A 288358-nucleotide genomic window follows, 5' to 3' on the forward strand; every position below is an offset into this window, starting at 1 on the left:
GTATGTATATACGAGCTTGTATATACATACAAGTTTCCTTAAATATATACATATACATATTTAAGAGATAAACATAAATATGTGACGAGCGTTTCGCGATTTTCGCACTTACCGTTAATTAACCTGTTACTTTTAATTTACTTTACTTTTTTATTTTGTTTTGTCAATTCTTATCGATCGATCACCTATTGTATTATTCTGGCTTCATAAGGCGGACAAGTGGTTTCATTACTTTTTTGTTCTTTTTTATTTTTTTTACTTTATTATTATTATTATTATTATTATTATTATTATTATTATTATTATTATTAGTATTATTATTATTATTATTCATCTCACGAGACAGATATACATCAAGTATATTTGTTGCGTAAATATTTATCTGTTTTGCATCTTTGTAATTTGTTCTGCAATCGTTATTACAACTGTTATATTACGCTCGCTACAAACTATTTAAAAAATTTGTTCAAGCCCGCTTAGCTTCAACTCCTCCCCAAACTTCCTCCTATATTTAATTCCTACACATTCTCACCATATCTCCTTCGTTTCGTTTACTTCTCTTTCTTCCTTTTATATATTTTTTTTTTACGAGTTTTTTCATAGGTTTTTTCGTACAAAACAAAATGGCATCTTTTTGGTATTGGAAGAAAAAATACAGTTTTCAACCTTTCTCTTTCTTTCTTTCATCCTTCCTTTCTTTCCTGTTCTCATTCCGCCTCGTTCGTACAACCACGTTATCGAATCATGCCCTGATCGACGCTAAAATCGATTTTCTCATCCAACTTCCGATCTTCCTTTCGAAAGGAAAAAGGTACAGAATTGGCAATAAAACTCGTTCGCGTGCGTCACATTCATTTTCTTTCTGCTCTCGCTACACACGACAATCATCATCGAGTACAACAGCTAGCGATTCCTCTTCTTACGCCTTAATTATTACCGCAAATATTTAATACTATTTTGGCATCATGACGATACAAATTTTTCCACGCATCCTATACAAAAAAGAAAAGAACAGCAACGATAACCAGCCGATTTTCCCTTTTCACTTCTGTTCCGTTTCGTCCTGTCCTATTTCGTTTGTTCTGTTTATCGATCGTAACTGGAAGTTCGACCGGTTCGTCGTATGATTTTTACGAAAATATTCATTTCGAAAAATCCTGCGACGAAACCTGTTCTCTTCGTTTTTCCTTTTGTTCCTTTTCGTAATTAGTTTCTTTTTCTCAAACATCCCTTAACATTGTACTCACGCACGCAACTGAGAATCATTCGGAAGTCGACGAGAGAAAAACCTTGCCTGTGTGCCTCGCGCGGATCATTCTAAGCGGATCCATGGATCGCGATCGAGGAAAGAAACGTGTGCGAATGTGAAAGGAACAGGAGCGTTTCAAACGACGATCCGTCCACGGCTGACGATCGCTCTGAGACATATGTAATAATAAAATAAGAAAATGTATCGTTTCTTCACTATTTGTAAAATTGAAACAGAATTAACATCGATGATAAATCGAATCTAAAAAAGATTATTATAATCACTGGTTTCATTTTGATTCTTTATTTCATTATCTCTAAAATTCACCTATTTTAAAATACCTAATTCATCAGATTGTAAAAAGTACGAATAGTTATCGATAATAGATCTATATGAAATCGATAGATCACGATCGAGAGTGTATAACAAATCTCATAAAAACATTCTTTTCTCGTCCAATCATTTTTCTGGTTTCACCATGCGTTTCCTCTTAATTGTATCGTTTTAATTTCATTTTAACCGTCGCATGAGCGTTCGAAAGCAGAGAACCATTTCTACGAAATCGAACGTGAACAGTCTTCGATGAAGATCAACGTGGGTGAAGTCATTGCCGAAGACGCTTCACGATCGAGCAGAAACATTCGTCGTTAGCAAATCGTTCGTAAGAAACAAGAAGAGTTGTCATGATCGAAATGTTTGCTTGCAAAGAAGAAAGAACTGGATGACGAACCAAGCTTACATTTTTGTTTCCTTTCTTTATAGGACGATCTTTCAAAACGGTTAAAAAAATAGAAATGTATTTTGCGATTTCAGCGTGAATTTTTATTTCTTTATTTTGGTTTTGTGAGTTTTTTTGTTTGTAAGATGTTTAATTGACTGGCTGAGATCGATTCTCGGTATTAGAAAACCTAATCGAAAAATGGTACTCGTCTAATAGAAAAATAGTCGATTTTTATTCACCGTTTATTTATTTGATATCATCTACTTTAGAACGTAGAGACTGCGGAGTCGCGCGTTAAAAATGGAGGAACGATTACGCTCTTAGCGAATAAAAGTTCGTCGTACGGTAAAACGAAGGACGATACCGAGATATAAAACGAGAAAAAAGAAGACTCGATTAAGGAAAGAAATTTAGAAAACGGAAGGGACGACTAGCGTTTTAAAAAGGCACGAGTGTGTTATCGACGATATTGTTTCACGCTCGTGCTAAATAATTTTACAAAAAAAAAAAAAAAAAGAAAAGAAAACAGAGAGGAAAAGAGAGAGAATATAAGCGAGAACACAAAATTAAAAGAAGAAAAGAAAATGGGAAATAAGTGGAAAGGCTTGGAGCGTACTCTCGACTTGAACTCGATCGTTCGGTGTTACGAAAGAAAAATAAAACCGAAGAAAAAGAGAGGAAAGGAAAAGATAAGGAGAAAAAAGGAAGATAGAACAGCAAAAAAAATATAATAATAAAAATATAATAGACCGACGCATTTTGTCAAAACTTAATTAATAAATAGTCGGATTAAATTAGATTATATTACTAATTATTACTGTCTGCCGCTAATAATTATTATTACTACTACATTATGATAATAATGAATGATAATATATTAATGATTCTTATAATACTTCGATGGGCGAGGATTGGACGCGTCTTTTCACCACCTTTCCTCTTACAATAGTAGCGCCTCTCTGTCGATTATCGTGCAGACCCATCGATTTTCCGAACAACCATGATTTCCCTTTTTCTATTCGATTCTCTTTTCGATTTCTTCCCCACGCGTACGCTAACGCGTTAGCGTGGTCGTGAATCGAAACTTCGAAAGACAAGAAACCGATCGATCGATTGTTTCGATTCAATGAACCAATTAAACAAAACTAACACGTGATCATGATTCATCCTCGGTCTTATCATCGAGCAAAATATCCCTCGATTTTAGCTATTTCTTTTCAATTAAAATAACCTCTTCAGGAGCGTTCAGACGATCAATATTGTTGTCAATATTTCAGGTTCTTAACACTATTGTACGTACAAGATCCTCTAGACGATCAATATATATTGTCAATACAATGTTAAGAACCTTAAACATTGACAATAATATTGACAATAATATTGATCGCCTGAATTCTCCTTTCCACCTCTGTCTTCTCCTTCCTTTCGTTCGATAGCACGATTCTTTTCTTTTTTTGATTTTCATATCCATCGATCGAATCACAAACGATGGATGAACAAGTTAAAAAAAAAAAAAAAAAAAAAAACAATACGATCGAAGGAAAAGCAGCGGATCTAGCCGGAAGTGGCGATGGATGTTTCGAGGTAGCTACGCCAAACGTAGCTGGTCTATGTATAGAAAACATAGGGATCGTTCGAACGACGCGTACGATTAATACGGATGCTCCCGGGTTTTACTCTTTTTTTTTTGTTCGTTTTTTCATTTTCTGGCTCTGGCTCACCTTCCAACACTGGCACTCGTTAAATAACGTCGAACCTCGCCGGCTGGCCGTTGTGATCTACCGCGAAACTATTGGATCTCTGTGCGCGTGTCTTCCTCGCTCGAGAAGATCGCCTCTCGAAAGGCTTATATATATATCTATAACATAAATCAGGATACCCGAGATCCATAGATTTGATCGTGGACCTGGAATCGCGATTATAGACTCTAAAGGGCTTGGAGAATGAATAAAAAAAAAAAAAAACAGAGAGAATAAAAAAGAAACAATGGGAAGAACGTAGCTGACGAAGGAAATGGCACCACCACGACGACCGACGCGTTTCTCTCCCCCTCACAGTTCGATATTCTATATTAAAAAATTATCTCACGATCCTCTCGTGTGTATATGATGTGTATATTTGTGTGTGTTTGTACTGAACCGACCCGAGAATTCGATATTAATATTATAGCAATTATTGTATATATATGTATAATATATATATACTATTATATAATATATTTATAATATATATATATAATATATATACACACTATTATATAATATATATATATATTATATTATCGAATCGCCTGTGCGTGCCTCTTCATCACATCGTTCTTGCTCTTGAATCTTTTTTACGTGATCGATTTAATAGGATAGAGCTACGGATGCAAGCACGTGCAAGTGAATTACGAAATAAATACGATGATTAACAAGCACAATGTACAATAGACGAACGAAAAGAGAGAGAACAAGAGAAAGAAAGTTTTTAGACAATGTGTGCGAAAGAAAGAGAGAAATTTAAGAGAAAAAGGGCAGAGAGAGAAAGAGACAAAGAGAGGGAAAGAGAGAGAGAGAGAGAGAGAGAAGAGAAAAGAAATACATTAAACGTTGATATTTACCGTTTAATTAATTAGCTTAAAAACTTGAGATCATTTTCGTGTCAGAATATGTATTATACGCGTGTACGTGTGTAACGTGTGTTTATGTGTGAGCTCCGTTTTTCCATATGGAGCATCGAAGATTATCCAGACGACTTTTACAAAAGATCCACCCGAAACTATATATGCATATCGTCGTTCGATTTTTTGGAGTTATGATTTGTGGGCGTTTTAGATGATTTATGGGCTGGATGATGTTGAATAAAAATTTACTACGATGGCGCCGATTAATCGAATTAGAATTAAGGACGATTTTGGTCCTGCATGATGCACATGTATGTGTATGATGATGCAACAACAACAACAACAACAATGGGGTACACGTGGTACAAAAAGGAGAACGTGCGGAAAAATAAACGGCAGATCGACTCTCATAGTTACAAAATTGATCCAGCTTTGTACAAAAATGGATCATAGTAAGCGCGCACGTGCTATCAGCGTACATGTTTGCAACTCCGTGTGCCGTGTGTTAAAATGTTGCGAAGAAAACAATTATCTATCGCGTCTAGGCATGGACTAGCTAAATACGATTACGACTCTACCAGAATACGAGACCTTTTCCTAAAAATAACAAAAAAAAAAAAAGAAAAAATAGAAAAAGAATCAAAGATATATAATTGGATACGTTTCATTCGTTCTTCGTCTTCCTTTCATTATCTTACTTTTCTACATCGTTTTTTCTTCTTTTGTTCTTTTTCCCATATTTTTACTTTCCATTTATTCTACTCTAGGTCGTATAACATATTCGAAGTCATTTTTCGAAAAGAACAATGGTTCTTCGAAAGAACATGGCCGATCGCCCTTTTGTGCCGTTAATCCAGTTACCGTGAAAATTAGCCTCGATTGCGATCAAGTGTTTCTCTAAGCGCGTGACACGTCTCTGTCGATCAGCTGCTTCGTATTCCTCCTCCACCTTCAGCTTTGAATTTGCCGTTCTAGATACCAAACATCTTCATCGTGTTCGATATCCATTGTTGATCTGATTTCCTTTTCTTGTCCGCTCGCAACATTTTACCGTGATTCGTGTAAAAGATCGATATAAAAAGGGAAGCCCCGATTAAAATTGAATCCCGCGACGAAACGTCTGCGTTGCGAACCAGTCACCTGCTGCTAATTTTTCTTGCTTCTCCTCTGTTTCCCCTGTCTGTTACGTTTATTATTTATTCCCCGAAAAAACGTGAGATAGAAAAATGGCAGTGCAAACGTGTTGTTTCTTCTTCATCTTCGTTTTGTCTTTTTTCGTCAATAACAACTATACACATCTAGGACGATGATCTGATAGAATTACGATAGAAAGCCTCTCATGATGACAGTTCGCTCTTTTTGCTCGTTGATCCCCTCACAATGTTAGCTGTTTGTTGCTCTGTTTCTCTCGTTGTTCTCGTGACTCGTTTCACGTTCTTCGTGTCGAAGTTGCACGGCACGGAACAGCGTCGTCAAGTGAGATTCGTGTCGTTTGAAACCCACTTTTTCACTCGATCAGTCCGACGAGATCGCTCGATCGATTCCTGGCACGGTTCTTGCTCATCGATGGCTGGAATCGCGCCCTCCGACGTTTACTCATCCAATGGCCCCTCCCTCCTGGTATGGGCCAGTTATCATGCACGGATGCATTGGGAAAAGAGTGGTCCAGGTCATGGTGGTATACGTAGGCGATCTCATCATGAATTGAGAACTAGGAACACTGGGTATGTAAGGTAGCGGAGTGGATTTTTCGGTGTTGATTGCACTGGCTGGACTGGTTGGAGTTGATGGAGTAGACAGTGATTGCGAAGTGGACGATGATGTAGTAGTAGTGGTGGTGGTGGTACTCGCAACACCTAGTTTCCTGAGTCGCATCTTTTCTTCCCATTCGTCCCATCCGTGTCTTGGTCGGTTAAGATTACGATGTTGGTAAAAGACCAGGCTGATTCTGGTTGGATTCAGACGATTAGGCTTTTTGAGAGCCGTGGTGGCATGCATCTCGTGCTTGGCGCACTCGAACAACACGCTACCGTGGCTTAACGCAATGGCGACTCCACCCATCTGCGAGTCCTTGAAGCACTCTTCGTTGTCGGAATAGTCGGCTACCTCTCCTAGTGGTTCTGCTTTTGGAGGAGGCTCTGGTAACACCGGAAAGTAGGGTGGTGGTCCGTAAATATCCCAGCGAGGAGTGTCCCATCTCGCCCAACCTGGATTCAGACCTTGATACGGGGGAACTCCTTGATAGGGATATTGAGGCGAAGGAAAGCAGGCTTCTCTCTTTGGTTGCTGATAGAATTGAGGTGGATACTCCGGCGTCTGATGGTGTGGATATGGTTGGTGATAGTTGTAGCCTTCCCAAGAATTAGAATATGGTTTGTCGAAGACGGGGTATGTTGGATACAGTCCGTATTGTGGGAAGGAAGCGTGAGGATGTCCCAAACCCGGCATCCCGTGGAAGTCTTGCACCTGCTTCATCTCTTCGGCCCATGGGAAGCAATTCGAGTTTGGATTCACGATGTTCTGCCTGGAATCGTGGAAACCCTCCTTCGTCTTATCTTCCGGCCAATCTGTTCTTCGTTGGTTACCTTGATGTGTCGTCATGCTGCTTTGCACTGCATTGTTGCTTGGACTGTCCGCGTAGACACCGTTCCGCGTCGGCTCCTGAGGCTTAAGGAACGTTCTATTGGAAGAATTTTGATATGTATTGTCTGTGTTTGGATTCTGGTTTGACGCTGTCCTCGACGGTGGTCTGCCCTTTGGCACCCTGAACGGGGAAGGATCCGAGGGTGTTTCCCAGCAAGGTGGTTTCGACTGGTCCGGATGCGGTACTCTGTCATTCCAATTAAATGTTTTCTGGTGGTCTGTAGGCTGCTGATGATTCCTATCAGGACCTATTTGATCGTTATAAATCTGTTGTTGATCGAAAGGTTTGTTTTGATCGGGGTACCAAGTACCTAACATGTTCCAGCTTCCCACTTGGTCGGAGGGCGCCGGTGACATTTGATTAATTCCGGGTGTCTTTTGTTCAGGAACCTTATACATCCGATATTTTCTTTGATCAAATGATCCTAAGCTCTGAGTGCCGTTTGGTGGATTGTTGGGCGGAAGATGCGTCGAGCTGTGTAGCAATAGATCTGCATTCGTGGCGCTGAACGGCTTGTGACTAGTGTTGCCCATGCAAGAAGACACCGACAGGCCAGTGAACATGTCCGCGTTCGAATCGTGCTGGCCCTGATATGGAAGATTTCTACCGGACTGCGCGGTATGAGGGGGGTGATAATGGCCTGGTATCCTGTTCACGAAAGGCTGTTCGATCTGCGATTTTTGAGCCTCTAAGTAGTTCTGCGTGGTAGGGTACTTTTGCTGACTAGAATCTTGCGCAGGTCTGGAGTACGGCAATTTCGACTGATCGCAGCTTTGGCCAACGTTTCGAACGTTATTTACGTTGTGCGATTGATGATGATTCGTTCGGTTGAGTGCGTTCCTCTGATCCAAATGGACCGGAAAATTTGTACAGCTTGTCTTCGGGGATGTATTACCCTGTCTGGTGTCGTACATATTAGGATAACTTCTGGAATTGGGGGGTGGATGGCCGTAGCCCGTGTCCGGATACCCGGAGCTTCTTGGTGAAGCGACTTTCTGGTCTTGATGTGTGGTTGGACATCCTCTAGGAGACATCGAGTAACCGATATCCCCTGGTGTTCCTGTATGAGAGCTCCTTGGTGAAATAGGATGAGCTCTCGGTGAGTGTGGATAACAGTTTCTCGGCGAGTCCATGGTGGAATTAGGCAAATTTCGCGAACCTGGTCGATGTTCATCCTGAGAAACGGTGCTTCTAGGCCTGATATCGTCTAGACTTGTACTGTCTGGGTCAACTTTTGCGTCTCTGTCCAGACCACTGAACGAGTATTCTCTCCACGGGTTTAACCAATTATTTTTTCGCTGATCGAGCCAACCGTTTCTACCCCACTGTTGTTCATTCTGGTAACTCCATCCTTGGTACATGGACACTGGACTGTCTAGAACAGTGGAGGACACCTGAGAGCTTTGTAACTGGGCATCCATTCCTTCGAACATAGACGCCATTTCCAGGGATAGTTGGGAATCCCTCATTTGCGGTCTAGGTATTTCTTGGTGTCCTGGTACGCGTCCTGGATCAGACATTTTTTCAGCAGTGTTTTTGGAGCTATCTTTCTTATTGCTAATGGTATCTGGCTCGTCTTCTTTTCTTTTCTTGCCGTGTCTTCTGCAGGGTTGGAGTGGAACCGATCGAACTCTCACTTCGCAAGGATATCTATGAATTAGATGATATGTATTTGTAAAATTTATTACTAGAAGAACTCTGTGTGAGTGATTGTCATATAAATAACAAAATTACTTACTTTGTCAAAACTTCTACAGCTCCAGCGCGAACCTTCTCATCCTGTCCCTCTTTCGACCCATTCTCATCCGTAGTATCCATGATGTAAAGGGGAAGTACGTGCAACTGTTCCTCTTCAGGTTTTGATAGAGATCGGTGTTTCGTCATAGTGACCACCTTTAAGATGAAAAATTACAGCATAGTTATTTCATCTAAATCTTTACCTTTTCAGAATTATTAAATATTGAAAAAAATTAAGTGTCTCTTTAAGTCACTTACCACTGTACATCCGTTGTTCATGTTGTGAAGATCACGATGAGAATGCGCGCAGAAGTCGATACAGGCCGTAACACCGGAAAAGGGTCGGCCAGGTTTAAATCCCAAACGGCACTCGCTCGCTTCCCGTTCGAATTGTGTCTGATTGTTGAATGCTTCCGGTGCAAGACTGAGATACAGAGGCGATAAAAGTGTTGCTAGGACGTGCATTCTTTCTTCGACTTCTTGCTCCTATAATAAAAATAAGAAAGAACGAAACGTTATATTTGTATACAATAATGAAGACAAGAATGACGATTAACTCTTAGTATATTATAACTAGGTAGATCTTGAACTTAGAATTTTTAATATAATATTTCTACATTAATAATGAAATCTACATGGTAAATAGACATTTATAGCAAATAGTTAAGACTTTCGATGGTATTCTTATTGTTACGCCACGAGGCTCAGCATAGATCATATTTCTAACGGTCGCTCGCGGACCTCCAACGTCGCAGGCATATCCTCTTATCTGCCCGACGAAAAACATACATTGTATCGATGAGCGCATACTTGTCACCAAGCAGCGAGTTCTGGAACCGTCGATTTCGGACCGTTATTTCTAACAAAGAAGTCAGCCTGCGTGATTATCGGCGCGAGCGGTGGCGTGATCCGAGCATAGGGGGGGGGGGGGGGGTCGTCTCCCCGAAAGACAAAGAATCGGTCTAAGGACATGAGTCTCATTCGAAACCTCTAACCGATGAGTCGTAATCGAACATTCTAACTGAAAAGTCGCATTCGAAATCTATAACCGATGAGTCTCATTCGAAAACTGTAACTGCACAGTCGCATCTGAAAAGTCTCCTTTAAAAATTCATACGGCACGCATCGAGAGCTCTGACGAACAAAGTCGCTTAAAATATCGAGAAATAACAAAAGTCGAGTCGAATTCTGTAACGCATTAATTACGCCAAACTATTTGTGACGCTTTTATTATTATTACGATTTGTTGTTGAATATACACGCTATATATTAACCTGTTAACCCAGTGTTAAATTCATTCAACCACCCCTGTTATCTTAACCGAAACAAGGGGAACGACTACATCGCGGCGTCGATTGTCGAATCGTAGCGAGAATTTACGCCTCTTGCTGACGCGTTTTCCTCGCGACCGCGTCTCTCCGCGAACGGTCGTAACACTTATTAAATTCAATACAGAGAACGAATATTGTTATGACAAAAATATGATAATTTAAATTATCAACAATTAGTTATAACATATATATTTAGATTGTTATGATATATTCCTCACCTCTGATCGTACTGATAATCGAAATTTACGGACGGTTTTACTTCTGGCGTATTTGCAACCATTATAATACATTGACCAGGAACATCCAAAGGAAAAGCTTGCACCGCAAGTATCAGGATCGAGACCTTGGCAAGCACAGGTTCTCGGTTCGTTCGTTCCACATCGTCTAGTAGTAGGAAGACCGAATCGATTCAGCTTATGACTTAACAGGGAATAGATCCGATCGGCTTCGTGAGTGGGTACGCCTTCCCAAGCAACCATGGCCACGACGATCCAAGCTGTTGGACACTTGTGCCCTTGTCGATGTTTCACTATGGTCAGGATCTTCTCCTCCAGACCAGATCGTCGAAGTATCTAGCGAATCACTGATATTACAATCCCATCACCAAAGCAGTACAGAGTAATCTTAGTGGGCGATTCAAAGCGATCGACTGGAATAGGTTGGATAAAATTAAATTTAAAAAGAGACGAGAGGATTCGCTTTGACTTCAATCTAATATATTAGTGGACTGCGAATCTCTATGCAAATTGATATTTTTATGAATGTTACTAGACAAATGGAAATTTAAATGTCTGTTCTATTAATTTAATAATATTACAAGTATGGGGAATATATAGAATACAGTAATATGCTTACCCATTTAGCCATCGGACATCCTTGAGTGGTTTTCCCTTCTTTTCCGGTGTAGATGACCTTTTCGAATCTAATGGCGTTTCCCTTAAGGCCGGTTCTTCTTTCAAGATCGTTCCGTAGGTCAGGCAGGCTTGCAGCCGCCCCGAGATGAGTGTAGTACGAGCCGGGCTCTGGCGGACCTTGTGGTTGAACCTCATTTTACTTACGAAACTGGACGTTTCAACGGAAAGGAAGCAACAGAAGCGGAAACATTTATGCCACGTATGTAGTAGGTATGCCCCCTGGGAAAGGGGGGTAAGTTAGGTACGTGCATTCTTCTTTGGGTCACTGAATCAAGGCTCGGTTTATTTTTTGTTGGCCAGTAATATTAGTAGTGGTAGTACATAGAGTAGTAGTAGTAGCAGTAGTAGTAGTAGTATAGTTTTATATATATTTTTTTCTTTAAGAAAATTTTGTTCATTTTTTGTTTATTTATTTATCTATATTTTCGTGTGAACGTGGTTAGTGTGTTCTCTCAATGTTAGTGTCGTGCTGAATACGCAATAGCAACTCACATTTGTCAGCTGGGAAGCAGTTGCAGTCCGGCACTTCGCTCCTGACATTGTTCTTCAGTTTGTCCAAGTGATCTTGCAACTTAGTCGTTGAAGGCATGCTACCGGTACGTGGACTTTGAGTGCCTTCGTTCTTTACGTCGGACTTCTCCGCTGAGTCGGCTAGTATCTCGTCCCTCGTTTGCAAACCCTGGCAACAACCCTCCCGCAAATGTTCGGGTGTCGGTTGTTCGGTGCCGCCTCGTCGACAACACCACGAACCGACACCCGGAGACACTTTAGCGGGTCCGCCATCGCCACGAAATTTGTAGTTATTACCTTCCTGGGCCCTTTGGTCCGGTTCACTCTTGATTTCCTTCGACGCGCAGCCATCGCTCTTTGACGAGATCGTCGGCGATGGAACGCAGTCGGAGCTAGAGCAACCGTACTCGACGATGTTCTCTTGCTTGATATTCTGAGAGGAATCGCAGTTAGAGCTGTTGGTTGGCTCCGTCGACGCGATCTTTTCGCTGCTTTCTGGATAATTTGATGTGTCGTTCTTGTTCACTAATGCGACTAATGGAGTTTCTGAAAAACCAACGTCGTTTTCGGTCCCATCGTTCTTCTCGCTGTCTGCGTTGCTGTTTTCGCAAGATTCGAAAGTCTTATCGTTGGTTGGCTGCTCTATGCACAGTCTCCTCTGAAACGATTTATCCTCGATGTTTTGATTGTCATGGCTCTTACTTTCATCCTTCCATAGCTGTTGTTGCTCGTGTTGTTGTTGTGATTGTTGGTGATAGTGTGATTGCTGTTGTTTTTCGTATGGTTTGTCCAGCACGGACTTGTCCTCTGAACCAAACTTCATGAAGCTGTCGATGACCATCATTCCGTTTTCCGGCAGAACGGTACCGTTGTTTAGTGTGTTATTACTTCCTCCTGACCATTCCCATAAGCCACCACCATCGGGCAAACTATCGACCCGAGGGTGGTGGCTATGCAATAAAAAATTACCGGTCAAGGATTCGTTGGATTGCGCCATCGAGATGATATTCGACTGACTTAAATACTGGTCCGCCTGCTTGTCTTGCAATTTCTCCGTATTATCGTGCGTGTCTCGTATCCTGTCTTCTGTATGGTATTCGCCGTTAGCTCCGTTGTTACTGTTCACATGCTGAGATTGCATTTGATGATGCATATTGTGATGTTGTTGCTCCTGATGGCTCATTTGATGCTGAGACTGTTGCTGCGACTGCTGCTGTTGAAGCTGTTGATGCTGTAGTTGTTGTTGTTGCTGCTGTTGCTGTTGTTGTTTATTTAGAATCATCGATTTCAGTCGACTGTTCAAATTCACGCGATTTGATTGAGCAAATACATTACTCTCCTGAGTATCTTGCGTATCGACGAATCCATTCGGTTTCCCGGTGTCCTGTTGCTGCCAAAGCACTCTTTCCCCGGAATTCTGCATGTCTTGTTTGGTTGTTTGTTGGCCCCAGGTAGGTTGATTCTCGGTCACCGAGTTCGGTGACCAAGACATTTGGTTCTCCATTTTATTCTCTTGTGTGGGTGGCTGAGGCTGCCACGCTCCCGGTTGATGGCCAGGTGTTCTCCTCGGACTAGGCTGCGAATCTGGCCATTGTTGTTGAGGTTGTTGACTACTGTCGCTCTTTATACTATTAGGCGACCAATTTGGTTGACTAGTTGGCGTGTCTGGCCAGGACATCTGATTAGACGGAGTAAGTCTAGGACTCTTCTCCAGTTTTGTCTGTTGCGACCACTGCTGCTGCTGTTGCTGTTGTTGTTGCTGTTGCTGCGTCCCAGGTTGCGGCATCTGTTGGTTAGATGGCGTCAGCCTTGGATTCTGTTGACTCGAGTTCTGTTGCATCTCTGGACTGCTCTGCTGCCAGTTGTGTTGATTGGAGGGCGTCATCCGGGCGTTCTGATGAGACGGATTTTGCTGATGGTCTGACAATTTCGGCGAGTGCTGCAGCCAGCCTTGGTGCTGAGGCTGCTGTTGTTGACTAGACGGTGTCAATCTCGGATTCTGCGAAGCGTCCCTCAGCTTCGGACTCTGCCGCGACCAATTTCCCTGAGTTTGTTGCTGCTGACTGTTGTCCGTGTTATCTGTCCACGACTGCGGAGTCTGTGGCGTCTCCTTCACGCTACCGTTTTCCCAACTCATATGACTCGCTGGTCGGGGTAATTCTTGTTGTCCTTGCATCTGCATACTTTGCTGTGTCTCTTGTCCTTTCATACTATTGCTCTGCATACCCGGTTGCTGTTGTTGTTGAGGAGGTTTCTGGTGTTGCTGATGCTGTTGTTGTAACGTCCCATCCGACCAATTCATGTTGTTGCTCACGTTGCTCATTTTCGTACCGGTACTGGTATCGGACCATAAATGCCGTTGGCCACCGTCAGGTATCGAATGTTGCCGTTGCATGTGCTGTTGCTGGTGTTGCGGTTGCTGAGATACCTGCTGTGGCTGCCATTGGTTCTGTACTTGTTGACCCATTTCCACGTAGCCTGGATATCCGTTAGAGTTGTGTAAACTCTGTGGGCCCGGTTGAAGTGGATACCCAGGCATCTCGTTTCCCGACACGTTGCTGGCCGCGATTGTCGCGAATCCCTTCACCTGCGTATCCGATGGTTGTTGTTGCGGTTGCGACGGCGGTTGCTGAGAGGCCTGCTGTTGCTGCTGGTTGTCCATGTGTACGGAACTGCTACGACTCGTCGGAGTGGTTGAAGGCGGCGGTGCCATCGTCACGTCCTGGAAAAACGCATCATTCCATCTATAACTCAAAAACGTTCGGGAATTGACTGTATGTTATTGCTATTCACGAGGATGCTTCGTGAGAGATTAACTTTAATTTTATGTGCATAAAAAAATATTTTATGCTTTAATATTTTTATATATATTTAATGGTGCAACGGTCCTCGAATTTTCATATTACCATCTTACAAATATGAGAGAAAATTATAGAAAAACTTTATTGAGAAAAATGTTTGTAAAATTAAACTAATTTTTTAAGGACCGAAAACCATAATTGGAAATGATCCAGAGGATTTAACAATTAATTAATTTCTAATTAGGTTATCTTTATGAATATAAAAAAAACTTTTTTTTCTATCTTTCGTGACTCTTAGATTTTTCTAAAATTCAATATTCTATCTTCATTCGTGTTTGAGAAGATATTCGAATGAGCTGACTTTTAATTAAAAGCGATTCATTTCTAATTGTACCTGTTGTTGGTAACCATTGACGTAATCCTGCCTTTCATAACCAACTGATTGGGTTGCAGTAGCAGCGGGATCCATGAATTGACCGTTTAGTGGCCTCTGAGCTGTCGATGGTACAGTTTGTGGGGCGACTGGTGGCAAGGGTGAGGGTTGTCCCGTGATTGTGTATTGTCCTGTCGCCCCGGCACGTTGAAATGCCGACTGATCCGTAGTAATGAAAGTCTGCTGCTGATATGCGACTGTAATCAGAAAATTCACGTGCCGATTCCACGGAAACTGACGGCATATCGGCTGGACAAAGACCTACATAGTTGCACACTTTGCATTCCACGATCGTTTTCATTCCCGAGGAATTTTGAATCGTCGAATTCAAGTGCTCGAAACTGTGAATACGAATTTTATCATATTGGAGCTGTTCAGAAATCATACTCATCAGCGTTATAAATCGAAAAATAGAGAAAGACGATGATGTTACAACATAATTTTTTTTAATACATCTTAAAATCTGACGTTGCTTGTACCATTTCCTTGTAACAAACTGATCAATGAAATTGCATATTAGTGGTTTATATGTATATATATTTGGATGAAAAAATTGAGAAATTGATAACGAATAGTTGATCAAGTTTGGCTTCTGAGAGACTCATTCTTGCTTTTTTTTTTATCAAAATTAATGTTGCTTTATATCTATTGAAATTTTAAAATTAGCATCAAGGTAGTAAATATTTTATAGCATATGCTATGACGTTATTTTATAATAGTCGAAGAATATAAATATCTTACGATCGATAAGTTAAGAAAAGGATTGTGAAATTTCTAACGGGAATAGATATTTTCTACTCGATAAAACTTGAGAAGGTAAAATAAAAAAAAAGAAGAGACACGTATCGGAAAAATTCGTAAATTCCTCAAAATCGATTCGCTCTTCAATTACCTGGTTGTGGATGGTATGGCGCTGCGGCGGTGTATTGGGTATGATACCTCAGCTCTTCGAGCTGATTCGGAGCAGGAATTTGTTGAATGAACTGCTGAGGTGGCCATGGTGCTGCTGACGTTTCAACCGCAACTGCTCCCACGGGAGCGACTCCCTGGTGCCAAACAGTATTCCCAAAGCCGGCTGCTGGTCGAAAACCGGCGCCAGTATCACCGTAGAATGGCATCACTCCGGGTGACTGTAACATCAACATGGGACCTAACTTTAGTTTCGCCTTGAATCGAAGCTCCTAATAGTTTTCTAATACACATTAAGTTTTTTCACACTTTGTAAATTTTTCAACTAAAAAAAGAAAAAGTAGCATAGAATTTTACAAAGTAAATTTCTTTTTTCTTCTATTTCTGTACTTGTTCTACTCAACAAAGAGTAGACAGTTCAGAGTTAATGTGATTTTTGTCTTGAAATATCCTTTCAAACTTTGATCGAGGTTCTTTGGACTATTTCTTGACGCGGAAGAATCGACAGTTGGTATATGGGTAATGTAATGTTATTTCTAGCCTCGATACTGGTTCCTCAAGCGAAGTCTACTTTAAATATTCGCCATTTTAGACATTCACTCGAAGATAGATTGTCTTGGATTTAGACAATTTGTAAGTGAAGTTACTTGACTGATATATCTATGTGTGAACATAAACTTGAAACCATGTTAAGTGAATATAATCAGCGTGAATCAAGTAACTTGATTAATCCAAACGAATCTTTAATAAACCAGTATCAAGTTATTTGTATACAATGGGCTCGAATAACAAGGATGAGCATAGAAGCTCGAAGAAATATTTCAAGTCGACTAAGCAACAATTTTACACTGATCGAGTGTTTTCAAGTTGTTCAAATACCATCAATCTGAAGTCAAATGACTTAACTAACGAAGGCAAGCATGCAAACTGTAGAATATTTCAAATCGGAGCAACAAGTTCACACCAAAAAGAGGTGATTCCATGTTAAATTAAAGCAATGACTAATTTGAGCGAGACTACACTCGGAAACGTTCAACGATTCGAAGCTCGAACGAACTGATAGCCACTGTCGTGTACAGAGTGGGGGAATAGCCATTCGTCAGCAATGGTTCCTTAACTATGCACAGCGCAGAGGTTCTCAACTTCTTCCAGCGTCCAACGAACAGCATATTGAGCACACGCTTCTACAACGATTCTACGAACTCCTTCAGCTACGACAGTATATACGCACACGTTCGCGACCCAATTAAATAAAGAGCTCGAAGCAGCGCGGTAATAAAGCCATTAATCATCCTTGGAGGTGGGTTCGCGTGGTCCGCGGGCACCGCCGCGCCGTGGTCTACCATTATTTCCTGCATGCCTTCGCGCGTTCTCATGGTCAAAACTTGCTTCTCGACCTCCCGCTGCCTCGTAAAGCTATCAATCTCGTGAACAAAGAGAGAGTCGCGTGACTCGATTCGACGAATGCAACCCCTTTTACGTAGTTTCGACGTGTTCCCGTGGCTGTTCGATGCAGTCGCGGGGGTGAAACAGAGATCAAGGTGGAAACGAATGAACCATCGTGGAACGCGGAGAATCTCACGGGGAATTGGTCGATGTTGCGGAACCGGGCCGAGAAAATGCCAGAACTTGGCGGTGATGATAATCGGTCGACGATGGTCTTCTTCCTTGAGACATATGGAACTTTCGTGTAGTGGATCCGCGAGACAATACAATGGAATCGCCACGTATGAAGAACTATACCTGCGCGATGTACATACTTTCGTTTATTTTCGTTCGAGTCCCGACCAGCGATGGCTTGAAGAAGCTTGCAGCATCGAGAGGGTATTTTCAGTGAAGGTTTTGAAATTATAATGTGTTGTAAGATCGGACGAGTTGTGGGACAGAGTTTCATTTTGATCTGATTTGTGCTATTGGCACATACTAAAGATAGTAATTGCACTTTTCAACTGGATCGTTGTATATAAACTAAGTTAACTAGTTTGTACGAAGTTACCGAGACTAGAGAGAGCAATTATTTTTTCATTTTTAATTATGTTCATTAATTACGCGAGACAGTTGATATTAAATGAGAAAGATTCATTAAATGGAACAAGCTAGTGTGTAATAGCGTTTTAAGACAGAGAAAGAGGAAAATGGAATACTTACATATACGTGACTGTGTTATGTCACCGTATCTTTTGGAACTATACTTGAATTAAACATAAGTTAAACATGTACGTATATCAAGAAAAATGAATTCTTTAATTTATCTTCCTCTAATTTATCTTTCAAGATGTTAGTTTTGTCTTTTGAAATTTCTACTAGAAGCTTAAGAAGCCTATCGTGTTCTCGAAGAAGGTTTTGAAGCTGTAGCATAAAACGGGAAGAATTGTTGGGAAGAGTACCATTTTGATGTCTGATAGGGAATTTAGGTTACCTTGTTATAGACGTAGGATATATAGAATATACGAAAGAGTAAAATTATACTTTGCAACCGCACGAATGCATGACTATAAAGATAACAGAGAAGAAATGTGGAACATACAGCGCTATTTAATTTTGTCTTCCGAAATTTCCAACAGAAACTTTATGCTACTGTCTCTGTATCCTTGAATCGTTTGAAAACTTGCGAAGTAAGAAAAACACAATTATTATAACCGCTCTCAGAATGGTAGAAAGTCTTAAAATGTTGCGACATCTCCGATCTCTACAGCATGATGTACAACGATGTCGAAATATAGTAACATCATTCTATGCCTCATTCCCTTCTAAAATTGATTTTCCATTTTTCAATATTATATTAATATTCAATTCTTCAATTAATCAAATCTATCTTTGACTCCTCTCATTTAAATTCACAAAATTTCAAAGATTCTTTGTTGCGACTGCATTTAGAATTTCAAAGAATAAACATATTGTTTCGATATACCTATATTAATTCAAAATAAAAAATATATCAAATTTTAATCTCCATGGACAAACTAGCTTGCTTATATCCAAATCCAATTCTTTTATTATACCAAGCTCTCAAAAAATCTGAAAAAAATCTGGAACACTTATCAACACTTTTACTACCTTATGCAACCATTCGTTAAGTCAAACATCTGAAACTTCTTCTAGTAGAAGTAGGAATTCAGAAGAAATTTAATGTCCTGTTTCTTTATGAAGAATTAAAAATTCCTTCTTGCAATCCTGACCAAAGTTTCAAATCTTTCTTATTATGTATTATTTATCATTTATACATAACATACCTCTATCAATTTAATTGCTCGATTCGTTAATATTTATAATATACATGAAAATGTTTCTGATATAAATAGAACGTTTATGCACATATAGATACTATATTACTATAAGAAAATATACAATTAGAAAGGGAAACGAAGAGAAGATAAGTTCTTTCGAATTCCTTCGAATCCGGCTCAAAATTTACTCAGTCCTCAACCTTGCTCGAGTTCCGTGTTGCGGCCATCACTACCGTTTTCTGCTTGTTAGGAGAGGGAAAGAGGGCCTTCAGCTTCGATCCGCATGTATCTGCGTGTGGTTCGCGAGCGAGATGGCCTCCCCGCGAAGAAACGGATGGACGAGGACGGGAAAAGCTCATTGGATGGGAACGAGAAACTCGAGAAAGAAGAACGGAGGACGACGAAGGAATGATAGAGGAAGATGGACAGTGCCGCAAATAGATTGTGGAAAAAAGATGGAGAAAGAGCTAAAAAGGAGGGACGGTGAGGAGGGCAACAACTGGCAAACTCGCAACCGGACTATAAAACTTCGTACAAAACGAAAGCAACGAGCACGAACGATCAGCTTGCTCGTCCGTACACCACCGACGAGCTTTGTCATTCTATTTCACTTTCTCCCGCGTACCCAAGCGTCTCTCGTTTCTCGTCGATCGATTTTTTCAAAGTACGCCCCGCCGGTCCCGAACACGCTCGTTTAAATAAAAGATGTCTCCTCGCGGAGTTCGGGAATTTCTTTCCCAGTCCACGATTCTTTTATTCTCCTTTCTTTTTCCTTTTACTATTTCATCTGCTTTTTTGCCTTTCTTCTGTCGTACTCATTCGGTTTTTCTTGTTCAACATTTCCTGGCCGGTTATCACCGAGCGAATGAAATATTCAACGTGACCACTCGCACAGCTGGAGAATTTCTCTTTTCCGTTCTTTGTCACTGTGTATAGGCTGTTTCAGAATATTATACTTATGCGTAGCTCGAGGCGTGGGTGTACGTCCGAGAAGAAGAAAGGAAATGTTGACAAACGTATATACACTGGTAGGTGTATTATGTTGGAAGGTATTGATTGTTTCTTAGGAATTTTGAGATTTTAATTAATGCGATTGTATCGTATTTGGGTGTACGCGTAGGTGTACAAAGGGTTTCGTTAATTAAAATGGGAAAAATGTATAAATTTATGTACATATTTTAAAAGATATTAAAGTATTTTAAGAGTATCCGAAAGTAGACACGCCAAAAGAAAGTTTTATCGTAACTTCCTTCGACTTTAATTACGGGAATAATTTCCTACAAAATTATCCAATTTCGAATTCAAGGGTCTAAATTTCTGTTGAATATTTGAGAAAGAAAACTTGGCGAATTGTCCAGAAGGAATTTTTAGTTATTGGCGTTTTTATCCTTTTTAATTGAAAAGTTCAATTAATATATTCATGAATTTTAAATTCTCCTTATATTCCAATTTTTTAGCTCCCAAACGCTAAATTTTACATTCTAAACTATTCATTTATAATATACAGTTTAATTTAGAATTTTTATTTATTTCAATTACCAAACCACGAACTTTTATGCATTTGTGGAAAATTTCAATACGCAAAAATGTATAGGTACACTTCACTGATTTCAATGACCTTGAAATATATTATCAAGACCAACATTCTGAGCAACTTTTTTCCTACACATGTTACCGCTATTCAGCCTTAGTTTCCGAGAAAAACTTTAGTACAATTTACCTTACGATTACACTTCATACTAGAATAGCCACGCCAATTTAATGGTTCAACTTGAATTTAATTCGATTTACGGGAGAGATTAGCATTTTAAAATATTCCGTAAATAAAGAAGAAAAATGAATTAGGCTAAAGTAATATTCGGACGCTTAATCCAAATGGCAATACTGGTGTGAGATAATTTTCAATGAATTTATCGATGCATGAAATGTTGCACTGTGTCCTATTTGTCTACTCGTCACGTACGTACTAATAATTAGACTCAGCAGATACATGTATACATGTCCCCTACACGTAACCTGATAATGATACCACGCACAGTCTTAGTTTTTTTTAGTCATACACAAGATGTTGTTAGTTTATGTTTCTTATCATGCTATGTATAAATAATAAATAGTAACAATCGAATTTACGACATTCGTATAAAATCGTACGAAATGAAACTTAAGTCATGCTTGCGTTACCAACAATCTCGTGGCACGGCGGTCGGATATTAATTTAACATCTAACCCTAACTCAACCTATAACCCATTCATTTATCTTTATTTATATTACAGTACACTAACGTCGATGATTTAAGTTTAGGTTGTACCGTATAAAGATATTATTATCTATATGGCAGAATCAACTGTAACGGAAACTAGATTTGATCGAAGCTTTTTACGAATACATCGAAAACGAAGATCATGCGGCGGTTACACGTATAGAAAAAAATTATTCAGAATATTGTTCTGGACAATTAATTTCAGGGTCATCGAAATCCGTAAAGAGCGCTCTTTTTTGTATAATCATCCAAATCTCTAAATTCTATGTACTTGTTTATTAACAGATACTCGTAAAGATATTATAGAAACTCACAGTCTAATAATTACAAATTATAAATGTAAATATTAAAAAACATTTTGTAGTCTGTTATCTGTATCTCTATTTCCATTAGATTTAAGTCTGTTACGATTTTGAAATGCCTCATAAATTTTCCGACATTTGTAGACGTTTTCGTGGAAAGTTCCATCGGTGTTATCGAAGGGTCGTGAAAGGTAAAATTATCTAGACGGCCAGAAAAATGTCCCGGATAATTGTGTCTCGCGGTCGACACTTAAAAATTCGATGGAAATTCCGGAACACGGGTGAAAATCAAATGGACGATTGAAATAAAAGTTGTATCGCGTGCCACAGTGTCGCCTCGTGTGCATTTCGTGTTTATCTGGCGTTGAACGCCCGCTACGAACCGTTTTGCGGGTTATTACCCTCGTTACGCGGCACAGTTCAATTAACTGAGTTACGACGGTAATCCCATTGCCTATGACCAAGGAAGTGAAATTTCCTCGGGATATTCGGCCGTGGAAATTGAGCACGTTTCTCGTGATACCGATTGTCAGATCGAATCGTGTCAAGATTTTCGAACGAATCTATTGCAAACACGTAATTAAAACGTACTATTTACCATTTGAAGATCGCAGGAAAAAGAATGTGATACGTGTGTACGTTTTTGTTGGTTGTTTTTGTTGAGGTTATTAGATATGTGAACAAAGAAACGTGTGGATAAATTGTAAGGTAGAAAATATAATTTAATACAGAAGCGTAAATACAAGTAGGAATATATATGTAAGCTGGTCCAGATCCGCACGCTAGCAGTGTTAGCCTATGACTAAAGGAACGCCGAAAAAAGACGTCGCACGTGTGCCGCTTATCGTCTGTTGTCGACGCATTCTTTTGTCTATGCGCTATCGACGACATCGGCGCTTTGTGAAAGCCAAAGACCAGATGTAGAGTTTTCTCAGAAGTATCGATCACTTCAACAGTTTTATTGGTAGAGAAAGAGTATATTTTAATATAAAATATCTAAAAGTGGAAAGAATCAGTTACGCTCAAAGATATAGTTGACAAAGATTTATAAAGATGAAAGATGTAATCGTTAAGATATTTTAATATGTCTTTATAAGAAGTAATATTTGTAATTTCTCCACTCTTCGTCATTTTTAAATGATTTTAGAGCTCGTGATGAAGAGATGATAGTTCAACGCTGAATCAAGTAATTGTTGTTAATTGAAACACTGATAAAATCCATTTTCGACGAAGCAACAAGTTGTACGTGGTTTATTCAGTGCTGTCGATGAAACGATAATTAATATCCGTTTAAAAAAAGAAAAAAAAAATCCTGCTTGTTCCGAAATCACCAATTCTTCCATTTTTGATCTATCAAATCTATAATCGCTCGTACATTACTTTCAAGTTTCCAAAATTCCATCCCCTTTATCAAAAGAATATAAGAGCACGGTAATTTTTGTTTAAATATCGCAACTATTCACCAATTTACTAACTTCCTCATCCTCTTGAATAATTTATACATGTACGTGTACATTGTACAAATTCGTTGTGATCTGTAAATCCTAACGATCTTTCTTAAATTTGAAATTATCAGAAACAAGAAACGCTATCGTTATATCACGTATACTTCACGGGGCAAAGTTATGACTGATATTTTACTAACATCTTACAGAACACCGACCTCATAAAACAGTATTATCATAAACGTATACGACGTACGAGCCGTTTGAAGCTAGCTGTGTCAGCAGTATCAAAAACCGACATCACTTTCCCTCCGACCCAATACTGCGCGTGAAAACGAACCGGAGAAAGGATCGTAGAACGCCGGGGAAGCACGTAGAATATCCTAGGTCCGCGTGATGCCAGGAAATCCATAGTTGTTGGGGTGGATGGTTGAAAAAGTGGGTCGCGTGGAGTGGTCCAGGAGAGCGTGAAAGGTGTTGGTGGGCTGAGAAACTCCGGGGAACCCCCAAAGTGGCCGTGAATCGGTGTTTGTGGTCGAGGTTGATAGCATCGAAGAGTCGGGCGTCTCGCCAACCGAGTCAGCGATCCCTCAGCGAGCCACCTTCCCCTGGCTTCTCCTTCGTGTTTTCCTCCTTTCCTCTTCTACCACTCTCTCCCATTCCTATCGTTATCTTTCTCTTTCTATCTGGCCTCTCTTTCTCTGTCTAGTTCTGTGTGAGAGCGAGTCTCGACCGTGGCGTTGAGCTCTCAGGGGGAAAATCCTTCCGTTCTCTTGACATCGTGACCTAGGGCAACGTAAACCCGAGGCGTGATAAAACGGGATGTGCCGCGACAGCACCCAAACATAACCCTCAGGAGCCACGCTCCTCCCTCCTTGTCGGTCTTCCTCTTTCTCACGGCGTGGCTCCTTCTCTAACTTGAAGCCCAGCCAGCGAGGAACTTCGCCAAGCGAGCTGTTCAATGACCTCGAACCCTTCCGTTCCGGCTCCTTTCTTCCTTTCCTTCGTTTTTCCATCCGACGTGCTCGAGCGCCGGTGACTGGTTCCTGGGCTTCTCTCGATGATTCACGGAACGCTTCGCCGCTTCTCGCGTGATGGAGTATCCGGTCCCAACGAGGATGCAACGGGAAGATGTAGGGTAGTCGAGCCATTGCCGCGTTTTTCGAGATGAACAGGTTGTTCGTTCGTGTACGTGACTTTTGAGTGAAATGGATCTTTCGGATTATCGAGTTTGGACGTTGTTTGTTCCGCTGTTTTCAACTTTACGGCTTTGTGTTTTGCTCGTTCTTTAAATTTCTAACTGACTTTTTCAGACCTACGCGCTTGGAATATTTTGGTGAGCTTGACTCGAAGACTTTTCGGGTTATTATTTAAGGTAGGTTGTTTAAAAGAGGATTTTGTCTGGAAGAGAAAAACACGTGTAACGATCGAAATCATTTTTTACAATTATTCTTCGAAATCAGGTGTAAAAAATATTGTACTGGATTTTTCGTAATTATTTTCTATAATTACGTTATCGTATCTTACAACTTATTTAATTACTTCATAAAACGAAAGAAAGAAAGTTAATTTGACAAAACGATAATTCCCTTGAAAGGATAACAAAATCTTAATTATATTATTATTATAATTTTTAATGAAATTCTACAGAGTAGAATTTGGTAAAATTTAATGCAATCTCAGCAAGAGAGGCTAGCCCTCGAAGCGATAAAGCTGTTCACTTCAACAATACGACACGTGTACAACGAGCTCGTTCAGCGCACCTCTAAGACACCACATAATTTAAACCCCCATTATAGCTTCCACTTTAGAGGCGTGTGCGCGCTCGCGACCAGCAACAACGCCTCCTTTATTCACGTCAGAACGTCGAGGATCGTGTTTTACACGCATCCTTCTCTCCTCCCCGGCTACCAACCACTTCACGAATCAACCAAACGAAACCTTTCAGCCTTTCAAACCGTAGGCTACATTTTCCTACTTGTTTCCTTCACAACGTCTTCACAGTGAATGATGAAAATGTACTTCGTAACAACGACAAGGCTTCGATATTTTCGAATAATTTATTAGATTTCTGATTGCCTAAGTTAGAAAATTCACACGGAAACATTTCTGATCTTAAAAATCGCAAATAGTTTCTAAGTAATCATGGAATGAGCTTGGTAAACTGAAACTGTTCTTAGAAACTGTTCACAAAGATTATAAAATGTAGTTAATTCTAAAGAAGAAGAAATAATGAGGAGCAAATATCGTAATAATCACTTATATACCGGTAAAAGTAAAATATATTTAAGAATTGATTTATGCTATAATGATATATTTTAAAGCAAGCATAATCCAACGTTATAATGTTTGCGATATACACGTGTTCTTTTTCTAACTCATTCGCCACTCCCATCTTTTTTGGGACAAGAATATAGCGTGAACGATCCGCATCAGACCTATGTCTGTCACGTAAAAGGTTAAACATATTATTACATCGTTACATTTATCCGATTTTACGGCTGGCATAATTAAACCCTCAACCCTATTCTTATGATACACGTAACCTTACAAGATTTCTTATTAAGTTACCTACAAGCTATTGATATATGTGCTGTCTCGTTCCAATCGTATACTAACAATTTTCTGAAAACATGCAAAGTTGTTTTCTAGCTTGTTACTAAAATGAGATCGAAACCTGAAACATTTAAAAACCGTAACAGGGCCAATCATTTCTTCTACTCCACCCCATAATTCTCTGTCAATTTTACGAAAAAGAATCCAAGGAATTTTCAGTTCCTTCCTCGACAAAATACTTCCGCCTCGCTCTATCCACCCCATGCATCACCCCATCAACCCCATGCTGTTCAAAAAAATTCTTCATCTTCCCCAACTAGCAGTCCCGCCCCAGTACACGCAACGAATAATTACCCCATGTACACACCTGTTCCATCCGCGAATGATCACGAGGGGAACATTGGCGAGAGGATCGACCGATATTCGATTACGCGTAGGCTGGCCGAAACGCGTGACGGCAGGGGCGAATTTAAACCGCTTTGAAAATCGAACCAGAAATTAATTTCACCGTTCTCTGTCCATTTTTCTCTCTGCCAACGTTCTACGGCCCTTTCCATTCCCCGTTTCATCTTCGAAGCCCTGGCAGTCGTTCATCGGACTCAAACAAGAGGGGGCTGCAAATTTATCGACGAATTAGCCACAGCAATCAGTCCCGCATCGATACGCTTATTTCATTAAGCGATCCGTTGCGTGCGCGCGCGGATGATCGCAACGAAAATTCATTTATCAACGCGATGTCCCCATTGGAGCTCGTTTCTGCAGCCCTTTCCTCTGGTGATACGACAGATAACGGTGCTAAACGATCTTTTTTCTGTTTTTTGCGTATCGCTTTAATATGACTTTCTTTTTCTTTCTTCTTTTTTTCCCTTTTTTTCTTCTCTCTCTTGTTGTCTTCTTTTTTTTTGTCGTTTCTAACACAGCGATCAGCGAGCGGCACATGCCATGAAACCCGATAAAAACGGAATCGTTTGCGCAGTAAAACAGCTTTTATCGCGTTGTTTATATGTTGGGCGACGATTACGAGAGAGCGGTAACCGCGGCCTCCGATGCGTCCATCGTTTTTCCGACGGCGACAAGCAGAAAGGGAAAGGGTTGAGGAGTGGCTCATTGTAAATTTCTATTTCACCGTTATCTTGCAATCGTACGACGAAATCGATCTGAATTTATTCCTAAGACACGACGGTATGTTAGTTTGTTGCTTTGAGCTGATCTTACGTTGACGTTGAATGATCTGATGGATTTATGAAAATGTTTTATATTACACAAGAAGGTTAACTGTAATATAAAATTCGCGATGGTGGAATTGTCGATTGACAATATTTTTTCTCAAAGAATATTCGAACAATATTTCGATATCGGAATAACATGAATAATAACGAAGAACATCTAAATCTACTTTAAGAATATTTTTCCCACATCTGCTCATTTTAAGATTCTCATGTACGTTCATGTTAAAACATTTCAAGGCATCAAGTAGATTGATAAACACACGAACAATTTACAACGGTTAATATAATTCTCGCACGAATAATACAATTCTTCATGGAGGGGAAAAAGAATATAAGTCTCGATATTGAAATTATCAGTTCGACGATACTTTCTCAAGCACTCTATCCGTACTTCTTTTCTTTCAGGTTTTTCGACGAAAGATTTATATGCTCATTCGTTAAAACGTTCCTTTCGAGGATACTCTCGTCGACAGATGCTGTATCGGGCCCATAAAATTTTCGACGCTTTTGTCGATAGCTTTTCGACGGAATTTTCGTCTTCGTTCCTTTTTTCGTCTCACCCCTGAGGAGCAAGGGGGACACGGGATTTATACGCGCACAATCCGGCGTGTTTAAATCGAGCCTACGAGAAAGAATTGGCAAACAGGAAAGGGGACAGCAGAAACGGGTATCCCGCGCTATCTACATCTTAGCCGACGGTTTTATTCACGACTGGCTCGCTTTCGGCGAAAACAATGCGCCTCAAACGATTCCGCGTAGAGAGAAAAGGAGAACGAGAAAAAATCTGGAAACAAAGCCGTGGGCTTACACCTTCCGTGCTTTTTCTCTAGGGAATGCGAGCGAGCTTATTCTTCGTCCGCGATTCGACCACTGCGTCCGGCGGTGAAATTGAGATCGACGTGCGTCGAGAAATTCATGGTGGTTTGTGAATTGGGTATGGATAAAGGATATAGCCATGGGATTGAAACCTAGATATCGAAAATTGTAGGAACTAGTTTGTTTCAAGAATGAAACGACTGTAGCGAATTTTTATCCCGAAAATGTCAATTGCCAAATTTTGGAATTTTCCAATAATTGAAATTATCGAATTCTCAGATCCCGGATTTTTCAATGTTCAATCTACGATTTCCCAATTTTCTGATTTCTTAATATCCTAACTTTCTAGTTCCATGATTTTCGACTTTCTGTTTAAAATTTACGTCGATACGAGGCTAATCACCTTTTAGATGCTCGTACAACCGATTCTCAGTAACACCATTACGTTTCCTAGAACTTATCAAGAATTCAAATGCACACATTCTTTTAGTCGTATACCTTGCTGGCAACCTTCTGTTCCATAAGTAGCGCAACTATTTTTTCCTCGAACCGTTAGAGATTCAAATATATTCTTCAAACATTCTCCGCGACACAAGTGTTCACCAACAGTTGTTGTTACTTCGCGCGATCTTTACTCCGTGTCTTAAAACTTTGAACAGACGCAATTCGACGATACGCTGACTAAACTTGAGACATTTACATATTTATAATATTTAAGATTCTTCTATAAAATAATCCTTAGACGTTAATTTCAATCCGCAATTCCATTAGTTCGAACACACTTTCTCCAAACATGTTGTTTAAAATATCCCTAATTTGTCACTAATCTCGTAATTAATTTTTGATACTTCTGTAAGCGTTTCAATGCTTAATTCCGATCAAGAAAATACAATTGGAACTGTTCGTCATTTTCACGTTATTTCCAATACTCTCAATTTAAAAGTTATCCACGAATAACGCAAACCTTTCTAAACATTCCGATGTAGCAAACTGTAAATGCAGTCGATGCAAGTAAGCAGCATTCCTCGATCTAAAAACAATTAGAATCAATTCACGACCGTACACATAAAAGAAGCTGCCACATCTATCTTATTCATTTTTCTACGTTCTTCTATATATATTATATATCTAATTCGTAGAAAATGATCGTAATCGTGTGACAGAAGCAGAAAGCAAACTGAATTGTACGCAAAGGCGTGTGCGTGGATCGCGACAGAGCGAAAACCGCACGTGCTTCGCGGTCGGACGCAATTCGTGCATTCGGACAACGAGCGTGCCGCGTTTCGCGGTTTCGGTTTACTGCATAATTGTGCGTCGGGCCGGGTGGCTGGCTGTAACGTTGATTCCTTTATCGGCGACGATATTGCCAATTATCGTATCGCAGGACTGACCGCGTTTACGCGCTCAGATAGCCTCGTTTAACACGGGGTGAAACGCGCGATTAACGTTGCGGCCCGTCGTTTATAACGCGAGTGTGCCAAGCGCGCCGGAACGCGGCACGAAACACGTGTTTCCACGAGAACACGAGCCCTTTATTCGCGTCGTGCTGCCCTTTCTGCTCGCCCTCTGGTACGTTCGTTCAGTCGCTATGCTGCTTTGTCGACTGTCATCGACTGCGACACGGCGTTTTGCTGCAATTATTCCAACCTCGATTAAGCTTCCTAAGACGATCAAGCTATCTAAGATGATCACGAGCTATTGTATCAGTCCTTAGCTCGTGGAGAAACTGGAGATGCGAATGGTAAAGATGGAATGGGATTTGAATAGATAGCGATTACTGGAATACATATAGTTACGGAAATTCATATTTCTGTGAATGTAATTTAAACAATACAGTCCAGATAAAAATGTGTTTCACCTAGTAAATATGATAAATACTACAGTTTGTATGTTTCATATATTTTTGCATTCTGTGTACTTTTAGATTTATACATTTTCCCGCCTTGGAATTGACGGCGAGCAAAGTACAAAAAAACAAAGATAAGATAAGATAAACGAAAAATATGCGAACGAATACATGAAAATATACTTAACACAAGGGCAAGAAAATTCATAGAAAATTAATTTTTTTAGAATTGACTGACCTGTGTTTTAAAATCAATGTCCTTTCTTAGACACTTGAATAACTTTCCATTTTAATTTTCTAACTCTTTCGTTTCTCGTTTCAAGACTAAAAAATTTTCACCTAAAAATTACCAAGAAAATACGCTCTAAAAATTCCTGTCTCACCGCTAAAAAGAAGGAACGATAAAATGAAACCGAAATGGCAATTCTATCCAACAGAAGATTTAAAGATCGAACCATTGGAGGATAGGGGAGAAAAAAGCAGGATACGAAGGAAGAGGTATCGCGATGCGAAGAACGATGCTCTTACCGAGGTAGCGTGTCGATCCGGCGCGAGCACTGGCTGGCTATCGCGTTTTCGCGGTTTTTTACCTCGTGACAAGGGCTGCGAGGAAATCGGCTGCCGAAATAACAGCATAACGCCGGGGCAAGGGTAGACTACCGGCAGACAGCGACTATGGGGGCGGTGACCGCCCGCCAACGCGAATCAATACCCGCAGGAACAGGAACCACCGACCTAGCGAGAGAGACAGCGACCACGCCATGAGGGGTAGAGAAAAGGGAACGTCCCAGAGGCAGTGGCAGAGAGAAGCAGAGAGAGGGGAAGGAAAAGCGAGCAGTATCAAGAGAGGAGCAAGAGGTGGCAGCGGGGTTGGAGGCGGAGAATGACGGGCGGAGAGGAACAAGCCTGGCACATCGACGCACCCAGGGTGCCAACGGCGTGGAGCGAAGTGCCGATACCTGTCTCTATCTTCCGTGATTCCTTCCGCGGATGCGCTGTCGCTGTTTTTCATTCTTCGAGATTCTACGGGGAAAAAAAATCATCAAAGAGATCATGCACACGTGCTTGCATCCCTGTCTTTTGTCCATATGTACGAAGACGAGTGTAATTTGTATCTTGATAGAATGGATAAAGAATTTTAGATTTTCAGCGTGGACAACATTGGGTACGAGTGAGGAAGAAGATGTTCGTTGGGAAGAGTTTTTTGAAGAGATTCTTAGATGTTGCTCGGAGGATGAAGAGCGTTGTACGTTGCAGAGAATGAACGTGGAAGCCTTTTTTATAGAAAGGATTAACCAGTATACGAAATCGTATACATTGCAAGCCTAAATTCATGGTACGAGCGAAGTCCGGAAGATTTGATGGCTTGAAACAAGAACGAAATCATTTGAAAATAAATCAAAGCCTAGAGCGAACAATTCTGAAAACTAAATATGAAAAAGTAAAGATTTTTGTAATCAACTTCTTACACTTTCGATAAAGAAATTACAGGAATAGAAGACGATGAGTAAAGGATTAATTTCTAGCGTGTCTCTGACGATGGTTGATAGTAACGGAGCGGTAAATTTTCGCCGTTTGCTCGTTACTTCTAGAAACGTGTTCTTCTGCCAGAAGGGAGAAAATTGAACTCAGGATTGAACGGGACAGCCTTGGACGGTAGTCGAACCGGACGAGTCGCGGATCGACTGGTACCTCGTTCACGGCACAGACATCGCGGGTTTAACACGCGTATTTTTGCACACGGATAATCTTCACACGTGTTCGTCAGCAGAAAACAGAGTCGGTTCGCGCTTGGACAGACTGGTTTGCCCAGTAACCTCGCAGTACCAGGCCAAAGAGAATCCAGGGAGAGGATGCACAAGCTCGAAACGATCGCGGAGAACCGCATTCCTTCCGACGTTTCAACCTACTCCTCGATCGACTTTCCTCTTCCTCTCGGCCTCGTTGAAAGTGACAGTCCGGATGACGCTCGTCGAGGAAGCTCCTCGAGATTGAAAGACTGGTTTATACCGGTGCAAGTTGCTGCTTGATGCGAGAGTCGAGGAGGTTTTTTCATTTTTTAGGACTTTGTTGCTTTTCTTAAATGGAACTACAGATTCTTTGATATTACAGATTTTCTGTAAGAATTTGTACGAAGATGAGATTTTCATTGTTTCGAGACTAATACATACGTTTCAAGATCTTTTATCCTCTGCAAGAATTTCTATGAGGATGAAATTTTAACCGTTTTAAGTCTAATTGTTTTGAGTTGCTATAATTTCTCTAACATTAATAACATCTGACTTAGGAACTGACTCTGACACCGTTCCATTATAAATGAACCTATCATATCCCATTAAGAAAACTTATTTCTTTTTTTTATGTAAGTAGAATTTATCTTGAAAGGTAGTATATGGTGGAAATTTGGCTATAATTTTGGAATTGGACGAAAGATTTCCAATCTTCCTTATTTTCAATTTTAGTTAGAAATATTGCTGGAAAATGTGACATAATTTGGAAAATTTGTATTAAACTTTATAATATTTATGGTAAAAACTTTAATAGAAGCTCTACGATATTTTGTATTCTATCACCCTCCTTGGAGAATTTGCAAGATTTATGTTCCAATTAGTCGAATCTTTTATCAACGGGGAACTCTGAAAATTTAATAACTCCTGCTTTAATAAAATTTCCAATCCCGTTATCCCTTCTGAAGAGTAAGATAATCTGAAAAATGTATATTCTAATCAATCATAATTTTTTATTATTAGAAAACTTCGCAACTTTAATATAAAATTTTGATTATATTTCACTATCTTATAAAACTTCCTTAAAACAAAATTACAAGATGTTATTTTCGCTCTTAACAAAAATTATAAATTGTAGGCTTCAGTTCGTTCAAAAGAAAAGACCGCGAGTCTTTGCTTTGGTTCTTGAAAGCAACGACTTTTGCTTTGCTTTGGTTCTTTCTTTGGTTTGGTGAAACGCAATCTGTGGAACACAGCGGGGGAGGAGCAAGCGTATTCCCTTGGAGGGTGAAGACAAATTGAAGTAATGAACCGCAATGGTCTAGGTCAAGGTCCTTGGCCTCGGTTTAGCATTGGCATACACGAAATACACCAAGGGGCCATACCGATAGGGCCGTACTGTTTATTCCCTCAAGTGCTACGTGTTACATGCCGATATACTGTGCCAGATTACGGGAGAGGAGTGGCTAAGCAGGAAGGGATCGATGTTATCCTTGGGGACCAAGACGCCTGTAATCTCATCGAGGATTTTCAACTCCATTTGAGATCGTGCCAGACAATCGGATCTCTCTAACACGCGAACTAGAATCCGGCTAATACTCCGGATAAGAAATTTTCCAAGCAGAATATTTACAAATTTCCAATCCAATTCCAACGTAACATCTTCGCTCCTTTTCTATTTTAGGATAATACGTTAATCGTGTATATTTTATTGAAGATAACGTATTGAAAATTTGAGGAATTGTGTGTTTGCGTGTGATGATCATTTATTTAGTTTAAATACTTAATAGATTAATTAATTCTAGTATTTCTGGGTATCGACGTGTGAAATATTCCTCATGTATAGTTAAATTAATATTCTTTTTCTACAAAAATTATATTTTCATAATTCGTTCATTCTTTTGTCATTTTCTTTTTTACAATTATTCCAATACGTATGATTTTGAAACATCCATAAAAATTGGAATATTATGATTATTTTTAGTATCTCATCAATGCACGAGATATTCTTCGTATAAAGATAAATTAATATTTCCCTTCTCTGAACGTGTTTCCCTATTATGTACAATTTATTCACAAAACATGACAATTTCTTACAGTTTTATATTCTTCCCTATGAATAAATTTCCCCACAATAGGATTTACCTACGTTTTACGGGAGATTACGTGTCATAGATATCAGAGGAAGATTCGAAGGACATTAGACACACGTTTCAACAGATATTCGAAACATATAACGTTCAGAGTATCTTGTAATGTATAAGAGGAAACCGAGTGTGTACTTACCATAGAAACGACAGGAGGCGGAGGATTTCCGTTCCTAAGTGCCCCGGTTTGTTGGTTCGCCGCGGGATTCAGATTGTCCTTGGATTGCTGCATGGGATCCGGCTGATGAAGCGTTTGTTGCGTTTGCTGTTGTGGTTGTTGCTGATGCTGTTGCAGCCCGCCTATTCCAGCCTGTGGACTGCCTAAGCCTGCTGGTGCGCTATCTGGTGTACTCACTTGTCGCGCGATCTTTCGATAACTCTGAAATACAAAAGTTAATCTTTCGTCAGACAGGTACATGAATACTACCTTTCGAAAATAAACGTTCAAACATTTTTCAGATTTTTATGGTATGGGTTTGTATTGTCGTTTCTATTCAAGGCTTCCGGCTGTAAGCTCTGTGTAATCCATCTTCGTTTGAAAATTTAGTTTCTTTTAAAAAACTTTAGAATCTGGTCATTGAAACGTCTACAATAATAAGGGATACAGTTCTAATATATCAATTTTATTTATCGGAAGAGAGATAAGGGCGCAAGTTTCGTACATAAAAGTGCAAAATTACGAAAGTGCAAAAATTCATGCGTGTATAGGTAACTAACGAATTTATATTCGTTTTATTATATTATTTTATTATATATATTATATTATTATATTATTATTATATATAATAATATTACAATTTTCTTAGAGAAATATTTAATTCTTAGTCGGGTTTCGTCGAAGCGATTGGAAAGTGGAGTTGCCTACGTATTGCAGCAGCAACTTCGACTTGAATAGTTCGAAAATCGAAAGATTCAGAAACCTTTTTGGGATTTGAAAGCTTGAAAGTTTAAAAATTTGCGAAGTACGAAATTTAAAAGATTAGAAGATTCGAAGGTTCTAAGTTTTGCAATTAGGAAACTTCAAGAATCGAAAATATAAAAATTAAAACATTCGAAAATTTAAAAAGCACAAAAAATTCAATATTCACATTCGTCATAGCGTAGTTCTAGCATTTTCACAATAGTCGATTACGGCGATTTCAAGCACGACGGAACGCGACGCAACAGAACGAGCAACAACCATCCATAAACTATATCTTGGAAACGCATAAACGTTGTTCATGCAAAGAGGCTCTCACACGAACAGCAAGAAAATCTGAAAGAGGTTGAAATTTACGGGACATATACGCGCGACGTCTCGCGTCCAATTATCCAATAACTTTCATGCTCGCGAGGGGCGTCGAGGTAGGTTGAACGACACACGCGTTCTTGCCTGTTCCTCTTCATTCGAGCAAAGTGTTTTCTTCTTGTATTGGGCCGCGTTGTAATCACCCACGCACGAGCGACGCGTCCACGTCACGCCCGGCACACGACAAACAGAAGAGGAGGCTACGCTTTTGAAATGGCGAGGAAGGAAGGAAGGTAGGCAGGCAGGATGGTGTGTGGCACGGTAGCCGACCGTACGACGTACGGTGTGACCCTAATGCTAAAAATACAAAGGTGGCCTAAGTAGGCCGAGCCGGCTGAAACGGTTTCCATAGTTCAACAAGCGCCGCTGCCCGACAGCTATAACCGGCCACCCAACCGCCCCCAATGCCCCGCCACAAACGCAAACTTAATCAATTATTACGACGTCCCCCGAGGTATCACCATCTTTCGTAAACGTTTCGCGGGTGTACTTACAAAGATCATCGATGAAACAACGCTGGTGAAATTTCGAGTGTTTTTTAAAGAAGCAAATGATTATAGATTGAGATTGAAATTGATAGAATGTCGTTATAGTTGAGGTCTAAGTTGAGGAGGAAATAACGATGCTAGAAAATATAGAACTCTATGGTGTAAATTCATTGAAAGGAAAATTGCAGACTGAAATAACGCGTCGTTAGCTCTTAATGGGTTAATTTATAAATAAAATAATAAACGTAGACATAACTGAAAAATGTTACGGATAGAAAGCAATTAAAAAACTGTTAAAAAATGCGTTCCTGTTTGGTTTACAGTTAACTATTTTTACCTCTCTCGTGGATATTTAACAGATATTGACTATCATATCAACTATATTTAGGTTTATAAAACTTTGTACACATATTACGTACTTTTAAATGACAGGTAAAATACCTATTAATCTAGGAATTTACATTTTCATCAGCAGTTTAGTTTAGTAGCAATTTAATAATTAAAAGCAGAAAATCAGGAAAAATGTTATCCTGTTATAATTTTCTCATATAGTTTCCGATGTTTCGTGATTTTTTTGACTCAGAGAACGCGAGCATGAATAATTTAGACACTAATACATGTTTGATATAGTAATCGTTTTCAAGAAAAAAGCGAAGAAATAATGGAAAAATTTATGTCAACGACTGCATCATCCTCAACTATCATTCTTTGGAAATTCTCTGGAATTTCGTTAGAATTCCTCTCACAACTGTCTTCAATAATAACTAACTAACGTAGCTAGTATATCCATAGATATTAAAATTGTTTTCTAATGTGATTTATACTGCAATTACAATAATTGCATCTACGTTTATATCATTCTATCATTTACAAGCATAAAACATAAAACGTACCAAGCTTATAAATACCATGATCATTCCCGACTAGCCTTGAACAATCAATTGATCTCGCGCACAAGTCTAACTTAAACTAAACTAACAATTTCAAGGACCACCTTCAAGTACCATCCATACTATTTAAGCAAATATAATATAGAGTTCACTAATCACTGATAAAAATGTTTTAGGATACTTACGAAAAATTAATCTGAATAGCGAAATTATTGAAACCTCTAAGAATTCATATCTCACTTGCGCACTATGAATAATTATGGAATTATTATCATATTTTTATGAATACAATAAAAAAAAGGAAAAGAAAAATAAAAAATGTCAATAACACAAAATCTCAAAAATTAAAAAACTCAAAGATTTTTAAATTAAGCGATTCGATGGCTTGAAAGTTTGAAACTTCGAACGTTTGAAAATTAAAAGATTCCAAATCCTTTTTACTTCTCCCAAGAACCTTTAAAAGTTCCTAATAATCAATCTCACGTTCAGAGAAACCTGATCAATGAAAGTTGCGTAAATCCGAGCTAAATAGGCCGCAAATCCATCTACACTGTCATCGCGAATCCATCAGCGTAATTACGACACAAAGTTGCTCACAATAATGCTGACATTTCCTTTTGACACGTCTCTTCTCGCCAGAAGAAATCTTTCACGAAGAGTCACGATTCTCCAGCTCGAACCAGCACCGATAGGTGTGAATTATTAGTACGGGAACGTCGAGTTTCACGTTGACGAGCAACGATGGTCGAGATTATAAAGAGCTGGTTGTTTATTCGTTGCGGGCACAGGTTGCCGCAACCGCGACGCGGCCGGCCCCGTCATAAATGTAAATTGAATTCCGTCGCATAAATTTCCACCGTGCGGCGTACCCAATAAATTCACCGCCCGATACAATCAGTAATATTCTGTAACATCGTCGCCGATCGGATTACGAAACTCTTTTCGCGCTGATCGAACAAGTGCCCTTGGAACCCTGTTGACTCTTGGACGAGGAACCATCCTTCGCTCATTATCCGTGAAACTGTTATTATACGTCAAATAATATTATAGGTAAATAAGAGTATTATAAGCCGACCATGAGTTGCAAGAAAGTGGGTTCGTAGGAAGTTAATCGAGTACAAATATCTGAATTTTTGAATACTCAAATTATTGAATTTAAAAAAGGTTTAATAGTCAAAAATATCGAACTGCCAAGCGGTTGAATTTGTTAACAATTACGTTCTGAGTTTCCGAATTTTCACATTTCGATGAAATCCGATTTCATCGTGATCGAGCTGTTATATTTTTATATTTTCGTCGGCTTCTTCATATTAGCAAATTATTGTATCGTTAAATGTTTGATCTGTTAAGCTTCGAACGTTCGAAATTTTGAAACTTACAAATTCTACAATTTAAAAATCATATCAATACGTGGTGGATTATTGATCTGACTAATGAATCGATAGATAGAATTTTCTTATGTTCAAGTTAACGCTTGAACTTAAGTTGCTTTGTTTGGTCTGCCAAGCTTCGAACGTTCGAAATTTTGAAACTTGCAAATTCTACAATTTAGAAACCATATCAATACGTGGTGGATTATTGATCTGACTAATGAATCAATAGATAAAACTTTCTTACGTTCAAGTTAACGCTTGAACTTAAGTTGCTTTGTTTGATCTGCCAAACTTCGAACGTTCGAAATTTTGAAACTTGCAAATTCAACAATTTAAAAACCATGTCAATACGTGGTGGATTATTGATCTGACTAATGAATCGATAGATAAAACTTTCTTACGTTCAAGTTAACGCTTGAACTTAAGTTGCTTTGTTTGATCTGCCAAACTTCGAACGTTCGAAATTTTGAAACTTGCAAATTCTACAATTTAGAAACCATATCAATACGTGGTGGATTATTGATCTGACTAATGAATCGATAGATAAAATTTTCTTACGTTCAAGTTAACGCTTGAACTTAAGTTGCTTTGTTTGATCTGCCAAACTTCGAACGTTCGAAATTTTGAAACTTGCAAATTCTACAATTTAGAAACCATATCAATACGTGGTGGATTATTGATCTGACTAATGAATCGATAGATAAAATTTTCTTACGTTCAAGTTAACGCTTGAACTTAAGTTGCTTTTAAAACGAAAGTGAAATTGCGATATACAAATACCGATAAAAAGAAATAAAAATACAGATAGAAAATAGAAGGCCACGGCAGAGTCTTTCTGTACCTAAGAAATGTTATTCACGTAACTTTTCGCTCGAAGATATGTTAAATACCATCTATGCACCTGTACGATCTGAGACGTGTTCTGTGTCAGGACAACAGCCTTGCAGAACGGTTTGAAATTACCAATCACTTATTGCGGTTCGATTTTCCGCGCTACCTGGCCGGCATCGCTGGAATCGTGACGCGTTACGCCGTCACGTGTGTGCATATACACTGTATACTTTATAAATAGACAAGGTCTCGGGCCCACGCTAAGCCCACGGCTAGAGAGTGCGTTCGCTTGGACGGCGATCGTCTGGTCGCACTCGCTGAGATATACTTCGCCCCGGTTTCTGTCCTACTCGACTTCTTGCGTTTCTCCTACTCTTCAGCCAGAGTGACGGAGGATTCCAGCTGTAACACGTGCCGCGAGAACGATGCCGCTTCCGTTCATGGATCGCCTGGAATATCGTTGCTCCAACGGAAACGTGACTTGCAAGGGCCGACTGACTGCCAATTACGATCTGTTCGACTATGTTACGAGAGATCGGGTTTCTGTTAATCGGTCTACGAGTTATTCTTTATTCAATGTCGATTAACTCAATTTTCTTTAGAAATTTTTCGATTAAAACATTTGTTGTCTCTATTCATCGAGCTTCGAGTTGTTTTCGTTTCAATTTTCGTTTCAGGAAGGATTTTAATCATTTAATGCAATAAAATAGCTATACCTGTATTTTATAAATAATATGTCGTATATCTATTTGCATTGTAAGTTGTTCCTTTTTTTATTACAAAGCATGTAATCCTTTTGATTAACTTCTTAACGTGTACACCCGTGAGATTATACTGGCGCGTACATTGGTAGAAACGTGCAATCGGTGTTAGATACACCGGTAGAGTGAATACACTCGCTTCATGGTGATTTGGTTAACATTATCAAACCGAAACTAATAATAGAATAATATTATTTTATTATAGAATAATATTTTATGCTTGGATAGCTGTATGAATTGTATCGTTAGCATAGTATATTACTTATAAATCTGAACAGAATTTTAGCGTTAGATTATAACGGGTATCCAGAATTTCTCCCAAAAATTATATTTGCCAAATCTAGCTAACTTGATTATATAAAATAATTTTACGGATAATATAATCCAACAGTCAAAAAGTCCTCCGCTAAAACCCAAAGTTAAACGTATTCCTCGATCACGAAGGTTCATTTCCTTTTATAAATCGTTTAATAAACTGCTCAAGCATCCAAGTTCTCTGCTCCGTTGAGTTTCTCTATCATCGAAGACACTTGATGTTTAAAGAAATCGACGACGAAAAGACCTCTTGGGAAGGGAAACCAGCTATGAAAAACCTTGCGTTGGCCGTCGTGGTGTTCAGTGTTCATAGTCAATAACCTCCTCCAACTTCCCAAGGTTACCCCCTTCAAGGTTTCATAAATCGTTTATCTTCGAGTGGGCATCGGAGCTCGGCTCCGTACGCGAATAATGGAAAGTAAAAATTTATCAATGCCTAGACTCTTCGTACGGTACGAAAAGTGATACCGATATCACGGGAAACGGAGCTGTATCGCGTTACCTCCGTTTTATGGAATATCGTTCGGCGTGGTTTGATCCGCACGATCGAACTTCCATTGGGACGGTGCTTTCAATCGAAATACGTGAGCTATCTTAGAGTGGAATTTAAAATTTCATCGAATTCGGAATTTACATGATGCACGTAATAAGATAACAAACAGGATAAAATTCCATTTGAATTCATCTTTAAAGCTATGCTACTAAATGAGAAAATTATTACACTTAACGGATATATAATATATTTTAACTGTATCTTAACTATACAGGGTGCGGTTGAGTAACACGTACGAGCGAGCATAAGCTGATTTCTTATGAGAAAATAAGAAGAAAATATAGAAGAACATTATTTTATATGACGCTTTGTTTTGGAAAAAATCGAGCATGAAAATTTATCAAGTATACTTGAACATGGCTAATGCCGGACTGAACGGGAACAAATAATCGACGGGAGGTTATTTTACGTGTGAAAACAAATCGAAAATGTAGAACAAAATCTTTCCACAAGATGCTTTGTTTCTGAGAAAAATAAATATGGAAATTTATTATTAAATAGCGTAATAGGTCAATTCTTAGCTAAACAGATTCAAACTCCATTTTCTTGAAAATGGAGCCTTAAACGGGAATCTTATTCCACGTTCTTGACTTATTTTTGCACGTAGAATAATCTTTCGTTGATCGTTACGCATACCGTGCCGATAATTAGCCAAATTGATGATACACTCGATAAATTATGAAAATTGATTTTCTCGAGAACGAAGCCCCGTATGAAATTCGTTATTTTTTTCGTAAGGAATCACCTTATACCCGCTTGTACATGTTATTCGGTCGGCCCCTATATTGTAACATACATAATTCCAAAAACAGTTGCATAAATAAAAATTCTCAAATTCCTTTGTTTCTACAAATTTGCATACTATCTTTTTGCCATCAATCGCCAAAGAAGGCTCTCCTATCCGTTCGAGAACAATACTAAATTCTCGAACAGAATGTTCGTTAATGCACGGTAGAATGAGTCACGTAATGATTCGACTTGAGGTCGGTCACTTAATTATTCCGAATGATTTTGCGAACACCAAAAACGTGCGTGAACTCATTCCTCCCCCCCCCCCCCCGCTCTACGAAATGAAACGTTCGCTAAGGAGACATTTCATTGTACGGTTTGAAATATCAAAACGCAGAGAATTCTGGTATATTCGTATCTCTCGTCAGACGTTGGACTTTCGTATTTTTATCGAACTATCAGGTCTTTCGTTTCTTGGCTGGCTTATTTATTATTCGCGACCATGGCTTGAAAGGAAAAGGAACGAGCATAATGGCCAGCCGGGACCGTGGCATCGTATTTTACAGACACATGCGTACACATCCGAATCCGTGAAAAGTTGTAGAAGCTTGCGAGATTTCCGAGCGCTCATCGATCGTCGTGGAAAATGAGTTTCGCGATGCCACTAATGACGTCGACGATGGTTACGCTCGTAAACCTGGAGGAACATCCACGCAAGTCGCAACATCCCGCCACGATTTTATTGTTCTTCTGGTGTGTACACGCGTGTCATTGATCGTGTCATTAAAAACGCGTCGAACACGACCATCTTCCACCGTAATGTAATTTGCTGTGATTATAATCGGCAGTCTCGTTTCGAGAGAGAACGACTCGATGGGAAACTCGTACGGTAGCTAGCTATAAATTCTCGGCCCAATTAAAAGTTTCCGATTGTAATATCTCGCGTTTAAAAGAGAGACAAGCGTGTTTTACACGAACCTAACTGTAAAAGAGGAAATTCCGGTGCTGGATGTCAGAGTATTAATTTATAGTAAAACGATGTGGTCTGCTGTCGGGAGCGTTTTCGAGAAGAATAGATTGGTTAAATTCATATTCCTTTGAAATGAAATATTCCGCTAACATTGTGTATACGACTTGACGAAATTTCATTCGTATTCCTCTTTAAAGCAAATTTTTGTTTTCTCTTTTGCAAAATATTTAGGACGTGTTACTTAGAAACCAATTGCGTAACGTAGTACAGACTTCGATAAGTATCTTGAAGTATTTTTTCAAGTGTTTTGAAAACCTAGAACGGTAAAAGAATTAAGTGAACATAAACGACCTAGTTTCCCAGCGAAGGATCAAGAGATTGAAAATTGATGTGATTGTAATTTGGAAAATTGATTGGTTGATCTGGATTCTTCGATATTACGTTCTTTGCACAAAGAACAGTATTCCGTATGCTACACTGAGGATATCTCGCGGATGAAAATAGCATGTAGAAACTACTATTAACAATGCACAAACTTCATGCTCAGATTTCCAACAAAGTTGATAGGATATTACGTTCCATAAATTTAATTAAACCAGCACAGACCACCAGTCCATTGGTTAGTTATATTCGTCTCTAAACGTTCCCTTTGCAATCAGCGATTCCATATCACGAAATTCCACATGATGAATTCGACCAAATAATCCCAGAAAATATCTATCAGGATTCCACTCAGGGAATTTCATATAACTATCACATATTACAATACACGTAATACACACATCTATTAGATCATAAATAAGTGTTACATTTATAATCAAGAATAATATGGAGTAGGTAAATGTATTCTATTCAGTTCCCAAAATGTTTAGAAAACCCAAAATATTTTATATAATGTACATGATATATACATAAAAGTTTTCTATAGTGGCTGTTCAAATACTTTCGTGAGTCACTATAGAGTATCTTCCGGTGACAGGCCACACACTCGACCGACAATTTTCAATCGGTGTCGATCGAACGAGAAGAAAGTAGATTGGCGAGCCACTTCAAAGAGTCGCGTCGAGTCTTTTTCCACAGGAAAAGAACCCCGGCCAGGATTCATTTTTCTAACGGAGCGAGGCGGTACCAGGAGCGCATTTGCATCTCTCTGTCCGCGAGCTCATTTTTCCGACTATCTCGTCGGAAATAAATCTGCCCTGAGCCATGGAACAGGCCACAGCCGGTAATAAAAAAAAGGAAGAGAGAAGAGAAAAAAGAAAAGAAGGAGAGGGAAGGAGAAGAGGGAAAAAAAAAAGGCGAACGACGTTCTCCCTTTATCTGCGCCACGTAGCGCGGCTTTTTAATGACGGGCATAAGTAAAAGCGCATCCTGGCCTTAACGACTGAAACTGAGCACGGAAATTCATTAAGAGGAGAGGTCGAGATTCAATGATCCAAGAGTCCATGAATTTCGTGAATCATGAACTTCGCGCCTGTTTTCCTTGTTTCTTCTATTTCTTCGAAATCGTTCTCGTTTCATCGAATCACTCTGTCGCCGTTTGTTCGAATTTTAATACTTATCATGATAATTCTTATCATGATTTATTATTCCAAATAACGCTCCTATTTTAAACTTGCGATCCTCGAACTTTCATGGGTCGATTTTACCTTTGTTTTTAATAAGCAAAAGATTTTTAATGTTTTGAGAAATACTTCAGAATACGTATAAGATGAGAAATCACGCATAGCAATGTTAACTATCTCGTTCCTGCCTTACAGATAAAAAATTTATTTAAGGATACAAGGCCACGATCAGACTTACAATGATCTAAAGAATGTAGGTTAAATTTATTACTTTTACTACGTTTAGAAATTTCTTGTCGATCGTAGATATACCGAGTAATTACAATCCTAAGTTTTTGAAATAAGAAAAGACAGAATTCTTGCTACGTAATTTGCAGATTTATGAATGTTACTGTTTCAACAGTGTCAGGATTATGTATCGCATCGATTGTACAGAAAAATATTAACCTGGAAGATAAATTTTACTGTCATAGGATACAGTTTGTAACTGGTCATGTAACATTTAGCTCATTGCTCCAATATTAATCAACGTATTCCAAAGAGTAAAAGCGAGACCATTATATCAGATGTTAGATAAAATCGGCACACGTAGGTCGATCATGACTCAGAAAGCGAAACTTGAACGTTCTATTTCGATCAGGTTATTTTTAACGTTCTTATCTGATCTCGTATATATTTGGATTTATCTTTGGACAATTATATAATATAGCATTGATAATACAATTAACATTATTTAATCCCATGAACTTCCTATATCGTAGGAAGAGAGGAAAGAGAAAGAGAATGAGAGAAGAAGGAAGGAAGAATAAAGGTTTGGTTTCTGCTGCATAAATATTTCTTATAATTTTAAGTCTTGCAGAATAATTATCTTGTTTGTAATTTATAAAATTTCTTATCTTATTGTCAAATTTGTGGTTGTGTGTTATGTAAAAGATACTATTAGCATTGATAACTCGTGACTCGTAAAATTTTCTTTATAAAATTAGTTCAATTGCGCAATTCGATAAAATTGCTATTATCTTCTCTCTTTAACATGTCACTATTTATATAAAATATGTCATATTACATTTGCATCTGCAAAAATTCAAACTATTAATTTGTATAATTGTATAAAAAAGTTTCTAACCAAGAAATAATTCTTAAATAGCGCTTGACAAGATGAAAATCAGTTCGCACTGTATGGTGTTTCCACCCTCGAAACGTCCTCAAGACAATATCGAGCTGATATTCCCCGTCTGAAAGACAAACTCGTTTCAAACGTCATCGTAATTCCCGCGGAGGCATCGGGATCGTGCATACGTGCCTGTCCCAGTATCTATCCGGGCCACGGACAGAATTTACGAGCGAGTTATACGAGCGACGTGGCTTTATATCATTACTCCCACCAATACTCGCCTCTTTTATTACCGATTCCGCCGGAAGTTTAGCCGTCCAGGTACACGCATAAGCCACGAACGTAACTACCAACTATTTTCTTCTTTTATTCGCTGTTTAAACGCGGCCAGCTTGAATACGCTTCACGGATTCTTCACGAAGAAACGAAAACCATTTCTCCCGAATGTAATAAGAAAAAGAGGAAAAAGAAGAAAGAAAAGATTTAGAGAAAAACGATAGATGCGTTTTACGGATGGAGAAGTGACGGCGATGATGATGGTTCTTTTAAAACATCAATCATCGATCAGAGAAGCGGACGAGGGTTTAAATCTTGCGTGGCTGTTTGGACCTTTTCGAAAATGGCCCAGGGGTAAAGACCACCTGGACCGAACCGTCTACTTATACCAGACCAGTTGTTAGGGTCGCGATTTACCCTCGAATCGTGGGGGCTATACAACGTGCACGGCACACCACGTGCTCGAACACGTGGCCGTTTATTGCCACTGATAAATCCTACTTTCGATTAGCCACTGTCTGTTCTCATTACTACACACATCATCGATTACATTTTTCCGATCCTTTGCAGGAGTTCTCATTAACGAGATTTTCATTCGTGTTCTTGTTCCATTTGATTACGCTTCTTAATGAACCGCCGTGTTATGTACGAGTCGGTATTATGGGAAGGAAAAACGAGATAAATGGAAGTTTAATGAATGGTTGGGATGATTAATCTGAATCCTAAGTTAGGTCGCATTATGCGCAGATGAGGAGATAGTTAAAAAAGTATAGCACTGTTGAACCTCGTCCAGATTAATAAACTATTTGAATTCAAAGGAGTTGAAATGAAAGATTTGATTAATGAGAACAAGTGTAGAAATTTGAAAGGGTATTTCAAGTCGAATTACAAGCTAAACTTAAATTAGAAATTCATACTGATCAAGTGGTTTGAAATAAAAATTCGTCGGACCTATCGCTATAATTGTCTGAGAGAATGTAAACCTACCTATTATTACAGTCAAACAGTCTTATAATTATATCAAACTTACAGTCAAAACCTTGCCTTAAAAATAAAACGAACATGATAGGAAGCCCATTTTAAATCAATACACTGTGTCCATTAAAAATTTTCTATTTTTTGCAAGACACAAAACTGGATCCTGTTACACAAAAAGGTCCTCAGTAAATATGGGACGATTCCACATCGGTTTCAAGGGCCATCAATTAAATCACATTTGCGTGCACCATCAAGGATAGGCAATCGTTATCGCGACAAATAACGAAGGGTACCGTAAGCGACGTTTAACGAGCTACGCTCGTTTCTTCCCCTTATCAGAATCGCGATAAATGTCCGTAATAAGCTCTTATCATCAATCACTCTGACAGCCTGATAACTCACTCCCATTCACAGAGATACCCGTTCCCGCGTCTTTCTTAACCATTTAACGCTTTATGTTCTTCAACTGCGTATACATAACGAAACATCTCGATACGTTTAGCAACCATCATTTTGTTCGATAAAAGATCAACTACTAGTTGCATCTTATCACGTACTTAAGAATTCTATGCTTGAGAATTTCAGAACTTTTTTTTATGACAAAAACGTCATATACTCGGCTTAAGAATTTTTGTATAATGTAGTTGTACTTGAGAATGGTCGCGTGCCATGTTTTCCAGTAAACGTGACCATCGTTCAGAAGAATCTCTCTTCTTAAGCTCGTGTCTCGCCCAAAAGTTGACCACGGTTCATGATTCGGCCGTGGAATTCTCGGCTTCATTCATTCGAACCGGTTATTTCTAGGAAAGAGGAGGTTGAATGAAAATCTGTCAACCCACGTGGCGAAACGCGTGGCCAATGACCGCTTCCGACCTCGACGGCTTGTCTTCCGTCCATCTCTAAACTAAACGATTCGGTGACTAAACTCGTACGAAATCCAAGTGCTTCCTTTTTGCAATATGAAGAAGAAAATTGGTATGGTAATCGGTGATATATTAATTTACATTGGAATTATTGACAATTTGAATACGAAGTAGAAACTCGTAGACGTTATAGAAATCAAAATAATTAAAGTGAAAGACATATGACGAAATATATAATGCAAAAAGAGGTTCAAGCTTTTAATCTTCTTACAAAAGATCATACAAATGTCAAAAAATATGTTATTGTAAAATTGATAATTTTGTGGTTGTTTTAACTAACCTGATAGTCTCGTTGTAAAAGGAATTGGTGATTGGAATGTTCTCTTTGTGACAAACGGTCTCCTCGAATTGATTCCAGCATTTATTCACGACCGATTGCAAATTCCACTCGCGTAAAACAATCATCTATATGGTATGCTGACCATTTGCACTCTAACGAGTTTTACGATATGACCAATTTGCAGTTTCTGCAGCTCTTTTTTTTTAAATCAAAAGTTTTGTTTTGAGAAGGGAAGACCTATAAATGTCTGAACATTTATTTATACAGCAGTCAACTTTTCTTATCCATTTCTTTATCGTTAAAGACAGAACTAAATTATTAATGTGTATGTGCTGTAACGATGGTTGTAAAGTACAAAGGATCAAGATTAAATTTAATTTCTCTTGAACCTAATCTAAATTCATGGAAAATACAAGAAACCCTAAGAATAAATTCCTGTCTTTTTCCGATCATAGTTTCTTGATAAAATAACAGTCAATTTCCGAGTGATTATTCGCAAGGAATCACAAATTAAAACAGAGGAAGATAGATTTTGCTTAATTTTTCTCTAACCTAACCCAGAATATTCAGCTACCAAATTCACAAAAACTTAGAAATAAAATCTTGAAGAATAATTTCTATGTTTTTCATAACCGATCACAAGTCTCTACCTTCTGAAGTTATTCACATAAAACTGTTGCCTCTAGCCTTCCGTTACGTTGTCTAGAATTTATTACGTGATGAATAAATAATTCTTGCATCTTGAGATGACTATCTTATGCTTTGATGATTGTTCACGAGCACTAGCTGATAGGTATCGTTATTTATTTTACAGCTAACAGGATTAGTTTCTAATCTCATTGCCCTTTTTTTGCATCGGACTCCACGTGATCGGTTCCAGAGTCATGAAGGAAGAATCGATGCGTCGAAGCTCGATGTCCCCGACGAATAGCTAGCGCATAGGACACACAACGCCTGACCTGAATTCCACCAGTAAACGATAGACGAATGATTGCGTAACAGTAACACACGCGTGCTTTGTGGACTCGCTTTTTCGTGCTTCGCGTTGGTCCTTGAGGGAAAAGACGAGGAAAGAGAAGGAAGAAACGAGAGAAAAGAGTTGAACGAATCTCCACCGAACGTCCACCACTTGGCGGGTGTTTGCACGAGATGTTCTTCTCTGATCAAACTATGTTAATATGTTCCACAAGAACAAATAAAAAAGGAATGTTATATAAGTAGATCGAAGCTTTGTTAACAGTTAGAACAAAAATTATGGTTACAATGGTAGAAGATGACAATATATTTTCGATCAACATAATCACTAGCTATTAATACTCTATTACAAAGTGTTCACTGTTCCTGGCAATAGATATACGGCTGATAGTAATAAGAGACTTATTTTATTATATGAAATTCACTTCGATTTTGCATCAGCTTAATGAGTCGACAAAGAATTCTTTGATGTGTATTATTCTGTATTATTATATTTATTGTCCGTTTTAATTCTCGCTTGATATATTTTTCCTTTCAATGATTTCATTTGAACGAACTATTAAGAAAATCATTTTCATCATGCGTTCCAATTCATGTTCAATATACTTTTTATTTCAATATTTTTCATACATAAAAATGTAATGGTTCTAGATTTGATAATTTTAGAAACTAAAACGATTAGATAAGACACACTAAAGAATTGTAGTTGGAAAAAATATTGGAGCACCCTGTATAATTTTACTGTCTTCGTAACATATACGAACATGCGTTTCACGGAGGACCAACGGGATGTTCGGAGCATCGTATACGCTGATGGATCGCTTAGGTTTGTTGTATGCTGCTTTTTTCGCGGGTTCACGATAGTGTGCGTCAGAGACAATTAAACTCGAAGATTGACTGACGAAAACTCGTTTAAACTGTGACAGTTGGTTTTAATCGTGCTCTAAAAACAAACTGTCAATAGAATGAGAAAGATTCGGTATTTTTAATATTTTACCTTCGCAGCGTTCAATGTCTGTGGAAGTAGAAAGCGCGCGCATGAAGTTTCCTTCGATGGAAGCGATAGAAAAGAACGACAGAAAAGATGGAAACGATAAAAGACGTTGAAACCTTTCACGGCGTAATAAAATTACGAAGAATTCATAACGGTTGACTTAAAGAATAATTATTCTTTAAGTCCTTCGACATTAAAAATACGTATTTTTAGCCTTTCGTAACTGATAAAATTTAATAATAGTGTACTCTATATAATACGATTTAATACGTAAAGTAAGTACTTTCTAAGGCTAAGCCGTGAAGTCGTTCAATTAATTAAATTAAAAAATTGAAAGGAATTAGTTTTGCTTTCGATCGATCACAATGTACCGAAGCGTTGGTATAATATGATCAAGAAAAAGCATCGTGCACTATGCATGCGTCCATAAAGGTTTATCGCTTGTCTGCAATCTCTCTAGGTTGCCTTGAGGGTCCAAGGACTTCAATTGAAACCATACAAAATACGTAGTACGTTCGCGAGTATACCGGTTCGCGAAGTTTGCAACGATCTCCGCGGGACTTGAGAATCGACTGGACACACGGTTCCTCCGATATAAAGAGCGGGAAACTCACTCTGCGTCTTCCTGTGGACCACGTCTGCAACTGCGTTCTTTACCATAAATTCCACTTCGAATTCTCTTCTCTTTTCCTATCACGTCGTCGCTCTGATTCTCTTCACGCACAATAAAGAGACAACACAGTGAGCCAACACTGAATCACTCGAAGAAAAGGATTGTTTTTTTTGTACACAAAAAGAAGAAAAAAGAAGCAACACGCGTCGCGACACCGGAATTTCAATCTCGAAGAATCACTGCGCGAGTCTCTAGCGGAGGCGTATTTATCGCGTGTAATCGCGCGGCTCGGCTTCCCGGCGAATGCTTCTCGCTCGTGCAACAACCGTGAACACACCGTGCAACATGCACGACACAGAGAGAGAGAGAGCCGATAAGGAAGGAGACAGCAGCAGAGTGGGAGAGAGGAAAAGAAAGATAGAGAGAGTCTCGTGTGCGATCCTTCGAACGGAGCTCTCACCGTGCACTGACTGCTCCGCTCCGCTTGCTCACTACCGTCAATAAGATCGATCGAGTCCACTACTCGCGAGAGATCACACTAGACGCGCAGCGATCCGCCGAAAAACTCCCGTGGGACGCTTCTCCGCCCTCTGCAGCCCTCCTCGCCTATTCTCCCTCCCTGCTGTCCCTCGTTCCTTCTCACTCGCGCCTCCCCCTCCCCCGCTGATGCTCTCCCCTCCTCTTCTCTTCACCACGGTCTCTGGCTTCTTCTCCCTCGCCTCCCTCGCACCCCCCACTCAACCCCCACCAACAGTGCACTGCTCTGTGTGCTTCGTAAGTACGTGTATGCGCAGTCTGTGTAGACGTTTATACATATAAAGTAGTATACTCTCCCTGTTCCCCCCTTTATTCCCCCTTTGGCGGGTTGTCTCTTTCTTGTTCTCGTGTCGCTTTCCTTCTCCTTTTACGGTGTTCTTTTTCTCTCCTTCAACGGGAGAGGTTATCCTTTTCGCTCTTATCGCGGACGCGCTATCACGAATTCCGGCGGCCGGCGACACCGGCTACGTGAACTCGACACTGGTCCCGCGGTGTCATAACATTGGTAACAGCCTGTCGCTGGCTATTAAAAGCACGTACAACGTTGGGTGGCAGTTATCACGAGCGTGATACGCGGCCCGTTTGCACACGCCACACCCCGGAACCACGAGGATGAAGGAAGGTAGCAAGCAAGCAAGAGAGCGTCACGGTGACAGCCTGATCTCCCCGCAGTTTTCGAGGGTGCGACGCGATCCTGTCTCTTGCGAACTCTTTTAGCTTCTACTGCTTTTAAAACTGCCGCTCTTTTTCGCCATACATTGCTCCTGCTTTTTACTCGATCCATCGATCGATCTACAGATCTATTTTAGTTTTTGGAGATCTCCTTTTCGTTTTATCTATTCCTCGTATTCGTTTCGCTTTCGATATCATTTCCCTGTTGTCATATCTTTTCTACAAAAAATAAACGGTAAACAAGAGATAGAGATCGATATATTGAGGTAACGTTCGTTGGCTCATACTGTCGTTCGAAGTCAGCTAGCAGCGCGTCAAGTGCGCGCCTCCGCGCTGTTTCAGTGTTCCAACTCGTCACTCGTCGTTCGGAACCGTTCGTGCCTTTCCGTGTCGCTCCGCTTTCGCGCTTCCTCCCTCTTTCTCTCTTCGTATTTCCATTCCTCTCTTCTTCCCTCCTAAGCCCCCCCCCCCCCAACATCACCCTCTTCATCACTGTTTTCCTTCGTTTTCGTCTCGTTTTGTCTTCGTTTCGTTTCTCCTCCTGTATTCCCTTCTCCCTAACCCGAGTTGATTCTCCTACGCGTTTCTATACGTCTCTCTCTCTTCCTCCCACTTTTCTCTGCCCCCCCCGCCTCTTTCGTTGCTTCTGTCCCCCTACTTGGTCCCCATACGGAGTCCTACCAATCGTACACCAACGTGGAGAACTCTAGCGATGGAAACGATACCCTCGCAAACTGTATCGATACGCTACCGTGGAAGCCCCTCGCTTTTCCATTAAAGTACAGGAAGTACCATACTATGCAGTATTTCTCTCCATGATATCCTATTCTCGTTTTTACATATAGATCTCACACAATCTTCTGTTGAAACATTGGAATAATTACCCCATACTGCGTAGCCTGTAGGAAAATCATTGTAATAGTCTCCATCGCTTTGAAAGGTGGCTAATTAAATCAAGGTTTAATAATATGTATACAGTATCAGAATGGCGTATAATATGGTTGAGGAAAGCATTCGAGAAATTTGAAAGAGCTGGGTGACTCAGAAAAATGATGACGAACACCAAGGAATAGATAAGAAAAAGAACCTTCCCCCCTTGGGCATGTCACCTATCTTAAAACTCGGTAAAACTGGAAGATAACATGGAAATCGTAAGTCAACTTCAAGTGTTATTACATTACTCGACAGGTTTGTAATATTAATATTTAAAATATACAGCATACAAATCATCTTAATTAATATCTAACTATACAGTGTACGAGATTTATTAAAGATCGAGTATCTAGTTAATGCACCAAACATTTTTACATTTTTTTTACATTTAAGTTGTAACTATTTACAAGTTCCTCGATCTAATTTCAACTTCTTTTCATAAAGAAAAATATGTTTAACTGTCAATGGAATTAATTCCATCGCTAGCTATCGCTACTGTTCCACCCCCGCCTCCCACTTTTTGTTTCTTCCGATACATATCCCTGCTAGAGTCAGGTAGCCCCCTTGAACCTCCAACCCCTTTCATTCCCCCACCGGTGCAGTCACCACCACTTAGGATTCTCTCTGCCTTCGTCATTGCTACGGTTTTTCCATCTCTGTCGTTGGCATCGTCGTTGCAGACGCCACGACGACCACCAGCAGGTAGCCATAGCAATCCTCGCGACAAAAGCCACCACTTTCGATTCGAATTCTTTTCGATGGTTACGGTCGATTGCTCGTATCACTACGTTCAGAAAGCATACAATTTTTTGATCCCAACCTTTGGACGCCTTTTGTCTCGTCCGAGCTTTTCATCTTTACTCCTTTCAGATTTTTTAAATTTCGCCTTTTATTTTATTTTCTGTATTTTGGGTTTGTCTATTTTTCTTTTCCCCATCAGTTCTAGAACAGATACATTTTTTACTCCGTTCGTAATTAATGAATCTGTTAACTAGAAACTCCTATTTCTTTTAAAAACACGCTAGGCTATTTTATGTTAAAAAAGCTTTTTTACGCCTCTTGAATCTTAAAATTAACAAAATGCACCAATATCGGCTTCAATTTTCACACGATACATATAATTTGTAATATGTAAAAAGTATTTATAAATAAAGAAAGAGAGTAATAAACTAATGCCGAGTTAACTTGTCTTGTCTGATTAACAGAGACATTTTGCATAACAAATTCTTCACTTATAGAATTCAAAAAATTAGAAAGAATTTCTATAAATTTCTTCTAATTAAAATTCAATATTCTCGACACTGTGCATACACGTATGGCTACACGTTGAAAAAAGAAGAGGAATAAAAGTTGGACCAAAGCTTGTGTATACCGCGACCGGTTAACCGGTGAATCAGGCCGCTGGCCGCCGCGGCGCGGCGTGAGCAAATAAAAAGCGACCAGGGCGAGAGACCTCTCCCTTTCACGACATCGATATTTTAATTGTTCCAGCTCGTCAAGGCGACTCGCTTGCATCAGCGATCGTGTGCCATAACACTCAATTAGCTGTGTAACTTTCCTGCGTTCCCCTTCTACGCCTCATCGATTCGCGTTGCGATTTCCCGACGCTCTACTGGTCTCTTCAACAACGTTTCCTTGCATATTTTCTCAAAACGAGAAAAAAGATCTAAACAACATCACGTTAACTTATAGGCTGTTCTATAATTGTTGATAGAATTAATCCATGTACACTCGATTTTCTCTGAAACTTTCCAAACTTCGAATGAACGTTCGAAGTTGTTTTGAACTATTGATTATCTTTTTGCACGAGGAATTATCTTTTTCCTGATTATATAATAGTTTACGTTATCAGACTAGTAAGTTCGAAATTAGGTAGAAGGTTAAAGCTACGATGGAATAGAACGAAGGAACCAATTGCAGTTCGAATTCGAATTCGAAAAACGTGGCTCACGATAGATACGGATATTTGAAACGCTGGCTGGAGGGTTCGTTTATTAACGTCGCTGCAACTTGTTGCTGGCCGCGTTGCCCCCTCTGAATAACGCCCTTCTGACCTCTCCGGAAGCTTCCCTGTCCACGGCGCACTCCTTTCAAGGAAACCGAGACACCCTTCTGTGGCTCCGTGCTTCCGCATTTGCCAAATCGCTTCTGCCACTCGACGTAATCGCGGTCTGGCTTTCGAAACTCATCCTTCGACTGTCGGTGTCCTCGACACTGCGTTTCGTGCTTAAGTATACTTCTCGACTAAATTTTAGCACGTTCCTTAACAGCCTACCTTCTTACGAATTCTAGTTCAACTTTACAATAGTAAAGTTGTCTTTTTCTTTTTCTCCTTACTTATTTATTAGTCTTTCAGTCTTATTTAGAACCTACTTCTTTTTATCATACTTAGATGATACAACAGTCATCCCATACAAATATGGCAGCACCTGTGAAACTTACTAAATTCTAACGAAAAATTTTACTGCTTAAACGTTTTATTTGAGAAATAATAATAGGTACTCCACATCTGTAATTTACATATTTCACTATTTACACAGTACAAATTTTCACTAATATTCATTAATATAATATATAATATAATAATTAAAACCTTCAATACTCGTGTTAAATTTCTATCCTTTTCTTCGTCCCATGTAAGATTAATTTCTGTAAATTATCGTGAACACCTATGAGACGCGTTAACATCTCAATGATATGGAGAGGATGGCTACTTGACGATGCAGAGGGATGTATGAAGCAACAGCGATAACGGGGCTGCGGATGAGGGGATGAAATGAAAATACTGGTGTTTTTGATTGTGCATTCGGGGGTGAATGTTGCTTGTTGCTCTTGGGACTCTGCCAATGGTGGAGTGTTCAACGAGATTGTGGAATCATTGGGCGAAAGGTGTTCTCGAATTGTTATCCTTTTCAAATGTGAGGTTTTAGCATATATTGAAAAAGAGATTAATTTTATTACCAGTTATCACAATACGATCTTTTCTGAGCTGATGACGGAATTTGGCGATGTTCCTCGGTTACATCAGCTGTAGTATAAAACGTGAAATAAACGGTTGAACTATGAGATCAGAAGTATGAATCAGTACGTTGCAAGGCACTCTAAGTCGCGATTACAGTCATGTTTCAAATATTCTGCAGTGTTTCGAAAGTTTTCAGTTATCAAGAATTTACTGATCATCTTGGAGTGACATCACACTTTTAATGACAAAAAGGTCGTGATCTCTGTGATTTCTGAAATAAGGTCGCCGAAAGGTATTATATTTTCAATTATTTTACGCTTCATGTTGCATATAAACAATAATATTGCAAAAATTTGGTAGTACAAAAATGAAATATATATAGAACTTGGTAAAAAGCGCTTCATTGGAAAATAAAGATCCACTATACAGTATTTATGTATAAATAAGTACATTCCATCCAGGTTTTGAATCGTCAATAAAGAAAAGGTGAATTTCTTACAATTAACATGACAGTGCCTATATATATACTATTACCGTTCCAATAAACTCTACATTATCCATTTGAAACATTATCGTTACCTCGTTCCTTTCACTTTAACTGTTCCGCTAGCTCTCTAATTTAATATACACAAATTTTTGGAATACGGCATTTGAAATTTCCTTTTTCTAGTATTCTCTATCCTATCACATTATTCACACGTGTAATCCCCGCAAAACGATAGTTTTACGTACTCGCGCAAGTGCAACCGTTCCCTCTTCCGTGTCAGCGATCCAGCCAAAGTGGAATGTCCATAGTACGTTTGGTATGATTCATCGTGATCGTATAACTTGAAATTACATGATCTTTCTCGATTGTGATCGGTTATCGGCGACACACGTGCATTCCTTCACGTTTCACGCGGCAACCAAGCCACGAAACGACTTCGATACCCCGAAACTTGCTCGAGAAACCTATCTAATCGAACCGCGTTTACGAAGGGCAATCGATTTTTCGTTTAATTTTCGTCGTCGAGTCGCGTGGGCCCCAAGCGATCGATTAATCGTGAGCCATTACGAGTAACGATTCGATGGACAGCCCCAGGAAGATTGAGCGTTAATTATCAACCTCCTCTCGGACGAACATTCAATTATCCTCTCGAGATCGTTGGAATACTTTTTCTTGTATTTTTTAGCCAGAGTTTGTTTGTATAGCGTGATCTACTGTGATTGGATAATTTGCAGCCTATTTTATGGCGCGATTGGCTTTCTTTCCTTTTTGGTTTGTTAAAGAGATTGCGATAGTATTTGTTTCGATTCACGAATCTTTGTGTTTCAATCTGACCCTAACCTAACCCCAATCTAACCCCAATCTAGTTTCAATAAACGAAAAAGTCATTAACGTTTTGAAAAGTTTGTGTATAAAATGTGAATAGAAAATTACACAGATTAACAGGGATCCTCGTATTTTATCTTTGAATCTAGGAAATTTGTTGAGAAATACGATTGAATTGAAAATGACTCAAAGGATGCAGTAGAATTAATGCTTATATAGGCAGACAAAATGTTGTGGTCCAATTTTAATTCAACGAATTAACCAATTTTATCGTGTGACGTGTCATCTTTAAATAGATATTTTTAATACCTACAACTTTTATTCTAAATTTTTTGTTATCAGATTATTGGGTTTGTTGTTATATGAAAAAATCATCGACAACTTTGGAAATTGTTTACAAAGTCCGTGCAAGAAATTTTGAACGGCAAATATATAGCATGTGTTCCTGAACATGATTTCTATAAATTCGCGTGAAAGGATTTCAAATATCATTTAATGTCTGATTTGATCTTTTTTCAGGCTAATCTGACCGGACTGATATGTTTTGACTTAAATCTCTAAATTACTTCAACTTAAGAGAAAATATTAAGATATAATACTCAGTTTTTTCTTCAGTGTACATCATTCGGTGTTCCTTTCTTGCAATTATGCATTTCATGTGATGCTACTTCGTTTTCGAGAAAACGTTGCAAGAAAATAAAACGTAATAATTTACGAAGAGAAAGCTATCGTTGAACTTCGAAGAGGATCCATTCGCTGTTATTCGGTTAATAAGAAAAATCCGATTTCACGATAAAATAAACATTTGTATCAATAAAAAGAGAATAAAAACGTGACGAATGGCCCGTAAAACGGTGATACTCGATCAGGTAATATTTTTTTTTTAAAGTTACCTGTCTCACGGGACAAACGAGATTTATGTAATAATCTAAGCGCAACACACAGATCACACACAAACACACACACACACACACACACAGAGCGTCTTTTTTTCCCGTTGCTATCACACGATAAATATTTATTCGTAGCACGGTTTAACTTCTGATAACCGAGAGAGGAATCGTCGTAATGTCGCATCGATCATCGTCGTTCCCGGAATCTTCTTCAGGTGGAAACCTCGAGAAACTCGACTAATGGCCGAGATTCGCTACAGACGGTCGCTATTAAATTTACCGTCACAGTTTCGGGTTAATTTATCTCCCGAAGTGCGTTTGTTGCGAGTGAAACTTTGACTTGCAGGGTGAGATGATTTCCAGATGTCAAGGTCACCCGGCCTTTCATCAACAACATCATGAATTCTTGAATATTTGACATTTTTTTCATTTATCAATGTCTATCTTTTTCTAATCGTTAGAATTTTTCATTTTAAGATAAAGATAAAAATAAAATCTCTTTGCCGAGTTGTCGTTGATTTTCGTTGAACACAAGCAATTTTTCATCGCGTTTGAATAATAACTATCTTATCGACTCGTTTAGTGGAAAATACGTGGGTAGTACTATCTTATCTTGGAGTCTAGATTAGACAAGAGAAAGGCCCACTCAAGACCCAGAACGGAAATCGTGGCCCAATTATTTCTCCCATGTTCCTTGCTTAATTAACAATAATAATAACATTCAAACCCCAAGATACAATTACAGTCTTGTGAAATCTACCATTAAACTTTGATCCAATTACCATACAATATATCTGCATACAATTCCATTAAAAATGAAATCAACGCTATAAAAGTAACAGAGAAAAGTATCTTCTAGCTACATGTAGCGGTATTGTAAAAATCTAAAAGACACTCGATCTTCGTGTCGTTCAATTTTTGTACTTTTCTCGTACTTTAGTTATTCTGTACGTATAATTACTATTACATAAAAATGACGCAACAGAACGCGAGTAAACGACTCTTAAGAAACGACTCTAAAATAGAATTGCTTGATATAAATACACTATCGTCTACGACTGGACGGCGCATTTTTATACGTTTCTTGGAAATCGGAAAGTGCAAAATTTCGCAACTTGCTCGGAACGCACATAGCATTTATGACATATAGTGCATTAATTATTAAATGATAATGATACTCGATAGGTGAAACAGTCTTCTATAAATATTACTTTCATTACTTCATATTGGTTTATAAACATTTACACGCATCATAATTATTCTACGTATTACGCGTAACTATAGAAATTATAAAGCAAAAGGTCATTGTATTTCGATTTATTAATTTGATAATCAACTAATGTTAGTGGTAATCTGACAATCAAAATGTATCTTGTCGAAAAATAAGCAAGTATCCTGTATACTTGTCACCCATACTGTGCACATTAACCGAGGCTCACGCACAAAATCTCCGACGATGATCGAAGACACGTAAACGCCAGCTCGTCAAATATTAATTAAAATCTCGTTAATCGTAAATATGTTGTTTGGTATCGAGGCAGAAGAATCGCGACTGGATAACTGGATCGAAAATGATAAAGAGGAAACGGTAAAAGAGAAGAAGAGAGAATGATGGCGGTTATCTGGCGTAGAAATTCGAAGGAGGGCGGAAAGTTCGCACAGACCGGTCATAAATAATGTCACCGTTCGTTCTGACTCGATTATTTCGCACGGCGCGGAACTTAATTATCCTAATCACGAAAATTATAGGCAAGAGTTCGCCACGGGTTCCATTACGCCGTGGCCAGCCTCGCAATACTTAATGGCCCCTTCTCGCCAGAAGAAACGCTCGTAAATAACATCGCGTTTTGGATAATGTAGACTGCCTAATGGAAACACCGGGGCTCGCTTGATTATTTGAACGTTTATACGAACGCGGTCTTCGTAATATTCCTTCGTTTCGGAAATTACACTTCTTGTCGTTCTGATGAGGTAGTAAATATGGTGAAAAGGTAATCGGTACTCGGTCTATAACGGGGAATTAAGACGAATAAAGAGTAATTTTGCTTTTTAAATTCTTGAAACTGTACGAGTAATCGTGAAATGATAGTGAACTTTATCCGTGTCAACGGTTGCTTAATTTGTTGTTAGGTTCAACAATTGTCGATGAGTTATTTAGGACGCTGTACGCCGAGACATACGAAGTACAATATAGCGTCTACAACAAGTATTTACACGTCGTTTATTATAAGATTAACATACTAATTAATATTAGATTCAAGTCTATCGAATTTCGTATTATTTAATAATACTGGCTACAAAGATTTGATACTATGAAAATGAAATATAGGTCTTGATAAAAAAAAAAGTTTCGCTGGAAAATAAGGATTTTTTTAATAGTAAGGATTTAACCTGAAGCCAATAATTATTTTAGGGTCCCTCGGCTAAAACCAAATTTAAAAAAGTTTAATCTGGCTAAATCGATGTTTGTTAAACCAATAGGAAATTAATATTTACGTTCAGAGGTCCTTTGGTCGATCTGTCAGAATATGATGTTCACTTAAACGGTGAATATATTAACTTCGTGTTTAGTAATTAAAATGCGCATAGTGCGATGATAAGCGTTTTGGTAGGACCGTGCAGGAAGCGCATAAATCTTTCGATTTCTATGTATGGGACGATTGCAAAATCCTCTCATCAGACATACTTATGCACTGAATCACGATTTCATTCCATACTATTCTTCCGACTCGCACTAATGATCCAGTTCACGGCGGGCATGCTGCCAACTGGTTCGTTCTTATTCATCAATCCCTCGAAATTCCTGCCTTTTTTTCCTCTACTCAGCGTTCAATTATTAATTCCTCCGTCTTAATCATCCATTCAGCCTCTTTCCATCATAATAACTTTAATTTCTTTCTTTAATCGATCAATCGTGGACAATAAAATGATTTGTAAAATTCATAAGAACGTACTTCTTCTTTTCGATACTAATCATTTTTTTTTTTTCTTAAAAAGAAGTTAAGTAATAACGAAGGTACATAATCGAGGAATTTTGAAAAATCCTATATTCTTGATTCGACTAAAAACGACTGAAACTGATTGTTCATCGATTCCACAGCATTCGTGATACTTGTAAATGCTAAACAGCATTTTGGTTCACGCAGGCATCTACCACAGGAAAAATTGTCAGTTTCACGAACGTCCTACCCTCTCGAGCTTTGCCATTCCTTTGAGGCTCTTCGTTCGCCCCGATCGCTTCCTCTTTCCTTTTTCCTCTTTTTCACTCTTTTTCACTTTCCGTTTGTGTAGGTACGTCAACAACGCGGTAGGAAACTGGCCGTGGCAATGATCTGCCAGTGGCTTTTCACCATTTTCGTCTCTTTGCAACGCTTACTCCGAGATTAACTGTTTTTTATGCTTTAGAATATAGATAGAATGTATTTTTAATCTGTGTCGAATATTCATATCTGTTCAATATTATTCATTACAAAACCTTAACGAAGAAACGAGGGAGGAGGAAACGAAAGATAGAGATAAAAGGCAGATGGAACGATAGTAAGAAGAATTTAAATTGAAAAGCGGAAACCTATGATGCTACAAATATTATTTTCGAAATTTAGCTTAGAATGTACTACTATTTATTATATAATTTTATTACGGAATATCTATTTCTACTGTATCTGCATTATATTTATTCGTCTTATGGAATATTTATTTATTACACGTTTATATTTCATTAAATTGGAACTACTCCCCTAGCAATATGAAATGAAGAAATTTGTAAAACGTAAAATTGGAATTACAATTTTATCGGTTTCCTCCTCGTGTTTTTATTTCATTTTTCTGAACGAATACTAAATTTCCGTTTCACGTTACCCAATTTCGCGACGAACGTACAGGTGAAAAAGGAAGGCGGAGAATGGAAACGAAGAAACGAGATGAACGAGGAGCAGGAAGAGAGAAAAGAGACAGAGAGGGTGGAGAGAAGAATTAGCATTTTATTCGTGCCGCGACCGATCGATATTCGTGGGCAGGTTCGTCTTCGTTTTCTGCCGGTTGGAACCTTTGGAGCCGACACATTGTTCGCGAATTCAAGATGGCGTGCACCGACACCTCTGCCGCCGCCGCCACTGCCGCCAACAACGCACCCCTCTTCGTAACCCCCTCCGTTTCGTCGAAGCTAAATTGCATTAGGTCGACGAAAGGAGAGGGAGGAGAGAACCAGGGACGACGAGGGTAGGTATGAAGGTAGGTAGAGCGAGGAAGGAGGGTGTGTGTGAGCCAGGGTTGTAAAGAGGGAAAAGAGAGGAACCACGAGGGGATGGGTTGATGGCAGAAGACCGCTAATTATTTCACCTAGGATACCCGCTAGGGTGATCTTTCTACCTGCCAGCTGAAATCCGTGGATTGCGAATTATCATTGATTTTGGATTAAATCGTTTGGAAACCGGGGAATGTCTGGCTCGATCGAGGCGCGATTGCGATTTCATATCGAATTGTTGGCGCATAGAGCTTGAAAATCGATTCGTGCGATCGTTCGTTGCATGTTTTCAGCGAATTACTTTCAAAATATTACATATCAGGTTCGATAGATTTGTTCTCGGAGTGATTTCTTTATTTTTAATTTCATTTTATGTTGCTCTTTGTGTCTTGGTTTGTATCGTTTTGCTGTTTGATGTTGTTTCTTCGCGATCGTAGAAAAAATCTGGGAGATTCTTGTGATTTTTATAATTACACAGTGCTCAAAATAATTAGAAACGTGACATTTTGATTTACGTAACGGTTGTGAAGTTAATTTCTGTTCTATATGTATAATTTTTTATTTAGGGTATCTGCATATGCAATATAAATTTCTTCGCCGACATTAAGATTATTATTTTTAAAAGCGTAAAGTTCTTATGAAAGCGATGCAAGTTACATAATCTACACGTATCGTGTCGATAATGAATTCCCCGTAGGTGGAGTTCTTCCTGTGTAAAGGTCACTTCCTTCTGCAAACAAAAAGACGCGACCTATTCTTTATAAGCCACAGAGGTACTTCAAACGAGCACAAAGACGGTAAGATCATCAAAGAACATTAATAATAGAGGAAAGGAAAGTACTTCCTCTGGATCTTCCGTTCCCACTTTCCTTTTATAAACGTCCACCTTTTTCATTAACAATGAACATTTACTCATTTTAAAAGGAATAATTAATCTAAGTTAAGAAACTTCTCTACCTTGTAATTCTTCTTTTGCATTCATTTTTTTTTTTTTATCTAACTATATTATCATCTTTCCAATCTCTTATATTTACGACATTTCTTACTTAATTTTGATTCTATCTCCTGTGGTTTCTACTTTGTAAAATTTATCTACATTATTCCTTGTCGTAAGAATAGAATATTATCTTCCTTACCATACCAAGATTTATTAATTCCACGTCGAACGAAACGAATTAACAATTAACATATAGAATTCCAATGGATTGTACTTTTCAATGTTTCCGTAATAAATGAAACCGATTCCGTGAATTTAATTTGCAACCGTTTCGTTCGTTTCGATATCTTATACATGACCTCCATGAACGTTTCAACAAACGTTATAGTATTCTATGAGTCATTAAAAGTTCCTTTGATAAGATCATCGCTCGTATAGAAATACCCTCCTCTTTGCTTGTAGTTTCCACGGATCTTTGCTTGGCCGTGATAACGAAATTCTCGTTGGAACCTCCTTATTGATCAAACGCAAAACCCTGTCTGTTATTCAGCAACAACATCGAACCGGTCAAGTTTGATTGCTTTTCGCTACAAAATCTATTCCCTCAAACTCGATTCCATTATCATCGAAATATTCTATCTATAACGAATTTAATTTTCTCCTATCCTTAGAAATAAAAAAAGATATTGTATATTGTACATTGTTTCAGTCGATATCGGAGTTTTATTAACGATAAATAGATTACCTCTCAGAGAGAGCGAGAGAGAAAGAGAGAGAGAGTTTATTTTATATATCATAAACTGCATCATTCCGAGGTTAATAATCATTTTCCTTATCAATTTAATTTTAATGGCATCGTTAACTCTTTCCACCTACTTTACTACGTACTGATTATTGGACTTTAATTACACGCATTGTAAACTGCACCGTGTAAACCGTATGGTTACTATTAATTGGCAATTCAGTATCGTTCATCTGCGTGAAAATAAATGACGAGAAAAAAGAAAAGAAAAAAACAAACCCTAAATACACTGTAGATAATTACAATTAGAACGATACACGATGAAAATACGAATAAAAGAATCACGCTTCCATCTCAACAAAAAAGAGCATGAATCACGGCAAAAGTACTTGCATACTCGTAGCGTAGTTCAATTGCAAAACTAAAGAATCTAAAAACTATCGTTTTTGTAGTTGTAAAGTTACTCGTATCTAAATCCTCAATTTGCTCCACCTAAATTACTACGATGCACTTGAAGCAAATCAGTCAGCGCGATAATCGACGCGAGTCTCTAAGTATCCACTTGCCAGCGTCGTTACAGCCGTGTAATTTAACATATGGTCGTTCATATAACAACCGTGCAAACAGAGAAAGCTTTAGATTACACTTAACTCGTTGCAATGAAACATCCTAATTTGCCGTGCAACGAAATCGCATTTGCAGTGGAATCGCGTACACGTCGTCCCGTCAGAATAATTGATAAGGTGTGTAAAGTTGTTCGACGTCTGTACGACGCGACGTATAGAGGGGAGCGTCTCGACGCGGATGGTCGCGTGTTTCCTATTGGAACGCGGCTCAAGTGCATAGCGCCGCGGCTGATTTATATCGCACCACGTTCGACGAGCTTTTGATATCTTTGTGGCGGCGGGCCGGTATCGATCGAACGAATAGAGCGGTTGCACACGTGTACCGGCACCTGTGCCGACGCAACGTCTTCGTGACAGAACGCAATTCCGCTTTTTCGCTGTTTCAATTTATAGTTGTCGCGCTCGATCGATGCCAACGCGCCGCTTGAAGCCAACGTTACCGCTTGTCTATCAGTTTCTAATTGTTGGAATTTTCTTTTACGTAACAGACACGGACATTGTTTTCGAATCGCAACTACCGATTCTTTCGATATCGAGTAGTCGCACGAAGAGCGACTTATACAGAGCATCTTATTCGAAACTCTACGTTCAATCATCTCCTGAACTATTCGTTATCCTACAGAGAATGTTTCAAGGAGAATTTGCTTTCTTTCCTTTGAAGATGTTCGACGATGGCCACGCGTCTCCTTCGACAGTGTCCCCGAGAATTCTATGTGACAAAGGAAGATGAGAAGAGAAGGTAACTGGAAGGATGTGGATCGTGTCGTTTCTCGATCAATTATTTTTAATGGAAAGCTGACTTACACTGATCGGTTCTTAAACATTCTCGGTATCGAGCCATTTAAAAAATTCCCTGCCGGACAATTGCGACGTACGGTTTGGTGGATGGCCGCGAATCATTTCGCCGGAAGTTGCATCGCTGAAAAATGGATCGCGCGTCCGCGTGCAGCTTCTGGGCGCGAAAGAAAGACACAGGCGCGTTTCCATCGTGTATTGACTCGGGATAAATGGTTGTAGATAAATCGGCAAAAAGCAGTGGCAAAGAGTCGCGAGGACGTATCAAACTCTTTTTTAACCACCGAAGTGAAATGCAACGACGGCGGCCAGATTACGCTTGCAGCTGGAACACATTTCAAACATGGCGGTGCAACGCGCACACGCGCTCTCCGTTTCGATCAATACCCTACCAACATAGCACGTTGCTTAATGTCAGTTCTCAAACTCCTCCGTGGCTGTTCTGTGAGCGACGAGAAATTTATTCGGAATTTTATTCCCTTTATTTCAACCTCGAACCTGCGAGCAAATGTAGAAAAAGAATGATCTATCGGATTGCAGGATGTTCAACGATGTAAAAGATTTGTCCTTTTAAAGGAAACTTATGTTCTTTAGTTTTGTAATAGATTTTTAAATTGATCAATTTATACTCGTGTTTGTTCGTCTCGATGTATCACCTGGTACATAAAGTAACTATGTTTGGAATCTACTATTTTCTATATAGAAAAAGAGAAGTGGTTTAATCTTGTTGCGATCTTGGAATTTTTTATATCTCAATTTCGCTTTAATTTCAACCGAGAAAAGGACATTTAATATTTGAACAAGATGACTTTTAATTTCAACCGAGAAACAGACTTTTAACGTTTCACGTCATTAGCATACAATTGAAACGAGAAATCAGGAACATCGATAAGAATTCTTTTACATTTTCGTGAAATTTAAGAAATCTTTTAACGATAGGACATTACAATTCAGCCGAAATTGACCCGAAGTGCGCAAATTGTCATTTTTCAATATGATGCTATTAATATTTCTCCTATGTAACTTCGCAGAAAATAATGTAAAAGACATTCTCATATATCGATAAATTAACCATTTTTTTTTTCACAAATTCTCAATTTCGTGTAAGATACCAAATCTTCGAATTCAAAACGCAATGCCAAACATTATATTACATTATCTTTTTGTAAGAGTAAATAAGATTGTGTTTTTCCAAGAACGATACATTTTTATTTATTTCTTTATCTTTTCAGCGATTCCTTGATCTAACTTTCTTGTTACTAGGAATATCCTACTATGTTAATTTCGTTAGATCTCTTACTTTTTTACCAGCACGGTCTCTTTGACTATAAGAAGAGATTTTTTCTCGGTACATAGTATGTTTTATATCGGCAATAAGGCGATAAAATAGAGGAGAAATATCCTCGCGATAGAAGAGATTGTTTATGAACGGATTTTATGGCTGGTAGAATTGTCTACTGCATTTTACGAGCCTTAAACAGCACGCGAGGTAGAAGAATCGAATAGAAGAAACGTTCTGTCTATTTTACTTCGTATGTATAATGAATTTACGATTAATTAATTTCTTGCAGTAATCAACTCGTAACTTTCACGTCGCGTTACTAAAAAATATGAGAACGATAAAATATTCAAGAGAGATTTTGTAGATTATATTGTAAAGACGTAGAAATATCGAATAATAAATAAAATCGTAAATGTATTTTTCGTAGAATTTCTATAATTTCGCTTGTCGTTCGAGAAATTAATTAATTCTTTCACCCTAGAATATCTGGAATAGTCGATATGATTCATTTTAATTAGCCTAATCGCAATTCTTGATCGTTATCATTACCAAATTTTTTATCAAATTTCTCGTTCGCATTTTTCATATATTCAAATTTGCACAGGCGTGCGTATATTTCAGCGATTTATTCGCGAAATTAGCTTCCGCCTGACTATGTTTGTACTCTGATTCAGAGAGAAGGTGGGAAAATTCGTGCGAGCCCCGTTCAAGACAATCAAATTTCCTCGTATTAGCCAACTTTGCGCGACCACCGCGGTTTTGTTTAAAAAGCGCGGCTGTTCACGCATCTGCAAAGCAAACATAACGTCGAGCGTTCGGCTCGACCACGCGCTATTTTTCCCTTCTCGTACAGCCACGATTTTCCCGCCGTTCTCCATCTCGAGTCGAGTAAGTTCGTGTATTTCGAGTTTTGCTTTTATAAAACAAAGGGAAAAGGCTAACGGAAAATAGATCGCGCGTATACCAATGACTAGACCGCGAAATTTTATGTGATTTTCTATTTTCATTAACACATAATATGGAAATGGAACTATAGAAAGATTTATTTCCTCGAATTTATTAAGGGAAAGAGTAGCAGTTCTGCTTTGAATATCTTTCATACTTTACTTTCAAATTTTCATTTATCAAGAAGATACGCTCTCTTCGTGCGAACAAAAGATACGATCGAAGTAAAAGTTAACGTCGACGATAAACAAAGAACTGTATGAAGAGATAAACGTATCGACGAACGACCGATCTCAAAGGGTTTTCTGGAATTTCCAAGGGCGAGCAACGAGCGTGTGTTTCGAGTGGTGGCAAACACGAGGCCGTTTACTCGTGCGTTACCACGTTTCTAGAATTAGAAACGTGACGGGTAAGTGGCGAGCCGAGTGTGCACGAAAAACACGAGTGCTGGTCGAAAAGAAACAGAGAGAAAAGGAATGGAAAGGGAAAAAGTAAGAGAAGTAAGAAAAAAAAATTGAAATAAAAAAAGGAGAAAGAAAAGAAAAGGAGAGAAAGATGAAAGAAACCAAAAGAAAAGACGTATAGAAAAAAGAACACGCAGATACGCTGGAAATGGGATTCACGATGAACGTGGCTTAAATGTGCGACATTATGCTGGAAATGCATATCAGCCACCTCCTCTCTTTGAAATCTCGCTCAAAAAAGAGTATCGCAAGCAGGGCGAAAGAAATCATCCATTTGCACGGTCCGTGTCGCGTTTTATCGTTTTATTTTTCCAGCGTTCATCGTCCTCCGGTGTATCACGTGCAAGCCAAACTCGGTTCTCCATCTTTTTAAGTATTTGCCTTACGGGAATCTAATAAGAAGTAGGCGTAGCGATGTTGTTCGATGTATCAACGAAATATCAAATTGTTCAGTTGGTTTAAAATTCTCTCACGATATTTGCAACAAACTCCATTATCTCTGTAAAATGAAATAATTCAAGACAAGTACACTTACCCTAGTTGTACCTTTGCCTCGACCCCTCCCTCTCTCTCTGAACGCACCCTCGCCTGTTTGCAGGTGGTACAGATGCTGAAACAAGATGAAAACTTTCATTAGAGCAAATCACCATGTACATTTGCTAGCGATATTAACGACAAGAGTAAGAAACTCGGGTCGTCAATCTCGCCAACACTATAATTTCTATGTGTTCAGAGATCTATTGTTTTACGTATCGTTCCATTTCTTCCAAAGTATATCATATTTTATATATACAGAGTCTAAATTGAAATTGACTTGTCTTTGTGAATTTTTTGAGAAAATGACACGACTCAAATAAAACCGATCTGCCTTTAATTAACGCTCAATTTTATAATTGTAGAAATTTCTGGTTAAAACGTGACTCGCTGTTGGTTAACGAATTAAACGCACGCAGGCGCGCGCGCGCGCACTTCCGATCGTGAATCGCATTACGATTGATTTAAGCTTATAATATAAATATGCATATGTGTATATATTAAAACCGCGAGATCTCGCGTGCTCTCGGATCGTTATCGTTCCGACGATGTACTATCGTAAAATCAAGGCAACCGTATCACCTCAATTGACCTCGTTAAGTCCAATAGACGCGCCAATAAAAGTATAACCTTCCAGGGCCAGCGGTATTAGATTAGATTCCCGACGACAAAACGTTTTAGATTATTCCGGGGCGAAAGATGGTTGGAGATGGTCGCCCGCGGGCCCGATAGACGTTCGATCGGCTCGATGGGAATTAACGAGACATGACCGGAGATAATTGGAACAGGGAGATTGGTCCGCGGTTCGACGATGGTGAAAATTCATCGCCGTTTACGCCAGTGACGAGGGTAAAATCTGGTTCTCCATTTTCGTTACGTCCTCTTTCCTTGTTATCTCTGCCTTTTTTTATTTCGTTGTTTTCGTCATTTTTATCGCCAGCCATTGTTTCGTAACTTTTGTTCATCGACGTCGTTATCATTCGCCATTCGTTGCTCATTGGCTTTGCTTATCGCGTTTGTCTTTTGTTTCTTGACCTCTCACATTTGTCTATTTTTAGCTTTGCCTGCAGTTTTGTTGACAGAAGGTTAATTGGAAGGGCGATATTATTTTTTATACATAGCTATTTTCTTTCCTTGTCTGTTATTCTTTTCTGGTATGTCAAGAGAAAAAATAACCAGCGAAATGGCGGGTCTCGGAAGGTATTGCTGTGTCTCCTGGGAATGGTTTAGCTTCCGGTCTGAGCAAGAGCGGATACTGTTACGCGATCGGTAAAATATCAAGCAAAGTGTTATTTGAAGAGCTTATTGTTAATGCATGCTTGCAAGCAGGTAAGACGTGAATAAATGTCAGTGTAAAGATATAAAAAAGAAAGAGAAATTATAGTTCTTTCGATGTTTTTAAATTAAACGAAACGATCGATTCTTGTCGACAGCCGCTCAGTGCAGAGACCTGCGTTACCACCCGGAATGAAGAATCGCTACCTTCGAAGCACAATCGTAGATGGCGCGTACGGTAGCTGTTGGAGCTGTTACACATTTTTAGTCGACGTACCGCGGGAAAATTTCCTAACTATAAGTTTACGAGAACCGAGTCCTGCGTTAATAATCGAATAAAAGACGAATGACAGATCAAGGAAATAACATAAATCAAATCATTTTTTTGAGAACTATGTCTCGAATTACTGTTATTCCCTTTTAAGTACTGGAAAACGTACGCGAAATGAAAATAGAAACATCTCACATTCAAATACAGAAAATAGTACATAAATCGCACAAGACCGTGTTTCTACTCGTTTTCGTACCAACGTTTCCGCGAAGTTGCTTAGAAATGACCAACTTTATCGTTTAATCCCTACAATCGTTCGACTAAAATTTCTCCACTAAAATTGCTAGCAGCCTCGCCAGTAGATCTAATGAACCTACTAAAACTGGAAAACGAAATTACGTACACGCAGCTAAACCAGATAAGATCTCGAAAACCATTTCCTCGGGACTACTACCATCTCGCTAGGATATCACGCGATCTTCTTCAGGTACACGCTGATTCCTCTTCAAATAGGTTCGCGATCAGAATCTTGGTGAAACCTCCCCGGATCGGTTGATGAACGGGGAGGGGACGGGGGAGGGAAGGAGCTCGATGGAATAAAAGAAGGAAGGAAAAAGACAAGCGCCGTGGAGTAGGTGGGACTCGGTCCGAGTAGGTGGTGGTCGGTGCTTGTAAGGTACACACTCGAAGAGCAAGCGGATCCCCGCCGCGCGAGTGAACATCGAGGTCCGAGGCAGGCGGAAAACGTCCCCTTCGCGCGGCACACGCGTCGACGATTATGGTCTAATTCCCTTGTACGCGCATTCCCACCAACCTACCTAGCTTACCTACCAACCTACCTGGCTGCCTCGCATCACAGAACCGTCTTGGTGAGCGAACGAGGAAAAGCGTAGTTGTCGGTGCATTCGATAAGCGTACGCTCGAAAGACAGGGGTGTGTCCCCTTAATTCCATATCTCTCGTTCTCTCCCTTTCACCCTGGCTCTCTTTCTTCCCTTTCTGCCTACCTCTCCTCTCTTCTCATCATCTCCAGCTGAATATCTACTTTTCACCCTGTTTCTTTCTCTCTCCTTCGTAACCCCCTATCAGCCTCCTCTCTCCATGAACCTCCCTTTCGCTCTCTTGCTCTGCCAGCTCCCTTCGATTCGTCGCTTTCTTCGCTCGCCATCCGTTTTTCCTCTTTCTCCTCTTCACCATCGAGCAACCGCTCCCCGCGCCTCGGCTCGTTGCACCTTCCAACCCCTCTGCTCTCTCGCGTAAATATCGCGGTTTCTCGGTAAACAGGAGAACGCAGCGGGCAAACGAGGGACACAACGCGGCGGGAACGCGTACAGAGTAACATATACGTGTAATACGTGCGTCTGTATACAGGGTGTTTCAAATGGTTTATGCCAAACTTTATCGGTATGTTGGTACAGATATATAATGCAGTGAGGAACGTTAGTCACGTAAAACATTTTTTAATTTTTGTGCAAATTTTGCAATAAGATTATGATTTCTGCGTCTGATTTCTGGTTTCGTACTGCTTTTTCCTTCCTCGGTTTTCGTCCTCTGCTTTGTCGGTAACAGACATTTAATGGAATGTTTTAATACGTACGATAGTGCGATATCATGAACGATATCTCGAGAATTTTGAGGGAGAAGAGAAATAGAAATTTGGTTAACACAAGAATTTTAAAGATGCTTCTGCATGAAAAATCGAATATGTCACTTATCGTATGCTTCTCTTATGAGATTATTATTATTGTTTATATCGTATATTATTATTCATATGAAACAATTTATAGAATATACCAACTGACAAGTAATGTTCTTAAAATGATAGAAACGATGAAACAGACAGACATTTAAAACCAAATAGGAAAGATAATTATTTATTAATTACGTCGATCGACCGTGTAACGAATTTTAAAGCTGCTCCTCTGTAAAGAAAAAAACTCAATTTGCATAAACGTACGCAGTTTACTAATTGTTATATCTTTATCAACATTGTTAACATCCGTTTATATTATTGGATCATACACGGAAAATAATGACAAAGTTTGGCTGTTAAATTGTGGAACACCCTGTATATGTATATAAACGCAAGGAGATGCGTGCACGCACACGGTTGCGAATATCTGCTCGTGCACGCGTGCAACGGGACGTTCCTTCAATATGTTCGTACACGGATGAGACCGCGGAACGGATGCTGGTGGAACAGAGAGGGATAGAGGAAGAAGGGTAAAAGCAATGGCAAGAGGGAATAGAGAGAGGGGTGAGACTAAAAGGGGGTGGAAAGAGTAAGGGAAGCAAGGCAAATGTCAATATCGACGATGCATCGTCAAGAGAGGACGCACTTGGGGCGGGAATGAGGGCGTAATTAATCGTCCAAGCAAAGAAATTCTCTCTTTGTCCTGTCCCCGACCCGCGTAACTACCTTCCTACCTCCTGCACTCCCCTCCCCCCCCCGTCGCGGTAGTGTCACGCGGCGAATTTTCCGCGTGCTTGGTCTTGTTTCGAATGACATTTTAAATACCGGATTCCTTCGAGCAATTTTTTAATATCGACGAATATGGGAAGAGGATCTAGTTGAATTTCAGTTAGATCATTTAATTTCATTTAATTTTGCATTGTATTACGTGAGAAATCCCATTTCATCGATGGCCTGTATGAGAGTAAGTTTGAGTCGAAGACAGACGGTTCGAGCCAATGGAGAATGAGAATGTACAGACGTTCGTACTGTGTGTAAACGTTTGGATCGTAATTTTCCTTCGTATCATGCTGTTGAAACGCCATTGAGATTAGGAATCTTTTGTAGAGTAATTTCGAGCCATCAAGATCGCACCAAATTAAATAAATTAAATAAATAAATGAAAATAAAAATAAAAATAAATTAAATAAAGTTAAACGTAGAAAAATAAAAAATCGGTAAGATGATAAATAATTGTCACAATGACTCTTTATAAAAATATTTTTAAAAAAGTCGATATTTTGAATCAAACGTAACGAGTCAAATCCGGTATAATTTATTTACTCACTTTCATATTACGTAACATGTTTGTCGTACATTTTTCCACGTAATTTTATGTTCACCCTGTGTTGTACACTTTTTATCAGTTTACCGATATCAGTGCTAATTTTTCAGTTTACATTTGGTAACGACTTAACGAGCCCTTCAAGAGAAGGGTCGACCCTTTGTACATTTAATCCCCTTATTTTTTAATCGAATATTACGAAGAATAAACGATTTTATTAACCGATATTTATCGAACATATCCAACAAGATCTCTCGCTCCGTTCTCTTGTCCCACGTTTCAAGTTCGGTTGGATGCTTTCTTTGGAAGTTTAACGGGATGGATGCACGAGAAAGCACGTGTTTGACAGCGTTATAATTAGCTTATTAGTCTTACGAGATGAATGCATTAGGTATTGTACCGTAATATCAGTGGAGATAAGTTGTAATTTTAATAAATCACGTCATTCTCGCGTTATCGGTAACGTCAACTTTTGCAATAGGAAAATATGGCTGTGAAATAATTTTCTCACTCGATTTTAGTAACCTTCCGAATCGAAAGAAATTTCGAATAATTATCGATCGACTTTTCAGATCGAAGCAAGAAATTGCAATTAGTAATAATTCTTTTCTCCGAAAGCAAATAGAATGCCAATTAAATATAGAGATTCACGCATTTCTTCCAATATTTCGAATCTAGCAATCGTTTGCTAATCGTTCGTTTAAAATCTACTCGATTAAAATTAATTACATCTTAGAAATTTGTCATTCATTGCCTAGAAAAATGTTTGAATAAGAAACGATTCGTTGGAAAAGTTAAACGTTCTCAGACAGAAGGAACAGACCTAACATATTTTTTAATGATTAATAATAAAGAAAGAATCGACGAAGGGACAAGGGTGCTTGATAATTATCTGCACTCTAGATCAGTAATTAGAAGCACGTACCTTGCAGACAACTGTCATCGATTTCGTGATAAGCTAATTAAAACATCTGATAAATACGTACGTTTCGTTACATCTCCACTCGACAGATGTACGACGATTCTCGATAAGAAACACGAGTCTTCGTACTTGGGTCTTTTTATTTTACAATTCTTCTTCTCGATCCTCTTACCGAGGTTTGCTCTCTTGGAACTTGGAACAAGATGCTTCGTGGTCCAAATAATTCTCAAGGGTTGCAGCTCCGGTTCTCTATGTTTTAAGTAGAAATCTCGTCCCACGACGCAGAAAAATGAGTATATACTTTTAAGTTTTCAAACAACGAAGAAAGGGGAAGCAGCACGGTGGCAGCCGGTCCTTGTATTTGTCTAAAGTCCCAACGACGCCGAACATTTGCCCAGGAAGATGGTATTATAACCAAACACGGGCCTGTTCAGATGAAATGATTAGTGTCGGGACATCTGCTTCTGTTGACAGTAAACGTTGCGAGGAAATAGTAGTAAATTCTCAGATTCCTTTCTGTTTTAAAACGATACCGATCTTCCAATCTATGTAATATGTTTTTCTTTTGTGTGTTTCCTTCTTGCTCTTTATTCCCCTTTCTTGCCCTCTGTCGTCGTTAAAACTGTGCTTCGAGTTTCTTTAAAATTGCGATCAAATTCTCGGAGATTATATTTTATCTTGTCGTGCCTCGAGAGGATTAATTATGTAGTTGGGTTCTTTATCTTTGCTTATTTTGCGTGGAAAATTATAAAGTTTCTTTTTGAAATATGCTTTATATTTCTTTATATCATCCCTTGTGCTGTGTGTTCTTTTCTCTCTTTTGTACCTTCATATTCATTTACACCGAAATGGTGGTTAGCCTATTTTTGTAGAAATTTAACCCTAACAGGTAAATTGGATGGTCGATCGTCCGAGCAAAATTCCACCCTTAAATTTTTCGAATACTTGAAAAAGAATTTAGACATTTATTAAACGGAGTTTTCCAAATATTTCATCCGATTTAATGTCGAAATCTCGAATAGTAAAATGTTAAACCAACACGTATGTCAATAATTATATTACGTTAACAATCTTTAAATTTTCGAATTACCCTGTAGCATCACCGCGTAATCTAAAGCATCATGAGACTTTCGCGAAAGAATTCTCTGATATTGCATTGTATCCTCAAGAGAAAGAACAAATCTCTCGTCTTTCTTCTCCACTATTTACTTTATTTCACATTTTTACCCAATTAAACGGAATAATCTGCGAAGCAGACCGCGCGAAAAGATACAGAAAAGAAAGAGGAGTGAAATTAAAAAGGAAACGAGACAAACAAGGGAGAGCAAAATCAGACAATAACGGTGAAAACAAAAATAATCAGAGAGGATGGGACGAAGGGTACAGAACGGGAGCGGAATTCCGGATTTCCGTGACTGGTCCTTCGGCTAATGAAAGAATTCGACATCGAGATCTCTCTCCGCGCGTCCCTTTGTCTGCTCTTTTCATTCTCTTCGCCGGTGCTCGCGTTCACGCGGCCGATTCTGTGAAAGTGTCGCGCACAGTCGAGGGTGTTCGCGATAAAAATGTTGAATGCGTCGCGACGCGTTCCCCAAAACGTTCGTTTCAATGGCATAGCGTGCATATGTATATGCGTCGTGGAAACACGTTCCACGCAAAGCGACTGAAAATTCGTCCGAGAATTACGCGGCTGCTGACTTCGAAACGTCATCTCCCTTCCATGTCTCTGTACTCGCTCGTCATTGTTTCGCGACGCGGCTGAAATTTTTATCGTCATTTCGCACACAGCAAGTTGTACCGATAATCTACGAGTAGATCGCGGATTTCTATGCGAACGCGTACTTTTACGAACACGATTAAATAATTGGTATTCGAGCAGAAATTTCCTATCCGCTAAACGTTACAGGAATTACTATTATATTTTGATATTCGTATTTTCGATACATTTGCGTATTTCGCGTATTCTATGCGTTTCTGTACTTTCAAATCTTCCGTAGATACATAAAGATAAATGTCGTTTATTTAGGAGAAATTTCTGGAAACGTGTGAAGCTTTCTTGAGTATTCTACCAGCAAATATTTATACTAACTCATCTTCTATTAATTTAATTTTAAAAATCTCACAAACATTCTTTTCCGTTGCTCCTTAATTATAAATTTTGGTATTGCATCGCGTGAAAATTCAATTTCTTCAAGTCAGGTTGTCAACAACTAACGATAAAACAATTTATAGTGGTTGGTATCGACTCATCGAATTAAAAGTTTGTAGATAGGAAGGAAACATTTCATATGCAGGAACCTAGGCGTTTAATATTCCCATAAATTATCTATAAGCTGGCTTGAAACGTAATGGAAAACGGAAGCATGGGATGGAAATGAACGAGAAAAAAGATTGTCGAAATTCCCGCGATAGTTAAAAACGTCCGCTTTCTCGGTCAGCTGACTTTAATTTCGTCAAAGCGTATCCAGCGGGCGACAGATGGTCGGCGCGCCGTTCGAAAGAGCCGTTGCACCCATTAGAAGTGCGACGGTTAAAAATGGTAGGTACGTCCGAAGGACAGGTTATCGAGCGTACCATGTGCACTCTTCGCCTGCAACCGCGTGTGCATTCTCTCTTTCTGTTTCCCGGCGCACTTTCGCGCGGATGCCACTGATAGTTTCTCGACACGATGATCTGCGTTTTAGCCTTTTCTCTTTCGTGCATTTATCTTCCTGTAAATTGATTTTCCTTCCTCTTTTATATCGTGCAGTTGGAAATTTTAGTGTGAGATTATGTGCGAGTGGTGAAGCAGAATTTTTCTTTAATTAGTCGAATTAATCACGATCAATTCTTATGGAAAATTAATGTAAGTAACAGTTGGTTAATTAAAACAAGTTTTGCGTTTTGAACATCGTTTCACGTATTTATTTATTGCGTCTATGTATTATTTATGTAACTCTGCTGATACAACTAGTGTATTTTAGCTTACGTATGTTGTAACAAAATGATTTAGATGGTCGGAACGTGTTCCATGAAATGGATGACGTACTGGAACAAATTTTAAGGTAGAAATATTTCTTATGAAAAATAAATCCAATTCAGGGATGGATTGCTGTGTTTTAGCAGCAGCGTATATTTTAAGTTCTTATGGCACTTGTGTTGTTTTCCACTATTTTTGATTAAATATATTTAGTTAGACAGTTTTGAACGCAATAATGTTCTACTTGTTTAGTCAAACATGATCCATTGTTATTCTTACTTATTTTTTATGCAATTCTTACATATTTTTACACACTTCCGATACAATCGTCTTCTGCCGTTTCGAAATAATTTTCATTGAAACGTGAAATTGAACCGATGAGATTAAATTCTGTTCCGATCTTCCAATTTCTCAAGGATTTAGATGAAACGTTATGATTGTATTACGATAATTTTTTCCCCGCCGGATCGATTTGAATTCGCGGCAGTTTAAATCGGCATGGCCCGCAATAAACACGGAATATTGATCGCGGTAAATACGAAATACGCGGAAATGCGAGGACGTAAGCGAACACGCGATCAGTTGCTATGGAATTGTTATTTCATCGGTATTGAGAAGAAAAACGTAGAACCTTTACGAACAGATCGCTTTCTTACTTTGAATGCGTTTTACCTGCGACTATTCGCTACGAAAAAAAAAAAAAAAAAAAATTCATATCCACATAAAAAGATCCACATCTCACAATACATCATACAAAAATGCTTCTTATCAATCTAAACGAAAATACCAACGGAATTGGTCAAAAGTTTCGGATCATCACCAATAATTAAATTAAATTATATTATAACTCGATAATGAAATTACCCTGTAACTTTAAAATTAAAAAGAAAAATCAGTTTCGAGTACGGCTCCTTCAGACAATCGAGAAATATATCCGAATTGCTATCGACATTTTAAAATGGAAAGAGATAAACGAAGTTATTAGGTTATTCGAAAAGTGTCTTTCTTTTACAGACACGTCTTTTACAACGACGCATCTTCATACAAGCATGAAACTTAATCTGTCGAACGTTTTAATCTTTATCTTGAGAGAACAAAATGGATCATACGTAATTCGATAAAATAATATAAAAAGAAAAATATTGTGCGTCCATTATTTCCTTATAGAACGAAAGAAACTTTTCGGACGACCTAATACTATCGATCTTCAGCGTGAAACGCACAAAATACCTTCCGGATTAACTTATACACGTAAGTAATATAAGTTAAGGACAAGATATATATATAAGACACTGTTGGATCATCGAATTCAGTTCCCCGATAGATCGAGAGGGCTGCGCGAAACGTAATAATCGGATGGGAAACATGGCCAATGGGGAATCCCGTTTTCTCCGAGGAGACTTAAGCCGATCGGCCATTTCGTTGGAATCGAAACGCTTGGCCGTGAGTGAAGAAATAATAATAATCTGCAATTACTTCCGCGTCGCCGGTCGAAATCGATGACTTTGGAGGGCGTAACGTGCGTGCGCCATCATGGGGTGGTGGCGGAAGAATTAAAGACTATGCGTATAAGTTCGATGGAAACGACTGTTTAAGAAAATTGAACGGCGGTGAGGGAGGATTTTTGTGGTTAGTTTGAGGAAGATGAATGAAAGGGAACGTGAAAGTGAGAAAAGCTATAGACAGTGAAGATGAGGTGGTTGGGCGAGTTTTGAACGTACAGTGACGTGAGCGAGCAATTCTGGATAGAAGATTGATAAATTATAATTTTGTTTATTAATGGATTTTGGGTTATGCTCCAATTAATATTTATAGATGTGGACGCTATTTTTTCTACAAAACGTATATAAAATTTTTTACTGGAATATAGTCAAAACTCTGATATTACAGTTCGATTTTTTAACGCACTTATAAACAAGAATCCTACTGCAAGAAATAAATCTCACATGCATTTTGTAAAAACTAATTTCACGTCTAAATTCATTAAAGTACTATCAATATAATATATAATTCATACGCGAAAGGATCTCTTAAAAATTCGACGTCTGATTTAGAATTCCTATCGAAACGTGACAATTACGGTGGCGTAAAAATATTTCTCTCGCAGTTCTAATTATATCAAAGTGTTTCGCTGGCAGCTCTGTTGGATATTTCCAACAAACGCACGTTAATATACCGATATTGTAATTTGATTACAGTTTAAATAAGATAACGCGTTTCAGATGAATTTTAAACAGCTTTGAAAAATAAGTATATAGGCTGCGTAACGTGTTCAGCGGCTTTAACGAGTTGCAACTACATCGTGGCACGCCAATTGCAGCTATGTTGTTGTGGAGCCAGTCCGTGTGAACGCATCGTAAATGCGTCGCAAAGCAGCAGTTGCAGTTAGAGCGCGATCAATTCGACGCTGTGCCACAGGGTTGCAGCTGCATCATAAACGCTATTGTTGCAATTCGACAACGATCTTTACTTCCGCAACAATCTAAGTGTATCCGCGTTGTACAATTTCAATTAACTCTTTGTCTAATTTAATCATTCGAAGCCTTTCGATCGGAACGATCTACAGAATTATTAGAAGTAAGTTTAGGAACGAAGAAACCACCTTCAGATGGTCGAAGCTAACGTTTCAACATTTTTATAGAAATTCTTATTATCGTAGAATCCATCGATTCTACGTATTTGAAAATTATTTAAATAATAGAATTATTCAAATTCAAGAAATCTTTTATTCGCAGTTCACCCTTTCGGAAGAGTTAGAAATTTAAATCCATGTTCGTTAATTATGAATTACAAGAAAAAAATGAAACTACATTTTTTCTGAAGACACTTCCGATATATTTTCTAATAAACAATTTGTATAGGAATTCTTGAAACTCCAGAGATCTACACAAAATTTTACATATTTAAAAATTATGCTAAAATATTTCTTATTCACAAACTTTCCTTTTAAACGATACAAAGTGAAATATGACCCGTGTCCAGGTGTATAAACGTTCCCGGGAATAATCTATAACGTAACGGACCTTAATAACGATATTTGATGAAAAATCCACGAAGAAAGTAATGTTTCGCGGTTGGTTTTCCACGAAAGGATCGTTCCCCGGTGCGCTTTGCATGCGCGGATCGTGTGGACGCGCATCACGTCAACGGTAACGGCTTTAATAATTATTTTTACAACGTTTCCGAGTATACGGCGACCTTAGGTCCGTCTCGCTTGGCCGGTTTGCAGCTGCCTTTCTATACAACCCCGTGACACCGTGTACTAGGGTGCCTCATACACGAACCGGCGCAGCACGCCGATTCACGCACTAAGAGCCTGAAATTGCAGCTACGCTCTCGAGACAGGCAGGATATACCATTTTTCCAACAAACTTTTATCTTTCTCTCTCTTTCTTTCAACAAAATTTTACCTTTTCTCTCTTTACACTTTCTCTTTTATTCATTTACTCGAAACTTTCACTTGATCGAAATTTACACGCTGTTCTTCTTTCCCCTTTCATCCTGTAATACGTTTATTGCTTGTCGTTTTGATAAATTTCTTGATATATTGCATATGCTGTCGTAAGCATACAAATTTGTAGTTTTTTGTCGTTCCAACGAATCGACGCGTTAAATCGAATCGATACTGTTGCGAATGTAACGTAATACGAAGCAAACGAGAAAGCCACGAACGAAACAACACGACCACGACGTAAAGAAGAAGCAATGCGATGAACTTTTTCATTAATTATCCATTTTGTTCGTATAAGGATCAATCAGGGATAATTTCCAATTGGAAATCTCTTAAATTGCTGTTGTATAAATCGAAACGTTCATAGCTTCTCTCTCGACCGATCATCTCTTTCTCTCTCTCTGTTTCTTCTCTTCTATCTTCTTTTTTCTTCAGCCTCAAATTGTAATACACGAATCTTAACAATTTCCATTTCCAACTTTTCCATATTATAGCTATATCATCGAACAAACTCAACTAAAATGTTATCGATCCGAAGCTTATCATTGGCAGAGGGAAAAGCAAGAAGATTCGCAGAAGATCTTCTTCCACGTGAACGAAGTTCCTTCTACTTGGTCTTCTCCTTGTACGGGGATGGTTTGCATAAATTTCCATGGAATTCGAAGACATCATCAGGGATCGATTGGCAATCTGGTAGGTTTGGTCTTAGATCGCGCGGTTATCGCGTTCAATCTGTGGTTTTCAACGAATCGCTTGGTAATTCAGCGAAATACTGCGAGGCTAGGGGAGCCGTCAAGTTGAAAAGGTTCTGTCTGTTTACGGAGTGGATTAATAAGCGGTCGGATATGTAACAAGCCCTCCTCGACCTTCCAACCTTGTTCATGGGAAAACGAGCGGCCCAGATAGCTGCCCATTGTAGGCAACTCCTGAGAAAACTGAACTGGTTGTAAGAGCTCATAGAAATATGATTAATAAAGCGAACGAGAAAATTGCCACCAGCTTTATGACGTTTCTGTTCAGTTTGAATCGAGGGAAACCTGGTCGAATGGATTCGATGGATAACAATATATTTTATCGAACATGGTGTTGAATATTATTAATATTATTGAATATTATTTTGGCGAACAAAATTCTATGCAACGTATTCTTATGCAATTTATTTCATTTGTTATATAGCGTTATGTAATTGAAACATTGACTAATAACGAATAATAACAACTATATATACCTCCACCCCTTTCCTGTAATTTTTTCTCACCTAACTTTCTATAGTATCAAAGAGCCGAGAAATTAAGATACGTCGTTCCCTAATACCTCTGCTGTATCTCTCGTTGCTAGCTTTTATTTTTCAAACACCAACTAACTTTCACTCTGCACCGACCATAAAATCAGTATGGTAACGGTACCGACGATTCAATTTTGCAAAAAATTGACTTCTGGTTCCTCTTGTACGATAATTTACTAACTAATAATACTAGTTAGTAAAGATAGACAAGCGACGAGTAGTAGCTTCCAGACTTCTTTTACGACCTCACTCCAATTTTACGCCTTTCTTTTATGTCTCTTTGCGATTTTTGTAAAATTTCATTTGCTTTATTACGGGCCGATATTTCTATCAATTAAGTAAGAAAGCTAATTGGTACGATTAATTTGTAACTTTCGTTTTACAAAATTTCACTATCATAGGTACTAGTTTAACTGTGCAGAAAAATTCCGATACTCATCTTCTACTACGATGATGATTGAACATTACGACGATGGTTGGTTTTCATCTTCTACTCTATTCTAATATCTAATCTAATATCAAAACAATCCTTTCACGGATCGATTCTTATTTCTCCGGCTTGATAACGTTTCATCCCGAATACGGACGATACGACGATATAATTCACGCGGTTTGATCTTCTATCTTGATTTCCAGCAACGTACGCGCCATTTTTACGCTGTTGGGTGGAAACGACGCGACGGAAGCATCGCGCGACGCTGCGCTCCGAGCAGGTGTAACTGATGGATGTAACGTGCTTTTAAAACAGCAGGGGAATACTTAATACGTGTTTTTCTGCACCAGGTATTATAGCAAAGCACGTATCCACCGTCTGTGTAATTTCTTTATTCGAATGATCGTTCAGAACGCTTCTGGGAGAGAGAAAGCAATAATCGAGTACTCTCGAGAATTAGAAGAACATCATTTGCATGATATCGATGGTCGAAGATTATCGTTCGCGGGAGAAAGAAATGATTAAATAATGAATTTTCTCCTAGTTTATGAACATAGTTTTAGTTTTGTAGAATCGTTTCAAGTTATCGTAATCTTAAAGTACGCGAATTATTAGAGAATCGTATTAGGTTGTCCGGAAAGTGTCTTTCTTTCGCAAACGTGTTTTTTACAACGATGCAGCTTCATACAAACGTGAAACATGAAATGTCGCGGTGTTTATCTCAACGGAACAAAATGGATCGTACGTAATTCGACAAAATAATATAAAACAAAAAACGTGCGTCTATTATTTCCTCATAAAATGAAAGAAACAAACGCTCGTGAAAGAGATGGTCTTCTCCAGATTATGTTTTTGCAATACTATATTACATGTTGTATTATGTGCGCTCTATTTTTTGATTAGAAGCTTAACGCGTTATTTGGTTAATGATTAAATATATAATTTTCAAGGAATATTTGCAAAAAATGATGAATGTTTCGCTTTGAAATATTCAATTGGAGTATAGGTTGCGCAACAGGGATGTGAAGAAAAAGCAGGGGTAAATTCAAAGGGTTATTTATTACCGCACGATAAATAGCGTTTATTACGAAATTCCTTTGGTTACTGCAGCATTTTCCTTTTCATTACAATTTTACGTAATATCACCGTTCTCATTAGGAATTTACGTAACCCTGCCGATCGATATATTTCATTCATCTAATTTTAAACGCTCTGCAACAACCTTCACCCAATCTATTATTGCCTCAACTTCGAACTACTCGTCGTCGTTATCCCCCTCGTTTCCATCTTTCGATAAAAAACATCGGAACCTCCCAATCTGCATGTACCGCCTCTTCAAATTTTATAAAACATTTCCTTCTTCGACATGTCTCAAATTTCTAATAATAAGTGCCTTCATATCGTTAGGAATAACCAAGTATGTGTCTAATCAATTTTTCTTGGAAAATTAATATTTTCCAATAACTTTTAAAATGGAAGATAAGATTGTAGTAATCATATTTATGAAGGCTAAATTTAAGTAATTTGTTCGATTCGAATATGATATTGATTCTAAATTTCTTTCATTCGCTTCTACTCTTCTATTCTCAATAGGTTACGCGAAGAGTGCAATGCAAATCGAAACTCCTAATGCGATAAAAATCCACGTTTTCCAAATTAATTGTTTCAATTAATAATATTCGCTACATAGAATTTCTCTCTATCCTCTATCGTTAAATATTTTACACTTCTCTTCTAACAGTAAAACTATCGACGATTAAGGTATAAGACTGATACGAACCAAAGAAATTAGAATGCAGTTGCAATCCGATATTCACCGCAAAAAAAGCAATCTTCTATATAAGCATGTAGCAGAAGATCATACAATTTTCCGAAAAGCGTAATTGCAAATTTATCCCATGAAAAATTCTCATGAAAAATGACAAATTGCCTATCCTCAAACTGTACCTATATGATATACTACGAAACATAGCATGCGCGAGCCAACATCACGAACGCCCCTAATGTTCTCCGATTGTGAAACGCGCTAAACTGTTAAAACATTAACACGATGTTGCCTCGCTAACCTAGCCATCACCACTCCAGTCACCCTCCAATCAACGCTTTACCACCTTTCCGATTAACCCCCTCGGGCTACCCTTATCCGCTACAACACGCCACACCACCAAGAAGCTTCTATCGAAGTCGTTCCTTGTGCCTATACACCTATAAACTTCTATGTACGTCCATAGATGAAAACACGTGGACAGTCCACGTGGTCATGTTATTGTTTCTCGGCGGCGTTTCTCTGTTGGGCCAGGAACGGCCGAGGGTATGGGTACGGAGGGTCAGGCACCCCAGAGTCGACCCTCCAGGAGGGATTTCATTCATGATCCCGAAACCCACCCCCGAGTGAGTGTGTCCCGAGTTTCTCTAAGGGCTGTGAGGGCAAGCGATACATTACCAGCACAGAAAAGGGTAGCCGTTGACTTCCTCCCTCCCTCTCTCTCTCTCTCGCTCTTTCTTCGTGTTTCTCCTGTTGGACTAACTCGTAGTCACAAGCCACGAGGCACATGACATCTGGAGTAAGAGAGTCTGACGGGGTAGGGGAGACTTCGTACTTGGCCATTTGATATCTTAATACCGGAGGGATGACACGGAAACATAGAAAGCGAGAGAGAGATAGATCGAGGATAAAGGGAAATGGCAGAGAGGAGAAGAGAGTATCAAGGACAACGCCCTCACGTTGCATTCTACTTAACGCCGATGTTCTGCCACCGAACCAGACCTAGGTCAGTTACCGTCCCTTCTGCCTCGATTTTGGGATATCCCTTTCGTTTCTGTCCCTCGTTCTTGGATCGCGTTGCTTCGATGATACCCGGCTTTGGAAACGATAAGGTGCGGAACAACGTGTACGGCGTGTCATTTCGGGCCATCGAACCCCATTCGGGTTTCCCTTTTCGCCTATGCAGGTGTTCGAGTCTGAGTTTAGCGGAAAGAAAAAGAGAGAGAGAGAGAGACGAAAAGATGCAGACAGATAGAGAGTTTCTAGGGTGCAGACGTGGGTTTTTTAGGTGCCAGTTACTTTAGCAATTAGGTAATTGATTCGTTGCTTTATGACTTTTTTGATAGCTAGTTAAGTAAGCATTTCAATGCTACGAGTTAACATCGTGTCGGATGATATGACAATGAGATGTTTAATTATACGTATAATTATACGTAAAAATTAATGTGATAAGAGAAAACATTAAGTACATAGTTTTTGTAAGGAGACATTCTTTAAAAATCATAAGATTATGCGAAGATTTAGTAGATGATATTGGCGACTGATTCATTTTGTTGGAAGTTGTAATGTCTTTACGGAGAATGGCTTGCAGTCAATACGATATTCCACTTGAAAGAACGAATTTCAAATTTTCTTACGTCAGAAAATCCTTTGATCAAAGATCTACGAAAAAATTATTTGAAGGGAATTTTTATTGATATCTGTAATATTGACTTTATAATAGAATTAATTGACTCGAATTAATCTTTGCCTAGGAATACGTAATTGCGTTTCCTTTGAATCACACACCTACATCAAATTCTTTAATACTACACTGCTGTATACGCTGTATCACCCACAGCTTAAACATTTCAACATTCGAATCTTACACCGTACCCATCGTAAAAAGAAAAAGAGACGCTTAAACCAACCACTGAGAAACAATCTACAGGTACAAACAACACGTGTGTCTATCTCATTTCTTGAAAAAAAAAAAAAAAACTTACATTCGCTGAATTCCTATTGGAGTTGTTGAAATAGAATATCTTTAAAGGTACCACGGACGGTCGATTTGCTTTGGTCTTATGACCCTGATATCGGAAATAGGATGGATTTCTCTGACACAGAGAGTGAAAGAGAGAGAAAGAGAGAGAAAGAGAGACAGTCGTGTCCCCGACCCTGCCAACAATCGTAACACCACCCTTGTAACCGCCCGTTTCCATTCGGAGAGAGGGCCTTTCCACAATCGAGGGTTCTACTTTATCACAGTTTCGTTCTCCCGCCCCTTTTCATCGTGCCTCATCCTCTCCTTTTTTTCTCTCTTTCCATCACCCTCGTTTCTTTTTGCCGAAGGTGTAGGCAAATCTGCGGATCCCATGCGAGACACGCACCGACTCAAACTCAAAGGGAAAGGGAAGTGTTTCAACCTCGAGCGTGTATTTTTTTTATCTTAAATCGGTGAATCGAGATTCGTAATCGGGATAAGCGACGTTCGTGTGAGAAAGAAGATATTAAAGTGATGGGGACGAATTATCGTTGCAGTCGTGTCTGTATACCTGTTAACTCTCATCCATTCCATTTCTTCTCCTTCTCGAAGTATGTAATTTTTTATGTCTTGTCATCGACGCAATGCTACTTCAATTTGTAGATACGTTCATCGATAAAAGAAATAAGATTTCTTTTTATTTAAACGTGGCACTGTTTGGATCGTTGATTCTATAAGGGATGTTCTTACATTTATTAGAATTTTCAGTTGATCCTTTTAAAGTCATAGGCAAATAACCTGTATGTAAGAAGACAAGCGAGAATATCGTGCGAATTTACTAATAATGTCGCGGAGTATTTGTAAGAAGGAGGATCCGAAGAAACTGTGGAAAAATTATTTTTTAATAGTTTTCGTAATTAAGATTGCATAACGATCAAAATTCCCTGTGCAATGAATAATGTATGGAATTCAGAATGAAGGTTGCAACGAAGAAATTTAAACGCGTATTTTGCATATTACCGTAACTGAAAACAATTCCTTCTATTATAAGATCAATATCACACTGTGTTAAACATACAAAAGATTCGGTAACAAATAAAGAAGAAAAAGATAGTCGGATCATACAATCTGATCGTTAACGCAGTAGCGAAACAATCGACAAACCCATCAAACCGAACAACAGTCTGCATGATTGCGATCACTCAATAATGAACACCATACGCAACAATCGCCATTGATCGACAATGTAGCAAAAAGCGATTCTAATCAAGAGGATCGAGTCGACATCGTTCTTCAGCATGAAACTTCGTGGTCTATGGTCTTTAACGTAGTACTATCGGTTGACATTGTTTCAGCGGAACAATGATCCGTCATCAGAATGCGAGACATCGTTGGAAAGGATCCCTTAGGGCACCGTAAATCAGCTCTATTTCAGGTCAGAGTAGCGGTACCGTCGGCAAAAAAATATCATCGAACCAATGAAATTCGAGTCAACGGGACCATGGGTGCCTAACTTTCTGGACTTTTCTTCTCTTTTTTCTTTAACAGGCAGCTTTCGATACTTGGAAAAAATTGTTCCATAGAAAAGAAAAATGTTTGAAAGTTAACGGAAACTTGGTTGCGAATTTGGAATTTTTATTCTTTCATTTTGATATCTGTTCCCTTTTTACTTTCATATTTTTCTCTTTTGAAGCGTTGGAGATTTGGAAAACATTCTATGGTTATTACATTTCTACATTTTTTAACAGCTATCCTTTCTTTTCTTAATTTGATCAATTTTCTTTTGAAGCATTGGAGATTTGATAGACAAACTGAGATTTCCACTGTTCCATTTCTTTAAGTAGATGTATTTTCTTCTTTAAACTCAGTGGATTCTCTTTTGAAGCGACGAATATCTGGCGAAAAATATTGGGATTTTTACTTTTTCCTTTTTATACATATTTATCTATTTTTTAATTTGTTAAGATTTTACCTGAAGATATCAGAGACTTGAAAAGGAAAAGAATTTATTTCCAGGTTTGTTATCGAGAATGGTTTGTATATGAATGATGATGACGGATTTTTAATGGGTTTTGATTTGATCAGGGTAAACAGCAGGAGGAAATGGAACGCGGAAACGTCCATTGCCGGACCGGTACACCCAAACAGCCTTCGCTCTAGGGTCAAGGTTTCATCTCTCAGACGTAATATCGCCATCTCACCCACCCTCCAGAGGTCAATACACGGCCATTGTCCGGTGACGTCGACTATTGAAGCCAAGTGTGACGTTCGAGATCGATAATGTCGTCGTTTCGATAGTCTTCTTTTGGACAAATCTGCTTTCCGTACATGTATTTCTCGAAATATATGAACGATGTTGCACAGAAAGCAGCACGAAGATATTAATCTAATATTAAAAGTTCTTAACCATAATGTAATTAAAAGAGAGAAAAATATAATTGTATCTTCAAACCTAATAATTTAACAAATATTCAAAAATACCAAAAAAGAGGCAAAAATAAGTTTCTACGAATTCTTTTCTATCCGAAGCCTGAGAGAATCATTTGCAAACGATTATCAACCACGACCAGATAATTAGAATTTGCAAAACAGATCTTCCTATAACGAAAGTTTTCCAATATTTTCCTTCTAGAAGATTGGTAAATCTCAACTTTCCACCACCATCTATCAAACGTCTACTAAAAGCGATCAAAAACTATAAAACGGAGCGAATGCTCGGTAAAAATCGGTCGCTCGTCTCTCGCGAGCAAGCGAGGCGCAATTTTTTCAACGACGTTGTCAGCAATCGAACCAATGAACGAACGTACACACACGAACGAATCCAACGTGTCCGACACACGCTGAACGATCCAACGATGTGTCTCTTTCTCATTTTCTCCTGATAGGTCGGTCTCTCTCCGTGGCGACATTAACTGTCTACTTCCTAACTTAATCCGTAACTTCCGACGCCGCGGCAATCTGACATCCTTTTTATTTTCATTGGCTCGCTCTCGGGCCTGTTGTTGGCGAGGGTCTCGTTCCCAGGATTTTTCTATCCACGATCGCAGCCGAGCTGGCTCGAACCAAACTACCGGCCATCCTCGCTCCAACGTAATCAATTTATATCGTTGCGTTACATGCTCGGCTCTCTCTCTCTTTCTCTTTCTCTCTTTCTGTCTCTTTCTCCGCTTGACTTCATCCTCGTTTGACGTCGTTTGATCGCGACGAGCGAAAAATAGAGAGTACGAGAGAGCAAGAGATGGCGTAACGTTGAATTGCCGGCGAGAAGAACAGAGATGGAAAGGGATTGTTAGAAAGAGAGATGTTGGAATGCCGTCGACGCTGTCATACTTCCGTTCTCCGTGTTATAGATTCATAAAAGTAACGATGATTACACGCGAGCTGCGCCGCCCATTGTATCTGATCGTTCCGATTCAACGCCGCCCGAAAACAGAGCGAAAAAAAGGACCTTTTCCTTGATCAGTCGAATAGCCGAAGAACTTCAGAAGTGGATTTGGAGGTTGTTCAGAGCGATCGGACAGTGTTGGTGTTTCAGGAGGATCAACGATCTTGGGATTTAGTTGATTGGAGTTCGTCGTGGATCGGAGTTTGGAGATGTTTTTCCAGCCTCCTCTTGTGTCTTTTTATACCGTACATTATATACTATACACTCTTCTTTTTAATGGATTTTCACATTAACTGCACACACATACAATAATTAGAATTAATCTTGTAGGTTGTACACGTTGCTGACAAAAAATGTACACTTCTGATTTCACTCGAGTCGAAAAAATAAAAATACAAATAAAATGAATTTCATGAATAGGAAGAACATAAAAGTTTTTCGAAATTTTCAATAGTACATGTATCGATCATAAAAATCGTGCAATCGCGAAAGTCATCGTACAATTCCATAAAATAATACTATAAGAGGCTAAAATGTTCAACGAAACTACAATTTTCGTGAGTGTATAGTCGTAAAAACGCAAAAACTTGTAAATGTAACATAAAAGCTATCCATAAAGATTTCCTCAACACGAAAACATGATCACAAAAATGAAAGAAAGACTACGAGGATGTCGATTCGTACTTCATTTCTGGTTCTTTACGAAATGAATCACACCCTCGAGGGAACGGTATACGAACACGTCGACGCTTTCTTATCTGTCGAGGATAGAGCAGCCGCCTTTGATCCTCAATAAGCAGGGAGAGAGCGATACTTCCTGCCCGATCCTCTTCGAGGATCTGGTTTTGCTACCAGAACCTGAGCTAAGTAATCGTCGCGTTCGTGACATCATCTCGTAGCACCGTTTTCATCCTTTAATTTATCGGTTTGTACTGGCTGATAAGAATTCACCTGCACGGCCAGGTTGATTTCTGCACGCCCCGGAAATAAACCATAACTTTCCTCAAGCAAAACGAAACGAACGACGGCTGTTTTTTAAAACCTGACCCAATTCTTCCATTCTTATCATTTACGCACGATTAATCATTTTTTAACGTTTCCCGAATTCCTTCGTTCTGGCAATTTATTTTCATATTAAGGTCGGATTGAGCGGTCCCTTGCTGATATAAGAAATTTTAAAAAGCTTGACATGCTTCGGTATTTCAATTGGTATGTTCTTCTATTTGATAGAAGCATTGGACTGTGTAGTATTATCGTTTAGTTAAAAAATTTGAGTTTCCTTGAATTTTCGCGTCACAAACGCACGTTCGTTTAAATTTGGTCTTGTTAGAAAATCCAAACTCTTCTCGATGTTTCAGCTTCGAATTCATCTCGATCTCTCCGTTTCAAAATTTCCATTTCACCGAATTTTTCTTTTCTCTGTCTATGTTGTTCTAGGATTTCAATCTTTGCAAATGAAACAATCTCTAATCTCTACTTACGTAACGCTTAGCTTCAAATTGCTCGTAACTAGGCTGCGGATTTCCATGCATTTATAGGAAATTCAAGAAGTGCAAAGGCGTGTAAAACGTTCAGAATACAGTACTCGTTATAATATTTAGATGAAGCAAATATTTGCCTAGGTCCTACTCTTTCAATTATTGTCATAAAATTATAAATTTGTATAAATATCCGCAGCCTACTTATAGTACTATATTATCAGAATTCCGTTACTCAAGTATTCTACTTATATATATATACTCCAGTATTCTAGATATTATTCGGCTTACGTTAAACGATACGTTATTTTACTATGCGAATTGGTCCCGACCTCTAATTACGTCGCCTTTTGTAAGGCTTCACCGTATACCAGAAATATGGATGCAGAGATGGGGAGGGAAGTTGCAGTATAATTATGTTAATTAATACGTTAATACACGGAGAATGTATAAAGTGGTAATTAATGTATTAATGAGAACGAGGCTGTAATTTCGCGTCACCAGGAAGGTAAGGGCAAGATCATCGACGGGAAGGCAGATAAATTTCACTGACAAAGTAATTACTGGCCTCGAAACGCAATTTTATACTGGCATACCGGTTATGACTGTATTGGTGGCATGTGTATGTGTATCTGATCAAAGCGTGGAGCACATGTCACGCACACGCGTGACGTTTAACGAGCATCGAAATAAAAGTGTACATGTTGTAAATTTTCATCGACCAAAAGCCGTTCGCGTAACTGCCGCTTTATGTACTTTTGGTACAGTTTTTAGTTGAATGTCAATTTGATAGTATTGCTACGTTTCATAGATACCGCGCAATTTATTGAATTATATTCAGTATTTAATTATTCGCCACACAAATTTACGAGGAAAATTTATTTTTCTTCTTCTAACTGAAACACTTTGCGAATGGAATGGTTTTGTTATTCTAGAACATTTTTCGAGTGGATTTATTCACTTTGATAAAAACACAAAGATAAGAAAGGAGTCTTTTAAATTCATCCCTATTCTTACCTACTAACATGCCTTGCGAATGGAAATTACATTTCAGAGTTGTTTTATGGTGAGGTTATTTGTTTCCATGGAACATTGTTCATTCTTTCAGAAACATCAAGCGTTTGTTACGAGGTAACGAAGCTGCTTTAAAACGGAAGTGGCAGTAATATTGCTATCTTTAAGTAGGAAAGAAAATAGTGATTCTCACGTAACGTTCTCAAGTACGAAGGAAAATAGTGAAGATGTTTTCAAGTGGAAAAGAAAATATTAGACTCGTTCCGAACCGCGGAATAGCATGCTGAAAGCGTTCTCAAGAGAAAATTCGAAAATCGTTGCAAGGCATTGCAAAGCGTATTAAAGTCAAAATGGAGCGATGTAACGCTTGTAATTTTTCAAATTAACCAATCTATTTCGTTAACGTAGATACGTTAACTTACAATTCTTTCTACCATTCCTCATACTGGACACGCTATTCGTCCTATTTCAAAAATTTTACGAAATTACATTTCACAGTCCTTTCAACGGAACCATGTGAATTTTGCTCGAGAATTGCGTTATATTGCGCAACAGATCGCTTTGATAGTCATCAAAAAAAAAAAAAAAAAAAAGAAGAAGAAAAAAGACGATCATCATCTTCATACATAATAAAATAAAGTACCGACTTCTGGCAGGCGTCGTGAACGTCCCGGAAGAAGGGGCGCCATGCCGAACCCTCGTGTTTCGAGGAAAGTATTCGTTGTGCAAACGATCGACACGCGAGACGAATCGACCACGGGCCAGAGCCCAATTACACGCAACAGCCACCGTTTGGAATCCGTTGCACGGCGACATTTGCATGGGGTTATGAAGAAATTCTTGAGGCGGCGCGCATCGTTCGCGGGAATCCTGGCAATTTTAATTAAATCCGTCGAACAATGGGACGACCGACGGCGGAATATCGATCGTCGCCATCGTTGCCCTCCAACGATTCCGCAGAAACTTACGCGAACTTCGTGTCTTTCGTGTTTTCGCGAATAGGGCGGCAGAATCGGAGCTTCTAGAAAATTTCCGATGATTTGATCTAGAGTTTCTCAGAAGAAATTTTAGCTCTGTGAAAATGAAGAGAAAATATTAAAAATGGACTATAACAAATCGTACAATTGTTTAATATCATGTACCGAAATCTACTTTTAATCAGGATGAATAAGTATAATGCAATGAAGATAGAGAAACAAAGGTATAGAAATTTATTCCATCAGTTTGAAGAATATTTTAGAACAAACATCTTTTCCTCAAGATTTTCACCTAAGAATGTCCTTTCTTCACGCTAGTAATTTCATTAAACTTATTATTGAATATCATATTATAAATAGAATGAAGAATATATGATATATGTACGCGAATGTATATGTACACGCGTATCAGAAAACATTTTTATTAAAACTTTCAGCTATTTTTTTTTTCAAGTTCCTTCACCGCCGCTATCATATCCACTAAAATATTGATCTTGAATGTCTCGAACGGTTTGGCGAAGAGCGTCGAATATTACTTGGCCGCGTATCTCACTGCGGTGTTTTCAGTACACGCTATCGAAATTTCGAGCGTTTTATCGCGGCAAATATTTATGTACGGCCTTCTTACCTGACACGAACATAACTGTGTCTCTCTATCTATCGGGGAAATCGTCTATGGCGCGCGACGAATAGTTACGAGCTGTAGTAGATAAATTTATGCATAACAGATAAGCCCCCACTCCACGCTTTCTTTCCTTTTTATCGTTGAGCAAAGTTGGAGAAAGATCTCGATAAAAACCGACGTTAGAACGATGTTACTTGGAAATTTGGAAAGCAAAACTTTTATAAATATAACATTTCAGAGAAAATATTCCTTACGTTTCAAGTAGATTTCAACCCTCAAAAACTGAAAAACTTCATTTTAGAGAGATCATGTTTACTTATATTACAGAGAAGGAGGGACTTTACGTGAAGAAATAATTAAGAAATTTCATACAACATTTTCTCGTCTAATCTTCCTTTGTCTCTCTCGAAAGGAAAATAATAAGATTTAAAAAATCTACAATTTAGAATTTACACCAAGAGATACTCTTTACATTTTTCTCATCACGCACAAATGCTATAATTTTCTTCGTAATTCATATCTCTACACTCTTTCATTGTCGTCATACACTTCATTTCAATATAAAGACTTGTAAATCCATCCACAATTATACACAACTCTTTAATAACGCCACCAATCCCATTTCTCAATCGTCGTGATACCTCTACCTTTCCCCAAATAATTCTTGGCGAAAATAGAAAGTGCGCAGAACTAACGAATCAAAGGTCGCGTAATAGAAGCAGAAAAACGTAGAACGATCCACAGAAGTAGATAAACTGGAGCGGTTTTCCATGGAGCTATAAGTCTTTTTCTGAAGGGTGTCGAGTATCAGAGACCGGTTCGCCGAAGGGAATAGCCGTTTCCACGAAATCTTCCTACAGGATCCGGGATCCACGTGATCCACGGATCGTATGCGACCGTATGCACATGATATACGTGCCTGTGCATAATGCGCCGTGTGTTCTTCGATCGTCGCGATGCCCGACGTGATTCGTCATTGGGTAATTCGTCGTGGAGACGGAAGTGCCAGCAATTTTCTAAGAGTCCATCATTTTAACGAACACGCTCGTTCGTTCATCGCCGTTCGTCGAATTCATTTTGCAAGTTTCATTTGAAAATTTATAGAGAATTTTGTACAAAGGTTACACAGCAGGTGTACGATAGATCGCGTTTGCCATTTTTTTAAATGAGAGCAGTTTAAAAATTAGAAATATCGTTTGTCACGATCTATTAAACTTAGATTTATTTAATTGGTATAAAAATGTCCTAAATACTAAATACGATGGATAAAGGTAATAAATAGCTTTTGTAGCGACTGTAGAAACTACAAGATATTTTAATGCAAGTACATAGATCCAGACAGATTATGCAAGTATTTGTAGTCAATTGTCCATCGTATTATGTAATAAACCTCAATATCCAGATTATTTTTAGACTGGTTTTAAAATCAACATAACGATAACCGGTCGCCTCTCACTGCAATGCTAATCAAATTTGAAAATCTTTTATATAACACGCACGACATATACGTTGAAGTTTTCAATGATAAACGTCCAAATATTTCTGCGAGCCATTGTACGTCCTTTGTCTTTGGGAGTTTGGAAAATTTAATCGGAGAAACTTATCGTGTTGCTTCTTTTTTCTTGTAAGAGTAATTGAAGATAGAAGAGTAATAGAAGGATAGGTGCATGAATAAAACATTCAGGTATATAGTTATTAGACACTTAACGTTCCCCTTCGCATCGAGACTTTAATTGTGCATTGAATTCATCAGTTCCAAGATCTCGTGAGTCACATTTTAACGCTTGGAAGCGGGAAATCGCGAACGACCAAGGGAACTATTTGAAATTATAATCGTTGCATCCTAGAGAGAAGGGATTCTCGGGGGCTAGTTAAATCGAAGAAACAATCGTACAAAACGGTCACCGTCCTATCCTTCGGTGTGGAACGAAACGATTGCGCAAAGATTTGGTAGGATCGCAGTCTTCGACTTTCGCTTTTGAAACATCAAAGTTCTTCATCTTCAATCCGAATTTCTCAATCTTTACATTCAAATTACCATACTTTCGAATGTAAATTTTCAAATTATTACATCTATATTTACATTTATCAAGTGTTTTGATTCACAGTTCGAAATATTATAATGTAACTTTTGACGCTCCACATTCACAAACTCTCCCATTTCAATCTTTAAATTTCTAAACTTTTAAATTTGAACTTTCATGTTCTCAACTTTAAATCTTCGAATTTCCAAAACATTTAATTTTACAAATCACCATTAAAATATCTTTAAATTTCTGAAACTATATAACACGAATAGTATTAATAATATAATATTAACATTCTTCAAATAGCAAAGAATACTGAGAATTTTCCAATAAAAATAAAGGAAATGGAGGGAAAGAAACGTCAAATTGTGAAATTTATCAGGAATGAATGACGCGGCTAGTCGTACGGAAAATGCAAAAATGAACGTGAGACAGTGGAACCTATGGTTGACCAGCGTTACGGCGTCATCATCATCATAATCATCATCGTCAATCCTTCGGGCGCACCGTGCTCGCGCACAGACGCGCGTAATGTATGTCTGTAGGTTAATGCAATTCACTCAGATCTCATTGGGTGAATTGTACCGGCAGAGAATTGATTGATTGGCTGTTTCGTTTTAGCCTCGTACGAGCCGAACCGCGCGCGTTTGCGTCTGTCGCGAAAAACGGCACGCTGATACCGAACGATTCGTCGTGGAACGTCCCTGACCGTGGCTATGATCGCCATTATAATGCACTAGTTCACTTTTTTAGTACCTATTTAATGTACTTTCATAAAAGACACCGAAGATATTAATTAAATAATCCTGTTTTATTAGCATATTACGAGCTTGTTGTTTCATTAGTTTTTCGCTGGCTTGGAATGATTCTCACCAGATACATTGTTTAGTTATTACGACGCGCTTCGAGTACCATTTTGAACCAACAGAATAGACCAAAGTGCTTCTTTATAATTTGAATGAAGAATTAAACAAATCTAAATGCTTTTTTCTTGTTATATATAAAAATTTGTTGTGTTCATCAAGCTCTTTACAAATTTGTTTCCTTTGAAATATTGCTACTTTTACTCGAAAGAGAAATACTTTTTCAATTGTTTATCAGGTTATATAAGATCGACGATATAAAATGAATTTGAGTTACGTAACCGTACGAGAGCAATAAAAGAGCCTTCGTGGAAGCTTCCTTTATTCGACAGTTCCTGCGAAGGCGAAGTTCCGCAAGGAAGAAAATTTAATCTACAGTTTCGATCGTTTTTCGAACTTCCAAAATCACCCTGCTTTACCTTACTTCAACCAACTTTGTAGCTAGGAAAGTTTAACTACTTCTGGAATAAAACGCAACTTTTCTTTCCTTCATCTCGATTCAAGATGAAACTAAAAAAGTTACGCTTTTCTACCTCTGTATCTTATCTCCGATACTGACTATCTACCAGTTTTATTCTACAATTTTTACTGTCTTCCAAACGCAATCTCCCAGCCCTATAAAACCACTTTATAATTAGAATTACTTATACACTGACTGAAAAAAGTACATCGTATTATATTTATCTACTATACCGTTGTATTTATTAGTAGCATTTACACGTCAATTAATTACATCCAAGTATATTTCTCGTATCATTATCAGTACCTCCATACGACTACACGAACGTTATATCGCGAAACAGAAATATATCGAACCTGATAAAAAGAGATGCTTCGTTAGAAAAATAAGAATAAGTGCAAATACTTTTGGTAGTATATATTACATTCAGATACGCAACAAGGGTTGCTTGTTCTAGTATCAAAATCAACCGTTCGCGAACGAACAAATTTACTTTTACCCTACAATTTTTACTAGCCTTCCAAATTAGACCCTTCGCCTCTGTCAACATAATTCTCAACAATCGTAACCTTTTCAGAAGTAAAAAGGAGATAAAGGTAACCCTTATCGTGAACAGAATCTATATCATAGAATCGGGCCATTTCCGGATCGACAATAGCTTTTCCCTGATTTATCGTAATTCGGCGGCGATAGCTGTTGCACACGAGAAGGACAGAGAAACGCGTGTGACGCCACGGCCGCGACGCGGCGTTGCGTGCATTCACGCAAGCACGCACGCATGCGCGGAACGCACACAGACGCGTACAGAGGCGGCAGATGTTCAAACGCGGAGTGGAAAACCGGTCGTGTTGATGTAGCTGCCGTCGCGAATCGCTATAAAAATATCCGGCATTGTCTGCGATGCCCGTGCCCGTAACGGTCTACACGCTTCAGCCACCGAAACGCTTCATTCTCGCCATCGTTTCATCCTTTTTTCCTCCTCTCTTTCTCACCCTTCCAACAATCTCTCATGCCTTTTCGCCTTCTTCTACTTTTTTATCCCCCTCTGCCGGTTTTTTCACGCGCCACAGATGGGAAGCTATCACGGCGGAAAATCTCGGCGGGAAAACGTCACGGTGATTCTGATTTTTCATCTTGCTAATCCTTCAGTATCGTTTTATCGCGTCATTTGAGCTTGTCACACGTCCAACTGATCTAACTTCAGTCTTTCTTTGTTTCTCTGAATTTCGTTACACGAGTACACGTTTAACGTTCGATATTTAAAGAGCAAACCACTTATCTCCATGAGATAACGTTTGTTAGAGATAATTTAAGAAGATGAGTACTAACGACGATTTCCAAGATGAATTTCAGATATGCTGTTTGCAGCGTCATCACTTTTCTCAGTTTTTCCATTTCAGGAATTGATCTGTTATGTGTGTCTCTTCATTTGCAAAATCATCCAAGCGCGTTAATTCGATCCTCTTTCTCGAACCATGCTGAGAAACGACAAAATTTCCGCGAGTTCAACGGGAATGAACGACTGGCCGAAGAAAGTTGAGCTAGCGGAGTAATCAGGTGAAGAAAATAAATAATCCAAGTCGGTACGGAACGGCGCTGCGTTCAATTTAGCACGGGTGTCAGGAGCAAGCGATCCTCTCCCAGTGTGAGAGCAGCTGTCTACAATTATTATATTTCTGACCTGGTACTCTATCTCTCTCTATCTCTTTCTCACTCTCGTTAGCCCCTCCCTCCATGTCGTAGAACGATTATCCGAGATATACCTGGTCTTTTGTTGTTCCCGCGCGAGCATTTTGCCCCAGAATCGATGACGCGCATCGTGCTCGTCCTCTTTGTCATGTTAAACGGATTAGTTGCATCCTGCCGTCATTTCTCTCTGCTGCTTCCCTCGCTGAATCGGTCTGCCGTTCTTCGAGGTATTTCATTGCGTAATTTTTGAATCGAAGACCAGATTAGCTCGGGCCAAGGGAATTTCAACGATTAAATTCCTGCTCTGCAATTTTCTCACATTAGCAAATCGTCTTGTAAGAGAAAGGTAAATTGTACCACTGTGCCTTCTGCTATTGGGTTTCTTTTAATCGATGCGTTTCTTCAGATTTGTTGTTTCGTGCGAATACGCATCGACTCGAAAATCTTAGGACACCTGTTATTAATAACTTTTCAGTGTTTGATGTATCTACATTATAAACTTGTATAATATCGTATATATCTTTTAGTATACTTGTTAGTGTATTAATATTTTGTGTACCTTCGTATTTCTACAAAGTTACTTAACTTTATTTACTTTGAAAGGAGATATAATACGTAAAACTGTTGTAAAATTTTCTAATATATTGCTACGAGACATATTCGAGTTACTTTCACAATTTGTTGTACATTTTGGTCCAAAACGTTTGATTATAATTTCTACTTATGTAAACATCTATCCAGTCGAATAGCTAAATCCCTTGTTTAACCGGTATTTCTACATCTATACAAGATGCATTCAAAAACAATATCTAAACAGAAATTTATTTTAGCTAGTCAATATTATAACCAATACTTTACTTTGCTTATTTTATATATCTCTCCATACATTATACACACGTGTTCTGTATCGTTTCATCCTGGAATTTCCCATAAATGCGTAGACATCAATCCAGCGATCGGTGAGTGCCAGCAACGCGTTAACCTTACGACCTTTACATCTTAACGCCCTATATAATATCGACAGCTTTGATTGCAACCCATTAAATCAGTCAAGAGAAGCTTAGATAATTATCTCAGCTCGCTAAAGAAAAAATACAAAAAAACGAGATAAGACACCAAGAAGCTTAAGGAGGCATCGATGTATAGAAAAACCCTAACTGTGGCATGAAATTAGAACAAGAACAGTTTACTTTCGGCTGCATCCACAAATTCTAACGATCGAAATAAACATCCGGCCGCATCTGCGCTTCCTTGACGGTTCCCGCGTGCCGTTTTCCACCGTAAAAGGAAATGGATTTCCTCCACACGTGCTGCTCGTTTCAGAAATCGTGCAGCCTCCACGTTGGTGAGGCAACGGAGAACATCTGTCCGTGGCTGTGAACAGTTGTCGACCGACTATATGCGCCACGTATCGTTACGATCATCGCCAACCGCGTGTATCGGAAACGGTGAACGAATCGATTTCAGCAGTGGAACTATAGTAGGTTTGATCTGGAATCACGCGAATTAATATCGCGCTGGCGATCGCTGATAAATCATCGAGGATTAGCGGCGGATTAACGAGGGAACCAGATGTGCCAGTCATTTCTAGGAAAGATGGCGGACGAATAGATGGGCCGATGGCCCACCCCTGTTTCCTAAACGTTTCGCCCTTTTTGCGCTGATCTCCGTTTGCTCGGGTTTAATTGGCCCGGAAAATTTTCTCAAGAATTTTATTTGTAACAAAGATGTTATTGGATAATTAGATATTATTTAGAATTACGTTGTTATTCCTTTAAAATTCTTTTCTTCACACTGAGTCAGTCCTTCTGTCTTAATCAGTATTTACACAGCACATAGTATTTCACATAGTATCGCAGAACCACACAAAAATTTGCAGGCTATTAACGACCCAAATTTCACTGTCAAACTCCTCATAAAAAAGAATTTCCATATTTATCGAAGAAAAGTTCAAAGGGGTTGCTAAATACGCCAGGACTTTGCTAGATTTTTCTTAAAGACTGGAACAGCTCAATCTCCCGAAAGAATCTACAAAAATGTGTTTGCCTATAGCAGCTTAATTAATCCTTTGGAAGGTCTTTTCATCTTCTTTTCCTTCTTTGGATGTTCGATTTCCTTTTATATAGGATTCCAGTTTCTCGTGAAAGATAGTTGTGATAAAAAATATAAAATTTACTCGTAAAATTTTTACGCTTCCCCGTGGAACACACGCAGGGTTCGTGATAGAAATTGTATGATACGTAGGTACTCTAATACTTCCGCTTCTTGCTTGGTTTAACTATACAGAATTTCCTATAGACAAGAATATATTGGAAGCTTGAGCAAGTTCCGAATACTTTCTACGATCCGCGAACTCTGAAAACGATGTCTGAATATTTCAACCAACCCTTCTAACAATCTCTCCTATGGAATTTAGTATTCTCCGTAGCTCTAAAACTACATCAGAAATCCGATAGATAGTTGCGAGAAGATATATTCCGATACGCAACCCTCGGTTTCAAATTGGGTCTAAATATTTTAATAATCTCGAACTCCCTTCGTAGACCCTTCCAAAACACCAATTGCAGCTCCTATGAAATTTATTATTCTCCATAATTCTTGCCCGTGTGACTATGGGTCTGCCAATACCCTAAACCGAAGCAGTATACCGATTAATCTCGTTGTAAATGACGCCATATACCGTTGCGATTATTATCCAAGAGTCAGTATGTGATGTAGCATGAAATATTTGTATTATCGATATTATACGATAGTCTTTTTACGTTGCCCAACTTTATTTTGCGATTCCTACGATAACTGTTCGCATTGTCCAACATCGTTGAAGAAGAATTTTTTAAGAAGGTAGCTAACGATGATTATTAAACTATTACGAAGAAACTATTACGAGAAATATTAAAAAAGTATTGGGACACGCGTGCAGTGGCGTTTACAAATGTATTATAAAAGAAAGAAAAATTCAGATCTGCTAACTACTTTATTTCATAAATGTCACACGTTTTCCGATGATCTTTATACGAGGATTAACGACGACGTAAAATGTCGAAAAACTACCACGAGATTAACATCACCTCTTAAAATAATTTTAATCTCACTGAAGTGAATTTCTACATATATTTTGTTAGATATAAACAGAACCAATATACTGTATTTCTATTATGTTAAGAAACAGATTTAACGATTAATAGAAATTTACGGATTAATTGAAAATTAAATACTTAATAACTGAATGAATCGCAACTGTTGCCATTTAAGGTCAAAGAGAAAAGGGTTGGGAGTGACACAGAGGAGGGGTGGGCTGGGCCATTTGGATTTCCAGAAATCTAAAACCGGCACCCTAGAATTCTCTACAATGTGACACATTAGACATGGGAAAAATCCCCGTGGTGAGAAGAGAACTCAAATGCGAACTATAACCCCGTGCATTCTCCAGAGAAAAATGTCTCCCATGGTAACCATAGTAACTGTACAAACACCATGGCCGACCAGCTTCCGGTTTCGCCGCGACAGCTGCGAGGATCTAGTTTCTAGGCCTGCATCGGGAGAATTCGAAGGCCTCGCTATCGACGAAAGACACGTTCGAAAAGAATCGATCAACCCTCTACCCCCAATGATCTTCCTCTTCTCTCGTTCTCGCGATTCTCTCTTTCTGTCTACGATTCGCTGTTTGCTGAACTTCTTCCAGCCGAGCTGGTGATTAATGTTTACCGCGAAATCGAATTGCGAGCCCGTTTAATGAAAGCTGGAGCAAAGTATTGATCTCTCGTTGCGAGAGATGGGCTGGGATTAGCCGAACTTTCAGCTGTTTTTTCAAAATTGCCTCGAAAAATGAATATAAATTGGGACAGGGATTGGATTGATTCGTTAGCGAATTTTGGTTAATTGAATTGTCGCAGACTAGTCAACATATTTTCTGCAAGTTTTACATTTTATCAAATCGAGAAGGAATGCAGTTTGATTTAAAGGAATATAACTTACACGTTTTTAAATTCTTAAATATTAAACAGCTTTAGAAAAGAACAAATTTTCGCTGTAATTACGAATCATCTAATTATGATAGCCTTTGTGAAGAAATGATACAAATGGATATTTCCACGGGAAAGAGCAGGAAACAATATCTAATAACCATATTTATCCGTAAGATTTGGTTAGGAATTTCTACGAGTTTAATAATAATATTTAAAAGCAAACAGATTTCTTTATTACAGTTTTATTCCAATCAATCTCAACGGAAATATAAGATTCTGTAACTTGTTCCATCTGTTTCCAAGTCCTTCGAACGTAACACAGATTATTCTATAAATGCAATTGTGAATTTTTCAAATTTTCTACAATTTCCACGCAAGAATTTTTCTTCAAAGCTACCTTTCACCAATATAAACTTGAAATGAAATGTTTCCCAATTTCCATATACTTATCTTTCCTCCAAAATTGACGCTTACGAATACAAATTTGAAACCAATGATTTTCCAAAATTTCCAACTGACACTTTCAAAACGTGAACGTAGGATACGTCTTACATTTAAGTACGTCGATCAAACGTCGCAAGCAATAACGTTAACATTCGAGAGTGGGAACCGCGGATTATCACGGTCGATCGGAGGGCACGCGCGTGTCAATCGCCACGGCGGATCTAATTGGAGCGAGCTTGATCTATCCTCATGTAAATGAGCGTAATTAGCGTGCAACATAAATCAAGGCAACGATCGATTGGGTCTACGAATGTGGGCAACTAACCACGACGCGACATAGGAGAAGAGGATGGGGGATAGAGGAAAATGGTGTACAATTTCTGACCCGATTTTCCTTCGGGATGAAACTAATGACCATTCGTAATTGGAATTAGCAGCGGCTTACTGTACCATTGGGGTTGTACACGGTGGACTTGAACGAAATGAAACAAGCCATTTTGCCGATCATACAAGGGCCAAGATGGAATTAGGTCGTTGCCCGGGCCCCATTCGACTAGCTTCCAGATATCAGACAGGGATTTCACTGTCAAATTCAACGGCCAAATTGATAGACTCAGGTCAAATGTTAGGCATATGGGGTAATTCGATAGATGCGATTGGTGGTTGGATCTTAAGATGGTCAAGTATTTGGAATTGATAGTTACGCGAATATTATAAAAAAGGAATGTATCTATTGTTATTATAATGTCTCGAGGATTGTTCAGGCAAAGAGTAAAAATCTTCTTATTACAATGTAGTAAATTATAAATTTTTGAGTAACATTTAGGTGTGACGCAATTTTCTTCGCAGTTTTGATAACAATTTATGTTTCATTAACGTGTGTCTTATGGAATTGGAAGTAACATCTAAAAATAGCAAGTAAAAAGAAATCTTAAGGATGGTAAATGTATGTTTAGCAACAATGAAATTTATTTTTCAAGCACAATTTTTAATCAAACGCAAATGAAACGATCGGTGAACACGTGTCGCAAAAGCTGTTTCCTGTAATAATCCTCACCGACAGTCCAGCAAATAAGTGGCAACGATTTTTCTGTAAACACACGTCGCCTAACGATTTTCCTGTGTCTGAGTCACCGGTGACCCCAACCGATGAACTCACTGCCATATACCTCCACACTGTAGCTCCTATCGCTTGGGAGACTGTGACTAATAGGGAGATACAATGCAATAAATTCGCTATTGTATAGATGGAACTTTATGTGAACGTGGCCGAATTGAAGCGAAACGCGCACCAACAAATATTACCGTTCAATTTTGTTCTGCGTAGTATCTTCACGTAAAACATTGGCTTCTACGTATATTGGAGATACGAATCAACCAGAATTGTACGAAAAATATGGGAAACAAAGCGAATGAAAAATTCATTTTCACGTGCTAGTTTCAAAAATTCAACGCTGCAAATTCCCATTGTGAGGCAAATAATTTCACCTTTATATTTTTTTATTTCCACAGCTTCTTCGTGGAGAAGAGATATCGCTAATTTCACAGCATCGTTAATTTGCTATTTTTTGAAAAATAGATTTCTATAACTGGCTGTACAAACAGCTCTATGAACAAACGAATAATTAATATCCACGTTGGCCGATAGCGTAGAAGGCCGGGTGCGCAGCAACGTGCAAGTACACTTACGTGTGATTTATTTGCGCCATGGGACACCATGGCACCGAGCACTGGCTGACGCACTCGACTCGAAATTGCTCGCGCGAAAATGGAAGGGCTTTCGAATCGACGCTCTTAATTGACCCAATTGGGCTGACAGCTCGATGATTAGAGACACCGTGTAGCCGGTGCAGCGAACGTGGCTCGTTTTCCTATACATCGACTAATTATCATTCGCTTTAACAGTTCATTTCTATCGTTTTTGATGAACTTTCTCTATCTATGGCTCGTTAAGCTTGTTTCGAACGAAACCTGCGTTTTAAAAGCGAATCGTTCACGAGCTCTTTCATCGTTCTCGATGAACTTCCTGTACCTATAAATCGCTCAACTACTGTCCAATGGAATTTGTGTTTCCACAGGGAATCAGAATTTCGTTTTTTTTAATCCGTTCTGAAGATCATTTTCGCCTCCTCCTGCTCGCACACAATCGTGTTTTTTTATTATAGAAATATTTTTAAAATTTCAGGAAAATGTGGCAGAATTATTTTCGTTGCGCCTAACTTCTTTTTTCAATTTTATGCTAAAGGTACTTTCAAAACATTGGAAATCTACCGATCTATCGAAATGAGAGTGAGATCGAGACGTGAAAATTCGTGCAGTGCAGCAATGTTAACAGCAACAAGGGATTCTTCCCTTCTTAGGGAATGTTTCTTTTCAATTTCTAATCTTTCCATTCCGCTATAATCTCATCTACTATAATTTCAGCCCAAACTATAAATCTTCGTTCGAAGTTCCTTAATGAACGTTTCTCAATCTCCTTCGATATCCCAATTTAAAACCCCACTGACAATCGCTGACCTATGCATACGAAAGAAGGGAATCTTACCTCATTATTTATGCGCTGAAAGCCTTTGGCGACGTAAGTCGCGCGATATTCTACGAACACAAGGGGGTGTGTGACGAATGAGATCACAAGACTAAGGAGACATGGACTTGCGTGACAGGTGAACGAAGAGTCGCAGCAGAGGGTACGATAGAAGAAACGGGAATGGCATCAGTGTGATAAATGACGATATGTTGTGTGTAAATAAAACAAAATCGAAATTATAACAAGACGATAATCGGCAATTTTAATTTCTTGATTATAGAAATTTCTGATTAAGACGAATCCAACAGCTGTACATTCGTACAAAGATAATTTAAATGCGATACCCACTTATAACGAGATCACATGTTTCAACAAATGTCAATAAATGACAGAGAAGGATATAATAAGTCAAGGATTTTCACAGAAGTTATTTCGAGACATATTTTCCTGTTAATGTAAAAAAGAAAGGAGAGAAAGAAAATCGTACAAGAAAATTTCTCATCGAACCATCGTATTACATCGACCCTTTAGAGTTTCTATTAGGTTGTCAGAAAAGTTTCTTTCGTTTTATGAGGAAATAATAGACGCACAACGTATTTTGTTTTATATTATTTTGTCGAATTACGTACGATCCTTTTTGTTTTGTTGAGATTAACACCGCGACATTTCACAGACTTGGTTTCACGTTTGTATGAAGGTGCACTGTTGCAAAAAACACGTTTATGAAAGAAAGATACTTTTCGGACAACCTAATACTAAAGAGACTTGAGAATTCACAATTCGCGTTTACGGTGAACTTGGTCGATCGGAGCGCAGAAGGCCTGCGCGCCTCTGCGCCGATTATCCTTCATCGTCGGCGCTAGGTACATACCGTACCAACTAGATTCGCTTTTATGACGTCATAATGAACCAGCAATCAGCAGCATTGTCGACATAATTCCCGTGCCGTTGTCTCACTCGGTCTCGCGCCATTATTCGACCCGTTCCTTTCGACTTTTCCTCTGTTTCTTGCCGGCCGCCACGCCGATGTTCCTTCGTCCGTGACAAAGGAGCAGCTGCCCCGGAAAGGATGCTCCTGGCCACGACAGAAGACTGTCTTGCAGACCAACAGACTTCTAAACTAGTCTTTCATTCGTACAATTGTCTTACGATTAAAAATTTAGTAACCTTTAATTGATAATTCGTTTTAATTCCTGGTTGAGTATATCGTTTTCTACTTTCTAACGTCTTCGATGTTTAGTGGATAGGACAGAGACGTTGTTTAGAAAAGCTGTCTTTCTTTCGAGTTCAGTACCTACGTGATTTTGATGGAAAAATTAGAGCAATCCTTTTGGATTAATTTTTGGGTGAAGTTTGGAATTAGAATGGAGGATAAGCGAGTTCTTCTATATTATTCAAAGCACATTTGACCTCCACTTTTCAGAGGTGAAAGAATTTCAGAAGACTGGTTGGTTTCTCGTTTCTAACTAAATCTCCGAATAAACTTAAGGAGATGTGGTAGGATAAAAAAAAGTGTGGTGAAGAGTAACTGTAAACTTGAAAGCCAACATAGTTTTCTATGGAATAAATAATAATTCTTTGAATAACATTCACCCACAATTCTGCGAAGCAGTCTCGCTAAATTTTCGAACAATCAAACACGCAACTTCTCTCACAACCTCCCCCAGACTTGTCTCGCAATCCATTTGAAAACGAATTTCTGGTTCTCTTTACGTTTCGACTTTCAACTAGCAGAAGCCTCGAATCTCGTACTCGTCTCGGCAACAGAAACCAGTTCCAGCCCCGTTTCGACGGACAATCGAATATTTATGCGTGCGCGTTTCTCTCTGAGGATCCGTAAAGACGGACAGGACAGAGAGCATGGTATCGGCAAGGAACAGCGATCGAATCGACGACGAATCGAGCGAAAATCAACGGAGTGTACCAGCGTCTGGCGCGGGGCAATGTAACGAGATTCGCTGAGCGTGTGCAAGTTGGGGAAAGGGAGGATGCGTAGAATCGTAGAAAAGGGATGAAATGATGCGCCACTAATTTCGTTATGCTGTACGATCGATCCTGCGGCGCATTCGTTACGCATTGTACGCGCGAGCATGCTGCACGTGCACCAAAACACAAAGTGCGTTCCGACTCCGGCTAACATTCGTTCGATTTGTCTGATACGTGTATTTCTCGACGTGTGTACGTATAAATGCACATACGTGTACACGAGGGTAAATATATACATGTAGAGGAAAGTGGTTCATCACGTATGTATATAGGACAGAGGCGGCAGCTGTCAGACAGCTGTAAGGGCCTTTTTACCTGCTTCATCCAGCGTACGTAGGACAGAGTTCGGTAGCGTGGCGCATCCACAGGCAAAAAAAGAATCGAGAAGTGGCCGAACGTCGGCAAGGAATATCGTAAAAGTTTGTACAGAGGCGACAGAGGAAGCAAGAGAGGGCCAGCACGTGCAGTCCGTGCGGCCGCGAATCGAAAAAATAATAACCACACCCTTTCGACGTTTCATGCAGCGATGGCCCACCTCGAAGTTAGGGTTCGGGTTAGGTTTGCGGATCATAACGCCGATTACGATACCATATCGACGTGAAAGCAACAAATTTCTTTTCTCTTATCTCCAAGGAAACAAGCAATGAATACGTAATTGTTGTTTGTTCGTGGGAATTGTTCAGCTGGATCGTTTAATTTTTCCGATGGGGATGTTGCGAGGGGAGAATTGGTGGATTCTTATCGTAAGCATTCAAATACTTTTGCGAGGCGGCGTACGTAGTTAAAAAAGAAAGATTACGAAAGATCGTACTTCAATGGCCAAAACGTGCACGTTCTATCTTACGATATGATATTTAAATTGGAATCTAAGTAAATACGTTAATAAATCCGAGTTACGTTCCGAGTTATCAGCGATCAAAATTTAAATTATACAAGCCACTGGATAAATCTAGTTGCGAAACGCGACGAAGAATCAGAAATTCTCAATCGCAAATAACGAACGCGAACTCGCCCGAACAAATCATCCCCCATTAACAGAGAAATCGAGCGAAGAACGTAACGTCCGTTCTTTCCCGTATCCGCTTGAAGGGTCGACGGTTTTTTTATCGAGAGAATTCGCGAGGAATTTCGTCGGACGGGGTGTCTTGAGTTTCCCTTTCACGGGATTGACGCGCGAACTCAAGGTCTTGCCTTGGCTTCAGGGTCGGTGCCACGGCCCGGAGAGTGCGAAACGGAGAGAAAGAGAAAGAGGACACGGTTGTGTCTCTCTTCGTACAGTACCTCTCCTTCCCGTGTTCGGGTTCTCTTTCTCGCACGCTTGTATCGATCCGACTGGCTGCCGGATGTAGTATCTTCGACGCAAACGCAAAACCGAGCGAAAAGGTGAATGCAAACGCGAAATTAGACACGCGGCGCGCGCGTCGCCGGCAAAAATTCGAGGAACAACAAATACCCGGGACCGTTAAACCGCTTGCAAAGTTCGCGTGCAAGAAGAGAAATCGAGGAGTAATCGGAAAGTGGCGAGATAATCTTCGATATTCGATTCGGTCACGTTGTGATTTCGATTGGAAAATTAATATTTACCTACATATTTCGATAAATTTACAATGGCTACGAAACTGTTGGTAAACGCCCTTATTTTCTGATAAAGCGTTCGTCTACCAGTTTTTACATTTCATCTTCATAGTATCAAATTTTTATAATCATGTAAGAATACCACTAAATAATACGAAGTATAATATACCTGTGTATAATACAATGGTGTGGCAATATTTTTTCTAACCACTATATGTAAGTTTATTAAAATAACAGCTATCTTTATGGACAGACAGGAGGAACGCAAAGAATATTTAAATTTCTTACGATATTTGTATCGATATTATTGCAAAATTAAATAACTAAAGAATCTTGCAATTGTAGAGTGCCTCAACTCGTAGAATACAGAAAACTCCGCGAGAAATACGTTAATAAATTTACCAGAACTACTAGAACTATTCGGTAATTAAACACGTTTTCTCTTATTCAGTTTTATTTTAATCCACATCGGGTGTTTATTGCACGATGGCATAGGGATATATTCGCATTTTAATGTCGAGTGTTTCATTTTGACGTAAACATAGAAACGTAGGCTGGAAAACGAGGGGATAAATTTACCACCATCGCTTGAAAAATCAAAGAAGAAAAAAAATTACAGAAAGTTTAGTAAAAAAACAACACGGCTCGATTGTCTAGCTAGGTTATCTATTCATTCCTCGGACAGAATACGTAGATCGTTGGTCACGTTTTCCGTTCGTTACGTCTTTGATAGACATCTTACAGGATCGTGCGGTTATCACCGATCTGTTCGCCTTTCATCTAAATCACACCCTGTATAAACTGTTTCATTTATGGTCGTTATAAATTTGTAATGCAGCAATCCATTCTCACAAAGTTGTTTACTTTTAAATTTAACGTGCTTCTTATTGCAGGCATTTTGATTTAAAACATTAATTAAAAAGAAAGGAAATAGACGCAATTTTAATTTATACTGAATAATATAAATTCCTCTTTCTTCGCTTAAATTATGTTTTACTCAAAGGTAGTAATTCTAAATAGTAATATTGCTCGAGTTATAGTACCGTGTTCGAGTCGTTCCCGCTAGAACGTTCGCACCTTCTGTTCCCAGAAACGATTCTGAAACGAGCCTGAAGCAGGTAGATACTGACAAGTTACATTTTCAATTGGAACTAGCTTACGTGCAAGCACGAAAATTGAAAGACTGTATTTCGATGCCATTTAATTAAAAGAGTTTGGTCTATACGATTTCTATGAGCATAATCTTGTCTATTCATATATTCTTTAGAATAATGTTTACGTTAAACGAAAGAAAATTAATTAATCAAAGAAAATTAATCATGTATAAAAAATCGCCGAAGTTCTTTAAAGCTACAAGCCAAGAAAAATAATTAGAAATTCTGCATGAAAAAGAACATCGATCGCCAAAAGATCGTAAGAAGGAAAAATTTCAAACGTCCGCTCCAAAAATGTACGTTTCGAATCTTAAAAATAAAAGACAGTCGAATCTACGAGAAGCTAAAAACTAGAAACTCGCGTGAAAACCAAAATAACTCCGACTCTGCAAGAAACCATATAGAAAGGAAAATTCCAAACATTCCCTTCAAAAAAAAATCCAAAATTCGAAATGAAAAATTCCCTAGATCGTCAATAAATGCCTGGAAGAAAGAAAACTACAAAGGAGTAAAATTCACAAGACGATCGAAAGCACGAAAAGCAGCTACGCTTTGATCACGATCGAAACGAGCACGTCGAAAAGTTGCGCGGAATATGTGGCGTCGCGGCGGAGTCTCGCCACCGTGGGAGCGTGTAAGCACGCATATAATGCGTGCGCAAGGTCGCACGATTCGTACGCGCGATACACACGCACAAACGATGGCGCGCGAGCGAGAGAGCTCCAACCCTCTCGTGTATGTGTGTGTGTAAGTGCATACACGTGTGTGGCGACGCATGAGTCACAGCAGCGTTTGAAATACGCGCGCGTCCACAGTGTGCGTGCACGCACGCTGAAAGCCAGCCAGAGAGAGAGACGCGTGCCTGACGCATTAGAGTCGTGCACAGCTCAAAATCGATATGGCGAATCTAGCCGGATTATTTCCTTCACGGGGCTTCGCGCAATGCTCGTAATCCACGGGTAAACCGTGGCCGCAGTTTGGCCCTGCGAGGTGACGTTTTCAAACTTGTCTTTGACTAGGTTCGTATTCATTCTAAGTTTGTATATACAAAATGTAATTTGCCTTTTATTTGCTTTTCAGTAAATGTACGTAGAGTCTACGAAATATTAAACATTTAATTAAAACGCCGTCTTTTTAATCATTATCTCGTTCAATGTAGCATCATTTATTGGAAAGAATATTTATATAGTTTAAACGAATTCTTGTGAACGAATAATTATAAATCGTGGGCAAAGTGTTTCTATTATATCTTTCATATGTATATGTATGTTATATGAATTGCAGTTATATGCCCGACGATAAATGAAATTCTACTGTATTTATACAAATTATTAACTTTTTAAATGAGAATTCTTCGCGTTGAAACGCTTTGTACGTTGAAGAATTATACAGACATTTGGGAGAGACGATACTATCCGAGTGTAAGAATAGGATATCTAATTCGCGTTGTTCATTTCTTTCAAGTAAGCTGTATTGCTTACAACTTAGAAGGATTGCAAGTGTCGAGAAAATTTAAAGAACTCTAGTAAAAGGACAGCCTAACTTCAGTTATGAAGAATCTAAAGGACAAATAAAGATCTAGGAATTCAGAACAGAAAAATCAACTTCCATTTATAGGAGCAACCTAGACGAGAATTAATAAAGAAATAATCAACGATTTGCTTAAAAATCTTCCAAAGCAACAAGATAATAAAAAATGAGATCAAAGATCAACGAAGTTGGATATTTATCTGTCAACAGCTTCGAGAAAGAAGCAAAAGGCTTCATCGTTTTTGATCGGCCCATGGAATCTATCAACCAATCGTGACAGGACAACAGGACGGGCAACGTGAGCAAGGTATTTTGCATTTTTTAGCTATAATTGGACATTGGGGTGTCCCACCTTGTCATTAAGTGCACGTGAACGGTTGCACGTGCACGCGTATCGCCTGCGTGTCCTGTTCGCGACAAGGTTCTCGACTTCGCACACTCTGTTAGCCTCACTCGTTCGATCCTCGAGAGCAAACCCATGACCACGATCACGAAAATTCTCGTGGTTATTCCTATTAACGAAGTCCAAGTCTCTTCGACTTCGACATTCTTCGCGAAGTCCACCAATGTTGGCTAGAACTGCTGTACACGCGTATAATTCGCAACGAAATTGCCGACTTCCTATGGAAGCATCGCGAACGCGGGGGTTGAAAGTATCCATGGAATCTGAAGATTGATCATGAGCACGTGAATTCGTGCAGATTGTAGGTTGTACGAATTTGCGAGGCCAACGCGGAATTCTACTTTGGGAATTTGGTCTACGCTCGATGATCATTTTGGCAAAATTCTTTGAGTTCAATTGGCAAACTGGTTTGATTATTTGGCAACTTTGTAATTTAACAGCAGCGTGGTATCTGGCAAGCGGAGCATTTATGGGAATTGACGACTTTGTTTTTTTAATAATCTATTATTAGGATTATTTTTCGATGGTATTTCTAATAAAACCAAATTTCTATTACAGAAATTATCAACTGAAATTATCACTTCACGTGGATACCAATATTTTGTAAATTGATCAAAGCATTTGAACGATTCGAACGTTTTGCGATTTAAGGAAATTGTGTTTCGTAAATGAGTGAGCTACGAGAAGCATCGGCTTTGCTTTTTAATATTATTTTTTAAATATGTACTACGTGAATGATCGAGTAACGAGCGAAACTTCCGTCTTCGTAGATTCAGCGGAAAAGGGAATGACTTTGTGCGAACCGGAAACGGCGGAGGCCGAGCTTTTCCGATAAGTGTCGCCAGCGAAATCGAGCGGTGAAACAAAAGGGAAACGGTGAAAGTGACGCGCCGAGGGCAGCCAGAGGGCGGCGAACGAGCACTAGGAGGAACGGGAACACGGCCACCGCGAAACGAGGCGAGCTTCACATAAACGTTGGAAATTAGGAAAACCAAAATCGATTTTTCGACCTCCGTAACAAGTTCACGGATATATATACATAACTTTATATTCGCTGGAATAATGTGCGCGAAATTTTCCACCTAATCGATACACAGTACGAAACTGCGAAAAGAAATGGAAGAAGGCAAAGAATTCTCACGAAGGGCGGAAACTGGAGAAAGCAAAGTATTATACAGTTCGCGTTCGCACAATTCCCGTGTATTATACACGAAACTGTATAACTTTATATTCGATGGAATAATGTGAGCGCAATTTTCCAAACATAATCATATATAGTATGAAATATATAATCATATACAGTAATCATGTATATCATGAAACGACAAAAAGAAGTATAGAGGAAGAAGAAGAAGAAGGAGTAGAGGTTTTCAACAAGGAAGAAAAAGTTCATCGGAGCGTGGAAAAGAAAAAGAAGAAGGGGTAGGGGTAAACTAGGAAAGGGGGAGGAGAAAAGATGAAAAAAGAGAGGGAGTAGGAGAAGGACGTGGAGAAAAACAGAGTACAAGAATGGTTTTCTCTGTGTTTCTCCGTTGCTCGTACGTGCGATTGTGCGTGCGCGCGCGTGTTCTCGTAGAGCATCGTAGCTGCCGATGTGTTACGGGGAGGCTGTGACTCATCCTGCGGGAGAGGGAGAAAGAGGAGGAGACGGGGAGAGGATGGGGGAGAGAGCGAGTCCTGTTCCCGTGGCAGGAAGCAGCGAGTGGGGGCGGGGATCGATATATCGACTCGAGAAACGTTCCTGCCGCTAGCAGGACTGCGTAGATTCAAGGTCCTCTTTTTCTCTGTTCTCTCTCTGCGTGGCTGTCTAGCTCGCTCTCGCGGCTCCGTAAAGTCACAGCCTTCTTCCCGTAGCCGGGGAACAAATGCGCGCAAAACTGTAAATTCCGTCCGCTTCCAAGCCTTGTTCCTTTCGACGCTGGAATTTCACTGTCGTACGTTTTATTCTTCCTTAAGTTCCCTTTTCTTTCTTCCTTTTATTTTTCGTCCGTTTCAATTGGGAGAAATATGGGTTTTAAATGAGAAGGAAGACATCTCGAGATTTCAGGGGTGAATTTTAAAGGCATCTTTTTTTACCAAATTATTCGATCGTTGAAGCGATGAATAGAAAATAGGAGAATCGATTTCTTCGAGAATGGCTTAGAAATCCTGAATCATACGATTATCGATCGCATTTAACCTTAACGTTTCAACCCCTTGTCTCGTAATATCGAGTCACACTTCTCCCATGGACTATAGATCAAATATAACGAAGATATCTGTTCTGTCTCAGAATGAATTTTACAAATTCTAATCTCACTGTCGTATTTCGATACTGTCTCCGAATAAATTTCTAAAGATCGAAATATCCAAAATCAACGTACATATCATATTCACGAGGAAAAAAGAAAAAATCACAAGATAAATGATGGAAAACTATAATTTGAATATTCTTCACCTTCGTGTACAACTACCCATTATCGTCAAGCCCTTGCAACTTCCAATGTACGTTCGACACTGAAAATCGACACGGAGCCATCGGCGTTAAGCGGAGACCTGAAGCCCCCGACGATCGATCGTCTCGGTTTGTCGACTACCGTTTCTCAGTGGCTCCAGAGTCGACGATTCGCGAATCACAACAATTCGCTGGAAGCGTACGTACTGCTCAAGTCCACGTGACATCTAGTGGATGATATAGATTCAGCGAGCGCGTCGAACCTGCTACGACATGGCACGATGACGTCAAAGAGGTCACGTCAGAACATCCGGTGTGCGTAAAGCACATTTTGGCCATTTTTCGGCCACAGGCCTATCGATTCGCGAACGTCGTCGCCAGACCATTTCCGTTCGACTTCGAGAAGAGTTTTCGGAGGGTGGTGGCGGGCGGGAGGGGAGGGGGAGCGACACAAATTCGATTCGTTTCGAGAGCGCATACGCCGCGCAATGACTGCGTCCTTTAAAATTGGATTCCTGAATAGCATTACGAGGGAACTTATTGTGTTGGTTGCTGGACCAGAGGTTCTCAATCGGTGTCTTTCATTGATTAGTGGATTCAGAACGAAAATAATTCGTAGACTTGGAAAAAACGCTTTCGTCTTTGCCAATTTCTAATAATAGAAATTTACGAAGGCTAAAGGAAAAAAAGAAATTATTTTTATCGGTGTTTTTACTCTGATATCACTGGATGGCGAAAAATGTACTCTCGTATGAAATAGTGGAAATTGAGATAAATCAAGTTCAAATCCACGAACTTTTGCGAGAATCCAATAATACACGTACCTATAGAATTATCGTTTTAATATATGTAATTGTGTAACTTGTTATACGAAGAAGAAGACAAATATCGTTATTGACAGCGGTAATTAAGATTCGTTCCAAGAAGAATGTTGAGAAGAACGAGATATCGTACTGAATAATGGTAATTAAGATTTATTCGAGCAACACAGACGGGCTGAACGATACTTGCGCTGTAACGGACGTTTTTTATGCTAGATCCTCGGTCGTAGATCATTAAATATTTTATGTCGAGAGCCTCGAGAATCTTCTTATTTATTTTATTTCTTCTTTTACCTAAAAAAACTTTTCCGCTTCTCTTAGTTGCTGAACTTTCCTATAGCTAACATTTCGCTATCATATTTTCTTAATTACACGGTCTTCCCGATCGAAGAATCAATTTTTCGTTGATTAGTCGTTTTTGATTTCCTACGGTGAATAATATCTTCATTCCTAACAACCTGTATAATTACATTAACCTCTTCACGCTCACGGACAACGTGTCTTACGAACTAATTCTGTCTCGAATTTATGAATGAAATACCTCACGTCTTAACCCTTTCTTTCATGCTTGATGTTGCGTATACGCAACACCGTACTTTAATTTAATTAATTAACTGATTAATTAAACAAATAAAATCCGGATGAAAGGCTTCGTATCCACTAAATATTATAAGACGTACTTATGTGTCATGTATATGTTTTACATAAATATTCTTACGTACACATTTTGTGCATTTTTCCCTGTCGAAGCTATAAATGTATACAAATTCGGATTAATAAAAAAATAGAATCGATGTTTTTCTCAAACTAAAATGAAATTTGGTACTGAAAAGATTATCGAAAAGCGTGATATATCGTTCATACGTCGCAAGCGCGACATCGAACCGCGTCTATGGATGCGGAAGGATTAAGAGGCGAAAAGAACTGTTTCACTTCGGGTAAAACGTGCTTGAAACGATCGTGTCGCTTCCTTGGTCGCGGCTTCGCACAAAGATTATCGGAAAACGGCGCGTTTAAATGCGAGCAGATGTACTTAAAGCGACAGATGCTTCGATGGCGATGCGAGAAATGGCCGCGCGTCGCCACGAATTCGTTGCTAGCTTGGCACAAGCCGCCCCGGGATTCAGGGTGTTTCGACGAGTCGAAAAACAGTCGTCGCTCGATCGATACTCGCCTCTCGTTCTTCCTGTACACACACTTGCGAACGTTCATGCGTATACACGCGTACACGTACGTGTTTCAAATACACGTATATGTATTTCAGGATTAACTAAAATTAAACTCGGTCGAGCCGAATGCGAGCAAGGACGATCTATTGACATTAACCAGTTTCGCAAATAGGACGCTGGTCGGCAGATGGTAGACACCAGAAGAAGAAAAGCAGATCTCGTTCGCGAGATTTCCAAAAGGCGATTCGATCGCTCGAAACACGAAACGCCATCTGCTGTACGAGGATAATTAGATTCTCGTAATGCAAGATAGAATTTTTGTTGACTGCCTCGAAATGGTATTGGGATCGGTTCTTATTGCCTTTGACGAACGAGCTGTAAAGGTTTCCGGTTCGGAACGGGTAATCCGATAGATGATACGTTTTGTCGCGATGTTTTCGCTCTTCTTTACAGAGAGAATCTCTTTTCGTCCTTTTCCATTGTCAAATGTTAAAGAGAACTGGCCTTGTTAAAGATAAAATCACCTGTGTGTAACTACCGTTACGCTAGATAGAAACAAGTATTTTGTCTTCTACATCTTCTGACAGAGAAGCTTGAACGAAGAGGAAATCTCGCGTATGTAAATGGGGACTTGAGGAACGGTAAAAGTAGAAACAATTAGTTTAAAAAACGTGTTTGTAGTTTTATCATCAAAGAATTGTCGTTACACGTTTGCCTATGCTCCTCTGATATTTTTATGCAAGGGGAAAAAGTTTTATCGAAAACACGGTAAACATCGTAAAATCTCGGGAAATTTGGCTAGACGCGGCTCCATCGTCGCAATGGATCGACGAACCGCGGCTAACGACCACGAAAACTGGATTTCACACTCGGCTGATGAAGGCCGCGTCCCGGAGAACCCGGCCCGTGTACCAAGGACGAAATTCCCTTGGCAAGGTGGCCGGGTCGATCGTTACTCGCGCGATTTCGCTGTCGCAACGTCTTCGCGCCTGCCTCTCTTGCAGGAAAATCGAGTTTTCACCGTTTTCCCTTTTACCAAGATAGAAAGGGAAAACGGCAGGAGAGAGGAAGGAAAGGGGAGGTTGTGTTAATTTATACGAAATGTTAAGTCCGCGTCTTTTAATCGAGTCAATTGTCCTGGGCGACGATTAATCGATTTTTCCTTTCGCAGAATGAACGGAGTGAAGCGAGCAATCTGTTCACATTTTCCGTGTTTTCTGAACGAGATGAAAATTACGCGACAAGGTGAACAAGTTCTTCGTTCTATAGATTCTTCTTTTTCAAAGATGACTTTTTTTACTGATGTTAGAGGCACAGTTTGCCTTATAATTATGGTTAGTTAGCTTCTCGATTGAGATCAAAATTATACAGTAGCGCGAATAAATTCCTTTTAGTTGTAAGACTATACAGTACATTTGTAAGATGTTCCTCTTTTTCTTAAATCTTTAACTGGTATTGTTAGATTATAAGTGGCATACTACGACAGTTTAACATATCATTAGTTTTGGACTATACGTACTTTCTTTTATTCTATTCTTTACCTGCTAAATATCATTAATGGTTTCTAAAATGGTCGTAAAGTGGTAGGAAAAAGTGAAAGTGACTAAAAAAATAGACGATGGAACGATGTCTGGAGATTTTATAAAGCGAAGGAGCGAAGAAGGAGCACGAGAGAAAGCAAGGAACCCGAGCAAAGGAGGCAAGGGCAGGGAGTAGTTCACCGTTGCGAGACGTTTCGCCGAGAGGCGGTCAGGAAGTGGGACGAATTTTTCGACTTCCGCGGCTCGATCGATCCCTTGTGCCCCGGCAGGCTCTCAATATCCATTATTACGACGAAATAGGCGCGCGGGCGCACCTCGGCGCCTCCCTTTTGCCGACAAAAAAAAAAAAAAACCCGGTGAAAACGCGAAAGCGCCGACGTCGAATCGAAACGCTCTTTAATCGCTCGCTTCATTTGCTACACGAATGGAATTGAATTTTTTTTTTCCCCTCTTCCGAAAATCGACTTTTCGTCGCGTCAACCGATTTGTGGGATCGTTTAACCCTAATGCGATCCACTTTAATCCTAAATCGAGTAAAAGTTAAATAAGGATTAAGAGTGAAAGTTCTACGGAATTATGATATACGTATATAACAAAATTGTAAAATATTTAATAGAAATAGAAGAGAGGCTGCTTCCAATCTTATTTAATGAATGAGAAATAGAATAATTTTCTATTAAGATCGTTAATAGATAATTGCAATGTTAAAGTGATAATAACACGATTGAACGATTATACGCTTTAACAGATATATAACACATAAGCTTAAACGAAGAGGAATCATAGCAAATCTGGCGTATGTAAATGGAGACTTTGGGAATAGTAAAAGTAAAAAAAATTAGTTTAAAGAACGTATTTGTAGATATATCATCAAAGAATTATCGTTACACGTTTGCCTATGCTGCTCTGGTAATTTTATACAAAGGGAAAAAGTACAAAATTTTCTCAATAGTCGATCCACTAACGCTAGAATTACTAATTTTAAAATTACTTAAATATATTACACATAAATCTATAAAATTTATCTGAATCTAATTATGTTGAAACTTTAATTTGCAAAATTATCATACTTTAATAACCATAAGAAGGATAATCTGAATGCTATCATTTCGACAAATTTCGTAGTCTTAATGATGACTTATGACTTTAAACTAGAATGCATAATCTCACGAATCAAGTCCTCGTTCCAAACCATCGAAAAAACTCTTCCTTATTACCATTCCACGTCATTCTCTTATAAAAGGTCCAAAGAAAATTACAAAGAAAATCCTCTTATTCATCCATCATCGGCAACCTCACCCACCCCGAAAGAAAAGAACATCGAATGGTAGACGGATCGGTCGATTGGTTTGGATCGATCCGCGGAAAGGGGTGATTCTCCCTCTGGTTCGAACGCGAACCGAATAATCGGCATTGGGCGGGCTTTTCGGTTCCGGTTTCTCGATAAATCGAACTGTACGAAGCCTGTCAACGGTAGCAAAGAGGAGAGAAAGAGGATCCGGCGAGTGTTCGGTTACTGGACGGCGTCGGATCCGACGATTCGCGCGCGTTTCACTCGTCGAACCGATAACCGTGTCCGATAACCGGCTGCAATTGCCTCAGGGTTATCGTACATCAGGCCAATCAACTCTACCCGGGCCTGGGAAGACGTTGAGAAACGGCTCATTCACTTTTCCACGGCCTTGGAAAGCGAAAACGAAACGTGTTTCATGATTTGTTGACTTTACTTGATCGCAGAGGAAATTGAACGATGACTATGTTTCGGCTCGATGCCGGGTGACATTGATAGGGTGCTTTTGTTTGATTGCAATAGGGAGGGTGATTGATGATTATGATGATTAGGATGGAATGGGTTATGTGTTTGGAAATGGAGCGGCATGATCCGTGGATTGCTGGCGGAGTTGGAGCACCGTGTGAGGAATCGGATTGTAATGGATTGTAATGTATAGGTTTCTCGGTGTATACATACGATTTTAAATTGTTTTGTTGATCAAATGATACCATTCATTTATCTAAGAGTATGATAATAATCTTATAATGATTTTTTATACTATAATAAATTGAACTACTTATTGTATATAAAACTTCAAACACTATTTGGCGAAGATGATGTGTACATATTATACCCCAACAATATCGCGTGCAATTTGTATTCTTTTTAACGAAAAACACGTTAATTATAATATAGCTATCCGTTTGTCTCGCGTCTTAAAATTCAATTACAATTAATTCATAAGCGTCACACATATGCGTATGGTACTGGTAGCTGGTATTTTACAGAGTAAACTGTCTGCAAAAATTTTTATCGTTGATGAGAATTTCGTACGTGTAAATATGTGCGGCATTTATATCACATGTATACAAAACGATATTTTCTACTTTCCAAAAATGTGAATTCGCATGAACGTTCCCAGTTTCTGTATCATATTCCAAATTCATATCAATATTTAGGACAGAAATCGTGACAAAACATGGGCGGAGCGCGTGGACGAGCACGTTGTCAGTGAGGTCACCCATTACCCGTTTGCTCCAGGCTGATTCAACTGTGGTCCCCACTGCTTAATCCTCATGTCGTGCTCCGCCCATGATGTCCAGTGATTTCTAGAACCTGCTGCGTGTGCCTTCGTTCGCGTAGGTCACGTATAGAATTTCTCACCGATGCCATTAGCGTAGCGTCGATGAATCGCGCGAAAACTCAACCGCAAAAGAGACCGCAAAACGCGCTGCGTATCGCACGTCACTGATGCGATCTTCGTTGAAGATCGCTGCCCCCGGCGGTTCCAACGCGCGATTCCCGACCGGCACGTGTGAATCGCCGCTCCCGGCGACGTAACACGACGTAATACCGCGCAAGAGGCGGCGTGGGCGTTGACACTTCTTTCGGTTGCCTCCGGACTATCTGTCTTTCTTGTTATTGTAGCAACGACGTAGTAAATACCTACAGGGTGTTCCACAAGTGGTTGTTTATATACAGTGGCTACGAAAAGTATTTATAGACGATTGTATTTATTATTGCATTTACATGTTAATTAACGCTTTAATTTTCCCTTCTTTTCACAATTTTGTCTTTACAGCAAGTATTCGTCCAGTGTATAGAATATATATTCTTCGTAATTCTAATGCTACATTCTTACGTTTTCAACACGGTAAGGCGCAAGATGCAAGGCAGAAAGTGAAAGAAAGTAAGTGTTTTTACGAATATGAATGAAATCTTTAATACGAAATTGTCTCCATCTTGAGGAAAATTGAGTTTAATACCTATTTTTGATAGAGAAAAGGAATGGAATTATTCTGCAATTCCAAAAAAGTCAGCTCTTAAAGTTCTACGATTTAAAACGAAACATTCTTTACGGTGTCAACAGCATTACCAAAACCAAAGACCAAAGTGGACTTCTCCGTTCTTAGCTTCTGGAATTATTTCCCTTCCTAACATTAACGTCTAAGAAAATTCTTCGCGCCTCGACCCACCTCCCTCGATAACTTATCATTGCAACCTTGGCATAAAAAGGCGACAATGCAGCCAATTAACCGGTTCGCGCGTAGAGATACTTCTCCTCCGCAGAGTATACGTATCGATCCAATTGCAGCGAAACCCGGCAAGTGACAAACGTTTTCAAGGGTTGATCGATGTCGGAGGGCGAGGATATCATGCTAGTTGCACGATCGCAATTCCGTCTCCGACTTTCAACTTCAAACTATCCGAGACCAACTTTCTCTTTCATTCTATTCCGGAAATACAAGTTTTCACGCGAAAGAAAAGGAAACGAAAGAAAACGTTTCAAAGGGTTGTTCGATGGGAAACTATTACACCAATCGCATAATAGTCCTTCAATTTTTAACCTCAAACTCATCAAAATTATCTTCCTTTTCCGTTTCAGAAATCCTTTACATCTCGTTCTTTTCTTTTTTTTACACGAAAGAAAAGGAAAGAAAAGAAGAAAATACTTCAAAGGGTTAACCGATATCAGAGAACGTAGCTAATACGTCAATTGCACGATTGCGATTTCATCTTTCATCTTCAACTCCAGTCGGAATCAAGCTTCTTGTTTATTCGAGAAATACACGTATTCGTTTGACAGAACAGAAAAAGATGCAAACGAAAGTGACAAAAAGAAAAGGGAGAAGAACTTGTGAAGGAATTTGAGGGGTTAAAATCGTTTACCCTCGGTCATGAAGCGGGTCAAAACAGTGAGAAAGGCGATAAAAATTGGGGCATCGCGGATGGCCTCTCGACAGCAGCCAGGTGTACGATGAACTCGAGGGTGGCCTCCTGTTTCGCGAGCAGAAAGACACGGGGGGTGAGCCTTCCCTCGGGATAAAGAGGGTGTTAAGATCCGCGATGGTGTGGGTTGTTGTGACGGCAATGCTTGTATACCGGTCGGGGCCTTCGACTCGTGCCGCTGCCCATCTATCATCCGAGCATCTCTTCCCATTCCTCTTGTTTTTCTTATTTTTTTTCTTTTTTACCTTGCCTTTGTCGTGCGTCGTCCCGCTCGTAACTCCTAACCGGTCGACGCTGTCTCAATGTACTCGTAAAGATCACGAAATGTTTGGAGAAGTGTTATATGTGCAACTTGTTTGTTTTTAAAAATCAAAAGCAGAATTTGAAATTACACATGGCTATTTGACATTTGGAATTTTAATTTTCATAATCGTCTAACGATTCTAATACTATCGCGATATTAAAGCATCATTTTTTATTTAATAATTTCTACAAAACGATAGCTCTGTGCTACTTATATTTTCTTTTGCTAGTTTTCTAATGGGATAGAGATAAAAGCTATTTGGTAGAAGATTAAATTTGTTATTAAAACTACTTTATACGTTCTTATAATTCTTAGCTAATTAAAATGACAAAATAAGGATGTTCTTTTTCCTGCCCCAGTTTCAACTGCCTGTTGCGATTATTATGAAATATTGGAGGGAAGAGACGTAGCGTTCCTGTTCTAGCAAGACGTAGAACATAGAGGAGTTTAACATAATCGGTTGTCATTGTCGCGGCATAATGGAGCAATGAAGGTGACGCATATACGGTGACGGGTTATTCAGTGATCGATTTCGAGAATCGCATATTATTTGTACTCGACAGGCTATCATTGAGCGGAACAACAATTTTCTCGTTTAATCACGGCTCATCACGAGATGCGCTCTGCCTACGCACGGCTGTCCGTGAAAGTCACGATAATAGCTGTCAGTGACTCACTTAAGGTCAGCTCTCGGAAAGTGGCACGATAAAGACAAGAAGCAACTACGAGTCGACGACTCGTGAAAATCATCGTCGATCTGTTGAACTTTCCACTAAAATGGTACGTCCGACACATGTTCTAAGAAACTTAGGAAGTTTAACTGTTTTACAATTCCATCCAGTTGTAATTTATTACGAAAGCTGAGAAAGAAGTTTGATTCAATATTTTTCAAAATATTTAAACAACATTTTTCGAGCGTATAGCACGTTGTAATCGCTAAGAAGCATCGAATATATGTTAGCGTACTGTTGAGTTTCTATAATGCAGTAAAATTGCTGTTACTGAAACGCGAGAGAGAAGCGTTATTGACTATGAATGATACGATGGAAAATGGCAGATCTAGCTGGACGATTGCTAAGAACAGTTAACATCGCTCATTTTACACCCACATCTCTAGAATCCCTAACGGATAAACGCGTTTCATAGAACACATTCCTCTTATCAGTATCAACGACCGACCGTTCGATTCTCTGCCGAACATTGATCTGAATGCTTTTCTTATCGCAGTTCCATTTCACACAGAAAATAAAGAAAAGGAAGGGAAAGGACAAAAAATCTTACGCAAGAAAAGAAAGATCGAGTAAAAAAATATTGTTTAAATGAAATACTACGACTTCTCGATTTTCACGTGATTAGTATGAGAAATCTTTGCTTGTCGAGGAACGAATCGATTCGTTTTAATTGTTAGGCGAGCATGTTTTATCGTGACGAGAAGAGAGAGAAAGAGAGAGAGAGAGAGAGAGAGAGATGAAAGCAGAGGAGAGAAAGGAGAAAGAGAGAAGTAGCGCTAGGCCGTATCGGCAGCAAACAACACGTTTGTTTCTGAACGAGTCTGAGTTCGATACGCGATTATTATGACCCGCGACGAGCCTTGAACTTGCCCTACGATAAGCGGAGCTGCTTACGAGACGGCGACGCCGCGCGGCTGTTTGTTGCACACCGCTCTGTACACGCTTGCCCGCGACTTTGCCATTAAATTGACTCGCGTCGGAGTACAATGACCTCGTGCATTCGAGTTTTCAAAACGAACTCTCCACGTCTACTCGTGGCTCGTTCTCGCTTTCGATGCCATTATCCTATCGAATCGAATCGTTCTAAAGTATACCTTTTTAAACGTGGGTTTCGAAATTTTTTTAGAGTTCGTTTTACTTTTCGATGACTATCTTATCGAATTGACGCGATTAAAGATATTTTAAATATCTCCTATCGTATAGATTTTGCAGAGGGATTGAAAAGGTTCACTGTTTTGATAATCGTTTGTCTACATGTTTGAGAAATTTCATTACTTCCTGGTGATATAATTTTAATAATTGTTCGATGATTATTTAGTAATACTAATGAGAAAATTTTATTGCAGATGTTTCGATAAAATTTAAATGGGTCTGAGAATATTTAACTCAGTCTCTTACGAAATGTATTGCGATTGCAAATAAATTGCGACCGTGTTGTTACGGTGAGGAATGCAATTTTCTGTTCTAATCAGAATCGGTAGTCGAGGAGCAGTACATTCGGTATAATCAACTTGCGGCAAGTTATTGGTAAATCGACGTTGTTAGAATGGCATGTGATTTTCTGTTGTATCAACGTGAACGTCACAGTCTCCTTCTTTTTTAATAATTTCCATATGTGTAGCTCCTTGGTATCAAACAATTGAACCGTAGCATTGCAAACGCATAATTGACGATAACCTCCACTTGCAGCACAACGTCTTTGATAAATAAAAGGAAGTAAATCATTCCCGTTGTTTCAACAAAAAATCACGAGGAAAGCTTCTTCCTATTTTAAGAATCTGAACTGATCAGTCTCCTTTTTTAAACACTTGTACCACGTTGATAAAAACGAATATTGTCTATTTTAAACATCTAAATTGATCAATCTCTCCTTTTAAATACTTAATAAAAATACTTGTTCCACATTATAGAGTCACCAGCTCTCGATAATATTCTTTCTTGTTTAAGAATCCATTCGAGTTCAATAAAAATTCATAAAGCGCAACAATTTCTTAGGAATAAAAACCAGGAGAGGGAAAATATATGAAAACAAACTTTACAATGCTCGTTTTTGAGCACAGTTCGAATCCGTCGCTAGGAAAAGCAACTGAACAGCCGAACAGCCAGCCAGCCAGCCAGCCAGCCAACGAGCCAGTCAACCCACCAACCCCCTATTCAATGTCGTTACAATAATAAACCACCTCGGTTATCTGTATTTCTGTATTTCCCTCTGGGATTCTCGGCACATTCAGGCATCGGGGCCAAGTTCAGCCTCTATCTATATATACACGGAGCGTTCTATAACGCGGTTGTATGCCAGTGTTTATCCTATCCTGGCATCCGTGCGCCACCCCTTTCTCTCAGCGGGCGCCGCGTGCACCTGGATTTTCACGAATTTCAAGGGAAACACGGGCCGACAACTAACCCCACCCTTCGAACGATGTCGCGTGCCGACCACCTTCATTTTCGCGCTCGTTTCATCGCCCTTTCGATCCGCTCGTTCTCGCGGAATTACTCCAGTTACGCGGGCGCGAACGCGTGCGGCGCAACAGGATTCCTCTTCCAACGAAAGTGAATCCAGACACAGCGAATTTATAACTTTTCGAGTGTTTTACGCGCCGATGTGTTTTTTTAAAGGGGAGAAGTTTTCAGCAAAGAATGATTACAAACGAAAATCTAAGGACTGTTTAATAAATTAGGAAAGACCCGTTTAAAGAAATATCACGTTTCGATCGTTTTAACGTGCTTCAATCGGAAAAGTATACTTTGAATATTAAAATAGTAAATGTTGGTAACTAATATCTGCTCTATACAAGTCTGTAGATTGTTTTACGTATATTCCATTCTAATCAGATTAAGTTTAAATTCACTTTGGCTGACGAACGATCTTCGCATATCGATAATCACGAAAGGATTTCGCATAGACCATCGATAAGTGATGGTGAAAATTCCAAGCTTCGTCGATGAAAACGAAATTGATTGATAAAACATACTAACCTTTTTCTCGGTGAGTTTCTCGCACCGCCTCATTTTGCAGATCTGATGGCTCTTGTCGTTGCGGCATGGCGCGCAATCTCCGCAATTGTCCTTGCGTTGACATCCGATGCACTCGCCGCATCTCTTGCGTTTCTTCTTGGCCGGTTTGTCGCTGAGTCCGCCATCACCGTCGGCATCGGCCATGCCGCCACCAAGGTGATGGGCTCCCCTGTTCGCAGTGGATGAAACCGCGGCTACTTGCCCGGAACTCTCGACATTTCCGGCGCCAGCGCTGTCTTCGGACTCCATCGAGCCGGCTCGCATTTTTCTACGCTCTTTTTTCCTGCCGTCGATGCCGATCGGCCTGGATGTAGGTGACGAGTCAAGCACCGTGGACATCGGGTTCTGGAAATTGGCGTGATGCAACTGAGGATACTCTGGCTTCACCACGGTCAACACCGTGTGATGAGGATGTCCAGGAGGCGGAGGCGGGAACGCCTGCACCGGACTGGAACCCAGCAACTGAATGTGCCTTTCGTCGAGTAGCTGCTGTTGAAGCGCTGGTACCTCTCTAGCTTGAACGGGAGCCGGTACCAAAGGATAACCGACGCTGCCTCTATGCGGATGCGGGGCTGGGAGCGGCGTGCCAAGCGTGTGGAAGCTAGGCAGGCCGACCGCCGACGTGACAGGTGGAGAGTGCGATATCGAGGCTGGCGACAATGGCGTGAGCGCGGTTAATTGAGGCTCTGCCTCACTAGGAGCCGTAAATTGACTCGCGAAGCTGGGCAGACCTTCGGCGGCTGGCGCGGCGGTCGGCGCACCGCCACCAACGGCATTCTTCGACTCCCATGGCCTGTACTGGCTGGCGAGAACCACCTCACCCCGTGAATCGATCAAGCGACCCGTCAGTCCCTCGTAGTAGTCCCAGGAGGATGTCAGACCGAGTCCAACGTCCTGGGAGTGAAGGGTAGTCAGTGTTGTCGAGCTGTCCATCGCGTTGTCCCCGGCGAAGCTGCTGAATGGCGGCAGGTGACGCGCCGGATCACCTGGACCGACCGAGCTCGGCGAGGTCGCGACCGCCGCCGGAGGGCTTCCTGGTACCCTCTCGGTGGCGACGACCTCCTTCGTTACCTCGGCGCTCATCTTCCCCGCCACGTCATCTCGACGTGAACCCCCTGCACGCAGGAGGTCGTGTTACTTTTCTGCTTCCGAAAATACTATGTTTCTGACACTGGTCCGGGACAAAATCAACGACAGTACGAAAGAGTATACGGTGCGTATGCGGCTGTATACGCACACGAATTTCCGATCTTTCGATCTTGTTTCCTTTATCGGGTGATTTTATAGACGTTCGTTTTTCCACGATCGTGACTGGACGCTCGTTATCGAGATTATCCGCTTTGCTCGACGCGTGCTCGGGACTCGTTTCCACAGCACCGTGACATCTGGGAGAACGGGTCGAATATTCTTTCTCTATCGATGCCTTTCCGTGCCTCAAACCTTCCGTTGGTCGATACTGAAACGCGGGTTTCTCCTAACGATTCTTCTGGTGTCTTTTCTCTGCTGGTGTTGCCTTTCTTTCTAGCTTCGTACCTTTGCGTTATCTCGGTGTATGTGTTTCTTTTTCGTGTGTATCGGTGTGTATCGATGTGTATCAGCGTGTATGTGTGATTTTCCTGAATTTCTTCCTCTTGCCTCTCGTTTAGAGCTCTTTCTCGTTCCTCTTTCGCGTTCACTCTTGTCGTTATTCTCACTTGCTCTCGTTCTCTCGTTCGTACGTACGCTTTCGCTCTCTCTCTCGCTCTCTATAACTCTATTTCTGTCGTTTGTACTCAACAGGTTTAGGCTACGAACTGAAGTAGATCGGTTTCTCTGGGAGTAATTATATGCGAGTCCCCTTTTCCGGATATATAGGGCGGCCTGCGTTCTCTCCGTCTGTCTTTCGCTTTGGATGGGACTCTTTTTTCCTTAATTAGATATTCTTATACGCGCTCTTTAAGAGTAGGTGCGTCTGTTTTACTTTTCCTTTTTTTTTTTTGCTTTTTTTTTGTTTTTTTTAAAAAAAAGAACGTCAACCCTTACTTTTAGTTTGCCTATCACGTAAAATTTGTTTATTATAAGCTTAGAAAACTTTGTCGGTCATATTATTTCATTTACTTATTTCGTATGCTTCTGTTTTGCGCTTTTTTTCCTTCTTCTAATTAAATCTGCTCGCGAAGAGATCGCCGCTCGTCTAGCTGGTTAGTGAGTATATCGTTAGCTCGCTGAGTGATTAGTAGAAAAAAAGAAATGGTAGATTCTTTGGTTTACGGTTTTTACTTCTTCTTTCTTCTTTTTTCCCTTTTGTTTCGTTTGTCTTTTATTTTTTTAAATCTGCTCTTAAACGTACAACAATCGTGTTAAACGCGTTTCTCCGTTTTTTTGCTTTCTTACTCTGTTTCCTTTCCTTTTTCGTTTTTTTTTCCTTCGTTTCGTCTTTCGATTTGGCACTGGCGGACTTTTTTTTATTTTTTCTTTTTTTTGTTTCAGATATACTTTGTACACTAATTAGATACTATAGCTCTTAATGCTTTGTCTTCTTCTGAACTTAAGCTCTTGGAATATCTTTCTTCTTTTTCTTTCTTTTCGCTTTTTTCCTTTCTTCCTTTGTTTTACGTCGATATAAACACACTAATTACTTCTTTCGCGTTTCGTAAGAAAATAGAAATCACTTGAGGTTAATGTGGCTTGTTAGAAGGCGGTTGATTTGTACGATCTGCAACAGAAAGACACAACACGATATTAAAATCAATCGTTTTACAACTAAATCTATAAGACAGTTAATATCTTTATAATTCGTCTCTCATCCATAACATCGCACAACGATCATTTTCACTTTACACACTTACGCTTTTTGGGACGAACATTTCAACATTCAGAAACAAAAAGAATACACAATGGCAACAAAATGTACTTGCACGAATCCTTATTCTTTACTGAAGTGTTATATGATTAAGTTCTACTTATATATTTGGATCTAATTAGCTACATAGTATGTAAATGTAAACAGTCAAATATGCAAATACTTTCTGTAGCCATCGTAGTTATCTCTAGCCTCTTGAGAAATAAAAAATTTTCACATCACACTCTCACACTTTCTATCATCCTTTTCGTACACTTCAACGCCTCCAGAAAAGGAAAGAAAGAATTCTTATAACCTCTCGTACAGAACGAAAAAGATTTCGATGAAGATAATATTTTGCTACATCGTTAAATTTTCTCAAAAAAAAAAAAAAAAAAATGAAACAAGAAAAAAAGAAAGAAAAAGAAAATATAAGAAAAGGGAAAGAAATTTGGCAGACGATCGAAATTCGTGACGAGTTGCTTCGGAAAAAACGCAGCATTTCGAGATAAAAACGCCCCGATGACGAGGCTCATTGAGTCCTCCCCCTTCTCCATGGTCACGTGAGGCGATCGTAAGCGAGAACGTGACACGCGACTACGTGGGAACGTGTCATAGACGTTACCATAACGTGACCATCGCTAAGCCAAGGTTACTATTACGTTCGGCGTGTCTGCACACCTACTCGCTCGCTTTGATACCCGCGAATGTTGTGCCCTAGTCCCCGGACGGTTCATTCAGCGTTGCTTAGACCGCTGATGATGGCTACGAGCTTTTCGCGTTCTACCATTCTTTGTTTTCATAAAAAATGCACAGTCACTCTTCGTCATTGGTCTTCGTAATGTGTATATTTTGTACTTGATTTAATACTGGAAATATAATATTCATATTTTGTATATACAAGTTGCAGTATTGTTAATTCATGGATGATTCAAGGTCCGCGCAATTTAACATGGTAAATGAAATAGAGATTATTTTGAATGTTTAAGGCGGAAGAAATAGTATTGTACGTTAAAAGTATAATTGTTATGTTACATATACTATATATAATAGTTTGCAGAATAGAACGTGGTGTTCTATGAAAGAGTCATACAGGTATTGTATTAAATAGAACTTCACAACTCCTAACCTTTGATATTCTACCATATGATTTAACCAATAAATATATAGTCATATTGTATATTATTTTATTCTATCGTTGACCTACCCTGTTTTAAGAAATTAATCAGAAAAATGTTTAGTTTGTACTATCATCGAAGTACATTTACTATACCACCTAACCTTTGATTCTACGCTTCCTTTCTTATACAATCCGCCCTCGTTTAATCCAATATTCGATCGATAAATGTCGAATAACATGAAACTATCGTACAATAAATTAATACACGCATTATTAAAAAAACAATCAAGAATAAAAGGAACTCTACTCTTCTACAGAATTCAATGAGTGAGCGATTCGCAAGCGGTTCCAAGCCATCGTCAAAAAGCGGTGCGATGTTGGTCCTCTGTGAGATATCGACCGCCATTTAACCCTTCTCTGTCCTTCTAACAACCTCTCCCTCCGTCTCTCTCTCTCTCTCTCTCTCGCTCTCTCTCTCTTTCACCCTTTCTCTGTCTCTTATTCGCAGTGCATAGAGTAAGTACACATCCACACGATGAGCAATGCTACGCTTCTATACGTATGTTCGTGTGTGTGTGTGTGTGTGTGTGTGTGAATGTGTACGTGTGCTGTTGGCGCGCGCACGCCAGCCAGCTTTTGCACGGCTGGTGGATGCACATAATGGCCGGTACATAGAGAGAGCAATAGCTCTGTCGCTATCTCGCGGCCGGTTCTCCATCGCTCCGCGCCACTCTCGCTGCAAAACTCTCTCTAATAGCTTTACAGCTGTGGCCGACGGAGCTTTCGCTATCGTTGGAAACTTGCACTGTCGTTCGACGCGCACTTTCGCTTGCTGTGAATTAAAACGCGAGTCACGTTGCCTCTTCGTTCGAACTTGCGCGCGAATGCTGTTCGTCCCTTCTTCCATTCTTCGAGTATATTTCATTTGAGATTGTTTGAGAATTGTTTCATTCGATTGTGCTCAATTTAAAATCGTTTAAGAATCGTTTTAACGGTAAAACGTGTTGAAAGAATTGTACGAGCTGAAAGTGGCCTTTACAAGGATTTTGTTTGCGTTTGAAACGTTTACTTCTGGCTTTAACACGTCTTACGTTTGATGGATCGTACTCCATTTCGACTTTTTCACACAGATTGTCGACGCTTAGAAGCATACAGAATAACCGACGGTATATGCTACTGTAATTATTCGTATTTGTGTCATACAAAGCATGTACAATTCTTAGTCAATGATGCAATTAAAATAGAATTTATTAATCTAATAAAGAATCGTGCGTGTCAATTAGAAACCCTTATTTTGTTTTTATAATAGAAAGCGAATTTAGTTTTCTGGATGGCATGCCATTTTCGAGTTTGAACGTTGATATTTCCCATTTTCGAGCGAGGAAACATAATACGCTATTCGATATTATTTATACGATCGTAAGAATTTAATTCACATTTCATAATGAAAAATAAAAAAGCTTTCATACACCAAAAAGTATTTTAATTAAGATTAATTAAGATTCTTTCCTACAATATTTTTAATATCGAGTACAGCAAGATTGCAACGATACTTGCAGCAATTTTTTCAGAATATTTTCCTAAGAAAACACAGCGTAGGTACAAACAAAATTTTTGAAAGATATAGTTATACAAATAAGATCGACGAGACTAAAAATTTCAAGGCATACTACATCCTGCGCATACCACGCTGCGTCGACACGTGACATGGGACAAAGACAAATTCGACCAGTTGGGTCGAATTAACGAAGAATCGAACAGTTCCACGAATTTCCTTGAACGAACCGCTGTGCATCAGAAATAACGACATTTGAGCGAACAGCTCGCTGCCAGGAATTCTTCGTTCCAGCACGAGACTACGATCCACTGGGTGTCACCTATTAGCACATCTTTCAGAAAAACACCAGTGTCTTCAAACATCAGTCCACTTTTCGAAAAAGAATTTCATCAAATAAAAAAAAAGAAAAATAAAAAAAGAAAGAACGCAAATTGAATGGCAGGAAAATAAATTCCTAAAATAAATTCCAAGGATAAATTCTTCGCAAATTCCTGCAATAAATTGTCTACAAAAACACTAAAAGAATTCCACTTTAAATTTCCAACAATTCAAAATTCACGGTTCATTAACAGATCCAAGTCACGATATTTTAGTTTTGTGTGGAAACACCTGCACGAAGGATCAGCACGCAGGCCACAGGAGATTGAACTCTCCTCTAACTGTCTATAAATCTAATCTACACTGAATACCGCGAACTTTAGTCTTTAAAGGTCGCGAAACTCGCCGTGTTGATAGCACGGTCGCGGAGAACGTCTGCGTTCCCTTCTGTACGCGAAAGAAACATTAGTTCGAGAAAAGAAGTTCGAAAGAAACCGGCGAATTCATGACACGGGTATACGTTCGGCCTGCTCGAATATAAATTGCTGCAGTCGCTTGAAAATCGATTCGGCTGCTATCGGCGTCCGACTTGACGCGAAACTTTCCCGCTTCCTCGAGATGTTTTATCGTTTCTCAGACTCCTCCGGCCACGGGATCGGTATAAATTAAAGCTATCTCTCGAATGGATTTCGATTTCCTTTGGAAATGGACTGATGTGTACATATAGGTAAGCACGTGCGTGTCTGTATTTGTACGTTTGGGAAGAGAGGCGAGTTTCAAGATACGTAATTAGAATTTATGGGTTTGTTTTTAGGTAGAAATATTGCAGTGAGCGATAAAAGATACGTGGAGCAATGAAATTTAGAAGGAATTATGGCCTTATAATGAGTAATTTGAATCATCGAAAATGACCACAAAACTTACAGTCAAAAGATTTGAAGAACAAAAACCGCGATTACTCCAATTTGTAGAAACCTGTCTAACAGACTTTACCAGTTTTACCAAAAGTGTAGGTGTATTATGTGCTTCTGTATTATGCCGTAAAAATTCCAACAACATAATCTTTTGAATTCACTGCCACATCGAACACAAAACTACAAATTTCTCTATACCTTAATTTCCCTTGAAGAATGTCATTATAGAATTTAGAGAACTAATTATGATAAAATCAATAACATAATTCGTACGTTTCTACATAAATGTATTCGTTTAAGCTACAAATAAACCTTCAACCGGATCAAATGACCAATAAAAGAAGACGCAACTTGCTACAAAAATCTCAAATCATTATACCACCGAATAGATTCAAAAATTACCATAAATTTCAAGGCGGAACGAAGATTAATTGTCGGGAAATAAGATGTGAGAGTGCAAGAACGGATCTATGAGTACGCATAGCGGAAGGGGCGTCGCGACGGCGGAAGACGAGACGAAATTTCGAAAAGCTACGTCGCGGCCGTGAAAAGAAGCAGGAAGGGGGGGACGCAGCTGGCGCCTGGTCGCGTTGTTGCACTCTCGTCGAATCGACCGTGTACGAGAGGGCCCTGACTGCTTTGTGTGCGTACGAGTTGCGCGCAGAAAAATTCAATAGCGCGCGCGCTGGTCGCGCTAGCGTGCGTAGCGACACCGAACGATATATCCCGTCGTCGGCACGCAGGAGCGCGGCTTCCCAGAAGCGCAACGCGCCGCGGACCAGCTGGCCAACAGAAAGAGAGATCGGAGATTCCGCGCGCTTGGAATTAATATTAGACGGCGACGAGTGCGCGCCATCGAAAAAACCGAGCTAACGAAACCTGTGCTACGAGGCGACCCGGACCTTTGTGCGCGCGGAATATTCTACAGCCGCACACGAACGTACGTCGATGGAAATTAAAAACAATTGTGGCAAGAAACGTTGAAAAATTTTTGTATGAATGTCGACTGTTAGATGTTTCGATTTTTAGAAATATGGTGTTGAAAAGTGGTTTCATTTGGTGTAATTAAACAGAGAGAGAGAGAGAGAGAGAGAGAGAGGGAGAGAGAGAGAGAGAGACTGAAGGAGATATTCTTAGGATGAAATTTACATGTATCGTCGAAAACAAATTGATTAGAGAATAATGCAAATAGCTTGATTCTTGAGAAATTAAACGTTAATTATGTATATAATTATTCTAATACTTAAAATTGAAAAACTTATGGCGACTCATATTGTTGTTGTGCCTTGGATTACGGATACCGCCTCGACATACGAAATTAGCGCGAGATTATATCCAGGCAAAAACAATGTCGCCAATCGTCATTCCAAGCCGAATTTGAATCTTTTGACTCCCCCCGGAAAAGTATAAATAAGCGGACACAATCGCGAGCGAAGCAATTACCAGTAATCAATTGTGAGCGATTATCGAGACGTACGAGTATCTACGAGTTATTATCAAGTTATCCGCGAGCGACTTATTCTATTTTGTTAAACACTTTGTACGAACGTCTATCGACGGTATCAACCTATTTAATTATTTATTCTAAATATATCATTCTCGTCATTTAGTTATACCAATACATCTATCATCCGCCACAAACTTTAGGAAAATGATGTTATATAATTAGTTTGCATTTTGAGTACCCAATAATGATTGAATTAGTATGAGGTAGAAATTTGTCCATCTTCTTGTACAAGACTGACAATTCGCTAAAAAGAACCTGAACTTTTCGTGTATAAGAAGTAACTCGTACTGATAAAACTCGTATCTCCTTAAACTTCTCTGTAAAAACCTACATTCAGTTTTAGGTATTAAATATTAAAAAATTCTATTAAAAAATCAAACTCGTTATGTGATTTTAACGAGGGAATTCTCATTCCTTGTATGATTTGCAAACTAATTTTTCTTTAAATCGTAGACACTTATCGGTAGACGCTACCCTTTTGATATATTTTATCTTGAAAAATCAATCCTCTTAAGTATGTATATCTCATCGAGGCGCAAGCTGCATCGCACCCTGTACATCGAGCGAAGGATAATTGTCAACGACACGTTCGTGCGTATATCGTCGTTCGACCGTAGCGTGCTCCTTTCTTCTTTTTTTTTTTTTTTTTATTTTTACAAGAAACGACGCTGCGGAATTCTGCGCGTCTCGTTTCGTTATTATCGTGTACCCGTATCGAGCAGTTACGGCTGGCTCGAACTCCTTTGTTCCACTCGGCCACGGCGTCGCGCCGCGTTATCGTGACGCGGGCGAATTTCGCCTCGACGATTTTGCACGCGGCCGCACGGCACGCATGGAATTGTCGATTCGTCGCAGACTTTGCTCCTTCCTACTGATACGGCGATGCTTGGAAAAACAGAAAATTTCAGCTAAAGAGCAAGTTAAAAATTTCGAATTGACCATTTGCTTCGGATAGAAGTTACGTGTTCCTTCCTTTTTTTTCTACGTAACTATTTAAAAAAAACTATCTTGTAATTTGAGAAATGTATCATTTGGAGCAAACAAAATTGTTACTCGAAGCTCTGAAAGTTTTCGGAATATTCTTAGAGAAAATTATGAATCGTTGATTCATGTCAATTATATGTTTCCTCCTTTTTTAAAAAGGATTAGTGCAACCGGTTTTTATCCAAGCTCAGTTCAAGCAATTATGCAACCGCTCGAGAGAAAAGTTTAGGAAAAGAAAAAGTAGGTATTTTAAACGTTCTTGTAAACATTGTGCACTCCAAAACCAAGTTTCAAATGATGCACAGACGAAAACCAGCAAAGAGGCCCTCGAGGTATGTATACATACATATGCTGATTGATATATATGCTTGAGAGCATCACAGTTAGGCAATCTTATCGCTCACGGAGGTGTTCGATAGTCCAAAAGTTCCGACAAGTTATGTAACTCAGATATCGCGTGTCAAACAGTGTAGTGTTTGATGTAACAGTTTCTGCATCATTAACACACTCCAAACAACCATAATTTTTCACGGGAATTATCAATATCAACTTGACATTGTAGCTCACAAACTTCAATCACAACCTACAACTAAACTGACTGTAGTTTTAATTTCACAACAAGGCGTAGGTATTATATGTCAGGATAATTGTCACTTCAAAAATTAGAATATCATTTACGAATCTATATACCACTTACAAATTATACTCCAAGAACTTTTAATACAAATGAACAACAATTTGAACACTCTTTTTTACTGAAGCTTTATCAAACGAAAATGAATTCAACTAACAATTTGTAAACATACTATCAGTGGGAAAATGAACATTTATCATTCCTCTTATTTATTTCTCACCAAAACAGAATAAAACTATAACTTTTATTAATATGCAAATTGGCAAACGAAATTCTACACCGACAAAATCCAAATATGTCAGCGAGAAAAACATCCTAAGAATTAGAAATTCATTAACCTGAATACCTGAAGAGCGAAACCAAAGTCAACACAAGTGGAATAGAAACTATCAACAAAAATTCTATAACTCTTCCTAAAATTATAAAGAAATCATCTTTCAGCAAGAACCTTGGAAAGACAGAAAGAACCACTTTAGGAACGAGAAACTCATAAACGACAAGGCCTGTAACGAGATGCCAAAGCGACTCCAATGGCATACCAAAAATTAAATAAAACTCTATAGCTTTTCCTAATATAGACACAAGCTACCAGAAAAGATTCTATTCGCACAAATACTAACAAAACCAACGAAAAAGATGCTAGAAACGAAAAATTCATTAACAAGTAGAACTGAAATACAATCTACCCTATGGTCGAGGAGCAGGAAGCAAGAGCAGTAGGTGAACCGGTGGGAAATCGGCGAGAGTGTCAGCGGGGGTTCATAATTATTATTCGGGCCCGGTTCCGCTTATCTCCGTTTCCGCAGGCGTAAATCCACAGCGATAAGCTCGGTTTTTCACGAGACTCGGCGTACGTCGCGCGCTAATTCCGGCATTACGGCGACGAGGAACAAAAATGGCGGTACGCCTCGGTCGCCCGCTAGCGCGCGCGCGCTCATGTCGCGTCCCCCGTCCCCGCTAGAGGCCGAAAAAAGGAAAGGCGAAGAAGAAAAAAAGACGAGCTCTCCTCTCTCGCGGCGGCCCCAAGCAAAAAAGCTCCGGGTATACTTTCGCCGACCTCGTGGTGGCGAGCGCGCGCACCCGCGCCCGCTCGACTCTCGCGACAAAGGCTGCTTGATTCAAGGTCCCACGCACACGCACACGTCGCTGGATCCATACACACGAGCTCACGAATGCACGCGTTCGTCCGAGCGCATGCTGCCAGCGGCGTGGCCAGCTAATATGGTGCCCCACGAAAATACGGGTACGGCACAGCCCTCCTCGGTTCGAATCTCCTATCTAATATTTTTTCATTTTTCGAGATACGTTGAAACGTTTGACGTTCCTCGTGTTGTTTTATCTTTCGAGTCTTTGGAGCGTGTTGATGCACATATGAGCTGAAGGTCATAAGGACGTAAGTCAGTGCACTGCTATTTTGTGAAACGAAATGCTGTTTTATATTCATCGACTTTGAGATCAAGAAGGACATACCGTGACACAAAATAAAATTACTTGTTAGCTGCTGTGAAAGAACATACAAGTGATTTGGCTAAATATTGAATTGGACGTACTTATACGTATGAGAGGAAACGGAGAAATTGGAGGAATCGATGAAAGTGTAAGGAGTTTGATAAATAGTTTAGTGATGGTATTTGGATGTAGAAGGAAATTGAAAGGTTGGTAAAATTGATGGAACTGTGAATTTGTAGATTGATGGAGTAGGAGTTGATTGGTAGAATAGGGAATGACAGGAGAGGAGGTATGTTGATACAATTGGAACATTACGAAATAGAAAAATTAAGAGCCAAGGAAAGTGAGCGATGAAGCAAACTATACCAGAAGGTGCGTCAAATTTGAACAAGTCCGAGTGTCAAAATTATAATGACGACACAGTTGTAGAAGGCGACAATACTTTCTAGAATCCGACGCCTGTCGTTTATTAGGATCGTGTATCTGAAAATAGACGTGAATGCGAAGCCATGAACCACAGAATCGACAAACTTAAAAAATGACGGTGGTAGCAACAGATTTAAGCAAAACACAATCTTCAAGAGATTTACAGCATCAGGGCGAAGCGTGAATCGAGGATCCGAGCGAAGCATTAACTTTACACGAGCTATCGATAAGATTCGCGTGTCGAGATCGAACTTGGAGGAAGTTTATCTGGATCGGAAGAACGATAAGTATTGGCCCGATGTCTGGGCCAAGCACGCTCTCGTGAGTGTGAAGCACGAAACGAATAAAATTCAAAGAGAAGTATTTCGGAGCACGGTTTCCAATATGGTGAAAGATAGTCTCATGCATAAAGAAGAAAACGAACCAGCGAACGTCGAAAGAAAAGTCGTAGCTGAAGGTATCATAAAACGGTATTTATTCCCGTATTAAGTAGCAATAAATAGCGAAGAAAGAAGCCGTGATAACTGACGTCATCCACTTACTCAAGTCATAACAATACTGTTTTTGTAGCGGCGATTACTAGCATCGTCGAGGAATATATAACTTATTCATCCGCTGAAAGCTACGGCCTCGCATACTACGCCATTGATAACCTCTCTTCGATGCCAGTGCATTCGTTGTACGAAGCACACCGTAGCTCAACATTCGTACGTAAGTACCACGATTATCGATTCGCCGACAACAGAAACGTTCCACCCTGGATCCGATTTCAACTTTTTCCTCTCGACCGACCCGTTTACCCTAAGCCACCCATTTTTCAGTTCTCTAAATCCCTGGGTGTCACTTTCTTTGTCGCGAGTTACACGTTCGATAAAAAGGCTAGAAATCGATCAAGAGAAAGAGAAAATGGAGTAAAAACGCGGCAAAACGATCATAGACGTGGACGTTGTTCCGAGGAACGACCGGGTCACTTGTTGCTGGCGTGCACCGGCGTCGAAATCGCTCGGACGGGACGCGGGGACGGGCATTGGTCAAGCGACGCTTTTACGGCACTGCGTACGGTGTTCGACGGCGGACGAACGCGCTCGAGTGCGCATTGATTCGCGCGAGTGCGCGCGGCTCTGTGTGCTGGAACACGTACGCGTAACACGCCCGTGTATTCGCCGTATGCACGTTGGTTTGGCCGTCGTAAAACGGACTACAGCTGGTGTTGTACCGTGCACGAACGTCCACGCAGACCACGGCCGCGCGATACGTATGCACACTGCACATGCACGCACGTGCGCGAGTAAGAGCACAGGGAGTGCGCATGCGCTCGTGCACTTTCACGATATGTACCGCAAACGTACGTCGTGACGACGTAACATGCGGTACACCGGCGTACACCGAGCATACATACGGAGCGAAACGGTAGAACGGGTAAGAACCGGGGCGAAACGCAATAGAATAGAACGCTAGAGAAACACAAGGTAATAAGAACGGCTGTATGTAATGTCTATGCTGAGGACGTTGTTGAAGACATTACGTATATGTTTGAAAAACGACAGCAGTGGCATTCTCGTGCAAAGAGGTGCGTAACGGTCCGACTAGGTGGAGAAGAGTGGTGGGGGTAAGGGGGGCGGGCACACTGTTAAACCCACCCACACAAGCACATGATATCGGAAATGATATAAAATTGCGTCGAGCGCGCCGCTGATATTTAAATTGGTTCGCTAAACCACGGATTAATGCGCACAACGACGTCCGACAGCCCACGCAAAGAGCGGGCTTCGAAAAAGGGCGTACTACGAAAGGGAGAAAAAGGAACAAGAAACTATAACGTATATGCTCCGTTCTGGGCCGATCGGCGATCCTTCGAAAACAACGTTTCGCCATCGATACCTGTTTCTACGTTGGACAGGTGTTCGCTTCGCGTCTATACTGCTGTGAGCACCGCATATGCATATGTATTTCGTTTCTTTATCAACGTCGTTCGATACTTCATGCAACTGCTTCGCCTTTTCCGTTGGTTTACTTTCGTTCTTTTTACCTCGTACGATCGAGCTAGATCACGGAACGCGTAGTCACTGAAGACCGGTTATGATGGTTACGACGGTTACGAATGGGTCTAAAACACGCGATAATATGAAAATTTCACGCATAGTACGCGTAACTGTCCCGGCACGTGAACCACAATGTACAACGAGCATACGGTCCGGTCGACTTGTTATCTCCGAGAATTTGTTGCGGAATAGTCTGAATTTAGGCGCGAGAGCAACTGTCGAACGGTTCATGCAGATCGTCCGTAAATAAGATTCACGATCAAAAAACGATTACGAATACAAAATCAACTGATAAAAACTATGCTGAAGATACTGAAACTATGTTTCTCTATGCATGACATCAATGTCGGAATATATGCTATATATGATAAATAACTGATAAAAATGTCCTCGTTTTGGAAAATAGCCACACGTGGCAACGACTATAAAAGTTGGAAAAAATGACAACTCGTTGATATCGATAAATATTTAAAGGATTGAAATTATACAAAATACCTTCTTGCGAAATTTCTTTCTTTTCCTACCTGATGGATTGCCCAAGTCTCATAGCGATTCTAATATTAACGCCTCGGCTAATAATACATTTATTGGAGCAAAGAAAAGAAAAATACACGACAAAAGTATTCTCTATTTTATATACGGAAAACAACTGATCGCTTTTCGAACGGCCGCGCATTGACTTTCGTCTTACGACTCTACCTACTCTGTACTCGCGCATCCGACTACATCGCGGTCTATTCGCGGCCAAGTTCATTCGCAACCCTTTCGAACAGTGCAGGCACACAAGGGGGCAAGAGAGCAGAAGAAAAATCGCCGAGGACGAAGAAAGGAGGAAGACAGAAGGAAAAGGATGAAAAAAGTAACATGGAACAGGTAAAAGGGATACTGTGTGTGCCCTTAAATCTCTTGGCGCCCGTTGTTCTCGCGGTCCACGACGTTAGTTCCTTGTCCGTTCCGATCCGTTCCACCGTTCCGTGAAGCGAGTAGGCCGAAATTCGCCCCCTCCTACCACCTTCTCCGCCGTCGCCGCCGCCGCCACCCCCACCTCCCTGTCCGCGGCCGTAGCGCGCGGCTCGCCAACACAAAAAAGGAGGAACACCCACAGGAAAGGGAACCGGAGGAAAAAAGGAAGGAGATAGGAATAGAGCGAGAGAGAAAGGGGAATTGATCGCATTCGCGACGGCGAAACAGAGAGAGCTTCTCCTTCGGATTACTTTGCATTCCTGTCGTTAGGAACGCGCCCGTTAATTTTCGATTTCGACCGATCGTTTCTTTAGATCCACGCGTTGTTACAGAGAAATTGAGAAAGAAGCGGATATGTTACTATTTGGACCGTTTACGATGGATGGAAATGAAAGGTTGCCCGATGGAAATTGATCTTTTCCCTGTCTAGCACGAGGACTACGATTCGACGTGGCCGTTAAAACGACCCTTAACGATCCCGAAGTCGATCGCGTGTGTACGCGTCGATTATTATCGCATAAACTACAAATTGCACGTTATTACCGGGCTGCGTTTTTCTCTGTACGATACACACGTCTATAGATCAGGGTCAAATTGTTCGTGCTTGATCCTCGTGGTGTACTCAAGCCGTTGCCACACAATATCCCACTTCCGATACCACTGCTGGAGCCCGATAGCGGCCGTTGCCGATGAAAATTTTTGACACGGGATCACGATCGAAATTTCGACGAACTGTGTGTGCCGCACCACGCGGTTTATCGCATAGACAAAATCTTGAAACACACGTTACATACAGTTACATATACAAGCACTATGTAAGTATACCAAGGAACACGCGAGCAGTGACTGCAGGATTCGAACGTTAGAAAATCAATTATGTATCTGTTTCTTGTTTTCTCCCGTTTTCTTCACCACACCAGGCGAGCCGGCACCAAACTCTACACAATCGACGAACAGCACTCCGTGTGTAGTCGATAATGCTGTTTACCAAAGCGGCGTTTGTTCCCAGTCAGGCTAGGCTAGGTTCACGCGCAATCGAGGCGAAAAACAAAATAAAAGGATCTCTCTCTCTCTCACTCTTTCTTTCTCTATGTAACTTTACGTGTACGGTATAGGTCGTGATGCGCGCGGGTTTATATGGAAGAGAATGGTGTTTAAGAACCTGTTTCCCATACACTACGCGACGAACCGTCGGAGCCGAGCCTCGAAAACACCGGGAATCTCGAAGGGATGCACTTTGGCCCGTCACCCGTCTGACGACGACACAACGTGTTTTTGCCTGACGCACCGCGCGAGACTCGTGAAACATTCACAGCACGATGCGTGCACGCCGTGCTCGAGGACACTACCGTGCATCGCCGCCGGCTAGCAGGAGGCGTTGACGGCAATGGTAGTGGTGGCAGCGGTGGTAGTGGTCTGGTGGTGGTGGTGGCGGTTGCGACGGTGGTGGTGGTGGTGGTGGTGCCGATGGTGATGGTGGTAGAGGTAGAGGTGGTGGTGGCGATGGTGGTGGTGGTGGCGGTGGCGATGGTGATGGTGGTGGTGGTGAGATTGTGAGATTGTGGTAGAGGTGGTGCCGATGCTGATGGCGGTGGTGATGATCGGCGAACTTAGCAAAAAGACCACGACGTCGGAAACGTGTCGCGGGTGAGAACTTCCGTATGATCGTTCGCAAGGGAAAAGGGGATTTACATCGGGACACGATTCGCTTTCGTTGATCCGTGTCGTTTGCGGACTCTTGGTGTGTCCTCGGTGGCGTGTACGTTCAATCGGAACAGGTTCCCAATGTCAACAATAGCACAACGAACGACAACGAGAAAGACACAACGATAGAGGATGAATAACTAAACACATCGAAACACATCGTTCCCACCGAAACGGATTGGTATCGGGCGCATCGATAGATCCACGGAAACGTTAACTTAGCTCGCGCACTTACCCTTCTCCTTCTCCTTCCCTTCGGTTTCTTCGGCTGGACGAGGTATTTCTCTCTTTGTTGCTCGGCCGGCACACGCTCCAGCTCTGTCTTCCGCGCGACGATTCTCTTCCTCCGGCGCTCTCTCGCTCTCTTTCTTGTGTTCTCTTTCTCTCTCCGTTCTCCTACTAGTCGACGTGTAGCAGCAGCAGCCGCTGCGCGAGCAAGGGAGAAAGGAGAGAAGCAGAAAGAGAGGGAGGGAGAGAGGGACAGAGGAGAGAAGGAAAGATAAAGAGGGAGAGCCGAACGAAAGCGAGAGTGATCCTCCGTGCTCTCTCCCTCTTGCTGCACACTCCACCCGTCCGGTCGCCCTGTCGCCGTCGTTGCCTTAGCTGTTGTCGCTGTCGTAGCCGCGGCGAACCCACTACAGCCACTACCGTTGCCGTTCTAATGCCCTACCGGCGTTACATCCCAAATTTTTCTTCGATCGGTCGGCGCTGCGATCGATCTCGGCGCCAAAAACCAACGTTCATCCACAATCACCGATAATATCGACACGACAAGACGTAGGAACTCTGGTCGCGGAAACCGTTTAACACTGTCTCTGCTGTCCTCGTTCTTCCTGCTACCCGTGTCCCTATCCTGTCCCTTCGATTTGCTTTTACCACGAAATTTCGCTCCTTTTCCCCACTGTTTCTCCGTTTCGTATCACCGTACGTATACATATACTTCCCGATCACTTTGTTGTTCCTTGTTTTATCAACACACTAAACGATCGAAACGATGTACCACGAGCGGAACATACACGTGTTTTTACGAGAGCCATTCAAAGAAGAAACTTCTCCGTTTATTTGACCGTAATAATAGTAACACCGTTCTTTTTCGTTCCTATTCCACTCCAGTTATACGAATCGTCGCGCGTCGATCGAGAAATCACCTAGAGCCGGCGTCGTCTTTTAATATTCCTGCTCCTACTCACGCACGCTCGCATACGCACATACAATCACGCACGCACACCTCGCGCGTTCCTCCCTTTCTCACTCTCTTTCCCTCCCTCCCTCTCTCTCTCTCTCCTTCTGTCTCACTCGTTCGTGCTTTCTTTCGTTTCCTCTCGCACTCTTTCGTTCGTACGCGTTCACGTTTCAAGCTTCATACTACGTGCACACTCCGTGTAATCCTGGCCGAATAATACTCAGAAACACACAACACACATTTACGAGGCACAACGTCGGCCGGCTACTCTTGGACGACGTATCAAAACACTATACCTTTGGTTCGGCGGACTGCCCCGTGGTGAGTGTGCTCGCCGCGCGGTGACTGTATGCTCCAAGAGTATTCTTTGTCCGTGCGGAGTCGCAGCTGCCCGCGTTTCGGCCGTCGGTCGCGATTCGGGCCTGTTCGGCTATTCTCGGGTGTCATCCCGTTCGTCATGGCGGGAACCCAGGATATACCCAGGACCATCAGTGGAAAGGGAAAGGGAAAAGGGAAAGGGGAACTCGAGCGTACGTTCGTGCACCGCGTCTCTTATTCTCCTTCTCCTATTCTCTTTGCTGCTGTTGTATACGCGAGAAAAAGCAAACGAGACGGTAACGGAGAAAGAAAAAGAGAGCGAGCCAGAATAAGAGAGAGGGAAACGAGAGTGAGTTAGTTGACCGAATACAAGACGAAGCACGAAAGATTTCGATGCGTTTCTGGAGTGGGGGGGTGATCAACGGGAGTGGCGGGGAGATAGAAGCACGCGCAAGCGCGATAGACCGGGCTGCAACCCCTCGTGCGATGCCTAAGCAACAAGGGGATGCTGCGAGCCTGCTTCGACCCAAAGCCAAGCTTTCGCCTTCTTCTGTTTCCTCCTTTTCCTCCGCGCTCTTCTAGTTACATTCTTCGCTACTCCTCGAATTGCTCCTGATTAACCAACGATTTTCTCCCACCGTTGGGAAATCCTGAGAAAATTTTTCCCATCTGATGGAACATTTTCTCGAACCAATAGAATTTTGCCTGTACATTATGTTTCTTTTTCATATCCATAGTATTATTCAATCCATAAAACTGTGACATAAAAAACAAAATTATAAATTATTTCTAATATACATAAATTACGAGCAGGGATGATATCCTTCTAAAGTAAAAAAATCAGTATTATATTTTATTTTCTGAATTTATTGAAAAAAAAAAAAAAGAAAATTATTATTCCACCGCGTTACTACATTTCTAAGATTATACGGTCATTTCCAGTTTATCTAAACAACATCACCTTCTTCACAGGGGACAACGACACATGTCCGTTCCTTACGGTCGAGCAGGTCACACTGAGGACGGCCGTGCGAAGGGTTAATCGGGCTTTGGTAACCCAAATTTCAGAACGAATGCCCAGCCACAAAGCGGACGAAGAGGGCACGGGGCGTTTATCACGTGTCGAACGCGCGACACCTCCTTTATCTTGGTAATTTTTGGGTCGAGTGCGACGAGGAGAATCGAGCCCTGGAGGAGAAGGGTTGTAGCTCGGCTGTAGGACCGAAAAGTCGTTGATATCGAATCGGAGAGGCACGTCGAAATAAATCGTTAGCAACTGCGAAGGGGAAACAGAGGAGAAATGTTGTATACCGCCGCTGGGATTGGCCGGAGCAAGTTCCGGGATAGCGAGACCACGTTTTACGAGCATTTTTTACGAGTCCCAGAAAAGAAAGTCGGTAGCCTCGCAAATGGAAGTCTAATTCCGCGGCAAATACATCGATCGCAAAATTATTTCCGAGAAGACTAAGACAAAATAACGATTCACGAATGTAGAGAATCTTCTCCGTTTGTTTTCAAGTTTGGAAGAATTCTTAGACGGGATGACCGTGTTAAGTAGTTCATGAGGGTATTCGCTGTTCGTTATAGTGTAGGTTATGGTATTTATCCAAGGTGTCAGTGTGGTACAGGCTGCACATACGGGTCGACTTTTTTTTAACAAATACCCTTGTGACTCGTGATGGGTGCGGGTACATTCAAGGATTTTAAACGTGCTAGTTGATAGAGACGTCGTTTGATTCGAACGTATAGCCCGTGCTGGTTAAACGCAATCTTTTTTACAAAGTACTTGATGTACTTCGACTATGGATTCAGACAGAAAAGTCGCAAATGTATCGAGGCTACGATGTTATTGAACCTTTTAATGAAACATTGGGAAATCAATCGGGCGTTATATCTATACGTTTCGTTTTAGTTTGCCATACTTTCCATAAAAATTCTATTTATATTGTGTTTGAACGAGTACACTGTACCGGAAAAGGGTCTACATCGCGCCTGAGGTTGTTTTTTTTTCCGATATATACAAATTCTGTCGATGGGGTCGCTATGACTGAGTTTCCTGATGGATACTGTCAATCTAAACGGAAGAAGTCCTCGAACCGTTCTCAATCTGAAAAGTCCTACCGATCGATCCAGTACAGAAATTTCATAAATTACATAAATCCCCCATAATATTAAAATTCATTCTTTTTCCACAATATTTTCCTCCCTCTTTCTACTTGAAGATTTTTAATCTTGGTTTGATAGATGTATCGTGTGACAGCAATCATGACGCATTTAATTCCCCTTCAAATTGAGATAACGCTGAATTGTCGAAACTCGAAAGGGTTGAACATTGTCTACTCCATAGAATTCTTTTAAAAGCCACCAGAAACAAAGAAAAATCGTTTAGCCCCTGACGTTAAAGCGCTTCCAATCGAAGATTATTTCTGACAATTTTCCTATGCGAGAATGTCCTTCGTGGTAAATGATGGAACGCAGTTAATCGAGAGTACTTCATGCATAGGACGCAAAATGTCTGTTCAAAGTGAATGACGCTGGCACCCCGCATGATTAACATAATAATGCTCGGCGTATGCAGATATAAATTAATGCGTATTCTTCTTGAAAGGGTCGACGACGCGATGGCTTCTACAAGCTGACAGGAGATGCATCCTTCTGCTGGCGGTGGGTCCCGTGAGGATCTTCCGTTTCTCAGGCTGCACGTTAGTGTTAACGCCAGCGTTACATCGTAAATGGGAACATGTATTATATCGTAGCAAGTATCGAATATGTTTACTATTTCATTATCATATTTTGGATAATAATTTTTGGCTCTAATATTTAATTTATTTAATAAGCACGAAACAGTTCTTTCATTAAGTTTGCAAATACATACATTTGCGACTTCAGAACCAACGAGAATTATGTACGGCAAATTCGTATTTTTGTAAATATAATTTACTAAATGAAGCTTAAGTAGAAAATTGTTTTATCTATTAAATACTGCAAAGGATATTGTACTTTGAATATTTTATAGATTTTTGCATATTCTATGGACTCTTCTTGTGTCTTTGAATTTTCCATGATTTCATAAAAATTCTCAATTTAGTAATCATAATCGTTTGAATTATAATAGATCGTACTGTAAGAACTTCTTCTGTGGCTATCGATGAAACTAACGTTAATCATACACTATACATTACAATTTCAAACAAAACCGTAATCTCAAGGAATGATAATATGGAACCTAAATTTACTAATATCTACCTATCCTCTCGTTTTTGCAGTACAGAGTACTTACATATGTTCGCAAAATTCTGTGACAAGATATCGAGTTTTTACATAACATCGACTCGACGAAAACAACATAACGTTTCCACAGTTATTTATATACCCATAGAAAAACAGCTTTGAATCCAGCCGGTATACTTGATCGACGATATCGTGGTAAAAGAAGCCGAAAAGACAAAAAGATGAAATAAGGCGGAAGAAGCAGAAAGAAGGATGTGAAAGGTCGGAACGAACGGTGTATATTTCATCGAAGTGTGCGGAGGTTTCGGCAATGGCACTGGGAATCATGGACTTCGCTGGGCTACGAAATTCGCCGGCACAGATGCGACTTTGGCCCGATACAATGATGTCGAAATAAATCAGTTTATCGAGACCAGGTAGGTGGGGACGTTCCGTTGTACCTACAATGGTCTACGAGGCATTGTGTGTTGCATCCGATCAGTGACTCTCAATCGTGCCGAATGAATCGACGAGTGAACGAGCCAGAAAAAATAAAAGACAGAAGAGGGATGAAACTTTTAACGCATGATAAATGCACGACTTACCTTAAAAGCGTTCCTTTGTACGGGAAAAAGAGCTTCTGTCTCTTCGATGCTGTGCTTTACGACGAAGAAGCTCCGCTTCAAAGAAACGGTATTCGTTTTTGTTTCCCGTAAGTGCTACTGTACGTGGAAAACACCGGAGGTAAATGTTTCTCTTGCGTATTCGCTTGGGACAAACTGATAATCGGACTTGCGGATTTTTCTTCCAGATTGAAGAAACAATATCCTGTTTTCTTCTACTTTTTGCTATTACGTGCATAAGAGCACATGTAAGAGGGTATTTAAATATTTGTTTTGTAGGCTCTTGTGTTAGGAGATGACAGGTAGATTGATGCGCGCTTTAAATGCTTAAAAAGATAACGATACACAGAGAGAAACCCTGACGCGAGATTCGGTTTCGAACGTCCACCTGATATTTAACTTCGACTAGTCCAATATTCGCTGTACGACGAAAATCGACAGACCGATCTTATCTATCCCCTGGATTCTTTCCAATATCGATCCGAACGAATCGTGAAGTAGCAGCTGCTGAGCTCATCGCAAACTTCATTAAGATCGAGTATCATTTAATAAGTTAGAAAGCGGCAGAATCACCAGTGCGTTGTAGTTCGCTTCCTTTCGTCGATAACTATTGATATCGACTTTATCAAACGTATATTGACCTATGGACGATCTAATACGAAGATTTCACTTTTCGTCCACGTTCCTATGTAACCAGGTGGTAGTCGCGAATAATTTGTCGGTTGTTTGTCATCTAGTTGCATACCGTTTGCAAATATGTTCTTTGAAGTATCTCCATCAAAGTTTATGTTACTCAGTAAAGCAGTGTTACAGTGGTTACAAGATGTATTGGCACATACCTTTGTTACCTAATAGAATCTTTTTTCATCAGATCTTACATTTCACTAAGAAGTGATTAAGTAGATAATTACATTAAATAATATGGAATTTTATATATTAGTAGCCTAATTATTAATTATCAAGTTATTAATGTAAATGCAATGTATATTATAATGTAAATAATACATACAATGGTGTGTCAATACTTCTAGTAGCCACTGTAAATCCTCTGCAAGAAGGTATCGAAATTCCCAAGTTCAAAGTTTATAGAAAATGTCCAGCCCTGCTGTGGAAATTCAGGAAATTTCCTCGATTCTTAATTCTTGCACTCTAGGTTGCTCCTTTGGATATTACGATACACGTTCATCGCCCCGTGTACCATATGTACAGCACAAATACAGTGGCAAAAGCAGCTGCAAGATCGTGACACGCGTTTATTGTCGGTATTCCGTGGCATCGAGACATGAAAAATCGCCTCCCTACCCTGTAGTTCTTTCTCTTTTCGACTAGCCCTGTCGAGTTCTCGTTACGTTGGGGATGCTCACCTGGACCACGTCGTATAGACGCTTTTTGGGAAAAGCCAAACGATAGCGAACTCCGAGGACAAAAGTGGCAACTTTCCTTGTGTTGTGCGTATTCTGCCTGCATCATCGGCCCGTGTGAACCGTTCTAGAATTCCTTTTCGATTTGTATCCTGTTTATGCTATCTATTAAATCATACGAATGTAACGAGCCTTCCTGATGCTGATGTTTCATTTAATTTAACATCGATTCGTAATCGATTAAATTTATCAAGTACACGTGTAATCAGTCAGTATACGATATACATAAGCGCGGATGAATCAGTCGAATAACGTTGGACTGAAACTTTTCTGAGTTTCACGACTTTGGTGCTAGAAAATGTAATAATTTTTTCAGAAAACAAATTATGTGCGCGTACATCGATATCGATAAAGGGGACAAATAGAAGACGATGTGTATATGATAATAAATTTTCTACTTTGCTTATTTTACATATCTTTGCATATTACATGCATTTTTTCAATTTCTTATAGATGCGTGAAAATCCATAGTCCAGTTACAACCAAACGAGGCTCCTCGTAGAGATTAATCGATTCGCCGATGCAAGCATAACGGAGCAAGGGTATCAAACCGAACGGCAAACTCGTCGGATAGCGAGCTCATCGACACGAACCGAATGACAAGAGCCAGATAACCGCGAGGCCGATGACGGTCGCGGTCGTTTCACCTAACCCTCGGTTGATTTTTCACCGCAAAGGGTGGTCAACGGCTCGCTGCTGGAAGAAAAGAGCATTTAACCCCTTTCCGATAGGGCACCGTGGTAATTCAGAGAGGCAGGCTACTTGAGTGAAGAGGGCACGCGCTAGCTATCCGGGTGCCGACGGGACCCCCGTTTCGGGCGTACACCTAAAGCTAACCCCTGCACCCTCGCATCAGGGGCATTCCGCCGACGAATTCAGTGACTTTTCACCGGTCACGACACCCTCTTTCTTCACCCCTTGATGCAAGGTGCCTGTACTCGATGTTGTTCCGACGGATTAACGAAGAATGTTGCTATTGTGCACACCTGATTAACTTGCGGGTTCAGTTCGGAACGATGGAAGATCGGCCGAGTGAATATTCTAATTAATGAATTTTCCTGCGAAGGCAGAGTCATATTCTGGCGGAAAAATTATTGTCCCATAATAATTAACTTCTCATTCGATCATGTAATTAGTAGACCGCAGGTTTTTACGGTCTCGTAGGAAATTTGAAAGTGTAAGATCTTAGAAAATACAAGTAATATGAACAAATTTGAAAAATATCCAAAATAAAGTGTTTCTCATGATATTTTCTGGGTAGAACAATCTTCCGAGGTTCTACTTTGTTTTAAATATATTCTGAAAAATATGAATCTGTATTATCAAATTCCCAGACTAGTAATTAGTTATACGATTACAAGTTAGGGAAGAAAAATCTATTCTATTAGTTAGATGGATTTTAGTTCTCACATATGTAAATACGATACAAACTGACATATAATAAAATAGAAAATCCACGGATAAAGAAATTATTATGTTCAGAGATTAAAAATTTGGAGACGTATCAACTCGCCTTTCTCGGATAACAAACTCAATTTCTATTAATATATTCTTATAGGGAGCCTTAAACACCAACATATTTTTCTGCCAATTGTTGCATTTCTTTTTTCTATAATATAATCTAACCGAAATTTCGTTTCGATCACTTGATCTCGATCGTATACTATTAAAAGTATAATACTAAAGTTGCTGTATAATACCGAAATTTTTATTCTTTTCTCACGAATGACGGCGCGTTTGTACATTCGAGGTCTATAAAGAACGATTCGAATCTGGCGTCGTCGCATTTCAGGTTACAATTAATGCCACCGGTCTGTAGTATCAGGATCAATATTTTCTCATACTTAGGCCGGCTCATCGTTCAACGGAAACATCTGCCGTACCCGTAGCCTACGGGGCACATGCAGCCCGTCTGGTCGCGAGGCAACTTCTGTGCATTGTTCCATCTTCGATTGATGTCCGTCTTCGCTTCCACACCTTCGTACATCGAGTTATCTTTCTCTACCTTCCTGTCGAACAAGTAGTTTTAGTCAGTGCTCGATTAAACGAACTTTTTCTGGATAAACCCATTTACCTGAAAGTAAACTTCTATTATATGAACGAAAAATCATAAAGAAGGACGGTTCGTTGAACTTTCACAGAAGTTCATTGAACTCATGACATTGAAAGTTCATTCGTAGTTAAATTCATTCGAATGAATGAATTAAATCACCAAGCAAAATAATAAAAATTTGCTTTAAATTAAATAAAGTACACGTAAACGCAGATCTACTACACACGATCGTATTTTCGATACAAATGATCAGAGGAAATCTTTTCACCTTTCCTTTTCCCACGAACATATTCTAACTCAAAAGAATGCAAACCTATAAATTCCAATAAAATCTACAATTTCGAGCAAACGCGAATAATCGCGAACAATTTGGGACGCGATTGTTTCACTGTGGCGAGAGAAGAATGGTTCATCAGTGACAATTTTGTCCGGGTTTCACACACGGCTGCCATGGGCAGGTATCCCCTAAAATTAGCCGTCTAGAAGGTCGAGGTCGATGATTTTTTCAGGGTTCCCAGTGTGTCAACAGCTGTTCCAAATTTCCCTCCTCTTTAGCTTTTAGTCTACTGTTTGATTTTTCCCGCCCAAAACGTTCCCTTCTCCTATAGCCGATCGGGCACGCGCTCAATCCTGCAAAAACTGACCGACGGGAACGAGATAATCCCCAAAGGAACCCCGAGATCATCGACTTTCCCTCTTCGCGAGCCTCCTGTTTCTTTTCCATTTTTCCCTTCCTTCTTCTACTTCTATCTGTTACACCAGATAGAACCTACATTTCCTATTCGAATAGAGCGTGACATCTGGAGACTGTGCGCCTATTGGATCGTTTTAGATCGTTGGATCACGAAACGCAGTGTCTTGTTTCGATAGGAGGGAGTGCAGATGCGAGGAAGTCGTTCCTGGTGAATTATTGGCTGAGAGAAGAACGCTGCTATTTGGATATCGGTTTGCAATGCGTTTCCTCCGGCTGTATATTCAGTCAGGCGATAATCGCGGTTAATTGCGGATGTGTATGGCGTGGATTGACGGAGGGAATTCGACAGGGGGTGATCACAGGAATAGCGGTAACCGCTTCTGTAGGAAAGAATGTTTCTAAGTTAGGAAATTTAAGAATATGAGAAAGTATGACTAAGAAAATGAAAATAACTGAGATTTCGATGTTACGTGATTTTTCGAGCTGATTCGATTCTGTAAAATCGACGTGCTGGATGATTGAACGGTGGCCCAGTAAATCCACCATGGGGTTGAAATCGACACAAGACTTTCCACCTCTGTTCACTCCCCTATCCGTTTCCGTGAAATATAGATATTAACCTTTTGCGGTTCGATGAGCGTTTCCCTTTCCAAGAAATCGGAATAAATTAATCGGCAAAAACGTTTGTAGCCATACGCTCCCTCACCAACCCTACTGTAGCAAATATACATATAACACTGAGAACAATTTCTTTTATCAACATACATAAAAGTAACTCTATCTACTTTCTCGTAATACAAACTCCTTCGAACGTAAAGAGTAAGATTTACATTGTCGTTTAAAAAGTATCCAAGATGTCAACTAACAGAAATCGTATAACATACACACGATGCTAGGAAAGAGTCCTAAGGACTCCTATAGCCCAGCAAAAGACCAAACACCATATGAATTCTACCATGATACATCGTTATATAAATTAAAATTAGAATTGCAAATTCAAATAAAAAGTATTAGAATCAACTAGGTAACCGTACACCAATTTCTATTCCTTCCTAATCATCTTCTGTTTATTCGCTAGATACTTTTACGTCGATTTACATTTTTAAGCTACAATTGCGCAAACAAATTTGAAATATTAATGCCTTAAACATATTTACAAGCTTCAAACTATACCGATACGACCCTGATAAATCGAGTCTCTTACAGTGTTAATAAAATTTCAAAATGTTTCATATAGTAACATAGTTCAGCTGTAGTACATTGATCACGAAACAAGCGTGACAATTTTCGTTGCCAAATACGGGTTAAGCGAAAGCACTGAAAAGAGAGGAACCTGTAACGAAATAGATAGAAAACGAAGAGGAGGCAAAAGTCGGTTTGTACAGTAGCCAGCCAGCTAGGCGAGTCGCGCACATACATCATCCCCAAGCGCGTACCTCTTTCGTGCGTGCGTTCGTGCGTGCGCGCGCGCGCGCCTACCTACGTCCCTTCTTCTCCGTCAGGAGGTTCGTCTCTACGCACTCGACTCGACGCACCGTCGAGCGGGAGTCTGCGATCAATGCGTGGCACTGGCACCGGTCGTCATGGTAACGGTGCGCGCCACGCACAGCGAACGAACGATCCGCCTCGATCGTGCGTAAGTGCGTGCTCGCGTAGCCCCGCTGGCCCCTGGTGCGCTCGCGCTCAACCACCGCACCGTCAGGGGTGTACACGAGCGACCGTGTGTACGTGCGTGCATGTGAGTTCGTACGCGAGGGGCACGAGTCGCGTCGTGCTACCTACCGCCGCTTTATGTGCGTAAGGATCCAGGTTGAGGTTTTCAGAAACACACTCGAGCCTCTAGGAGCTGGCGGAAGCTGCGAGAACTCGCAATCTGCGTCTCGCGAATCGAATTCAACGCGGCTGACATTTTTTACCGAAGTACCAGACTATTGCCTCTGCCGTTTTGTAACATTTTCATATCGCTCTTGTCATATCGAGTTTGATGGATGTCTCGGAATATCTAAAGTCGGGGAGCATTTCTTGGGAATTTTTAGATGAAGATTTAAAGGACTGGGAATTTGAAGGGGAAAGCAGAAATGGGAGGTTGGTATCTTGGTTGTTGTAACTTGATGTGGCTCTGACATCCAACGAAGGTTTCATGCTTGTTATTAAGATATCAGCACGCTTTTGCACGATAATTTACTATATAAGCACGTAATAATATCGGCGAATTGACTAGTGGCAAGTTATTGGTTATAGACACGTTTCCTATGATTTCATCGGTCTTTGTCAAGCAGGATAATTGGGTAACTATTAATTTGTAAATTTGTCAGGGAATTTTATAAATCAAATGTTAGAACAGTCTCTGTTACGAATCATTTCATTTACTTTGATTTCTTTTAGAAATTCTAGAAATTTTTATGGTAAGATGACCTTCCAGTACAAGGTAAGTATTTGAATAAGTAAGGTATAAAAAGTAGACAGGAATCGATATTGAATTTTTCTACAGTCAGATACGCTGTTACATATACTTTAAAAATCACTTGGTATTACGACTTTTCCTTTGTCAAGCAATGAAATGCATATAAGAAGAATACACATATAACGATGTACGTTTACACACACGCTACATCCTGGCACTTCCTATCTACGACCATAGTTCGTCTCTAAAAGGACATTGTCGGGGAATTTACGTATTTCAACTAAAACAACCCTCGAGATATATGGCTCAACTTAAATAATCAGCTACCTACACGAATTTTTTAGCAATCATGTTCCAAAACTTCTGAAGGGTATTACAAGAAAGTTTGTCTTCGATACAAAAACCTTGACTTAAATTTCATACGAGAAGCAATCACTCGAAAAAAGAAATTACCTACGCATTCGCAACTTAACTTAGAATTGTTAATTTTCACGAATATGATAATTTCTTGAAACAAGAATATCGGAATGCTATATTTCTTAGGGAATGTAAATCACGACACTATCCATCGCACAATCAACGATCGTTCGAGAAAACAATTTAACATTCGCGGCTTTACTTGCCTTACAATTAATTTACATACCTACAATTAACTTTAATTTCCTTGAAACGAGGACACTGAACACTTACGTATCTCGTGATCCGATCTAAATAAAACCGTACTCGATAACAACGAACATTTACTTGCAAATAGAAAATCAAGAATCTAGGTCTACAGTCAGGACTCTGCCTTGACACATAGCTCGGCCAGAGCATTCTATAAATAAAAAAGAAAAAATCCACCCTTTTCTGCACGCGTGAAACGGCGCAACGATAGGCACTCACACACCGTCAGGGTGCGTAAGCTTAGTTAGGTGTAGGCGTGCACGTGCGTAAGCACAGAGGCGCAAGCGTACGGGGCACGCACACAGAAGAGGCTATCCTACGGGCCACGAGGAAAGTCGCATAGGACCGCGTGTACATGGCGCGGCGCGGCGGGCCGAGCCAACGATCGATGTCCCGCAAACTTCGAGCGGCAACGAGCACGTGGCACTTGTGTACGTACTCTATATATATTGCCGAGCGTACACCTCCACGCGGCCGAGGAAAAAACCGGAGAGGGAGAGAGAGAGAGAGAAACAGAGGGCAGGGGCATGCTTAGCTTCCGGGTGCTGGGATACTCCATCCGGGATCCGTGAATTTTAGTAGAAATTCGCTTTTACAAAAGCATCGATAGTTTGTATTTTACGCGGAATGATGCGGCAACCAAGTTCTGTTTTAGTTTCAATTTTTATAATAGAATATCTTGCATTTGAATTTTCAGAAACCAGATAGGGGTAGAGTAGTAAGAGAATTTTTTCTAAATTTCAAGCTTTTCGAATTTAAATCGGTTTCTTTAGAATGAATTCTTAGACATTCGTGCGGCTTGGATTTTTAAGAAGAGTAAGGATGAAAGGGATATTTCTGGATATCGTAAGAGACGTGTGTGATGTCAAAGAGATTGGATTTAGAATGGAATTGAAATAAGTAGATAGAAGTAGCGCGTAACAAGAGACGAGGCGAGAGGATGTAGATCGTTTCGTGTAAAGTTCTGTAGGAAGTTCATAGAAACGTATAACGTAAGAATAAAGAATTCATCGAGCAGGTTTTTGGCAAATCAACTCAAAGTTCGCAAAATACGGAACTGCATCGCTTTTCTTTCCTATGTCCACGCGAACGATATCGTGAGAAGATTGAGAGGGTCGAGGGCAGGCGGGATGGTCGTCGAAACGCTGGGTGCAGACGATGTTCACGGGGTGAGACCGAAATGGCATGCAACGGAAGGGTCTGTGTCGGAGGGCGAACGTCGGAGGTGAGGAACAAGAGGCGGGAGGACCCTACCTAAAGCAAAACACAAGACCGCGGGATGTTTCGGCTAAGCGGAAAGGGTTTATGGAGAATTGGGGTATCTCGTAAACTTGACCTATCTGACCACGCGCTTAGGGCATTGTGCACCGGTGTCAGGCAAGCGGAAGTGGGTCAAATTAAATATTAACCAAAGTCTGCCGAAACTCTGTGACCAAGCTACCTGCATAGGTATGTAAAATGACGAAATTTCTGACCCACGTGAGATCTAGACGCAAACGAGACACACTGCTAGTGTGCTTCTGTGAAATTTTTATGCAACGCCCGTTTCTTTGTCAAGATGAGAGAAACGAGCAGGATGGGTATTAAGCACTTATGAATATTTTATGTATAAAATACAGCATCTACGTTTATCTTATGTTTCATTGATGACTCGAGTAGTATAACGTATCTGGATTTACAATGGCATTAGATGACTCGTACAAACATTCGTGTTTCCATTCGTACTCGTAGAAGAATTCTTGGAAATGTAAGCATAAATTACGACTAGTGTCACGATCGTTAGTGATCGTAATAAACGACAGTGACAATCTGATGGATTAGTCATCCTCGTGGTATATTTAGAAGTTTTATAGATCTTAGTTTATGAGGCCGAAAACTACTTTGAAAATGTTATTCCCTCCTCTGAACTTCCTTATTATAAACTATTCTATTTTATTAACTGAATCCATACAAGTATGAAGTAACCTACGATATAATTATAAGAAAAAATTGTTCGTCGTTAGTAATTACAAAAGTTCACAATGAAAATCGTTTGAAATCGATTGAAATCGATCTCCCCCTCGAGTAGGAGGTAAAGGGGAGGTGAGTACGAATTCCGTTTCCGGAAAAATCCGGTTGAAGGTAATAAAGGCCGCGCGTCGACGCGCTGGCAGAAGCGGCAATGGGCGAACGAAAGGGTTAGAGGTTCGAGATTAAAAGGAAGTCACCCCCTCTGCCCCACCCTGCCCCTTTCCCCTCGTCTCTCCATCAATCACAATTATATCCTCTCTCTCCCCAGCTATCGTTCATAATTACTGCTCGTGACTTTATCCCGACGCTGAACATCGCTGGACCGGGGCCGTGCCGTCCGCTTCGTTCCGCTCCAGCCGATCAACGGGGATAGGTGATAAGAGCGAACGAAAGAAAGCCACGAGTCAGAAAGAGACGACCCGTCGACTCGTGTTCAACGTTCAACCACGGAAACCCAGCAAGTATTTTCATCCTTCTTCTATCTGGTCATTTATTTTTAAGATTTTTAAGATAAGTAATAGTATTGAGAATTTTCAATTGGAGAAAAAATGGAGAACTTTGTGGGAAATGAATACGTTGGGAAAACGATCGATTCATATTCTTGTCGTTTCTTTTCTTGTCCGTATCGATCTTCTTAAAATCTTGTGAAATATCTAAGGTATCAGCATTGAACGTTGTTATTCGAGGAAAAGGCGGAGAACTTGGTAGATATCGGATGCGTTGGTGGAACGTTTTCTCGTTTCTTATCGAAAATTGTTATTAGAGGGAGAGAATCGAGAACTTGACGGATCCTGGACGCGTCGGAAGAGCGCTTGGTTGGCGCTTCGATCGAGAAGGTTTAAAGCGAGCGTAGGCGGATGCGAGGGTGAGCCAGAGTTCTTACAGGTTTGATTAACTGTAAATTCTCTCGTGGTATCTTGGTTGAAACTTGGTTTAAGGGACAGAAGTATCCTATAAAAAGATGATTTCGATTCTCTGTTGATATTGTAATTAAAAACAGACGATAATATGGAAAATAATTTGCAAGATAAAATTTAATATTTCCGATTAGAGAAACGTATCTTTTACGTCTAGATCAAATTGTGCTCGTATTCCTTCCATTTGCTAATAAATTTCGTAATATCAGGATGTAAATCAAGACACAGTTTGTAGTTTCTTAACATTTTGTCTTTCCTTGAAGTAATAAATTTTCTGAATCACAGGAAATTTATTTTGACGACGAGGATTTGTTGTTTTCGAATCGGTGGAAAGCGTTCGACAAAAGTTGAGTGTAACGAGTTCGCCGGATGTTCGGCTATAAAAATCGTCGGATAGAATTTCCGGCATCGCATAGAGTTTGATGCCGCGCAGTTTATTCCTTTGCCCGTTGCTGGAAATAACTGTACGTCTTACTTTCATCGCGACGTTGCGGTATAATCGAGCCCGGAGGAAAAGGAAAGGAGGAAGGATAAAAATCGAGCCGCGCTATGAGACTGTCTTCCTCGCCCTCCTTTTTCTCTGATTGCGTGGCAACGAGCAAACGACAAAGAGTAAAAAAAGTAGAACAGGGTAATTGAGGATTAACGATGGAAGTAGAAGCGCAGAACAATTGAACATTTTGTAATTCGTTGCAAACAGCGTGCACGGGAACGGAATCTTTCAGGTGAAATTAAAATAGGTAAATTAAGTTATGAATTCATTTTGGGGAAGGAAAAAAAAGAACAAATGGAAAATAATCCCTATTTCGGTGTAAAAATAAAATATTCCAAGCGCAGACCACAATTTATAATTGTAAAATATACATATATATATATGTGTGTATGTATGTATATAATTAATATTATCTGAGAGACAATCGGATTGCAGATAATGTTTTTGTTTGTATCGATTAATGTTTGCCGTTTAATTCTCGAAGAACGGTAAACAAACGGAAACACAAAACCCCTATTTCAATGACCCCCGCAGGGAAAAAACCTGAAGCTACCTACCCTCTAACTATAAGCCCAAAAGGACCGTCAAAACAGGTGTCCAACGCCATTTCTCACCTTTCTCCCCTATCTTACCCTTTCCACTCTCAAAAGACAACAAACCTTCCTTCCCAAAGGTTAACTATTTTACAGCATCCAACAAAAGTCACTCTTAAATACAACCAATTTCGTTCTCCAGCAAATGCAAACTTCACTCTCCAATGGCAGAAACAATTTTAAGTTCTTCCAACGATTCTGAAGACAATTTAGCCGAACAAAAAATCCTACTTCTACCAAAGTTCTTCAGACGATCTTGACTAAAATCAAATTGAACGAAATTAGTGCGAAAAATTAGGAAAAACGGGTTTCTCTGGGGCAGCGGAAAGTCGCGCAGCAGCGCGCAGGATAATTGCGTGCGCCGATATACAGTTGGCCTATTACCACCGTGAACAGAGGAAGAAGGAAAGGGAGAGAAAGAGAGGGTGAATGTAATATATACTTTCCTCCAGCAGGCGATTTCAGCCCCCATTGGTCTGTCCTGCTCCGTTCCCGGTCGGCCGCTCCGTTCGCCCTTCGGAGCTGCGTGCGCGGAAGCGCGCGCCCTTCCACGTGGGGTGCGTGCGCGCATATAAATGGAATCCCTTCAAGTAGCCTCGGTGCCCGCGTTGCCATCCACCTCGTGTGCGTGTACCTCCCTCTGTACGCGCTTCTGGATTACCAAGGGGGCGGACGGGGGTGGCTCGGCAAGGGCTGCCTCGACGACGATAGTGCAGCCCGATGGCTAGCTGCGCTCGTTCCCTTCCTTCTCAGTTTTACTCTTAGATTTGGAAGAATTTTGGGAACTTTAGGGTTTGCGGTAATTGGAAGGACACATTGGGGGTAGGTAATTGATATAGATGTTATTAGGGAACGTATGAGATTTTGCACAAATAGCTTTTGTATAATTAGCGGGGATTTTCGGATGAAAATTAGGCAGTTGAAATTTTCGGGACATTCGAGTAGTTGGAGATATGAAGGTTTTGAAGAGAACGTAGAGATTTTTTACAATATTTTCGGAAAGTAAAGTAAAGCAAATATTTTCAGTTGGAAGATAAAGGATGAAGTTGTTTCAACGACATATAAAGCCCCCTTGCAATCTTTTCAGAAATTTAGATGAAAGGATTAAAAGAAATTAATTAATTCGTTATTATCTCGTTACATGAAAGCGCTCGGTTTCGAAAAGAAGTAAATATTTTTTACGACGTTTCCAAAGACTTCGATAAAAATTCTCAAAACGATACATTTCCAAAATAGGCAGGATCTCTGAAAATCAGTAAACAAGCAACTCGTCGAGAATGTTTTTCCGGCATCGAACTCTCGAGTTGCGAACTCGGCTGGCACATCGCGAGGGATCCGAAGCGTCTTGAGGCCATCGCTAGTCGCTGGCAGCGAGGGTAGGAAGCGCGTAGAGCACAAGTGCACGCGGATAGTGGATGTTAGGTGCGTTGCACGAGCGCTTACGTGCCTAGAAATTCACCCCTTTTTTTTCTGCTTTCTCTCTCTCCCTGGCGCAGGTTGGCCAGGCTAGGGTGGCCGAGGGGATGAAAGGGGACCAGCAGGCCTCGAGAGTGAATACGACATACAGGAGCAGCACGCACAAGTACACGGTTTCGCAGAGAGTGGAACGAAATCTATAGCACGCACTTACGCGGTTGTATATGCGTATACGCGTACGCGTACCGCCGCACCCCGAGGACACTGCCACCGAGGGAGAAAGGGGAGGGGAGAGGGAGAAGCTTTCAATTTTTCTTGCTGCCTTCGCGACCAGCCGGAAGCCGAGATTCTTGCGGAAGAATACGCACCATCCATGGGCGTAGCCTAGCTCTAGCGCGATACTCCGCGCCGCCGTGTTAAAGGATGTACGAGCTTTCATGCCTCTAGTAATCGTTTCGAAGAATTTTTAATCTATCGCGGAAAATCGCATATTTGGTTCTTCTGCTTCTTTCTACTGTTTTCTTTCTGAATACGAAGTATTGCGATGAATATTGTTTATTGCTTTGCTTAAAAATTGTTTGAATCGACGAGCCGAATTTTAGATGCTATTTGCGTAACGTAGATGAATATTTTCTATATAAATCGAACGAAAGAATTTTTCATTTTGCCTTGCACTGGGTTGAAGTATTTCTTAATTTCGACTATGACTCTTCGATTTTTCCACAATCGCTATTATGATTCGGCGAAACGGACGGTAAGCGCGAGACGCGTGTATCCTGAAAAATACTTCAACCGCGTGTGTCACTCATCGATACTCGATGCAACATACAATTTTTTACGTTTGGCAAATGAATCAATTCTTATTTTTATTAATCAATTACTCTCGAGTGATTTGCTAAAACTCTTCGTCAAACCTTTATTTCTGTTCTTCCTGATCGAAATTTTCTTTCACATGAAATGAAACTCGTAATCTTGGAATTAAGAGAAATTTTCCGGCCTTGGTAGGACCACGATGCGGAAATCGAAGGAACGGAACCGTGGCACCGCGGAGGGTTGAAAAGTCGAACGATCGTAAAAAAGCCGCGTAGAACGAAGGGTGTGCGTGGCCTCGCAGCGAGAAAATTCCGCGCATCCTGCGCGTGTCTGACCTCCTGGCAGTTATTTCCCCGCTCCCTGCCACTCAAGCGCCATTTCCACCCCCGACATCGCCCGCCGCCCCTGTCCTTCTCCTTTTAGTCCTTTTTATCGCGGTTGACGCGAGTCAAGATACTTTTATTTCATGGCTGCGAGGTCGCATCCGCGTTTCACAACGATCCACGCGGCTTAACCTATATCGCCCTCTGTCCTTGATAAACTGTTACGATCGGCCATGAATCGCTTTCCGCGCGAGTCCAACGATGTTTATCGTGTGTAAATTGGAAGTTCGGATCGGATTTCGCTTCGTCTCTATCGAAGCAGAAGCGAGAATTGTCGTTCCTCGATCGACCACGAACGTGATTATCTTCATAGAAAAGGATCTTGGGAAATTTAACGATAGAAATATTCTTTTTTCTCTTACCGACTTTTTCTAAATATCTGCGAGAATGTCGTATTATGTGTAAATGTCGAGAATGTTGGCCTTGAAGTAGCAACGCGTGCTGCACTTTAAGACCAGTTTCCAGGAGTTTGTTTCAAGCGACGATCGATGGCTTATGAACTGATGAATAAGTCAAGTGATTTTGCCGTACGAGATATAGCAGAGACTGCATTAATTATCGATGATGGCGATACAAAGTAAAGGCGAATTAATAGCGCGTAACAGGTACGACTTCGCGAAGTTTGTACTTCAGGCGCTTCGAGTAACAATTTGAATTTCGAGACAAGTAGCGACACCTGTCGACGAATCAAAGTATTATCCCGTTTCATTATAACGTAGAAACGTTCTTTTTATTCTCCCACCGTTTTTATATGTTTTAATTAATTCCTAAGATTTATTCCCCCTTATTATAAAATCGCGATGAGTATCGATTAATTTATGTATGCACGTGTTCATCTATATTACCAACTACAGAAAAATTCGCAAAAGATAACTCGTGAAGATCTATAAATATCCGAACTACTTAAGTGCTACTAAATTACTCGTATTAACATTATCTCAAGTGAAACGACTGAAATAAAATTAAAAATGTAGAAAATATAAAGGTCGTGTAACTAATTAATACGTAGAATTAATATTTTAAGTTCATTTTCCTTTTTATGTAAACCGAAGCTCCTTCGATCTCCTTTAAGAATTCTCCTTCGAAATCCTTGATTATTCAATTATTTATACACGTACGAATCCATAAATCACGCACTTCGAGAAGTTCTTTCTTCATTTTTTCATCCATTGGCTATCATAGCGGTCTAATATTCTTTTGCTTTTCAATACCAAAATATGACAAAATAATTTGTCTCAAAAATTCATCACGAAGACTTTCGTAATACTACATTTTTTGCTGACAAGAATATACAATTTCAGTTTGTCCACAAGTGAAATTTCTTCAGACTTCGTGAATCATTCGTGTTTTCAATAGTTTGCTATAATTTCACAGGCGCAGCCATGGGGGAACCAGAAAACGTCGGTGTACAACTGGTTTCCACTTCCTTCCAATGCCACTAATCGCTTTTGGACATACTGTTGCTGACATCTACTGGTGTATCCCGCAGGAACGGAACAGATACCGTTGCAAACATCCATCCTAAGGAAAGTTGAAATATAATTTGAATTATCTTAGAATTTTATTGAATCGCAATGAAATATACTATTGTCTGCTTTTCAATTCCAATTTAAATTTTCATATATCATCAGGCATTTAAATTTTCGGATTCGAATTGACGTAGCTAACAAAATTATAAATAAATCTACTCACGTGCATTTCTCACTCTTCACTACCTGCGAATATTTCCGGTCGTTCTCTTGAAGATTCACCACGTACATCCAGTTTCCTTGGTTGTTCAGAGCCGCTCTCGGAGTGATATATTGTGTCTCCGTTGGGCAAAGTGGAATTGCATCGAGATTGGACTGCCTCTTGTTACGCGTCTTACTCAATTTACTATATTTCAATAACGGATTTTCGTAGGACGTACGTGGTGCAATTTTACTGCTTCTAGCGTATCTGAATAAATATAAATATATATATATACAATTGTAACAAAATTTACAAAAAGTATACCAGTATAAATTTATATCAAAATTTACAGCACTACAATTTGATCAGTATCATCACAATCAAATTCAATATTAAAAATTCAATATTAAGCATGATCACCTGTTTGACCACCATGCTTGACCCTGTCCAAAGTTCAAAGTCTGTGGCTGAGCGTAAAAAGAACGATCCGGCGAGACTCTTTGCTCTGTAGGATGAAACTTGGCAGGCGCCGGTTCTTCGCGTAAAAACGGATTCCCTTGGGCTGGTGTCGTGTACCTGTAGCTATAAACAACAGCACGAGTTACTCGTCCAACGGAAAACGGACAATTTAGTTGACAATTTGGTAGGCGCAAAATTAGCATCGAAATTACCCATTCTGCTGAGTGTCGTTCGTCGGGGTCCCGTAAATGAGCGGCGGCTGCCCTCGAACGGGATACTGAGGCGGTGGCAAGAATGGTAACGAGTGAAACTGACCCTCCCCGTGCGCCTGATAATCATATCCCTCGGAGTAATCCGGTACCGACCTTGAACAGAAGCACTCTGTCCTTGGTCCATTCCTCGTTTAATATAGTTTAGGAACAGTGGTGATATTTAGTTTAATTTTATAATTATATATCATATTATAATTAGTTATTATATGTATTATTATTAGCATTATAATTATTACATTTTAATTTACGTTTTAACTTTAACTTATCTCATTACGAATTTCTTATTGATTTTCTTTCGTCTCAATGGATACATTATAAAATTGCGTTATACACTTTTTATGGACGATTTATGTTATTATAGTATCTTTTTCTTGACATGAAAAACCTAGGGTAACCTGTATTCTTTTTTTAAGGATAACGCAATGTACGTTATTACAAAAAGCTTGGGTAATTTGTGATCTATAAGTGGATATAATGAATACAGAGGTATATACCTGTAATCACTGAAATCCTCTTTGGACTCGTCCTTTAATGCAGAACTGAAGTCGAAGCTGCATTTGTCCACAAGAAATTTAATTAACTGTCTGCAATAGAAATCAAAGAAAGACAAAGTATTAATAAAAAAGGAAGAATGCAAAAGCGTAGGTTTTCAATTGCATCTTCGAAATGATCTTTGACCCGTGTCGCGGTAATAAGTGTCGCGTATGATTTCTTGACCTAACTTTTAATAGAATCGTTTCAGAAATGAATAAAAAATTGGTTATCTATCTCATGGATTATTCATGAATTCGCGGAAGCCGGGTTCCACGACCTGTGGTCGTTCCTCCTATATCTCGCAACTGTTTTCGAGCAAAATTAGGAAATTGGATAATTATATTCCTTCATATCTTCCTCTACCATAGCATTCTCATTCTTCTTAAAAAAAAAAAAGGTGTAAAATTTTAATTTCTATTTTTCAAAGAGAAACCTCAGAAAAAGATTACATACATTAACGTCTCTCGAAACTTTCAAAAGTCTATAAAAGACAAAAAAAAAAAAAAAAGAAGAAGAAGAAAAAGGAAAGAGAGGAATGAAAGCAAACGATATACACAATTCGATATTTCACGGTTTTTAAAATAAGTTACTCTTCGTTGGTAAATTTTAAAGTATTCAATTGCAGAGAAGAAACGGGAGAAAAGGAAAGATTTCGATATGTACTTAAATCATTATCACGTCACAAGATATGTAAAATATAAACGAATTGAAAAAGTCCAGTGACCCATAATGCCGCGCGAAGTGTCCATGCAAACACGCGCATGAATTTCGTGCGTGGTCGAAGGCCCGCGAATCTTGGAACTTTCTCTACCGGTGAAAGACACCAGCTAGAAGATATGTCCCGATGTTTAATTCATGGTCCACGCCTAAAAGCTGTTTTCTCGCGGGCTGCATCTCGATCAGTGTCGTGGTGCTTCCACGAGCCCGGCCAACTTTCGAACGTGTGTAATTCGTCAATGGACGACGGAAATCGGGAGACAGGGATTGACCTCGAATCCCAACACAACGTTTTAACTTACAATCTCGATACCATCGTTGTATTTGACCAACGTAGTTTCGTATGTTTCTTCCATGTCGTCCATCCGTCTTCTTCGAATTGTCGTTTGACAGGGGAGATGGTAAAGAAATGTAACGATTTTTTGTTTTTTTTTTATATTCATAGTTTTTTATTTTTGTCTTTTGTATTATGTTTTTTTATATCTTCTATATATATTATATTTTTAGCTTTCTGTTATTTGATACTGTATTCTCCTCAATCATATTGCATCGAGTAACAAAGTCGTTCGTCTTTCATAATATTCTAAAAATTGTTTAAAAAATTTAAAGATGTGTATGTATATCTGAACTTTTTTTTTTATAAAAGATACGAAGAAACTTTTTTCATTGCAGCAGATAGGAGAGAAGTTCTTGAATCGATAAACGTCTTGCGGGAAAAACTGAATTGGATGAAAATCCGCGAGAATTGGCGGGAAATAGCGGACAATGCGAGGTATTAACATTTCCTGTTATGCAGGCCGCATTACCACGCGTCTGCACACAATTGCAGCGGCACGCCGCCGTCGCGCCGCGCCGTCGAGAACTCGTTCATCAACGATAAACACTAGCAATCATCGTTTCCTTAAATCTTCCGTAATCTCTAGTGAGCGCACGTAAATACCAATTTGCTGTAATTGATCGCGTTCATTTATCCAGATTTATGAGTGTATCGTGCTTGTATTGACACGATCGCGTTATCTAGAAGCGGTATCGATCAAAGACGATGAATGAAACGATGAAGACGAAAAATTGTATAGTAATTACGATATCAATTACAAGAAACGAAGAACCTTTTTAATATTCGTGTAACACATACATTGAAGTCGTTTAAGAAACACAGGACTTTCTAATTTAACAATTACCTAATATCTATAGAAATTCTGTAAATTACACAATGTAGTTTCAATAGAAAGTATTCAAAGTAACCGTTGTTCGTTGAATACGTATTTTGCATGTGTGCTGAAACAAGTCTGAAGCGTATGGGATTCCTTTCACGTCGTAACAAGCATCTTCGATTTATTCAAGCTGGTTAACACTTGTCAATGCGATCGACGCGCATTTTCGTTATTCTATGACAGTTATTTGACATTTCTATCGCCATAGGAAAAATAGATTCTCTAATCGTTCATTGTCGATCGATGTTCTCGGTGTACGATAAATTAATTTCTAACAGGACGAACAGAAGCAGTAGCACGGAAATGGAAGCATCGTGACGAACATAGTATCCACAGCACTGTATGGAAATCCATAACGATGACTAGCAACGATCGTTCTCGACGATAAATCTGTTACGTTCCACGGACAACCTCACAACGCATAGGTGGAACTTTGAATCGCTCCTAGTATCAATTCGATCCGTAACGGTTCCGATAATTATCTAGCAGGGCATGACCGCGTCAAGGCCACGGTCACGCTACGCTGATCGGGAAATAAAACGTATCGGAAAGACGTCAGTTTTTACGTAATCGTTTGTCGCTTTCGAATCGATCTGGCTCCGGCGCAAAAAAGAGGAAAGATCGTGAAAATGATATGAACGAATGAATTGTATATAATACGATGCTGCTTTCTGTTGTTCTACCTGTTTAGTTACTTTTCTAGTTAGCTTTTGCAATCGCGTTCTTCCTCGTTTACCAATAACGTTTTCATCTACTAACGAGGCATTTAAAAACAGAAATAATTGAAAGAAATGATATAAACGATGGTAAATAGAAAGATACTGGTAGTTGACACATTTAACGAAGATACAAGATATAAAATAATCCTATCGATTATTGTAGTAAGTCTTCTATACTTCTTTAGCGAAGCTCTTCTTCGCCACACTTCCTATATCGACTAAACTGTTTACGATGGAACACGAGCAGAATAGAAGTCAGATGACGCAAGAACGCGACGATCTCCAGGATATCGTCGGGGTAATTTTAAGCAAGTTCACTATCCTGGAACTTTCCCTTCCTGAAATTCGTCTCGCCACGCACGATCAGCTGATTCGTATGCGGGAACGGTAACGCCCGACACGCCGGGAATATTAATAACGAGACGGTGAACCATATTTTTACAAATTCCGCAGACGCGAGACTTTTGGAAATTCCAGGAAACAGCTCAATCCATCCTCGAAATTCTTTCTTTCGGCACCCGATACTACCTTACATGATTTCAAAGTCTAACAATTTCATGTACATTTGCGGAAAAAACTAGCTGTCCTAGAAATCCGTTTCGCGTATCACAGCGTCCTTCGTTATTTTATTCGCCGTTGTCCACGTTATTTTTCCAATTATTTGTATCCTCAGACTTATTCTCAAAAAAAGAGGGAAAAAAAGAAAGGAAAAAACTAAGATCGTAAAAAACAACTAGAAAAATATAATTAAGTAACTGAGATTTGAAAGACACACAAGTTTCTTATCGTGTTTCTTATCGAGTTTCTTATCAAACAGTCGTCAAGTATAGGTATCAAGTCATCTAATTTTTGCAGTTACTTTGATTCATATTGAGACTCTTCATTATACATCACACAAGGACTTGTTGCAAACTCAAGGAATCGGACGAGCTTCTTAGCGAGTCTCGCTGCTCCTGCGTCACGAATGATCTAATTTTTTCGATCGTTCCGCGCGATTAATTGACTGAGAATAAACGACAAATGACCAATACCTTGGAATGATAATGTGTAATACTCGCGCAACTGTTAAGAGGCAGCATTATCATGCAAATACGATTATAGGCCTGACATCATAGATCTGCCATGCGGTATATCACGAACATGGTGTACGCGTAAGTAGCACACTACAACGACAGCTTTTTTTCGCGAGTCTTGCAAAAACCCATCCGGCATCTGTCATTTGTTCATCATTTTCGAAATCTATTGCTCACGAGCGAAAGAATGTCTTTATCATCTGAAAGAAGGTTGTCCGATACATACACTTCAAGAATTATTTTTAACGCGAAATAATTTTCAATAGTTGTGTTTCTTTTTAATTTCTTAGAAAACCCTGTTTTAAGATGAATGTCCGTACATCTTGATCATTATCTTTTTAAAAACACCTCTTTTAAGATACATGTATGCACATATGCCTACAGATGATGTAATTTATATTCAACAGGTACATAGTCTTTGATAGAATCTTTTCAAATGATGATCACCGTGATCTCTCAGTCTTTAATAATTATTCAACAACTAACGAAAGAAGAGCATGAATGATTATCCCATTCCTTAAATTTACCGTAGTTTGAAAGTAACGGTGAAATAGGTAAGCGTTTAACCTTCGAACGGTATAATAAAATGAGAAAGAATTGAAAATGAACGTTTCAAAGAATGATTATCGGTTTATTCTCCAGATTTTCTGTATTTTCAGTATCGGATACATGTCCATAATTTCTTTTATAGAAAACAAATATTAATAATTGGCTTCAACCTTGGCGTTTAACCTTCGAACGGTATAATAAAATGAGAAAGAATTGAAAATGAACGTTTCAGAGAATGATTATCGGTTTATTCTCCAGATCTTCTGTATTTTCAGTATCGGATACATGTCCATAATTTTTTATAGAAAATAAATATTAATAATTGGCTTTATGTATAATGATACTTCAATATGAAACTTCTAACACTATATCTGTTAGTTTTCTCAAACAACACTCTTTGCAGGGTTAATATCTAATAAGTATTCAACATTCATCGAAAGCTTCTTAGGATATAAATCACGTTTTCCTGCGTATAGAGAACTCGTATCTAGCAATTGAGACTTCCTCTTTTATTAAACGAAATCGTCTTCTTACCGAGGATAATGATCGAGACTTTCACAGAACGTTTGTCCTGGCTTTGCGCAATTTGGTGTGTGCCCCGGAGGTGCGGGTACAAAAGGTTCGTATTGTGGTCGGCCTGGACATCCGTACTCGAGGCAAGGCTCGCCATGAGCGTTCACCAAGGATGCCTGAAACCAAATCGAGAATAACGTTCAAAGGGCCTTGATGAAACAATTAAAACAGCGATTAAGTGCAACTAGCTGGAGCGTACGAAATGCTTACCTTCTTTCATTGTAACAAATACATCGCCTGTCATGAGTTAGAAGAGCATCTTTATTGTACAATTCATAGAAATATTTATTCGATATTCCATATGAACGAATGAAAATGCGTCCGCGAATATGTTACAAAATACATAAAATCTTAATTTAGATTCTGCTACAGATTTGATTTAGATACGGCGGGAAGAACGATAGTGGTTAAAATATTTGCAATATCATCCATTTAATGAGAATAACGTTTCCACTGATGAAACAAGATCGTCGAGATACTAACGTAACTAGAACGTTATTTGTATAAAATTTCTATAAAGATTATTAGGAGAAATCTTCTACTCGGTTATTGCGGAACCCCGGTGAATCATGCTTCTCTGAAATGGTTCCATTGGCTCGCGGCGCTATATAAGGAATATTAAATCTACGCTCTCCTAGCTTTTATTAAAACTAAAAAAAGGAAATAGGAAATATTATTAACGATCTATCTCATTAGCGCTCGCAATTGTGCAGACTTCAAATAATTTATCATGTTTGCTTAAAGGAAAAAAAGAAAGATCGAGTTCTTATTCGCGAGCTTGCTTTCATTGGTGTAGAACCGCAGCCGGAAACTTTAAGGTTATCCGAATTATTTGCTTCAATCAGTGAACGCATTTAAACTTGATGTAATATTCTAGTATTGGGTTGGCAACTAAATGATTACGGATTTTGTCATTACCACCTAACAAAATGAGAAAGAATTGAAAATAAACGTTTCAGAGAATGATTATCGGTTTATTCTCCAGATTTTCTGCATTTTCAGTATCGGATGCATGTCCATAATTTTTTATAGAAAATAAATATTAATAATTGGCTTTATGTATAATGATACTCCAACATGGAACTTATAACACTATATCTGTTAGTTAGTTTGTCATTACCACCTAATGATAAAATCCGCAATCACTTAGTTGCCAACACAATAGAACGTTATTTAAGAGCTTTCTTATGCCACTTGCAATTGACTCATCGCATGGCACGGTTGGTGTCACTATTATCTATCCCCGAATCACCCTAAAAGTTCATAATACCGCGAAGCAACTTTCGTTTCTACGATAATACAATTGGGACACAAATGTCTTATAAGAAGAAGAAAAGCAATTTTTGAATATCGTACATGTGCAACCCTACGAAAAAAAGAAGTGAGTTAAGTTATAGGTTATAAATGAAAATGGTACTTACTGTTTGAAACATTATTATCGTAATAAAATTACAGTATCCATACAGTTTCGATAAGGTTAAGATATTGAAATTTTCTCGTAATCAAGAATCATACATTGAAAGTAATTTTAATTTCGATCAACAAAAGTGAATCATCCTGTATACTGTGATACTATGATAAGGCGTTTACACAATTATAGCCGTTTTATGATCATTTACACATATACTTAATCGTTCCTTTATTTTCACCGAAGTGTGCATCCGGTATTACAAAAAGCTTGAATTCAGCGGCAACTGACGCAATCTTACAAAACGTAGAGAATCTTACGCCAGATATTACGATACACGTCAGGCTTGAGTTTTACATTTCACTCGTGGCTTTCACGGTGTAAGAAACTAACTCGTTCTACGGATCCCAGCTAGCTACTATGTCTGACACAGAGTGGTCACGTGTGCGATCGTAAAATGCGTATTCACTTGTAAAATATTCGATTCGAAATTACTTTCATCCTCGATCGATCAATAAAAACGCGTAACGACGACTTTTGAAATCCGAGATTTTTACATTAAACATTCTTACAGCACAGAGAATTTATTTTTAGTTTTTAAACGTATTAAATTATATACATGAACTTTCCATGTTTAGTAATTACTTTTCAAACACGTCTCATACGTGATAAATTTTGTATTGTAGCGAAATGAGGTTTAAGGCGATTCTTTATATCGGAACTGTTTCATTCACGGGCAGGCTAGAAAGTTACCCGTTATCCTTATCGTTTCTAACCACGTTGACTTTAAACCACGTACAGTAAAAGTTCCGCCTCGACCGTGAGACACATGCACACACGCTCGTGTGTTTAGAACTCGATTGTTCTACATCACTGCATCCGCTGAACCGACTGGAATAAACAAGCGAACGATATCGCACAAGTATCCTGTTTGTATTTTTTATTTAGATTACATGTTAATATAAGGCATACTTGATTAAACACGGCTAAAATCAACAATTATCACATATGTAATTTAGAATTACCACGGACATAGAAACTTGCGAAACTCTATCTAACTCTTTCTAATAACAAAAATAATAAAGTCATGTTTGTACTTACGATTGTTAATAAGGAGAAGATCAATTTCATTTTCGAAGGTGTTAGAATAGCGATGATGGCCACCGTAACAGATTCAATTCAAAAACACTTCACCACGTTCGAACAATTGTATCACCACTTTCTTTTCTTTTTCTCTTTTTTCTTCTTTTTACCAATCTGAACCACACCGCGAGTCCTTTCGCGAGGGCTGATATTCAATCAGAAGTCAAATCACATAATTATGACATTACGCGAGCCTCGCGGAACGGGATTACTACGACACGATAAACGATTATCCGTTCAGTGAAACACGTGCCGGTAACCGCGGATGCGCTTCGCAAGTTAGACGGATCGCGGAAACGCCGATGTGCAATCATCGAGTCATGCGTGGTGCGAGCGTTGACAAGTATCGTTGGCCGCGAAAAAATACGTCTCGCCGCGCGAGTGATTAATCTTCCGCAGAGAACAACTTCTTAAACATGAAATTTACTCAACTGAGTTACAGGACGAAGATGAATCACTGAAACGCGATTAGAAGCTTATCGAAGCAAGTGAAATGTTCCTTCGTTCCGTATACGAAAATTTGATATCCTATTTAAGTCGCGTGTAACTGCGATACAAGCACCACTGTATGACGATGGTCGAACTGTGGAGGACGAGTGTGACTGTCGATACCTTAGTCACCGCCACTGTCACTCGTATATATGTATTCCGTGGCGTTAGGTCCAGATTCCGTCGGGGTTTGTCCTGAGCGATTTTACGCGCGGCGATCTTACCTAGCAACGTGGGTAACTCGGTGTACCGATACCCATACTCGCGCTCGTACCCCTTCCTCTTGCACGCGTGCACGAGTTCCGATCGAGCAACCATGGGTGGGATATAGTTGCACTTTGCTAACTGACCGAGGTTTTGCCTTGCTAACTCGCCCTCCGTATCCCCACCACTTGGAAATATCCATGCTCACCTAGGCTAGAAACCAGTCGTTATATCTTTCTTTCCGATTGTTTCGAAAATGGACGTTTAATTCTTTTATTTTTACTTTTTTTAACATTGGAAATAGCAGGATAAGCAAAATACCGAGCAATTGTTCGTTTTTCATATATTTTATTAATTTGCAATTTTAGGGTCATTGTTAAGATATAAAACATTTTACTAATTACTTTACTTCAATTCTACGAGACGGTTCTGGTATGGATCTTACCTTGCTAACTGGGTAGATTCGCTCCCGACTAGCGGCCAATTACCAAAGCACTACCGTACTTTCACTGGTGTCCGTGTTTCCTAGTGTTCCTCGTTCGACCTTACACGTTGACAGAGATCGTGTCGCTAGAACGGGATCAATGAAATTGCGTAAAGAGACGAAGGTCGACTTCTTGATAGTTTTGCTTTTATTTCTCTATTGACGACGTGCGAGTCGAGTCTAGTTTTGTACACGATTTCTTTGTATGACGAAGCTAAAGAATAGCTTTAATAACAATGCGTTTTCTTATACATTGAATGACTAAATGAAGAAGGATAAAAATTGATTTATGATAAGAAAGTATTTGCTTCAAGGCAATGTCTTTAAAAAGAGTATTCTTTACAATTTGATCCTATTGTCGTTTCCATATATACTATACGAAACGTCTTCTTATGTCTTTTTTTGGCAATATCATCGTCAGTTATAAGTTAAAGATAATATTCCGAATTTTGTTAAATTTGAAAGCGAAGCGCCAGTTTTGAAATGAAATATTCTGTCACGCGCGCTTTGTCGTATATGTAATAGTGCCATCTAGGTATACCATCAAGAACTTAATATTAACTTGATAATATTTCCATGAGTTTATTCACTTATGGTTGAAATACAGTACTGTAATAGAAATTACTTAAACGATTTTAAAATTAATATCTTAAGAACATCTCGACATCTTAAAATGATTAAAAGATTCAATTACCATCACCAAAATTCAAAGACCACTATCTCATCTATATTATATACTGCAAAGATCAAAGTTACAATCTAACGTTTCAAATGCCAAACGCAATGATTAATGGATTTTCGTGGGAGTAATGAATTATAACAAATGAATCTTAATTCGTAGAGCTTGAATACGTAATGTATGAAAGTAATCTCATCGGAAGAATGAAGAATAGTTCAAATTATGGCCACAAGATGCCACGAAAGTGATCCGCATAAAACTCATTTTTGTCTTGTTATCATAAATTGGTATATACATATATAGTGGACTGTGGATAGGTGCGAAAGGTGAGAGGGGTAAACATAATTTGAGCAAAACGACCACTTTTTCTACGGGTCAGTTGCTATGTACACGTTTTGCTGTGTGAGTTTGCTCTGTTCGTATCATTGAATTTGATGTGAAAGGAACTAGAACCTCTCGATACTAAAGATCATATACGCTCCTGTTACGGCATAAGCGGCATAGCGTAATCATAGCCATGGCGATTGCTTCGTCGCGAGTAGACGAACTTGTACAAACTGTTACCCTTCATAATCCTCGAAAATTGCTATTTACGGGCTACGTTCTGCCCTCTGTGATATTACACGCTGTGTGGATTTATAGTTGGATTTTTATATATGGAATTGACGAATATTATGATGCGGGTTTAGTGGGTATCACAGCTATCGGTGTATTACAAATTTTCATATGTTTGTGTTGCCAGTGGTCAGTGCATATACACACTTTCCTTAATTGTAGCTCGGTGAGTTGACAATCGTTTACCGTAAGGAACAATATATGCTAATTAAATAATTTGCACGTGTAAGTTACGTTGTTCAATATGTTTTGTTAACGTGGCAGCCATTCGAACCGGCCTTCTGATCGTACGAATCATATGGCTGATTGGCGGGAAATTTTAAATTATTAAAATGTAGCATTTGTGGTTTTACGAATACGGTCATTTGAAATCTTTTCAGGAAAAAGATCCGTATAAAGCGAAAATAGCAAAAGTAGTGCCCACTCCCAACAATGGAAGTTCAGAGCTTGTTAAACTACATCATTCTGAACAACATGAGCCATGGTTCATATTTCAAAAAACCAAATACTATTGGAATTCGCATGAAAAAAGTTTCGAAGGCCTCCATTTTCCAATTAATCACTCTATCAAACATTATTGCGAATGGAGAGGATACTTGGATGAGAAAGATATTGCAGCAGCAGAAGAAAAATATGGGAAGAATAAGTAAATATATTTTTTTATATGTATTGTTGAAGAATTACATAAATTGCTTTATGTACTTTTTTCATTACTTTCATATAGGCTGGATATGGTGGTACCAGAATTTAGAGAACTATTTAAAGAAAGAGCAATTGCACCATTCTTTGTTTTTCAATTATTCTGTGTAGCATTATGGTGTTTAGATAAATATTGGTATTATAGTATCTTTACATTAGTTATGCTTATTATGTTTGAGTGCACACTTGTGCAACAACAACTTCGAAATATGGCTGAAATTAGGAAAATGGGAAACAAGCCATATACTATAATGGTTAGTAAACATCATAAGTAAATAAAATATGTTCCAAATATTTCCAATAAAATTGCTTTCATCAAAGGTCTACAGGAACAGACGGTGGCATTCCATGTTTACTGACCAACTAGTTCCTGGTGATATTGTATCCATAACAAGATCTCAAAATGATAATCTAGTGCCATGTGATATGTTACTTTTAAGAGGACCTTGTGTTGTTGATGAGAGTATGTTAACAGGTAAGTCATTAGCAAGAATCACTTTTAACACTGTTTGAGTCTTTTGAGTAGAGGCAGTGTCAAGGAATTTCTTTCTTAAAAAGGCTGTGAAAGCCTCAACTTTCTCCTTAGGAAGAATATTAATTTATGGTTAGTGCATTATATATTTTACATTCGTCAATTATGAATAAATAGGGGAATCAGTTCCTCAAATGAAAGAGCCCATAGAAGAAATTGATGGAAATAGACAGCTGGATATAGAAGCTGATAAGCTTCACATACTTTTTGGGGGCACGAAAGTTGTACAACATACTCCAGTAAAAAGTAAAAGTGGCCTTAAAGGTATCTAAACAGTAAATAATAAATTATTATATTTTAATATCATATATATTTTGTATTTATACATATATATTAAAAATTTTAGCTACTGATAATGGCTGCGTGGCCTATGTTTTACGTACTGGTTTTTCAACGTCGCAAGGAAAACTTTTGAGAACAATATTATTTGGAGTCAAATGTGTTACTGCTAACAACTTGGAAACGTTTGGTTTTATCCTATTTTTGCTAGTTTTTGCGATTGCTGCAGCATCATATGTCTGGATTAAAGGTATATAACATATCAAAAAGAATATTAAAGCTGTATTTCTACACTACTAATAATTTATTAATTACAGGAAGTGAAGATCCTACAAGAAATAGATACAAATTGTTCTTGGAATGTACACTTATTCTCACATCAGTTGTTCCTCCAGAATTGCCTATTGAGTTATCATTAGCCGTTAATACTTCATTATTGGCCTTATCAAAACTAGGTATTTATAAAATAAAGATGAATAAAGATGATATTCAGTTCTATATTTTTTAATACAATAATATATAATTTCTGTATAGGTGTATTTTGTACTGAACCTTTTAGAATTCCATTTGCTGGAAAAGTTGAAATATGTTGCTTTGATAAAACTGGTACTTTAACTAGTGATAATTTAGTCGTCGAAGGTATAGCGGGGATTAAGTAAGAATCAAATAAGTTTCAAAATATTTTCAAATGTAAACACTTATATTAAGATATTGTTCATTATTTTAGAGGAAAACCAGATGTTATGCAACTTTCTGACGCACCTATAGAAAGTATTCAAGTACTTGCAACGTGCCATTCTCTTGTACAATTAGACGACGGAATTGTTGGAGATCCCGTTGAGAAAGCTACATTGAAAGCTATTAAATGGAATCTTACAAAAGGTATACTTCTATTTATTGATATTCTTATTCTTATTACACTTTATTTTTTTCTTTTTTTTTTTTTTTCTTTGACGATGTGATAATTTCAATTTATTTAAGCTGATTCTATGATACCAAGAAAAGGACAATCACCCGTTTTAAAAATCGTACAAAGACATCATTTTTCTTCCGCGCTAAAGCGAATGTCAGTCGTAGCAGGATACACGATGCCAGGATTATCCGAAATCAATTACATGACCACTGTGAAAGGTGCTCCTGAAATTATTAAAGACATGGTACGTAGTAAATCGCAAGTAATTTCTTTTGCACCCACAATGTATCGTAAATATTTTAATTTTTTCTTCCAGTTGTTATCTATACCAGATAATTATGAATCAACGTATTTGTCACTTTCGCGTCGCGGAGCAAGAGTATTAGCTTTAGGATATCGAAAACTTCCTGGACCTCTATCTTCGCAAGATTTAAGGGAATTAACACGAGAAGACTTAGAAAAGAATCTCATTTTTGCTGGATTTGTAATCATAAGTTGTCCACTTAAACCTGATTCTAAAGCTGTTATTAAGGAAATCGTGAATGCTTCACATTCGGTAGCTCTTTCAACAATTTAATTTTATTTCTAATTATTCCATTTATAAATTATGCAAATTCACGTCACTTTTACAGGTTGTTATGATTACTGGTGATAATCCTTTAACAGCATGTCACGTTAGTCGCGAATTACATTTTACAAAGAAACCAGTTACGCTTATATTAACTGCAGCTGATGGAAAGTGGATATGGGAAAGTGTGGATAGAAAAATAAACTTACCTTTGGAAATGAAAAATGTTTCTCGGAATAATGAAATTTGGCGAGAATACACTCTTTGTGTAACGGGAGAAGTAAGTTATAAAAAGATATAAAATACATACTCATACTATAAAATACAGTGTACATTAGATTTATAATATACAATTTTTAGGGTTTAACATATTTAAAAGATAACGAACGAGATCTACTTCGTAAATTGTTACCACACATCGTAATTTTTGCAAGATGTGAACCAAAACAAAAAGAATTTATAATTGTCTCGTTGCAAAATTTAGGATACACAACGTTGATGTGCGGAGACGGCACTAATGATGTTGGTGCTTTAAAACATGCTCAAGTGGGTTAGTAAAAGCTTATTAAATTTATATATAAAATAAATCATACATATTAATTACTTAATTTATTCAGGTGTCGCCATTTTATCGAGCCAACCTGAAAAAGTATCTGCTGAAAAGCAAGATAATGTAAAGAACGAATATACCATCTCAAATTCAGCAGTAACAAATGGTCCAAGAAACAATCCGAGAGTTTCTGCTAATACCAAGACGAGAATACAAAAGATACTAAAAGAACTCGAAGAACAATCTGTTATAGTTAAGTTAGGAGATGCTTCAATTGCCGCACCTTTTACAAGCAAAATGTCATCAATTCAATGCAGTAGGTTCTGTTATATATGATTTATAACAGTTCAAAGATATGATAATATATTAATGTTATATTAATATTTGTTTTATTATAGTATGCCATGTTATTAAGCAAGGTCGATGCACCCTGGTTACCACCTTGCAGATGTTCAAAATTTTAGCACTTAATGCATTAGGGCTTGCATACAGCCAATCTGTTCTTTATGTAGGTGGAATAAAATTCAGTGATGTACAAGCTACCTTACAGGGTGTTCTACTGGCCACTTGCTTTTTATTCATATCAAGATCAAAGCCATTAAAAACATTGTCTAAACAGAGGCCTCTTCCGAACATTTTTAACTTATACACGATTGCTACCGTACTCCTTCAGTTTGCAGTACATTTTATCTCTCTTGTCTATTTGGTTAAGGAAGCTACTTTATTATCTCCAAAGTAAGTAAAACGATTAAAAGATTATGTGTACAATGATGCTTGAATTAATATTAATTTTGTTCCAATTTAACCAGGAGTGAAAAATTAGCAGCAATACTAGCTCCAAGTAATTCATCTAATGGAACTACGGCTTTAAATATGAGCTTGACTGATGAAGAAGAATTGTTTGAACCCAATCTATTAAACAGTACAGTTTATATTATTGCCATGGCAATTCAAATTTCTACTTTTGCAATTAATTATCGGGTGAAGTGCTTTGATAAATAAAATATTTATTAATGAAGACTTTATGTATTTTATTTTAATTTAACATAATTTTTATGATACAGGGTCATCCATACATGGAGAGTTTGTTACAGAATAAATCTTTACTATACAGTCTTATAGGCAATGCTATTGTTATATTGGGATTAGCATGTGGATTTTTACCCGATTTGGCAGCACTATTTGAAATTGTGGATTTCCCAAGTGATGTAAGTTTATTCAAGGAAAATGTAATATTTTTCATATTTATATAAATATTAATTTTTTTAATATTTTCTGTTTCTAGTTTCGAAGTCTTTTAGTTCAAGTTTTAATAGCAGACTTTGTTCTTGCATATATAGTTGATAGAGCCTGTTTATGGCTTTTTGGAGAAGGAAGACATCAAAAACTGTGATTAGTACACAATTTCTATACTCAACTTTTAACTCCAAAAGTGCGAAAAATTGAATATACAACTTTGTTTTCTTGTTTCACAAAAAACGAATGTTATCTTTGTTTGTTAATATATTTATACTTCATGAATTATATTACAATTCATATGTGGAATATAATGCTTTTAAAAATCTGACCAATCATAATTGAGAATTCATTACTCAAGAACACTCATATTGTTTAGGAATTTGCGAATAATTCTTTGTGGAACAAGAAAAATTAACGTATATATACTTATGTGTGTATATGAGTACATGGTATGTATGTTTTAATGAATGTAATTATTACTATACAATGTGAAATAGTAAGAAGAGCATGCAAAGTGAGTTTGTATGATAAGTAAATAATTCATGTCATAAGTATTACGTATATCATTGTTTAAAAGTAATGTAAGTGTACCTTGAGAACCTGATTTATGGAAATTTATAAAAGAGATTCCTTTATTGTACCACAAACGTATAAAAAACTGACTTTGAATAGTGTATAAAAAAAAATTATTGCATACTAGTAGAAGTTTGAAGTTGATGGTGGAATTTCACACATACAATGATATGACTGATTACTATGCTGGATTATGCCAGCAAAAACTGTTCTGTTGTAATTTTACAATTTTGTACAATTAACATGTCTGTTTTAAAATAATTCTTTTCACTAATGTCATAAGATATGCACATAATTCATCAATGTTTAAGCTAATTCAGCAGCAAATGTTGTCAGCAGTTATACTTAAATTTCGGGGTTTATATCTTTTCTTTACTTTTATACTATTTTCACGTATAATAGAATCAAATTTAGAAAAGCTACTAATAGGAAGAATAGATTTTTAATTTCAACATTCCAATTTTATTTCTATCTTATATTTAGGAGGATAAATAGAATATAAATAAATGGAATTGTATATGGCTTTGTCTACTAAAAATATTTGTGTTCCTCTTTGGTTGACAAATAATGTGTACACACCGAAATATTGGGTGTGGTTAATAAATGTGTATACCTTGGTTAATACTAATATCCTTACAGCAATTAAATGCAACAGAATAAACTTTACGTTATAGGAAATATTCAAAATGCAACGGTATGTGTTTTTTACAAAAAAACGGTATGCTAATTTTTAAAGCGTCATATTTTTACAAACAACAAAATTTTAACAAATAAAAATTTATGCATATTCTCCCAAGTCTCCAGAATAATTTTAAAAGAAAAAGGAATACGATATGTATTTCTTTTGTGAAAATATTAATAAACATCGTGTAAATGGTAAAAATATAAGCGTAGTAAGTATTTGTACAGTTACCATTTCACAGGATAAAATGTACATAGATATTTAAAAAAGTAATCTGCATCAAACTGCAGAAAAAATGGGTTTAAAAGACAAATTCGTTCTGATGCAAGATAACGATCATAACGTTACAAGCACAATGTTACTAGTACGCGAGAGTGGATTTTGTATGATGTTCGGAAACACATAGAAACATCTCCACAATCCCAATATAAATATTATTGAAAATATATGGAATACCTGAAATTGAAATGACTTAAAGAGAGCTCTTTTAGAAGAATGGAGAAATATTTCAAGTAGAATACTCATCAATTTGATAAATTTAATGCCACGACGACTTCAAGTTATGATAAAATCAAAAAAGACAGCTAAATATTAAAATAATTAAACCTAGTAATTTCATCTTCTGGATATTAGGTAAGTCTTATTAGTTTTTCCTATTAAATTGTAACTATGAATGCGTATATTTTTGCCAATTTTTAGATATTTGTTAATATTTTTACAAAGAATATATATATCCCATCTTTTTTTATGAAAATTATTCTGCAGACTTGTAACAATATGGACATATTCTTTATTTGTTAAAATTTTGTTAATAAACGATATTCTACAATATTCTTTTTATTTGTTGAAATTAGTTACTGTACGAATATTTTTTACACTGACTGCAATTTGTTGTAAACACTTATTTCTGTTTTATTCTACATCTTATATACTTATCTACCTTACATCATTAACCAATGATGTGCAGGAATATACGCATATATCTACCACATGCCAATTAAGGAAAGCAAAAAAGAAACAGGATACATGAGTAGGTTAAACCATATTTATTAAGAAAGAGAATATTTATTTACATCCATGACTAGTATATGTTTGAGATTATTATTTTAATTTCAAATTGTGGAAGTTTATATTCTCAATTAATATTCCTTAATTAAAATTTGGAGCAACATAAGAATATTCTCATGATTATTCTGATTCAATTGCCATTTGAATTTTATAATGGTCTCAATAATAATTACGGTCTTTTCTGGACTTCGTCTTCGCTTAAAGATCGATATAAGGATCGATCGAATGAATTCTGTGTTTAAACTTTGTTACTGCATGCTTAATGCTTGGAAAAAGTTGAATGACTTAAGTCTATCGAGGAAACCGGTTGCTCTGTGATGAGTCTCTGACTTCACGACAGTTGGTTGTTGATCACGGTACATGGTCGTTCGTTACGTTATTCTCCTCGTTCGACTATACTTATTCGCTGTGTTATTTTGTCTGGCTTTTTTTTTTAATATTTCGATCGTATGAACCTATCGATGGAAATATGTATATCAACATTAACATCACGGGTCGCGTAATCGTACTTTCTCATTGTAATTTTTGCGGTCTTGTTTGACGTTCTATGTCATTACTTGTGTGAAGGGAACGCGCTTAATTTCCTGATCGGTAGCTCTGAAATATTGTTACGGTATGTAAGTCAAGACAAATAAAATATACAAGTGAAATGACCAGCGGCACTTTATTTTCTCTAATTGTTTTCGATAAATTGTGAAATAGATATCAATTCAACATATTTGCGACAGAAATAAACGATATTATGTCACATTATTTCCCTATGGATATCGTTTCTGTTCTACGAATATTAAGTTGTTTTTTGTGTGGCGATTTATTCACATCCTATTGTATTGGTATTTAAATTAGTGATTGATATACGTGTATTTTCAATATTTAAAAATGTTTTTTCGAAGCTTATGATAATTTTATTTGTTGTCATATGGAATTTTCATAACGATATAATCAGTTTCTATAATTCCTTTATATTTCAAATATAATTTTTCCACTTTTTTGTTGAATTTCAAGTTAACTATGCCATTCCACGCATACTTTACTAAAAAAGAAAACAAATAAGGAAAAGATCAATTGCTTTCTAATATTACTCTCTAGAAGTAAATTGTTTCGTGGAAAGTATCTCTTGAATAACGAGGCAAGAGAGAGACAGAGAAGATGGGGATCAACTCAGGTAAAATAGAAGCAATTTACGTCAAAACTGAAGAATTCAAGTTATTTGTTTGCACACCTTTTACCGATTATCGATCGATATCAAAGACATCCCTGTCAGAAATATAATTAACTTTTTTTGTAAACGCGAACTAGTTGTGTCCGTAATATTCTCATATCGTGAACGTGTAGAGGACAAAAATTTAGTCGTATAAAACGGATACCAGTGCACCACAAATTGTTACTAAATATACAGAAAACTATTTATAAAGTTGAATAGCAAATGTTTATCAACGATCGGTCTGTACTTCATCGTTTACTAATTGTCCAGTTCAGTCGGTAATATCATTTAGTCAACCTTCACGTATGTATGTACATATTATTTTAGTATTAAGTTGCATGCGTATAATTGCATGTAAGTAGTAACGAGAAAAAACAGTTATGTATCAAGAAAGCATATGAAACCGAATATTTTTTCCACTAACACGATTCACAACCGATGTAATTAAGAAAGATGTGGATCGTGAAATATATTATATATTAGAATTCTTTTCACTGTAATGGTTAATATGATCAAGAATTATGTCATTGCCATAGGATAAAAAATCTCAAGAAGCAATTAGGCTTCTATTTTGTGAAGAAAAACGTAAAAACTTACAATGAGGTGTAGTGTTTACGCAAGCCTATATCCGTGATACGTAATTATTGTTCGTATTCCTGGAATGGTGTTTCATTAAATCCTTTAGTGTCTTTCGCTTTGTTCTCCCATGATTTACTGACCCCTGACTATTCATATTACCCGGTAACATGGTACACAGTTTACTTTCGCGAATTGAAATTGATTTCCGTATGGCTCTGACATCTGTGACTCATCAGGTGATACTAAAGCAAACGGCGCCAAATTCAAATATTTGATTTTCCATAATTGCTGCTAAATACATTAGTAAATATGTAATTATGATAGATAAATGTCTCACAAATGTTTCTATCGAAAAAATGTGAATAGTGTAGCAAAATTAACTTACTTATTTATCGAAGGAAAACATAGAGAAACGAGCAGTTTGCCCCGATGCTGTGTTCAGAAAGTGCAACGTTTAGGAAGTTAACAAGCTTTATTGAAACACTAACAGCTGCGAGTCGTCATTGCATTAAGGTCGCATGTGTCAATTATCAATTAGGAATATACATGCAATAGATACATGCATTAGTGTAAGAATTCCACAAACTCATTGCGAACTAATGGACCTCTGTACGTCTGCTACGTTCCATTAACACTATGCACATCGGTATATTTTCGTTTTTCAAGACTATATTATATTCAGCTGCATTCTAATAACAACAATCTTTATTTCGTATTTCTTCAAAATTTCAATAAAAGCTATAATTTATTTAAGCTTATTTATTAGTAAAAACGAATTCTTGCCTATTACTACATATCGCATAGTAGTGGCGGAAAGTAAATGGCCGTCAAAGATCCATTATGCGTATCATCGCAAGAGCTATTAAGCTTTCATATGTGTTACTTGACTTCCATTACTTCTATTATCGGTGTTATCAAGCAAATCTGGCTTCATAAATCAGGTTTTTGCTCGTTTCCAGCTTCCCGGAACCAGAATGCTGGAAACACAGGAGAGGGGATATTTTCATTGGGCAGATTGGCTGGTGTTCGCGCTGATGCTAGTCGTATCTGCCGCCGCAGGATTATGGCATTACAGGCGAGCGCAGAAGTCGAGCACGGAAGATTATCTCTTAGGAGGAAAGAGTATGGGTCTCTTTCCCGTGTCCGCTTCCCTCATTGCCAGGTAGTTTCTCCCTTGAATCTTTCTAATTGCCACTGAATTAAATCGTCAGAAATTTCATCGTGATTGATCCGTGAAAATATAGGAAAGTATAGGAAAAGGAATTTTTATTCTTTCCAGCTTCATATCTGGCGTGACGATTCTTGGAACACCCGCGGAGATATACAATTTTGGAACACAATATTGGATTACTATTATCTCAATATTTTTCTCGGGCGTCGTCGTAGCTTTTATTTACGCTCCAGTCTTCGTTTCGCTAGGATTGAATTCCGTTTACGAGGTATATCTACCGGGAATATCTAATGAACGTTTTAAGAATACGTACGCATAACTTATTTATGATTTTCTTGTAGTATTTGGAAATGAGATTCAATCGTGGTGTAAGGATTCTCATATCGGCGATTTTCGTCGTTGATGTTGTAAGTGCGACAGTATCGATAAAGTTTACGTTGCTATGTAGCACCTATTTATCCTATGAGCTTGGGTATAAGATTCGATAGGCACAATTAAGAAATTCGAAACTTTGAAAATATTATTTATTAAAGATTTTAATTCGACGAAAAATTATTAATAACAAAGTTACATCACGTTACGTTACGAAAACACGAAACTTTAATTTACTTCTCTTTGAGAATGACCAATGGTACCGACTGATCCCATGTTGTATTAATAATATCGTAATAAACCAATTTTAGGTACTTTATCAATCGATCGTGGTCTACGTTCCAGCGTTGGCGCTAAATCAAGGTATTACGTGCCCATATTATCCATAATAGAATATTAACCGAATATTACTAAAATCTTTCTGATTAATTACAGTCAGCGGCATTGATGTACATTTGATCGGGCTCATTGTATGCCTCGTATGCGTGTTCTACACTGTTCTGGTAAGTTCACGTTTTGAAAATTCATCACGATATATGTTTAGCCGATTTATCGTTAATAAAACGAAATAATATTCTACGAAAACTGTTCCTTTGTTGACCAAATGATCTTTGTGTTAGACTAAAGCTATATCACTAGTGATTTTTGCTTACTTTGACTTTTTCGAAACACTATAACTCGCACTACCTCTATATCAATAAATTCGATTTTGCTTCGTGAACGTCTCGATCCCATGAATTCGTATAAATATTGAACACGCAGAAAACTGTGTGCGCTGTCGTACACAAAAAATTCTGGGATCACGTATTTGAAGTTAAAAATACTCGGGCAGTGCGAGGCAAGGACACGTAGCTTCTACGAGCTGTAAAACTTGCATGCCTTCACAGTATTTCGTGTGAATTTTTTTTACCAGCCTTCCTTCCTCTTAATAATAGTTTCATGAAGCTTTTCCTTTGATCCTTGCCAGCTTTGCTTATAAATATTCGAAGAAATGAAATTAAACTCTATAGATAGTGAAGTTTAATGTATTGAAAATTATGTCGAGGGTTTCTAAAAATTGAGGCGAATTGAAATGGCTTTGAACAAGTTTCCAACAAACTTCGAAAGGCACTGATCCAAGTGGTAATGATATATTTTTCTATGTCTTCGCAATCCTGTTAAATATAAATAATAATAAACTAGATATAATAATAAATAAAATAAATAGAAATAATAAATCGTAAATAGAAATACCTTCGTAGAAACCATGACGGTAATAATGATCCAACGATTACGAATCGAGATCTAAAATCGATAAACGTATTTAATTAGGAGGATGTAATCGCGTTGAATTATCGTGACGAAGCTGATTAATCGTGAACCCTCGAGGACTTAACAAGACGTATCGCGGTGACGGAACACATGTAAAACGAGCGTAGGGCAGACTAGAAGTCCAGTCCCGACCGGGTGACTCGGTGTCTAGGTATATGGCAGCTAATTTTCCAAGGACGCCGGTTCAGCGAATTCTCCCGGGGATAGCTGGAGTTCCTCGGACGGGAGGATGCCGGTAGATGGTAGGAAACAATTTTCGGTGGACAATGCCGCGAAGAATCTCTCACGCGGACCCGGCTACTGGAAATGTTTATGGACGGAAACTGAAAGCTCGACAATGGCCCAGCGGAAACAATGGCGCGGAGCACGTCGAGTGCTCGTTCCCCGTGGTAGCAGATCACAAAGCCAGCGCCGAAGTGATTAATCGCATGCTCGCGCGCGCTTGTAATTATTCAAGCAATTTGTTGTAGCCCGCGAATTAATGAAAATTTATCGCGGCCCAGTGACTCCTTGGAAATTTGTTTATTACCGCCATGGTCGCTTTCGCGTGTCTGTAAGCTTGTCTTTCGCTTAACGATCGCGTCTACCAAGATTGTAGTCCGCTTTTTCGTGGAGCTTTTGAGGACATTCTTTTATGAAGTTTGATGGTTTTTGTTGTTATGATAAAGGAGCTTTGCGTAATGACGCTTTGCAGGTTGCAGGTGGCATATATATTATTTCTTGTAGATTTAAGTGTAACGATGGATGAGACGGAATTCAATGAAAGGGTAGTTAGTCACGATTGTTCATGGCTATCGATGGATACATAGATGAAAGGTGGGTTAATTGGAGAATGTGATTACTAGGGTGGTATCAGGGCAGTAGTTTGGACGGATGCGCTTCAGGTCGGAGTCATGATTGCCGCTGTACTGACTGTTAGTATATTGGGTACTTATCAAATGGGCGTCGCTGAAATATGGAAGATGTCATTGGAAGCCAATAGAATTGAATTTTTAAAGTAAGAAGTATTTAATATTACGTTAAGAAGACAAAATAAGTTTGCAGCTCCATCGTTTTATGTTATATTTCCTTTTTGTAGCTTTAATACATCTCCTTATATGAGACATACAGTATGGACCGTGTTAATTGGTTCGTGGCTCTATAGCACCGCTTACATTGCTGTCAATCAAACTATGGTACAACGGTATAGGTCGTTGAAAGATTTGAAAACGTCCAAACTGTAAGTGAGTACACTATTCATTTCGGTATATGTAAAATTATTTAATATATTATTTGTATGTTATTGTATGTAAATGTGTGATTTCAGATCATTAGGGATATTTACTATCAGTATTATGTTATTCATTTCATTATGCTGCTGGTGCGGCCTCGTCCTTATAGCCTGGTGGTCTCCACCTAAATGCGATCCTAGAGCTACAGGCCTGATAACTGCTGACGATCAGTTATTGCCTGCTTATGTAATGGAAATTGCGAAAAATTTACCTGGGGTACCGGGCCTCTTTATTTCTGGAATTTTTGGAGCAGCTCTTAGGTACATATCATGAATTTATTTTTATCAATAAATAATTTTTTGTTAAAATATGTTTTATCCTGTCTCAGTACCCTGTCTGTAGGCCTTAATTCAACAGCCGTAGTGGTCCTGGAAGATTTCGTGAAAGGTTGCTTCGGCTTGAAACTGACCGACCGATGCTCCCACATCTTTGTAAAATGTCTGGTTGTCTTGCTTGGTTGCATAGCTCTGGGTTTGCTCTTTCTGGTCGAGAAACTAGGAGGAGTTTTAGCTGTGAATATTTTTTCATTTATTCTACTTATAAATTAAGTATTTTTTGATAAGATTGCATAATTCTCTTATTTTGTTATAGATAACTGGAAGTCTAGCAGCAATAGCTGCAGGCACTTCTTTCGGAGTGTTCACGCTAGGTATACTCTTTCCATGGACAAATGCTAAGGTGAATTATCGAGAGGCTTGAACTTGCTTTTTTTATATTTCTTTCCTACATGCCTTCTTAATCTGATTCCTCGACTGTGGATATTTATGGGATGTTTAAAAATGAGATCTAAGCAGAGACTCGTGCCATCTATTAAATATTGTAGCAAGTACCGTATTTTTTCACATCATGTGCATTTTATGCATTTTTATGCCATTAAATTTCCTATAAATGCATAAAAGCAGTCTATTGATATTCTTTCGTCAACATCACAATAGACAGATATAAAAATTTCAATACTTCTATTCCGTCGAATAGGGTGCGTTTATGGGTGCTATCGTAGGATTCGTGATCGCTGGCTGGGCGAGCTTAGGTGCAAATTGGTCTATCGGTGCTGGGTTGCTGGTTCCTAAGAAACTTCCAGTCCCCCTTTCTCAATGCCCAGGCAATATCTCCGAAAGTTTCCTGAAACAGTTTGATCGTCCGGAGTAAGTTAACCGTAGCCTTGGCTATAATTATTAAGTCTTTCATAATCAATTAAATCCTAAGTGGCCATCAGCGTCATCGTTGAAACGTATGATCAGAGTTATAAATTGTTCTATTATCTTATTTGAAACTGTTACGATACGTATTTGTATTGAACAGAACTCTCCTTTATTTCAGCGAAGACGATGTGTTTCCTCTGTATCGATTATCGTACCATTGGTTTACTGGTTTAGGCACGTTAATCGTGATCGTCGTAGGCAGTTTCATTAGCTGGTGGACTGGTCCTACGGATCCTTCTTCTGTTGATAAAAGACTGCTTTCGCCGTTAATTCATTCGTGAGTTAAAAATAATATGTGTTTAACTACTCGTAGAACTCTTATAAAATTTTGTATTTTTTAGATTGTTACCGGTACCAAAGGACGAAAATATTGTTCCTACTGGAAATAATGCTGGAAATAGCGAATTAGCAACAACAGCAAGTCTCTTATTATATGATTTAAAGAAGAAAAGGGTAAATATCAAAGAATAAATATTAAGAATATTTTCTAGTTAAAAATTTCTTCGGTTTTGTTACAGAGAAGTCAAAATTTTCTTAACGGAGCCACAACATAATCCATGTATCAGGATTGAATAGCTTACTGAACATTTATAAACACATTGGAGCTAAACCATTGCTATGCTGCTGTGGATAATGCAATACTGAAAGTAAAATTTTCAGGTCGGGCGCACGTGAAATTTTACTTCTCTTGTTTGTCCCCCTTTCGGTACTTATTTAGATTTAAACACCATTGTAGACAATAGTGTTCACATCGTTATAAGTCGTAGATCGACTCTCTCACATAAAGCAAGGTTTTATTAGTAAGGTCGTATTAAGATGCAGTTATTAGAAATGTTTACGAATTGTTTTATATAACTTTTAGACTATATACAGAATAAATTTTTATATTATATTTTATGAACCACATGTCATATACATATGATTTCATGTCATGTACTACTTTTCGTTATATACAATCCTACCTTAATTTTTTCAATCTTATTTACTTCAATTTTACAGAAAATTATTTTACAGAAAATCACACTGTGATTGTCAGTAAAAATGTACAATCTTTCAATACAATCACCGCTATTAAATTAATGATCGCCCAGGACGAAACAAAGTCAGTCCATAAACGTGGCAAGCTGCGTAAGAGAATCGTGGATGCGGAGAAGGATGAGTTTTGCCGGCAGGTCCGGTTGCTCCTCACACCGAGTTCTCTAACTGAGTTTGTTCGGTTTTCAAGCTTTGGTGATTCCCGACGGTGTCCGCCGTGCGGAAGGCGAGCGAGTCGATGGAGAAAGAGAGACGAAGGAACAGAGGGAAGGACAGAGAAGCTAGACCAAGAGGAGCCAAGGCCCCGGGATATTAGCCGTCTTGTTAAGGGAAAGCTAACGCCGTCAAACGTCCTTATTAAGGCCACGCAAATAGCTGGTACGCTTCTCCATGCTTATCTCTTGACTCGGCTTCCTCGAAATTCAATTTTCGCCTGGTCGAAATATGCCTGGTCAAAAGCTACATCCTCCTCCAGCTCGATATTGTTCTTGACGCTGATCGTCAAGATCGATATCCGCTGTGTCGTTACGGTTTTTGCACTGACGCTTTGAGGCGTGTCTCACGATTGGTCGGAATCGCTTGAAAGCTGGACGAAATGACGACAGGTGATTCGAGAAGAATTTATTGGAAATAGGAACGGTTTATCGGTGTACGTTCTCAGGGTGGTGGGGATGAATTTATGAGGCAATGGCACGAGAAGCGATTTCTTGACGAAAGTAAGTCAAAAGTTTAAGCTCGATAGAGACAATTTTGTGGAAGGGTCCTATAAATGTTATCGCTTTGAACTTGACCATTAAAGATAGGAGCAAAATAGGAGTTTCGTAATACAAAGTTTTCTATTTATAATGGGAATGAAAGAAAATAGTTTTTAAGTCTCTCATTTTATTTATGCGATATCCATAAAGTTTATTAGACAATAGAATTTCCGTGATTTACTAGAAAAGTTTTATTCTATGGAACTTGTATTCTTATGAACGGATCTCTTTCTACAAGGGAGTTGAAATGGCCCTCGTTCTCTCCCCTGGGCCGAAGCTTAACGATCCCGAGTGCGTTCTTTTTTTAACGGTATCGCGGGACGGAGATGCGTGTTGAATGAGAGCGTAGCCGCGAATTGCGCACGGTGCATGCGAAGGTTTCATTAAGAGGAGCGTGCGACACGTAGCGTCGAAAAGAAAATTGCGAGTTGCGGGCCGCGTGCAAGGCTTTATTAAGCGCGCTTCATGCGCGATTTGCATTCGTCTGGGTCGCTGATAGATTTGAAATTCCCACGTAGAACGTGCCACGGTTATATAGGGTCGAGAATTCGAATCGGGACGAATACTCGGTGACGCCTAGCGGAATGTACCTACGTAACCATGCGTGATTGTGTCGATGAATGAAGCAGGTCGAACAGAGACCGAGAATAGAGATAAGGTACGTCGGGGGAATAGGTTGAAAGAGGAGAGGTAGTTGGTTGCGGTTCGAAAGGGTAGAGAAAGAGAGAGAGAGAAAGAGAGAGAGAGAGAGAGAGAGACGGACGAAAGTGAGAGAGAAGATAGATTTAAGAAGGGGGAAAATGAAGCAGTGCTGCATAGTCGAGAAAAAGAACGCGAAAATCAAACGAGTGAGAAGCGGTGACGGTGGAGCAGGGAAGAAAGTGCATGTAGGGCTTACATTCTTAAAAGGAACGGCTAGAGGCGAGAATGTATGAATTTGCGAAATAGAAAACGACGGAAGTCGAGTTAAACGAGATGCACGATTTAACGGATGAAAAGAAAGTGGAAACATTAGATGAACGGAGGACCAGATAACGGGGCGAATGGAATCGCCAGAACCTTGAAGAGAAAAGATTTTTTTGAAAGAATTGAATAGAGGGAGCGAGATAAAGGATGTTAAATGGAAGGCAAAACATTCGATCCGCGAAGTGAGATTGAAGAGAGATGAGGCTACGACTGTGTATGTGTATGGAGCTTGCTATCGCATTAGGAAAGGTAAAGCGAATGAAATAGAAGATTACGTGTGTGGCGAGAGGGCCGGTCGAAAATTAGAGAGGGATACAGGGCGTGCAGAAGAAACGTGCGGCAAGAAACGTACGTCGAATTCGAACGTCGAATGAGGACTGAGTTTTCACCGAGTAGGAGGGAAAATCGTCCTGTGAAGTCGGTGCAAACGAGACGCAAGTTGAGAGCAACAGAGAGGCGAAGTTTGGTGATGAACGAGACGCACGGGTACCGGGGGGAGGGTGGCGGTGAATGAGGGTTGGAACGAGCGAGACACAGAGGCTGGGCTGGTAGATAGAGACGGCTAGAGAGAGGTCGTGGCGGTTTGAATGGGGCTAGTTTGAGATAGTTAGCGGGCCTTCAGAGGCACAATCGGCCGCGATTGGCGGGCCTACAATCACACGTCGCATTATATGTCCATCAGCGCAGCGGATCTTGCAAATACGTTAGCGCGTGAGCCAACGAGTTACCGTCCGCAAAAATCTTCAATTCAAACCGTCGTCGATGCGGATACGGGTTTCTGTGGTCAGAGACGAAGGATTCTTAGAAGCGTTGCAGTTCGCATGAGATGTCGGCCATTTTGGACGTGACCTGTTAGAAAAAATATGGAACTCGTGAACGTTGGAATTGTGAACAAAAAAAAAAAAAAAGACAAATTCGATACTGATTTAAATATAATAAAGAATTAAATGGAACGATTTTATGAATTATCCTACCCTCGATTTTTGTTCTATCTGTGTAATACCCACGTCGCAAATTTCCATTGTAAGGGAAGACAAATAGTAAGCGATATTAAGTGAAGGCGCATCTGCGATTAGACGCAGAAGCACCGAAGCAAATATTGTCTTTTCTAATCTGCTGTTAGAGTCGTACTATCTTAGAATTACCATGGGATAGGATCGAATTCTTAGAGAGTTAATTGGGTCCTGGCTAGGGATTTCGCGCGAAGATTCTCTGGATGCAAAGACAAACGAGAATGGTCATAACCCTTAGTCTTGTTTGCCCAAGAGTAGAGTTACATTCAAAGGATATACTCCGGAACTGTTATCCGATGATAAACGGGCCAGCTACGCCCACTATTAAAGCTTTTCCGAATAATTTATAACTTTGTATAATCTCTAACATCTGACATGCATCAGATTACATGTATTACATCAAATTATGTCAGTTTCATGGAAAAATATACTTTTTGATTCTGTAACATTAGATCGTCACAAGACCTGTAATTCTTCGTTTCTGAAATCAAGAAAGAACAAAAAGAATATGATCAGAGAATATTTCCATCGAATTCTATCTCAGTCATCGCATATATGTATTCAGAAAGTCGAACGTTGGGAAAGCTCCAAAGGTCTTCAATATAAATAGGCATGACTATTCGAAACCTCAAATCAAACGTACCTGGAGGAACAGCAGCAGACGACTGACGGAATAACTAATTTATCAATTCTTCGCTTCGGTTGGCTCCGATACCTATGGCTATATTTGCGAACTCGTGTAAACAGACCTCCGAACTCCCAGAGCATGTTGTCGCGTCGTCGTCGTTGTATTTGGCTACGGGAGATCTCCAGAAAGCTTAGGATTCCGATGTTATCCTGCTGAATTACGTATATTTGTATTTATTCGATAAAATTTTTTACAACGCGTTATTTTATAAATCATATTGTATCGTATTAAAAAAAAGGTATGATATTATATTTTTAAACGAGCTAAAATCGTTACAATATTTAAAAGAGAATAGCACCAAAGTAGGATCATTAACAAAAAAAAAAAAAAAAAAAGAAAGAAAAAGGCGGCTAATTACAAGTTCGGATTATTGTTATTACTATTGTGCTCATGGATTTAAATTTCCACGTTTTCGATGAAAAATATTTTTAATGCTTGAAAAAACGGGGTTTTAAGAAACACCACTCGAGGCAAAAAGCGTAAAACAAGCGTGCACCGTGTAATGCGGAACAAGGGACGGGAAATCGGTTTATCCCAAAAAATGGGCAGCGCAGTAATGATGCCAATTAATGCAGATCGAGTAGCGCCGTCATGGATTGTGGCGGGCTTGTGTTCCGAAATATTGTTCGCGATACGGCGAGATTGTTAGAATAAAAATTTCGCGCGCAAACGTGACGTATTAGCTGGACGAGCGAGGCATAAAGGCGTATAATTACCAGTAGGACGTTCGATAAATTGTAACGAAGATAGAGTGACACACTCGTGAAAGGAGCGTGTTTAAAGGGAGCCGTTTCGCTAATTGAAGAAAATTGCACACACGAAAAGGCTTTTAATTAAATTGACCGATTCAACGAACGAGTTGTATTTATCTACCGTTTTATCGAAATTAAAAAGAATTGGTATTGTCAAGAGAGCCTATTTACAATTGTCAATGCTACTTGTTACTTTTTTTTTTTTTTTCGAATATGTATGACGAACGAATCGATCAAATTCTTTTGTACCGTAATTTATTTAAAGAAATTAAATGAAAAATTGATCTTTTTTCAGTTATCCGGTAGTTTGACGTTTTGTATAAAATTCAAGTTGTTGCTCGTAGTAACGGTTACGACTTATTAAGGGAGTTTTCGCATTTACGCTGTCGAATAGGTACAAATGTGTGCGCGACGTGTTGAAAATTATAATTCCCCTGCGTATACTTTACAGTGTTGCCCGTACGAATTTTAAAAGGTCTCGATGTTCAATTTAAAATTTTTTAACACGTAACACGCGAACAGTGTTGCGCGTGACTATTATTAATAGGGGTAGGAAAAAATCCAATCGAATCGAGTGCGGTTGTAGCGGCGATTTTATCGTTCGTCAAGATGAAATTTATAACAGCCGTTGCGCTTAATTTGTTTCGAGTGATCGAATGGCGTTCGAATTTTTTTTCCTACGTGCAATTGTTCTATTTTTGGCGTGACCGTTTAGTAAATTTTTCCACAATCGTATATATTTACTTACCGTTTATATGTTTCTGTGTGTGCATTCGTCCGTTTCATTTCACTAACGATGATTGATGCTGCTCGTTTATTAGCACACAATAATCCGATGATAAAAAAGAGTTTCCAATAAGACACGTGAATTTATCCATTAACCTCTAATGACGCGAATTTATCTACCAACCATGGGAATCGAGCGTGGAATCGAGCTAACGATGTCTCGCATCTACGCTTCTATTCGTTAGTTGCGTGACGTCATGATGTAAAAAGGCGGTAACTGTGGAATCAGGCGCTCGGTGTGTACATTTTTTCATACCGCGATGTTTGGATCGTTCTGTTGCTATTTTTGTTGCAATTCTTTCAAACAACTGGATAAATGTGTGTTCCTTAAAGTGTGAGACGTGTAAATGAAGCAGAAATATGGATGGATGATATATTCAATAATGAAAGATGAATTGCAGTTGGGTAAGTACGATTCCAACCTTACAATTTCATACGAAATGACACTATGCACATTGGTATCTAAATATATGCTCATTATGAAATTAATAAATATCAATTTAATAAGGATCGACATCATAATATCATGACACTCAATAGATAACCTGAATATCTATTAAATAAATATAATTAATTTTGCTATGTAATTGTCTATTCGATATATTGTAGAAAGGTTAGGCTATGATTACAATGGGCACACGAGGGATCGTCCAGAAAGTAATACTTGTTTTGAAATAACAGCAATACAAATACGCTTCCGCCGCCAATTCACATAACCATCGTCTTACGCAATCTTTTAAATTATCGCTTCTTGTGAAGCATTATCGACTAAACAATCCTTTAAGTTTTGCGAAAAACTGCAATGAACATCATTTGCAGTAAAATCGCAGACACGTTCTTGAGCTTCTTTGTAGTAAGAGACGGACGACCTGAATGTTCGCCATCACGTACAGTTTTTCTGTCCGTATTGAATTCCCACATCCACGATCTTACCAACAATTCATTCATAACTCTACTACCTACTTTAATTGCTATTTAATTTATTTAAATTTAATAATTTACCTAATTTAATTCAACAAAACCCTCCATTAACTGCTGTAATTCGGTGGTGAATTTCTTTTGGAAGAATTTTTTCAGCATTCGGAATTCACATTATCATTTCAAACGTATGATACAACGACAATATTAAATATTTAAACACAAAATTTTGTGCGATTTATGTCGATACACGAACGAAGCTAGACAACCTCCTATAAGTACATTCTACCGTTTTATGTGACTTCTATATATAAACGGGTAGCTCTTTCTGGACGACCCTCGTATATTTGATGGTTCTGACGTATTCGTCAGAACGACAATTTGTCACAACACGGATCTACTGTAACCACAGATTTGTTAGACGCGTTTGTTAGAAGTATAGAAGGTGCATTATTCAAATGACAAGTTAAGGTTTTACGAAGGAAATAATTTTCATCTATTTGAAATAACTGTTCGAAATGTCAATCGAAACATGACACATAAAAACAAATTGAAACAATAAACTCGATATCTTGTGTGTTGATACAAAGCACAGGTGGTTAAACGCACATGAAAGTAAGGCATTGTTTCGAGAAATGTGTACCATGCAATTGAAGAATCAGATAACCGTGGTTCCATTTTTTTTTTTTTTATATAAAGCTGTTAACGTTTATTCATCGGTTAAATATTAATCCCTTCTATATTTGACATTTCCATCTTGTAAACGATCGTTTTTATTGGTCGTACATATTGCCAATTTCAGGGTTAATTTATATATGATTTCGGTTTGAAACGTCCATTGTAAACAACCACAGACGTAATTAGGACGGTTATACGACTGAAAACGTGTATTTTGTTGATATTTAATTTACGCTAGGTTGATCAAACGAGCGCGTTATATCCATGAATTTTGACTTCATACGCCAGGCGAGAAGGAAACGCCCCGAACCTGAAACCCAATTGCGTGTTTTTCATTTCCAAGACAATTGATGAATCAATTATTATATCGATTACTTGTTCCATTCATTTCGTTTAAATTATCACTAGATCTTTTTTCTTTAAATTCTTTTTATTTATTTTTAATATATTAAAATTAATGATTCAAAATTCACTGTAATACAAATTAAATAATAATAATAATAAAAATAAGTAATAGTGTAAAATAAATTAAAAAAAACTATTCCAATTATTTAAAGATATGAGTCGTTAAATTTAAACCACGACCTAGCGTGTGAGATCGCGAATGATCTTCCCCTAATAGAATCTTCTTTCGAATTGAATTCTCCAATTACTCAAACCGTTAATTCACGTATTTCAACACATATCTTTGCAATCGTAGTTGCAACATTATCATTTCCTACGTTCGTTGGAAACTTTCACGTTTTCATTCGGCGTAATCCCTCAACACGCGCTTCGGTGATCGGTAAAAAGAATCATGGATGAGGCAATTAATCACAATAAACGTCATAATTACTTAACGCGTGACGCAATAAACATGGCTCGTCGTTGGCAAAGCGAGAGGCTGACAAAAGGTTAGGCGGTTTGAAAAGACGCGGCCAGGTGACTTGGCGGTAATTTTTTAACCCGCCCCGAGTCCTCGGGGATCCAGGACACAGAGGTTCGCGTCATATCGAGATTACGCGAGGAAACGCTGCCTATCAAGCATCCACCAATCTCCGGCCGCGAGTTTCAATGAAGGTCCATTGGGATCCCGTGACTTCGTGTCGAACATAATGACACGGAATTTTTTTCCCTGGCATGTGGATTGTCCTAGGAATCCACGTGTCACCCTTCCAACAAAAACATTCAGTTTCGTCGGTCTGTTTGTTCTATTCCCTCTTTTCACGGGTTTAAATACACGTCGACGATAATGCAATGTATTCTATGAATTTCGTGATTGGTAGAGATGTTCGTTAATTTTCCGTGTTTTGTAGTTTTTTAGAGTGAAGTGGTGCATTTAGTTAGACGCCAGGGAATATGGATTTGCAAATGAACGTTTGAAATTTACGGAATCGAGAATTCGAACACGGAATTCAATATCGGGGATTTTTCTTGAAATGTATTTAATGGCAGGATTTATGGGGGAAGAAGATCGATCAATTCGTCATATTTATGAAAATTTATACCTTTATAGACACTATCAGAAAGATTGGGTCTAAACAGAAAGCTGGTTTGCTTATTAAATATTATAACAGATATTCTATATTGATTATTTTAATATTTTATGTTATAAAACACATATGTTGAAATACGCGCGGTAAATATTAGAACGTGTCCTAATACTTCTGGTCGGTTGCGTACATCCCATGCACTTTTGCATTTTTAAATTTCTCAAAAATATCTAAAAATCCCCACTATATATAGTTATATTACTATTTCATGAAACTAACACAATAGCTTACTAACAATTTTATACCTAGAAAAATCATCTCTTCTTACAATCCATTTTCTCATTAAAACTGCAACAAAAACGCTTATAGAATAATGTTAACTATGTATTTCAAGATATAAGCAATTCGTCTCTTATTCTCACTAAAGCGAACAATCGGTATCAATTAATCTTACAATTATTCGCGTAGTCCAATAAAATAAACGAGCGAGGAATATCATTACAAGGATCAAACGGCATCCCCGTGTACAAGCGTCTAACTAGGGTCTGCTTTGTTAGGAGAAAGCAACGAGACTCCTCTTACTGAGAATGTCTGCGTAGATTCGTGCTGGTGGTCGTAGCCACGGTCGTGGTCGTGGTCGTGGTCGGTAATATTTCACGGTAACGGTATTTAGCGGAACCGTCGCGACTGTCATCCGCGATGAAACGGTGGAGGCAGGGAAGACATTAAGCGTAATGAATTACTAGCCGGGAGGAGTAATGTGTCTTAATTACGGACCCGCGGCACAATAATTATGTAATTAGGCATTGTTTGCCGACCAGCCCCTAATCACAATCCCGATGTCGCAGCCTCGTCACGGCTCGAGGTGCTGCACCGCGTTATCGACCGGCTCCGTTCCAACGTCGTTCGTCCGCGTCTAGACGCCGACGCTTGCCTCCTGTGTGACCGGCTTTGTACGACCAACTTACTCCCCTAACGAACTTCATCGATAAACGACTAGAACATTCTTATTCACTTACTTCTTTTTTTTTCTTTTTTATACAATTTTGTGTTATACATTGAATGTTATACGTTGGAAGATATTCTCTGGGATAAGGAGCGTGTGGTAATTTGTATTTAGGGTGGTAACTTCTTTAACGATGTGATTATTAATTTGTTAATTGGATCATAGATCACCCAAAAAGATCTATAATCATGGTATTAAAAGTTGGTACAGACAGATATATTTTAGTTAGGTTGATTTTAACCCTTGGAAATTCAAGTATAATATAATTCATTAGTAACAAAAATGAAACTTTATATTGAAAACGGTATATTGAAAAATTAAACGAAGATCTATAAATAATGAAATCACTTTGTCCAAGAGATTAGGAATTCGCGTGACGAGTTAATTCGTCTTCGGTTTTCATTAATATTTTTTAAAAAATAGTATTTATAAATATATAAGCAAGACTGTATATAGAATATATAGAAAATATATTGGATATATGGCTATTGTATCTTTGTACATTGTAAAGTATTAGCTACATATAGGACAAAATGATGTGGCAATACATTTTATCTTAAATACCACGACACAGTTAATGAATGTAAAATCACGCGATTGCAGATATTTGTTAAACTATTTCTAGTATAAATACGGTGATATTGGAATTTTCGATTCTTATCGCCTTATGTTGGCATAGTAATTATAAAAGGTGAAAAATGCTACGAGTTTTAATACCAAGTCGTTGAGAGACATGTAGTAATATCCGGGCTTTTTTAGATTCTCGCGATACGATACACGTTAATTATACGCCTATTCCTTCCTTTTCGCCTACGCTTGTCAGAACCGCGTTCGCCGTGGTTAGGAACGATTATGTCGAGTTCAGCTGTCCTTTCCCCTTTGTCAACATAGCGCCTTCAGATTCAGCCAGTCTGCACAAGTCATCTCTTGGATTGCTATCATAACCAACGTTTAACCAACTACAATTGTTCTTTGTTTTACCACCGTAATCGATTAGAATGAATCGAAACGAATAATTTTCTAGAATGATATCTTTTGATAAGTAAATTTAGTACCCAGATTTCACCAACCTGTTCAGTCGTCGCTCTTAGGCATAATAATATACATGTATAAATTTATGTATAGATTGTATTTATACTTCAAAAAATAAAACTAACGTAGGTGGAGAACACGATAAGTTAAATTTCTTTTGTAGAAGAACGATTTTAAAAATTCAATATGTTGTCAATCAATTCCACTTCCTCATTATCCTCACATTATTTCCTCGTGTGATTTCGGACTGAAATGTGTTTTTGTGCTAACGTAATAACTAAACTGAAGTTATCTATTTTTTAAAAAATTACTTAATTTATCGTACTGCTATAGTGCAGTCTTCGAGTTTTAATTCCGTGATTAGAAGTTTCTGGTTACAAGACGACTAGATTAATAGGTTAAATCTCTCTCTGGTAATCAAATAATGGAATATAATAAAATTATAGAGCACAATCTAATTGCCAAAATATTCAATAGAACTTCTTTAAATCTTTCGTCGATGCAGTCACACAGCATCCATCGACACTTCCGGCGCACAGAGGCCAGGGTGATCACGATGCATTAATATTTATGCGCGAAATCAAATCCGTAAGCCGTGAGGTCTCGACCTGGTGGAAACGTAAGCACAGGAATCGAGTCACCTAAAACGCAAGACAAACACGATGGTATGTCATGGGCTTCGCAGATTTCCTGCAGGTATTTGGGATACCTTCTCCCCCGTCGTCGTCGTTCTCCTCTTCATCGTCTACAGTGCAAACCGTTCCATTCCAAAATTTACATCGTTCGTCGTACTCGCGCTTCCCAACTTGGTGTCGTCGGATTTAGAACAGTCGGATTAAATTTTCGGCTTTGTATCGAGCGGTGCGTAAGGCGCGTGCAAAATACCGTGTTTGCCTATCCGTGAAATAACACCAGTTTAGCGGTGATATCCGCTTAGCCGTCGAAATCTTCGAAATCGATGAAAATAAACGATGTTTCTACGGGGTTGTTCATAAAGTTCGTCGAGAAATTTGGGAAAAAAATTGAAGATATCGTATTTTTATAGAGTTATCAGATCATTAAACAATATATGCAGCTTATCTTCCGGAAACTTTTTGTTATTTGTCGAGTAACTTTTCCCAAAAAATTATTTTAGCGATGAATTGAAGTATTGTAGCCTTTTTCAGGTTTGTAAATTATACAATTTTTTATTATGAAAAAAGCTTTGCAAAAATTGGAAATCTTGTTGGAAACTTTCTCAATAAATGTATTTTCAGAATTTCTCAGACGACATTTACATACGTAGATATCAAGTGGTAATATGTACGTTATAGCAGAATATATTGCTGCTTTTCGAACCACTCGATACTAGAACATCCACGAGATACGGCTATCTTCTTTAATAAATCGAACGACGGTTACAGTGTCTCATTGTTTCTTTAAATAATAATCGACGATGAGAAAACTGTTTAAGTTACTTGGTACTTCGATCGCGTAATAGACTTGCGTAACGGAGAATGAAAATAAGAAAGATAGCTATAAATCGTATCGTTCGAAGAAAACAAAAGAAAGAAAGATTTGTAGGGAAAATTTAGCGGAACGATAGTTAAATGAGGGACATTCTGTTTTCTAATTTATTTCCTTATCTCATTTGGTATAAACCGAGGCCTACACGCTCAATTATTCCTCTTGGAATAACCGCGTAAACTGGTTTGCAGAGTTAAGGCTACAGGAGAGGCAGCCTGTACAAACCAGTTTGTGCAGTTCAGTACGCACGGGCAACACGGCGTATTTAGACGGTTCTACATGCTCGGCCTAATCCGTACAAACCAGTTTGCGCAGTTAAATACGCGCGAGCAACACGCTCCAAATTCTTGATTATGTTTTCCAACAATGCCGCTGTACTTTTGATATACCATCAACTTTAATGGTATCCAAGAAGAACGGAACTTTCTTTCTTGCGTCAGGAGTACAATATAGTTCAAACTAATCCCGTTAACGTTATAAGATGATTTTGTAGTAAAATCATTCAGGAGGTATAAATGGTAAACGTAGAAGGTATCAGTACACTTTAAGATAGAATTTCTACTTGAAATACGTAATACGAGCATTTTACATTATCGCGAATAAATCAACCATGAATTTCGGAGCCATTAATCCCGAAAAGAGCTTATTGCAGTTCGAAATCGAACTTTTACATCGGCCTCCTTATGGCTGATTCATGAAGTCCGTTACTACTGCCATGAATCTATTACGATTGGCTGTTATTCAAACGGCGCGGCGGCTGGACATTCGAACGGCAACAAAAGATCATCCACGAGCCTTACATGGTCGTTATGTTCGATCTATTCCTAATGGTCTCGGCCTTCACGGTTCTTGACCCTGTTCGCTATCATAAATCGCTCCAACATTGGCGAATAATCGATGACATAGAATCGGCGGTTGTGGGGCGTTCGAATAGTCATAGAGAGATGTATGTACACGCGTTTCACGTGAAAGCCAACGAATTAATCTTGAACGAACGAGTTTCTTGAATTTTTCTTCCTAAAATCGTCTAAGCTGATGGAGTGCTACGACTTAAAATTATCGTAGCAGACATTTTCGTCGAGTAATCGATGTTCAATAACCTGTTTACTCGAGCATTGCGATAATTTACCGAATATCAGCGAACGTATCGAATATGCCGTATGGAACGCGAATTCTCGATGACATCTTCATTTTCTTGATACCTCGACGACTTTATCGTTCTTCCGGAAGGGATAGAGAACGGGACGACAAACAAGCTTCGCCGGGACTTGTCGCGAACGCGAAATAGATGGCACGCTGCCATCGCGGAATGATACAATGGCACGGAATTATTCATAATTTTCGCAAGTTGGTTTAATAAACTTAAAGCGAAGGTGGGCATTCATCAGGACGCAGTGAGGAGCGTAGCTCGAAGGAAGGAAGGAAGGAAGGGGTTATAAATACGTCGCGAAGACACTCTTTAGCCGACGGAGAAGGAAGAATGAAGAAGATAGGGGGAACGGGTTAGTTACATACACTTCTCTGAGTCCTGATTTGCATGTCTAAAGCTTAAGTTTAACATCCACGGAGTGTCGTGGTCTCTGGCGGGAACAGCTCATTTAAACGTAAAAAGGAAAAGAATGTAGAGAGAAAGAAAAGAAAGGTCGAACGTTTTACGCTTATGGCGATAGAATGCTTTCGGCTATACCTGAACGATTAGGGACACGCTAATAGAGGAATAAAGAAAAATTACCGAATTAAATATAAATGAAATAGTTTCGGGATCGGCATAGGAAAACTAATTAAAGTTATTCGTGAACTTTTACATTCCGTAGAAAATAACCCCAAACTTTTAAAATTCTCTAGAAAGTAATTTTCTCGTAACGACCTAAATTAAAAATAATGGAGTCGATGACATAAAATTTGTTTCTTCAATTGGATAGCTTTGATAACTCGCAAAAGCTACTATCGATCTAGGCAATAAACTGTGATGTATGGTAATAAGAACCAGTTTAATCACGTGCATTTATACAGTTGCCATACTCGGTAAATGTTTACCATAGAAAATTCATTACAAGTTTGTACGGAACGTTCTTCTTTCTCCTGTTAATGCCCAGTTGTATCAGTTTCATTGAATATGCATAGTGGTGATCCAGGCTAAAGCGAAAATAGAGATTTCGTGGGATAAAGTGGTATTGATTTATGAAGGTTTCCAAGCATCTGTCAGACCGAAACAGGTATCGTGAATCGTAGGCTGCGGAATAGCCTGCGATATGAAAACTATTTTTTCACCTAGGTATATCCTACCTTTGTTTAGTCCTGATACCATTTCCATGATCGAACGTACGATTAAATCGCGCTCGTCATCGAACTATCCCATAAAACTACTTGTATAAATCTTCCTTTCTTTTTTATAGAAAATCTAACAGATTAAAATCGACGCCGAAACCTTACAACATCTAACGTAACTTTCTCCGGTTCTTACACGTAACTCGGTTTAGAACGTAGGTAGATTACTTGATGAAACGAAATTCACTTCGTGGAACAACTCCGCAACTTCTGCATCGGATTCTGTCGGTGCAAATGGATGTTAGGGAGATCCGTCACTCTCTCACCGGGACTTTTATAACTTTTCTACTCTTCGAGTGGGCCAACTTTTGTTTCCATAATGTATTAACGAAAACGTTTTAACGCGATCGAAGACAGACACATCGAGATGTGTATCTTTCTGAATCGTCCCGTATATCGAGCACCCCTTTAAAAGTAGCCTCCGTCGAGTCGATTGGGGAGATAAAATTGAACGTGGCTGCCGCTATCCTGGTTAACCAAATGGTATAACGAAATTCAAATGGTATGCGATAAGGAAGTTGCTGGAATTCGAGCTATTAGTCTTTACGATGTGTAATAGTCTCGTAAGTGTATGCTACCGTGAGCGGAAAATCATATAACGTTCATAAATAAGGCAGTGTCATGGCTCGATGTAATGTAATGCAATAAATCTGTGCGTGGAGGAAGTGGAAGTGGAAGTGGAAGTGGAAGTGGAGGGGTGGAATAAATTCAGATTTGCCCAAGGCTCGGCGAAACTGGCCAAACGTAAGAATGCATGGCGTGGAACCGACACGCGGTGTAATATCATCGATGTAATTGTATGGAAATAAAAAGCACACCTTATCGTTTACATCTACGTGGGTCGAACTCGTGTCGAGGGTTTAACACAGGGCGGGGAATGGGGAAGAACGAGAGGGAGGAAAGACAGGGTCAGAGTGGTGTTGGTGGAAGCCGATGTAACAGGACGAAGGTGGAGAAAGGGGGGCGCCAGGGATTTATGTCTCGAGTAATACTACTCTTAACCGTAGCTTATTATGGAAATTTCCTTAAATTGTCGGTTGCCTCCGCAGAGAACAATGCAAACAGAAAATGGATAATTATTGGACTGTAAATTGTGGCGGGCATTCGGTAATTTATGTTAATACCGATCGTAAAGTAAATTCCAGTGTAGCGTAAGTGATGCGCACGTGGTACTTTGTAAACCAGTGAAAGTACAAAGCCGTTCGACGAGCAGCGTTTTTAGAACGTTGTTTTGCTGGCAGAACCGTCCGACAGAGAGGTAAATCGCGGCCTTCCATTAGCTACCCGAAACGCAGCCAAGCTTTATCGCTTCGTTTACTGATCTAACGATGCGTTTCCATTATGACCGAAAATCTCCATAATTACGAACTATGTTCTTCATTTTTTTTAACAAGTACAATTACGCTCGAATACACAATCCTTTGTAAATATAATAATATGGATAATGGACGAAAGAATGTGCCACTTTAACCAACAAATATCGCTGGAACGTGCCCAGTTGGGGGGAAAAAAAGTTGCACCGATTTTCACGAACAGCGTTTTTGACTTCCCTTTTTGCCCCGACCCGAGTATAGAAATTGTCGACGCGCGAATGAAGGACCTCTTCGAGGGGTGGACGCCGGGTTACGTCGATTCCAGCCGACAATCGCAATTATCCAGTAGATAACGATTCCCGGAGGGCCGCCGCTAATTAATATAACCGACGACGATTCGTTCGCGATTGACAGGAAAATGCGCGGAGGCCGACATCGTGGCCACCGGCTGCTACCTCATGGCCACCGTTCGAGTTGGTTCGCCTGGTGCCGTTCGCTCGTTCGTTCGTTCGTTCGTTCGTCGGTTCCGCTCGCGCTTCCATTCGTCCGCTTCTGTTCGCTCGCTTCCGTTCGCGCGCGTCGATCGTGTCGTGGCAGCCTGTCGGCGTAGAGGGAGTTCGTCACCGAGTACGCGGAAGCGGAGGGGTGACCGGGGGGCTAGCAATTTGTCAGGTGACAGCCGAGAGACTGGAATAAATGGACAATTACACAAATACAATGTTTGACGTCATTTCAATGACGCGAGAGACACCTGTGATTGATTGTTAATTGCCTCGGTTTGTTACCCCGACCGGCGGTGCTGGTCGGGGTAAGGGAGGGAGGAGGGTGGTGTTGCGGACGAGGATGGGGTTGCATGGCGGCAGGGGGTGGCTTGCCAGGAGGAGGTGAGAGAGGTAACACGGGATGGGCGCGAATAATTTAATTGAACCGATCGATGCGCGGCCTGTTTTCACCGCTTTTTCCGCTACTTTGCCGCATTCTTTTTATTCAAATCGAAACCCGTTCGTCTTTATCCGCGCGCAACCGACATCGCTTTCCGGCTCTATCGTTTCCATTATCGGTCCCGGACGGGAATACCGAGGGGTTTTTTTTTCGATTCGTTAGATTTGCTTCCTAAGTAGTAACTAACTGAACGGCGCGTGTTCTTGATGTGTATCGTTGGATCGTTTCTCCGGTTCTTAATATTAACTTGCTGGTATCGTGGCGTTGTACGTACGTCTTTATTTCTCTCGTTTTCTTTTTCCACTCTTAACGCGTTACGAGCACGGGAACGAGCGCGAGAAGAGGCGCGACCGACACTTCGGTGGACGTTCGGCTGAATGTTTCAAAGCGGCATAACTTGCTGGCTGAGGGGTGAATAATGGAGAGGCAATAAAGTGCGCGGGCAAGAGGTTAAAAGATACTCCGAAAATTGTATCTTCTGTCCCTTCTCGCTCTCGTTTCGATATAGTAGTATATCGTATAAGCATAAACATACGCGTTCAACCGGCCGATCGAAATACGGCGGCGTTCGTGAAACAAATGTTTAATTTCCGAAACTAAGTTATTCATATCCGCGTTTTCAATAGGAATGAAATTTATTAGCGGTGTCTTTGTTTGCTTCTCCGTAACTTCGTGTATATGAAAGTTTCGGTTATGTGTAATTACGAGGATACTAAATAAATTATACGGTTATTGTTTCTAACTCGGATTTTCAATGTAAAATGTACTCCCATCAAGCGTTATTATTGCCTCGTGCGCGTTCGACCATTCGGGAATCCATGGAACGATTGCATCGGTTCTCGAATGATTTAATCCGTCGATTTTGCTCGATCGATCAACCCTTATTCTTTTAGACTCTGGTTCTATGTCTGGGCTTGACTTTCAATTCTACTTGACCTTTCCAATTTTTGATATATAACAAATATTTTCTTGTAGTATTATAACGTATTAGATATATTATTACATTTTTTAAATTTGCGTAAAATTTGGAAACAATTTATCGATTATGAACTAATAGAGTTGAACGTTGTTAGGACTGTAAAGAATTTGTAAATTCAAATATATTTAAGGAGAACCTACGAAAAATTTACTTTGCATTCGTCTCTTTTTTCCATCAACTTCGATACGTAGAATCGTGGTTTTTTGCTGGTATCGACCGTTAAGATTCGAGATACGAACGAATCCGGTAAATTAATTCGTCGGACGTATCCCATTAGAGCGCATATTCGCCGGACTAACTTCGTTAAGAATGCATCGACTTGCTCTATCGTTCGCATCAGAACCGTGCAGCTGCTCGTTTAAAACTGCCAAACACACGTTGCTGCCTGCCCCACGAGCTATCTTTTTTTTCTACGTAGCGTTGATATCAGATACTTATAACCACGCAAATTAAAAGTTTTCATCGCGCAATGGAAACTTTTCCCACCCTTCTACACAGCACGCACGCAACTTGTAGCACAACATTTCGATCGCAGTCTGCTTACTTCTACGGATTTTCGACTCACCTGTTTACCATTCCGTTTATTCACTCCGTTTATTCACTCCGTTTATACACTCTGTTTGCCAGAGATTTGCTTTTAATTATCAATCATTTGATAACACTATAGGATTTAATTCTATTCCAAAATATTTTCATTTCCCTGTGAATATTTTCACACGGAAAGTACCCATTAGAGACTGAAATTAATCAAATCGGGAAATTTCATGTTATAAATGCACGAATTGTAGCATCTTGTTCACTTCCACTCGCAAATATGTGGCACACACAGCAAATTTAAAAATCTCCTAGGAAATTATTAACACCTTTAATAATAGAAGACTCCACTAACCTCACTAAAGAAATAAAATAGTCAAACTCGAAGATGGTATCCCGCTGGGGGTAGCCATCCACATGCTATTTAGCAATAAAGTTAGAAAAATTTACCAAATGCCCAGCTGGACAAATTGTAAAGTACAGATTAAATAATAATAATAAAAGAAACTTTAATAATTACTATTCCGTGAGAAACTTCAGGCTATGAAAAAGAGTTCATGCATTTAATGATATAAGTAATATTAAGTAATATTGTTATAAAATCAAATTCCCTCTCTCGGAGTTTAGATAAACTTCCTTAAGTCATGCACAATTTTCTTAATAAGATTTCAATCTAAAAAATGTCAGAGCCAATCTATGATTTTGAATACATCCTGCTCTGTAACTCCTGCAACATTGTTGCACGCTATGTATTATTATTTTCCATCAGTACAAAATTCTGGTCTGTTAATCGCTTTCTCCACACTGCAACTCAATTTTCGCGTTTCGTATAAGATCATCAGCTGTCCTAACATCTATGAACGTACATTCAGTTTCCCATTAAAATGCATGTACAGATACACTGTGAACTATGTTTATTCGCCTCTCGACTAGAATTTCGACTCATACAGCTAGCTCGCGGCGCGTTATTACGCGTATAAGCGCAACGCTCGCGATCAGCCGGTGTTTGGAGCGTAAACGAGTGAGGATGAGTGTGGATGGCTAGTGGAAGGAGATACAGAGAGAAGCGTAGGCTCACGTACATCGCAGACTCCTAGGTACGCTGGCAAACATAGATAGTGCGTCAGCGTGTTAATGGAGCTATCAGTCAACATACACGTTTGAGCGACGTCTCAATCAAACAACGATGCACTCCTGACCTGCGCTATATCAACGGCTCTGTTTTCGTACTGTGCTCGATTCACCGTCGCGTCGGCCAGATTCTCTGTGCTACCTCTTACCTCATTATGCCCGGTGATTAGGCCTCCAACAGCCAGTTAATTAACGCTGGATTTCCTTAACTTTTAATTGTTCAATCTCCGCTTGAACAGAGAAGGAGGTAACGACCGCGATTCGAATACGTCGAAGGAGATCCAACAGCCGTGAATAGTTCGCTTTTCGACGATTAAATCGAAATTCGAAGTTATATGTTGAGTAGAGGATTTTCTTTTTTTTAAATTAGCGATTTCTTTTCAGCTTTCAGCTTTGGTTCTCGTAGACCGCAAAAGCTATTGACCATTTAGCAGCGTTGGATCAGTAAACGTATGGTGTAATGTGTTTGATACGCATCTAAGAACATGTAGATATCGTACAAAGAAAAAAAAAAAAAAAAAAATGCATAGATTTCGTGGAAAGTAATATGTCAGATGGGAAATATGAGAATGGAAAGAAAGGATAGCAGTCTCAATTGATAGTCTTCTCAAACGTTGTGCGAGCTTCAGGTGTTTACAAATACATTTTAACGGACACAGACCGATCATTGAGACGTACAAAACGAAAATCGACCTGTCCATCGTCGACGAGTATAGCTACGCGAAAAAGACGCGAGAGCGACCCCGGGGACAGGAGAAAATTAATTTTCCACTGTCTGTATTTTACAACAGACGCTGCACATCGGGAAATCCTATTTAATCGGTCGTATTTCGACGTCACCTTTATTATCCGATTTTATAAATCGCCGTAGAATATTCTCTGTAAAATTAATTAATATACACGTACAAGTAAGTGCAAGTCCTGTCTCGTGTATGTATATTCTTGATACGAGACAGGGGTGTGGCGAGAGGGAACCGATCCAGGTCCGTTTTAATCCGCCCCTCGACAATTTTCTTTCCACGTTTTCCGCCGATGATTTCGACCGGTCTGCCATCTATCCATGGAAAATTCTCTCTGTCTCTTCTGACAGAGAGGACATCCGTCCGGGGACGAGTTGTCCCGTATGCAAATTCGTTTTATTGTCGCGGCACAGAGAGTCGACCAGACGTGGACCCGTGTAAACGGCCATCTTCGCTACCCGCCTTAATTTCATTCATACCCTCTGCACTGACCCCGTCCGCCCCCGGCCACCTTTACCTCCTCCCCGCTTTAATTACTGCCAATTGCCCTTGCCGCACGCGAATTATGTCATTTCCACATGAGCAGCACTTTAGCGAAATTTTCGCCAGGTAGTCAGGAACGAGACGACCTGCACACATGTGTATACGTACATGCACACACATGCATACACATACACATACACACTCACGGATATAGATATACATATATACACACGTATACATAGTCGCTTTCCTAGCCTCCTCTCTACTTTTCCGGAGAAACCCTTCGACCCCTTACCTCCGCAATTCCCTACCCCTTCTCCACCAACCTAAACCATGCCCCCATCTCTTGTGTGCCCTCTCGTAATAAGGGAATAATTAATTAACTGCACTTTCGTGCTTCGTTTTTGCGCCGGTGAGCCTTGCCAGGAATAAAATTTATGTGTATCCGGGACCTTAATTAAATGGTACAATTTGACGGAACTGGCTGCATGGAAGTTTATGTTAATTTGCGAACGTACTTGCACTACCCTGACCCGTCGCCCGACTGTAGTCCTCCACGGGTGTCGCTACTCTAAATCGTCCCTTATCCTATGCTTTTAATTAACGCGCGATTCGTATCTCGCCGATAAGAGGCCACGCGTGACTTACGATTTTCTAACTTTTCAATGTTTATAAAATTTTCAACAAATCAGCTGGGTTCTTTGCGCGAACGATGGAAACACACGAACGCTAGTTCGAAACTTTCCATTTTCGTTGCGTTTCTATTGAAACGTATTTCACGAGGGCCGCGCGCGACGTTAATGCAGCGTTTCGAAGCTGCGCGAGATGAAATAAGGCGCGGGCTCGTGTTTTTTATTCGGGCGCTGGCTACAAATCAGTAGAGCGAGCAGTGTACTCACGCCGCCTAGTCGTAGAATACTCGCGCACGCTCACCACGGGGGGAACAACACCGCTAATGGAGAAAAATCACCCAGGTATGATAACATGCCTCCGTACTAATGCAATACACGATGCTACAAGCGGCGTTGGTGTGACGCCAAAAATTTGTCCGACGCGCTTCTTGTTTTTCGAAAAAAAAAAAAACGTGGTGCGCGTACGCGTACGCGTTGCACCGGTTCCCTGTGAAAAACCGGGGCTAAATTTCGGCCCGTCGTGTAACCCGCGTTCGATTTTCCACTGAAATCTATGCGCGACGAGAAACTGAAACTGGTAGCTGCGACGACGGACAACGACAATATGTTCCTCGAAATGGTGACGTTGTCGCGTGATCATTTTCAAAAGTAGCAGATATAGTAAATCCTACTCCTTTTTGAGGGACAAAGAATCGAATGTTTATTAAAATTTTGGGTTTTTTAAACAATGCTTTCTTATTAATACTTTCGAGTATTTTAAGAAACTTGCAAATTTTTTATATTCGGAGATTCGCATATATTTGGATGCTTAAAAATTTGAAAGTTGTAAATTTTATAAGTTTGAGAATTTGAAAGTTGCCTTCCTGCATTCCGGGACGATTTGCGAAGTTCACGAAGAACCGTAATAAAAAGGCAGAGTTTTAATAATCCAGCGCGATAATTTGTCTCTCCCAGCGTTGCTTGTCAGAAGTTGTTAAGTATCGAAGAGGAAGGGATGGACTTTGACAAGTATTATATCATTCGGTCCGTTTACCCTTCTTCTGCGTCTGGCCGGGGGTTAATACGACTGATTTATCTAGAATGACGAGTGCGTGGTAACCATCCATCTAGGAAGAGGGATCGGGTGACCTGATTTTCCGCGAAATTAGCTTCGAATTCACTTTCGAAATTGTTCGACGATCGACGAATCGAGCAGCCATGAACTCTCGACGTGCACTTCGACTGGCGTATATTTTTTGGTTTATTCCGTGACTGGTAAACTCGACTGGTTTCCTTTGCCGATTAAACGTGTACGACGTATCTAAAGGAGGGGATTAAACAGGATCGAATCGGGACGAAGTTTAGGCAACTGGCAGATCTTTCGAATTGGCCGAAATCGAGAAACGTGAAACTTTTATGGGCTCTCCCTTCGGACTCGTTGGAAATGTCGAAACGTCGCTACTGACCGACCCCGTTCGCTGAAAATTCACCCCTCTGCGCATCCGCGTTTAATAACTCGAACTCGATGGGGTGGTTTGTGCCCGCGTATGTCGGTAACAAGGGATAACTGTATCAACGTGACTCTTGCAGTTTTTGTAGATTAAACACTCAAGTTATTTTTCTCCTCGAACCTTACCCTTGTCGTTAATTTCTTGGAATTTAGTAGCACGTCGGCCACCGGAAAATTTATTCCACAGGGAAACAGAAAATTAAAGGATTACGGGAAAAATGGCAGGGACCGTTTCGTTTAATTTGCATCGAATCGGCCCAGTTGCAGGAAAGCAAGGATAAGAAAGGATTTGGCCATGGCTGCCATTAATTCTCATCTTCGGACCTTACCGATTGCTCTCGGATTCTCTTCTTTTCGGGACGCGGCAGTTTAGTCGTCACTTAGTTAGTTACTCGCTTCCTTACGTTCCTTAGACCACTTACTTTAATCGGGCGCTCGTTCCCCGCCGCTTCAACCCGATTTCCACTTGTTTTTACGCCTTATCCCTTAAGGCTAATTCATTAATTAATTCCGTTAGTCCTCGTACCATCGCTTCTTCGTGTTCCACGTCCGCCTCCTTCGTTGGAACTGCCACGAACCTCTTCTCCACTGAGCATGGTTGGGTGCTCACTAATTAAAGTAATTACTAAATAAATTGCAATTACACTAATGGATCGGGTACGACGACGAATACAGTCATCAGGAACTGTCGTCGAACTTTTCCAGGGTTATGTTGCCGATTTACACGCTTTCTATTTTCCACCATCACCCATCCAACCCTCTTTCCAATTCAACGATATTTGCATTTAAACGAGATTATTCGGTTTTATTGCACGATACGTTCATTGTCTTACATTAATGTTTACGGTCGACTAGGATTATGGATTTTTAATTGTCAGTTTTTATATAATATTAACAAATTCTACAATTAGTCGTGATATTTTTTTTACATATACTACCGTTCATAAGTATCGAATCGAATTGAAATTGTTGAGGCAGGTAAACCTATCACTGCTAGACTAATTTTGGAGAACAATTTAGCTAGCGATTTATATTGTCTGGCGTTCCAACGACCGTAAAAAATGAATCCAAATACGGATTTAATTAACGAAATAGATAGTCGGTGGACGTGGTGATTGACTGAAAGCTTACCGGAAAAGACAATTGGATATTTCATTACGACCGGTGCCAGGATAACGTCAATTATTCACATTATCATGGAGGTTCGAAGAGAAAAGCTGAAAACTTATTTATTATAAGCTTTTTTTAGAATGAAATTTTTCTCAGTTATTCGTGTTACGTATGGCACATTAATGTTCGATTATTCCGCTAAACCTATCTGACCATTTTTCAATCTTTCACTCACTTCGATATCTCGTCGTAAATTTTTCGTTTCTTCAACGACGTACGTTTCTGTTCACAAGTATTAAGACGTTCAGGAAAATTTAGATAATCCTGAAGAATCTGAAGAATTAGGAAACTCAGAATGTTTGAGAATTCTTATCTCATTTGAAACGATTGATTACGAAGAACTCGTACATTCGATATTATGATAATAATCCTATGTATTTGGTATAACAAAATTAATTTTAACTACATAGGTTACGTGTTAAGCTTCGCTTACGAGATTCTTAATCACGGGCAAAAGAAGAAAACGGGGACAATGCGCTGAAATGACAGAACGTGAAAGAAGGATAGTGTCGCTGGTTTCGAATGGAATTACAGTTGTTGGTCATCGAATAAACGTTCTCAGTGGTAACGTGATACAGACTTCAATCGTGTCCCTTATCCTATCTACAATTTTCGAAATGGAACGGCTCCGCTTAATGAATTGACAGGTAAAACTCTATTATCGGGCCAACCAAATATTTCAGTTTGTACGCGAAGATTAAAGGCAATCCATTTTAAAAACATTGCGTATCGCGCGCGTACGCTCTTTTTTTGTTTCGGTTCCGTTCAAATCTCTCGAATAGCTCGAAGTTTTCCTATGATGCGCAACAAAAAAAAAAAAAAAAAAAAAAGAAAAAAAGACGGAAAAGGGAAAAAATTTGAGGAAGGAGAAAAAACAGAAAAACAAAATACAAGGTAAAAAAAAAAATCGGGGAAAAAATAAAAAAACAGCGAAACATCAGACTCGCACAAAGAATTTCACGCATGAGATTTTGCCTTTCGGTGATCAGTTTTTCAATTATTGGCGTGTACACGAAGACTGGGCTAGGGCCTTTGATCGCGTCGTGTTGATTTCCGTCCTCCGCAGGCGATAAAAAAGAGAGAACCCCGAAGCAGAGAGAATAAATCGCCGCTGTCCACTCTGTTTGATTTCGACTAAACAATAATGATCAGTAATATCGACTTGTTTATTGTTCCATTCCATGGCTAACCCAGCGCGCCGACGTTATTGCGGAATTTTTCGCCGAACCGGCCTTCATAAAAATGAATAACCATCCACCTCGGTTCCCCTGTCCTATCCACTTCGATAGAACTCTGTTACAGAGATAGCATGCTCGTCAGAGTTTCGTTCGGAACAATATTGTTATTAAGTCTCGGCTGTCCTACCGGTTCTGTATTGCAAAAATTAATACGTACGCCCCACGTATTCGTCTCTTTTTGCCCTGCGAATCTTGCGATTCGTTGCGTATCGTTACACGATCAGCTAGTTAAATAAAAATAGACGATGCACACTTTTGATCCAGTCTATTGCACCCTTCGATCCATTTTATCAAACAACAATTGACGTAGAAATATCCAATGTTTAAAAATCGAATGTTCTTCGAAAGTCGTCTAACTTCACAACTCTCTCATCGACACATATTTCGAAGCTATAGTACGATAGCGCTATTGGAGTCAGCTAAGCATTCAATCGAATAATTCAGTTTTGAATTTTTCGCGTAGTAATAAACCTTGTTGTAACTTGCAAGGCACCATTAGACTTTCATATAATAACGAAAGAATGAGAATATATCGTGTATTTTTGATGCAACAAGAAAGTGTTAAAGACGAGAAAATTATTTTATTAACACTATGGTAGAGTTCTTTGAATTGGCGAGGGGACATTATACGAGAAGTAATAAAATAGAAAAGAAAACAACTTGCAGGAATAAAGTAATGTACGCACGCTACGATTTTGACGGATTAAAAAATAAATTATTAAGTTGTCCGAAAAGTTTCTTTCGTTTTATAAGGAAATAATAGACGCACGATGTTTTTTGTCTTGTATTAGTTTATTGAATTATACACGAACGTAATAATAGAAATAGAACGAAATGAATCATACCTAATTCAATAAAATAATATAAAACAGAAATTGTTCTTCATCTATTACCAGCTTATGAAACGGAAGAAACTTTGTTAATACTTATAATACTTATGTTGACTCAAATATCTTTCTGATTCAAACAACCCTATAGTATAAAGTCCTCGTTACAAGACCAAAGTCCATATTTCGAAGAATAATCCGTACGATAAAATATCCAAACGGTAGTTTATTTTCGGCTATTTTTAATACGAAATTGCTAGTTTGTCCGTTTCCGAGTGCGAGGATGCGATCGTCCGGATATTTCATGGATGCTTAAAATTCAATAAAAACCATGTTCCGTACGCGTGTGTCACTTGGCCAGCAGGGTACAGGGCCGTTTTCGATTCGTGACAACGATCGCAACGTTTGTATTTCGTGATCGTTTCGCGTTTCCCCATTGTCCATGACACTAGCCGGTTCCCGCTTTGTGACGGCAAATGAACTGGAAATCAGGAAATATGTTGGGTGTTCGGGGTGCCGGCCGATTTTATCCGTGTGAAAGGTCGTGAACAGAACCGCCCCATTCCCCCACCTTTCGTCCCGCATGAATCGCGTGTATTATCCGGAAGGAAGACGATCGATTTGTACATGTATCTCGTGGTTTCGCGACCGTTTTCGAATCGTTTTTCCGTGCGTGCCGCTGCACAGCGTTCCGCTGTATTTCGCACGGGGAGCATTTTATTTTATTATGCTCGGCTCTCTGTAATCGGTATCGCGCGGTGTGATCGGAACCGTAGAACCGTCACGGTGCGCCGGACCATTTAAATCGATTAGAAACGTTCGTAGAAAATACAAATTTTAATAATTTATAGCGGGCAACCGACCGCACCAGGAGTTCGATTTTTCCATTCTTTTTCCCCCTACTGCAATGTCATTCGCGCGATTTTCAAAGCTCAAATATTTTAGGCCAATTACCTCCTCCTCTATTTCACAGAAATTAATTTATATTAATCTTTGGTTTCCATAGAATTTCGTTAGCTTATCATTTACTTCTAAAAGACTTGTATCTTTTAACCTGATACGTCCATTTGGATGATGGTTCTCATTTGCAATTATGTCACATTTATATTACATTTATATTTAATCGTGAAGAACATTAAAACGAAAAGATGGCAAGATATTAGAATGAAACGACCAACAAAAATGCAAAAGTAAGCATATCACATTTTTCTCTCGCGATCTTTATATGATTTGAGACTTGGTCTCCTATGGTTGCTGATGAAATTTCAGAAGAGGCTTAAGCTTGATATTCTTAATATTCTACCTAAACTGAAAACGACCCGATAAATGAAAAAGATGCGTGTCTGCACTTTGAAACACGATTTCACTTAGCCCGTCGTGGCAATGTATCAAAGAGACGCGAGAGCATCCGATCGAGCTCGTTCGACAAACGACAACCTATTACTTCGTTTTCCCAATGAAAAGATTCCCCATGTAACTCTATTTCTATTTCTCTCCATTGAAAACTCGGTTTCTCAGGATTTGATCTCTGGTGCGAGGGGGTTCTCTCTTCGGCTCGAATCGAAGGTGCAGACGGACGCATTGAAGAAGCATTTGCGTTTTGACACGCTTGGTTGCCGTAAGCCAACTTCAATTGAAAGGTAGGGAAACGGAAGGTGAACGAGGACGGACGATGTGAAATGAATCGGGCAAACGGACAGACGTGACAGACATAATTCCCCCGGTAAGCAGTACTTATCGGGGGGAGCTACCTCTAGGGACACCTGTCGATTCCCACCGGGAAATATTGCCGAGCCACACGAACTGTCTTCTCGCGTTTGGACTGATACCGTTGCTGCTCCGAATGCACATGCGTCTACCGATACCAACTTCTTCCATCCCCTGGTGTGTGTACTTAGTTCTCTTTGCTCGTCGTGTTAGTCAGTCGTTATCATGCTGGCGCGCCAGTGTGCTGAGCAATGGACAAAAGTCAAGAATCTGAAGTCTATGAATGATAACTTTTTATATGTTTCAATATCAAGAAATTAACGTAGATTCTAATACTAACTATAATTTTTATTAAATTTATCAGTTTGTTGTAAGAAAAGGATGCCAGAAATTTATTGGAATTTTCGGCACATTTTTTAAACGCTTCGCCATTTGCCGATTGTTTGTAAGTTTAATTTGATTTTTTGTGTTTTGTATTATACTACCTTTGAAATGTGCATCAACTTTGAATTGAGTTTAAAAGAAAAGTACCAAAAAATACCTTCGTGATGTTTTGTATATTCGATAAGGACATGTTAAACATTATATTAATACGAAAGTTAACTGACTCTAAGAAACCTAAACTTGCCCGAACTAGAAAAAATAGCCAAAATCGTTACTAATATCTTCACCGCATTGTGCAGTACCGTCTACATCTTCAGCGTCATATTTATATATTTCTATATTAAAAAAATTACATTGCCATTGCCATTTCGTCGACCATCCTCGGTCTTTTGTGATTTTCTGTGTTACAGCAAAAGGGGACCCTTTTAGAAAAATTTCATTTGCATGGTGTAATTTTGTAATATGGAATTATTGATATCCGCATCTTTGATTGTAATAGGCAGTCAATGCCGTCATAAGTAATAAGTAGATTGCGGATTTTTATGCCTTTATAGAAAATTTGAACATGTAGAAACGTCCAGAATGTATATAACAAGGAAAAATATAGTACCTTGCAATATTCAATAGACAAAACAATTTTTGTACCTAACTTTCATTACTTTATTATTTATAAAACTATACACTTGCATAGATATCCACATGTCTGACATTAAGAAACACGTTAAACGTTGTAGAGGTTAACCGCGTGTAAAAATGTATCGTGGTGAAATAAGCGAAAGTAAGAATACGAAATTCGACTGGCATTGAATGTATGAAAGGATCGCCTTGCAATATCGAGTCAAGGCTTGAACATAATCGACTTCACCTACGAAAGAACGAGTTTCAATCGCAATCTGGTCGACTGACATTGTTTTTTGTTAATTAAGCGGTAAAAGCCAACGGCGTCAAAATAAGAAAGTAAGGTGGCTGGCGGTGAATGGAAGCATCGTTAATGGAGCATTATTAAATATCGTTAAGCTAGATTTATTACCTTGCCAGGCACGGGAAAGTGGCAGAGTTTTTAACTTTTTTCCTCGAGTAACTGAACCAACTTTCGAGGATAGAATTGTCAGTTGCGTTGAGAAATTCGAAAATTTCATCCAGTGATTTATGTCGGGAATTACCATCGAGCATCGAGGTATAACTTACCTTCTTGTTCGTTCGGTTAAGCGTGTCTTATTTTCAAACGGGAAGGAACATATTCAAAGTTATCGACAGAACGTAACGCGTGACCGTCTCGCGACGATGGTCGAGGTAATTGAGTGTCTTTTGGTTCACCGATGTCCGTTAACTTGTCTTGTATATAAATAATGTCAGGCGAAAGGATGAAACGACCACGAAATAAAATTCACCGGGCTCACGTTCTTCCCATAATACATAAACGTCAAATTTTTACTTTATGCCGACGATTAATTCTTTTCCTTCTTCCTTTTTCTCCCCTCGTGGTCGTTTCTTTGTATAGGTCGCATCGATAGCAGTAATATTTGTCATACGTATGTACAATATTTCGCTCTCATGAATCTAACGTAAGCTCATTTAAATCACGTGCGATCTTGATGGCGACTGCCAAGCGAATTTACGAACGTTCTCGACACCAGTGGGGCTTGTGTAACGCGAGGGAGCGTATTTCTTGTTTATTCCGATCGTAAATAGTACTTCATCGAGATGATAAAGAAGCAAAGGGAAATCGGTCGGCGAGAAATTAGCGAGAGAAGGAAGAAAAGAGTGATGACATGAAATATTTAAAAAGTTAAGATATCGTGTTTATCGGCATTAATCTTTTGTAAACTCGCGTGAGTTACAAATTACACACTAGCATATGTATACGTTTTTGAAATTTCATTCTATTTTTGTTAGTGCTATACGTGGATGTGGATGTTTGTGCAACTTTATATTACGATATTTGAGATTATGATATAATTATATTATACTAAACAAAGTAGCTATTACTAAAACTTACAAAGTTACTATTATTAGATATATTAGCGTAATATTATATTGTATTAAATATATAACACAATTTTCTTTTTTCTAACAAGAATGATCAATCTTTTATAAATCGTAACTTTGTTTTCTTAAATAAAATTATAATTATAGAAGGCTAACAGATTTGTTGATATAATATATTTTTTGTTGCTTATTTTCAACTTTCACCCTAACTGATCTATTAACGCGTTCTTTAATTACTGAACGTTTTCAATACTTTAACTTAAGAAAAATTCAACCGTAATTCAATTATATATAACTCATTTAAATCAATTATACATAGTTGAATTATTATAACAATTACTACCGCTACTATTACTATAACAATTCTCCGTGTTCTTCCTTACTTTTTCCAAGCAGCAGTAAACTTGCTTGTCTTTTTTAGTTTCCCCTCCCTGATTGTATTCGCTTCTGAATAATAAAAATATGTTTGCTCTAACGATACTTGACGCGCGCGTTATCTATACGAGGGAAGAGACTACGAATACATTTTAGGTATACACGATGGAAGATACCATGCATACAGCGAATTCAGCTCAGATCCTGCCACAAATGGATGTAGCTCTATGTTCTTGGGGGAATATCATATGTCAATAGCAGGATAAGCGGCTTATACACGCTTATTGTCGTCACGGCGCGTCGTCATAGCTGTTGCACGGCCGGAACTTTGCAATTTCTCATGCGATACTTAATTAAAATAAAAAATTAACGTGGTCAAAATTTGTGAATAAATTCCTTTGACTCGATGGAACATCAACTTGTTTAAATCTTTATTTTTGTATCTTTTTTTCTTTTTAGTTAAAACGAGATCTACGATTCACGGTTATTAATCCGGTTTTGATAATTGCAAGTTGCAAAAATGGATTATTCCTTTCTAAAGTAAAATTGCCAAGGATACACTACAATGGTTTCCGTAAAAGTTATATTCCCATGGGCTTTTGTATTCGAAATTATATTTTATTACGTAGACATTTGGTATCGAAACATCAGGACTGGACCACGCTAGGGCTGTTTGTTATACTAAAGAGTCACTCGAATTTCATTATAAAAATTGCCACGTTGTTGCAGTCGCGTTTGGCTACGGAGAGATTCGAGTGTTCGTGAATACTCGAGCGCGGATCTTTCTTTTTTTTTCCACCGAAACGGTCTCATCTCTAAATTAATTCGCGATGCGGTGTCCCCTTTAAAATGGTTTAATGTGTATATTATAAACCGGTGGTGGGCATCTCTCTGCGTCTCTCTATACCATATAATCGTGTCGGCCGGTTTGGGTTAGGTGGAATGTTTAAAAGGGTGGAACGCAGCGTGCCGCTTAAAAAAAATCTCTTTCCACAAAGAGACTCGCGCCAGCCAGTCACACGCGAAAGCACTCGACACGAATTTGTTCTATTTTACGATATTTGTCGGCGCTTAATATTTTCAGCAAACAGGTTAAGTGCCTCTAAGTGGTCGAGCCAGAGAAATGAAGAGGGCTGCCGCGCGCGAGGGTTTGTCAGGGAAGGCAGACGGATAGCGGAGGGGGTGAGGAAACGAGGCAGGGGAATCGACAAGGATCGAGGGAGGAAAAGACAGACCGTTGCCGCATATTTGCGTATACGCGGGAACTGGAAAGAAAAAAAGCGTAAAGCGAAAGGCGGAGGTAGACACATTAGTCGGCTGGCATCTACCTACCTTTGTTCATTTTGCAATGGTCGAACGCCTGCGATGAGGTCAGACGTATATACGCAGGTATCCGGGAAGATCGCACGTTTCATCACAAATTAACACATTTTCGTGAAAATTCTCTGACCAGAGAGGTCAAACCCTCTCACTCTCTTTATTCGATCCTGGCTTTTTATCCCACTGTTTATGTATGAAGGAAAAGTTAACTGGTCGGCGAATGTTGCCACTGCTCCTCATTTTGCCTCCCTTAAATTACGTATTCTCAGTTTGTAACGTAGTTTGAAGCTATCGGGAATCAAATAGTAACGGCGCCAGTGAAAAGAGTCGCTTTTACTGTCTGTGTCGTGAACAGCTTTGATTCGTAGCATATCAAAGGAATCTTATATCATTCTTTACATATCGATGGTTCGTAATATCCGGCTACACGCTGCGGGCATTTCATATCCCACCGATTACTTTAAAATCCTTCAAGGGGTACTGGGATAATTAAAATATTTTCTTACAATCAATATTATACTTACAGAGTGCAGTAAAGCATACAAAGAGCGGAAGAGGAAACGTTGGTGGGGGTGGTGGATGGTAGGAGCGAGGCCTTTGATCTGCAATGCAATCTGAAAGTTCGGCGTCCGACGTTTTCTCGGATAAATACATCCTCTCTCGGATAGATGCTAATGGGACACTAAGTATCCCACGTAGGCGGTTACGTTCTGTCAATGTTTGCCTACCCTTATGGCGTCCTGCTTGCACGGAGTGTCTTCTTAAACATAATTTTCTTTCTTGATCACGCGGCCTCGTACGACCGTTTAAATTACACACGTACGAATTATCACTATGGAATACCGACTGGTCGTAGAATTCCCTCTTGAATAAATCATCAACCAAACGACATTATTATTCTCATCGTAAGTTAACGATAGAACAAGATATCACGACGGACGACGACGAGAATATGATTTTCCTCTCATTCTACATTCTATATGCTTGTGAGGGGAAGTATGACCGTTGACTACATACAATTTCACAGCAAATAAGAGGGTACACTGTTTAGAAGGGAATTGTGCACGCGGCGCATAGCTGCTGTGTTACAGCGGTAAGCATTCGCAATCAATGTCTATAATTCAATCGTAATTCATAACGCTGCCCTGGAATACAATCCGGCTAATTAACTCTAGAGACGTGCGTACATAAACGTACGCACGCTTGGAGGATTAATTACTTACTTACTTGCCCGCCATACTTGCTTAATTCGAGATACAATAGGGGTCGGCTCTCATTTGCAATCGTAAACTGGAATTCGTGCGCGAGACATTAAGCTGGGAGGGTGAGTCGATTCTCTCTCTCTCTCTCTCTCTCTCTTGCTCTTGGTTTCCCTCTCTTTCCGGTTCTCTTCGTCTGTCGCGCGCGAGATCTCTTTCTCTTTGTCTTTCTTCAGCGCCTTTCGTCTCGCTCTTTCCTCTTTCTCCCTCTGAAGCGCACGCTCCGGGGTTAATTGCAAATATAATTAGCGGCTCGAGTCATAAGCGCAGGCGTTCGTATTTGAATGACTGCCTCGGTGTTCTCACGACCCCGATTGTCTATGAAGTGGATCTCGGGGCCGCACGCGGCAAAAGTAGCGAAACTCATTGCTAATTATCCGTGGAACGCCGTTTAATTAAGGCTGCGGCAATGACGGAGGGTATCCAGATGTATAGAGGTGTAGGTAGTAGGTACGTGCCTGCATGCAGAGGGAAGGCACACGCTCAAATTAGGTTTCCATGGAACGAATAGCTCGCTCGCTCGTTCGTTCGTTCGTTCGTTCGTTCGTTCGTTCGTTCGTTCGTTCGTTCGTTCGTTCGTTCGTTCGTTCTTTCGTTCGTTCGTTCGTTCGTTCGTTCGTTCGTTTGTTCGTTCTTTCGTTCGTTCGTTCGTTCGTTCTTTCGTTCGTTCGTTCGTTCTTTCGTTCATTCGTTCGTTCTTTCGTTCGTTCGTTCGTTCGTTCCTGCGATCGAGATTCGAACGTCGCGTTTCGAAATTTCTCTCCTTATTTTCTTCCTCTCTCTATACTTTCGTAGCTCTTTCGTCTTCTCGCGTATGTCTCTCCTTTTTTGTTTAAATTTCTTCTACCTTTCTGCCCGCTTACCTTGTACTTCCTTCTCTTCTAGTACCTAATCTTGTATTTTCTATGTTCTTCTATTTATTTGGAATTTTTATTATATTTTTATCGGTTGGCGTTATTAATTTTGTCAAGTATCTGGGTGACTAAACTCTGGCATTCGTATCGCGAAAACACCTCTTTCCTTACTTATCTAAATTGTTCCATATTGTTTTACGCGATCGACAACTCATACAAAATCTCTGTCGACTGCGCGATATTCAACCTTAACAAGTTCAAACTAAACAAAACATCTTCATCCTAGTAACAGCAGGGTATTTATTACATTCAACTACAAGAAAGTGGCAATGTAAAAATCAAACTACGAAAGTACTAAAGCGAAAACATATTTTATATAGACATCACGCTGTCTGAAAAATATTTACAGATCATTAACTGAACATTTTGCACATTTTTCTCTTTTTTTAAACCAATTAATTGACAATTACTTAATTCACAAAAACAGCATGATTAGAGTGCCCTCGTGAACGTTCGCTTTCGCAGCAAGAAGTCTTGGTGGAGCCGAGGATTGTAATTGACTGGTAATTAAGAATTGCTAATTATTCTTGGTCGGCGAGCGTGGCCTCCTCTTCACCCCTCCTGTTCGTGCACCCTCGATCTTTCTACGTTTCCAAGCCTCCTTTGTGAGGCATTATAATGAGAGGCCGCACAACACTCGAGACTCGCAACTCTAACTCGGAGTCGTGGCACGGGGAAGAGACGTATTATTATTTCCTAATTGGGCCATTATTCACGAAACTAAGACCACGTGACTGTGGTACGCGTCCCGCCATACAATCCCGCCGACGGTCATAGTATTTACCGTGTTTTCGCGTTACTTTCGCTGCGATTACCCGCCATTTTTCCTCGTTCACTCAGTTCTTCCTTCTAATAACAAAGCTCTTCATGATCTCCGTTTTTAGGGTTTTCGTAGCTTTTTCCTGTCTTACGATCACTCGAAACTGCGTGATTTATTGGGTCGCTCGACAAATTCGTAGCGAGATTGAAGAAAAATTTATAGACGACGTATTTATTTTCGTTGAATTAATATTTTATCGAATTTCAAGTAGCGGCACACTATTGCGTTTATTATGACGCTTACAAAACTATGACTATGAAAATTTAACACTATAAACACGAAACATAGAACATCATAAACCTCCGGTTTCTTTTTCAAACCTCGGGTATAATATTTGTTTTAAGAGCTTTGAAATATTGGGCGAAAACTCATGATAAGTAATCCTCTTCTAATCCTGCCAAACATATACATTATAACAAACAATATACGTTATAATAAACAAATATATTATACATATCTATTGCCAAAACTTTTAGGACGTCGATTTCTAACGTCGTAATAATTTTTAATTGGCGTAGTTTCAAGTAATTTCAAGTAGTTTTAATTATTACGCCGGGAAGAAGGACTTCGATTATTCGATGAAAGCTTTCGCTTGGATTTTACAGTGACGGTCGAGGAACACGCGATAAAACCAATCGAAAATTGTAAAGTGCACGGCGGATATAGCGATTAAGGAGCTTTAGATGGAAATTACAACGAATTTACGCGCAACTTTCGCCACGGTTTGCCATCCTCTCGCTTCCTCTTTGTCTCCGGCAAACAATTGCCGCCTTTCGATGAGGCCGCGTATTTAGTCGGTACGCGGGCTTAGTTTTAATAAATAATCAGCATGCCGTCCCGGCATATAATTCCAATTAATAATTCATTCGTGAACGTTATGGGTGGTCCTCGCGAGCTACACGACTGTAGTATTAGCATATACGTAAATTAAGAGACCAGCCAATTATAATAATTGTGTAATTACGATAATTGCTGGTCCAGGGCCTCTCTCGCTCTCGAGCGTGCTTTTCTTCCTTTACCTTTGCTCGCCGTTCTATCATCGCCTAACCTTCGTCGAGGTATCGTAACGAGGTTGTCTCGGTGTATGTGCGTGGCTTGATGGGCCGATTAAAATATTTCCACGAAGCGAACGTGTTGTACAGGACAACACAAAGCGGTCGAAAATGGGAGTTTCAAGTTTATATAAAATTGTTTCCATTACTTCTTTCTTAATATTAAAATAGAATCCAGGATTGCGACGGTTTAGTAACATTCTGTATTAATTCAGTGGATATCGGTGATTGATACGTTGAGTTAGAAAATGTCTTTCTTTAACGACTGATGATAATTTAAAGATATAAGATGTGTACGAATATATTCAAATCAAGTTTAGAATTGCAATTGAAAAAGTTATTGGATTAAAGAAGTAAATAATAGAATGAAATGTCTGGAATATAAAACAGTCGTCGGCTAAAAAATCAAGTGAGAAATAAATATTCCACAATCAAGATCACCGACCTATCAGAGTACAAATTAGAACTGTATAAACCACTCGACTATCGAATCTTATCAAAATATACAAAATATATGAGTTTGGAATATATCTAACTCACAAGTAGCAACTCAACTTTTTTTCAGAAACTCGATAAGCTGCATGAAAATGTATTAGGAATCTACTCGAATAAAGCGATGACATTTTGTTGGAACAGTGGCTCGAGCGTCTCGTATTTGAGGATCGAAGAATACAACGAGCGAAAAGATATTCGCAGCGAAATAGCAATCGCTAGAAATCAATTAGAGAATCCATGAAAGCGGCAGTGATGTCAGAAAGGATCGTAATCAGCCGCATAGAGCGGCCGCGAAATATAGGCGCTGATAGATCAAACAAACGTCGGATTGGATTATTTTTATCGTTGTTAATGGGGACGGCTCGGCCAGGTTTCATTTCACAAAGCCTGGTGCTAAAATCAATTCTCCACGCTGTGATCCCCACCCTCTTTGAATCTCCTGCTCGATCGGCTCTTCGCTAGGCTACCCTCGCACCACCCTGCTCCATATCTATACGTATCTCGCTTATATTTATATATCTATATATATTTATACACATACACTCGCATAGTTCACTCTCGACGCGTATGTGTATCTACATTCATATATATATATATATATATATATATTTTCAACTTCAACATGCAGATCGAACAGGTATTCATCCGTTTGTGCGATTTCGACGGAATCATTTGAGCGAGTCGCTCTGCTATTAATATCGGCCCTCACGCGCCATCATCATCCGTGTACACTATGTAAACCGTTCAATAATCGTTGGACAATTGCTGGAAACTATTTACGGTGGCTCAAAGGTGGCTCGTTCGTCTATCCTGAGGAATTTTCTCATAATTGTTTCATAAACGTAAATTATATTTTTTAATCCAATTCGATAGGTATGTCGATGAACGGTACTAATACTAATTAGTTTTTTTTTAATTTATTAACCAGGAAAAACGACTCGTTATTTATTGTCGGTGAATATTTACGCAGGAACGTTAGATATCTATTATAAATTTACATAGCTTTATTTCTTATCACATACGAGCTACTCGACATTTACGCTATATTTAATTACCATCACGTATGATCTTTCCATGTTATTAAAAACTTTGATGTATATATGAAAAGCATTCTGCATTTCAAAGGTACCATAACGAAGGATATCGAACAGTCATCAAAGTGTCGATTAAAAGCTTATTAAACACCCTCTCTTTGTGCTTAACTGCGGAAAATGAAGAGTTACCGCAAGATGACACTTGGTTATACCATCTCAGGGGAGGGAAACCATCGTTTATACTGAAACACTTGGAACATCAAACACAATGGATCCGCAGACGGTCGGCCCGTTTGTTTTTCGAAATGGCCCAGGGGAGGACGAAACGAACAGAAAATCGATACATCGATCTCGATGTCGTACGAATGGAGGAGACCTCGTGAATAATTTGACGAAAGACAAAACTGATACCGCGATCGGTCGTGTGCCGTGTCAATAGGAATCTTGGCAATGGAAGGTACACAGTCAAATATTTGAGGCGGACTGTCGAATTTCAAAAATATCGTCACCGACTGTCTGCCATGCATAGTCCCGATGAAATGTTTAATTCACGGAAGGTCGCAGGGGGTTGAGAACCGGTACCCGGTGTGACATTCGCATAGAAGTCTGCATAAATCTCTTTTCAGCTATTCGACCTCTCGCCTTTCTTTCGTGTTTGCACTACCTCGTGCCTTTCTGACCGTTCAGCGAGGCCAAAATCGCCTCTCGATCCTCATTGAGTCGAGGGCGGGGCGCGACGGTCGCTTTTGTTCGATGGCCGTTTCGTTTTACACAGGCGCGCGCGGTTCGTTCGCTTTTTTCCTCTTCGATTACGCAAATTTATAGCTGATGCAAGACTAGCTGGAATTACACTGTCTTTTACGCATATCTTTCTGTTAGTTCCTCTTGTTCATGCGTGTAATTTTATGCTGCAATGTTATGCCTCCTTCATAATTATTCGAACCACGTCGATGGATAATAGGCGTCTTTTAAATAACTTAGAATTAAAATAGATACGATTTCTATTCAATTTTTAACTAGAATTTATCATTCGACTGCACGATCCGAACGTCAGCGTCTTCCTATCCTATAAAACAGAGTCTAGGAATTTGGAAGGGATGTCTTTGTGCATTGAATGAAAAAGAAAAAAAAAAAATAATAATACTAAAATAGCTTATAAGCTATGGAGTCCAAAAAATTAATTTCTGGAATTTTTCTCTGTCTGTTCGTTTTTCTGTTTATACTCTCATTACGCAATACTAGTGATTTAGTATCCGGAGAAGAAAATAGAGTATCTTCCATCTCGATTCGTTTTATTGAAGTTGAGAAATAACCTGGCGTCTGAGTTGTATGCGCTCCAATGTTTGATAGAGGTCAAAAGCAACTATGGTTATTCTTTACCTCGCGTTTATTTTCTGTTGAGGTTATTAAATGTGTGTGAACAAAGGAACGCGTGGATAAATTGTAAGGTAGAAAATATATTTTAATACAGAAGTGTAAGTACAAGTAGGAATATAATTGAGCTGGTCCAGATCTGCACGCTAGCAGTGTTACCCTACGACTGAAAGCCCTGAAGCCATCGTCCCCTGTCTACAGTTTATGGTCTGCCTTCGTCCCAGTCTTTTGTCTATACGCTGTCGATGGTTTCGGTGCTTGAGAAAACTAAAAGACCACTTCAACATTTTCAAATCGAACCTTTTCATAATTTAATATTTTTTTACTCCGGAAAATAAACTAACTGTTAAGAAAAAACATATAGGTATTCAATTCGTAAAAGTTCATCTGCTTGTTCCGTACATTAGTAGCCGGCGTGGACGAAGCGGCGGGCTAAAGCTAGTCGTTAATAAATAATTAAACAATATCCATCCATCCGTATTAAGCGCGACAGATAAAATCCAAGATTAAATCCTCGAAAGATTTGATTCGTGCGTAAAGCGGAGGCTCATTCCGCTTCCGATGTAGCAGGAACAGTGCCATTAAGGGAGCTGAACAAACGGCAGAAATACAACAGACAAAACTTGAGCAGCAAGAACTACGTTACCGTGGAGGCTTCCGCTTTTTAACGGTCACTTTCGCGCCGTTGTAGACGTTCGGTCGTCCTAACACGAGATCCACGTGCCTGTTACCGCCTAATCGGAAGTTTATGCCTTCATTCGAGGGAATAAAGGGGCCCTGCTCCCCGACGCCGCGAAATATTCGCCGGTATGGAACATTTAACGCCGCTCGCGGTCCCTCGCGCCGCGCGCCGTGACGCTACAGTAAAAACGACGATGCGCGAAGAGCGATAGCGAAGTGAATCGGCGAAAGAGAGACAGACCTCGGTGGAAGAGAGCCCCTCTCGTATTTGTGCTCTATACCCGAAACCGGTATATTCCCTGTGAAATTCACCTGGTTTATATTTTCTGTCGTTTCCGGTGCATCGCGTAATTTTCTCTCCCTTTCGCACGTCTTGTTCTCTTTCGCTCTTACCAACGCGATCCTCGCTCGTTCTCTGCATACCCTCTCGTCCGCCATCCCGTGTCGTTCCATAGTACCCAGCTCCGGCATTTTTATGGGGATAATCCACCCACTCGCGGATACGGCACTGACACTTGTTTTATCCGTCGCTGAACGACGTTTCATGCTCTCCCGTGTCCTGCCACTTTTGATACGAGAAACGGGGTGAACACGGCTGGTGGGTGTACAGGGCTTGGGCATCGGGGTGGGTCATCGGTGACAGGGGTGGTGCGTAAACGATTTTTTATTTCGTCGCTTTTCCTCCGTGTACCAGTGTATCCCGATGAAGTCCTGCAGCTGCATCCGATGCGCCATGTAATCGTTTATTAATTGTCGCGGAATAGTCGAAAGGACGTTTGTGCGGGAACAGAAAGGACGGGAATAGTGACGCTTCGTTTTGGCAAACCGTCGATCGAGTGATCGCATGTGCCTCGTTCCGTTAATGTACTATAAAGCTAGCCGATTCAAGGTAAGGGATCGATCGGTTTATAGCGGGATATCGTGTTGGCGTACGTCGTTAATCGGAATATGATAGCGGTTATTGTAAGGACGTGTTGTTCGAATGGATATACTTGTTGAATTAGTATTTTAAGCAATAGAGGATCTTTATCGCTCGACAGCAGAGGAACGAATATACATTTTTTTAAATCTTTATGTCTCGCAGAAGAAAATTTTATCGACGGATTATCCGACATATACTACGATGTTAAATTCACCTTTCCATTTACTTTTTTTCTTTTTCACTGCTATTTTACGATATAACTCTCGTACATATCTGGTACATTTTTGCTTGACTAAAAATACGACGTTTTCCGTCTCGAAATTCCCCCATTCGATTTCCACGGAATTGTAAAGCATCGCGCGACAAGCTAGCAAAGAATTTCTTATCATCGTTTCTCCTGGCCGTATTCAGCGTTACCGGTGTAACGGCGAACTAAGGTGGATAATGCCCGGTCGGGGAGCAGATTCGCGAGAGGAGAATTTCCCTTCGTTCCAGCCGGGTATCCGAGAAAACTTTATTGTTGGCATATTTTTAAAAATTCACGATCGTCTCTAAGCCGTCGTTCCGCGGGCACTAAACGTTCCGCAAACGGCCACCGCGAATGTAATTTCTACTCGGCTTTAGCCGCGTACTACTCGGCCCCGCCGAAACCTGAGGATATTTCACGGTTTTCGCGGGACGATCGAAACGGCACGTCGGAACGTTTATCGCGCGTTCTCCACCAACTTACACGGCTCAGGGTAAACGCGCACGAGTGCGCCCAACATTCGTGCCGGCTTCTAGTCGTTATCATCCCGTAACATTTCCTCCGTGAAATTGTCGAAAATATTTCGATAGTACTTCTCGTCTATTTCATTGAGAAACTTCTTTCGTAGGCCAAATTGGCTGAGAATTTCACAAATTATAGAAAATTTGAATCTGATTACCTAGGTTTTTGATTTATTTATCAGTAACATTATCACATCCTTTTTTCATTTGTCGTAGTTTGGTTGAATAAAGGTTTGACTTTAAAAAATTAGAATTGCGTATGCGGCGTTACTCGCGATTTGAAGAAAGAAATAATTGTAACATCTTCTTTCTCATTTCTATTTCTCATTCATAATTTCTATTTCAACATCATATTACACGGTGAAAATATTCCTGGCATCCTGTTGCTTGTATCTTTTAACAGTTCAAACGCTCCATTTTTCCGATTGTTCGGTAGACAAGAAAACGTTTAACCAGATTCAAATGCCTGCCATCAACCAGCATCTTCGTGGCCCTGAATCATTTATCAATTCCCGGTCCGCGTCAGAAACGTTTGTCTAGACTCGTGACTTGTTTATGATGGCTGCCCTCGGTGCAGTTTCATTTCAGCTTCGCGCCTCATATGGACAGAGCAAATAACTTTTCTCGATAGTCGGAGTTCGTGCTCGCTTTCTCGAAGGAGAGTAAACAGCGTGCCAGAGAGGATGGAGAGAAAAAAAAAATGAAGAAGCTCGTTCTCTCTTGCGTTCACAGTCGCGTAAGGGAAAAGCGGAAAGGAAAGAGCAGCAACAGCGGGTGGAAATTCATTCGTAATTCATGAGTATCGGGCCAAAGTCCCCGTCAAAACTTTGGATATTCGTCCGTCAAACGTTTCTCCCGTCAACTTTCCGAGTGTCTAAAGCCGTCTATCCCCTTGGTCCTCGTCCAGCTGACGGTTCTTCCCCGAGAAAATGATAACCTTGTTTTCGACCACTTTGCGCCCGCCTAGTCTCCACGTACGAGTTTCACGAACTACCCTCTACGATCCTCTTCTACTCTCCTCTCTTTCTCTTTCTTTCGCGTATACCTGACGTAATCGCGTTACCTTCACCATTTTCTCTATCGCACCACATTTCTATTTCGTTCCAACTCGGCTTTTTCCCCGGGACGAAACGCGTCAGGATAACATCAAAATAGCTGTGCGTGACCGCTAATCCGCGACAGTTCGAGTATCACGTAGCCACCGCGTATTCGCGTCAATTTACTTCCACTTACTACGACTCGCCTTGTCGGGCTGGATTAAATTCTAACAATTCTGCCTCTGCCGCTGGCTATCCATCAATCGAAAAACTCTCATCCACGTCGAGAGCAGCGAAATATTATCCGGTCGAGTTATTTGAGAGAAAGCAACGATCTTGGACCACGTGTCTTAAATAACAATCGAGTAAACGGCAAAAAAAGGGGGGGGGTAGAAGAGGGAACAAGTTTGAACGACGACAGCGCGAACGGTTTAGCCCCGGAGCTTCCATCCGAGACGGGCAACAGTAAAACACTCGGTTTCGTTCGCCCTCCCGCCGTTTCTCCAATGAAGATTCGAAGAAAAAGGCGGAGAAAATGTGCGCGTTTGCACACGAAGCGAGAACGAGATAGACGGGGCTCCAGGTATTCTCTCCATGGCGAAGAAGTCGAACGAAGCTGCCCAAGGCAGTCGTCGTTGTCTGTTCGCCGCGCTCTGTACTTACCGCGAAATGAATCAAGTCTCTGCTTCCAAGCCGGGCAGGTACTTATTACTCACTCGTAGAGGCCACGGCACAGCCCTCTTTCCACCTCTGTACCAGCGTCTCTTGGCCCTTGTCTTCTTTCTTCTTCTAGTATCACTACTACTACTAATATCTCAGACTTCTTTGTCTTCCTCTTTCTTTCACGTAGGTACATATATCGTTGCGCGGAGACCTCCCTCGCCCTCTGGCTTCGCTTCGGAACTCCTCCCTTTATCGTTCGCGCCTCTCGAATGCCTCGGAAGCGGAGGAGATTGTAAACGTCGCGATTCGTACGATTATCGCGCGTGAGAATAATGTTCCCAAGCTTTAGTTGCGCCAAGTTGCCACGGAAATCATCCGTGTCCTCCGGTTCGAAGCTTCCGCCGATAGTTGCACCGACTTGCACATTTACCCGACACCCCTTATGAGACTAACTGTGCTTGTTATCTTTGATTCCGAACGAATGGTGTTGCTGAGTAATGGCGTTGCGTGAATTTTCAGTCGGCTAATTTATGAAGTTATCTAAACATCAAGTTCATTAGGCAGGGAAGTAAGTTGTATGTTTAAAATTTATAACTACGATTTTATGCTTTGTATTTAAAAATAAGATAGTTGGTATACCATGTGTGGTTAGAAAATTGGATAGTGTGATGGTACAAGAACGAGAGACTTGATACTCGCCTTTGATTGTTTATATTTAACATTAAAGATATTTAATACGCGCAGAAAATACATTCGATGAAAAATTCACAGTTGATGTATAATAAATTTATACTTTCATGAACGTAATTTAAAAGGTAGAGCTAAACAGGAATTTAATATAACAGATAATATGGTTTGAATATTTCGTATATTTTTGCGTATTACGTACATTTTGTGAATTTTGTACTTTGAAATTTGTCACGAATACCTAGAAACCCGCAGTTCAGTAAGATACAGATATAGTTCAATGAATCATCGTATTACGAAAGTTTAATGTGTATCGTACGTATAAAACAGCATGTTTATGCTCGTGGACTTGCGTGAAATTTTGTAGCGGGGAGTTTGTCGTTTGCGAGGGTAGCGGAGGAACAACGAGGAAAACGGAACGAGGGAGAGATGAGGGACGCGCTTCTAATGGCGGTCATCTCGAATGCCCTAAGGCGGCTATTGTCTCGGTTTATGCCCTCCTTGCGCATACCAGCCCATACACAGGCCGGAAGACCTACAACATGACTACCTTCCCGTTTTCAAAGGGTGATCAGACGTTCACGGAACGCTTACGTGTACACACTTGGACGTCCGACTCGTACAACATCCCGCTGCCTTATATTCCCTTTAAGGCACTGCTTCGTTAGCTTAATGCCTGGTGATAATCATCGGTGGTTTGTTATATTTCGAAGGCTTCTCGAATGCTTTAACAACGCGCGATCCGACATCGCAGATGTCGTATTATACGTCTAGCGATTTTGATCCTCATGCTGCCTGTGAATCATGCGAGACATTCTTGTACTCGAACACATTGTTGCATGGTAGACAATGTAGCTACGATGGAGATAACAATGTGGAGGAATGTTACGTCGATATTGGAGCCTGTAATTTTGTTAATTGCGCAGCTGGAGGGAAGTAGAGGGTAGGATATTCAATTCAGGGTGGATTACGTCACGAGCAGTTTGTAGAAAGATAGGTGGAATGATAGGAGATTCTTAATTAAGCAGCGAATGCGGTACGTGTTACGATTAAACGTAGTTTTTTATTCAATCAATTCAATCAATTTTGTTGATTTTTTAATACGCTTCTATTTTATGATCTCTGAACTTATCGAATAAGATAGAAATTTTCATTCCTAGCTTAAAAAATGTAACCTCGTAACATTCGAGTTACACACAATCGTGTTAATAATGTACTAGACAGCTGTAGGTACATTTCCATCGTAATTTTACTGACATAATAGTTATCCGTTTCAAACAAGTTTAAATTTTCTCCCTCTTATACAATAATTTATCAAGTAACAATAATAGTAAACTGATAAGCTACAAGTTATGGAATTCTCTTTCATGATTCTATAATCTTCTCTTACATACGATAATCAGATAATTCGTGGTTTGTAAAATTTTACTAACAACACCATCTCTAAAATAGCTAAACCGATATCGACGATAATTAATGGTAATATCCTAAAGTTAAGATAAAATAACATATAAAACCTGTGAATATCTTTTACGATCTCATATCGTTACTTTCGTATCAAAGATCCATCAAAGATTCGAACATGAAATATTTGCATACATAATAATAATAATAATGATAATAATAATAATAATAATAATAATAATAATAATAATAATAATAATAATAATAATAATAATAATAATAATAATAATAATAATAGTAATAATAAGAGTAACGTCGACGTAGGTATAATTGTGAGACATTAGGATGAGAAATTGGGCTGAGAGAGACGAGGGTGCACATGGTAGGTAGAAGAGCCGAATCCGCCCGAGGGGACGATTTCGATCTCTTGAACTATCATCCGTGGTGCAGCTATAATGCTGGTTTGTGTAGTACGTATCACGAGTTACCTGGTTGGGGTGCTTTCTATCGGCGATGTAGTCGCGCGTAATAACCGCGAACGGTTCGTTTCGTGGATCAGATTAGGAGAGACTCGGTACGTCCGCGTATTAGATCCTCCTGAGTGCGGTAGGCCGAGATTTTATCGTGGCGACGGTAAAGAGGAAGCCAACCCTCTCAGACCCTCGATCGGACACTTTCGACTGTCCTATAAAACGGCTCGATTAACTGCTTACACCTATGCCACAGGATAAGACAGATAATCTCGACATTCTCGCCGTTTCCTACTCGATTTCCTGTGGTTCCAAGGACGTTTTCGGGGTGTGTTCCAAGCTTTTTTATCCTTCAGTCACATTACTTGGGATTTGGTTGCGGGAACCGTGACTCGAAAACTTTCTTCTCGAAAGTTGGGAACTTGATCCCAGTCGCAGGAAAGTTGGAGGAAGTTAAATGTGGGAATTATGTATTTGAAATTTTGTTTATTATTTGAATTTTTGTTTGTTTAAATTCTTTTAGTTGCCTGGCCTTACAAATAATCACACACAGTAGACACACATCGGTCGGATTCGCCTCTTATTTTAATCCAGAAATTTTCTTCCACCAATTAATGTCTCGGAAGCTTCTAAGCGCCAAGTGTATCTGTTCATGCTGAAGATATTTGATAATTTAAATAAAATATTTACCATGTACCATCGATGATGATCAATTGCTGTTTACTTAATTTTTTACCAATATAACATTGCTACTACTCCTGAAATTAGTGCTCCAACTATCAAGAGGAATTTCTTTTACTTTGATAAAAATTTTTGGCGATAAAACGTTCTAAAGTAACGTAACTTTAAACAAAGCTTTTCCTTAAATTCTTCTATAGGATCTTAATTAAGATCTTAAGTTCCATAGGATCTTAAATTCCTCTATAGGAATTAATGCCAACGTATAACCAATAATTTTCAATTCTTTAACACGGCTCTCATTTGAAACGGTGGAAGCACAGAAATATAATATCCTTCCTCATTTGTAAGAAATGCAACCGTCACATCAGAGAGTGCATCGATAATTTCAGGTAGTTCAAACTTTGACGATGCCTAGGCATTCGCGTCAGACATGGGCAGGCATTTTGTAGGGCAGTATTTCAATCGGTAGATAGTAGACGAAACGTATGGATAGGGTAAAGAATTAACCGGAACATCGTGAAAGTGCCGCGGGGCTTCACTTTGACAGCCGATCACCGCCGAAGGGTGAATGATACGAACAAACTCGCCCGGCATTATATTTCAATCACGTTTGTGCAGCCTTTGATTACTCGCGATTCGAGAGGCGACGCTAACTGAGAGACTAACGAACGATCTCTCTGATATTATTGATCGAGTTGTCTAACAATTTTACACGGCTTTCTGGCTTTCCCCTCATCCTTTTTTCAGATGCATCACTCACGCTTCATGGATTTTCATCGCGATGCAAATAATTTTTGCAAATTGCAAATCGAGTATATTCACTTCATATAGATACCGATACTCTTTAAAAATATTCCTTTTATAAAAAATAATTAGTTAGAACAATAGTTGTATGTATAAGTTCTTTGTAACTAGTTAAACACGGCATGGTACAATAGAATTCTCATTAGATAGGTACTAGTGATATAACAGAATTTGTGTTGAGAATTTAAGGAGCACGACGTATCGTTGAAACAGAAAACTCTCGAATTTACGAGTATTTTTCTCGAAATTCGTGACAATTGCATATGAAAGAAACGTAGAGGACAAGGATATCGATATAACAACATAGAACTAAACCAGCATCGACTCGCCGTAAATTAAAATATCGTTCTTTCATGTTTAATTTTGCATAATGCATCGTTTCGCAAACGGTGCGATAAAACGCATAAAAACGCTGGTTGAATAAAATACGTTGCACGCGGAACATTTATCGGAAAGCTTCTTTAGATCCCCGGTGAATGGATTCGCCATGGAAAACTAGCATCTCTGGCGTTACAGTTCTCTACTCTTGATTTTTGCTAATTTACAGGTGAGAATGCTCGAGGAAGCGGGCCCGGCGAATGCAGCATTAAGGAGTAACCGGTCGACTTTTTTCTCCATCTCCATGGCATTTACCCGAGATAGCCGCGGAATCGACGGTTAAAAAAGCATTTCACGAAGCTGCAACCAACCAACCAACCAGCCAACCAGGCAAGCCAGCCGGTTTCGAATAAGAGGTAAGCCGATAGTCCTTCCTTTTCGTTGAAGGTGGAACAATAGGGTAGATTTTCCGAGATCTGTTTTACGTCTGCTCGCACCGAGGGTATGGCCCAGCATGGTAGCTCGGCCAGCCCCCGCGAATAAAATGAAGTAGAACGTTCCAACCGACCCCGTGTGTTTGCTTTTTGCTCGTAATAGCACCCACATCCACCTGTATCTCTTCATACATCCACTTTCATCGTTGTACCTGCTCCCGTAGAGATCAGAACGACGGCTTTTGACTGAACATTTTCGTAGTTAAATACCGCCTCTCCCCCCTCTCTCTCGCTCTCTCTCTCTCTCTCTTCCCCTCTCTTCGGCGTACACTCATTCCTAGTCCTTCCTCTTTATCTTCTACCCTTCCTTCGTTTTTTTTTTATTTTATCCTCTGTGTCTCCGTTTTCCTGTTTCTTCCGTCCCGTCTCTCTCCTTCCACTCCCTCCACGTTGTTCCTACGGGATCGTCCCGCTTACGGACGCACTTGTACGCTCGCTAGAGTGCGGGGCAGGGGAAAAAAGCAAGATCCGTGAGTATAGATTCGGCATGGAGCACGCGAGCGAGTTTTTTAATCTTTCAATGGGCCTTCTACGCTCTGGAAATCTCTCTCGCTCTTTTCCCCCCCTTTCCCTGCTGTTTCTCTGTTTCTGTTCTTTTCCCGCTTTACTCTCATACTTTTTTCCCTCGCTCTCGCTCTCGCTCTCTGTCTGCCATGACAGCCTTCCTCTCCTTTCTCTCGATTCTGCAAACCCCTCTCGAAAGTTCGTCCCACTTCAACCCTAGCTGCGACCGCTCGGCTGCTTGTCTCTCGATATATTTACATATTTTCGTGATATTTCGCGACGTTAATCCCTGAGCCGGCCTCCGCCCCCCCCCCTTCACTGCGACGAGCGCGAATTAAATGTGAAAACTCGCCTCCGGCCTTTTTTTCTCTCCATCTCTCTCCTCAACAGAGGTTTATTGTTAAATTCGCGCTTAGCTACGGCTTGCTCGCTCGGCGATTTTATCTCCGAGCTTCTGCTCTCTTTCTAACTCACGAACGTACGTAACCTCCGCCTCTGTCTGTCCTTTTCACGCTGTTTTTTCCTCTCCTTTTTCTATTTCTTTCCTTTTTGGTTTTTTACCTGGGAAGGTACATCGATGTTGCAGCGTCGTTGTTGTCGTTGTTCTTCTCGCCGTTCTTGTCGATTCCGTTCCTTTTTTCCATACCAGTTCCGCTTACGAACGAGTCTATTCACTCGTGGTTAGGTCAATTCAATTTCGTCTCGAAATTTCGTCGTTGCTCCGTGATTACGCGAAATTATAAGCGCAGAATTACATTGCCCGAGAATGTTACTTCACGTTAATTGTTCGTTAAATGATCTATTTTATACGGAACAAAGAGATAATTGAATGAATAGAGGTAATAAGCGAACAATAAGGACAGAGTATCGCGGAGCTGTTTGAATTAATAATCATGCGCAAGCTGGTTCCAAAGTGATTGGAAAATCATAGTCGATCCGTGGTTTCGTCCTTGCTTTCGTCTCGCGTAGACCTGCTAACGTAATTCGCACCGGAAGGCAAAGAAGATCGCACGAAGCCGGAACCCAGCTCGCGGTAAGATCTTTCGCATAAAATACGAAGTCCCGCGGGAGCAGGTCTTCCTGAAATATCGAGTATATATTCCACAGACGACCGTGACTCTCAAGACTTTCTCGGTATTTAGCGATGTTTCGAATAACGAAGAAATAAAATAATCATAGTAATTTGATGCTTGCGTGTTTTGGCCATCTGTACGATTTGCTTTTACATGGCCCTCTTTTTACCGCTATTCATTCTCTGTTTTGTTTTAAACTATATTTTTTATTGGACATTTTTATCTGATATATATTCTCAAAGAGCCGGAGATTAATCGATAACGAGTTGCGTTTAAATGATAGAAATTTAATAAGTAACAAGTTAATCACAACTGATCATTTTTGAGCGAATACAATTCTATCACGAATTTCTATACAAAATGCTAATTCTTCGAAATAGCACATAGTGCGTCTACAATGTTAACTGGAACGGATGTACTTACCGGATATAAATACCTTACAGGTCTTGCCTAAAGTTTCTCGAATTTCGAGACACGGTGAAAAAAAAAGAACGCGGGAGATTCATCCATTTCGGGTAGAGGCAAAACGAGTGCAATTTCGTAGATTAAAAATCCCAGGTTTGGCAAATGCGCGCGATTCTTACCGATTTCAATGAACCTTCGCGTTAATCCCGCGCGTAATTACGACCACGCGATTGTTCGACGGCAATTGAATTGCGACGGACAAACAATAAGCAAATTATATTTCCGAAAGTACCCTCGTTTAGAAAATTAACCGCGGTAGAAAAAAGGAGAGAGAGAGAGAGAGAGAGAGAGAGAAGAAAATGAGAAGAGAGAAACACGGCTGAAAACGATCGTTCAGCGAAATCCTTGGTAATTCGCGTCTTTAGACGGGGAAAACAAAACAAGAAGCAAAGAGGAGGGAAAGAAAGAAAGAGAAGGAGGCTCGAGAACTTGTATTTTCCTACAGCTTTTTATCGACCTCATTCTATACCGCTGAAAATGAAAAAAAAGGAAGAGACGTGGAGGGACGAGGGAAAGGGAGAAGGGGGAAAGCGAGGGGAGGTTCTTTTCGAACTCGACTTTATTCTGCGTCATTCAGCCGCTTCCGAGTTGCCGCTGTTTCACTTCCGGCCGATGATCGTACAGCGGATGAACATTTTGTCCCTTGCAATTCATAAGCTGAAAACTGCGTGGTAGACGGAAGGCGGAAGAGCACTCTTTATCCGTTTTGTTTCGCGAAACTATCAGCCACTTATCCAGCGCAAGTAGGCTAGTGGCGCGGGAAAAATTACGGACAATGCCGTGCTTAACGTTTCGATGGAAAAACCGGTACCATTTATTCAAACGGGAATACCTAATCAGTCATAAACCTTGGATACATTATTGTTTCGATTCGTGATCGGGCAGAAATCGAATAGATATTCAGGAAAGATTAAATCATTGTTCATTTGATGAACGATTGGCGACTTACAATGATTATAAGGGTCGAATATTTAATTAATCTGTCTAAAGTACAAATATTTCTTTGGTTTATAAGTGAAAATTATTAAAGTTTGTTGTAAAAAAACCTTTAATAAAGTGTATTAAATTAAACCCCATCCCTCTATATCAGATCTTCCATTTATTTTGTTAATCAATTATTATAAATGGGAAGCGAGTAGGATTATTATGTCAGGATAGCATAAAGATACAGCGGAATTTGCCAGTTAATTTTTATATTTATTTTGTGATATTGTTCCAATATTTAAATGACTAAAATAATTCTCCAAACTAAAAACAATCCGTTTACGGATACAATATAGCCTTGTAAGTTATAAAATATATGTATGTTGAGAAATGTGTATTTAATTCACTACTTAAACACAAACAAACGCGATATAAAGAATTGTAAATTCTTAAGGATCGTCTCTATTTTTCAGTAATTAAATATTCTCATAAAACAATTTCATCTTTGATACAAATTTTAACCAAAACGTTTAACTTTTCCCCGACGTATACCATTGCAATCGTTGGAGTTCGCGGACGAAATCAGAATCGTACCTTACATGCGACACGCGTACTACAGGTGGTGAAGTTTTATAAAGTGACGATCCCTCGCCGTAGTAAACTTGTCGGGCTTGTAGTAATCTCGTTAACGAAGTCTCTTCGGGTACCAGGACGGCTCTCATGCATCTCATCTTATCTCGTTGTCTTCTCCATTCGTCTCCTCGTTATCGTCGAATCGCTCGTAAATCGAGCGTGCTCGTAGAGGCCTCGTTCAGGTTGTTCGCTTCGGGAGAATCGATATCGCTCTCTCGTGTCTGTGGGATGCCAGGCTCGACTTGATCTTACAAACTGGAGCCCTCGAGATCGCTCTTTGACTTCGTAGTCTCTCAAATCCTCTCTCTTCCTTATCAGATCGCGTCACCGGGTGAAAGCCGAACGAATGGACCGATCGTTCTCTGGTTCGATCGTCTGCCGGACACTGCGAAAAATAGTCTTACTTCGATACCCTATATCCGGCTTTTCCGAGTTCGTGTCTTTTAATGTAAAAATCCTTGTTTTCTTCTGTTTTCGTGATTAGAATTGTTTCGATTCTTTTCTCGCCATTTAATACAATAGTAATGAGGATTTATTGTGCACGAGAAAATATATAACGCAATAAAATTTATTTACATATTTTACAAAAAACCAAATTGCCAAAAATGTATTGTTGTAAGTTTAGGAATTTTCTTTGAAGAATCGCGAATTGGAAAGTTTGATCATATTTCGCATGCTTTATACGAAATTATAATTATCTTATTCAGTTTATATAATCTTTCTTTATTATTCCTTTCTTTATTGCTCTTTTTTCTTCTCCTTTCTGCATGTAACATATTTTCACAGAATTGAACACAGTATAAAACGATAAATCCGTAGTTTCATAAGAACTTCAAACCTCACGGTAGAATGATTCATCAACCGCAGTAGGTTCAGTCGCCGTTCAGACGAAATAACATCGTAACACTATAAAAATAGTATCCTAACAAAGACATAATTTCGTAGAATCTTCTTCACAGTACCAAGTAAAATGATCTATCAACCGCAATAGATTCATCTGATCACCATTTAGACAAACCAGTTAGTCAGTCACCAACAAACACCACTTCATCTAATGCTATATAATTTCGTACACGTGCTATCAACTCCTGTATGCGCGCCATAAGCTCTTTTTCTCGTTTCGAAATTCATCCTAGTGAAAAAAAGGGGTTAACATGTTACTATCCGAAATGGGACGTATTATGAAATTTTGAAGCAGCGAGTGGATCGTGGTAGTGGTACGCGTGCATATATATCGAACAATAGGAGCGTCTCTATCCAAAAACAATGGTCGTGGCATTAATTAAATCGCACGAGCTTGGTCAGACCTCGGACCGGCCAGCGTGTGGAACAAGAAGGGGGCGAAGTACCGTGACCCGCTGGGCGATTCAAAAATAAAAGGAATAATTTTAGTCTACGTATATCCCCGGGCGAAACGGATATCATTGTTGGATAGGACGGCACGGCTTATTAGAATAATACGGTCGCAGGAGATCCTGGAGGGGGACGATGGCCGGCTAAATACGGAGGTAATTGTTCGAGGGATTGTTGTTCCAGGTTATTCTTATGTAAATCTTGACCAAACCTTCCATGAAGGGATAAAGCGGAGGAGAACGGTGGGGTTGGAGGAGGTTGAAGAGTGGATAGGGCGCAAGAGTGCCTACGAATATTTGCACGAGGTAATTATTTCGTCCCCGGAGGAAAGCCGGATTTCCGCCGGAGAGTTTTCCACGTGTTATTTTGCGCCACGCCACTCGGCCTCATTATATAAGCCATTGTTCTTTCCCTTAGCGCCTCGCCGACTTAACTATGTTCCGCGAGTCGATCCAGCCTGGCTTGGCTTCCGTTTAGGGAGAGCCATTTTAAGCTTGTCAAGTGTCCTCCTTCGGTTCTTTGTATACTTCTATTACGTATAATCGATATAACAAGATAAGCGATAGCGATCATTTCGAATAGATTAAAAAATGGATTTTCATGGATTAGTTTTGTTTGTGGTATATTTGGATTTAGTAATGCGACGAGGAAAATGGATTTTATTATTGTTGGAGGTAAATGATGGTTTCTGAAATTGGGATGTAGAATGGAACGAGTGGAGGACGCGTTACGAACACGTGACATTCTGACGTTCTAAATAATTTATGTGCAGAACACGGTGGTGGCCTAACCTTTGCTCTTTTTAAAGTTTCCAGCGCGAACCATTGTTCGGCACTGCCTAGCACGCTGCAAATTTATCCTCTTAGTTAATATATTACAGTATTTTTCCCGTTATTTTGCGCTTCCCTTGTGATATACATGCTTTCACATTCTTTTTTTCGAAGAATTTTTTTGCAAAACGAAATATCGCCGGATTACTTTGTCACAGAATATTATTATACGTTGTCATTGAGTTTTACTCATATAACTTTTTATTTAGACTTGTACTTTATTTAGGTATATGTAAATTTTAATTTTAAAAGAATTATATATAATAACAAATTCGAAGGTTTACAAGTTTATCAGATCCTTGTTGTAGTTTAAAAGAATTAATACAAAATTCAAAGATCTGCAAGTTTATCAGACTCATGTAAAATTCACAGAAATATCGTCGATATTTTGTGGAAAGGACTTACCGTGCATCGCGGTTGATCTTTGTAATTTCCGAGCGACAGATAAGCGACAGGGCAGAAGTTAATAGCAATGTTATTCGATGTTGCGTGCGCTTTTGAAGCAGCTACGGCAGCCGTCTGTCTGTCACATAGGTTATCCACTGCCGTAGGTGGTTAGCTACGACTTGTGCTCAAACGAGCAAAGTCGATTACCTTGGCCCTTACGTGGCTCGCCGGAAGCCAGTCGGACATCAAAGTGCCCCGTCTGGCTTCCTGGGTAATTAATTCCTCCTGCTGCCAACTTTCATACAGAGCATCGTAACTGTCCTTCCAACAGATCACATCAAATCTTCTACGGAAAACAAAAACTGGCTACGCTGTAACCGGCTTGCCTACCATGTTCCATGTTTGCGATGAAAATCATGAATCAACTTTTAATTAGATGAATGCTTCTCCCAAAGAAATACGTCTTTTATTTTGTATTACAAATATACATATTCAATGAGTTTTCAAGAAGCCATTACGATACGTATAAAACAAAAATGTATGAGATTTCTTTTAAAACGGTCAAATACTACCGATCAAAACTTTTTTCAATAATAATTAAAAAATAGAGATTTCATCAATTTTCGGTTCATCCTTGTTCTTTTATCAAGATCCTATCAAAATATTCTAATAGTTGTATCGATATATTTCCAAGATCATCGAGAACAGTTGGCTCGCGTTAAAGTAGAATTGTCTATCAGTGTCAGACACGTATGTTCGAGCGTATCAGTTCCCAGCGAAGTTCACATGCGAAAACTTCCTATCATTGTGAGATATTTCTATTATAATACATCGAGAAAGCATTCGAAATAATTTTCATCTATCGTATTTGTGTTAACTAATCAGACTGTCGAATTACGACAGCGAGTTTCCTTGTCTAGTCGTCTTCTCATTTCTTATACTGTCGGCTGTAAGTATTAGGTTGTCCGAAAAGTTTCTTTCGATTTATAAGGAAATATTAGACGCACAATGTTTTTTGTTTTATGTTAGTTTATTGAATTATGCACGATCATAATAATAGAAATAGAACGAAATGGATCACACCTAATTCAATAAAATAATATAAAACGGAAATTGTTGTTCATCTATTATCACCTTATGAAACGAAAGAAACTTTTCGGACAACCTAATATTAAGACAGTTGATGATATTTAGTACGAATTAAATGTGTTTCACTGTTTGCATTTCCTATTTATTTTATTCCCATCGTATACAGTGACGACCAAAAATGATTCGTCATTTTTAGAGAACGTATATTTACTTTCTATTTTCACAGTATGCTTTCTAACGTGAAATATCAAATAAAATAAAAATTATTACTTCTGGACTAAAATACGTGCTAATAATTGATAATATACTATATTATGTCCTTATCTTCTTTACTAGAAGAAAATCTCCTTTTCTCTACTGAATGTCTGACTACTATCGATTCGATGCAACAATGCAACCAACGTACATGCACTTTCTATCACATAAATTCGTCATCAAACAACGTCATCGTTATTCGTTCTCCCTATAGCAAAGTTTCAAGTCTGCGTGAAAGACGTGTGCACGCCTTATCGGTCCAGAACTGATGTGACCGGTCATGAAACGAAGATCAGTCGTGTGGTGGGGGGTGCAAGGTGATTACTAACATCATGCAGGTGTATTAATAGATTCCGTATTCGCCGCGGGGGAGGAATGGATGAGGAAACGGGGGGAGTCTTTCTGGCTAGCAGAGAGGGATGGATCAGGGGAACGGGGTGAAGAACGGCAAGGACACCGGGACCAAGCAGGTGAACAGAGTCGCCAATCACGAGCCTCTCTCCGGATTCTCTTGCGTCTCGCTCCTCCCTGGCCGAGCTTGCGGAGGTGTGGTTTGCACCTGCGCTTGCGCCGCACGCCCCGCCTCCCGCACCTGCGGCTTTTCCGCGCTTCCGCGTACGCTTTCCGCACTTCGTGCTGGTGGGGCACGGAACCCGAGACGAGGCACCACGAGGTTTCGGCCGCTAGTGCTGTCTGGACCGCGCTGGCTGAATCTACTTGCATCGTCTAGGCGGCTTTCGTACCGCTCCAGATCGTGCTTTCTCTCAATCTTTATGATATTTTCTTTTAAACTATGTTTGACAGTGAATGAGTATTTGGGCAAGCTAGCATCATAGTGATAAAATATTTATAGCTCGCAATACGCATACGTAGGAGTCGTAAGAGTCGTATACATATTTGATTGCTTTGACGTATTGAGTTCATTAGAACACCAGTTCGTTCGAATACTTATCCGCTATAACCATAGCCTTAGGTATTTAGGTGAAATCTTTCTGAATGACAAATGGTAATTACTAGTTGAGAAATTTTGTTGCGATGAAAATGCAGTTTATCGTTGCTGTTCCTCTTGAGTTTCTATGATCCTAAGTGGACGTTATATTTCAATATTCAACTTAAACAACTACATCATTTCTTCATCTATCTCATTCCTAATAATTGATCTTACGAATCAAATTAATCAATATTGTATGAAAGTTTGAAAATTGAATTTTAACAAGCAACAGATTTATCGTCATGAAGGTATTTATCGCAGAAAAACAGCATAAGTAATCGCAATTTTCAAGATAAGTTTGAGAAGATAATGTCTATACTCGTCATTTCTCTTTGCATTTCAATTGATGCAGTTGACCGCCATGGCTTCAGGGATGTTCGTACATCCAGCGATTCGTCTCAATTATTTCTACATCCTCGTACACCGATTCTTACCAAACGCTCGATCTTTCCTCGTCATAGTTCGCTAAACCGTGTCTTCGATCGTTGCACAAGTAGCGATCGATGGCCGATCCTTGGGCACGAACATTAGCGCACAATGGTCGTGAGACGTCAGACTTCGTGCTTCCGATTTCCGATGTTCCTCATTGTCTGAAATCGCATAAAAGTTTCATCGCTAGTATTTAGGGGATACAATAGCACAGGTATTCAGAAATATACCCCAAAGTAACACAGACACACATAGAGAAAGAGAATTATAGAGAAGCGTAGAAATGGATCGTCTTCCCCTCTATCGTCGTCCCCTCCAGCGCGTACGAGTAGAAGGGTCGCGTTTTCCGGCGGGTTCCGCTAGATGGCACGGAGGCTTCCTTACGCGGTGGCTCGCAGTCGCTCCGCGGCGCCCAGACCGTGCGGTTATCCGTCTCTGCTCGAAAAAAGCCCGCCACGAGCAGGCGAGCATCGACGTTCTTCTCCGCTGCGAAGCGATATTACGTCCCTTTCTTGCAATCATCTCTCGTCAGACTTCTTCGTCTCATTCAGAATCCATTTACATATTTCCGTGGAAAAAATCATACTAGGAACGAACTTTGGAGAAATTAATTGGAACGTGTTCTCGACCGAATCAGTCGGTCCCAGAAGAACTCGGGAGCGCACACTCCTGACGTTTCTTCCCCCGTCGTTTCAGTCAGCCGCGGGCAACCGTCGCGGTGTCACGTGTTTCCGTATCGCCATCGTGTATACTTGCAATTAACCAGCAATTAACAAAAATCAGCGGTATCCAATTTTACTTCGAAGAATTATTCGCTGTGAAATTACTGCCACTTAACGAACGATGTTATCGAATAAAAGTCAATTAAACTTTAAATAAACATTTGGAATAAATTTCCATATATAGACTGTACAATTTTCGTCGTAGCGATTAACAAGTTCGAAAGAGCTCCGTGCACGGTCGTTTTCTGTTTATTCTTCTTCGCTCGCTCCTGTCTCCCCATTGGACGGCTCGCTCGTGATCGCCACGTGGTCGTGTCGCGATCGATCAGTGGTGCATCCTATAACCGGCCGAGAAGGAACGAGCACGACGTGGTGCCGCGAACCGGAGATAAGCGAAGAGGATCACTCGGAACTGGTACTGCTAGGAAAACGTCCTGCCAGCCAGAGTGAGTACCCTTGTTACGATCAACGAACTTGTAGCATATTGTTGCCTTGCCGCATTTCACAACCCCCACCCTCTACTCGCTGCTGCTACCCTCCTGTTTACGCTCGATGTCGATGGTCCTTGAACTTGCTTTGCTGTTAGAATGTGCGTAGGGTAGGTCTTTATTTGTTGCGCCAGGCTTAAATGTCAGAGTTTGTACAGTCTCGTTTTATTATTTGCATATTTCTATTAAGTAAACCGCTTTTTCTTACTTTATTTTGACGCGCTACTACATAGACAATATCTGTGAAACTTTTGTTAAAATCGATATAGACATAGAATAGATATGTGAATTTATACTTCTCAATTGCTTTTACTCGTTAACGCTTAGTAATGGAAATTTGTACGCCAAACGGAAACGTATCGATAGGACAAGATTCTCTCACGCAATCATATACATAGGACACACGAATGTTTGCTATAGATAGACTTTAAGATTTAGTTTCGAATAACGTATTTTGTAATCGAACGTAATCGAATAATGTATTCGAATAGATACATTTTAGTATACGGAATAAAATATACATACATTTGATTTGCGCATTCACTATCCGATATCCGGAAGAAGAAACGGGTCAGTTGTTGTGTCGTAATAAACATAATACATAGTGACTAGTCAGTTCTACGCAAATTCATAACTAGATTGCGGATGTTTGTAGGAATTACATTCTTATGAATATAACTACAGAAACGAGAACTGAATATAGAGATTTGTTATAGACATTAAATATTCTTGTGTGCGTTCTATTAGGTTGTCCGAAAAGTTTCTTTCGTTTCGTAAAGTGATAATAGATGAACAACAATTTCTGTTTTGTATTATTTTATTGAATTAGGTATGATTCATTTCGTTCTATTTCTATTATTACGTTCAGGCATAATTCAATAAATTAATATAAAACAAAAGGTATTGTGCGTCGATTATTTCCTTATAAAACGAAAGAAACTTTTCGAACAACCTAATACTTTACATATTTCATATATTCTTGCGTATTACATACATCTTGCGTTTTTAAATTATCTGTAAATGCATAAACATTCGCAATCTATTTATATCGGCAGATATCACGATTACATGGTGCTGAGTTCATGTTCACGGCAAAATCAAAGTTTCCTTATATCGTGTCTGACTGAATTAGTAATCTTCAAGAAGCTTAGTGTCTCAAGCTTCTAATTTTCTAATTCGGTCTGCAGGAAAACTTTTATCAAAGATAATCCGGTTAACCAACGTCGACCGATCAGAGATCGCAATTCAATCGAACTTTCTGCGTATTCCGGTCGAAAATTTCGCGAGGTTATCGGGTCTTAGGCGGCGCACCATCGATCTAATTGCATCGATTGTCAGCAAACCGCGTGAAGAGACTAGAGCGAGGCCTGCGCCTGCACCGGGTTTAGCCCTTTAAATGACTTAGCAGACAATTTGCCCATTAACTCAGCCAGTCTCTAGCCGTAATGGAAGCCATTGTTCGACCTATCTTGTCAGTAATACACGGCTGACCTGTATGTGTGCGCGCGCGCGGGCCGCTCGCGTGGACGTATTACAGGTAGATGTTGCCGTGTGCACGCACGAGGACATCAAGACACTTGCGATATCGGGTAGCCCACATTGTGCGTCGAGATGAGATCGTCTCATTACGATTACGTTAATTAATCTAACGTATTATGGTCTGATAGTCCCTTAAGAAGGCTTGTCCGAAAAGCTAGCGCGAGGTAACTGTTTCCGGAAATGGGGTCCGAGAAGGATAGAACGAGGATATAGGAATATTATCCGGTAAAATAATTATTCGATATACGCTCCTATCTGAAATCAGATCATCTTAAAGATCAGAGCATCTTAAAATTTAAGAGGAAAGAATGAATTCCTTAAGTCGATAGATATCTTGTTCGTGGTATTCTTTTATGCTATAAAGTGTAGTAGATACTGTACAATTTTATTTTATTTCTTCAATTTTATAGTATTGGAAGCTTAATTATATTTAGATATTTAACTAAATTTTATATTTAAATGTAATATTCTTATCCCTTAGAAAAAGTTTGTTTCGAGCAGGAGCGTATGTGATTCTGATAGATTAATATTCGGTACTTTGAAAGATAGTAGTTTAGGATTACGTTTGACGTTGAAATAGATATGTGATTTTGATCTCAGACTATTTTGATATTCGGATTTTCGTCCATTAGACTGTTTTATAACTTGATAGGTTAGCTATTTGTATTAGTATCGAGCAGGTGAAGTACCTAGATAGATACTAATAGATAGATAAATAATAAATAGCCTTTTGTATCAATTATGTTCTGTCTATGTTCTAAATTTTAAAACGAAGAATGGTTTATTAGACTAATTTTAGTAATAAGTGAATTTTTTCGCACAGAATATACATTCAAGTTTTACATGACTGCTTTGGTGAACCCGATTTTTATTAGAGCGATAGTTAGAAGAGAACAGTTTGTGTAAAATTTAATGGAAAAATCTTGAGTTTGCAAAATTTTCATGCGATTCCGCTACCGTGCTCTTTATATCAATATCTAATCCATTCTCGTTCGAAAAACATAAAAATTCTGTAAAAATCTGTAACACTCGATGCATCTTTCTACCTATTCGTTACTTTCATTCTTTTTATTTTACAAATTTTTGCATTTAAGGGATTTTCCAATAAAAACCTTTCATACCATATTTTATTTATTCTTAAGCGAAAGTTACATTAGCGATAGATAAATAATTATATTCAGAACCCACGTGGAAAGTTATTTTAAATTTTCCGATATAATTATTGTTACATATCGTCGCTCTCATCGGCAGTGAAAGGGTTCGCTTCTTTACTCATCAATCATCATTCCGTTATCGAATTCATATACCAAGACAAATTACTTATTAACAACGAAGAACCGATTATCGACCACGCTGCCATCCTGCTTTCTAACATTCTCCAACCTGCATCATCGTTCGTTTATAACGTCTTTAATGGTGCACGATGTTCGTCGCTGTTGTCGCCAAGAGACGTGCAGAGGGAAGCGGAACCAGCGTTGCGCGAAAGAGTTGTCGGGTAACTTTCACACGAATCCTTTGCCGCGAGGACTTGCGGTCAGCGGAACTCGCAGTGGAAGGCGAGTTAGGACTCGGTAGTGGGGGCTGTGTCGGCGCTACCGGCGGGCGCAGAAGGCGCGAAAACGTCCTGCCGTGATTAGGCTGGCAGCTTGCGACAGGAGGTAGCACAGGACTAAGCTAGGTGGTGGCGCCGATCGCCGTGCGCAACGACGAGGAAGAACACCGCAAGAAGAAGGAACAAGAGAGACGGACCGACGTGTGCCGGTGAGCATAGTCGGCGACGGTCCTGGGACGAGCGCGGGACAAAGACGAAGAACAAAGAGAAAGAGAGAGAGAGAGAGAGAGCGTGGATAAAGATAAATCGAGGTCCTTGATTCGCAGAGGAGAAGGTCCTCGCGAGAGGTGATCGTGCAGGGTCGAGGGAAGAAATTGTACAGCGATTTGTAATTGCATTGTACGCTAGACATTGATTGGGTTTCGCGATGATTTAGTCCTTTGTGCTCGAGCGTGGGTTATGTTACCTCGACGATTGTTCGATTAGGGGGAACGTTGAGTAAGATATTTCATCGGCCTTGAGTATCGCTTCTTGAGGGGCGGGGGTGGTATGGTTGTGCTGCAATTTAGAAGTTTGGCAGAGGCTTGAAGCAGGAGGGGGTTAATTAGAACGATAGATTACCGCCAGTCGTAGTGAGAGGGTAATTTCTAAATTGAACGTTATCATGAATAACTTGTTAGAAAAGTATTCGACTTACGAGAGTAAGGATTTAGTAGCTTAGAAAAGAGCTTGGTAGATTTTGTATATGTAGTTTGTAATGCCACATTGCGTCGATACAGGTATCGCACAGAAAATTTAATAATTTTTGTCAGAGTTATTAGAAGAATATATTAGTGAAGGGAAAATGTATCTGTATGATCTTATCTAGTTAAGTGCATCTAAATCTCCTACTTTGTAAACACAAGCCGATCATTTAATCCGAAATAGTTCTTGCAACAAAAAGCAATTTCTCCAACCACTTAGCAAATGTAAGAAGACACTTGTACTGGATCGATCGGTACCGTAAGGTCATAAAACTCTTGGGATTCAATGGGTTATCTGTGTGCTATAACTGGATTTTAAGAATCGGCTGGAAGCACGCGGGACACTATTGTGCAAGGTCGTTGAAGAATTTAATCGAGGGCGGCCGGGAACGATTACACCGGAGAATTTGATTTTCGAACACGGTGTCCGAATTCAGTGATGGGAGCGAGCATAACGCGGATGGAGGGAAATTCGCGAGTGAAGATTCTTCGTGCGGCATTTATTGGATCGTGACAAGTAGAGAATGGGGAAAGAGGGTACGACAGCGATGAAACGCAAAAGAGGGAGAAGCTGTAAAGGGCAGAGGGCACCAAGCGCTCGCTCCATAAGAGAGAAGACGAGCAACTCTCATTAAAAGTCGAGTATTAATATTTTAACGGATGCTCGTCACTTGAACGAGGTCGTTGCGGTGCCCAACGTCTCCCTTCCAATAATCGACCGGTGTATCGTAAACTTTCCAATATTTTGTTTCTATGGTGTTCGGATGTCAAAATCTCTCGACAGCATTGACACAAAATTACTCGATTATTATCGTTATACAGTGCGATCGTTAATGCGTTCACCTTTCCTGTTTCTGCATTCAATTCCGGATCGATGTAACCGTTAGATAACGTCTGGTTTTTGTCCGGTGGTCGATCTTATCCTATCCAATTACGAATCTCACCAGGTGCGCACAGGCTGTATTGGTGCAACCAGATCGTCGTGATTCGTAAGAAAAATCATCCAACGACGACGAGATTATCGCGGAACCGGCGAAAGAGAGTGGAGAGGGGCAAAGAAATTGCAGTGAAGGCAATCGCGAGATAAAATGACGCGATAATCGCTTTACAGATTGACGGCGGGCCAACGTGGTATGGCGGTGCGACCGTGTCACGTCGATGCTACCGGCGTCGATTCTTTGGAACCTTACGAAACTGACGCTCGTTTCCACGACGCTTGAGCACCGCTGCGTTCGCTCATATTACATCCAGGATTAATATTAAATTTCACACGATGAGTGCAATTTCATTACCCCCCTCCAAACGGCCCTTCGCCGTCCCAGCACCGTCGTTTCTCCACCTTTCAGCCAAACCTCGCCGATGCTCGCGCAAAGACCTATAACGAATTGGCTCTATGAGAAAAATTGCAGTTGCAATATAACGCGATAAGGACTTATTGGAATGGCGGGTTCCGATCCTATGGAGAAGTAAAAATTTCAAGAATTTCTACAGATCAATGTCTGACTCGTTGATCGTTGGTATACCGAAGAGTCGTAGATTTACGATGAAACATAATATAAGATTGTGCTTTGTAATTTCGTGATTTGGGAACAGATACCGGTTCAGGCTATAAATCGAGCTCTGCAGGACGCTTAGACTTTTTTTATATTAACAAATGTGACTTTATCATAATAGAAATCATGCTTTTAACTCGTTTGATCTGTACTCGTGAGTCACGGATTAAAGTAAACATACTATGTTTTTTCCACTGTAAAATAATCGCGTCACGAAATTCTTTCTTTAGACGTTCGTATATCGGGTGAACGGTTGGTGCGAACGGAAAAGACCTGGACGGGCTGTTACGCACGAAAAGCCGAAAGTTAGACATTAAACCTTCCACCTTTCGCGTTCGTTTGCACGACCTACAGGCACAGATGCGTCGGCCGTTGTGCAGGTGCGTATACATATATGATTTTACATGTGAGCTTTACGCGCGCGTGTAGGGCCGAGAGGGTTGACTGGCTCTCCAGTCGATCAATAGCACCCCCACGTTTGCGTCCCTGGGTGAATGCATGCGATAGGCACCCCATTGCTATGCCACCCCGAAAGCCACTTTATATTTTAGTGGGAATGTTCTACAACCCTTGGAAAGACACTCTCGAACCGGTTCGAACGCCCGGAGACCGATGTGCCGGTGCGTCGCTGCTCTCTCCATCCGCTGCTTGTTTCGAGTCTGGCCTGGATGAATATGACAAGGTCATTTCTCTTGTTTAATCCACGTAATTAGTTTGCGCCTTTTCCCGCCCTCTGCCTGCCATGCAAATCGATAACTTCTTTCTGTTGTTTTTTTAACGAGGCGACATCACACAGCTTACTCGAAAACGATTTCAGAACAGAAACTGTTATCTTAGACAATTTTTTTTTTTTTTCATAAACAAGTCCGTGTTTCAACATTTAACTGACATACGTTGTTACTAAAATTTGACTATTCCTCTCTTCTTGTTGTAACGAATGAACACATGGAAATAAGTAATTTATTTTCGGAGCTTGAACATTAATCGTGTATTTATATAATGAAATTGAGAAATTCTGATAAAAAGCGGAGTCGACCAGCACAACTTCTGAGCAGCTCATTTATTACCGGCAGTCTGGCAATTGAATTTCAGATAATTAATATAAAGCAACGTATGCATCGATAGCAGCAAATATGTTAAACTTTAAGAGGTATCGTTATTCAATCGAACAGTAGGCAAATGAAAATATCGATCCTTTTTGAGATTGGAATTTCGTTAAGAAACTCATTACCGTTCACGACAAGCACGAAAACGTACTGTTCGAGAAGCTGGCCAAGAGGTCGAGGTAGCTTCGGCAATGAATTAAGGTCGCGACATTAATCCTGGTCGGGGTAGCGGCCATGCTATCACGACATGTCGTAAATAACCGCTGAGGGACGGTGGGCACGGGGCGGGACAGAGGGTAAAAAGATTTCTAAAGAAATGTAAATTAAGGAATAAATTGATCCGTGCTGCTCGGTACCAGCGACACTCGCCTCTAACTGGCCGCAACGAGTGGCTCCTTAAGCGGGCCGCGTGCGCCGCTTCTTGAATGCGGTTCGATCGAACGGTCACGCAAAAAATTAATTTCGTTACCTCGGCCCCGTGCACGCTTGTAGATTGTGTCGCATTGCGACGTAATGGTCTCTGATACAACGATTGATAAGCTTACAAGATAACCTTTCCTCGATAAGACTAACAGGCTTACTTGATATTCGAGTCTCTCCCTCTAAAATGAAGCCTCGTCATAATAGAAGCATAAATAAAACGGTAGAAAGAAAAAAAGAAAAGAAAACAGGGGAAAAAGGAAGAAGAAATTCATTATTCACGAAACAACGAAAAATGGACGAAACAACGCCAGCGGATTTCCAGAGAGCGCCTTTTAGGGATGAGAAGCACAGTCGGTACAGCAGGTAGCTGCAGCAGAATCATACTAGGTCACGTTTTCATCAAGACCTCAAGGTGCGGACGAGGTCTCGGTGATCCGAGAAGAAAAGAGAGGAAAGGACGAGCGAAAAGAACGGGCATACGGATAGGGGTTGAACACACCATTGTTTTTCGACACACTTTCTCCCGGCCTGGTCCTCTCGAAGACAATGCGTGCCTTACTTTTAACCCTCTCTATCGTGCTTAGTCCGATGGCCATCGCGACTCGCTTTTCTTTCTCCCTTGGCTGGTATGTCGCTGTGCTCATTACGTAAATCACCGTAATGGTGGCTCATCACCCGCGCCAAAGTGAAAATTCACTCGTGGACAGGACTCGGAATCTCGATCCTCGAAGGAATTTCTCTTCGTCGCTGTTTCGGCTTCTGGAAATTCGAGCTGGAAAAATTACAGCAACGCGTTCGCCAGTAGGGACGCTTTGTTCTTGCTCGTTGAAGTTCGCGTGTTTAAGACGTTCATCGTGGAACCTTGTACGGTATTTATGTATAAGGTGTCGCAGAAGTATAGGTCGATTAAGTAATAGGTGATGAAAAGATGAGATCTTATTTTTTGTGTGTATTGTTTGATCTTGTAGTATTTTAGTGAAAGCGATAGAAGTCTATAAGATTCATAACTAATTGCAGTATTGATTACAATAGACTAATCTACCTTAAACCTTCTGTATTAAAAAATAAAACGAAATCGCGCACACGTTTACTAGAGAGAGAAAAAAAAAGAAAAAATGTTTCTTCATCATCTTTTGCTATATCTTCCTCGATTGACCAGTTGTTATGAAACACTTTGTACCTTTGTAAGAAAGGTGACGCGCGTACGAGGTGTGTAAGGGAAAAAGAAAGAAGATGCACGCGCGATCTCTGTCGTAACGAGATGGAGCGGCGGCCGGTGTGTGTTAATGAGGTAATGAGAATAATGTGCATCGTCTGGTAGGAATATTAACGGCGGTCCGTCCTGGAATTTTGTACGCAATCTGTCTGCTTTCGAAGAAAGTATCATTTGCAGCGAAGCCGGAGAGAAATAATGAGCCGCGCCGTTGATCGATACCTCACCGCGCCGCTAACGATGCAATTTCGACGAAGTTATAAACGACCGTGGCGATCGATCAATGAGATTGAATTTTGCAACGGTCACGTTGAAAGGATCGACCGCCGCCAATGAAATAATACCGCTCGATAGCTTGTAAATATTTCGATACCCGGGCCCGACGTGACTTTTTGCTCTTCGAACTTTTCGTACTTTTCTTCTCGCTCCTTCTCCTCTTCTCTTCGCTTCCCGACCGACGTTAGCGTGTTTTCGCTTCTCCTCTCTTCTTTCCTCTTCCACTCTCTGTCACCCTCCTCTACCTTCCTACCTCACCTTCTGGATTTGATTGAATTTTTTCCCGAGGAAGAAATGTTTCCACCAAATGAATCCGTCGAAATATTGCATTCCGACAAGCACGATCCAATTTTTCGTTTAATAAAAGAGAGCTTTTCTCTTCGCAGACCTTTCATTTCTTTCTCACGCCTTTTCCGTAACCTTCATAGGACCGAAGGGCAGAGTTTAACCCTCGCCACCGAAATCTTCGATTTTCGATCTTTCATTGATCGCGTTTACACTTTTCCCCATTCCTGTATCTCCTCTTCCCTTAATTCTTCTTTGCTATTTTCCTAATTTTCTCCTTGAACAGCAACATCTATAAAGTTACACAAGCTCGACGAGGCGCAGTGCGAAGAGTTCTTTATCTGTTTCAGCGAATAAGCTTTCAACGATTAATAAAATATGTTTAACAGATCTTTGCGTAGATCGTTTCTCTCTTTGTTCGTTTTTCCGCCGGACGGTTATCGAAAGTTACGATACTCGGCGACATTTAATCGCGCCGGTCAGACTGCAGCTGCGACGAAATAATTTTTTATTAGTCGATTCCACGCAGCTTCTACTTTTAATTTACCCGTACATTTTAATATTGCGTATCGTTGCTTTGTGAGCTTGTAAATACAGCCGTCTCTCTCCGCGGCATCGTCCCAACCTATACGCAACTTCGCCTCTATCCTGCGGCGTGGAGGCAAATATGGACGATGGTGTGGGACGAGGGGGTTGACAGGGTGAAGGGGAGGGGTGGACCAACCGGATAGTACTGAATAAATATAAACGATAACCAATAATACCTGTAAAATTAATAATAATCATGATCGTATCGATGGGGCTCGTTCTTGCGGCCCTCCTCGCCGCCCATCAATCACATCAAAAATTCTGGATTGGTCGATACGAGCCGTCGTCGTCCGCTGTCGCTGTTCGCCGACTCATTTCGATGAGTTTGTAATTAAAAAATTAATTAAACGAAATCCCAGTCGCCGGCTGATTTTTTCCGCGCGTATCCCCGTCGTCATTGTATACACTCGTATTCTGTGTATATCGCAGGGGTCATTATGACGACTGCATTTCAACGATACCGCCCCCATCTCGCGATACTTTTCTCTACCATCCCTATTCCAACCGACGGACATAATTGCCTATGGTCGATTTGATAGGTCCAATCTCGCTTTTATGAATTGTATATACCATTTTTCTGCACGGCAGAAAACGCCGTTCCGTTTTTAATCGACTTACGATTAGAGAATATTACAGTTTGTTTTAAACTTTACTCGATATTAACGTATCGACGATAATCTCAAATGACGAAGAATTCAGAACGAACGATTTGAAAAATAATGATCTCTTTATCGCGAAGGTAGCTCGCGTTTCAACCTTTTATCGGATACAAGTATCCATAATTGCTTTACGTATGATGACACTTAAAATGTGACATTTACAATACGAAATTTCGTGGCTTGAGTTTTTCACTCTCATCGCGAAAGGGTGAGACCAGCGACGATTACGAGAAACTATTATACGAAAAAGTCTCTGGAGATCGGTCCGTAGGACGCAAACGAGGGATAGGAATGGAGTTCGGCATACGATCCGGACAATTCCTGAACGGTACACCGTGCTGTGACATAAATTTCCAGAAGCGCCGGCCAGGTAAAAGGGTGAAAAAGTCTGAGCCGTTAACAGCAGCGGGTTCTCCAGATCTGAGAATCGGCCCCGAAATTAAATAACTTCCCAGGGGGATTCGTCGGCAGAAAATTTACGTTGGCCAAATAAATTGTACGCGGTCCCGCATTCCACAGGCCGCTACTATTTTAACTATGTGTATAGAGAGCCGCGACGAGGTTAGGGGTGGAGGGTTGGGTGCCAGGGACCGGACGAGTTCCGACTTATATCGCGCGAAAGGCGAAAGAAAAAACTAGCGAGGAGGAACAGAGACGCAGATACGGAAATACACATATATCGGGGCCATTTAGAGCAACGCTCGACAGTTCGAATTGTTAGCACCCACCGGTCTCCACATCGGCTTTAATTTACTCTTATTGGCCGGAATGGGATTGCGTTGCCTAGCCTGGAATGCTTATCCATCGTCCTTTCTTTCGTACGAAGATGAAGTTCGCTCGAATTAATCGCGAAGATATGCTTGGATTCCTTTACGGTCGATCTTCGATGTAATACTCGCTGCAAATTGGGCCGCCCTTCTTTCGTTCCTCCATCTTTGAACTACGCTGTGTTTCTCTATTTGTTTCGTTCGATGAAGTTGCAATAAGAGGTAGTAACCAACTCTGGCCACATACTCGCTACTCTACTCCTTGTCACAGTTATCCTTTTTCCCTTCCTACTTCTTATTTTCCTCTACATTTCGATTTCTTTCCTCATCCTCTTTACCCACCAGTTTCTATTTCTATCAGCCCTGGCCGTCTCCCTCCCTCTTTTTATTCGAGTCGTTCTTTATCTCCGCTTTCTAGTCTACTATACCCTTTCTCGCTCGTTCCTAGTCTCTCCACTTTGTCTCTCGCTTTCTCTCTCATTGCCACTCTCCGTTCGTCTCTGTCTCGTTTCTTCGTGGCCAGGAGTGAGCCAGAGGTCGTGTGGCCAGGGGGTGGGAGGTTCGGATTCAATTATCCGATATTAAACTGCCCCTAACCACGTTCGTGTCGACCCCTTTGGCTGTGTGGGTTCAAATGGTTGTTGCTAGCTTGCCCTCCCCGGACCACCGTCCTACCCGTAGAAGTATTAGATTGAATGGACTTGGTGTTGTACTCGCTGTTACCCGGCCGAAGATACGCCTAAAGGTGGTAGTTATAGGATCGCGCTCATGTACGCCACTTTTCTTTCCACGCTACTTCTCCCATCCTCCTACCACCCCCTTTCTTCAATTCGTTTGTTATCGTACGGCCGGGTACCGGTACATTTGCTATAAATGGACGTCCATTCAATCTTTCAGCAGATTGAGAGCGTAATTTTAACCGGCGGAAGGCTACGTGCGTCGAATGCTCACCGATGGATTAAAATATGTGAAGTTAGAGGGATAAACGTTTAATAGGCGGATGAACAATTTCAGTATAGGATTGGTAATAGGGAATAGAACTAGCAGTTATTCTTGAAAATACGTTTTGCGTATGGTTAACTCGGGCAGAGTTTTATTCGCGGAAAATCAAAATTCGATATATTGACATTGGAATGAAAATGAAAATTCCTTTTCGAGAATTGAAGTGGCCGCTCCGCTCCACTTTCTGTTTTAAATGAAATTTTTCTCCTTTGATATCTAATATTCGCGAAAATCTGTACCATGTATTACCAATGTGGCAAATTCCACGATTTACATTCGGCAAATTATTTCGTTAGAATTCCAGTGTTAACAAAGATTATTCTCTTTCGATATTTAACAACTACCAAAAAACCCTGCTATTTGCCAGGTAAATACCGATATTACAAATCTTGTAATCGTTACTTTCCTTTCGAGATACGATTTAATAACCCACGAATGTTAAATATCTCCGATGATATCAACCTCTGCCAAGCGAACTAATAAAGTCGAATTACACGTTCCGTTTGCTGGTGCGGCAACAACATAATTTCTTCGTACACGTACCGATCGGCTTTCCCGCATGACCGGTCGAGGAACTGGCACGACGATACACCGGCCGAGACCACTGATCTCGCAGCTCGATGATAATTAAATTGCCCCGCGGAGCTAGCGGTGACTAAACAGTCATTACAACGACTGGGTCATAATTGCGAAACTAGCAACGAACATGCTGGCAAGATAATCGTCGGCCGAGATATATCTACCTAACAGTCTAGGTCAGCCGTTAATTTACCATTATAATTGATTTGCATATAGATTGAATCAGATAAATCCGTGGGGACGAACTGGCAGGGAAGGGGGGACGCAGAGAGGTTAGACTTACGAAGGAAAAAACCTGGGAAACATGGTCAAGTTCGTGTGTGCTCTATTTTCTTTTTTCTTTCGTGGCTACAGCTTCGCGTCTCTGGTCATCGCTCCACATTTCCAATATTTTTCACCTCTTCGACGAAATTGAGAGGCGTAAACAAATTCTAACAGCAAAATTTATCAGTCATTAAAGTGTTATACAAGTACATGTCGATTATTTGTATATTTTCCCTTATACGATAGGTCATATTCCTTTCAGTGTGCGCTAAGAGATCGTAGCGAAAGCGTATTTTCACTGACTTCGATTGGAATCACGGTTGATGTCTTTGAAAGAACGAAATGAAAAGGTATCGCGCGGGAAAAAACGGGAAAGAGAATCGGAACCATTTATTTAGTTTACCGTGCGCGCTACCACGAACGGTGCATTAACCGATTGGATGACCGATTAAGAGACGCTATTCTTTTTCATTCGATAGATCGAAAGGTTCCTCTAATGACGACAGGTTATTTACCGCTCGCACGGACGACACTTGATGTTGTTTTTAATCCAACAACGAGATCAGCCTGTACGTATGTTACCGACCGTTTTATGGGATCACCGTGTGTTTCGTTGCATCAGCGTTATCTTTTTTTTCCACTCAGTAGTTGTTTCAGTCAGGCACAGTAATTCAGAAACAGCAGTCAAATTACTACAAGAGCACATCAGAAAAATAGAAAAATGACTACAAAATAAATAAAAGCAAACTCCAATAAATGCAACCATATTACATTTACACTAAGAAAACGGAAATCACCAAATATCCAATTGAATGGCACGCACATGACACAAACAAGGCAAGTTAAATACCTAGGACTCCACTTAGATACACAACTTACATGGAAGCAACATACTACATCAATTATAGACAAAATGCGGATAGAAAGAACACAAATGTATTGGTTCACTAGTGGAAATTCTAAACTCAGCATAGAAAATAAATTAAAAATATATAAGACGATAATAAAACTGCTGGGAGACATTGCAGCAATAAGCAGCAATGGTATGTCAGAAACGAGGATATACGCAGACTTAAAAATACCAACGATCAAAGAAGAAATCGGCAGGTACGCAGAAAAATACAAGGAAAGAACGGCAACACATCCAAGCCAGCTGGCTGCTGAAGCGAGCAAATTCTCATAGAAAGAAGACTAAAAAAAAAAAAAAAGAAAAAAAAACACCCCATTGACCTCATTAAAGAAATAAAATAGTCAAACTCAAAGATGGTATCCTGCTGGGGATAGCCATCCACATGTTATTTAGCAATTAAGTTAGAAAAATTTACCAAATGTCCAGCTGACAAATTGTAAAGTACAAATTAAATAATAATAAAAAAGTAGTTGTTTCTTCTATTTATCATTTTCTCTTATACGAATATTAACGTGCAAATATCGCGATACTTACATATATAACATTACTTTATCGAAGATCGAAATAAGGAAAGATTTCGCTATCTTCATGGAGACTGGGATTTTGGATAGCTAGGAGATTAAAGTCGCAAGAAGGAAGAAAGCCGCGGCGCGATTAATTGCACGATAGAGGCGTTAACAAGCCGTCGAGCCGGGGGCGTTTCACGTTTCGTCGAACCGTTTAAATTTTCGTCTGGTCAGTTGTGAGATACATTCTCGAGCCATGATCCGGCGAAGAGATTCGGAGCAAAAGGCCAAGCACTATGGTTTCGTGATCGCTGCTGAATCTATTAGCATCGATTAGCTTCTTCGACTGACGAGATATCTGATCTTCCGGTACCGTTGTGTTTCCAGCAACTATTCTTGCTACACGAACGCTTAAAATCTCGAATCGTATTAAATGCATACTCGCTTTTCGAAATTCCTGTGTCCATAACAGCGTAGCTTAAAAATCACAGAGCAAACAGCAAAATCACAATAACAAATCAGGATGAAACAACTCATCATAGTTGTGGTGATTTTGGCTTGTATCAATCTTTTGCATCAAAGTTGGCGAATCGTGTGAAAAATCGGCGCGATTTCATGAGCGTCAGCCGGTCCAGCGATAAACTAACTGGTGCGTGTAATGTTTCATGCCATTAAGCGTAATTTGTCAATGAAAGATTATCGAGTGGTGATATATCGGCAGGCTTTTAGCCGAACGCATTGATATGTCGTATTTCAATAGCGACGATACCGTGTGGAGGGTTAACGAGAAAACATTTGTAGAACTAATTGAGGATTGTGACAGGGGTTGGCTCCGAAATAAATCGATCGTGGCCGCGCTTGTCATTGTTTCCGCTTGACAATTTTTTTACGATGCTCAACGTCGCTTCTACGTATTTCGTAACTTAAAAAAATCTACGAGAAAAAATAACTAGAAAGTTGAAACATCGTTAATTAACGGTAGAATTTGTCCTTCTCCTTAAGAATTTTCACCTTCCTTCATTATGGCCATTAAATGGAATTAACTGCGAAAAAGGACTTGAAAAGACTTGTAAATTAATTAATTTCAACATTTGTTGTGACAATTTTTCAAATAGCTCTATTCTTCCTTCATCTTATCTTCCTCCTTGGTTTTATCGTTGGTTTACTTTCATTAGACGCAAAAATTAATTTGTCGCCTTTTTTCTTTGGTAAATTCTTAGTTTTATTTAATATATTATAAGTTCTTACTTCAAAGTCGGAAAATGTTGTGTAAATGACGAAATATAAAATGGATTTGTAATTATTTTAACAAGTAAAAGCATCGAATTAATTTCTACATATAATATACATACAACCTCTTTTTTTACCTTTTTCCTCCTCGTTCTTCTTTTTTTATTGTATCACTTTTTAACATCGAGCATGGAAGCACTGTCCATGACCAAGCCCGAGTGTTACAAACAGCCACGCCGTCGAACGCAATGAATCGGATAATTAATCTGTGTTCCCTCTCGCATACTCGCAATATTTGCTCGCGAGTTAGTTGGCAAAAGCCATTTTAGCGATTATTTTCCACTCAAAAAAGCCCATAGAATAAACCCCGGAGATAGACGGCTATATGGGAGAGAGATGGCCCGGTTTAATATTTTTTAATTGCGTCGCTGGCCTGCCCGGTACCCGGCCCCGGCTTTATCACTAGCACGTAATTAAACTTTATGTTCAGCTGTCATATTTGCATTCTATCTAAGCTAGCCATTTGAAAATTAAAAAGCCCCGGCGAACCTTTAATTTCGTGCCCGCGGTTTAACTCGCGGGGATTGTTTACGAGGAATTTACATAAAGTTGTTTCGCGGCTATTTCCCCAATATACGTATATATACCGTGTATACGTATAATCTTAACGAATTAATACTGTGTTACGAACCAACGGATCTATATGTTTAACCGATTTCCCCTTACTCTTTTTCTCCATTCTGTATTCAATTCTGTTCTCCTTTTTCTTTTTTCACTGTTACTCCTTTTCTGTTCCTTCTTTCTATTTCTTTCTTCTTTTTTTTTTCTCTCCTCTTTATTAGACGCGTGTTTGCGTAACGCGGCCGCAAATTGTTCATTCGGAGACGAGGGGAAGGAAACGAGCCGGTCCGTAAATTGCGAAAGTTAACCGGCAAAGTGAAATTTCAGATTTCACCCGGGCAACGAGAAAAGTGTCGCGGAAAATTATGGGAATCGTTGCCGCGACGATAAATACCTCAACGTGATCTCACTGTGTACCTAAATATACCTCAGATAAATATACGAGATATCTCTCGTCACGAGTATACTGTTTAGTGGATCTCCGTGTAGCGATCAAAGTGATTCTCTAACGAAGAAAGGAGGGAATGATCTGAAATTTGAAAGCGTTTCGCTAACAAATACGGGGAATATCATTGTCATTTGACACTTTCTTCCCTTCGAGTGAATATAATTCAGTGAATATAAATCATCCGCGATTAGAAAATTATAGATATAATTTTTTTTTTATTTTTTAATTTGTACTTTACAATTTGTCCAGCTGGACATTTGGTAAATTTGTCTAACTTAATTGCTACGTAACATGTGGATAGCTACCCCCAGCGGGATTCCATTTTCGAGTTTGACTATTTTATTTCTTTAACGAGATCAATGGGGTGTTTTCTTTTTAGTTTTCTTTCTATGAGAGTTTTGCTCGCTTCAGCAGCCAGCTGGTTTGGATGTGTTGCTGTTCTTTCCTTGTATTTTTCTGCAGACCTGCCGATGATAGATATAATTGTGAAGCTTTTGCAGCTTCTCGGATTTAAACAAGGGAATATAAGATAAAATGGTGTTTTGAATAAATCGTTAAAAGTTTTTAATTCTACTTTAATGTTTGAATTGATAATTACAATAGCTCCTTATATTTACTAGATAAATGAAACTTCCACGAGGTACATAACTCAATTGCTCTTCAATTAGGGATTTTTTGAACAAAAATCTTCAAACTATGCAAATTTCCGCCTCAAAATTTTTTCTTCGAACGATGCACCCTCGCGTATGTACTTCGACCTAAGATCGAAATATAAAAAGCACAGTTTTGAACAGGAAGAAAGTAGGCTGATTGTCCCATGGTGCCGTGACGCTTTGATATTAAAACAAACGTACAGGGAAAATCACTTGAATTGCGCGGTAATTAGAGCTAGGAAGTTGCTTGTTGACGTTTATTTTGGTCGCGCGAAACGCGCACAACTTTTAATGAGATATGTCTGAATTATAGAAAGCCGTTACCGAAACGGAAAGACGGAAAGATTAAAGCGCGCGCGGCCGTAATTACTTCATGTTCATTAATTGCTTTTCCAAACCTTCGTGAATTAAATTATCGCGAACTTGGCGCCATAACCGTGTCGAGGGACAAACGGACCCTGCCGTGAAATCCATTGGCCAGCCACGTGTATCTCTCGCTGTACGAAACGATTTTCCAGGTTAAAAATAACCGGCTTCGCATCCAGAATCAACGTTGGCCGGATTTTCACTGTCGTATATCGTCTCTATGGATAAACTATGCTCGTAGCGTTGTTACGCCGTGCCAAATAATCGTTCTACATCATTTGCACAGAGCAGTTTCTGGAATTAACCAAATACTTGACGACGTATTTTAATGCAGTCAACAAGCTGGTTAGTAGGTTCGTTAAAAACTTGTTGGGTTGTCTTGCTTCATTTGAAAAAAATGGAAAGTCGAGTCTGTTTTTCGAGTACAACTATGTCAGAAGATACATACAATGATATTCAATTATCATCATTTCTCGTTGAAATTTTTTAACGAATGTTGTTTGTTTCACGTTTTTATTACAGCATTTTTCTACTTTATTTTTATCTAAGAAACGATATTGTCCTTTATCCAAATGTTTTCTCTCATTCTGCCTTTCTTCGATGATTTTAAAGTCTGACTGGTATACGCACATGTTCATCATTTAATGCGTCCATTTCTATAATCCTTTGTGAAACAGTTGTCACGAAAAACTAATTCAACTGATAAATAAACGTATAAGGAGTTTATCCATCAATCGGTCATTTACCTATCAAGAAACAACACGTTAGAACCTCAAACGATATAACGAATAGGACAAAGATCGTCGATCGCTATTGCCGATGGACGTCGATCAACGTTAGCGTCGACAGGTCGAAGAGGCCGTCGAAGAAAACGGGAGTCGCAGCTGCGGGACGCGTTTTATCGTGAATGTGCTAAAAGCAAAATCTCCTTGATATACCATGGAACCTTTTAGCGTCTTCTCGAGTGAAAGTCAAACGAGGTTCGAACGTCTGCGAAAGGCCCGCATGGCCGACGAATGGTCTTTGAGGGTACTCGCTCGCCTCTATTTTCATTCGAACTCGATTTTCACAAAAATTTACCATTTAAACGTTTCACCATTAAAGTTTCACTTTTTTTTTCTATGGGACCTTCGAAAGATTCCTTGCCCTTTGATAGGTCGATACATTTTTTGACGCTGCTTTCGTTCTCCTTCTTCGTTTACTTGGAAAAGAAAACTTTGATACATAGTCGATCCGAGCGATACTGAACCGTTTACGGAAGCGAGAATCCTAGATACGAGGACACTTTGCATTTTCATGGGCTCTTCCAAACATTCTACGTTTTTCAACTGATTGACGAATTTTTCTGCCACTTTTCTCGTTCCGCTTCTTCGTTTCCTTAAAGAAGAAAACCTTAACATACGTAACGTGTGGTTATTATAGGATACGGAATTGTTTATGAATATGAGAATCCTAGACGCGAGCATATTCTACTTTTTCACTCTCTTTCGCTGACTTTGATAGATTCAGTAACTTTCGATAGACCGATAAACTTTATTCGCACTCTTCCTGTGTCTGTTCTTCGTTTGCTTCTCGAAGAAAATCTTAACATACGGTCGAACCGAGTCGTTCACGAAAACGAGAATTCCAGGCACGAGGACGTTGGCTGAGCGGGCTACCCCTTTTAATTAAAATAAATTCCGCCGGCAAAGCGGAGCGGCGGCCACGGAATCGGAAACCCGGCGAACACTACACGAGGACAAAGGTGAGGGAGCAGCCTGCGTGGAAAGACAACGCTCTCATCGATGAGACGAACGCTCAATTATCAAGCCATCTCGTTCGAGGTTTCCGAGAACCTGTCCCTCGTTTCTCTGTTTTTCCTCCTCCCCTCTCTTCTTTTTTCTCTCTTTTGCTTTCCCTCATTCTTTCTTTCTTTCTTCTCTTTTTTTTTTACCCTTTTACCCATGAGATTCCGCTTCGCGCATTTCGCGAATGGTCGATCGCTATTAAACGGAACGAAACAGCGCGGCAGAGAGCAGGAGAGAGCGAGTTGAAACCAGATGAGGGACGCGTGGATGGATTGGGGGAGGAAACACGAGGGACAAAGACAGTGGGAGAAAGGTGGTAGGTGGTTGGAGGAAGAAACGGATAGTATAGAAAAAGGAACGGGATGGTAAAGTTGGAAAAGGAGAAAAAAGGAAAGAGAAAAAGAAGCGAAAGGGAGGAAAGAAGGAAAGAAGAGCGTGGAAGAAGGACGGAAGAGGGGTGAAGAACGCGACTGGTGTATAAGGGAGAGAGGGAAAAACGAGAGGAAGGGAGGAAGCTCGCGCATCGTGCCGGCACTTAGGCCTGGCTTTTAATCTTCGAGCCTCGAGAAGAGCTCTAATTAGAGCTGGCTCTAGCTCTAGCTACGAGCCCGGGCTCCGTTATAAGCAGGAGTTAGAGTAGGTAGCGTACGGGGAAAGAGGAGGTGGAGGTATGTTTAGTTTTTAGCCAAGCGCGCAGTTACACGCGGTGGTAATTAAAATCTTGATTAATGCACGTGTCCATCAGGGCTGCCTCTAATGAACTTTCACGTCGCCCGTACTCGTAAGTCCACACGAAACCGTCGTGATCGTCTTCCCGGATGATCCTAATCGTTCTAGACGAGGTAGACGGGTGAACTGTGAACTGGCGGACGGAAACGAACAGTGGGAAGGGGTTGTCGAAGGGTGAGAGGCAGGTGAGCGAACAGGAGAGATGGACGAACTCGGTTCGACCATTGTCTTTCGCTTGGTACTCTTTAGTACCAGTACTCTGCCTTCGAACCTGTAGCATTTTTCGCCAGGCGTAAGCTGTTTTCCGCGAAAAAACGGACAGCTCGCGCGTTACCTCGCCGAACGGTGTTGATTCTTCCCGTTTCAACTGGTCGAACGTTCGATTTGCGAGCGAGGTAGCGGGAAGGGAGGATAGGGTGGGTTTTGTACAGCAGCGCAACGAAAAATAACGAGTTTATTATAGCCGGTCGGATGCGAGATATCAAAATCGCGCGCATGTATTTTTAAGCATCGCTCTTTAATTAAATATCGTTTTAATTACCGCGGCAGCTTTGAAATTCACCGGTCGTAAAAAAAAAGAAAAAAAAAAAAAAAAAAGGAACAATACACATGGGCGAGTGAGCGCGCTCATTCGCGATCATTTCAAACATTTTCATTTCGGCCGATTCTTACACCCACCGGGCGGCGAATCGACTCTGACAACAAAACCTTTTATCGGAATTGATTTAAGTTGGACGAAGCTTAAATGAAATTCAAAGGGCGCAGTCCACGGGTTCGTTTATTAAACTTTTCTGCGGCTGATTAAATTACCGACCGGTCCCGAATAATATGTAACGAAATAAAACACCGGTATCGCTGGTAACGCGGTTGCTATGCCTCTGCCTCTTCCGTGTATGAAAATAAATAATGAGACGAAATTCGAAAAATCCGGCGATATTTAACTCGTTTTCCGACCTAGACCGTGATTAATTAAGTCGTGTAATCGCGAACCATGCACGAGCGCTCGAGCTTTACGCGGTTAGAAATCGAAGTTGCTTGAAAGCCGCGACAAAAATCGCACTACTATCGGTTGACTTTTTTTTTACCTGTGGCAAAGTTGTTTAATTACTTTAGATATAACAGAAACACATTTAGATAATTGGAACACGTGTCTTATCGAATTTTATGGATCTTCTGTTCTCTTCCCGTTTTTCCTTTAAACTTCCTTCTTCCTACGATAACCTAATTTTTCTTTTATTTCAAACCAATTAAAAACTCGATACAATAAGTTCTAATACCATTTCCTTAAAAAAAAGAGAGAAAAATGAAAATAGGAAAATTGTGCCAATTGAATTAATCAACCACAAAACCTCCTTGTATTTGTTATTTCTAGTCAATTGACAATTCCAAATTACAATATTCAATAATTTCTAATATTCTCTTCTGTTTTTCGAAATTAATAGAAATAAATAACGAAACACCTGGAATAGTCTGACAATTGAACCAACTAACCACGAAGTACTTTCGTAGATGCTTAAAAAAGGAAACGCGCTGGAAGTTCCACACGTTCGTCGCCTTTTCAAACAGAAAAGTGAAAACAGGCAAACAGTCAGCTATGAACGGTGGACGCGGAGGCAGATATCATTAAATCACAGAAACAGCCTCTGTTATTGACTCCGCGGACAAATTTATCGTCAGCCGGGTACGCGTTTCGTTGTATAGTGGTCCTCAACGGCCCTCCCGCTCTACACGTTCCCGTACGTTCCTGGTAACCAGTCGTCTCTCCTCCTACCACTCTTCCCTGCCACCGACTACCGTACTCCGCAACCCCCTCGTTCCACCCCTTTCTAGGATCACCGTACCCAAGCTACGTCATTGTTCTGGTTTATTCGGTGATTTGTGGATTTTACTGCCTCCTACCCCTGCTCACCCAACTTTCACGGTCCTCTTCTTCCTACCGCTTGCTCCAACTGCGTTCTGGCGCCCCCAATGTCGTCCTATTTGCCGCAAGATCTATCAACCGTCTCCTTTTGGGATATCTTGACTACTTTCAGGTGTTTCAGCGTGTACTCTTTCCAATGTAGCATTATTTATCCTCTTTATTTTGCATAGCGAATTGAGAATAGCAGACAAATGTGATTTAGTGAACTTGATTTCCTGTTTAACGAAGGTTCGTGTTCAACATCAGAGAAGTCTGCCTTGTATTAAAATTATGTTGTCATTAATTGCACATACGAATCAAATCGGGTTTCGTATAGATCCTACTCCAATCTTCTGTCATTCATTCACAAGTTTTCTAAAATTGTTCATCCACAATGTGTGACTTACATTTGCATACTCGCACCTATCCACTCACAGTTGTTACACACGTATCTCACATTAGGTGATCATTACACACACTTTAACATATACATAACGTAACTATATGTATATTTGCTTCGTGGTGAAACGTTCGTGGACATCATTAACGTATGACGATTACGTGTAATGACAAGAAGCTTTAAAATACTTAAAGTTTGGTGAGACATATACGTCGGACGTTTACAAGGATATCATCTTAAATATCACGTTTACAGTTAAAGGCTCGTAAAAGAAAAGAACTGATTGTATAAAAAGAAAAGAAAAAAATGGTTGTATGAAATTCTGCATTTATTTTCTAAAATGCAACAGATCTATCCGAATCGCTACGTACCTATCCGTACTAAATCGATCTCTCACTCCTCCACTTTCGAAGCATTATCCATTATCGCGCGAGCGCGGCTCGTCACGGCTCGAAGTTTATTTTTGAGGTACAAGGGTGAGGAGTACGGGGTGGCATAGTGACGGGGGACGGGGAGGGTGTATGAGACAAGCTCGTCGAAAGGCGGCGCGTTAAAATGAAAGCCGGGGGTGGAAGCCAGGGAGCGAGCTTTCCGAAAATCCGCCTTAGTATGGTAATTGATTTAATTTGGGGGATGAATCCGCCCTTAACGAACGCACCGCGGCGATGGGGTTGGAAGGCTAAAGGGACCGTAAAAGCACTGCGACGTCTATTTGAGGCGAGACGAGCGAGATTTAGAGACGGAGGAACGTCCACGCGAGAAGACGAGCGCCTGATTACTAACGATCTGATTAATTCATGATTTTTAATTAAGGGGAAAAGCGACTGGGGACGAGCGGGTGGTGGGTAGCACAGGGGGATGTGAAGGAAGGTGCACGCGGTCGAAGCACCAAGTTATTTAACACTCTGTGAACCGGGCAGAACCTGTACGAGTAATCATTACGAACATAATTACGGAGAGTGTCGCGTAATGATTACAACCTTTTATAGGGTGGCTTCTCTTCCCCTTCATTTTTTCTTCGCCAACCTTATTCCTGGCTAGAGGAGAAGAAAGAGAAATGAAATAAGAGAGAGATAGGAATCGTCGTCGAGGAGGAAGCTCGAAATTAAGGCCGATACAGAAGAGAAGAAACGTTCGTTTTACGATTTCGTTCAATGTAATTTTCTCCCATAATGGAGGTAGTACGATGAAATTTGTTGAAATCAAGGTGTAAAAACTTGCCTTGTCGTAGGTACAGTTGTACGTACAGTTTACCGTGTATGTGTATATTATTTGGTATCGTTTTGAATCGCTTGCGGCGCGGTTAGATCGTTGATAATCACTCGACACGCATAACTCAAATTATATATAGGTTAAACTACGGAAGAGGGATCTGCGTTTCTGGCGGCGCCGAGCAGTAGCTGGTATTATGATAGTAATGTTTCAGGCGTAGTAATCGGGATGGTGACGGATTCCTAACCGAGAACCGGAAAGGACCGCTAGGATGCCCTCATCCGTTATCAAACCGCAACTTGAACCGCGTCACTGACGTTGTCGTTATCCCAGTGATAAGAACTTGCTGGCAACCCTTGTGAATGTTTGCGAATATTTACATTACAAATTCATCTCCGTATTCTTCTCCCTTGTGCCTCGTGTTTGCATTTTTTGTACATCGATCGTAGAATTTTGATTCTTCTCAGTTCTCTCAATGAATATCATAAGCTGGCAAAATTTGAATTCTTCTCATTGTAACACCCTGTATATGATAGCTCTATTTCGAAATAACGTGTAATCATCATGACGAAGAATATCGCAGATAAAGGCTGTGAATTGGACCGCGATCAGTGTGTATTAATAAATAACAGTAAATTCGGTCGACCTGACAGTCGGTGTACTAATAGTTGAGAAAACATTTGGATTATTAATGGTCTCTCATTTGAACGATCATTTAACCGATTCATAAATAATCGGCTAATCTGGTTCACGCCATTAGATTGATTAACCGATTAAACTCGTTAAACATTTAATCTTTTATCTAATTAGCTATTCGACCGATTAACTATCAGCCTGCACGGTTGAAATGAAATGTATATTTACCCTGATCTATCCATTCAGGTTTCGCAGTTGGCTGTCGCCTCCATTCCATATATATAAAATGTTTCACGGGATGTCGCGTTAAAAGTACATAAATTTAACGTATGAATAGTAAAATTCATTGTGACAAGTTTAATTCCGAACCTGTTATTTCTATTCCCCCGCTATTACTACCTTCTAATATTCTAGCTCTCTTGCACAGTAATTTATAGTTAGTTCGCATAGATCCTAAAGTTAATCTGTTCGATGAAAATCATGAGAACTTGCTTTCACAAACGAGCAATATCTCATTATCTTTAACAGGCTTATATCTTTGAATCTATCAAATTATTTAGAGTCTTTGATCATTTCATATTAAAAGACTTCTTTTTTTTAACAATTTAATTAACAAAAGTGGACTTGCAATATTCTCTTCCAATATCTTCCTTTCTTTCGTACGATCAAATTTTTCTATCGATACGAGAGTGCCTGCAGATGATGAACCTACTTATTCAATAAATAAACACTATAATAAATCTTGTCCGCGATTTTCTATAGAAACACATGAAACTCGCTCGTGACTAAAAGGCTAAGCGTCTTGGCATTATGCGTAGTTTTCGTTATCCTCCCGCCGGCTAGTTATCGCGTATGCGTAAGCGTATTGTGCATCGGCACGAGCGAACGATTCATATCGAGTCGGTAGTCGCAGTTTTATCGGCGAGATGCCAAGCGACCGGTATAATTGGGCCATTGTTGGCTGGCAGGTGGTAACTAGCGGCCCTGTGTTCATACCAGCTCTGACAAGAGAAAGATCGATCCGAGATTAGACCGATGCGCGTATGTACGTATGTATATGTATATATATATATATATACGAGGCTTTCTTCATAGCGGCAAGATTTATGCGCGGCTCGCGTCAATTGGTGGCCGCGCGCGCGCCTAATGCGATCGATAATCGTGCCGGAACAATGAGAAAGATCGCTCCTGGATCTGAGAATCTAATAAGCCGAGGATCCACCAAGGGCCACGCCGAGACGACGCCGTTGATTTATGCGATTCACCAACTCGATCGCTCCTTGCATCTGAACCATCGAGTAGGTTAACGAAGAATCTAAACAGCCCAGGACTTTCGTGCATTTTGCTTAAATTGTCAAGTAGACCATTCAAGTTAGAAAATACTAAACGAATGTTATAGGAAAGAAATTCCAAAGTCTCGTTCGTATTATTTAAATTGTTTGAATTCGAGCGATCGTAACGTAAACGATAGATTCGTATTGGTAATGTGATGACAAGTTGCTCGAATGTATAGTAAGCAAGTTTATTTTTCTGATAAAAGTTTGAAGCGATAATTTTCACGAAGAAACAATTTCACATTAGAAGATAAGCGTTAAGTGCACTTAATTTCCAACAAAGTAAATCGAGTGAAGGAATTAACTGAAGTAATTTTGAATTTACTCCTCTCCTTTGGATACGATAAAACATTTACACATACAGTTATTCTATCGATGATGAGGTTGTATCATAGGAGCGCACTCATCGGTGATCGACGAACACGAAAGAGCGAGACGAGAGTGATAAACTCGTCGCGTCTCCGGCGTCGCGGTGAGTATTCGACGGCTGATTTGTATTCACCGTTTCAAGCGATTAATCTCACGACTTTTGACCCTGTCAGCTTGTCAGTCTGTCAGGAGTGCAGGCCGAGTTGTCGCGCGTCTCGCCCGATGATCGATCATCCCTCTCGATCCGTTCTATCCGCTGTCAGATATAGATCTTCCGCGGCTATCGACGTGGATCTCGATTTTGGTCGATGTTCTACATTTGTATTCGAACTACCAACGGAAGAATTTCAACTCAGTTGTCCTTGGATCGACGATAAAATGGTACAAAAAAAGAAGAGGAACATACGAAATTCCATTGAAATTTCATGCACGAATCATTTGATTATTGAGAAATATTCTAATCATTGATCGACGAGATTCCTTAAATCTGATTGTTTTTCTGGTGGACGATTAACATTCCACTCAACATTTATATTCGAACAATTCTTCCTAATTTTACTAGGCATTTGTCGTTTCCTCTATCGATCTTCTCCATGTGGATTAAAACATGGATACAGTGCAATAATGATACCATAACATAACAATATTAGTTCACGTGGATTTTGTATTAGGTTGTTCGGAAAGTGTTTTCCTTCGCAAACGTATAATATACAAACGTGAAACCAAGTCTGTAAAATGTCGTGGTGTTTATCTCAACAGAAGAAAATAAATCGTGCATAATTCGACAAAATAATATAAAACAAAAGACCTTGTGCGTCTATTATTCCCTCATAAAACGAAAGAAACTTTTCGGACAACCTAATACGTTGTCATCTATATATTAGTCAATACATACTCTATGTATGTTAAATTTTAAAGCAAGAAATACATGGTTGTTTATAGTACCTTTTACCTCTCGATAATGAAACAATTAACATAGAAATCACTCAACTATAGAGTCTTCTTCAACTACGCTCATCTCGAATGTCTTAATTGTCTGCATATCTTAAAAGTATCTTTTTGTCGTCCTAATTCTCCCACAAGCCTCACTTTTATTCGATGAAACTGAACAAAATTTACGAAGTAAATGCTCCACTTTCTCTATACTCACAACCACCTCACCTATTCGCTAGAAATTGAAACGATGCTCGCTTAACCGTTCGAGTTTGGTAACACATCACAGAGTCATGGTACGAACTGACGATGGTGAATGATGGGGCAACAGCGATGGAGAACGTTTGGTAAATATAAGAGAGAGAGAGAGAGAGAGAGAGAGAGAGAGAGAGAGAGAGAGAGAGAGAGAGAGAGAGAGAGAGAGAGAGAATGGAGCATAGGTGAAACGAGATGGTGAACGCATGATCGAGGGAGCAGAGAACGGTGTCTTTGTGCCGGTGGTGGGCGGCCAGGCGCATATGTCGGCGGAGTTCGAAATCGGGATATTGAATTCACGCCATTTCTGTTTTGACGTATCGCGGCTTGTGATACGATCCGTCGGGGTTTATCAGCGGCCGGGCACGAGGAAGTGATTTTTTCATTCTAACAAATAGCCTTTTGCGGTTTATCGGATTTCAGCCGGGATATCCGCCGGCGCGAAATCAAGCGCGCACGTTCCGCACCAATCGAAAAGCAAAGCGAAATCATTGAAAGATACAGTGGTTTACGATTGCGTTTACAACCGGCCGACTCGAAGGCCTGTTTTTCCCATCCATTCTCGGCTTTTCATTCGAGCTTCTTGTTTTTGAGGATAGACACAGCCGAAGGAGAACAGCGAGCAACGATCCACCAGTGTTCTGTTCGAATTTTCTTCTCTTTCGCCACGGTTCCTTCCTCCACACTTCGAAACGTAGATCTGTCCGTTAGATTTCGGTGGAAACTCGAATGTAGATTTTTCAGTCGAGCTAGAGTACATCGATTTACTCCCATTTCAAACTATTTCTATTTACGATTCACAGAAATAAAGCTACTCCTGTGTCGGTTTCATTCTTCAGATGTCCTTTACCGTTCTCGACTTTTAATCGACGAAGTAACCTTCGCGACTGATATTTACTTTGATCCTTCGATCAAGTTATAATTCTAATTAATACAGAAATTTACAACGTCTGTTTAACGATAAGTAATATAACAAAACATCTTCTCTGATAATTAAATAAAGTTGGACGAACGAAAGATGCAGATTTTCACTGATTTTTTGATTCGTTCTCCGTCAAATTCGATCCTTCTCTCACGAACGTATAGGTATAAAAATTACGGAACGCGAGCTCAACTTGAAACATCATGATCCAGCTGAATTCTGTTCTATTGACCAAAAAGAGGAGAATATATGTAAAGTGTCAAAAGCCGTGACACATATTTTCTGGATACTTCTGCTACGAAATCTATCCTCTGTCTCCCGTCCGATACATTCGGAATTACGTTTTATAAAACTCGAGTGAAATACGTTTTCGCCGTATCCAGAGCTCCCGCGAACAATGACGCGCGTAAGATATTCTGTTTGTTTTTTGTTTTGTTTTTTCGTCTACCCGTTGTTTTATTATATACGTATATTTGTATTTTTTTTATTCGAATACACTGAGAAAAAGCGAGCGCCCAGGATAGAAGAGGACCAGAGCGCTCGATCGTGAAACGTCGGATGAAGGCTGATTTATACTGCGCGCGGGAAGTCAACAAAGCGGAACGGATCGTGACTGCCGCGTCACGATATATTGTAATATATTTAAATATAATATTTCCGCAACGGATAGAAGGAATAATTGTATTTGCGCACATTACACCGTATTACCAGTCATCCCTCGTTGACGTTTCCACGCGTGATCTACTGTTTTTCACGTATCCGTGATTCAACGTTGTTGAAAGCGACACTGGCGAGTGGAAAAAATGGAATTTATCTGTTTTGTCGTTCATTCGTTTCCAGTTTCGAAATTTGCGTTTCTTTCACGCCGTGTTTGCCATTTTTTCATAGATGTAATTGTTAAATATTGTTGATATTATTGTTTAGATATTTGGAAAGAGATCGTAAAACTATTTATGCAACTTTGAGGAAAATGATAAGAAGACTGAGAGAGAAATTTCATTTTGATAATGCGACATATAATCCTTTCGTCCATCGATTTACTAATTGATGGTGTTAATAAATTGATCATTGCCTTTTCATTTATACGTATCCATAAAATGATCCTTAATCGAACGCAAACACGTGCTTAAGAAATATATTTCGAGGGTTGTAGGAGCCGACACGCTTGAAAAGTTCGCTTTTATTAGCACGAATTTGATAAGGACCCACAACTTCCAACCGATTGAGAGAAGCTGCAAGGTCGATTGGAATTCATAGGGTATCGCGCGAACTTTCGAATTTCCCCTGCAATTTCCCTTGCGCGACTAGGAGCGAGCGGCGCGCGTAACGGAAGTACGGGACGCGACACGGCGGAAATCGCGATGAAAATTGGTTGAACGCTGCCCCGATCGAGTAGTGAACGTCGTGTTCAAGCCTGAAAAATTTTGGCGGGATTCTGACGGCTCGTTGAACACGCGAATGAAGACTCGCGAGAAAAACGAACTTTTACGATCAAAGATCATCTTAGACGTTTAGATCGTTTTATCTTCTTACACATATAATAGCAACGTAGTGAATTTGTTAAATTATTTCAAGAACCTTCCGTTGATTAGAATAGACGTAATTATTTAAACTATTTTTAATTTCTTCGGAACAGTGTTCGTTTTAAACTTACTACCTCGCATTAACAATTCTACGACTCTATCGATTTCTTAATTTCATTACGCAAGAACACGATTACCGTTCCATTCTGAAGAAATAAATGATTATTTCAAAATTCTATTTACCGCAAAGAAATGACATAAGTAATTGCTTAAAAAATAATGTTTGCAACAGCATCGCGTTTCTCTGCTTTTCAATTTACAGAATTGATCAATATGGCTTTGAAACGGCTCTTATATAAATAAACCAAATAAACGACAGTAATATTAATGTACCTTTGAACACTGAAACCGGTAAGTCTTGATATACAATTCATAAGACAAATAGGGGTCCGTGCCATAAATGAAGCTCATAGAAACTAACCCTAAGTTCTATCGACAATCTCCCACTAACGATAATACAGCTTGTTATTGATTGGCAATTTCACGTTTCACGCACGTGTCAATTAAGCGAGAGATTTTCTTGGAATAAAGGAAAATATTCATTTCTCTCGATTATACACGGTGTCCAATTATAAGCTGAAAAAATGCATGGAGAATGTGGTCGGAATGCATCGTACGTTCGCGAGTCGCGAGTTTACGACATCGTTGATAATAAGCGAAATTTTCTCCTTGTTGGTCGACTGACTGATTTGCGCCACAGCACTTCATTAAGGGTGTCGAACAATCTCGATATGGCCAGCCAATTTTCCACGGACAATTTCTGTTCTACGGCACACGGCTGAAATTTACGTCACGTTTCTTCTGCAACGAACATCTGCCACGTGATAGCTTTGTCCTTTTTCCACGCCACCTAAATCATCGCTAACGGCTATCACTCGTACTCGATACGATAATTGTAACTTTTCCTACATTTAAGCTTCGTTCATAAATTAATCAACTTGTCGGAGTTCAAGCGATTCGAATTTTAATAACACGAAACTATTCCCCTGCAATGTAAATTCGTTATTTACTTGACTTCGAATATTCTATCTTATAATCGTTCTATGTATCTTATAAGAAAGATAGAACGGAAGGAGCACTGACCAATCGTTTACCATAACGCCACTCCTAGACATTAGTCGGTTGTACCGGCTGACATTTGTTCAGGCACTGGTTCCTCGTTCGAGCACGCTTTCCTCTTAAGCTGATTGCTTGCCCGTAAACAAGGCGCTTCGATACCGCGTTGCTTCGATTGCGTGCTTCTAAAATGCACGATGGCTCGTACCAGTCGAGAGAGTCGTGATACGGAAGACACTTGTGACCATATTTGAGTATGCAAATAGCGGTGCTACTTATGACTTTTCTAATCTACACTTTCTCTGTAATACATATCCTTCTGATTCCTCTTCATCATTGGATAGAGTTTCTAAATATCGACAATAATTGCTCGCGAATTTACTATCTATTTCGTATTTATTATAAATTTTTCTTTTCGTACTTCAAGTACAAAAGTTACTACTATGTTGCTAGTACTTCTTGCTACAGTAAAAATAGTAAACATACTACAATTGAAAATGGAGGGTCGAATACAATTTTTTACTTCCCCAATATTGAGATACGTGTAATTTTGTGTGCTACACTAGATTAGGCGTGTAGTAGTGACACACATTTATGAGTATGAGAGTGTGGGAGTATGTGCTTGCACAGCGTCTCGTAAAACAGATGAATACAACTGTTCCGTTGGTGGTGTGGTAAAGAAGATGGTGAGACAAAGAGAGTGCTTAAACGCGTGCAAATATGTATCGACGAATATCTTGTAAATCACATATTAAATAAATCTGAAACTATTTTAATATCAATTCTAAGTGTAATCTAAGTGTTTCTATATATTTATTTCGGCGATTAAGATCGACAATTCCCAACAGCCAAAAATAAAACTTTGTAGGAAGAAATTTCACTCTTATGTAACCATATGATTCCGTAATCCTTTTACGTGCATGACAATACAATGAAATTAGCAAACCTGATCTACCGATAACTTAGGATCGATAATTTCTCTAACAGACGTTTCTAAACCATCCATTGTTTCGTTTCAGTTGGAGAGGAAGCGTTACGAAGCAGGAGAGTTAGAGAGCTTCGTCAAAGATCGGTAAGTAACCTTCGTTCTATGGGGTCTAGATCGATAGGAAGAGGCAAAACAATTAGAAAGGAGAGGATGTATTTCCCATGAGAGAAAACAAAGGGTACTGCGGTGGGTAAAGGTAAAAGAGAGACGATACCGTGGCGCTGGCACGCTAATGGAAAGAGCCTCGATACACATTTACCGTCTACGTACTCGCGTGAGTCCGGATCGATCGATATATCGATGGACCCTCTTCGTCCGTGTATCTGCGCTGCATGCTTAAAGGGGTAGTTAATTACGTTTAATACCCTCGATTATGTGTTTGCGCCGAACACACGCTCCACTCGAGCGCGTCATACCTCTCTTGCCGCTGTCGTTTCCGCTGCGTTTTCATCTTCTCTGCTGCATGGTGATAGAGCCAATGGCCGTTTTAATGTTGTATTATAGCTTTTATTCGTACAGTATTTATCATGTTTGGATATTCGAAATGAACAGCCTTTACACACTGTATGTAATATGAAATCTTTTTTCATTCTCCAACTTATCTTAAATTTCTAATGTTAGGTCGTTTTTGTGTTACCTCTCTTTAGCGATTTTCAATCCCGTCAGCGTTTCCTTTTTCTTACGAATGTACTAAGTAGTTTTAAATTTTGAACAGACCACCAAACAACGTGCTCCGCGGTATAGAGCCATAAACGGAACATTCAGCGTCTAAAATATGACCAGCAACAATCTCGCTTTTACGACTCGGCTGCAACAGACGTACCTATTCATATTTCAAGCGTTCCTCGCTTCATCTACCACCCTGTAAGACTTTTTCTGTCGAAACGTATTAACCGCCGCTTACAAGCCGAGCTTCGTCTCGTCAGAAACCTAAGATTTATCTACGAATTTTCCATTGTTGCAACGATCCGCTTGTGGATCTTTTCAAATGCAATTACATCGTCGCTTGTTTGCGCGCGCGGTAAACTCGAAGACGTTGCTATAAGGGGTGGTATGCCTGGGCTAAAAGGGAAATGAGAATGAATGTAATAATATATTTAATATTCGTCGGGTCCCTGCCTCCTTCACTCTCGGTATTACAAGTCGACCAATATTCTCGCCCCCGTCTTTTCTACTCTCCACCCCCTATTCCATCCTCCTTCACCCTTATTCTATCTTCTCTTTCAAAAGAGAGAGAGAGAGAGAGAGAGACTCTTTTACCTTTCCCCTACTCTGTTCTATCGTTGTTCCTTCGCCTTCGCTGACTTTCAAAGTGCACCGACATTATTTCGGTTGTAAGCAATGCACGATGGGGTGGCGAGTTTCCAGGGCTACAAGGAGAGTAGCGGTTTTCTTTATCTAAAGAAAACGCCAACTTGCACCATTAGCCATCTATTTTTGTACGTTTAATTCTTTTACAGACACCGCCAAGTATAGACATTCCGCGTATATTTCCATTAATGCCAGATGCCTGGTCCAGCGCATATTTGGTAAATCAAAATCGAAAGATATGAAATACCTCGGTCGTGGATACTAAGAGATTAACGTACAGTGGCTAGAGAAATTATTGCCACGTATAGGAGAGTTTTCTTGATAGCCTGCACACTGTATTTCATAGTACCAAATCTTGGTAAACGTATGAAAGTACCGCTGCATAATAAGCAAATTCAATAAACCTGAATCTATTGAATTAGTACGTACTCAAATGGTATAACAGATACAATGGTATGCCGATAATTTTTATCATCAAGTATAGTTTAGGTATATCTTCAACATAAGAGATTAACGTATTAGGTTGTCCGAAAAGTTTCTTTCGTTTTATAAGGAAATAATAGACGCGTAATGTTTTTCGTTTTATATTAGTTTATTGAATTATGCACGAACGTAATAATAGGAATATAACGAAATAGAACATACCTAATTTAATAAAATAATATAAAACAGAAATTGTTGTTCATCTATTATCACTTTATGAAACGAAAGAAACTTTTCGGACAACCTAATAACATTACACCGTCGAAATTAAATTTTTAAATTTTTCTTCCACGCGAAACTTATACACGTTACAATTTAAATCGCAAATAATATCACGTCATAATTAAATAGATCCAGTGAATAATTTAAACACATTTCCCGATAGCTTCCTACTCCTATCATATTCTCCAACTATTTATCACAGAGACAATCACATAGCCAGAGAATAACCACACGGAGGCAACCGCACGAGGCGTCTTCGACGCTCAAAAATTCACAATAGAGAAAGGTGAAGGGGTGTGCGGGTGGTGCACACGAGTGCCGCTGCGTTGGCATCACGTGCCACGTGATATTAGTTCATATATATCGCGGGGGTAAACATGCAGCGACGCAGAGACAGGTTGACGGGGTAAGGGGATGGTTAGCGAGGGGAAAGGGAATGGTTTTTGCGAGGGTTGGAAAAGGAAAGGGTATGTGTAAAAGTAGCTGGTCCCGCGAGGCCCTGCGGAGGAAGGGCACGTATTCGATGTAAACTATAAAACGGTACCCCGTTTGTGGCCCTCTACCCCCCGACCTCCGCCCCTTTCCTACGTCTCCGCCGCCGCTCTTCCAAACCCCGCTAACATCGTCGCAGAGTCTACCCCATTCCATTGCTGGCAACCTGCTCGCTCGCGTAGCATATTGAATCTTATGAATTTGTGGCCCGTGCGGTCGGGCCACCTCCGGGGAAAAATTTAATTTCCAACGATTTCGGGCTTTACGCTGACGTGGGCAGCGTTCCCTGAGATCGAGGGGGATGTCTTGTTCCTTTCTCGCGAAACTTATCTTCATCGCGCTTTGCCTTGTTATCGATACCTGGATTTTAATAATTGTACTTTAGCAAGGCATGAGGAAGAATAGAATGGAAGATGGTTTGATACAGCGTTTCGGAAGATGTAATAAGCTATGGTGTAAGAAAAGAATCTTGGAAGCGATTGATACTAGAACTATTGATCACGTGTTTCGAAGAAATTAAAGTGGCGAGGATATATATTATTGGTTATAAGTAATCGAACACCTGCTGACATTTAGTACAATGTGAATATTTTTCGATATTTTCTCACAATTATTTTATCGCAGATCTCGCGTTAATTCGCATTACATATCTTACAATATCGAATACTAAACAAAGTAAAATTTGTTTTCCAATAAATGTAGTCGGTAGATGTCGTATTACTCATGGCTGGCAGTGTATATGGAAAAATACATAATGCAAAGTGAAGAACAAGCTTCTATCATTGAAATTTGCAAAAGTGCATCGTTGCAAATCTGTGAAATTTCTATGAATGGGATTGATCAAGGACAGCTTACAGAAAGCTTGAATTCCTCTTGACGCGAATCTCTATAACGAATTATTCTTCTCTCCTCTATTGAATTCAAATTTAATGCTTCTCTGCCTTTCTACGATTTTCAAAATTCCACTACCATCAAATTTCACAAATGTCGCTAATTAAGCGCATCTGACAACTAAAAAGTTGCTGAGACGTCGTTCCATGAAGTATTAACTGCATCGAAAGTTGTCGTGCCTCCGTACCGGCAAAAACTACGGCCATTGGTCGGCGCCGGATGGCCGATACGATTCTCGAAAACGCTTCATGAATATAAATACCAGCCATCCACTGAATTCGATCATAACGCGCGATAAGGTGGCACGCGATAGTAAATATCCGGCGAAGTGTGCACTTTCTTCGATCGGATCGAGCGGTTACGCGTCGAATATATTGAATTTCGTCTCTGGTAAAAATTATCCTGCTCGCCGCCAATTAGACGGGAACACGTTCATCGTGTAGGTAAAGCGTGCACCAAGTAATAATGGTTTATTATACGCCGTGTTACGCTAACCAATTTTCGCTTGGTATAATTCAAGAAATTTCGATTAAGTCTTCCAACTGCAAATTATCCGCCTTTCTGTTCCCGCCCTATTTCCCCACCTCGCCAGGTCTGTGTATCACGAGTCGAAAAATATTTCTCATGAAAGGGACACGTTATTCCTAAAAATAAAAAAAAGAAAAAAAAAGAGAAGAAAGAAAGAAAAAAAGAGTAAAGTTGTTGGTTCACGCTGATCTTCTTCCTACCGGCAGAATCGTATTTTTTTACGTTCTACGGGCGCTGTTACATATTTAGAGGCGATATACGATCTAATATCGCGCACTACGATACTACCACCGACGCGACGTCGCACGTGCTACCATATAAAACGAATACCTGTCAAACGTTCGAACGAGACGAACCGTTTTCGTCGTTATCTTCCTGGGACAACGTGGCGATGATTTTTTCCAATCATTTCCCCGATTGTTCTATTCTTTTCACGTTCGACAAGCGATACGCGTAATGTTTGTCCACGTGGCTCGGGCAGACATTACCATAGAAATTGGACGAAGTCCTCGGTTTAAGCAAAGTAACAACTGGCCTGCGTACACCGGTTTGTTTTTCCATCGATTCGAAATTATTATGGATAATATTATATACCGTACACTATTCTCTAAAAGTTTGAAAGCTCTGGATGTTCTATAGAATTCAAAAGTTCAGCAAACAATTCAGCTTCGAATCCTTTTATTGCGTTGGCAACTAAGTGATTGCGGATTTTGTCATTAGGTGGTATTGACAAAATCCGCAATCACTTAGTTGCCAACCCAATAGCTTAACGAGTGCTTTCCCTCGAAGTTTGTCGAGGTAAAGTAAGTTATTATCTGTATCAAGATTGATCGGTATGCTTTCCCATCGATTTGCAATTATTATAAATATATTACACACGTATGTTATTATCTAAAAGTTTGAAATTGTTATTCGCTTCATAGAAGCCAGGAATTTAAAATAACTACAGCTTAGAGCTCTTTCCTCGACAATTTATTCGACTGAAAAGTAATTATTATTGACACGTAGAATACCGGACTAAATTACTACACTGGATTTTTGTATACATTTATGAGAATCTTAAGGTACTAAAATGCATGAAATATATCATATACCAAGGATACTTACTGTAATGGTAACTAAAGCACATCTCTGCATAGATTACCTTTATTTGCATTTATAAACATGTGAATTTGCATAAATACCAGCAATCTATCGATATGCACGACGTTAATTTCCAAACGCTAAGACAATTAGCAGAAAATTATAGGTGCAAGCGGGGAAAGTGATTCCAAATTTTTGATCAGCAGTGTATATGTGTATCGGGGACGCAGGTAATAAAGTAAACGGCGTGTTTTAAGATGGATGGCGTTTTAGGGAGTGGAAACCAGTCTCCATCTGATATAACTGTAATTGCATGGCCGTTTAGACACGTAGGTAGATATACACCCAATACCTATTGGTCGAGCAATAAATCACAGCCTGGCGTGGCTTATTATGACCGCTCGTTTATGTTCGTAAGTTATCGTCGAGGGGAAAGATTGTAGAAATTATTGACTTTACGGTACGTACCGTGTAACGAGCGAACCAACACACCGACGCGACGACCGATGCCAGGACCAGCCAGAGATTTTCCTTACTCGCGTTCGATTTAATTTCTAAATTATGACGCTAAAACTATTCGCTTGTGGGATAGTTCGACGATTAGGCCATCATCTTCGCTTCGACGATTAGATCGCTGGTTCGTTTTACTTGTTCCATTTTAAACCGACGACGTGTGTTCATCTTTAACAGGTCGACTAGCCTGCAAATCTTGCCAGGAGGACGGCCATATAACATTGAAATATGCTACACATAACATTTCATTTTTGCAAAACATATCAGCAATAAAGAAACAGCTACGATATTTTGATTGTATTTATCTGAAGCTAAAGAGGTGAAGAGCACGACGATTTATTACTAGGAATATTAGTTGTCTATGAATTTACATCACATTCGAAAAACTATTTGATTTGTATTTAATTTCTGTTTTATTCAAATTACTGACAAATAGAGCTATCTCCTTGTTACAAGAATCCCTTCAATCTTTACGCCGTTAACGGAAAAAAAGAAAAAAGGGTGAAGAAAAAAACGTCGGAAACAAATTAAATTAAGCACATTCGAAAATAGTGAAATCGCTTTCATCGCGAAATCCGACAGCTTCCCCCGGGCTCCGTTAACCGCAGGAATCAGAACGATCGAGGGTATTCGGCGTAACGTTATCCGACCCGGTGGCCATTAATTTCTCGGCGCGGGGCTCGTTACGAATCGCAATTTACACGCGCGCCGGCGTCCGCTCGATGGTGATGCTCGTAAAATTATTCAGGATTTGTAAATCCTTGAAATTACGTTGTTACGAGTTCTTACACGGGACAAGCGCGTCTCACTCTCTTTCTATTTCACGCGTGCAGAAATATTTTACACGTGACACGTAATGAGTGAGCGAGAGTAAACCTTAAAGCTCCCCCACCCCTTTTTCACCCTCTCCTCGCACTGCCTGTGTTGGTCGTTCATCGCGACGGCATGTCTTGATTTACGTGAGAGAGGCGTGCCTCCACGGAAGCCGCAATTAGTTTATTAATAATTAGTAAACGAGCTGCCGCCGCTCGAATACGCGCCGCGGGACTACGACGCCCGTCGTGAGGCGGCTACGGTAAAGAGAAAAGGAAGGAGCGCGTGACAAACGCGAACGGTGGACGAAAAAGAGCGAAGAAGCGGGAAGACGTAGGCCGCGGATGGCCGAGATGGTAAAAACTTGACGCCCAAATGCGAACACGGCTGAACGAGATCGGTTTTCGTGGAATCGCGCGAGTCTCCGGTTAATGAAGATATTATCTTCGATAATTTTACGAGGACTAAATGACTGGATAATATTCGAGCGCGCGGCTGGTTCATCGATCTTGCCTGCCGGGACCGAGGTGAAAGTAATTTGTCGAGTTAGCGTCTTTTTGTCCGGCCTCCGACGCTACTGGACGCCATTGAAAGCCGCTCGACGATACGATATCGCTCAGAAAATTCGTCGATGATTGTTAGTGAATGGATGCTGGTTTAGGCTCGTATGACGCAGACGTTCTTTTCTCAGGTGCAACACACTAAACATGTTACGTTATAACAACACTTATGCTTTAATAGTGGCATAAATTGGCATGTCTGTGAACACTTATATATTTATTATCAAATACCAGTATGTTAATATTTCCAAATTCATTGTGATAACCAAAACAAAACACATTGCCTGCGCAGATAGAATTAAACAACGCGTAAGTCGAAAAACTTATTCATAAAACCACCAAAGACAGAAAAAAAAAAAATAAAAAAAGAAAAAGGAGAGAGAGAAGAGGAGGAAAAGAAGCAACCTTAAAAGAAGCATATAAAGGAAAATGGTTCAAGTGTCTTTCCTCCGTTACTTTCTTGTGCCAGAGTCAGCCTTCGCGAAGAGGACGCCGCTGACAACCGGTTGTCGTCTCTTCAACATTCGCCGGTTCTTCCGGCGAGTTTTATTCATAGCGTGGCGTTGCTAATAAAAAAGTGTGCATAGGGACATTAAAGTCTCGGTGGATGGCGAGTTAGGGTGGCTGGTCCTGTCTGTGGTTTCGCTGCTGCCTTGCGGAAGCTCGCCTCTGTAGATGTCGCGCGATATACTTTGCGCGTGGCACGTTAACAAGGTATGCATTGTATCGCCAAAGCGTATATTTACTTACACACGCACGTGACCCGAAGCTGGTGCTCGTAAAAAGGGTCGGCTCGTACTTCCATTTATTCCCCTTTTTTTCTTCATCCCCGATTCACCTCGTCCTTCGTTCCTTCGTCGTCTTCTCAGTGATGTTCGGGCCTCGTTCGAGAGGTAGCCAACGTACACGGCCATACAGCACGAAAGTGCTCGCATTATGTACCGACAAACTCGAATCGAGTGCGGTTTACGATCGGTTTATTCGTCCGCCGCTCGTGAGCCGTTTCAACGCTGTTGAGCGACAACGTGTCTCTTTTGGCGATTCTTACGGCCCGTGAAAAGTCGCTTTACGAGTTGTGCAGCTCGTGGTTCTGAATAATTGCATTCGTTTTGATCGTTTAATCTAGCGCTGTCGAAACTGAACTGAAGAGATATTGGAACGTATCTTCGTTCTGTCCAATTTTCATATTAAATACAATATAAATAATTGTATTATTATAAAAAGAAAGTCGTCGGGTTAGCATTTCACACGTTCCGCTCATCGATTTTGGATTTAGCGAAAATTCGTAAAATATAACCGCGACAGAGAATTTATCGTGGTTTAGAAAAGTTTCGCGAGTAGTTTTAATAAGACGACGAGTATTAATTTAGAGAACAAGCAACGCGCATCGGGCAGGCCACGTAAACTGCTTACGTCTCCTGCAGACATGGCAAGATGAAGGAGGACGAGGCGGCCAGGATATGCAGATGAAAGAAAACTCGTTACTGTGTGACAAGTGCTCGTTGCGTCCTCGTAATTATCACATCCGACGTAATTAGAAAGAACGTGCCTTATCCTAACTCCAGCACCATAAACGATTCTAACGCTTGTCTTCTTTTGTACAACCGTGGGACGCGTTTAAATATCGGGCAGCCGTCGAAAGAACCGCCTCAAGGATTGTTAAACCCTCGAAATTCTATACACACGACCTTTTGTCTAAGATTTTACTCGGAGTATTTTACAAGAGAAAGTTTCCTTTGTATCTTTTGGAATCGTGAAAGAATTGCTTTTGGTCAAATTTTAGTGCGTTTATATTGATCCGACTGACATACGTATGTATCTGATTTTCGTATATAACTTACCATACATATAGATAGTCAACACATCCAAACCAGCTAGCTGCTGAAGCGAGCAAAACTCTCATAGAAAGAAGGCTAAAAAGAAAATACCCCACTGACCTCACTAAAGAAATAAAATAGTCAAACTCGAAGATGGTATTCCGCTAGGGGTAGCCATTCACATGTTATTTAGCAATTAAGTTAGAAAAATTTACCAAATGTCCAGCTGGGAATATTGTAAAGTACAAATTAAATAATAATAATAAAAAAAAAGATAGATAGTTTAGTACAATTCCTCGTTGTTGAAGTGATTCTCACTTCCAGGAAGACATCTTCTCTGATGTTTAGTTTTCTTAGTCCTCGAAGCCATCGAGTATTGTTTAGCTCTAAATCAATTTGAAGGGCCTCTCAGCCTCATAGCCTTTTCTAGGAACATGCCATGCACAGATGGTGTAGCGGGCTACTTTTCGTGATTATATAAATACCCATAGACCCATGGCTTCGAAGCTCTATTGTAAAATAACACTGCCAGCGTGCGGATCTGGACTAGCATACATTCTACTTATTCTTATACTTACTTAGATATAATTCGATTATCCACGCATTTCCTCTCTCTATTGCAAGATAAACCTCAACACTCATAGGGGTTTTTTTAATTTTAAAAATCTATATTGGACTTTGAATCGATCGATTACTATAAACTATCACATATATTAAGTTGTCCGAAAAGTGTCTTTCTTTCGCAAACTTTTTTTTTTTTTTACAATAATGCACCTTCATAAAAACGTGAAACCAAGTCTGTGAAATGTCGCGATGTTTATCTCAACAGAACAAAATGGATCGTACGTAATTTGACAAAATAATATAAAACAAAAAATATTGTGCGTCTATTATTTCCTCATAAAACGAAAAAAACTTTTCGGACAACCTAATATATATGTCGAGTTAACGTTGGGGTTAGGAGCGTTTAACGAACAGAATTTGACAATTAACCGTGACGATTAGATACTCGAGATGCTAATGATAATGATCTTAGGTTCAATAACGAATATACGGTCAACAGGATAACAAAAGGTGCTTCCTTACTTGTCAAAAGCTCAAGTGCAACTGAACTCCTGTAACGTACCTCTCTGTAGCCCTTGAGTCAACTATATTTTTAAGGAGAGCTATACAACTACGTCATACCTCTTTTAGGCAAAACTTCCATCCCGTGACCGTGGCTACGTTTAACGACCAGATGTGTTACTTCCAGCCCAAGCCTACTGTCATAAATCTCAGGCAAACATAATCGGATTAAATCATAAACAACTACTTCTAAGTTTCATTATTTAAGTACCACTATGATAAAAAGTCTAGATTAAAGTATTAGGGATTTTCTCAAAAATTCCAGAGGAAAGGCCCCGATGTTCTTTCATCTCCGACACATATATATGTTCGACTTTTTTTTTTTTATTTGATAGACCTTTTACAATCAATGCTCATTGAGAATTATAAGTAAATTATTTTGACGTGGCACTGTAACTTGGATTATAAGAATTTATAGTATGTTTGATTCTAGTTGAATCTAATGCTTAAATCTAAAGGGTATTATCTTTTTAGTCTGCGGATCTGATCCGTCGAGTCATGTAATTGGGTAACTAATGGGTTTTGGTGGCCTAATGGTTAACTCTTATATTATATGTGTTACTGAATTTGGATTTTTCTTCTTTAACTGTGGGTATCTTAAGATCGCGATGTACTGTTTCGTTGGTAACATACCAAGATGCATCTATTAAGGATCTTAGAGTTTTTGATTGGAATCGTTGGAGAATCTCTATGTTGAAATTACTCGCTGTTCCTCATAGTTGGATCCCATAGGTCTAAACAGATTTTAATATGGTTTTATATAGTATTATTTTACTCTGCATGTTTAAGTTATAGTCAAAGAAGAATTATCCAAATTCAGCAATAAACATAGCACAAGAGTTAACAACCATCAAAATCTTCTAATTACTCAACTACTCGACACGTCGGAACAGATCCGCAGGCTAAAAAGACATTACATCTTAGACCTAAGCACTAGATTCAAATAGAATCAAACATATTATAAACATTTATTAACCATGTCATAGTACCACGCCAGATAAATTTACTTAAAATTCTTTAACGAGAATTGATTGTAAAATAAACGCAAATAATAATAATAAAAAAAATGTTTATGTTCGACTAGAAAGGAATGTTTCCTACGTGTAAAAATTTCTATGACTTTACCTAGCTAAATACTTTAGAACCAGATCTTAAAGTCATTATTGTACCGTGATTGATCGCCACTTGTGAAATACAGTCATAACTCCCCATTCCCTTGTCTAACATAAACAAATTGCTCCTTTCATTACTCTAACGAGCATTTGACAGTAACGCAAGACAGAAACTCTACCAGCGATCATCTTAAACTATCTTATTTACTTATAGAATCTTATCAGCGTTATTCAAGGCGAATGAAAATCTGTTTCAACGTGACATTTGAAACGGTTGA

General features: G+C 39.7%; 4 protein-coding genes and 3 long non-coding RNA genes across 18 annotated transcripts; 3 read left to right on the forward strand and 4 right to left on the reverse strand.

Annotated features, from left to right (window-relative positions):
- Window positions 1–235: 235 nt before the first annotated feature.
- Tet (tet methylcytosine dioxygenase-like) lies at window positions 236–142933 on the reverse strand. 8 transcript variants are annotated; one of them, XM_072019546.1, is made up of 13 exons: window positions 142802–142933; window positions 141558–142470; window positions 124844–127577; window positions 67205–67279; window positions 33550–33789; window positions 15838–16075; window positions 14907–15142; window positions 11694–14433; window positions 11143–11318; window positions 10506–10859; window positions 9215–9442; window positions 8958–9112; window positions 236–8869 (listed from the first exon to the last, which is right to left on the reverse strand). In XM_072019546.1, exons 3-13 carry the CDS (start codon window positions 125963–125965, stop codon window positions 6172–6174), a joined length of 8262 nt encoding a protein of 2753 aa, XP_071875647.1. In that variant the 5' UTR covers window positions 125966–127577; window positions 141558–142470; window positions 142802–142933; the 3' UTR covers window positions 236–6171. The 8 variants fall into 8 exon arrangements, with proteins under 8 accessions (XP_071875647.1, XP_071875651.1, XP_071875649.1 ...); XM_072019550.1 differs by lacking the exon at window positions 141558–142470 and having other exon boundaries at window positions 142802–142926; XM_072019548.1 differs by lacking the exons at window positions 141558–142470; window positions 142802–142933 and adding an exon at window positions 140794–140993.
- LOC139995771 (uncharacterized) lies at window positions 36975–38885 on the forward strand. The gene is made up of 2 exons (XR_011802056.1): window positions 36975–37126; window positions 38665–38885. It is a non-coding gene; the product is annotated as an uncharacterized lncRNA (long non-coding RNA).
- An 18597-nt stretch (window positions 142934–161530) lies between the features above and the next one.
- Window positions 161531–171554, reverse strand: Spz5 (spatzle 5 Toll-1 receptor). 2 transcript variants are annotated; one of them, XM_072019374.1, is made up of 7 exons: window positions 170810–171554; window positions 168262–168416; window positions 163416–163505; window positions 162862–163014; window positions 162611–162772; window positions 162212–162457; window positions 161531–162040 (listed from the first exon to the last, which is right to left on the reverse strand). In XM_072019374.1, the coding sequence occupies exons 1-7, from the start codon at window positions 170837–170839 to the stop codon at window positions 161869–161871; spliced, it is 1008 nt and encodes a 335-aa protein (XP_071875475.1). In that variant the 5' UTR covers window positions 170840–171554; the 3' UTR covers window positions 161531–161868. The 2 variants fall into 2 exon arrangements, with proteins under 2 accessions (XP_071875475.1, XP_071875476.1); XM_072019375.1 differs by lacking the exon at window positions 170810–171554 and adding an exon at window positions 169722–170536.
- Window positions 171555–172968: 1414 nt separating this feature from the next.
- Window positions 172969–179367, forward strand: LOC139995682 (endoplasmic reticulum transmembrane helix translocase). Its single transcript, XM_072019371.1, has 18 exons — window positions 172969–173488; window positions 173703–173968; window positions 174047–174275; window positions 174343–174496; window positions 174671–174817; window positions 174900–175082; window positions 175150–175287; window positions 175367–175487; window positions 175560–175714; window positions 175814–175989; window positions 176062–176301; window positions 176378–176593; window positions 176674–176863; window positions 176931–177179; window positions 177262–177598; window positions 177673–177844; window positions 177928–178071; window positions 178149–179367. The coding sequence occupies exons 1-18, from the start codon at window positions 173225–173227 to the stop codon at window positions 178254–178256; spliced, it is 3489 nt and encodes a 1162-aa protein (XP_071875472.1). The 5' UTR covers window positions 172969–173224; the 3' UTR covers window positions 178257–179367.
- Window positions 179368–180197: 830 nt separating this feature from the next.
- Window positions 180198–188442, forward strand: LOC139995683 (sodium-coupled monocarboxylate transporter 1). 2 transcript variants are annotated; one of them, XM_072019373.1, is made up of 16 exons: window positions 180962–181038; window positions 181515–181590; window positions 183168–183370; window positions 183488–183647; window positions 183721–183786; window positions 184063–184114; window positions 184187–184254; window positions 185908–186059; window positions 186141–186281; window positions 186369–186593; window positions 186662–186845; window positions 186925–187011; window positions 187309–187478; window positions 187654–187812; window positions 187877–187988; window positions 188054–188442. In XM_072019373.1, the coding sequence occupies exons 3-16, from the start codon at window positions 183183–183185 to the stop codon at window positions 188087–188089; spliced, it is 1800 nt and encodes a 599-aa protein (XP_071875474.1). In that variant the 5' UTR covers window positions 180962–181038; window positions 181515–181590; window positions 183168–183182; the 3' UTR covers window positions 188090–188442. The 2 variants fall into 2 exon arrangements, with proteins under 2 accessions (XP_071875473.1, XP_071875474.1); XM_072019372.1 differs by lacking the exon at window positions 181515–181590 and having other exon boundaries at window positions 180198–181038.
- On the reverse strand, window positions 180825–182633 carry LOC139995687 (uncharacterized). 2 transcript variants are annotated; one of them, XR_011802040.1, is made up of 2 exons: window positions 182227–182633; window positions 180825–181458 (listed from the first exon to the last, which is right to left on the reverse strand). It is a non-coding gene; the product is annotated as an uncharacterized lncRNA (long non-coding RNA). The 2 variants fall into 2 exon arrangements; XR_011802041.1 differs by lacking the exon at window positions 182227–182633 and adding an exon at window positions 181648–182220.
- LOC139995686 (uncharacterized) lies at window positions 186838–193722 on the reverse strand. Of its 2 annotated transcripts, none has more exons than XR_011802038.2 (5): window positions 193493–193722; window positions 191948–192141; window positions 191266–191785; window positions 187291–191140; window positions 186838–187215 (listed from the first exon to the last, which is right to left on the reverse strand). It is a non-coding gene; the product is annotated as an uncharacterized lncRNA (long non-coding RNA). The 2 variants fall into 2 exon arrangements; XR_011802039.2 differs by having other exon boundaries at window positions 191948–192144.
- Window positions 193723–288358: the final 94636 nt, after the last annotated feature.

The sequence above is a fragment of the Bombus fervidus genome, chromosome 16 (genome assembly GCF_041682495.2).
Source record: "Bombus fervidus isolate BK054 chromosome 16, iyBomFerv1, whole genome shotgun sequence".
NCBI classification, from domain to species: Eukaryota; Metazoa; Arthropoda; class Insecta; order Hymenoptera; family Apidae; genus Bombus; species Bombus fervidus.

Bases quoted from the DNA above. Each gene is read 5' to 3' on its own strand.
- LOC139995682 (XM_072019371.1), top strand. From the start codon at position 173,225: ATGGCGATTGCTTCGTCGCGAGTAGACGAACTTGTACAAACTGTTACC. The intron at 176,302-176,377 runs GTAGCTCTTTCA...TCACTTTTACAG, and splicing joins TCGTGAATGCTTCACATTCG to GTTGTTATGATTACTGGTGA. The intron at 177,180-177,261 runs GTAGGTTCTGTT...GTTTTATTATAG, and splicing joins AATGTCATCAATTCAATGCA to TATGCCATGTTATTAAGCAA.
- Spz5 (XM_072019374.1), bottom strand. From the start codon at position 170,839: ATGAAATTGATCTTCTCCTTATTAACAATC. The intron at 168,417-170,809 runs GTAAGTACAAAC...ATTTGGTTTCAG, and splicing joins TCTTCTCCTTATTAACAATC to GCATCCTTGGTGAACGCTCA. The intron at 162,773-162,861 runs GTAATTTCGATG...TGTTGTTTATAG, and splicing joins AACGACACTCAGCAGAATGG to CTACAGGTACACGACACCAG.
- LOC139995683 (XM_072019372.1), top strand. From the start codon at position 183,183: ATGCTGGAAACACAGGAGAGGGGATATTTTCATTGGGCAGATTGGCTG. The intron at 184,115-184,186 runs GTATTACGTGCC...GATTAATTACAG, and splicing joins AGCGTTGGCGCTAAATCAAG to TCAGCGGCATTGATGTACAT. The intron at 187,012-187,308 runs GTGAATTATCGA...TCCGTCGAATAG, and splicing joins TTCCATGGACAAATGCTAAG to GGTGCGTTTATGGGTGCTAT.
- Tet (XM_072019546.1), bottom strand. From the start codon at position 125,965: ATGAGCGCCGAGGTAACGAAGGAGGTCGTCGCCACCGAGAGGGTACCA. The intron at 9,443-10,505 runs GTGAGGAATATA...TTTTTATTATAG, and splicing joins GATTATCAGTACGATCAGAG to GAGCAAGAAGTCGAAGAAAG. The intron at 8,870-8,957 runs GTAAGTAATTTT...TCTAATTCATAG, and splicing joins GCTGTAGAAGTTTTGACAAA to ATATCCTTGCGAAGTGAGAG.